The 231,522-nt window shown below is 36.4% G+C and overlaps 12 protein-coding genes and 1 long non-coding RNA gene across 35 annotated transcripts; 5 read left to right on the top strand and 8 right to left on the bottom strand.

Moving 5' to 3' along the window:
• Positions 1-1,129: 1,129 nt before the first annotated feature.
• Positions 1,130-17,685, bottom strand: LOC139961611 (uncharacterized). The gene is made up of 11 exons (XM_071960930.1): positions 17,536-17,685; positions 12,349-12,604; positions 11,074-11,240; positions 9,939-10,074; positions 8,448-8,632; positions 7,691-7,824; positions 6,928-7,047; positions 5,565-5,634; positions 3,899-4,024; positions 2,803-3,198; positions 1,130-2,044 (listed from the first exon to the last, which is right to left on the bottom strand). The coding sequence occupies exons 2-11, from the start codon at positions 12,575-12,577 to the stop codon at positions 1,955-1,957; spliced, it is 1,653 nt and encodes a 550-aa protein (XP_071817031.1). The 5' UTR covers positions 12,578-12,604; positions 17,536-17,685; the 3' UTR covers positions 1,130-1,954.
• Positions 17,686-18,581: 896 nt separating this feature from the next.
• Positions 18,582-41,032, bottom strand: LOC139961131 (heparan sulfate glucosamine 3-O-sulfotransferase 1-like). 5 transcript variants are annotated; one of them, XM_071960043.1, is made up of 2 exons: positions 41,016-41,032; positions 18,582-21,360 (listed from the first exon to the last, which is right to left on the bottom strand). In XM_071960043.1, the coding sequence occupies exon 2, from the start codon at positions 21,284-21,286 to the stop codon at positions 20,084-20,086; it is 1,203 nt and encodes a 400-aa protein (XP_071816144.1). In that variant the 5' UTR covers positions 21,287-21,360; positions 41,016-41,032; the 3' UTR covers positions 18,582-20,083. The 5 variants fall into 5 exon arrangements, with proteins under 5 accessions (XP_071816144.1, XP_071816143.1, XP_071816141.1 ...); XM_071960042.1 differs by lacking the exon at positions 41,016-41,032 and adding an exon at positions 33,959-34,093; XM_071960040.1 differs by lacking the exon at positions 41,016-41,032 and adding an exon at positions 33,637-34,052.
• Positions 34,276-39,990, top strand: LOC139961135 (uncharacterized). The gene is made up of 3 exons (XM_071960052.1): positions 34,276-34,675; positions 35,641-35,717; positions 36,182-39,990. The coding sequence occupies exons 1-3, from the start codon at positions 34,638-34,640 to the stop codon at positions 37,036-37,038; spliced, it is 972 nt and encodes a 323-aa protein (XP_071816153.1). The 5' UTR covers positions 34,276-34,637; the 3' UTR covers positions 37,039-39,990.
• LOC139961132 (uncharacterized) lies at positions 40,525-49,322 on the top strand. 6 transcript variants are annotated; one of them, XM_071960048.1, is made up of 3 exons: positions 40,525-40,858; positions 41,031-41,139; positions 41,615-43,530. In XM_071960048.1, exons 2-3 carry the CDS (start codon positions 41,070-41,072, stop codon positions 42,511-42,513), a joined length of 969 nt encoding a protein of 322 aa, XP_071816149.1. In that variant the 5' UTR covers positions 40,525-40,858; positions 41,031-41,069; the 3' UTR covers positions 42,514-43,530. The 6 variants fall into 6 exon arrangements, with proteins under 6 accessions (XP_071816149.1, XP_071816146.1, XP_071816150.1 ...); XM_071960045.1 differs by having other exon boundaries at positions 40,526-40,858; positions 41,063-41,139; XM_071960049.1 differs by having other exon boundaries at positions 40,538-40,858; positions 41,618-43,530.
• A 146-nt stretch (positions 49,323-49,468) lies between these two features.
• Positions 49,469-64,952, bottom strand: LOC139961134 (mesoderm-specific transcript homolog protein-like). 2 transcript variants are annotated; one of them, XM_071960051.1, is made up of 12 exons: positions 64,837-64,952; positions 61,231-61,398; positions 60,146-60,225; positions 58,916-58,993; positions 58,140-58,270; positions 56,870-56,925; positions 55,853-55,893; positions 54,497-54,564; positions 53,651-53,752; positions 51,598-51,674; positions 51,178-51,241; positions 49,469-50,628 (listed from the first exon to the last, which is right to left on the bottom strand). In XM_071960051.1, the coding sequence occupies exons 2-12, from the start codon at positions 61,382-61,384 to the stop codon at positions 50,502-50,504; spliced, it is 978 nt and encodes a 325-aa protein (XP_071816152.1). In that variant the 5' UTR covers positions 61,385-61,398; positions 64,837-64,952; the 3' UTR covers positions 49,469-50,501. The 2 variants fall into 2 exon arrangements, with proteins under 2 accessions (XP_071816152.1, XP_071816151.1); XM_071960050.1 differs by lacking the exon at positions 64,837-64,952 and adding an exon at positions 62,550-62,721.
• On the top strand, positions 64,130-126,540 carry LOC139961128 (uncharacterized). 4 transcript variants are annotated; one of them, XM_071960034.1, is made up of 10 exons: positions 64,130-64,287; positions 73,643-73,698; positions 80,557-80,713; positions 103,387-103,548; positions 116,070-116,142; positions 119,951-120,346; positions 121,145-121,320; positions 122,648-122,854; positions 124,043-124,391; positions 125,126-126,540. In XM_071960034.1, the coding sequence occupies exons 3-10, from the start codon at positions 80,669-80,671 to the stop codon at positions 125,338-125,340; spliced, it is 1,623 nt and encodes a 540-aa protein (XP_071816135.1). In that variant the 5' UTR covers positions 64,130-64,287; positions 73,643-73,698; positions 80,557-80,668; the 3' UTR covers positions 125,341-126,540. The 4 variants fall into 4 exon arrangements, with proteins under 4 accessions (XP_071816135.1, XP_071816136.1, XP_071816138.1 ...); XM_071960035.1 differs by having other exon boundaries at positions 73,643-73,751; XM_071960037.1 differs by lacking the exons at positions 64,130-64,287; positions 73,643-73,698; positions 80,557-80,713 and adding exons at positions 81,069-81,875; positions 113,238-113,293.
• On the bottom strand, positions 74,503-78,323 carry LOC139961127 (uncharacterized). The gene has a single exon (XM_071960033.1). The coding sequence runs from the start codon at positions 78,304-78,306 to the stop codon at positions 74,752-74,754; it is 3,555 nt and encodes a 1,184-aa protein (XP_071816134.1). The 5' UTR covers positions 78,307-78,323; the 3' UTR covers positions 74,503-74,751.
• Positions 103,555-117,598, bottom strand: LOC139961136 (uncharacterized). Its single transcript, XR_011790727.1, has 3 exons — positions 117,442-117,598; positions 115,967-116,081; positions 103,555-104,315 (listed from the first exon to the last, which is right to left on the bottom strand). It is a non-coding gene; the product is annotated as an uncharacterized lncRNA (long non-coding RNA).
• Positions 126,541-129,943: 3,403 nt separating the features above from the next.
• On the bottom strand, positions 129,944-140,246 carry LOC139961237 (ADP-ribosylation factor 4-like). The gene is made up of 6 exons (XM_071960311.1): positions 140,007-140,246; positions 138,409-138,489; positions 137,235-137,344; positions 135,301-135,372; positions 133,091-133,219; positions 129,944-131,790 (listed from the first exon to the last, which is right to left on the bottom strand). Exons 1-6 carry the CDS (start codon positions 140,071-140,073, stop codon positions 131,701-131,703), a joined length of 549 nt encoding a protein of 182 aa, XP_071816412.1. The 5' UTR covers positions 140,074-140,246; the 3' UTR covers positions 129,944-131,700.
• Positions 140,247-147,729: 7,483 nt separating this feature from the next.
• On the top strand, positions 147,730-161,115 carry LOC139961612 (transmembrane protein 43-like). Of its 3 annotated transcripts, XM_071960932.1 has the most exons (11): positions 147,730-148,101; positions 148,592-148,610; positions 150,464-150,640; positions 151,422-151,556; positions 151,929-152,067; positions 153,225-153,294; positions 154,154-154,343; positions 156,452-156,529; positions 158,064-158,162; positions 158,710-158,827; positions 159,326-161,115. In XM_071960932.1, exons 2-11 carry the CDS (start codon positions 148,596-148,598, stop codon positions 159,541-159,543), a joined length of 1,239 nt encoding a protein of 412 aa, XP_071817033.1. In that variant the 5' UTR covers positions 147,730-148,101; positions 148,592-148,595; the 3' UTR covers positions 159,544-161,115. The 3 variants fall into 3 exon arrangements, with proteins under 3 accessions (XP_071817033.1, XP_071817034.1, XP_071817035.1); XM_071960933.1 differs by lacking the exons at positions 147,730-148,101; positions 148,592-148,610 and adding an exon at positions 149,598-149,743; XM_071960934.1 differs by lacking the exons at positions 147,730-148,101; positions 148,592-148,610 and adding an exon at positions 149,621-149,692.
• Positions 161,116-163,059: 1,944 nt separating this feature from the next.
• LOC139962026 (uncharacterized) lies at positions 163,060-168,222 on the bottom strand. The gene is made up of 4 exons (XM_071961851.1): positions 168,020-168,222; positions 165,211-165,650; positions 164,192-164,381; positions 163,060-163,469 (listed from the first exon to the last, which is right to left on the bottom strand). Exons 2-4 carry the CDS (start codon positions 165,585-165,587, stop codon positions 163,359-163,361), a joined length of 678 nt encoding a protein of 225 aa, XP_071817952.1. The 5' UTR covers positions 165,588-165,650; positions 168,020-168,222; the 3' UTR covers positions 163,060-163,358.
• A 1,944-nt stretch (positions 168,223-170,166) lies between these two features.
• LOC139962019 (succinate-semialdehyde dehydrogenase, mitochondrial-like) lies at positions 170,167-197,187 on the top strand. Of its 8 annotated transcripts, none has more exons than XM_071961829.1 (10): positions 170,167-170,312; positions 172,751-173,009; positions 173,487-173,570; positions 174,290-174,460; positions 175,226-175,342; positions 177,809-177,952; positions 179,021-179,164; positions 183,610-183,765; positions 184,598-184,767; positions 192,384-197,187. In XM_071961829.1, exons 2-10 carry the CDS (start codon positions 172,794-172,796, stop codon positions 192,646-192,648), a joined length of 1,467 nt encoding a protein of 488 aa, XP_071817930.1. In that variant the 5' UTR covers positions 170,167-170,312; positions 172,751-172,793; the 3' UTR covers positions 192,649-197,187. The 8 variants fall into 8 exon arrangements, with proteins under 8 accessions (XP_071817930.1, XP_071817934.1, XP_071817931.1 ...); XM_071961833.1 differs by having other exon boundaries at positions 170,179-170,312; positions 172,754-173,009; XM_071961830.1 differs by having other exon boundaries at positions 170,220-170,356.
• A 6,608-nt stretch (positions 197,188-203,795) lies between these two features.
• Positions 203,796-229,306, bottom strand: LOC139962024 (uncharacterized). Its single transcript, XM_071961847.1, has 9 exons — positions 228,083-229,306; positions 215,681-215,755; positions 215,258-215,326; positions 214,662-214,724; positions 213,838-213,918; positions 211,700-211,783; positions 211,102-211,143; positions 206,134-206,309; positions 203,796-204,114 (listed from the first exon to the last, which is right to left on the bottom strand). Exons 1-8 carry the CDS (start codon positions 228,248-228,250, stop codon positions 206,166-206,168), a joined length of 726 nt encoding a protein of 241 aa, XP_071817948.1. The 5' UTR covers positions 228,251-229,306; the 3' UTR covers positions 203,796-204,114; positions 206,134-206,165.
• Between the last annotated feature and the right edge of the window lie 2,216 nt (positions 229,307-231,522).

Below are 231,522 nucleotides of genomic sequence, written 5' to 3'. Positions count from 1 at the left end.
AATTGGAAGTTTTTATTCCATTATCTCTCATATTCAGAAAGTTTTCAAGTTTTTACATTATATTTCTTTAAATTTTGCAATATACAAAAAGATGACAAAGAATATATGACATTAGGGAATGGCAAACGAGGATATACAAATATCTTGTTTATATTCAGTATTGTATTGTTTATAATTAGTTCTGTGAAATAAACTTTACAGTCCAGCCACTAATATGTTGTTTTACAAGTCATCAATACTTCTCTCCAATTTATAAACAGGTAAGAACTATGTCATAGAAAGTTGACATGTAACCTGCATGCACTCACAATGTTAATTTCAAGTTCAAATGATCTGTTGGTTTCAATAAATTATAGTATTACCAGGAAAGCTTATCCCTTATCCCACATTAAAACAAAAATGAATACCAAAATATCGAAACGAAACAGAAAATAACATCATCATGACAAGTAGAGACATAATGACTTGAGTTGCATTTCTACAGTAACTGACGTACAAATGTTCATTCTTATGATGAATGTTTCAATTTCATCACCTTTATCAAAATTGAAGAATTCTAAGGCAGTTTCAGATCAACTTGACTCCTCCTGATTAATGCTCTTACTATGCTACGGAATATACATCTTTTCATAAAGTATAATACATCATTGAACCAACAAAACAGAGTAAAACAAACATTTTAAACCTGTTATCATCACAAAAATCAAAGGAAAGAACCTTCTCTATCAACAAAGTTAAAGAAATACTCCAAAAGAGAAATGAAGTTTTCTAATATAGCACTTTTTCTTTTTTCACTGAGTTTATTTTATTACTCTACTTTACTTCTATATATATATATATATATATATATATATATATATATATATATATATATATATATATATATATATATATAAATATATATATATATATATATATATATATATATATATATATATATAAATATATATATATATACATGTGTATATATATATATATATATATACATGTGTATATATATATATATATATATATATAATATATATACTTCTATATATATATATATATATATATATATATATATATACATACATGTATAAATATATATATATATATAAATATATATATATATATATATATACATACATATATATTTCATAACATTTTTATTAACAAACTTTTGGACCAAAGATCAATACAGATACTATAGTGACAATTTTGAAATTCTCTTTTCCCAATTCACAAGTGATGATGAGATCATGTTTTGGTTGATGTGTCCATACCCATTCTCTGGAACATTGACTTTGAGAAAAAGGTCAACAAAAATGCTATATAGAATGTCAATGACAGGATGAAGCCAATAGTGAATTAATCTCCAATTAATCAAAGAAAAAAGTAAAACATTTTCTCACTTTCTCTACCAGTTTCTTCATATGACTGTTGTATATATCAATCTATAGGTAGAACAAGAACTTTACACAAAGTTAAAGTTGCCTGCTATTTCGTAATACACAAACAACTTGTCTGTATCTTCAAAGTATTTGCACAGTTGGTTAAGACCTTTCAACTTTGTTCACATCTTGAGTCTCGAGAGTCAATTGGGTGATCAATGTATCACTGATGACCTTTTGATCTCAGATCATGTTAACATCGCTATCCGATTCAAAACAAAAGATTAATAGATTGGGGATAATCGGATGAGTAATCCTGGTGAGTTCATCATGGCAGCAAGCAGGAGATTACTTCATGTCACCCTTTGTAGTATTAGTCAACAACCAATCATTGTTCAGGTCTCACATCGTACGCAGTAAACCTCTAGCCTAACCACCGATCGTTGCACAGTTTGCAGAGCACATGCAGTACACCCTTAGGCCTACTGGTCTTGTGAATGATAGCAAGATGACCTTCCAAGGTTGCATTCTACTCCAGTTATGACAAAAACAAGTTCTGTAAGGCAGCGTAGCATCTAGCCTGATCAGTTGTCAAAATGAGAATTACAATGAATGCGTAAAGATTCTGCTTCCCAAAAGAATTCAGAACACATGGGGCATTGGTGCGTCTGTTGCTGTGGACAAACAAATTGCAAAAAGAATTAGTGCAATCAATGAGTAGGCTCGTACCATCATACCCAACACCCCACCCCCCCCCCCCTTCTGGATCTCTATCCTGCTACCAAATGAACAGAATGAACAAAATGGTGAATGACTCATTAACAATGAGAATTGTACCACTAACATCACAACACTGCATTAGAAATAGACTATAGTAAATTGGGAATTTATTCCAGAGATACAGAGAAATGTTTCTTTCACAAGGTTTGCAAAAGTTTACAATCCCATGCTAATGATAACAGTGTTGTCCATTCCTGAGAGACCAGCACTTAATTGAGATGTTCTGGACTAAAAATCAGGGATGTAGGGTGGACAATATGACACCAGCTCAGGTCCACTTTTGAGAGACCAGCACTTAATTGAGATGTCCTGGACTGTAAATCAGGGATGTAGGGCGGACACTATGACACAGTGTCAGGTCCACTTTTGAGAGACCAGCACTTAATTGAGATGTCCTGGACTGTAAATCAGGGATGTAGGGCGGACACTATGACACAGTGTCAGGTCCACTTCTGAGAGACCAGCAATTAATTTCCTTGACTATTAATCAGGGATGTATCTCAGACTCAAGACTACTTTCTGACAGGCCAGAATATATTGGCCTCTGACTCCATCATATCCACTACCCCCCCAACCCCATATCTTCCCCTATCCTCACCCCCACCCCCCATCCCATTTGTCTCTCTCATATCAAAAAGCTGCAGAAACCTACCTGGCTTTCTTCTGTATTCATAGGTTGCACTTGTCCCCTACTGTATGATCCCATGCTGGGATGTTCACCACCACGATAGTTGTAAGTCTGCCCTCCTCCTCCTCCTCCTACTCCTCCTAATCCTCCTCCTCCTCCTCCCAATCCTCCTCCTCCTCCATAGAGTCCCGTTCCATGATGATATGGACTCGTGGGTGAGACAGGCGAGGTTGTGTTGGGGTTGCTGTACTGACTGCTCAACCGCTGCATCTGGGCCTCAGTATATTTTTGGACCATATTTTTAAGTTCATCATTTTCCTTCCTTAGATTTTCCAGTTTGAGTCCTTTCTCCTGGGACTCCTGGTGTATTTGCTCTCTCGCTATTCTCTCGTTGCCAAAATCGTGCTGATATTGATTGAGCTGAAAGCAGAAGAGGAAATTTTTTTTATAAAAAGACAAATAAATCAAGAGGGGGAAAAAATTAACATTCTGACCTTTCATTACATAAATTTCAGCAATATGACCAACTTTTCTTTGATATCTTTGACATTTCTGTTTGATATTAACTTTTTTGCAAGAACTACATTTTCATGGTAGAACTGGTTGCCATGCAAAGCTCACCATGTGAACTAAACCACGGAGTACAAAAACTAACTTGGGGACAACACCAAATTGATATCCGATCTTCAGCATTATTTGTGACTTTATAGTTATTCCATGGGTCCCTAACAGTTACCTATGCAGTATTATTTGTGACTTCAAAATTATTACATGGGTCCCTAACAGCTACCTATGCAGTATTATTTGTGACTTTATAATTATTCTATGGGTACCTGCATTGCAAATAATTAACTATTCCCCAAATTATAACCTGTATCAAAAACCTGTATAAACCTGTATTAAGTGGGACCCAAACTGTAACACAGACCCCTACTAATTTCATGTGCCCTTAATTATTACCTGTGCCCTAACTATTTAACCTACCATGACCCTACTTCCATTTTTATCAGTGGCCCTGATTCTTGCTTACAACCCCAATAACGACTGGACCCACAAAGCTTTAATGTACCTGTGCTCTTAATAACTCAATTACACCTGGAACCCCAAAGCTTTACTGTACCTGTGCCCTTAATAACTGTATGGAGTCTTCTGCTGCTTTTAACTTATTGTTTCTGATGTCTAACGATTCTTCCATGGAGACGATTCTGGCTGTCAAACTGTCCTGTTCACGACGACTGTCCACACTCTATGTAGATGAAACACAAAGGACATATCAACATGGTGGGAATGCCAGAACACTTCTATGTGTGTATAGATGTTATCATGTAGGATACTTAGTATTACAAGGTTCAACATGTTTATGTAGATGAAACACAAAGGACATATTAACATGGTCGGAAGGCCAGAGTACTTCTATGTGTGTATAGAAGTGTTGGATACTTAGTATGATAAGGTTCAATGTGTCTATGTAGATGGAACACAAGGAAGGACATATCAACATGGTGGGAATGCCAGAACCCTTCAATGTGTGTATAGATGTTATCATGTAGGATACTTTAATACTATGATAAGGTTCAATGTGTCTATGTAGATGAAACACAAAGGACATATCAACATGGTCGGAATGCCAGAGTACTTCTATGTGTGTATAGAAGTGTTGGATACTTAGTATGATAAAGTTCAATATGTCTATGTAGATGAAACACAAAGGACATATCAACATGGTGGGAATGCCAGAACACTTCTATGTGTCTATAGATGTTATCTTGTAGGATACTTAGTATTACAAGGTTCAACGTGTGTTAGAAGGAATACACAACCTTGCAATATAAGTGTCTGTGCAATGTGGGTCTTATTGTGTATTCCACACAGAAGTAACCTTGACTCGCACTACATCTATCAGCTATTGTTATGCAAATTTGTAACTTCCAAAAGGGAGCATAAATATTGTGCTTGGAACAAGTAAAATTACAGCCGGGCAAACTGTAACCCTTATGCAAATTTCCTGAGGTCTGTCAGAAGCTTTGCAAAGCCTGTTAACGTGGCCATATAACAACTGAACACATGAAGTATGTATTCCTTCAAGATTAACAAAAAGATAGTTCACCAACAGAGATTTACAACTCACAATTTAGAACTTTCTGATCTGTATATTTCAATACAAATATATTATAATATGGCTATTTTTGTCACAGCAGTAGGTACATCCTCGAGTGTTACTGCATTTGAATAAACTACAAAGTTTCACTGTGCCATCGCACCCCTCCCCAACCCCACCCCAACCCCCCTTCCTGCCCCCATCCCTGTAAATGGATGAATGTAAAATAATGCATATCAAAAAGAAAAGCTGCAGCAACTTGCATAAACCCCCTGAAGCAAGGCTGCATCAATATCAAACCATAGATATTGTCGCTGCAGACCAGCAGCGCCTATTGTGTAAAACTGAAGCAAAACAGATTGTGTCCTATGCAGCAAGGCTGCAGTAGGCTGCAGCCCCCTCAGCACCATCGTTTTGACACTGTACCTACAACAAGTGCTGCCGGTATATTTCGTAGCAATGTTTCAACACTGCTGTTCACAGGCAGAAAGGGAAGACAAATGCAGCATTTTCTGGGAATGGAAAAACCATTCTAAGAGACTGACTTCGGTCGGCTTGCGGCTTTGATAAGCCAACGAGGCTTCTCCACGAGTTCTTGCTTGCAGGAGGATCTAAAATAAATACATACATACATTATAATACTGCAGGGTTCCTGTACAACCCCAGTTAGTGTATCCCTAGTCCTCACCTGTTTGTTAGCAAGTCGGAGGGCTTCTTGTACTCGACTATTCTTGCTTTCCAAATCTTCCTTTTCCTGTCTGAAATATAAAGCACATGAAAAAGAACTTGTAATTTTTTTGGGTCAATTTATAAGATCTTCTCGTAGGCATCTGATCTTCTTGGAGGATTATAAAAGGCCAGTCCAGAGGAATATTGACCACTGACGAAAGCGGGATGTATTCTAAGCATCCTGGTGAAATTTGCACAGTTTGGACGATAAGGGAAGCAACAAGTATGATGTCACAGCCGCACACTGACAGGAAAATTGCTTCGTTTTACTCTATTTTATGACTTTTATTTATGACTCTATTATTTTGATCTTGGATTGGATAAGGTTTTCAAATTCCCCAAAGGGGATATGAAGTTAGCAGTATAGAAATGATGGTAGTGTTTTCATACTGAAAACCATGGCAAACTTTAAAGTAGAAAATTTGTAATTAAATTTGGCAGAAGAGCAGAAAAGAAATGTAAATTTTGATAGGGTGCTTCTGTGAAAATCACACCTGTTTGCTTCAAGTCTCACATCTGGTACAAAACCATGACTACTTGTTGTTGTTATCTCATATATGGTACATAAGAATTTCAACAGGCTGCTTTAAAATAAGTTCCTCTTTCGTCTGTCAAATGAAATTGGTTCCTCTCGACTATCCCTACCTTTCACTTTAAAGGTGATGCCTTCTTGAGTTGCTAGAAAAAGCTTACAAAAGCACTTCATCAACATGTACTAGAACTACGAATGAAACTGGGGGGAATGGGGTGAGGGAAGGGAGAGGAAGGGGTGGTTCTGTTTTTTTTTCTGTTTTTTTGGTTCTCTTTTGTAAATTGAAAAGTTCTGTATTTTTTCAGGGAGTGTAACTACTCGACAATCACCTATAGGGTGTTTTAGTACGCTTCCTTTCACAAGTTTTGTTTCTTATCTCCTTCTATGTCATATGTCATACTTATGTTGTGATAGAACAAATATAAATATATGAAACATTAAATCCCTTCCAATAAACATTGGAGCATAGACTCCAAACAAAGTGTAGATAAATATTTTAAACCTGAATATTTTCCTTTATCTGGTGTAAATTCAACATGAGAAGGATCAAAGGTTTTTACTTAAAATGCATTTACCAGACTTTCTCAATCAACGCGTTCTTTGATGATAAGCTGCTAGAAAATATGGCAGTGTAGTTCACTCCATCTACAGTAAGAACCACATGCTCAATTTATCAATGAATTAGAAAAGAAGACAAAAATGACATCATCGGTCAAGAGAGAAGACAAAATAAACCGAGACACAAATGCAAGCAGAAAATGTGGTATTACTACGAAAATAATGTACTCACCTTTCGGCTGCTAACGTTTGGTTGACTTGTCTAAATTGCTGTTTCATCTGCTCATTGTACACATCTCTCTTCTTTAGTTCTTCTTCGTACATGGCTAACTTGCTATGGTACGCAGAATTCCTGTCGTAATCAAGAATTTAAAGATCGGTTATTGCACGACAATTTAGCCTTACATTTGTTTTCCTACATTTGCTTTGTGTCACAAAATGCCAGCTTGACAGCTCAATGAACAAACTCTGGAGTGAAATCTTGTCTTACTTCCTTCTTGATTCATCTTCATCGCGTAGAACGACAAAGCCTCTATTCACCTTTTCCACCCTCTCCTCACATACACCTTTCTCCCTCTATCCCTCTCCATCCAACCCCTTCCCCTACAACTACTCTCTTCTATGCCTCCCCCATCAAAACCCTTCCCCAACACCTTCTCCCTCTATCCCTCACCCATCCAACTCCCAACTTTTCCCCTACACCTGCTCCCCTCTATTCCTCCCCCATCAACCCCTACCCCTACACCTTCTCCCCTCTATCCCTCCCCCATCCAACTCCAACACCTTCCCCTAAATTGTCTCCCCTATCCCTCCCCCTTCCAACCCCTTCCCCTACATCTTCCCATCTATCCCTCCCCCATCCAACCCCCACCTATTCCCCTACACCTTCTCCCCTCTATGCCTCCCTCATCAAACCTCTTCCCCTACACCTTCTCCCCTCTATCCCTGACCCATTCGACCCCCACCCATTCCCCCATAGCCAAAAAAAAACTTACACTTCATCAAACTGTAGGTTTGCATCATGGAGTTCCTGCACTTTTCTACCGTGGAGAACCAAGTTCCGCTTACACTCTGCGAGTTCTGTGATCAGCGAGTCGACCTGTTTTTTGTATCCATTCAATTCCTTTCCCTGCAAGAGAAAAGTTACAAGAAAGAAAAAAAAAAAAAATTGGTCATATAAACACTTTGGAGAATATTTTAGCTAAAATTACACAACAAATTCTCATAGCCTTGTTTGTACAGTCTGCTGCCTAGGTTTTGAATCCAAAGTGAAGGCCTTTTACTTCACATTGGCATTTTAGCATATTAGGAATGGCAGCAATGGGCACATCTAAAATGATGTAAAATAAAAATGCTTCTTGAGATATCATGTTTACAAGCTGGCCATCACAAACTCATGCACACGCGCACACGCGCACACGCACGCACACGCAGGCACGCCATTATGAATGCAAAGGTTACGATTATCATCGAGACCAAAACATGTCAGGAAACATGCCCTGATGTTGAAGAACTTTCAAATACTGAAATTTGAGGTGCAGAATGCACAGAGGATCCACCTTGGTGTGACACCTCATACAATGTCACATGATCCACTAACTCTACCTACCTCCCACCCCTCACTGTTTGTAAAGTAGATTAACAGAGCTAACGATACTGCCCCTCATACTGGAGAATCAACGGGAGCTATTTTATCTGGAATAATTTTAATCTGCAAACTGCAAAAAGTCAGATAAAAGAAGAAAGGTTCACCAGTGATGTTCGAAGATCTTGGATCTCTTTCTTTTTCTCATCTTTCATCTTCGAAATTTCGTTCGTAGCCGTGGTCAGCTTGGCTTCCAACGTCTCTTTGGTGGCTTTCGTCTTCTGTAGTTCGCCAGTAACTTCGGCCGTCTTTTCTTGTTCGGCATTGAGTTGAGATTTTAGTTTTCTGTAGTCTACGAAAAACAAAAGGTAATAATAATAGGCAGCAGTTCCAAAACTTAAAGGCATTGAAGACTCGCCCCAAACCGCGTGCTGCCCTCCGAAAAAAGTTAACTTTCCGTTGCTTGCAAGTGAAGTTTTCATCTTGTCGCTACAAAATACAGACAACTGGTAATGAAATGTGATACCTTGTTTATCTTTTTATCTGGACCTGAGATCAGGGAGTTCCATAACAACTCCCTGCTGAGATGTCCATTGCTGCTATGTAAACTGTGCTGTGGGTATTGACCGTAAGCTGCATGTATTGACTGTACACTAGTGTCTAATTACCGACGGTAGCAAGCTGCGTGTGTATTTCTGGGATCCATGGCGGTGTCAAACACTTCTGTTACATCTCGTTCAAAACTAGATCAGATTTATACCGCCATCAGACGTTTCTTTGTTCGCGAGTCTTCACTCCCTTTAAACATCCTTCAAAAATTTTATACAGTTATCTTGTAAGGAGTTAAAAATTCTATAATTTGCTCTAAAAATGTAGGAAATATAGGCAAATGAAAAATGAAGTACTATTGACAAATATGGAGGGGAAAATATTGCAAGAGACCACAAAATTCAGACAAATGACATAGTTATGCACTTTTCTAATTCTTGGGAAATGTTCCCATCGAGAATAACCCTTTGCACTTCTCCACTAGGTACAAAATGCGTTGTATCAAACATACACTAGCTTTAAGTTAGCTTTGGAATGTGGCAATATTTTTGGAAAGAAATAATTCATCACAGTATTATGCAATTCACAGACACTGGACTAAAAATGGAACCACATTCTTTCGATGACCATCATCTCCACAGTGTAGTCAATACTTTAATCACCTTTTTCCTTAAATTGTATGTCTCAACTTTGATCAGACGAAACAAAAACGATTAAAAAGCCAGTTTGCGTTTCAATAACCAGAGAGCCAGTTGGCTTTGTGATTCCTTGCCATACAGCTTGCTCAAACTTCAAAATACTGTAACTATCTGACTAACGTAGAGCAAAGTGAGTTAATTTTGTCTAAGAATTCAGTGAGAACCAGCAAAGATTTGTAGAAATCCCTTGTGGGCATCAACCATGTCACTCAACTTGTATAATAATCCTGAGTTGGTTTTAAAATGTTGATCAAGAGCTGAATACAGTCAATTACAGATGGTTACAGTTGGTTGATCGGTTGACCTATTTCTCCTGGCAGCCTTCAATTATTACACAAATTTTTGGGTGAAATATGGCTAATTAGCCTGTTTAAAAATAGCTTTCCGATTGATCCTTGCCTGCAAACTTACCTGCAGTTGAATGTTCTTTCTGTTGAGATTCTGTCTCCACATTTATCGTTATCCAGCTTTGCAGTGAATTCCCTCCCTCCTCTTCTTTCAAATGTTCACCATTCTTTTCTGTAGTTTTGCCCTGCTTCAAATTATTCTGTTCCATTAAAGATAAATAATAAGTTGTTACATACAAATGGACATGTTTAACAAAGATTTAAAATCAGTTTAAGTACAGATCAGAGAGCACTGAGGTTTGAAAATGGAGCAACTTGCCCCAAATCTGTTTTAAAAATTACAGGACTAAATTATCACATTTTTTTGTATCACATCCTTGACTTAAAAGTATACCTTTATGAAATTTAACATTTTGGTGTTACACATACACGAAGGCAAGTTTTATGTGGTAAGATAGGATATACTGTTGAGGGTACACTGTGTACAAATGTCCCCGGTCATCTCAACTTCACCAAATGAAAATATCATAACAAGGAGGGGTTACTCCATTGGGAATGGGGTACTTCTTCTATGCTCAAAGATATGTAATCATCTTATTCTTCAAGGAACTGCTATGTTGTGTAAATTAAAGTAGCAAATAAGTCTTTATGGAGCCTGGTGGTCTAATGGAAATGCGATCAAAGCATTGCAGGATTACGTTTTTCCTCCGGCTAGGCACTTTATCTTCCCCCTGCACGTGTATAATACATGGGGACCTATGAGGTAACTTGCTGGGCTGCACCCTATTGGAAGTCCCCCAAGGGACATGTAGACACGGCGCACTCAAGTGCCCCGGTAGCAACTGTTTGTATTTTGCACAAGTGGGTGTGAACTGTTACCAATGACCAGGGGTTGACTGTTGCAAAGTCATATGAGATGGGCTATCCTTAATACAAGCCTGTAAACTCTCGTAACCCAAACTGCAATGAGCTGTCCTGCTATAGTTCTAAACTTCATATGTGGGACATATATCTCAATACAGCACACAGACACATTGAAACGGTGTTACTGCATGTAATATTTTGGTTGGGAAACATAACATGTCACATCTGCAGATCTAACCAGAGAACAGACAAAATGTCACATCTGCGTATCTAACCAGAGCGCAGCAGACAGAGAGAGACGAAAAGGAAAACAATATAGCAAAACAATCCCTTACTATTTCATCCTTTAACGTTTTGTTCTCTTCTCGAAGGGCTTTGAACTTCTGGGCCGTCTCCTGATATTTCTTCTTCAAGGTTTCATCGTATAGACGATAGTTCTCACTGATCTGTTCCAAGTTCTTTGATTTGTGTTGTATTGTCATGTTTTGATTACTCAATTGATCTTAATACAAAAAAAAGAAAAAAGAAATATAGAATGGAATCAAAATTTCAAAACTTCAACCCATCACCACTTTACCTATGTATGATAACATGAAAACCCTGTAAGTGTTTTTTTTTTTCCTTCAGGAATTGGTTAAATGAGTCTTTATGATCACTCCAACATCTGCACTTTTGTGTCTTAATTTTATGGTAGATTTGGAAGAACTCATACATCTACTCAACTTCCATGATGGCCAAAGCTGTCAGACAAAGTTGTGCTCCACTTGTAGTCAGTTGCTGGAGAAATTCTTTCAAGGTATAATGGTGACATTGAACGATGTTTCAATCTACTTCTTCACAGTGTATAGTCACTTTAAGTAAAGCTACTACTCACATAACTTAATGAATCAAAACATAGATTAGTTAATTAATTAGAGTCTTAAATACAGCTTGCTCAATTAAAAATTGTTTCTTCAAACAATTTGTTAGTTTCTAAAGGATAGCTGGCCAACATTCTGGAAATAAATTCTTGTAAGCTATAAACTATTGGAAAAGCCAGTAGAATTCCAAGGGGAAAAGATTTGCGCTGAAGTGTTAGAGCAAATAATCCCACCACCCTCCCACTCTCCTGATCCCTCTGCTTGCTGAATGGAGTCTCCCTAAGAGGATCTTACAATGGCTCCTAATCCTGGTGATTTTTTATGTTTCCAGGATACATCATTTATCTCCTTTAAAGAAGATAACACCAACTAACGACATGTCTAATTAAACCAAATGGTCTCACCAGCATTTTACAACCATTCACAATACAGACAAGAGCTAGCAAGCGAATGTTGACGACACAAGCATGATCGATATATACAACACTGAGATGTCAATATTCATGTTGTTACAAGTGGGATTATGGGAAATGGACAGAACCACCAATGTTTTTATCCTAGCTAATAATTTGGAGTTAACATATACATTCGCATTTACAAACTTAGAGAGGATGAACTTTCATCATACTAAACTGTAGTGAAAACTACTAACACACTGTTAAACTTGTGTAGCAGTTTGCCAAATTTTGAGTAGTACTTTGAAATACAATACAACAGATAAAACGTTTCACCCTTTCTCCGAATTCTTACTTCTCAGATCATTATTCTCCTTCCTGTATGTCTGGATGACTGTCATCAATTGGTCCAACTGGCCGACCAGGGGTCCCTGGAAGGGTACAGAGGAGGGGGTAGAGCTCAATAGACCTCCATCTACTTCTAGTTCAGAGGAAGCATCCTCTGTTTCCACAAACCCCTCTGATTCAACGACATCAGACGATGGTGCATCTTCAGTCTCAACGCTTTGTACTTCTGATGCCATATTCGCAAACAGTCAAATAAAATCAATCTATCAAATAAATAAGGTAAATTTTAGTCCTGAAGGAATTTCATTCCCAATCTGCTGATTGCAATTATATGAAATAGGTTTTCCAACTTTAAAAAACAACTAACTAGAAATTTTTTTCAGATTACTTAGAGTTTTTCAGTTACAGAAATATCCTTTAAAACTCTTTTTGTCCGTGGTTTAACCTAATGGGCTAACATTATGCGCATGCTAGTTTGTGAATGTGTGTCTGGATGTGTGTGTGTATATGCTAGTGCGTGTGGCGTGTGTGTGTGTGCTAATACACTAGCACATGATCACTAGTATTCACTACAGTATATAACAGAACACGAATAAAATGTACCAAATATACTTTGACATCTGTTAAGTATACAGTTAGTAGTTTCGAGGTTTACAGAGTTTATATCTTGGAAAATAATGAAACATATTTTTCTTAATTTCTCAAGAAATGGGTACTTTTGTGAGGTTTTTTCCGAAAAACAATGTTTCTGTGCCCATACATGTAATAGTCTGACAGCTTAAAATATCAACAGGTTTTGATGTAGAAAAACTTCTGACACTTCCCAAACATGGTGGCACATGGAACAAATGTGACTTGCTCCATAGATGAAGATGTTTCGTCTAGAGCCCACTAGTCATCGTTTGTCTTTGCACATATGCTAGATTCATACTTCTTGATATGTTAATTACTCTTCATTATTGATCAAAGTTCTTGCCATTCACTGGAATTTAATTTTTCATGCAAACTGAATAACGTACTGATGACTAAATAATAAGAAATTAAAGGTGTATTTACTCCTATTGCTACACCTGTTATGTGATACCAGTAATAGCATAAACAGCCCAGGCTTTAGCCTACCCATTACGTTTGTCAAACACATACTTTCATAGTCATGTATCGTTCTCTTTTCTCAATTCATCTTGAGGTCTGCTGGTAGTCCCAGTCCCAGTGTTTCCTCTAAGAAATTTCCCACTGAGTCAAAATGACTAATATCTGAATATTTGACCCACCCCGTCCTGGGGGAGGGGTCTAAGGGGAGGGGTAAAATTCCAGGAAAATTATGTTATTGAACCAAAATAATATCGGTCAATGTCTTTGTGACTTTCCAGGATGTTATACTTTGCTGACAGTATTAGTACCAGGGGCGTAGCCAGGATTCTTCAAAGTTGTAGGCACGACTATCTGAGCGGAGCGCCACCATCGGTTGGCGCAGAGTGTACAAGAAAATTTTTGGTTTTACAAACCCCCCCTGATGGCCGGAAATGGCCCTTCCCGAGTGTTCACTTTGGTTCCCTGGCCTCTTGGTAACTTGAGACACATCATTCAATATCACTTTAAACCAAACACACAAACGAGTTACAAAAGTACTTAATTCAATACTACATAATATATTTAAAATGAGCAAGGTACATGTACAGAGTAAGCCAGTAACAACAGGCAACAAAGTGCTGCAGCTCTATAAAGTCTGTTAGTCAACGATAAGCTTATTTGATTGTGGAATGTTTCTCAACTGAAATATTATCTGCATAAACGGGTTCTTAACTACATTAACTAGTTAAAAAACTGACAAGATCAGATCCTAGCCTTTTTCGGCAGGTAGTGTGTTGATTAAAACGGCACGCGATAGAAATGACAGCCTAGATGACAGAAGAATAGGTCACCAAATTTAGCAATATTCTTGCTACGTTCATTTCAATAGTTTTTCCTGTCTAGACTCTAAAACTCGTCCAGCAAGCCTATGGATTTGAGTTATGGGTGTTTTTAAAAAAAAAAAAAAACTTGGCCAAAAAAATGTAGGCCCGGGCCTACAGTGCTACATACTGGCTACGCCCCTGTGTACTAAACATTGGCCAATCCAATGTCTGATTTTTTTAAATTGAGGCATGGAACCCTGAGCTTTATTTAAACGATGATTGCTAAATAATAATAAATTGTACTAATAAATTTACAATTGTAATTGTCAAGTAGGCCTATACATTTAAGAAATTGCGTCAAATTTTGACTTAGCAACCATCATTTTTTTAGCATAAATAATAGAGTATAAACCCTCCTTAACAGCATCATTTGAACCTCAAATTAGCCAACATTTCTTTTCATTGGGGCAAGCAGCGAATATTTGCATGCCATGGAAAGAATGAATCATCACTTAATATTCAATTTATTGATGTTAAACACAAAAAAATGCATATTTCTCAGAAAATGTTGGGTGACAAAAGCCTTTCTAAGTGCCGCCATTTTACATGTAGGCATCACCAGGATTCAAAAAAAAAATCAAAAGGGGAGGTCGACACCCCTCCCCTTATACCCCTTTCTCAAGAGTTGGGAGCTATGGGATCAAGTAAGCACATTTACCCCCCTCTAGTTAGCTGCGATCGTATAGCAAATTCATTGAAAGTTTAATTGCCAAAATTTTGATCGTTTAGCAAATAATGTCAATCCACCGAATATATGACGAAAAAACCAAGAACCCATCAACTGAAATAGAAAACACAGGTTTACTTCTACTGAAGGTGCCCTTTCTTTTAATCATGTTTTTTTCGTGTGTGGATAAAATCAACCACCACCAAATACGAAACTATTATACCGCTGAAAAGTAAAAGAAGTTAAAACCTTCAAGCCATCGCCACAGCAACGGTGTATGTAAAATACAACATTCCCTCTCTAAGACAAAGCACATACCTTCTAAACAACTGCCGATTTCCAGCAATTTTTTTTTTTTTGCAAACCGATGGTTAGGCTACATTTCCCATTGACTTGGTGTGGTTGTTCTAAGGCTAACATGTGGTCGAAGGTTGCAGTATTTCATGGATATTTTAGTTCTAGCTAACTGCGTCACAATTTCAGCGAATAAAGAGATGTTTAGGCTAGATTTTCCCGTTGACTACGCGTGGTGTTTGGCTAACTTGGGCCAAGTTGGGCGCAACGATAGCAGCAAGGAAAGTATACTTAAACAAATCTACGCAAAGTATTGTTATTATTTTTTTTGGCAACCGAGGCTACATTTCTCATTGACTTAGTGTGGTTGTTAGGCTAACATGTTGTCAAAAGATTGCAGTTTTTCTTGGATATTTTTTTTTTTATTTGCGACACAACTTGAGCGAATAAACATATGGCTAGGTTAGAGTTCCATGTTGACTTAGTTTGAAGTTAGGCTACTAGTGGTCGGAGATTTTTGGGGATTTGAGGTTATTGTCGCTGGTAGGCCTACTGAAATTGCTTAGTGGAGGCCTGAATTTGCCACGAAAAGTTCCCAGTGATTCTGCGCGACCCTCCCGCACTGCTTCAAATTTGATCAAATGTGATGCGGGAAGTTGTGAGAACTGTTTGTGCGATTCGCGCTTCTACTGCAAACCCTAGCTAAAGACAAAGCATGTCACAATTAAATTTACACAGACACCTAATATTACGAGGGCGATTTACTAATATTTCTTTTTCGCACACGCATTTGTGCTTTCGGAGGTTTTTTTTAGCACTTGCTAGGACAAATTGCCTGTCGCCCCCGCTTATTTCTGACCCTGTTGCAATGTAATGTAGGCTATACAGATATTATATTTTCTACTGGGAGTTGTATTGCGAACCAACGTAGTGTAGGCAATGCATCAGTACACATGCACGTTACGTTTTATGATTTAGCTTTACAACAATCAAGCTAAATCTACGTGACTGTATAGAAAAACAGCACTACGGTAAATTTAACGATCGCTAATTTAACATTTCTGACGATAAATTGGAAACAATTTACAGTAGAACTTCTTCACTTCAAGTTGATGTTCTGGGGGCCAACTAAAAAGAATGACAGGGAATGACGGAATGACAATTGACTTTGTACAGGGTTAGAGTAAATATCATTCGCGAATGACAGCAAATGACAACGAAGGACAGTGGTGAGTCGAGATAGAATGATTAACAGAGTGAAGTAAATGCGGTTATTGGTTTTCTGCGCAAAAATGATTTGAGGAAAATCACATGTTACGTGGTTGCAGGGTTTTGGTGTAAGTTACGGATAGAAACCACAGGGAAAGTTTCTGTGTGAGAATGCGCTTGAGAGCTGTGTCTTTGACATTTACCTCTGTAGATTTATATAGAAAGATAACGGAAGCCGTTTCAAGATTATAGTATTGTTAGTTTCTAACAATTAATATCGGATAAAAAGACTTTAAATTTACTTTTTAAATCAGACTTACAATTTCACTTACTATAAGGTGTGTTTGTATCTTGTCCGTACTTAACTAGATCTGTAAGCCACGTACTTCGTGTCCACTCGGTTTGCATGGCTTTAATATACCCACGAAGTCTGAACTGTGATATCCGGTTGAGGCAAATATCTGTGCTGTCATTACTGTCATTCGTTTTAGTCATCGCAATTTTTTAGTGTGTACAACATATTGTCATTCGTTATGTGTAACGCAATTGTCATTCGTTTTAGTAACACCCAAGTTCTGAACACCATGCCTTTTGAAACGATTTTTTTTTCTATTCACACTGTATAAAATTCAGGAGAAAATGAAACCCTCTTTTTTTTTCTCTCTCTCTGAACGCCAGTGCGTCAAATCGGCAAGCCATTGCGTCAAAATCGCGTCATAGCAGCGTAGTGGAAACACTGCCCAGTCCCAAGGTTTACTCGCTTTAGCCTAACTCTAAGCTGTGCTACACACGAAGTGAGTAAGAAATACCCTCCTTGTGACCTTCAGGTTCCTAATTCCTATACTTGGTAGCCCTGGCCTATGTTATATTTATCATATAGCCTAGGCCTGATTAGGTTTAGTATTAAGGCGTACCATACTAGTACTACTACTAGCCTATGCTACTTAGTCGACTATACAGCCTACAATAGGCGATTTCCTATAGGAACAGTAAGCAGATCGCGAGTTAAAATGGTGTACTCGTCTCACAAGAAAAGTAGAATTCGAGAGGTTAGTTTTCTCTTGCTTACTTGTAGTTATAGATCCTATGGTGATTGTATGGTCTGCGAGCAACTATAAAACTGGTGATGATGATCACAATAGTGGGAATACTACCCGAGTTGCGCAATACACGGGAATTCCCCGATGAAGGCCAAGACTTGCTAAAAGTCGGTTGTTATTATATTACAATTCTGTACAGTTCTCTTCCTCACCTCAAATTTACCTCAGATTCGCGGTAAACTATGGCTTTCACAAGTAAGCCTCCCTCATTATTCATCAACATGTCCAACAACAACTAGAATAATATAACTACTTTTCGTTCTGCAAAATAAAATCACAAGCGTGGAAGCCTAAATCCTAATGACGAAATTATACCAATACTACTCTCTGTATGTAACGTTACAACCCGAAATCGATATTTAATTCAGATGTGTGAAACATGTATAACATCACAAATTGTTGCGTAAGGTACCTTTAATCTAGTCCTGTAAACCGACTACGTTTATTTACGGTGTGGCAGTGATATCGCGCGTACTGACCTGATATCAAACTATATATGCCGGTGTCGATAAGATTAAGAGAATATCGAAATATCGACTTCCTTACAGAAGCTCTCTTATGTTATTGTATATATACAATAACATAACATAACATATATCCAACATCCGTGAGTGGAGCACCGTACTTAGGTAGCTATTAAAAGTGCGATTCTGCAGTGGACACGGACCAAAGGTCCCCCAGCGGGCCGGCTTTCTCTCGAGTCTCGGCCCATTCCTGACAAATATATGGCCGATTCAAGGGATCACGTATATGTTTAGGTAAAGTTGAAGGTTTACAGTCTTGTTTGAGGCCAAGGCCCGCTCACACGACTTTAAACTTTATGTAGTGTCAGTATGACGCCTGATCCAAACAGGCGAGGATCCAACGGGTGTGGGGATGTACCCCTAATCCTTGAACCCCTCCCTCAGCCCCGTAGAAATGCAGTTATTAGTGCAGCCATGCGTGTAGACCTAATAATAGACCAAATAGCTTCAAATATGCCACAGAATGCACCACTTCATATGCCAATTAAAAACAAGTTGTGGAGGAGGACCCCAAAACCCCATCCCGTCGGAATCGGTTTAAAAAATCCCGGGGTCACACCCCGTCATTATTAAAATTCTGAAATCCGCCCCCACCAAAATATATATTTTTTTAATGGAGGTGGAGTGGGGGATGGGTTGGGAATTATGGTTATTTTTTTCATAGACAAATATGGCCGAAAATTGAATTTCAGTAAAACAGATATTTTATTTACAAAAGGAACTCAAAAGGGTGCACACTCATATTAACACTTTGAAAAAATTAAAGCAATGAAAAACGGCCCGGTAACAAACAACATTGTTTTTCAACTTCCATGAAACGATGAAATTAAGCTAACAGTTTACTCCAGCCATTTCAGTTAAATATATGTTCCTGCGCGACACTTTCAAATGAGTCACTGGAGACGTTGATATCAGGAGGGGGGGGGGGGGTGGGTTAAAGGGGAAGGGCAAGAGCGTAGCCAGGCTTTCATCTTAGGGGGCGGACTCAATTTATAGACCTGTCTACGAGAACGCGTTGCGTGAGGTCCAGGGGCCCGACACAGGGCCCATGGTGGGATCCAAGGGCGAAGCCGTTGGAAGCTAGACGATATGGTGTGCTTTGGGGGCTTTATAGTTTTCAATTTTTATCCAATCGGCCATGTAAAATTATATTTTATTAAATCTTCAAAATACTGGCTATGACTAGCCTGATATTGATTCGTTGGGTAGAAATTATTCATGGATGTATAATAACTGATCACTCAGAAATAAGAAGCTAATTCTAAGGTGGCCTATAGTCAAATCCGTTTCACTGTGGCAGTAGACAGTATAATACAAAACAAACATACATACGGTGGTGTCACGATGTGATAGTATACCAGTGTGAATTAATTGTAGTTTACTGCACCCTATACAGCAGAGTTGCCAATTATTTCTATAACACAACAAGTCAAATTTAGAGAATGTACCGGCCAAATCGATTGAAAAAAGGCCAACAACGTTTTTGTTCGATTTCTGCCTCTATACATATATAGGTAGCCTACAATTTAATGCCGGTTTGCATTTCTTTTCGATGGGGTGACTCTATTTACGCTACCGGCGTGGATAACTTATCAAAAGCGTGGAGACAAAAATCTTAGATATACCGCTATGCCTATGAAATATATTTTTAGTCATAAATGGGAATGAGATCTTCCAATTTCCACACTTCTGAAACTTTGTGTGAGATCTCTCAACGTTTTTCTCCAAATTCTTCCGCTCATGGTCCCCCTTGTTTCTCCCTCTTTTCTCTCATTTGCGTGGGGGTGGGCTGGGGCGACCGCCCCCATATAGCCCTCTTGCTACGCGCTTGGGAAGGGGAAGTAATTTCACGTGCCAGGGAACTTCTTCCAGCACACTTTCGACTAGGCCATCGCGATTATTCCAACCAGGGCCACAGCCTTCCACATTCCTCGCCAAAAAAATAAAACCGCAAACAAGAAAATAATTTGTCGGGCCTTTTCACACATGTGGGTTAACTCAAAATCCACTCAAATTCATCTGTAGACAAATGGTAACTCTCCATTAATTTCCGGTTTTGTGGTCTATAGAAATCATAAAGTTTTTTCAAGACTTCACCAGAGACCGTGGGATGCTTTCGGCCTTTGTACTTCTTATTCATGCAGGTAATATCAGAGCGTGATGGTACGTTTGCACAATAGAATCCTCTTTCTTCATTATAAAGAAAATGGTCATCTCTGTAAAAAGGTTTTAAGCCAAGAAAACGTTCAGTTTCTTTAAGATATATCAAAGGAGATGTTGAAAACTTATTACCGTTTAAAATAAGAATGTTTTGCCTCGGAATGGCGGCGTTGAAGAATGAAAGATATTTCGCATAAAGACCTTTCTGAATAAGTGAAAGAGAAGAGTTAATTGTGCCATTAGGAAGTAGAACTGTGTCTTCAAATGTTGATTTCATAACGTCACCTTGAAATAAATGTAGTTTCTTCTCGTCTGAGATATTTTGTCCAGTGTCGTACATATGAGTGTAGTCAGATAGCGCCCTCTCTACTGGGTTACGCAGAATAACGAGGATTTTGGGTTCCTCCGCTAAATAAGGGAACAATCTAAAAAGCGAAATTCTATTCAGCCAATAATACCCTGGATAATTAGCTATTACCACTTGATATGGCGTAGCGTATGGCATGCTGAGTATGTAACTATGAATTTTATCTGCCATTTCGGAACTGTTGGTAAGGGGAATAGGGGCGTAGTTCGCCAGCGCAATTTGAGAGTGTAAATCGAGGTACTTAGCCAATGTAGTAGTCCCGGACTTTTTGACACCAATCAGGAAAACGGAAGGCAACCTTCGCTCACATCTGGACGAATAAAAATATTTTAATGGTGCTAACTTTCGATTTCTTGCCTCGGTTGTTTCGTTCAGAAACACGTAGCACCCCTTTAAAGAAATCGGACCATCGTATGAGCGGGATATCACGTGATCCCTTTGTGCCTCCAAGAGCAACGATAAGTTGAATTTTCGCGTTTCATAATTCTTCCGTTGGTCTTCTGGTAATGTCGCTAAATCATTATTATTTTTATCGTTATTGTTGTCGTTGATTTTGTTCTTGTTATTAGGACTATTATCTTTGTATGTTTCCACTAGTGACAAGTAAATAACGATAAATGAAATTCCAAGAACTACTAGACTAACTGTCTTTTTGCTAACGTGTTTCATTGTGTTACCGTCTTGTTGAGACACAGTTAAAACGCTACTCCGTCAGAGTATAGGATTAACAGACAGTCCTGCATCTGAAATACAGATAAAATACATCCATTCATATACATATATCGCACATGTAACCATGCAAAGTGATGAAATGCTACAACAACACTATAGCACATATATATATTTATCAATGTGTGTATATATATATATATATATATATTTATATATATATATATATATATATATATATATATATATATATATACATTTATATACATATACATATTTATATATTATACATTTATATACATATACATATTTATATATATATATATATATATATATATTTATATATATATATATATATATATATATACATATGTATGCACAAAATGGAGAGTTCTTCTCACTTCCAGGTAAACTTTACATCAGTATTTGAGAAATCAAAATTGAGACAAAAGCCCTTGACCAGCATGACAATTGAAGTTTCAATTGAGGATTTAACTTTCTATCATATTTGGAAGTCACTCCTTTCTCCCTCCCCCGCCCCATTTGTTGTCCCTTCAGTTTTCGAAACTTTACTCGGCCAGTTACTGCATGCAGTCAGTCTCAACAAAATTTTCTATGTGACCCTTTGTGTACAATTGGCTACTGCATCTGAGTCTAAGGGAAATGACACAATCATGCAACTTACCAAGAACCCGACATAGACACATAAGAGAATAGGAGCTGTCTTACCTGGCATGCCGAAGGAATCTCTTAGATATTGAAATAAATGAATAGTATTACTAAATGCTTCCGATATTGTTAATGTTTTTTACTTACAAAACGGTTCATGTACGGTTTTCGATTTCGCAGTGCTAAAAAATATTACTGATTGGATATTCTCCAGTGTATACTGCAATTCAATTCGTCGTCGCCACTTCCCCTGTAGTATTACAGTTTAGTATATAGTTACAACCAACTATTGCACAAACAGATGGGTAGCTAGCTATGCTAGGCTAATAGAGGACGGGCAGATCGAATACAATAGAGCTCTCTACATTCGGAGAGTAAAGTAAACAAGAAAGCGATGCAAGTACACAAAGAGTAAGTAAAAGTAAACAAAGTAAACAGAGAGAGATTAAACAATGCATATGAGGAGACGAAGTTGAATTGAGATGTCCTGAAAGACGATCATACTATCTTTGACGTTGCTATGGAAACCTACAAATCTTTCCTCATTATATATGATTCAGACTAGACTGGCCACACGGGCATTTGGGCAATGCCCGGTGGGCCGGTGGCCCGATTGGCCGGTGGGCTGGGGAGCCTGGTAAAACTGACAGCCCATTTTCACAGTAGTTACTAGAATACAGACGGGCTTTGTAGAAATATATTTTTAATTGTGGGAATCAGTCATGTAAAGACTGTCCTCGATATCTGCTGCTACAAGGTGCTCCTCAAGTTGAACCTTTTCACCGATGCTTACAAGAGCATTGGGCTTGCCTATACAAGCTACTGCTAACGCTACCTGTGTCACAAGTGGCATGTGAACGTTCTTTCTCTGCCTTGAAGAGAATCAACAACCGTTTGAGAATTCAATGACACAAGAACATCTTGAGGCGTTCATGTTGATGTCTGTGGGGGAGAAAAAGGATCTTCGCCAAACTTGATGGTGTGGCTGCCAGAAGCAGCGAACTGGGTAGGCTCCTACTCTCGTAGACATGACATACATATATAATGTTTTAGTGGATTTTATTTAGGTTTTTGTTTTAATTTTTCCAAGCATGTTGTCACAAAATGCTTGAAAAACTAATTAAAATCCAGTCTAAAACAAATATTTTTGTCTATTTTTGTTTACGTTTTTAACTTTCCTCAGTTTAATCAAGTGTTGCTTCTGGAAAATAGTTTTGGGTCTTTTTTAAAGGATTATTTTAACCTATAAAATTGAGAAATGTAGCATCATTTTGCATCTAGGCATTCCTTAACTTCAAAAAAATCTCAATGGGGAGTGGGAGCCCCTCCCCCAGGACGGCGATCACTAGTCAGTAACATATCAATGAATAATTGGCCGGTCGAGGTTGAAAATGCCCCGGGCCGGTTTTAAGACCCAGTCCTCCCCTGATTCAGATGATGGCGGGCGTCAAGAACTGCAGACATCTGACGACCATGGTAATACGATATATACTTTTGAGTAGATGATGGAAGCAGAGAACCACCCGTATGTGTATTAATACCGATGTTGGTTAATATTGAAACAACTTATAAAACAACCAGGGTTTCCTATACTAGTTACTCTGATTCTGTCGAATGTCTGCTGTGAATTGCAAGTGTTTTACAATAAAGCTTTGGTATACGTTTAGGGCATCCCTCCTCGCTAAGTTGTTTAGGGCATCCCTCCTCGCTAAGTTATATCTGGCTTCTTTCCCGATGCAACTGTTCTCAACACTGCAACATGCAGGGAGCCATAATTGAGAAGGAGGCATTCTCGTAGCCTCGGGTGGGCGTAAGTTAGTGCAGTAAAACAGACGCTGAAAGGCCTGCACCAGCCTAGATTACAGGCCAATTATCTTAAAGAGGCCATGACACGAAAAATCCAACTCATCGAGAGTAACTTCCTCTGAATCTATGAGAAAATCCATGTTCAAAACTATCCTCAACACCTTGAAAACCTCAAGGACTAATTAGTAATTAACGTTTTAATATTCGCATCCGAAAATAGATATCTGAGAATGCGATTTCACGACAAGACAATGATGACGTCATGTTAGGAACACACGTGCAAAGCTCAGGCATGTATCGGATGCGCGGCGATCATACCGTTCCATATACAGTACACGCACATTTACACTGAGAGAACAACCACTGTATTACGCTATATCGTTAGAAATTTCAAGTTTGTTTTACAACTGTTGTAAACTATCCGAGAGAAATGCCGGTCCGTTGTGTTGTTGGGGCTGCATAAATATCATTTCCCATGCAATTAGCCTTCATCCATGGCTGAAGGACGAAAAAAACACGGAGATTATGACCAAGTTAGTGCACAACACCAGCGCCGATTTCACTGGGCCTAGCCAGTATGCAGCTCCGAATGAAGCGAACACTTCACGGAAGCATACTACGATCCCTCCTTTTTGTTATGAAATAAAACAAATGGACTTTAACGGTTGGACATAAAAGAGTCATTCTTCTGTCAAGTAATCCACAAAAAAACTACTCTGAAGACCAGATCGGGGAACAGGAAACCTCCAATGGGGCAAGTGGCGATCCTTAGGAGGTAGCGCGCCGAGCACTAGTAGTACTATAGTATTAGCGTTACTACACTGAAGTCGCAATAGACGAAGAGATTTTACTGTATCATCTAAATTAACACCCCCGTCATTGCTCTATTGCAGGGGCGGATCCAGGGGGGCCCGGGGGGCCCGGGCCCCCCTTTTTGAAAATCCTGATTTTTTTTTTTTTTTTTTTTTTTTTTTTTACCGCGTTCGAGGGAAAGTGCCCCATGCGTGATCAGTGGCGTAGCTACGGGGGGCCTGAAATTGCAGACATGAGATCCATATTTTCAGGCTAGGTACATGCTGCTTAGAATACTCGGGAAGTGCCGTTTCCGGCCATCTGGGGGGTTTGTAAAGCCAAAAATTTTCTTGTACGCTCCGCGCCAACCGATGATGGCGCTCCGCTTAGATAGTCTTACGTTCAGGCGCGGCTGGACCAGTCAGACCCCCCCCTGTCACAAATCCTGCATCCGCCCCTGATATGTCATTGAATATTCCACAAAACAACTTTTTATGTCCACGAAACTGTCGAAACATGATTTTCACTACTGGTAGAGATATAATATATTGGGAATTCTGAATTTCCTGCAAACATGAGGCTGTGCCTGTTCAATACTCACTACTGTATCGCCTTAAAATGATGAGTGGAAATAGTTTCTCCAGGACCGTATCGTATCGTGGGTATCGAGTGCGTCTGATATAGGAACGTACGTAGTACGTACGTCTATGATGATATGCACTGTACTGTACTGATAAAAACATAGGTGAATTTCACTCCATGGGAATGATCACTGAGCACATTCCGGTATAAGAGTGAATTTCCACTCCATCGGAGTAAATCTTAACTCCTAATAGAGTTATATTCACTCATATTAGGAGTGAGTGTTGGATCTGCCATCGTTGTATTGAAAGTGCGGTGATTTTAATGGCTTTAGAAGCGACATAAGAGACAACATTTCTACGAGGGAATGGTGTAACGAACTCGTGTGTATTTACAACGTTAATAAGCATGACAAAAACACGTGACTTGGGAGCACACAACTAACACCCCCACTTGCTCTCATAATAATAAACATCTTGTATGAAAATTACTTTAAAGCAATATGCATATTGTAACTTCTTGTGTTCAGAGTGTTCAAATGTTAAATACATCAGTTACCAAACAGGAATCGCTTGAACTTGTTGATCTTTGATTTTGTTGCTGGTTTTGTAAAAATATCTGCAACCATATCCTCTGTTGGGCAATATGTAATGTTAACCTTACCCTCATTGACCATTGTACGAATAAAATGGTACTTGACATCAATGTGTTTTGATCTTTGTCGGTGAACAGGATCTTTACTCAATGAAATAGCACCCTGGTTATCTTCAAAAATATTAGTACAGTGATAAATTTTCTTGTCCATACCATTCAACAACTGAGTTAAGTACAAACTTTCTTGTGTTGTAGCTGCCAATGCCATGTATTCAGCCTCACAAGTGGATAATGCAACTGTTGGTTGCTTCTTAGATTTCCATGAAACGAGTGGACCATCCCCGGTCAAACTAAAACAATAACCAGTTGTACTTCTTCTGTCCTCCACTGAAGATGCCCAATCTGAATCACTGTAAGCAAGTAACCTTAAGGGTTGACTTGATTTCTTGAAGCATAATTTGTGATCAATTGTACCTTTTAGATACCTAAGAACATGTTTGGCAGTATTCATGTTCTCTGCTTTAGGTTCTGACAAATGCTGTGACAATCTACTTACCACCCAACTTAGGTCTGGTCTAGTGCATGTCATGGCATAAATCAAACTTCCAACTATTTCACGGTAATTCTTTGGATCAACAGCTTCGCTACTGTTATATTCCAATTTCTGTTCACATGGAGTGGATCTGGGCTAACAGTTTACCATTCCAAATCTTTCTAGCATTTTGCTGATATATTTGTCCTGGCTCATCTTGATTTCTCCCTCTTTTTGCTCAAAATGGATTCCAAGAAAATATGATATCTTACCCAAATCTTTCATTCTAAATTTCTTCTGCATAACTTCCTTGAACTGATTTAGCAAGTGTGTGTCACTAGCTGCCATAATCAGATCATCAACCCAAATAATGACTATGATCATGTCATTTTTAATCTGCTTCTTGTAGACACAATGATCTGATGAATTTTGAACAAAATCATTTTCAACAAGGTACTCATGTAATACTTTATTCCAATTTCTACCTGACTGTTTCAACCCATAGAGTGATTTCTTTAACTTATAAACCAACTTTTCTCCTGTGTCTGATAAAACTTCAAAGCCTTCTGGTTGCTCTAAATAGATTTCTTCAGCAATAGGAGCATGCAGGTAAGCAGTTTTGACATCCATCTGATGAACAATCAGATCATTTTGCACTACCAGTTGCATTAAAATCCTAATTGATGTGATATTAGCTGTCGGGGCAAATGTTTCTTTGTAATCTATCCCCTTCACTTGATTGTAACCCTTGGCGACATATCTTGCCTTAAATCTCCTTGTACCTTCAAAATCCTCTTTAATTGCATACACCCATTTTCCCCCTACTGGATGTTTACCTTCAGGTAAAGTTGTTATCTCAAATGTATCATTCTCCCTTAATGAATTTAGCTCTTCTTCCATGGCATTTTTCCATGTGGATATATAAGGTGAATTTACTGCTTCCTTGTACGTTTGGGGAATTCCACATACTTTATAACAGTAATCAATACCAGTCATAATAGAATCTCCATCTTCAACATGTGATACATACTCATCTAAGTATTTGGGAGATTTTCTCTCCCTCTTGGGGTAGTAACGTCCTTGACTTACATCACCCTTAATTCTTTCACTGTGGTTTTCCTCTGAACCACTTTCCTTTAAACTTTCTCTTGTTATTTCTCTTTGAGACACATTTGTCTTACTTCCATTATTGTTTTCAGGAACATGAACATCACCACTAGACTCCCCACATGTGTATTGTTGAGGAAACAACTCAACTTCATCATCCAATACATCAGTTTGGGTTTGTTTCTTAATACCTCTTTTCTTACAGAACTTGACCAGCCTGTTTTTAGACACCTTTCCACTGTTTGCATGATACACTAGGTATGCAGGACTATTCTTGTCATACCCAACAAAAATTCCTTTCTCACACCTAGAATCTAGTTTCTTTGGGTCGTGCTTATACGCATAACACTCTGATCCAAATATCCCCATTTTGGATAGATCAGGTTGGTTCCCTGTTAACATGTGATAAGGGGTTTGCTTAATGCGGTTGTTGAAACATCTGTTTCTATTATGGGCAGCTGTTTGGACTGCGTATGTCCACAAGAACTTGGGCAAACCCTTGTCTATCAATAGACACCTCCCCATTTCAAAAAGAGTTCTCCACTGCCTTTCAGCGGTACCATTTTGGTGGGGAGAGTACGGTGAAGAGGTTTCATGCCTTATGCCCATTTTCCTTAGTACTGACTCAAAAGCATTTCCTGTGAATTCTGAACCATTGTCAGACCTGATACACTTTACTTTGCCATAAGGTGCACAATCTGCCAAAAACTTTTCCAATACTAATGCAGTGTCACCCTTGTTTCTAATGAAATAAACAAATATGGCTCCTGAATAATCATCGGTGAATGTTGCTGCATATTTGAACCCATCCTTAGCTACAGGGTTAATAGGTCCTGCTAGGTCTGTGTGAACCAACTCTAGGGGTGTGGTGGCCTTAGCATCTAGTTTTCTACTCCTACTGTTTACAAATTTTCCTTGAGTGCATGTGTCACAATCAAATGTTGACTTATCAACTTCACCTTTAATTTTCATACCTTTGACTACATCTTGTAATTTAAGAATATCTTCAAAATTACAGTGTCCTAAAATTTCATGCCATGTATGAACATCATATACAGCGTTAACTCTGTCACCTACTATTTCTTCGTCCACAACGTTCAGGTAGTACAATCTTCCTTGTTCTTTAATGTTGAACGTAGTACCATCTTTGTGGGTAAGTATGTTGCATCCTTGCTTGAAGGTCACTGTGGCTCCATTGTTGGTGGCAGCTTTAACAGAAAACATGTCCTGTGGGTAGGAAGGGATATACAGTGCCGCTTCCAGCATAGATTCTACATTCTTGCCTTCTGTACTTAGCAAGGTAACTTGGGCGTTTCCACGTTTTAGCGCTACATTATTTTCTCTTGTCCCATCAGCTAGCTCCATGTAGTGGTTTTCTGGATGGAAAGTATTGTCAAAAGAAACAAATTTTGATAGATCTGTGATTATATGTGATGTAGCTCCACAATCTACCATTAAGGTTCCTGGCTCTCCTCTTTGACGTATGTTGCTTGTATTGTTGCCAGCCTTGAATGAGAATGTGTGATCTTCTTCTCTAGTTTCGGTCTGTTCCGCTGTTTGCTTTGCCTTGTCCTTGCGGTTATGTCTTCTGCAAGTTTCATCACTGTGTGTGGAACTGTTATGGTAATTACACCATCTTGGCAATTTGGTTTGAGACTTGTTACTTGTCTGAAGCTTATACGGGCACAATCTAGCAATATGTCCCTCATTTCCACACTGATAACATGTAAGTCTCCCTTTAATTCTTCTACTTCCAGTGGGTACTGTACCTGTACTTCCTGCCTTCATGACGTTGTCAGATTTGTCATGCGACTCGACTCGGAATTTCTCAGTCTCCTCAAAACTTCTCAATTTGCTTTTGAATTTGGTAAAAGTAATCTCATCGTTGCTCTGTGTGATGTGAATAGCAAAGGGTTTGAAAGAGTCTGGCAATCCTTTTAAAATCATTGCTATCAATAACCCATCACTTAGGGTCTCTTTTGCATTACGTAGGGCTGTGATGGCTTTTTCTGCCCTAATTATGTAATCAGTAATGCTCTCGTTTGGTCCTTTCTTGAGAGATGTTAGCTCAGTATACAGCGTAATGATACGGGGCTTTCCCTGGTTCGAGTAATGTTCTCTCAGTATCTTTAGGGCTTTCCTTCCATCATCGGCAGCATCTCTCATTACCAACGACAGGCTTTTATCATCTAAAAACTGTATCAGTTCAGCATAGCATTCTTCGTTCTTACCTACGACATCATTAACGTTAGGCTGTCCACTGCCAGCCTCACCTTCGGGCGGTACGTCTAGACCTAGTATGGTATCTTTCAGTTTCATCATACGTAGATGTCCGAGAAATTTCGTTTCCCACAATTCGTATTCATTTTCGTCCCCGTTGAAGCAAAGTCTCTGCCATCGACTTCCTGGATCACGCCTGGGCCCATAACCTGTTGGATCTGCCATCGTTGTATTGAAAGTGCGGTGATTTTAATGGCTTTAGAAGCGACATAAGAGACAACATTTCTACGAGGGAATGGTGTAACGAACTCGTGTGTATTTACAACGTTAATAAGCATGACAAAAACACGTGACTTGGGAGCACACAACTAACAGTGAGGGTTAACTCCAATAGAGTTAAATTTTACTCTTAATTTGAAGTGCGCCGAGTGATCACTCCAATGGAATGAAATCCACTCATTTGTTTTTAGACTGTTGCTAGATATATGAAGAAGAAATTTACATACCAATACATGTTATCGGTCATCGATTGGCACAAAAAGCCAGATTCTGATGACAGCTGCCTCAAGAAACCCAATATATGGCCTAATACGCACCGAGCCATCAATGTGGACTATTACCGAAACATCGATGCGTGTTAGTCTTCCACCCCCTTCCTCTAATGCTATTTAAGTCCACATGTGGGCATATCCTGCAAATCTACCGGTAGCCCACAGGGGTTTGAGTTGGGAGAAAGGCCTTGACAGCTTGAAATGACAAATGATGCCAACTTCCCTCAAGTTAAAAGTCTGGCTGAGTTGGCAAGGCCAGTCAGCATGAAAGAGAAAAAACTTTTTTTGCATTTCTGTCACCAAAGTTGCACATCTTTTTGGTTGCTATTTTGCCTCACAGGTGCCATCTTCTGCGATCTGGGGGGTGCTGAAATCTCAAATTTTCTTTGTACGCTCCGCGCCAACCAAGGTGGCGCTCCGCTTAGATAGTAAACTCCGCCCCCCCCCCACAAGAAAGCCCCCCATGGCCCCCCCACTCAAAAAATCCTACCTACGCCACTGTGCGTGTAATTTTTTGTAAATAAATTTGCAAAAAGAGTACACCATCATTCTGATGAAGTGAAGGTGAGAGGGGCACTCTGACTGCATCAATAGTCTCCATCTGGAAGGGGGCATCCAAGATGAAATGGCCTGGAGTAGCCTGGTAAAAAGTAGTTTGCATCACCACCTACTCCCCAAAGACGTAAATCCCAGCTCATTGCTCGAAATTGCAAATATATGCCCGGCAAACAATGAATACATGATTTATTGGAAATAAATTTTACTCCAAACTTTCACGAAAAGTAGCACCAGATTGCACTGAGGACCTCCATATTTTGTGAAATTTTCCCAAAGGGAGGGGGGCACCCACTCCCCTTAGACCCCTCCCCCAGGACGACGATTAGGCATTTCCCATCTGGGCCCCCCCCCCTTCGGCGAAATCCTGGATCCGCCACTGTATTGTATACTAATAAGCTATGAGGTTAGCTTCAGAAGCGATGGGTTACATCTTCTTGTGAACAAATCTCAGTGCCCCAATTTATTTCTGGAATATGCTGGATCAGTTAATTATAGCAATAATTTCTTATTCCTATTCCAGGAAAACCATTTATTATGTTGTGGAGGGAGTGGGGGTAATGGGGATGGGTCAAAATAGGTAGGTAAAAAGATTTTATTCCAAAGGTTGTTTAATTAAATCTCAAAGCGATTTATTTTAAAGTCACAGAGCCAAAAATTCACACAACATAGTTCAAGTGTTAAATCATTGAACAAAATTTATTCAATATCAGTTCTAGACAGTCATTCTGGACAATCTGAACTAACATTAACAACAATCATTGTATTATATGACATAAAAGTAAAACTGTACTTTCCATAAACATTATCATTCTTAAATTACACTAATGTAATTTGTGACATCAAAGGAGGTTAAAAGAAAACAACTTACATGAATTTTTTTGCTTTAAGCCTACAAAGCAGTTGCATGTCCATCGCTATCAATCGTTGTTGTGACAAATTAATTAGAATAATCCAGAAGCAAATACAATACAGGGTTATTTAAACCAAGAAACACTGCACGACGCAACTCACATGCAAAAATGTTACCCACACACGACGACACGTACAACACTGATGGGCAATGTGAAACACAGCATCACACGCATTAAAACAATCGAAGACCATTAACAGGGTGTACTGCTGAGTTTTTGAAGAAAGACTACAAAACAAACCAACTGCTGCTGAAGAAACAGTCTAAACATTCAAGAGTTCTGCTGCCTCCATTGGTCTTTATTATGACTTTTCTGTCAAATATCATTGGTGATATGGATATTTTGGCTTCCAGATTAAAGGTACGAATCAAACAAGGTAAATGCCCCTAAAAAGGTCAATGCCCGTTCCCTTATGCACATATTATATGACATCACGGTCACGCCAATACTTGTGTCCAAATGCTTCAAAACATGCCTTTTCTTTTATTGTTGATGTTGGGTCTGGAAAATAACCTTTTCATCCTGAATTAAAAGTCTTGAATTTCAATATATCAACACTGAGGGAACCCTGACGGATTGATAATCCAACACAATCGTAGTTTAGAAAGGCTTCCTATACAATGAGTTTTCTCCTGGCAACTTGAATCCAGTGTAATGACCATTGGCTGGAAAATCACTTCTGATCCTTTGGACTGCACATGATGGTAGCACAACCCTGACGTGTCTTGCTAGGAACCCCAAGTATCATTGAACCAGTTGACCGTAGGCTATGTATCTGTACTGCCTGGGAAAAAATTTATGAAAGTTCAAAATGTATTAATGTTGGCCATGATGTCCACAATAACAAGCAGGCACACAATGTACAGTTATGGTTACATTTGTTGTGATTTTACACCTTCCATGTATCATGAAACATTCTTTTGTTTCAGAAAATTGATTTGCAAAACTCCAGGCCAAAGTACTAGCCAAGTAATAATGAGTATGAAATAACACATATGCATGTACCTAGCATGGCTGCATAATGCAACTTACATCCCCGAGCCAAACTTTCAGTATGCAACCAACCCTACTAGTACTACACACTATACATATGGGTTGTAAGTTACCGTAACACAATGCACAATACGGTTTAGGGTGTTCCGCGAATTCCAACAACACATGCACAAAATGGACTGGATTTTGTTTTTAAATGCTTCGTTAATAAATTCGGTACTAATTTAGAATCCGTACCATCCGATATCCGACAGTATTCACGTATTCACCGACTGTTATTCTATTGAACCAAGCCGGTGCGAGCACACACGTTCAGCCGGATTATACAGTTGTTCTTCGGTCGATTCGAAGTCAGCTTGCACATTCATATGGTACGGATTCTAAAGTCAGGCCATAAATTCTTACCACGTTGTATGTTCCTTGCAATGGTTTCGAACGGATTTCTTCTTCGATATGTTGTGGAGCTTCAATTTCGGCTCGTTTAACAGGCTCGAACTGATACGGTTCTAACACCTCCGCTCCACCCTCAGCGTTCGGTTCAATATTGGAATGATCATCGCCTTCACTCTCTGCTTCGAATATGAGAAAGGGCACTCTAATTATAGCCCAATTTCACTGCCTAGTGAAGAACCATTATCACTTTGAACTTCGGTTGCCGCATTTGGCTCTGGATCCGCCATTCCACAGGAAATTTTGATTTGATATCGCACTTGTGATCGGTGTTTTGTTTAGTAACTACTAGTGGTATGTGTACTTGTCTACTGTGTACGTGAATGGAACCGTAGCAGCGACAACAAATATGTGTTCAAAACGTGACGTCACATGACGTCATGCGAATCGGAAAATTTTCGAGTAAACAAAGTTTCAAACGCCGAAAAGGGTAAATTCATTCTCAATTTTCGACTTGAAAAATCAAGTTTTAAACTGGCAGATTGGTTGATACATGTTTTAGAGAACATTCTTTGATGGATCCCAAAAATATAGGACTTTGAAATTTTCGTGTCATGGCCACTTTAAACTGGAATAGTATAGTACCTAGGAATTACTTAAAGGGTGTGAAGACTGGCGCAAAGAGAAACGTCTCATGCCGGTAATCTGACCTGGGTTTCGAATGAGGAGTAACAGAAGTGTTAGACACCACCATCGATCCCAGAAAACAGCTTGCTACCGTCGGTAATTAGACACTAGTGAACAGTCAGTACAAACAGATGCAGTCAATACTGACAGCACAGTGTACAAACGATACAGCGATGGATATCTCAGGTCCAGCTAAAGATAACAAGGTATCACGTTTCATTACTGTCTGCATTTTGTAGCGACAAGAGAAAAATTTCACTTGCAAGCAACGGAAAGTTACCTTTAATAGATGGCGGCACGCTGTTTGGGGTGAGTCTGTAATGCCTTGAACAGACTTGTACAAAACAATTATATCGTTCTACTACATACGTTGGCTATTACCGTAACTCCGAGCGAGACAAAAGAGCGATTATTTGCAGTGAACAATGTCGTCCACGGTCAGCAGACACACACAATAGCGTAGTACTCTGGCTTATCTAAACAAGTCAACCAGTCAGACGGTTCTGGTCAATCCGAGCATGACGGTGTTTAGTCAGCCAGCTCTTCTCACGTTGTTCTGGAATGCAAAGCATGATGAGATAGAATATACTATTGACTCTACATGATCTACAGTCTCAGTGTGTAGTAGGAAGTTAACGGTTAATCGATACACACCGTTCAGTCGCAGATATCTGTGTTAAACGCGCATTATTCCTACAACAGAATTCGTATTTGCTTATAACGCCCAGGCGACTTTGACATTGAACTGATTAATTATTCCTTTAATCGTGTTAACTTCTGTGACGGAGAAGAAGCAATTCACATTTCAAGTTTGAAAAAGTGTGAATCGAGTTCGTGTATCAGGTTCACTGACCACGGTCAGTGATCAGGTTGTGCAGATTAGCAGCGTAATAGCTATAAAACAGATATTTTAAAACGTCCTTTTGCCTTGCAACGATATTTGTGAAGCTTCACTTACCATGGATAGAAGTGGAATTGTAGGAAATATTAATAACAGGCAAGATATAATTTAAACGTTATTCTTATAAAACTTTAATTAACAGTAAAGGTAAGTACATCGTTATAATACATATTAGGAAAAGGCACCCAGGATTGAACCTAGGCACGAAAAACCAAACGACTGATCCGCTTAATAATACCATCTGCGTATAGTACACTTACTCTGATATTTTAATAATCTTTGAGAGTATAGGCCTATCCATGATATAACGACTCTTCTGTTTCCTATAGAAGTGTGTATGAAATCTTACAAAGTTAAATTCAGAAAAGAGCGAGAATTTCATGTTGCTTATATCATGATAGGCCTAGTTATGAGCGGCAGCTGCTTTATGCCCATGGATTAGCGTGAGCTTTATATATACACGTTTGTCAAATGTTCTATATAGGGACTCAAAATAAGTCACAAAAGTCGGATCATGTCCCATTCATCGCCGGTTGTTTCATTTTGGACTATACCATTCGACAAAAGGTTGTTCGAATTTAACAATGGTGAAATGTCGGCATAACATAAATAATGTTCTCAAGATATTTTGAAAACGACAACACAACGATTGCTTTAGATTGCACAAATAACACCCCTACTTGATAGTGGAATATTCCAACCGGCGACGAATGGGACATGGTCCCTGTTGGCTATAGTCAAGAAACACATTGGTGCATAATAAGTCGACTCGACCTTACAAGAAATTAAGTTAATCATTACCACGTAACGTAATGTTAAGTACGTCAATATACTTACAACATTTGTAGCAATTACGGTACCTTAGTGATGTGCATTGCAATAACCCCTCACACATCCCCCTCCCCACAGTAAAACATCACCCCTCCCCAGATAAAAAAAAAACCCGTCTGGACAACCATTGATACTGATCAAGATGAAGGAGATTCCATTCTATACGATGTTGTGAAATCGAAGTGATAATTTTTACATATTTGTTATTATTTATTGTCCTCCATTCACAGGACGGTCACCTTCACGTGTTTCCTTATCATATGTTTAGAATTGCTGGTCATCTTGTTTATGTGGTCCCCGCCAGCAGGTAAGACGTCATTTTAAGGGAGGGTGAGGGGAATCGTGTAGTAGAAGGATCTCTTTATATGTAACAACCCCCCCCCCCGGGGGCCCGCCCCCAACACCATACGTATAGAAAGCTAAACATTGATGGATTACGCAAAGACCTCCATCCACCTATACAGCTCACCCATGCCTCCTCATTGGTGCCGCCGTTATCTCTCACCACAATAAAGCCGAACCCATTTAGTTTTACAGTACACATCGTATGCATATATATCAGTCATATGGAACCCCATCATTATATTTATTACTTTATCATCTTCGATTGCTTCACTTTTATCCGGTTCATATATAGAACGACCTGAAATAGCCATTTTGTCACCAACTTGCAGAAAGTTTTCCAGATCCCTCGTGTCTTTTTAAATATTTCTTTAATTTTCATTCTCTCTCTTTCTCTCCACCCCCACCCCCACCCACTCTCTCTTTCAGCATGGTTACTTGTTCCTAATCAACAAGAATCAAGTGCAACATCCACGTTGAAGACGACTCTAGAGGGAGACAATCAAACTTTCCCAACAGTCAAAGATATGTTAGAGCACCTACATGACTCTCCGCTTATGGTCACCTGTGTTAATTATGGATTTGTCGAACTACTCTACAACTTACTCTTCAGCATTCAACGTCTTAAAATACAACCAAACATTCTCGTTATCTGCGAGGACAAAATGTCCTTCATCGAACTCTCAAAAGGACGTCAGAATTTAAACTTGGAATTCAAAATAGCTTTAACTTTTTTGGAGGAATCAACAACGAAATCAACCAGATACACATCCGACTCATACATTCAGCTGGTCCAAAAACGGGTTTATTATATTGAATTATTATTACGCCATAATATTGATGTTTTATATATTGATTCCGATATTGTCTTATTGGAAGATCCTTTCAAATTCATGAACGGAAAAGAAGACTTATTTATTCAAAGTGAAACTCCAAGAAAATCCGTCGTTTGTACTGGGTTTTTCTATATCAAAGCCAATAACCGGACATGCCGACTAATTTCAGCTTGGAGAAGAGCTCTACCACGAGATAAAAGGGGGAATCAAAGGGTTTTTAATGAAGTTCTTAACAGATTCAAACGTCAAATAAAAGTCAACATTCTTCCAACAGATAGGTTCTTTAGTGGAAAGATATTTGCAGCATCTAATGAGCCATGGTCCAAAAGATCTCCAAAACCAGTAGAAATTCATGCTAATTTTATGACTGGTTCTGTAAAGAAAACCCAAACTATGAAAAACCTTGGTTTATGGTTTATTCCACCTTCAAATAACTCTAATATATTATAGAAGGTATGCAAACCCAGCCATCATGTTTGAAATTATAATGAGTTGGAAAACCCAAAAAGAAGTGAAAACAATACTTCCAGCCTCCACCGCGGGATTCGAATCCGGCTTCGAGTCCGGGCTTCCCGCTTTTCACGAACACCCTAACCAAGTATAGGCCATGGATGATGCTTGTATGTCCAGTGTTCGAAACCAGTTAAAATGAATATATATATATATATATATTTTTCAATTATATATATATATATATATATATATATATATATATATATATTTCAATATATATTTGGACTTAGAAAATATAGATATATGTCGTCGTCAATGCAAATGGTATGAAAATTACAAAATGTAATACAATTATATATGACGCTAGATGAGTGTTTTCTTACCGTTCACATTCAATTACAAAATTTTAAGTTTTGAGAGAATGTCTATGACGATTAAAATGTTCGGAAACGGGGAATCCTGCAAACTTATAACGAAAAGGTGTTTTTTGTGTGTGTGATTATAAACCGGGAAGGTTGACCGAGAGCTTGTTTCACATACCTCATCTCCCTCCTTTCAAAGAACACAATAGAATATGTAAATGACATTACTAGAATCACAATTAATTTCGGACGACAAATGGTGCATTCTGAGGCATATCTATAGAATATAAAGTGAGGTCTACATATAAGTAGCTCGAAATGCAAGGTTGTGGTAATCAATAATTAGAAACTAAATGTGTCCACTGGACTGATTCATGAGGGGCCTGGGCCATTATGGGAGGACCAGAGGTGAATGAAGGATTTTATAAATGAAGGGATTCTCCCCTGGGGTCACTGAAGCCGACCCCCATTCAGGGGCTTCAGTGGGTGTCCTCTTCCAGATACAAAGAGTCAAACATATGCTAAATATCACTGATTGGAATATGTTTAAAGAATGTTCCAACGGACTAAATGAGTATATGGAGGTGGTATCATGCTATATTAATTTTACTAGCAACTTCTGCGTTCCAAAAAAAAGAAACACCATAAGTGCAGATGATGAGGCGACTTCCAGCAGATGACGTCATAAAACAGTTACAAAAAGAAAAGAAACAAGCAATAGACGCAGGTGACAGAACTAAGCGAAACACACTTCAAAGGGATATCAACAAATTAGTCCATACCAACAGAAACAAAGGTTTCGGAGCCCTTGGTACAATACCCTTTGGGAACTATTGAGAACAATACGCAATCCAGAAAAAAAACGAACAATATTATAGATGAAGAATTAGGAAATAAATTAAGTGAACATTTTGGACGATTCAATATTGCTGCTATATTAGATAAAGAATTAAGTTTGCCAAATAGTAACTAGGAAGTGTATATAATTGAACAAAGCAATGTTGAGAAAGTCTTTAGAGGTGTCAAGAAAGGCATTGCACGTGGGTCTGGTTATTTACCATGGTGGATTTTTAAGTTTTATAGCAATGAATTATCATCTACTTTTACATCAATTTTTAATGAATGTCTATCTAAATCTACAATACCATGTCATTGGAAAAACGCATTAACTTCCCCTATTCCGAAGAGACATAATCCGATATCAGAGATTGATTATAAACCAATCGACTTGGCCAGAATAAGCTTCAATAGCATGCAAAAACTAATTGCACCCTTTATAACACGATCCATCGAAGGTGATAAGTGCCAATTTGCCTATAGGAAAGGTTTTTCTTGTACAGATGCTATACATATTTTGCTACATAACGTGGTTCCTGGGTTAAATTTAAATGATACAGATATAGTAAAGGTCTTAACTCTAGATTTCACAAGTGCTTTTAACACCGTTCTCCCAAATCACGTAATACATGACCTTTGTAAGTTCACTAACGAGCAATGGTTGATACACCGGATACATGATGTCATATAAGGTTGGTCAAGGCAAATTAAGTTAGCCAATGGATTATCTGAACCATCAGATATTAATGTTGGCGTTCCATAAGGAGGCCCTTTATCTGTACTCTTATTTACTATATATATACAGACGAAATACGTTCTAGCTCAAAATGTAATGTTATTGAATATGCAGACGATACTGCTATTTCATGTAATATAACAAAACATACACATATGAGTGACCAATTCAATGATCAAAAATTTGTTTCAAGCACAGTTGAACTATGTGATAGAAAAAAAAAATTGTTACTAAATTCGAGAAAAAAAAAGCAATAGAAATCATATTTGCTAATATCAATATAAAGAATGAAGGTCTCCTTACATCAAAGATGACACAAATTGTAATTCATGAAACAGAAGAAGAGCGCACATCCCAAACTGTATATCTAGGACTTTGCATAGATGATAAATTAAAAAATTTTATATCATATTTCCAGAATTTTAAAGAGAGTATATTTTATTGTCTCAACTTTAATTTATATTTCTCCGTATTTTGATAGAGAGGTTTAAGGGATAATGTTTTACTGCCAGTATATTGCCACATCTTGTTTACGCTGTTCCTGCTTGGTATCACTTCTTACTGGCCAAATTAGACATGCAAAGAATTATAACCTTTTTATAATATTGTACCAAAATCTTTAAACTTGATAATGAAACTTTGATAGCGAAGGTAAATAATACTGCCAAAAATTATTTTATAAGACAAAGTACGAATATTTATAAAAATGAAAATCATCCACTACACAATGAATTGACATCTCTATTGAAAACGACTAACTGTAATATAAGAAACAAGTACAAAAGTTCATTTGCATACCAAGCTGCTATATATATTCAAAATGGCAAAGTTAAACCTTTATTTTAATTTTAATATTCAGTAAATGTGTTTAAATATTTAATTTCCTATACTAATATTCATATTTTAATTTTAAGTTTAAATGAACTTTTTACTAATTCATCTTCAATTTTCGTAATGTACTTTTTGAATTTTTGATGTCCTTTTTATAAATATTTATATTTATAATGTAAATAAATAAACTGAAACTGAAAAGTACATTCTGAGTCATATTGAGTCTATATATTAGGTCAGTATACAAGTAGCCCTAAACGCAAGGTCCTGTTAAAAAAGTATTTCATGTGAAGGATGACCAAAAAGTGTGGGGAGGGGAAACGTACTCCCGTAGTAGTGGAATAAATCTTCCCCTTGCACATATCCCCTCTCTCCCCGACTGACATGGGAAGTGGTGGCCATAACTTCCCTCCCCTCCCTCCCCTTCCTCCCTCTTTTGGAATCGTCACTTTTAGCAGGGAACACGTATACCAACAAGCAACATGGGCACATTTTATTTCATTTTTTACAAAAGACAATTGCAAAGAACCTGTATACAGGAATGGAAGTACGTACATGTGCAAAACCTAGGTCCGTGAATGACCAACATGTGAGTTTTGTAGTGATGGCAGCCTCTACCTGCTGTAAACTTATATTGATACATTGTCATAGAGACCCATTAGTTTGGCGAAGTAAGTCAAAGCGCAATACAAGTGCAAATGACACTGTGCTTACATTTGGACATTCCGAGGGCGCGTTTACGTGAAATAAGCTAAACAATTCTTTTTGACAGTTTCAGTTAGTTGCTCACACACTGTAACGCAAATAATAGACACGTATGAATGCAAAATTATCAGTGTCACAATCATTTAGGTACGTACACACGTACGTGTTACATGTAAATACAATGAGTATATCCTTGTATAGGCTCACACGTTGAGTCTGTATACCAAAGTAAGTCGTTTGTACCGTGTAAAACTTCTATGTCTCAGCAGGCAGTTGTTCCATAACAACTCCCTGGTCTCAGGCACGTATTCAGGATGCGTATCAGCGACATTAATAACGGAAAAAGGTGAGCCTTTTCTAGTTGACTTCCATATTAAAAAATAAATTGATAAAACAATACCTTACTCTACATATCTTACCATGCCTTACGTTAAAGTAATAGCGGGATAAACACGATTAAGATAGTAATGGTGATAAATGGATTTATGTATTTATATATTTACTTTCTTCATGTATAGAGTATTTAATCCCGTTGACGCTTATCTTATAGGACGATTATGAAGGCGTTGTTTCTAACTGTGTCCATGGAATTGTTTCTATTCTTCTTTCCGTGGTCATTCTCGAGAGGTGAGAGTTCTCAAATATCAAAACTGTTCTGAAGATGCTACTTTTCGGTTGTTGTTGTTGTTCACATATTTTGATCTTTTGTCATGTATCCCTTTATAATAAATAATTCGTTAAAGCTTTTAAAACTCGCAATATCTAACAACGTAAATATATCTTTTTATTTTATATCTTCATTGTTGTTATTATCAAACCGCTCCAAGTTGTCTTTTTCAAAATATGCTATGGAAGTCTTAGTCATGTCTTAGTCTAAGCTTTCATTAATCTATGTTTCTGTTTTCTGCTATCTATAGCAGAATATAAATGATGATTGAATGATTGCATATCTTGCTGCTTCAAATTATTTCTTCATTATGACATACTTTTAATGTGAACTCAGTCCAATCCATATATATAATTTCATCAATACTAGTCCACCCGCCCCCTACCGCCCTCTCTCTCTCTCTCTCACACACTCTCTTTTCCATATTTTGCTTAGCAGATATTATCCACACATCTTTGCAATTGAAACCACCATTGGTGACCGTTATACCATTACAACGGGACAGGCCTTCAATCGTCCAAAGACTTAAAACAAACTCGACAGTTGCACCTGTAAAAACAGAGGACAACACTTCCTATCCGACATTGACTGATATTTTACCCGACCTGCAGCGGTTATCTCCCGTAATAGCCACCAGTGTTAACTATGGATTTCTCGACATGCTCTATAACTTTCTTGTCAGTATCCAACGTATAAATATGCAAGCAAATATTCTCGTTATCTGCGAGGACAAAATGTCCTTTAATGAACTCTCAAAAGGCAATCAGAATGTAACTTTGGAATATAAAACCGTTTTAACTCATTTAGAAGTATCGATATCGGATTCTACTGACTTTGGGAGTGAATCTTATGTTCAACTCGTCCAGAAGAGGGTGTATTATATTGAACTTCTACTACGTCACAATATTGACGTTTTATTTACAGATAATGATATTGTTTTATTGGAAGATCCTTTCAAATTCATGAAGGGAAAAGGAGATTTATTTATTCAGAGCGAAAATCAAAAACATACTGTACTTTGCGCTGGATTTGTTTTTATGAGAGCAAACAACAGGACGTGTCAATTAACTTCTGCCTGGCGGAAAGCTTTGTATAGAGACCGCAAAGGAAATCAACGTATTTTTAATAAAATTCTTCTGGACTTTCGCGATATAATCCAAGTTAATATACTGCCAACGGACCGATTCTTAAGTGGCTTGTTATTTCGCAGATTAAAGTTACCTTGGGACAAGTTAGACCCTAAACCTGTATATATTCACGCGAATTTCCTCGTTGGTCACGACAATAAGACGGCACTTTTGAAAAAGCATGGCTTGTGGTTTCTTCCTTCTTAGTCGATATTATCGAAGGAGGTTCGAGGAGGACTGAAGGCATTCCTTTAACAACAACAAAAACAGAAGGAATAAAACTCATAATCTCGCTCACAAAGGAGTTTCATTTTCAAGATGAATTTGTAGATATTTCTGTGAGAAGACAATGTCTAATCTACCTATTTTATATTTGACATTTTATTCTATTTATTGGATAACGAATCACACATCTACTGCAGCCATTAACTTGGTGCAGCTGCTGTTATCCTGCCTCAGCTATGGAAACCTCCAAGTTGGGTTAATGATCAGTATTTTTTAGATCAGTTGTTCCAACATCTTTTCGACGTCCTCGTTTGTCTAATCACGATTTTTTGGGAGACAAGTTCTGCTCCCTTCGGACGGTATATTATACAATCTACATTATTCACGTATGATATAAATAGTGTTAGGTTTACACCTTCATCTCTTTGCTTTTCTTTGGTATGTTTGTTTCTTTGTTTGTATGATCCTTCTTGTTTTTTTTTTGCGCTCCTGTAAATATGCTCCATCATTGAACTTTTCTGGTGACGGATTTTATTTTTGAAAATGGTTACTCAAGATTCGAGAAAAATAAAGCTTATGGTGTATGGATTGAGACTGTATCTCTTGGAATTATTGACGTTATTATTAAATTAAAATCAAATAACCTCACAAAGCACAAAGTAATGTTATATCGATCGCCTGCTCCCGATTGGATCTACAAAGAAAGATGTAAATCTTAAGAACTTGAATTAATCAAAACACAAAAACTACAGGAAATGGGCATACGGTTTCCTATTATCAATTCGGTCTGTGTTAGATTCACATGAACCGTTAACAGTCACACACATATCCAACATTGATGTATAAACAATAAATTATTTTAACAAGTTTACCATGTTCTTAGATCTAATACTGAAAAAGTTAATGTGTTGCCAAAAATTTATTAGGGCGGAGATGGGGGAGGGGCAGAGGGGTGGGGTTTGTGGAAAGTGGTTGACAAAAACTTTCATTGTACAGCAATATGAACAATAAAAAATGGGTTTTTCAGGTCAACTTTTCTAATAGCCTTTCCACTTCTTTGCCTTCACCCTGCACCCCCCCCCCCGGACAACACACACCACCCTGTCACCATGGAAGTACATACAATGTTTAATAATTAGTCCCTTACACACGATCATAGAATTTCTTTTGCTTCATTATTTCACTCAATTGTCAACCAAGCCAAAATTAGAAACATAAAGAAAGTCAACAGGACATGTACATATCATAATATATATGTCACAGTTAGATTTGAAATACTCTCTTACTTTATTAAGAATTGCTATAAATATTGCAAAATGAAGATGAATTACAGCTTATAGAATAATATATACTGAGTATAAACATGAGCATAAATGTTACCTATGATTTAAATCCAATTACAGATCAATGTGATAACGGAAGAAAGGCTTATTTCTAAAAATTGAAAGTTCTTCATAAATGATCCCCTGGATGGTTCCGGAACACTTCCAGTTCACAATCAATAGTAAACTCTAAAATTCAATATGTCTTTTCTTCTCAATTGTTTATCAAACCACTCTTCCAGGCGAGGGACACCCATAGGCACAGATCCAGGTGGTGTTAACTTTTCTAATAGCCTTACCACTTCTTTGCTCTCATCCTGCACCATGTGGCGTAGCCAGGATTTCTTCAGTGGGGGGCGCTGGGGGGGGGCTTGACCATTTCCTGCATGGGAGGGCGTCTTTTTACTATCGAAGCGGAGCGCCACCATGAGTTGGCGCGCAGCGTAGCGAAATTTTTAGCTAAAAAGGCCTCCTAGATCGTCGGAAATGACACTTCCCAAGCCTTGCAAGCAGGGCGATTTGAAACGTCGGGGGGGGGGGGGGGGGACGTAATCGATTCGAGTATTCCGGCCGCAAGTACTATCTAAGCGGAGCGCCACCATCGGTTGGCGCGCAGCAAATTTCAGATTTCAATACCTGCCAGATCGCTGGAGATGGCACTTGCCAGGCTGGATAGCAGCCATCTAGTTACGTGGTTTCGGGAGAAAATTACAAATTCGTCACTCAGGAAATCTGCAATAAAGTTTATGCGGCCTTAATTTTTTGGTGGATTATTTCTGTTATTAGTGATTCCAATTGACATCAACATTAGAACCCAGTGCAAGTTGACAAATGATGCGATGAACTGCATGGAAGACCCCAGCCCCATTTTGCCCTATGTTTCAGGATAGAATACCCCTCATTTGTTCAAACCCATGGCAATTAACAATCTGTGAATACATTTACTTCGAAATGGGCACATTATATTGCACCAAGTCAGTCAAGGAATGACCCCAGGGCCTCAGATATAGGCCTATAGGAACGATGCCCCAAAATGTCCCGGACATACTATAGGCGAAGGAAGCTATCCGCCGCGACTGCATGTGAGTTTCTCGACTTGCCGTCCTGGGAGTCATACCACAAATTTGTGAGTTTGACACCGGCATTGATAATTTTTCGACAAATCTGCAAATTGTGCGTAGAAAATAAGGAAAAATTGACTGGGCTTTCAGCCAAGTAACATACTGAATGACCAAACTATATGTCAAACTGACATGATCAAAGATTGCGTCTGAAACTTTATTAGGGTGATAGACTGATTCTCAGCGATAGTATTGTCTCCTTTCTTGAAAATTTGTTTTTTTTAGCGGTTTTAAGAGCATCAGGGTACGTCCCAGAAGTGAAAACCCGGCCTATGCGCTATGTCACGTCCGGTTTTTCAGCAACTATAGCCTACTGCCGGTCCGCGGTCGTTCGTGAGTGGTCATCATGGAGATTCGAAACCATTCAGACCAATGATATATTTTTCGCACATGTATTTTTTTCGACACCCAAAATCCCAGTGGGGGGCGACTGGAGGGCGACGAGCTTTCATGAGGGGGCTGTCGCCCCCACACCCCCCTTGGCTACGCCACTATCCTGCACCCCCACCCCCCAGTTGGTGTAAAGCCCCTTTTCAACCACACCACACAAAAAGATTCAAGAGTATTTATGAGCACAATGTTGCATTTATACCTTATAACAGACCTAATTTATAGTCTAAATATGCCTCTGAGTGCCCCATTTGAGGTCTTTATTCCACTCAGTTTAGGCTTTTGCCATCGATCAATGTAAGTCTTGTTTTGGTGACGTATTTCGTCTCACTCTTGAGATCAATCATAAGAGATTTAAGAATAGCTCATGCAGACCAACTGAAAATAAAAGAGTAACAATTTCTTTTTGCAATATTTTGAAGAGGGGGATGATGTAGAGATCATATTCTAGTTCTCTCTAGTTTCCACCATTCAACCCTTTCACATGTGTTGCATACCAGTACATTCCTGTCATAGTAATTAATAAGTGATATTTACAGTACTAATTACCTGTAGAAACATATCTTGCAAATATTTTCTAGTATAGTGTCATTGTTACTTACCTGTAGGTAAATACCTAACAGTCCTGTATAAATGCTTTAGGTATTGTTTTCTTTATAGTTGTTTCTAGGGTGGACCTTCCTGCATTTAAAGGACTCCTTATGTTTTGATTGGTAACTGTTTTGTATTATCATTTTGATTGGTTGAACCCTGATGACCAGCCAGGTCAGACTGGTCATCAGGTTCTTGTAAATAGTGTTATAGAAAATAAAGCAGAGATGCACAGAACCCCAGAGTGTGCAGGTGTCTTTTTTTATTCTTTGAGTTTTCCCACTCGGTCTCTACAATGGCGTAGTCGGCAGGAAGTAAGTCAAAGGGAAATACAAGTGCAAAAGACACTGTGCTTACATTAGGTCATTCCGAGGGGGCGTTAATGTAAAATAAGCAAAACAATTCTTATTGGCAGTTCCTTAGTTGCTCACACACTGTAAAACAAATAATAAACACGTATGAATGCAAACTTATCAAAGTGTGAAGATCATTTAGGAACCTGTTAGACTTAAAGACAACAATTATATCCTTGTATAGTCTCACTTTCGTTGCGTCTGTATACCAAAGTAAGTCGTTTGTACCGTGTAAAACTTCCTGGTCTCAGGCACGTATTCAGGATGCGTATCAGCAACATTAAAAACGGAAAAGGGTAAGACTGTTCAAATTGACTTCCATATTAACAAATGATTAAACAATACCTTACTCTACATATCTTACCATGCCTTACGTTTCAAGTAATATCGGGATTAATACCATTAATGTACCAATGGTGATAAATGGATTTATGTATTTATATATTTACTTTCTTCATGTATAGAGTATTTAATCCCGTTTACACTTATCTTATAGGACGATTATGAAGGCGTTGTTTCTAACTGTGTCCATGGAATTGTCTTTATTATTCTTTCCGTGGTCATTCTCAAGAGGTGAGAGTTCTCAAATATCAAAACTGTTCTGAAGATGCTACTTTTCGGTTGTTGTTGTTGTTCACATATTTTGATCTTTTGTCATGTATCCCTTTATAATAATCAATTCGTTAAAGCTTTTCAAACTCGCAAAAGGCTATCTAACAACGTAAATATATCTTATTATTTTACATCTGTATTATTGTTATGATCAAACCGCTCCAAGTTTTCTTTTTCAAAATATGCTATGGAAGTCTTAGTCATGTCTTAGTCTTAGCTATCATTAATCTATGTTTCTGTTTTCTGCTATCTATGGCAGAATATAAATGATGATTGAATGATTGCATATCTTGCTGCTTCAAATTATTTCTTCATTATGACATACTTTTAATGTGAACTCAGTCCAACTCCATGTATATATTTTCATCAATAGTAGTCCACCACCCCACCCACCCCCCCCCACCGGCCTTTCTTTCTCTCTCACTCTCTTTTCCATATTTTGCTTAGCAGATATTATCCACACATCTCAGTTGCAATTGAAACCACCATTGGTGACCCTTATACCATTACAACGGGACAGGCCTTCAATCGTCCAAAGACTTAAAACAAACTCGACAGTTGCACCTGTAAAAACTGAGGACAACACTTCCTATCCAACATTGACAGATATTTTACCCGACCTGCAGCGGACATCTCCCGTAATAACCACATGTGTTAACTATGGATTTCTCAACATGCTCTATAACTTTCTTGTCAGCATCCAACGTATAAATATGCAAGCAAATATTCTCGTTATCTGCGAGGACAAAATGTCCTTTAATGAACTCTCAAAAGGCAATCAGAATATAACTTTGGAATATAAAATCGTTTTAACTCATTTAGAAGTATCGATATCGGATTCTACTGACTTTGGGAGTGAATCTTATGTTCAACTCGTCCAGAAGAGGGTGTATTATATTGAACTTCTATTACGTCACAATATTGACGTTTTATATACTGATAATGACATTGTTTTATTGGAAGATCCTTTCAAATTCATGAACGGAAAAGGAGATTTATTTATTCAGAGCGAAAATCCAGAACATACTAAACTTTGCACTGGATTTTTCTATATGAGAGCAAACAACAGGACGTGTCAATTAACTTCTGCCTGGCGGAAAGCTTTGTATAGAGACCGCAGAGGAAATCAACGTATTTTTAATAAAATTCTTCTGGACTTTCGCGATATAATCCAAGTTAATATACTGCCAACAGACCGATTCTTAAGTGGAATGTTGCTTCGCAGATTAAAGTTACCTTGGGACAATTTAGACCCTAAACCTGTATGTATTCACGCGAATAACCTCGTTGGTCACGACAATAAGACGGCACTTTTGAAAAAGCATGGCTTGTGGTTTCTTCCTTCTTAGTCGACAATATCGAAGGAGGTTCGAGGAGGACTGAAGACATTCCTTTAACAACAACAAAATAAAACTCATAATCTCGCTCACAAAGGAGTTTCAATTTCAAGATGAATTTGTAGTTATTTCTGTGAGAAGACTATGTCGTTTGGTAGAACTAATCTACCTAATTTATATTTGACATTTTATTGGATAACGAATCACACATCAACTGCAGCCATTAACTTGGTGCAGCTGTTGTTATCCTGCCTCAGCTATGGAAACCTCCAAGTTGGGTTAATTATCAGTATTTTATAGATCAGTTGTTCCAACGCCTTGTAAACGTCCTCGTTTGCCTAATCACGATTTTTTTTTTTGAGACAAGTTCTGTTCCCTTCGGACGGTATATTATACAGTCTACATTATTCACGTATGATATAAATAGTGTTAGGTTTACACCAGGGTTGTCCAACCTTTTGCAGAGGAGGGCCACATGGAATTATTATGATGAAGGAGGGGGCCGCATGAACCCTACGCTCGATTTTCGATTTTTTTTTGCCCGAAGCCCAAGGCAACAAAATGTGAGCACTGCATGCGCGCGGAGCTCACTGATTTATTATCCTTCCTGATAAAGCAGATGAATAAAGTCCAGCCGCCCCCCCCCCCCCACTCCGCTGAGAGAGTGTCACACAAACTGACCTGTATGCAGTTTTTTGGACCCAGACGGTTCGAATGATTGATTATATAGCTTCAAATTGTTATCAATAAATCTGCTCACTAAAATTTCGCACCGTAGAGCATCTCTTGCGGGCCGGACGCAACCCTGCGGCGGGCCGGACTGTGGCCCGCGGGCCGTAGGTTGGACAACCCTGGTTTACACCTTCATCTCTTTGCTTTTCTCTGGTATGTATGTTTCTTTGTTTGTATGATCCTTCTTGTTTTTTTTGCGCTCCTGTAAATATGCTCCATCATTGAACTTTTCTGGTGACGGATTTTAGTTTTGAAAATGGTTGCTCAAGATTCGAGAAAAATAAAGCTAATGATGTATGGTTTGAGAGTGTTTCTCCTGGAATTATTGACGTTATTATTAAATTAAAATCAAATAACCTCACAAAGCACAAAGTTACGTTATATCAATCGCCTGCTCCCGATTGGATCTATATACAGAGAAAGACGTAAATCTTAAGAACTTGAATTAATCAAAACACAAAAACTACAAGAAAAGGGCATACGTTTCCTATTATCAATTCGGTCTGTGTTAGATTCACATGAACTGTTAACAGTCACACACATATCCAACATTGATGTATAAACAATAAATTATTTTAACAAGTTTACCATGTTCTTAGATCTAATACTGAAAAAGTTAATGTGTTGCCAAAAATTTATTAGGGCGGAGATGGGGGAGGGGCAGAGGGGGTGGGTTTGTGGAAAGTGGTTGACAAAACTTTCATTGTACAGCAATGAACAATAAAAAGTGGGTTTTTCAGGTAAACTTTTCTAATAGCCTTTCCACTTCTTTGCCCTCACCCTGCACCCCCCCCCCCCCGACAACACACACCACCCTGTCACCATGGAAGTACATACAATGTTTAATAATTAGTCCCTTACACACGATCATAGAATTTCTTTTGCTTCATTATTTCACTCAATTTTCAACCAAGCCAAAATTAGAAACATAAAGAAAGTCAACAGGACATGTACATATCATAATATATATGTCACAGTTAGATTTGAAATACTCTATTACTTTATTAAGAATTGCTATAAATATTGCAAAATGAAGATGAATTACAGCTTATAGAATAATATATACTGAGTATAAACATGAGCTTAATGTTACCTATGATTTAAATCCAATTACAGATCAATGTGATAACGGAAGAAAGGCTTATTTCTAAAAAATGAAAGTTCTTCCTAAACGATACCCTGAATGGTTTCGGAACACTTCCAGTTCACAATCAATAGTAAACTCTAAAATTCAATATGTCTTTACTTCTCAATTGTTTATCAAACCACTCTTCCAGGCGAGGGACACCCATAGGTGGTGTACCCCCTCCCCATTCTTGGTTGGTTCGTAACTTTGGCAACTATTCTAAGTGCATTGATATCATTGCTTTCATAAAGCAATATCAAAAAATATTTTTAAAAAAACACCTAAATTATATTTAATAGTACTGTCTCGATTCAAAATCGGATCGAACCAAATCCCCCTTCTTACAAACCATTTTATGGTCCAAACATTCTCTATTTTTACTACTGTTATTTATTCTTAAGAGAATCTAAGAAATTAAAATACGCCCCGACGACGGCTTGTGGGTCTTCTAGATGAAGATAGTGGCCGACGTTTGAGCTAAGTTCGGTCACGCCCGAGTTCTTCACTAGTTCTCTGTGGAAGAAAACGATGATAATCGGTTTTGACAAAAAGAACTGGACCAACTTTATCCAAGTCATTTAGACGGAAGGAAAACCGGTAAAATCCTTAGAAATTAACAGTTATAAAACTTGGTGTTGGAAAGTAGATTACATTAGTACTGTCAGACTTCATGTTATGTTTTAAACCCCAAGCGGTAACATAAAGTCAAACTAGTTAACAAGCTGAATATTTAATAATGATTCGATCTACGGCATTATTAGGACCGATACGACAGTGGTCTCCGCAGAAACACTAAAGATCGCCATTTGTACATCAGAGGGAGACGAACTGGAACTTTCCAGATGCCTACATTATTATGTTAACTAGGTGTATCATGGACTATTAAACATGGCATGCAAGGGCCTTTCTGTTACCTTTAGTAGTAAAACTTCACTAGTATACATCTTTGATCTTCACTAAAGTTTTCTACTGGGGAAGGAGGTGCCAGAAGATAGAGAGGGATGGTGGGGGAGAATATCATCCCAAAGCAGTTTACTACACAGAACCAGAGCTCTTACTTACTTATACTTCACAAGGAATGTGGCTGCAGGATTCACTGGATCAGAGGGACCGAACACCAGATGTACTAAAAAAAAAACAGGAAAATGTGTGAAATTACTGTTATTTTAATGAGAAGTGTAAGTGTCTGTGTGTGTGTTTGCTTGTTGGCGTGTCTGTATGTATGTACTGAATGCATATTCATACTCAACCACACTACCAGGGTCTATCTACAACCCATACTCGCTATATGTGTTCATTTATTGCAGCCGGCTACTGATTGCAAGCTTTATCATACATATTCATAATTTAAAGTTAGGAATGTTATTCATAATACATTTACATATTGGCAGCAAAATACAATTTACACATTTCCACAACGTGTCAGAATTTTACTATAAATTATCAGTTTAATAGTTTAATATATGATACTTTTGTACTTACAGGGTAATTTTGTGTTGTAAAGGGCAGGCACCCATCGTTGACGGTTCGCAAACCTCTGTGGGAGGTATTGTATAATTCTGTGGGGGCAATAAAAAAACAAATATAAACTATAACATATCTTTTGTTATGGAATAATAATTAATCAATAAAGAATAACAATGTATTCATGAAACAAGTCATTCAGAAAGATAAGAAACACCTGAAGATTAAAACTATGTAACCTTTTCATTTTCTCTGTCACCACGACAAGTAAATACACCCCTTGGAAACCAGTGGGGCGGAACAGGATTGAATCTTGCAGGAACAAACCTCGGGTGGCATAGGGATTTGTGGACATTGAGTCATTTGTGGACAATGAGTACTTAACCTTTTTCATTTTCTCTGTCACCACCACAAGGAAATACACACCTTGGAAACCAGTGGGGCGGAACAAGATTGAATCTTGCGGGAACACACCTCCGGGGGCATAGGGATTTGGGGACATTGGTCTTAGAGGAAAAAGAAAACTCACACGTACGTGACAAATAATACTCCCAAATTTTTTGTAATAAACAAACACTTGTGGTTTACCCCCAAAAAAAAAAAAAGGATCCAGAAAGCCAGTGGGCTTATTGTGATTCCTTGCCAATTGAGATTATAATCCCAAGCTTTCATCATTGTTGATGAAATTGATCAGCATGGTTCTCTCACTGACTGTGGACCTACCTACTAAATATGTTAACTTACCATGTTTACAAGCTATTTTAGCAAAAATCAACTCAAGCCCTGCCCCCAATAAATGTGCATAATATCACATTGAACATACATTATCATGTACCCGCTATCTACCAACACCTTCACACAAAGGTATGATTCAATTCTGAAAATGTTTACATTTGACCCTGTGACCTCATTAATATTTTTGAGATGAGCACCAAAATCAATGGGGCTTTTCTACTCACTATGGCGCATCTATGTACCAAGTATGACTTCAATCCAACTTGCCATTGTTGAATTATCGTGTTTAAGAGCCAAGAGGCGTCACATACACACACACACACATAAATGCAATCACAATTGCATCTATGAGCCTTCGGGCAAGGAATCAAAAACAAACAAGAAAGGGCCACTTTCTCAAAAGAGAGGTATCCATTCTCGGGTTCAATAGTCCTGGTGAGAACTAGATGGTATTTGTGCCTCCTCTAAGCTGGAACATGATCAGCAATCTTCCACTTCAATGGTGGACTTACCCATGCTGTACCAGGTTACCATCATTGTACATCCATGGTAGACTTACCAATGCTGTACCAGGTTACCATCATTGTACTTCCATGGTAGACTTACCCATGCTGTGCCAGGTTTAATACCATCATTGTACTTCAATGGTAGACTTACCCATGCTGTACCAGGTTACCATCATTGTACTTCCATGGTAGACTTACCAATGCTGTACCAGGTTACCATCATTGTACTTCCATGGTAGACTTACCCATGCTGTACCAGGTTCAATACCATCATTGTACTTCCATGGTAGACTTACCCATACAGTACCAGGTTTAATACCATCATTGTACTTCCATGGTAGACTAACCCATGCTGTGCCAGGTTACCATCATTGTACTTCCATGGTAGACTAACCCATGCTGTACCAGGTTACCATCATTGTACTTCCATGGTAGACTTACCCATGCTGTACCAGGTTTAATACCATCATTGTACTTCCATGGTAGACTTTTCTATTCTGTACCAGGTTTAATACCATCATGGTAGACTTACCCATGCTGTACCAGGTGTAATACCATCATTGTACTTCCATGGTAGATTTACCCATGCTGTACCAGGTTACCATCATTGTACTTCCATGGTAGATTTACCCATGCTGTACCAGGTTACCATCATTGTACTTCCATGATAGATTTACCCATGCTGTACCAGGTGTAATACCATCATTGTACTTCCATGGTAGACTTACCCACGCTGTACCAGGTGTAATACCATCATTGTACTTCCATGGTAGATTTACCCATGCTGTACCAGGTTTAATATCATCATTGTACTACCATGGTAAACTCACCCATGCTGCACCAGGTTACCATCATTGTACCTCAGTAGTGCCCAGTAGTCTTCAAACTCCTCTGCGGATGGCTGTGTTTGAGGCCCAAATGTTTCTCCAAGTCTGCATAAAGTAAAATTTTACAATTAAATTGAAGAGAAAAAGGCCGAATGCAAATTTCTGTTAAGTTAAAGCCAAAAGGTTGTTGCCTTTCAGATTTTTAGAAATATAGAGTACCTATAGAGTACTATAGGGGACTAACAAAAATAAATAGTGTATAGTGCAAATCATGTGACCTGCCTGAGTAGTAATGCCCAGTTTGAACTGGACACTATCAGCCAAGAACAACAAACACAAATTGCTAGTAACCTTGGTAGAGGATAAAAGAACATTCTGGGATGTTCACTCAAATTTTCACTGAGAAATGACACACACAACCACTTTTTTTTAAATAAATTAAAAATTTATCAGACACTAAATGTTTTAATACAATTATTGTTCTTGCATAATATGGCAGGGTCCCATTTTTGTGCAATTCCTCCAATAATGTCTGTATCACTCTACAATGTTTCATCCAAGCGACAATACCAAGGTATAAGAACGAATGAAACTACACATGGAGGTAATACAAAAAAACCAAACAACCAGAAAGGAATTCTCTCATAAGAAATTTGAACCCTTTTTATGATTTTTATTTCCTTCTAAAAAGAGCTTGCAGTTGTTAAGAGGTTATAAAAATGGGACTAACACAACTGTACCACCTTTCAAACTTTACATCAAATTTCTTTCTTCTAACATTGAGTAAACATCAAACCCATCCAATGTGTAAACCAAAATCCTCTTCCATAGCAACATCTGGAAACTTACCCTTTACTGAAAGAGATCTTTCCCATGAGTCTCATAGCAACCAGAGCCAAATAAGGATTGAGAAGAATCTAAAAAAATAGTAGAAAGAAATATATAAACGTTTAAGAGGCCAGAAGTCTCCATCGTGACAGGATCTTTCTTCAATATGTAAGTGAAATGGTATTACAGACTAAGAACACATTGACAAGATACAGTAGAAAGAATTACATTCAAATATGTAATACCAGGGATGTGCCCACGCTGGGCGGCCCCGCCAAGCACTAAAAATTACCGCCCAGCACTGTCTTAACAATCGTGAATCCCACCCAGCACTATTTTCATCTAAATTCCTGATATTCCTAACAATATATTCAACATAAATTGGGCCTAGCCTATGCCAAAGTCATACAGACTAATAATGCATCAATTACGCATGCAAGAAACATTACTTACGGTCCCTTCTAAAATCTCTTTGAAAACAAACTAATAACTTTTACCAGGTACGTAATATATTTCATTAAAAAAATTTAAAAATGTACATTGTTAGCAAAACTAGTACTTGTGTATGTGCTTCAAAAGCTACACAAGTGCCAGCATTTGGCATCTGAGCACCTTCAAAAGTAAAAAAAAATTCTCCCCCTAAGACCCCTCCCCCAGGACGGCGATCAGTATACCCGAAACTCAGGATATTCTGGGCACATCCCTGTAATACTAAATGTCAGTAATGTAGACAGAAACCTCTCAGTTTCTTTCTGATTGATATTAACTATGTCTTGGGTATTATTTATGTTACTCGTTAATGGCAATTCATATGACGTTAAGCAAAAGATGTCTTCTACAAACTTTTGAACCAAGGACCTAGACGAGACACAGATCTCAATAGATATTACATACAGGATACTTCATAGTGTCATAAATACTTCCAAATTGTCCTATCTGTTTTCTCTATGACTACTTCTGTCAAGAATATGATCTGTGAGAGCCTGTAGTCTACCCCTCCCCTACCCATGCCCCTCCCCCACCCCCTTACCATAACAGATGGGAACCTATTAACTGAGCTATAAGAAAGAAGACAAACAGAGAAAAGATTGATTGACACTAAATCATGCTTGAGGTACTTAAAGTAGCTTCCTTTCTTTACAAGCTCTTTGCACTTAGAAAATACATCTTAGATCATTCCACTTAAAATAAGGCCTTAGGTATTTAATAGAAAAGAGAGGGGGAAGAGGGGGGGGGGGGGGTAGCTAAGCAGGATGTTTGTAGACTAGGTGCATATTCCATACAACGGTCATACAAAGACCATACACCCCCATGTTCCAAGTCCCCCCCCTCCCCCTTCTACTGATGGCAAGCAAGCTAAAATACTTAAATACTTACCTTCTGGCCCCATCTTTTATCGATGGTTTCTGGTAGAATCCCTACAAATGAAAATCAAAGATTTAGACAGAATTGTATGCAAACATTTTATATTGATTCCAAATAGGAATATATTAGGTCTTGACGGAAACCAGTTATTCTGTGTAACACTAATAATCCATACAGGATCAATTATAAAGTTGAAATCAAATAATGAGCACAAATTTAATTACTTTCTTAGTTCATTTTAGAGTGTATTTTTTGCTCTCCCCAGTTTGGAAGCATGAGGAAAACAGTAGGCTGAAACATAAACCTTTCATATGGAAGCCCAGAGGCAGCTCAGAGTGAAAACCTCGTAGTTGTTGGACATTTCTCTTCAAATAACACTAGCTCTATCAACTAAACAAAAGCACAGGACCATGAATGATCATCAAACATTCCTGAATTTGTAAAGAGGGAAGGATTTTTTTTTTAAATAGTGTTTACCTCCAAATTTACAAGTCCTGGGCTGTACCGACTGCAATTTGGCCATATAGCACTTCGTCAATGGCAATCCTCATGAAGCCATTTCTTTGTTAAATAATTTTCTTTGCTCATTTATCAAAATGTTGACCATTTCCCAGGTCAGTTTTTCTGCTTTTGACTTAGTTGTATACAAACATATTTTTTTTGTGTCATATAGTAAAAAAAGAAACTTTATAGCCAGACACAAGCTTACTGAATTTTATCGACCATTGGAATGACGGAATTATATCGACCATTGCAATGACACGAACGTTATTTGGTTTTTTTCTTTGGTTGAAATTATTAGGAGTTAATACTTTTCAAATTGATTGCCTCAATCGATCCTTCTTCTAGTTAGGAACAGAATTCTTAGGAGTGTCCAAGTAGTATTGTAGACTGCTTTGATATTATCAACTAGTATCACATTGACTTCTATGGTCCAGAGATACACTTCCTTACTATCCAGATCAGGAAGAGCCCCTCCCCCCTCCCCCCCCCCTCTTACATTCCGATCTACGGCATGGAGTGACTCACCTCCGTTCATCAGACATACACTGTGAATGTCAAACTTTGCCTTTCCTTCGTTGTACCTATAAGGAGAAATGAGAAACGGGTCGAGAAAGGAATTGTTACGATTATTGCCGACTTTCTCGTCTTGAAGATAGAATGGACAGAGACAAATTAAAATTCAAACTTGAAAAGGAGACAAAACTGAATTTGTAATATTTTAGACTTGGAAAATTCGATAATATGTAAGACAAGCATGAAGCAATATCAAGGAACCTCTTGTAAACTTGATGCTTTTGTACTAAATAATAGATCATATTCAACACGATCAGAAACCTGTAATTTAACATTGCCGTGCACCTCGCAATTAATTCTGATTGTGGATCCAAATAGCATAAAACCCAGTGTTGTAGTCAAATAGTGTTGTAGTCAAATTAGTGTTGTAGTCAAATTGTAGTCAAATTGTAGTCAAGTTAGCCAAGTGCCGAGTAATTTCGAGCATTTGAGCATCCGACTACCAAGTAGCAAAGTAGTAGCACTGCTCTATAGGATACAAGTTCCAGTGTCTGAGTACAAACTTATACAATCCGAGTACTGAGAAGAACTATTTATTTATCAAAGTACCTTTTGAGTACTAAATCTATTAAATATACATGTATTATTACTTTGCATTGCTGCTCCCTAATCATTTCCATGTCAACAAACTATGTAACAGTTGAATGTGATGACATTATTTGGATCTAGTCATTGTTTGCCAACTTCAGAATGCCTCAATATTCACAGAAATTATCTGATATTGAAATAACAAGGCCGCAGTTGCAAAGCAAGTTCCTGATGTGTACACCATAGTAATACTGTAAGCATGCTACCTGTTGATTCGTTAGTAAATTGAGCAATGTCAGTCGTAAATTCTGTATCTCTCTACATTATATACATCCGTGGTAATACATTAGCCTACATGTATGATACTACTGTGATGGAGATGTATGTGTATAGCACTATAAAGTAACACAATGAAATGCCAAAGTCATAAAAAAAATTATGCTGCTTTCTCTTTTTTACATAACTAGTTTTACAAGTAAGTACTTGTAACGTACTCGTCCTGACCCGCTACCGAGTACTTTACATCGAGTACAAGTAAGAGTACTGAATGACGAGTCAGAGTACTTTAGCATCCGAGTACCAAGTACTTACAAGAGAGTACTCGAGTACTCTTAGAGCACTACAACACTGGCAAAATCTTTAAGCTATCAACAAAATGGTGGCTGTGACACAATTTTTTAAGGGTTGTACACACCTTGCAATGAGCTCCTGTCCGACGGTGTCTCCCATGTCATGGCCCAAAATATGAACGGCATTTACCCCCAGTTTCTCAAGCAAGGCCTCTACCATGTCGGCTTGGTCCACAATGGAGTAGTCGTATTGTACCTAAAACCAGAATGGATACATAGCACGTCTTTACACATCCACCACAGGACCTGTTTCAGGTTATTAAAATTACATGACACATAGCTAGGAGTGGGTGGGGGGGCGGGGAATGGGAGGGGGAGGGGTATGGCATCTTCTAATTTAAGCATAAGATAATTTAAAAACATAAGATAACTCATTGAATGTATTCTGTCTAATGCATCCATTTGTGGGTGAGGCATAAACTGAAATGAGAGTCTAACTGATGGATTTGGAAATGGAGGAACAGCTTCTGTATGAACTTTTATCCTCTTGGCACCCTTAAGACATATTTGGTGCACTTGACACTTATAACTCAATGCATTTATCAATCTTTATATGATTGTCTTGATTTTTCCTGGTGTATTTTGTCCCCTCTCTTCCTCAGCCACCTTTTCATTATAAATCCCTCCCAACCCCTGCAAACCCCCCCCCCCCAACACTTCCCTTCCTCCTGGGCACAGAATTAAAGTTCATGCTTTAGGGTAGAGTTTGATTTAAGAAAGAAAAAAAAACCTAGACAGCACTATTATTAATAATTTATTCGTAAAATTCAAATAGCAGCAACGATTTAAGATAAACCATTGAAATCTATTACATAAAGAAAGAAGTAATGATGTTACTCACAGGTTTATCGCTCAATCCATAACCGAGGAAATCAGCTGCAATAACTCTGCCAAATCTCTCTGTCAAGCTATCCCAAACCTAAGGTATTAAAAATGTTTAATGGTAATTCAATAATTACAGGTCTTCATTTAATTTAATGTATTTAATGATAAACTAAATGTCTCGTTGCAGTGTATACTGTTTAAGTTAAATAAGTTATCAAGTGATAAATCACGCCAACTATACCATTTAATCAGAGTCCACTCCCACATGTGTATAGCGCCCCCACACTCCACACTTATATGGCGCCTCCATAATTACACACTTGTATAGCGCCCCCAAATTCCACACTTGAATAGCGCCCCCACATTTCCACACTTGTAAAGCGCCCCCACACTCCACACTTGAATAGCGCCCTCACAATTCCACACTTGTCTAGCGCCATCTTTCCTTCATAGTCTTCCAGCATCTTACTCATACCTGTGTGAATCTAGTTCTTCTCTCAAAACTTTGTCAACACCAGTAGTTTACTTGTAAATTCTGAAGATAATTTATCTTGCAGGTTTTACAAGAACAACTTAATCTCCTGTAAGAGCAGGCAAGACAAACTACCACCGTGGCAAACGTGATCAAAATGGACAACAACGAAAAACGCAAAGGTGTTTTGAGAAAAGAAAAACAATTGTCGACTTCAAAACATTTAGATGACAATTTTCATCTGCCTGAGAAGCATAATAAAAACATTGCCTTCATTTTGCCATTTTTTGTTTGTTTTGTTTCTTTTTTCTTGTGTGAAATAATTCAAGTTTAATCTTGTATTTGTCTACATGTATATGTCATGAGAAATAAAAATATGAAAAGAACTTTTTCAATTAAAGATAATTTTGCCACCTCCCTTCCATAGCTAATTCTTATTTCTAGCTAAAAACCCTGCGACGAAATGATCATTGGCTAGATTCAGATGGCTAAATGGTGTGACATATTCATCACATGGAAGGTTTACCCTAACATCGTTTGATAATTATTTCAAACAATAATATCATTTTCAGAGGTTACCATCGTGTGTTCAATTGTAAACCCTAACAGGTTAGACTCACCCAACAAAACTGCAAAGGCCATAGTATGTTTGTTAACAAATGTAATTTTCTGGCTGAATTACTGTAAGTGTCACATGAAATGTTTTGTACCTCAACAAAGCCTACTATTCTTCAAAATAAGAGAATCCCATATTAACAGGTTATGTACCCTGACCTTGTGAAAGTCATAAGAGCATGTCGGGTAGCCGTGAAAGATAAGTAAAACATCAGTTGATGGTCCGGCACCTTGATCATCTGAAAAGAAAAGAAAATCTTGCAGAGATTAATTTAAATATCAAAAGCTACATCTTGCATTTTATAAAATCGAAGAGTTATGATCCCAAACAAGCTTTACTTTTAGAAATGAAATCCTTATGATTCAACAAGCCAGTAAGTAAAGACAAAAGTTAGGGTGGTACACATTTATCAGACTGGCTGCTTAAAATCCCTATTATGCATTTGGTTAGCAATTTTACCAAACTAACTCAAAAGATGTTCACAATTGTTCAAACTAATTAAGAACTCTTCACAGCCCTCCTTGTTTTTTTGTTTTTTTTTAAATTAATGAGAGGGTAATTAATAACTTTGATAATTGAATTCTCAAAATTTTATTGTCCAGACAATTTGTCACGCTAGTTTCAACTACATCTAATCAGCAGACATTATGTCCTTTTAAATCATTGCTTGCCATGGAAAGTTGCATAATCAACATAATTAAGATTACGACATTGATTTTAGAATTAAACAACATCATGGTGAACTTTTTATAAAAATCTGCACAAAAGGTTTTTGTAAAGAAGAAAATAAATGCATTGTCTCTAGGTACATATTTTCAAAAGAGCAGTAAAGCTGTCTTTTCGTTTTCACTTCCATATATCAAGAAGCTCCTTCTTGATTCCATCGCTTTGCTCTGTTATAAGAAAGCCGGTGCTAGTGCTCTAGGGTATACTTTCTGTCTATGTGCATCCTTGGTGATACAAAATTATGACTTAAATTATGACTTAAAGTTATGGCTACAAAGTCAAGTCAATTACTCAAATTTAGTCAAAATTAGAAACCAGAATTAAACCCTCTGTTATTTTGGTTTGTTCCATGAATTAAGAAATAAATTCAGGAGTCACGTGAGATTTTTCTGAATTGTGTAACTTGATCATAAAATTAATACATCTATACACATGTAGCTCAGTTTGGAAACATGAAATGGCATATGAATATGCAGCAGTGACAGTGTACAGTTTGCAAATGAAGCAAAATACTAACCATGATAGAAGATGTTGTAGCCATTAAAGGTGAAATAACTTCCACTTTCTTTCCACTTTTGAACTCTTGGGGAAAAGTCTGGGGGTGGATACATGATATAAATAGCTAGGGCAACAGCTAAAATTGCCAAAGTTGTGGAAGCAGATGGTCCCATGGTGACTTGGTTTACTGCAATGAGAAGATAAGAATATTTGCTTCAGTGGGTAAATAATACTAAAAAGAAAAGAACAAATAGAATAAGTTACAATGAATGTGAACTGATACAGTACTAACATTACACTTACAATATGCTAAAATGCTATTTCTTATAAACAAAGCTTCAACTAACAACCCAGTATGGCATGTACTAAAGGGGGTGTGGGGAGTTGGGGGTCAGCCAACACCTTTGATTGTCAATCATGGGATATCTTGCATTTAGCCAGGGAAGGAATAAATCTCATTAATGAATGTATGCCTCCTCCCCTTTTATTCAACCATATTTATTGGCAAAACCTCGCAGTTAGGACTACTTACCTTATTTATAGTCTACATAGGCCATATCGTCAGAATGCTTCATTTGATTCTAAATATTTGTTAACAGAGTGATGTGAGCTTTTTCTGTTTTTCTGACTTGATCAGAAATTAATACATGCACATGTATCTCAGTTTGAAACAGGAAATGGCAACGTTGTACAGTTTGCAAATGAAGCAATACTAACGACAATAAAAAAATTAGCCACCTGACCTTTTAAACTTAAACCTGCATGTCATATATATGAAAATGAAGGCCCTTTCCTTAGCATAATTTGGGCCCTTGAATATGGGATTTGACCTGATTTGGAGGCCTGCTGTCAGTTTCTTTTATTGCTTGCAGGTCTCCATGGGTAAATAGGGGGGGGGGGGGGGAGGAGGGGTGTCATATGAAATTTCGTATAGCCTATAAATGTTAGGGGAAAGGAAAGTTGTCACCACCCACACAGGTTTCAATTAGGCTCCTACTAGGCCTAGGTCCTACCCCTAGGCTAGATTATATTTCTCGAAAACCATATGCATTCCAAGTGAATAGGCCTATATGTTTGCCGTACATAGACAAATTAACGAAATGGCTTGTGTGCAAAGTCAACATAGAAATTATACTTCTTCATTTACTATGGGATTTGAGCCCAAGTAAGCAAGCTGTAAATTAGACCATTCTCAGCTACTGTAGTGTAGACCTAGACCCTAGGCATATTTTTTATGCTAAGTTGGTGTACTATTACTACAGTATAGCCTATTACTACTAGTTAGCCCAGATGACCAACTGTGTGGTGCATGATAATAATATGTTCCTTGAAATTTACCTTAGCAAGCTGTGGACTTATATGATGCAATTAATGCTTTATTTTCGACCGGACTGTAGCTGGCAGGCAGATCGTTGGAAATCAAACCTCAGGTAATTTACAAAATTGCAGGCTTCGCACTTGTAAATCGGACGTAGCTCAGCTGATCAGTGAGTCGAAGTTAATTATTGATTCCGGTCATAGATTTACATCACGATACAAATACCAAGGGTGCACAGCTCTAGAGAACCAACAGATAGAAAACTGAAGTTTGAAGTGAACATCCTCCATGCCGCAACCAAGGTGAATAAGAGCTTGGGGGTCGGTATTTTTTGTCTATGACTAACTTTTACCGAAGTTAAACTAAAATAGTCAATAATTCCCAGTCCATGCCCCATACCATTGTGTATTGCAGTGCGGATATTCCTATCCAATATTTTTACACATTGGGATAGGCCAGACAAAATAATTGTGTAAGCTTCTTGCATGTACCGCAAAATGGGATATTCTCATAGTACTGATCTGACGAACACTAACAAAGTGTGTTGTAAGATGACTTGGTGAAACGAAGTTTGATAAAAGTTTGGTTTTGATTTTAGAAATAAAATCACGCCATCATATATATAAAATTTCAACTTACAGGATAATTCCTTGAAATTTATTAGAAACAGAAAATATTGTATCAGGGACTCGGTTTAACACATGTTACAAAGTGTTGCACATTACAAATATTTCATGCTAAACTCTCTGGCCAAGTTGACTTGAAATCGTGGATCTTATGTATGCCCATAGACACCGGTAAATAGTGACAAGTCATTGGGGTGGTTGGAGAGGCAGCTGCCACTTGATGTGGACGAATGCATGCGCCATTTCTATGATTCTTTCTAAGTGTGGACAATCTTAGTCAAATTAAGAATGCATAAACTCTCTATTAAGGAGCGTGAGTGGTCGGCAGAGGGGGCTTCATTTTCAAAGGAAATCAAAGAATGACATCGAAAGCCCTTCAAGTATATACTGCTCTGTGCGTCTAGCTTAGAATGAGAACAGAACTGTATATTTCTAAATATACGGTTCTGATTGAAAACAGCGCCTCTAAATATATGGCTCTGATTGAAAAACAGTCACAGCGCCCTCTCTTTCTGTACAATATTACAGTTATATCCATACCCATACCATACCCAAGTTCAGTACCCAGCGTTGGTTACATTTTGATCTTAGTTTTCTTTGTTTAACAAACGGAATTTTATAATGCCAACAACGTTATCATTGCATTTACTTGCTCTTTCAGATGGTAGTTTATGAAACTTCAGACCACCCCAGTAGGCCTACAGACACCCATGCACCCTATTTAGGCCACTGATGGAAGGACAACGAGAGAAAGAAACATAATTATAACGTACATATTCTGAAGGCTTTCCAACTCCGTTACTCTATGAACAGACACAAAAACGTGCAAGGATAAGCATAAACAGTGGGTCAGGCTTTTTATGTATATCTCTGTTACACTTTTTCACCTAATTTTCCTCGAGTCTTGCACCTGTTTGCATCTCATCTCCTAAGCTGATGATGATCTTGTCGTCAAAATCGTTGATTTTGTTACCATAGTTACGCACCGCACAATGCATATGGTACGGTAGCAGACGTCAAGCAAACTTGGCGCTAGCGATCTGTGCACTGGCTAGCTTCGTGACAAACTACGATGCATTTTCAAACGCTTTTCAAAACCGAAAAAGACGAATCATAGTTGAGGTACCAACAGGTAATATGCTGTTGTTGGCTGTTTGAAAATGAATTAAGCTGCATCATATTGTATTGAGCCCAGCAGTAATCAAAATGTGTGTCTCTCTAGGCTAGGCCTAGGCTAGGTGTTATTGTTACACTGTGTAGATATTTATACTTTGCCTAACTAGTGTTAGGCATACAACTTACAAGATGATATAGGCTAGTTCCATACAGAAATGTAGACTGCAAGTAGTACAATATTCATAATCAAATGCGACCGATAGATTTTAACCTTGCCATCAGTAGGCTAGGCCTGAAGGATAATTTATTTTCTGAAATGAGCTTTTGACAGTATATTTTGTGCAGAAGTAACTTTAGTGTTACAACTGTTATCCAAATTTGACAAATTAGGGCCAAGCCTGATGATATATAAAAAGGCCTGTGTTCTTCAGGACTAAGTAACTCTAACAACGAATCCATTACTGATATTAGCATGAAAAATTTTCTTTGACATTTCTGGTCTAAGTATTGTCTGACAGTCAACTGTCAAAATAGTTACTTAATTATCTAGAAGTTGGGATTTTACCTTTAATTTATGAAAAAGAACATGCCGAGGTATGCATAATTTAGCAGCAGCTGGAGGCCTATCCAACACAGTTGTGTGTTAGCCTACTTTTATCAGCGGCCTGAAATTGTAGACCTGGAAATGGTTCTCCCTGTGAAAAAAAGCAAAGAAACGACAACACCTACTGTAACTATAGGCCAAGGCTAGGCAACATCTTACAGAATTTGTATACATATAATACATTTTTTGGGGGGGGGGGGTGGTGTGGGACTGGGGATTAGTCATCAAAGTCTGAATTTAAATTGTAATACATCAAGTTTATTACACTGTAGAAGTAGCCTCTTGGTTTAAATGTGACAGTAAACATGTTCTGATGTGTTTTAGGCTTATGGTCATTAATTAGCAGCTCTTAATATGCTTCCATCTTACAATTGGACTTTTAGGAATGAAGGGACTTCATCTGGCTTAACTGCAATACAGCAGATGAAAATCCTGTTTCTTAGCTCAAAAACTAAACCACAGCAGATATATACCTGATACCACTTACACTCAGCACTTTTGATGAAATCAATTCAGTCTTGATTTGTTTTGAATAAGGAACTTGTATCGTTTTGCTCATGATGCGGACACACTGACTGCACCCTGCACCTTCAACTTTACCTTGACCCATATTATTATTAGGCTGTACTGTATGTCTTTTACAGTATGCCTTTCTTTCCTGTAAAACAGTACCGACAAGCATCCTAAATCTATTGTATTCTGTGCCTCTATCGTTGAAAGAAACAAGGATTTCACCATATGAAACAGACTGAGCGGTCAGTCAGACTCCCTGTCTTAAAGTACGAATACATATATTTTTCACTTTTTCTAGCAAGAATGACTTAATTGCAATCAAAGAAATGTTTTCTTGGTAGCTTCAAGCGGAACATTTTCTGTATCTACTTTTTATCAGTTCAAAGTTGTCTTTCTTGATTGAAATAATTATCTGTAAGTCAGGCCTAAGAGTTGTTTCAAAGCCATACCACAAAAAAAATTGACTGTCTTCAAATTTAAAAAGGTTAACCAATGAGACATCATTAATTTATATTTGAAAGTATACAAAGTTATATAGTAATAAGTCAAATTAAATTAAATGGCTATGCTATGGTGTAAACAGTGGGACAAAATTTGGTTTGGAGTAAGTTTTCAGCCATCCCTCCAATTCAAAAGGTGAATATTTATGCAGAAAAGTATTTCATCACAATAAATCACTGTAATGTCTTCACTGTAATGGTTTTACTGCAAGATACATAATTTAGGCCATAGAGGTAAACATCATTTTTATGTGCATATAATTGAATGTTATATAAGTACCTAAACATAGTGAAAGCAGATAAAACATTGCCACTTGAGTGATTAAATTTATCTTCTATTCTGGCCAGTTGTACTTAAATTCCACAAGAGCGCCTGTTGATAAGGCTAAGATGTTTGTTTATATCCAGCAGTGACCCCAACACAGGTATAAGAGTTTTTGCTGAAGTTTGAGCAATGTTCAGTGACCTTGTAGGGAGTGCCACCTGCAGCGGTAACATGCCTCTATGAAAATCATTACTCTTACAATTATTGGGAACCGTGCCCCTCCCCCCCCACCCCAGCCCCCCAAAGAGCATATTAAACCAAAAACTACACAAAATTGTTCAGTTTTGCTATCGTATATGAAGTAACAGATACTATAATTGTTCAAATTAATGAGATCTCCTTTAAAATGTGAATTTTCCATAAAATGTTCAAATTTACAATGAAAACAAAGTATAATGTGATAAAGACATGGCTGAAAATTCTTCTCATGCAGAAAAACTGACTGCTAAGTGTAGATGTCATTGTCCTTCTCTTGCATCAATTGTTTAGATAAATTCTCTGTCATACACATTAATAATCGTTCACTAATTATGGAGATGTGGCAAAGGGCAGTCTGCACAGAGTTCAATCACACTAGATTTAATTATTTATCTGAAGTTTAAAACAAAAACTTTTTGCTCGTAATTTATGACACAGATATTTAAAACTCTGTTATTGTTAGAATTTATCTCACATTTCATAGTGTTAGTACCTGTAAATATTATCAACCTTATTAAATAGCAGAAATTTTCAAGTTGTATGTGTGTGCATGTTCTTGTGTGACATGTCTACATGTACAGTGTGTAAATATGGAATATATGGATTATGAAATACATGTTGTAGTTTTAACTCTATAGTCTAAACATTTCTTTGGGTTGGTATTTTCCACAAAGCAACAGCCTATATTTTTTGTTGAGCCGAGGCCTATGGCTGGAATATTTCAGCTGATAGTGTCACAGAGGTCACAGAAATCCATTCCTAAGCTAAAAACTGACTTTGCTTAAAATTACTGCTTACAATGTCCGTTATAGTTATAATTTTCTTTTCATATTCTTTTTTTTTTTAAATCAAATCAAATTCATTTTTGAATTTTCTGTTTTCAATTTTATTCAGTAGAATAAAGTAAAATGGTTTTCCATTGTTTGGAGCATATTTGGCAATTACTATTAGAGAACTAGTTTTCTTACCTACAAGTCCTTTATACCATTAGGAAATGCATGATGGGTAAAAATATACTCCACAATCTATCAGCTTTGAATTACCATTAATATCATGTCAGCTCCACATAGTTACCTTGAATACACAATACTGTGCATGGTTTAATGCAGGATTTTAATTTTAAAACTGCAATACTCATCGTACAGTATGTAGGTGTTTCACACTGATATTATTTAAGTTTCCTGGGATGCAGCTGTTTGCTGTGAGATAACAGAAAAATGACCCCATAATCTAATTGGCTGTGAAATGGACCATAAAAGTTGCCAATTGCTGGTGTCTTTATAATCAAATGAGAGAAGTGTCAAATTTTCACATGCCCTGGATGGCACGGTGGTAACGCACAGGTTCAAAGCAATTTGTACAGTATATATCTTGGGCCTCATGTAGCCAGAAAATTTGATTCAGTAAAGTTTAAAAGGGATAATTTCTCAAAAAATTGAAAAACCGGATGATTTTGAGATGAAACTTCCATGGATAGCAGTTGATTCAATTGGCTGTCATATTATATATTTCTTTTCTTGCATGAAATGGAACCCCTATCATAATGTGTGTTTACAGTAGTTACATAAGATTTGAGTGTGGTTTGGTTTAAATAGTGGATTTTGCCTAAACTGAGGCAGAATTGAGACACAATGTCCTAAATGTTAAATGCCAAGTATTTTGATAAGCAAGCAGAACCTGTGTTATTGAAGCAAAGCTATAGTATAGGATTCGTCTATTTACCCTTTGTACACATGTCCTGTGTACATATTGTTACAGTACTGCACCAATGTCTTCTTTATACATGATGGTTTCTACTTATCACAGTTTGGTAAGATGCACTCATGTCTTTTAGATTTTGCATGGTTTTGCCAATTTTTGAAATATTGCAGGTTTTCATCCTTGTCCTTGAAGGGTTTTCACCCATGGATGTCCTTTAAGAATCAGATTTCTCATGGTCTGGTGGTCTCACTCCTGTCCATTTAGATATTGAAGGGTTCCACCCATGTCCGTTAAGATGTTGTAAGGTTTCACATATATCCATTATGACATTGATAGGTCTCACCCATGTCCATATTAAAGACAGTGACTGATCGGATATATTCAATGGAAGTGATAGTTTTAATAATTTTATCATTTGAGGCAGTTTTTCTGAATGGCCTTTAACCTCTGACCCTTTGGCTTATATTTGTGTTGGGTGTTGAATTCAACACTTGTGGGGACACAACAACACATACCCAGGTATACTACTCACAAGTCTGGACTAGCCCAATGAGCTTACATTGTATGAGCGTTTCAGCCATTTTTGTCATTTGTGCATGTGTGTAAATGGACAAAATGTCAAATGGATTTTGGACCATTGACCATATCATACCTAGGCATACCCAGGCATTCAAGTTTAAACTGTGTTAGCCTTTAACATACACATTCACATGACACGCTTTACTTTTAGCCCCCCCCCCCTCTATCCCAGAAGTGGTAAAAAATCCACTCCTTCTTGTTATTATGGTCACCCATTGAAATCTCCCACCTCTGGCTAATGCACCCTACCCCACAATATTTCAGTTCTGTGGTGATCGAGTGTGGCAATTACGAACCAGTTTGTGCACAGATGTTAATAACTATGTTATCCCCATGCAGTGCAGTTAGTTTTGTACCACAAGTTTATAAAATTAAAATTTTGAAATATTCATTCGTCATTGGGTATTGATCGCACCTCTGGGAACCTGTCCACCTGTGGTATCCGTTATAATTTTTTTTTCATTAAAAATTTTAAAAAAAAATGATCAGAAAAATTCATTGGCAAACGTTGATAGCGCCCTCTACTACACATGCGTCGTGAAAATAATGCATTTGCATGGTTGCCAGTGGAAGCTTTTTTCCTTTATGGTGTTTACCAAGTAGGCGTGGTAGCTACCTAGTTTTTACTTCAATGGGTTTACTAGTTTGTTGAAAGATTTTGCAGTTAAAAGAAAATAGGCCAACAATTGTGTATAGCACAATAGTGTATAGGATCCCTCAAATTTATTGGTCAATTATAAAGTTTGTAAAGAAAGTTGGTGTAATTGAAGTATGTCAAATGCTACAGGTTATTAGAATAGAAAGCACACTTATGGGGCAAATTTGCAAATCAAGAATCGTTAAGGTTTGGTAGGTATTAAGGGTTTAATTTGTATACAGATATACAAGATAGGTTAGGCTCCTTTAGCCTTTGTGTATTTAACAGCTTTATCTATTTATCTTTAAATGAACTGGAATAGATTTGTAATATATTGGAAGAAGAAGGTAAAACTAATATTTAAAAAAAGAAATTCTCTCTCACAAATGAGGTGGTGGTATGGTTTGTTGTGATAAAGAGGGCAGTAAATTTGAATGGGATCCGAATGGCTATGTGCTAAACTTCTAAAAACATGTTACTGTGCAGGACAAAATTTGAAAGACTCTTTTTCATTTCTGGTTGTCCCTGGGACAACCAGATCTTACACGCTGGTTGTCCAAACAGCAAACTTGGGTGTCCGAAAAAATGTAGCAAAATAACAAAGAATGACCAAAATGTACACTGGAAGAGAGATGTGTAGATTCTGTGAATAGAACAACAGCTTTGTGCCTGTAAAACTCTCCTTCATAGGGATCATAGGTCTACTACTTATTTTGTTTTATGTTAGTACCTCTAAAATGATGGAGGGTGATGAAATAAATTTCCAGAATTTTAAATATTGACTGGTCACTTTAAACAGTGGCACCTTTTTCTGTTCTTTACAGTAAAGACTAGAAAGAGTCAAAATAGATGCTAGCAATTAATTATAATCAGGCAGTTTTTTTTTTAAGGCGCTTAAGTGACCATAAATGTGGGAGAAACCCGCAAGGGCTTGTGGATTACAACTTCTCTTCGGGTGCTTCTAAATTCAACATTTTAACTCAAGAGTGGAATCTTTTCAATTTAGAAAGTCATTTGAGATGGAGAAAACCATAGTTAATTTTGGTAATATTGCACTCTATAACTGCACAATTTCATTTTTAACATGATGGAAGTAAAAATTATTTCAAATCTATGTTCAAGTCTGTATTACAAAACAATTTGAGATATGCTATTGCAAAACCACTACTTTGGGTCAATCTGAGGTCACCCTTCACGGTATAAAGAAATTAATATCGAACCCTATTATATAATATTGTATGCATATATAGCTTCATGATATACCTTCGTTTTGGTTCCTTCAGGCTTGCTAATAGACCTACCAATGAGTTCTAAGTTCAAATCTAATTACATGCAAGTACAGCAAACAGTTAAAACACATTAGTAAGGCACACACAGTTGATTAATTAATGTATATTTATAATCAAAGCTCTGTGTATAAAGGACAGTACCCAGAGGTATGAGACTATTGGTTGGTATATTTAGTTTAGAATTGTTTATAACTCTTTTTCTTTCGTTTGGAGATTTTCCAAATAATTTGGCTATTGAATCTCTAGTTCTTTCCATTCACTATATTTTATATTAGTGTTTATACACTACAGTATAAATACTTCAGCTGGTTGGTTGCATAATGTGAGCAATTTTTACTTGATACTCTCCAAAATTTACACAAAATCTACCGAAACATTTATACTTGCAAAAAGATTTCAGTGAATTCAAAATGAAACATCATTTTAGAGTTTACACCAAGTGAAATCTTAGTTGTTTTCACATAGGAAAATAAAAATTAAATCACATTTTTTATAACATATGAATGTTTTCTTAATCACTTGAACTATTGATGAAAACTGTATTTTGTTGGATTGAGTATTGAGTTGAGCATCAAAATATCTGCTAAATAAAAGTAGAAACAATTAAAATCTATTAGTTCAAATTTTACGCTCAATTTGTTAATTACAGAGCAAAGGATATTGTGTTGCAAAATTTTGTCTGTTTCAAATTTGAATTTGGACAAAGCTCATTTTATTGACATGAAAAATGTCCCGTCTATTTTCCTTCTAAATGTCAAATGCTGCATGTTTTGCAGACTACTACCATGTCGACTCGTTTGCCAGTGAACTATCAGGAATTTGTTTTGTGATAACACAATCAGTTCAATTACCCTTCTATCAGTGTTTGTCTTATCTCTTGATTGCTAATCAAAGCTTTGAAAATAAATCAAGTAGCTGGTAAGATCAAGTTTGAATTACTGTCCAAAGGTTGGATCCCTGTCGATTCTAGTTCTTTTATTTGACCTATTCGGTATGGCAGTCAACCCCCTAAATTTTGTTTGAATAAGCAGTGAGTATTTTTTTCGACTGATAGTGCTCACGGGTGCATGTCATTCATTCCATGCAATGTCAAGCCGAGGGGAAAGATCGCTGTTTTTCATTTCGTGTAACAAGTCACATTTTAAGGAGCTTTTGGAACACAGCTTATTGTAGCTTGATAAACATATTCTCACTTTAGTGACTACAGAATTTGTGGCTTTCCGAGATGGTTTTGCAAACTTTGAATACGAAGTGGCGAGACTTGTATGCTACTGGCAGTGTACTACAGGATATATATATATATATATATATATATATATATATATGTATATATATATATATATACATATATATGACTATTTGGTCAAGATTTTGGCATCAAGAGTGGCATGGGTGACATATGTCTATTCTCATTGGTGATATTTCAGTCATGGAATGCGAACAGGTAATAAATTTGGAATATTCTGTACTGTAGTCAATTAATTATTATTAGTAGTATTTTTTTTTTTATTGTTGGTAGGAAGCTATCAGTCTACACAGCTGATTAACCAGAAGCTGATATAAGGCAGTGCCCATACTGGATGACTGTGACAGTCTGGCTGACATTATCAAACTATTAAGTTAAATATAACCCCATATTTGATGTAAAATAAAGCATTCAATATAACAAAATATTACATTCATCAACAACAAAACATATAATTAAAAAAACAAGGAGAAGGAGGAAAAAATGGCTGAATTACAGTTTCAAGGTTAAATGCTACAATTTTAACTTTCAGAAAATTTGTGCGCTATGCAATGATGAATCGTAATAAATATTCTTAGCATGCATTGTGTCATTTTGTACGGCATATGCCACCTTTGACCCCAAATTTCAAATCAATATGTGCCTACCTTTCTCTTCCACCTTAATTCAACATTGGAAAGTCTATAGGCTAGAAGATGCAATAGTTGAAGGAGAGTTGAGTCAGGTCTAATATTTTAAGAAGTTTCGGCTGTAAGTTTCTTTCCTCTCAATTTTTCTGAAAGATCAAATAAATTGTGCATTGAAGAGAAAGAAAAAACAAGAAATAAACAACAGGTGTATGTTGAAGCTGTTCATAGTTAGTGTTGTGCCTGTATACATATGCTTAAACCTCATACGGTTTATTCAATATTTACTACATCTTTTTTAAGATGTTTCTCATCCCATCCACGAACCTAAAGATTGAAAACACACCCTCAAACAAAACACAGCAAACCCAAAGAATGTTTAGGTCGTTGCATAGTTATAGAGTTAGAAGTGAACACTCTGATACAACTCATTTGATATAAATCTAGTTATGCATGCAGTCTACTTTTCTTTAAACTGCCAGGAAGCTGTGCAATTCTTTTCCTATGGAGCTTCAAAGCATCAGTAGTCTTGAAATCTTTATAAAACTGGACATACTGATTGCTGACAAGTCTGAGTATTTTATACATGTCCTATGAGCCAAATTTAGTGTCTTGCTTGTTTTAGGATTTCTGGTTTTTGGCTGTTTTCTCTTTATTTAATGTTTTGTATGTACAGCGACCGCATTGTAAATAAGTCTGCTGGACAGACCTTTTCTGTGTTATCTCTACACCATGTGTCTTGTTCTTGTCTAATTGTATGTTGGTGTGAAATAAATTAAATCAAGTCAAAATAAAAAATATCAAAGAGAAATGATTTCCCTAGAAATTTTACCTATCAAGTAATTCTCTTTATTTAGTAATTCTTGATATTCTTTTTCTCTTAATCATTTTCGTTTTCTTTCTTCATATTTTAATATTGCTCTAACAGAAATTATGTCAATGTACATCCTCGCAATAAATTACGAAAAAAATATATAGAGAAAAAAAAGAACAGCGAAAAGAACAATACAGCAAAAATAATATTTGTGACATCTCGATAGTCGATAATGTAGTAAAATATTCCGGTTCGGGTTGTTGAATTCCTTCCAATTTTGTTTCTTCCCCTTTTCTACTATCATTAATTATCATCAATTGCTTTTTCTCTCATTTCTAGACCAGAGTACAGAGCAATTCCACCAGTTGCCCCACAAGTCTTGGAACAATATTGATGTAAGTATCGAGGTAGCACAACATCCTTAACCTGCCGCCCAATATACCTCTTGGTATGATATTATTTTCACTTTTAATTTATTACTAAGTTGTCGTCATTTTGGACTTTACATCAATAACTTTTTTATTCACCTTATTCATATTTTGGATGGATGCATAATTTGACAGTTTCAGGAACTTTCCCTTGTATCTACTTCCTCTCTCTCTCTCTCTCTCTCTTTGCTTTTAGCATTTGTTGAATACTTTTCCTTCTTCTATCAAGGAACCCTTTTCATGTGCAATAATAACCCAAAGTAATAAACAAATATTGATCCATATTGAGTCACTTTTCAAACGATTATTATGAAAAGAATATGGTATCCTGTTTGGAACTAACTAATAAAAAGAAGAAGAAGATGAAAAACTAAGGCAAAAATTAGACAAGAAACCACTACACCAAAAAATTTTCCTTTCGTCCAAAAAATAAGAAGAGGGAAAAAAAATTTCATCAATTTTTTTTTTTATCTGTTTATTTCTATACTTGCTTCAGAGTAGAACATCCAGGTCTGGTTGAAAATCAATAGACAAGTGAATCGAAAAACAGTCCTCTATTGTTTCCCCATTTTTTTTGTAGTCCTTTCATCTTCACGGAAGACGAGAATGCTAACAATAGGACGCTCGAACCTGATTGGTCACACATGTCGGCCTTTTGTGTGGAAAAAAAATCAATATTTTACATCAATAAAAGTTTTTCCCAGCATAAGGGATGACTTTCCCTGGATATGGAGACTATGATATATACTGTAGTGTGCAGATTTTCAATATTATTATTATTATTATTACACGAGATTTATATAGCGCCTTATTCAATTAAAAAATTGCTCTAAAGCGCTTTACAGCAAAAGATAAAAAAATCGTTAAAAGTACAAAAAGTTAAAAAGGATGTAAAAGTTAAGATTGTATAGAAAAATAGAAATATTAAAACATAAATAGAAAAATAAATAGAAAAATTATGACTAAAATACAATAAAAACACCTAAATTAAGTATGTACAGCAAGTATAAAATAAGTACATTAATCTGTGTTGGCAGCTCTGAAAAACAGTGTTTTAAGTAATTTCTTGAACTGCGTTAAGTCTATATTAATATTGCATATGTCCTGGGGTAAGTTATTCCATAATGTGGCAGCAGTATAATCAAAACGTTTAAATTCATATGTTGATGATCGGGTAGAAGGCACACTAAGTAAATTTTTATTCATTGAGCGTAAGGATCTAGGCGGAATATATGGTATGGTCTCATTGGTGATGTAACTAGGGGTCAAGTGATTAAGAGCCTTAAAGGTAAGTAAAAGAATCTTAAATTTTGATCTAAAACGTACAGGTAACCAATGTAGTTCATACAGTACAGGAGATATATGGTTGCGACGAGGAGTTCTAGATATAAGGCGAGCTGCACAATTTTGTGTGCGTTGTAGGCGGTTTGTTAGAGACTGTGAAATACCAAAAAGTAAAGAATTGCAATAATCGAGGCGAGAGGTAACGAGGGATTGCACCAGTATTTTACATGCATCAGTTGTAATGAAATCTCTTATTCTACCTATATTACGAATATGGAAATAGCAAGACTTGATAATATGATTAACTTGGGTCTCCATGGTAAGATGAGAGTCAAAGTAAACTCCTAAATTCTTAACAATAGATGCAGGATAAATGGTATTGGTCCCAACTGTAATGTGCGGAGTTACATCATCTTTCAATTGGGTTTTAGGTGAAAAAATAATAAGTTCCGTTTTAACATCATTTAACATAAGTTTGTTTCTCCTCAACCACATCCCAACATTGTTTACACATTCCTGCAACTTTTCTTGTATTTCTGTCCATGTCATTTTGGGATCGAACTGTAAGTAGAGTTGCGTATCATCGGCGTAGCAGTGGTAGTTGACTTGGTGACGCTTTATGATTTCACACAGTGGTTTGGTGAACATACAATAAATGATGGGGCCAAGTACTGAGCCTTGTGGGACGCCAGTGCTAAGTTGTACAGCTGTCGACGAAGTCTGGCCAATTTTGACCCATTGCTTTCTTCCTGTCATATAAGATTTAAACCAGCTTAATGCATTTAGTGTAACCCCAAAAGTTTTTTCCAGACGTTGAAACAAAATTTGGTGGTCGATGACATCGAAAGCAGCGGACAAGTCAAGTAAGATAAGAGCCACATTAAACTTCGAATCAAGTGAAACTGCTATGTCGTTGTGCACCTTCAAAAGAGCGGACTCCGTTGAGTGGTGTTGCCTGTAGGCAGACTGATAGGTATCGTGCAGTGCATTTACAGCTAGGTGGTGACTTAATCTGTTTGCAACTACTCTTTCAACTAGTTTCGACACAAATGGTAATTGCGAAACAGGTCGGTAATTTAAAAGAGAGTCTTTGTTCAGTCCAGTTTTTTTCAGGAGTGGAGTTACACACGACTGTTTGAATGATGGCGGAACAAGAGACTCGGCTAGGGATTTATTAACAATGGCTGTAATAATTGGGAGCAAAACATCAACACACCTCTTCAATATCCATGTTGGCAAAGGATCCATTGAACACGATTTATTTGGTACACGAAGAATTAATTCCCGTATCTCAGTCTCATTGGTGGGTTCAAATTGTGAAAGGCATTCTCCATTAAAGGTAACATCGGCTTCCATTATGTCCGTCCAACTGACGTTATTATCGAAACGTTGGTGAATGGAAGCAACTTTATCTATGAAAAAGTCATTGAATTGATTTGCGAGATTCTCGGCCGAGGTGTGATCGGGCAAGGTTAAGCTACTATTTTCTCCCATAATGTGGCGAGTCAATTGAAAGAGTTGCTTCATGTCGTTACCACATTCAGTAATCTTAGTTGAGTAATAGTTTTGTTTTTCTTTGACAAGTAATTTATTTACATCGCGGCACGATTGTTTGTAAATCAGAAAATGAACAGTAAGTTTTGATTTTCTCCAGACTCTTTCAGCTTTACGGCGCTTATGTTTCGCATCTCTCAATCTATCAGAATACCAAGGTGCATTAGGACGCAATGTGATATACTTCGTGATTATTGGTGCATGAATATCCATTAGGCGTGTCAACTGGCTATTGTAAATGTCAACCAAATCACATAATGAACGATTCGTAACCATTAGCTCGGCATTATTCCTTATGTCATCCACTAAGTCTGAAATTTGTATAGAGCGATACCTTCGGTACGTTATACATTTCCGTGGATGCTTTGGTTTACACATATCAAGGTTGAAACGCACAGCATAGTGGTCGCAGGTTAAGTTTCCATTGGCATCACCAAGATTAGGATCGGTGATTATCGGAGATCCAGAAAGAAAACCACTCGATGCGGACTCGTTGGTTATAACAGTGTCTAGTGTGTGGCCCGCACGTTGGGTGGGTCCAGTAACGTTTTGCACAAAACTGTAAGCATCAAGCAAATTGCAGAACCGCTTGGTACTAAGATCATTTTCTTTATCGAGATGAAAATTAACATCGCCAACAATAACAACCTTATCAATGGACGAGGCAAGACTCTCCAAAAATTGCGACCATTCATCAAAAAATACTGTATTTTTGAGTCCGTTTTTGGTAGAGGGTGGGGGTCTGTAAACGACGCACATAATAAATTGAGAATTCTTGTTACTGACCCTGCAGTTCATATGTTCAAAATGAGTGAAACCGCTATTTCGATTTGAGCTTATCACTTCCACAGTTAAACAGGAATTGTATAGAATGCCAACACCTCCACCAGGCCTGTTAGCTTGACGAGGTATATGCTTAAAATCATAACCATTAGGAACAAGATTGCGTAATGTATGGTTGTCTGTTGGTTCCCTTAGCCATGTCTCAGTAATTGCAAGGACATCAATTTTCTCTGAGGAAACATAATCGGCAACTGACACAGCTTTGTTTTTAACTGATCGAACATTAATCAAACAAACAGATAATGGTTGAGGACCAGGGCCCTTAGATTCATCTTTGCAATTGATTACAACAAGATTAATGCTAGTTTCAGTTTTACTAGTTTGTGTGTGGCGATAAAATCTCGGACGTATCAAAGTTTGAATGAAACGGTCATCATTATCATTGATTTTGTAAGGAGCGCTTTGTAAGAAAGAAAGATCAACAAGATTGGTAAAATCCACTCCCCTCGACACAATCATGTTACTAACAGTTTTCTGTTGACAAGATCTAACATTGACCAAAGAATGAATAGGTCTTTTAAACCTGCAACCAGCTTTTGTTCCTCTCCTTGTTCGTTGCCTCCTTAAACGATAGGTATCAACAAAAGGTCTTTTACATGGCTGAGTAGTCACAGATTCCTTTACCAGGTACCTTAAAGAACGGAGAACGCTACTAGAGTATGCAATGCGAAAAGCCATGGAAGTAAAGTGCATAGGCAGAATTGCAATGATCCTTTGGAAGGCAATAGAAATATTCAAGATTATTCCAAAATCCAGCCACAACTTGCCAAAATTGAATAATCCAATAAACTCCAGGATGGTTATGCGAACAAGTATGAAAGTACATAACACAGAAAATGCTAACTTAGTAGATAAAATACGAAACTTTACGAGTAAGATGTGTAGAGCTGCCATCAAATAGCGCTGCGTACACAATATGTTCTTCTACGTGGAGCAAAAAAAAAAAAAAAATGGCAGACCTCTTCTTCTTCATTGGAAATATACGGGTGCAAGGGGAAAAAAAGAAAAAAGTATTAAATAAATAAATTAAATTAAACTAGGTGAAAATGAAATGTTTAAGAATAACACCTTAAATTAGGTCAGAATAATAGACAAAATTAATCCAGTTGGATTATAATTGTAAAGCAGAAGGATCTCAGCTTCATTTATCTTCATATAAACATTGTATAAAATTTAAGGTAAAACTATTGGTGGTTCAAGAAATTTGTTCCCGCAGGTTAAAATCAATTTGCAAGTGGAATATAGTGACGTAGGAGCAAGTGACATGCACCTAGTAGGAACTCTTCCTCACATTTATCAGTTGAAAATGATATTACTTTGTTATTAAATGGTTATGAATATGGTGACTTTTATAAGTGCTGAGACGGACCTGGACTCCTTAACTGATGGTAGTCATGATGGCCCTCGAATATTTGCAGTCTAAAATTAGCTTGCGGAAAATGTCCTGTTGTCCAAAATATTTTGGCGACCCTCAAAAGGGGGGCAACCCCCACTTTGAATAATGTTTGGTAAAACTTGCCTAATTTCCTAAACACATAGCTTTTTGCTGACATGCCATAAAGACAAAGACATAGGTTCTGATGACATGTTGGAAACACATAGGTTACTTTGTTATATGATACAAATTGCTAGCATTAAAGGGAGATATCCAAACTCTACTTCACGGATATATAATGTTAACTTGCCTTTCATTATCATTCTTGTATATGAAAAGTCCTGTGAGAAATTAGGTTACAGATAGAAATTGTCTCAATTTACTAGTTTGATGTTTTGGTTCACAACTAATTTGTTCTACTAAATTATATAATTCTGTTGATGAAACAGAATTACAAACACCCACACACACACACATGAAGAAACCAGAACGACTTACTGCATATACATACACAGTATGCTTTCTGTAATTTTCCTTTTTTCTCCTTTTTTTGTTATTATAAGAAAATGCAAAGTAATACCCCAAAGCCCCTGTCATACTGTATCAAATATTCAACGAAATGACAGACAAATATGGCTAGTGAAATATGTGGAAGGGCAAAGTGAGGGAAAATGAAGGAAAATATTTTTGGGGGACAACCAATGTATATTGCTCCCTGTAATTGTGTGACATTTTAAGACGCCCTTGACGAACTGTGTGCGCATTTGTCAGCACAATTATGTGGATTGAGCATGCAGTAAAAGGTTTGGCCGAATATTTGCTTTTAAAGGGGATTTTTTTCTTTCTTTCTTTCATGACTCTCAAAGACTTCCCACACAGCATGCTTCTAGGACTCTCTGTCAATGATGTTACACACTTTGGGTTTTATTGTATACTGTGTGTACATTGTAACCGTAGGTCAATATTGCCACATGGCCGAGTCCAAATTTAGAGGTTTTACTTCCCCTTATAAAACTATTGTCATATTAGCTTTTCCTTCTTCGAGTTATCGTTTGACTGTGCTATTCATTTTAAATTATTTCATATTGGAGCATCTTTTAATAGTGACACAGTGCACCAACAGTAATTATTCCAAGGTAAGCATGTGATTTTCAAAATATCGTATAGTGATGGATCATATTATAATATATATATATATATATATATAAATATATATATATATTATAATATATATATATATTATAATATATATATTATAATATATATATTATAATAATAATAATAACTGTTTTTTTGTATAGCGCAGGTATCCAGAGCACAAGGCAATGTTCAAATGCGCTCCCATAAAAAGGGTCTAACTGTGATATTTCTCAAAAAGGATAGTTTTTAACTGTTTTCTGAGATCCGGCTTACTGGATGGAGAATCTCAAAAAGTCCTTGTTCGTATATATATATATATAAATATATATATATATATATATAATTGAAAAAGTAATGAGTTGTAAAATCCAGAACAGTGAAAAAACTTTTAGCCTTCACCGAGATTCGAACCCGGGCCTCCCGCTTTATATGCGGACACCCTAACCACTAGGCTATGGATGCTGATTGTATGTCCAGAGGCTCGAAACCGGTAAGGAAGGTGGTAATTCCACTGTAGGCGATATATATATATCTCAAAAAGTCCTTGTTCATAGTTTAATTCATCCTTCTGTCAGTTTATTTTTAATATTATTTTACCCTTTGGTTTAATATTCTCTCATTTTATTCAGATCCAGATTTCAGCCACCAGCTAACAATTAATTGTTTCCTGCTAACAACTAATTGTTTCCAAGGAATGGTCACCTGTGAAAACTTTTCAAGCAAACTGGCTAGACTCCAAGGATGTCAAGAGCAGGTTTGACTTCCCCAAGAAGAAAAAGTTCTCAAGTATGCACCATTCCATCATCTTTCTTCTTCTGTTGAGAATTTTCAGTATGCTCCACACTCTCCTCCAGACCGCCCTCTCTCTCCCTGCCCTCTCTCCCTGCCCTCTCCCTCTCCCCATTTCCCTCTTCCCCTTCCAACACATACATTGTCGCTCAAAAGAGAGAAGTATAAATTAAGGCAGAGAGCAACAACCTCTTAGTGCACAGAAAGTTAATTGTAACCGGCATTTTACAAGTGAAACTGAAAATCGATTGACAAGAGGGGTGAAGGAGAAGGGGAAGGGGAGGGGAGTAAGGGGTAGGTAAAGGAATAGGATATTGGTTGGTTGAACTACACTCCCTTCCCTTTTCTATCCCCTGCCCCTCTCTCGCCATTGGCATTAGTTATTATGCTGCTTAGTGTCGTTTGGTACTAGTTATGACTGACACTTACTAACACTTGATTGAACACAGGTTATCTGTGTACAGTTAAATGCAAAATCATATGAAGACTATACTGCTACCCCTATAAAGTTTTTGAAAGGAGCCATTTATCACCTTGAATGAACACTCTTTTAAGGAAGTTATTGATCCCTATTCAGAGTCAACAAACCAGGGGTTTTTGAGTGGCACAAGATAGAAACAGATAGAGAGGGTGGTAGTAGACTGTTAACCGTAGTGTAGTAGGTGCACTGGACGTGTGTAATTGCCTTGTTGCTATAAACCAATAGGCTTTGTACATTAGTTGCTCAAGACATCAAACAACTATAAGTATTGAGTGGAAAGAGAATACTATAATCTCAAATGCAACCATTGGCATGTATTGTCCAGGATGATGGAACATTATTGACCAAGAGGTACTTTGGTTGAATCCGGTCACAAGTGGGACCTTTTCAGGAGGTCTGTGCTAGTAGTAGTAGTAATAGTAGTAGGGTGTTAGTAATTCCATTCATGGTTAACTACTTCAATGGGATACGTTGTGGTAGTAATGTTGTTGTGTGGGAACGGTGCAACAACAACAAAAAATAGAGAGGAGAGCTGAACAAACGTGATTATTGTGCCGTTGCCTGGAGAACGAATCTCCGACTGGCGAGATGAATAATGCATTGATCCAGGAGGAGGTAGAACCTACATGTGTGGATGCAGTTAAGTGACGAGATGCAAGGAATAAAGGACTATGATTGGTATGACTTTTGTATCTTACACCTTCAGCTTTTACAAAGGGGCAGTTAATATCAGAGAGTTGTCTCTATTTGTGTGGTTGCCATGGTAACATGTGTCAACATTGAAAGTGATAGTATCAAATATGAAGGGCTAAATTTATTCCGGGCTGCCATGCTTTATTTGGACTAGATTTTAAAATTTCAACCCGAATTATATATATATTTTTTTTAAATGTCTCTTATATTTATCAGTTGGTTTACTGTAGAAGAAGGACTTAATTATCAGTGTGGAAGTTCAACACAGTCTGTCTCAGAGATTTCACTATAAAGAAATTTCTTCTCTTTATATTTGACTTTATTATCCAACTCACTCAGACAATTTCAAATCTCTTGTAGATGCATCATAAAAGTTGATTCCTATCAATTTCCACTACTACAGAATTGTATTGACTTTAATAATAAATTTATGAATATTAATGAAAATTTTGTAAAGTTACTCATCATCTCTTTGTAAACTTTCCAGCTTTTTTCTAAGATAAACAATTCCTTGCAGGTAAAATTATAATAGAGGGTCTGTTATTTTGTTCCTTGTAATAATTCCAAGCTCAAACTTATATAATTTGCAGAAGACACATGGTATCATAATAGACTGATGCACTGGTTAATAGCCTATGAAATCACAGTAGTGCACTTACATTGTATCTGTCCATAGATCTATGCATTAAAACTGAATATTTGTCTTCCAAAAAACATTCCTGCAGGACCCTAAAACGCCTTTTTCTCCCCAAAATATCGTCAAGATAGTCAATGATTGTAAGTAAATCTAACCGACTAAGTTTGAGAATATGAAAAGAGTTCTGTCATTGCTGGTATGGGATTATGTATCGTCAGTTTTACATACATGATACATACATGGTTGTACATGGTTGTACATACATGGTGGTACATACATGATAAAATGATGAGTACTCTGTCTTCAGAACGATTCTCCAACACAAAGACAAAACTCTTAATCATCAAAGGCAGACCTGGTAAACCAAACTGGCTTAAACTCATTAACAGTCCATTACACTATACAAACCCATGTTGCTGTCTTGCATTGCTGTTACGGTTTTCTGGTTACTGGGTGTTCTTCCAACCAATAAAGAAGGCCACTACAGAATCCATTAGAAACTTTTCTCAAGCATAAAACTATTAAATTTTTTAGTGAGTTTGTTCCTTGTAATACAAACAGACACTGTGTGCTTGAATGAATTATGCTGGTACAGATTTACACAGTCACTTACCAAAGCAAGCAAGGATTTTTTGGGGTATTAAAAATTATTTTGCTTGAAACCAAAAATGATTATTTTATTTCTTGGACTTGTCACCACAAAAAGAAAAAAGGCAGGTATTGTGTTTCTTTCGTTATATTATTTACCCATTTTAAACTACAGTGTTAAAGGATGCATTCAGATTTCAAGGAGAATCATACTAAGGGCAAATAAAATAGTGAACATATCAGAATAAATGAAAATATTATCCACATAATATTCTCCACTGATAGATGAAAACAATAAAAAAAAAATGAGGAAATTACAAAAATTACAATTACAAAAATTACTTCAAATTATTTGGATTTGTATTGGTTTGGCTTTGAAATTTAGGACAGTGAGCTTGTTCTCAATTTTTCTAACAAACTAAACCCTTGAGATGAAAATGAAAAACACATGTGTTTAATGTTTAGTTATGCTAGATCATTACATCAGAAGAAAAAAAGGGGGGAAAATGGTTCATACCAGTTAAAATTGAGGAACAGCAAAAAGGGTGTGACTTTAAAATGATTAACTCAAACATGGTGTTTCTGGTTTTTTGTAAATGGATAATACCAGATATGAACTTGAAATAAAGTCTAGTGACTGCTGTATCATTACCAATGTATCACCAAATGAGCTCAGCGTGTTATTTGAATAATATTGCCTTTATGAATCATTTTTTGAAACGCTAACTTGTTCTCACCAAGGAAGGTTAAAGTGCTGAAAGTAAGGCAATGATATGGAACCCTAATCTGCTGGTAGCATCAATGCATGTACATATTATATTTATGCGGTACATTTTGCCGAGGGAATTTGACCCCACCCCCCACCCCCTAAATGCAAAAAGAGAGATAGAAGAGTAGGAAGGCACTGAGTGACTCTTAAATCTGCAATGTGCCTCGTACCTGCTAACTAAACCATATCATAGTTATATAACATAATATCAAAATGATATTGATCTAATTCATGGTGTTTTGCTCAAAGTTTTGGGGTAATTTAAATTCCATTTGAAACGATTAAAGTGGTATCAATTTTCATGATAATGATGAATATTGCATCCACCATCTGTTGCCAAAGTCAAGAAGAGAGAAAGATGAAAAAATTTAAAAATCTATAATGCATGTCATTTCAAAATTTCTTTTGAAGAAAGCAATAATAATATGGACGGTACCAAACTATGGATGGGGTGTTTCTGGTGTTGAATGAAAAACATAGGTAGCAATCTTCTAAACTATATTTGACTACTTCAAACTGGTATTGATTTCCACCACGATATGTCAGTAACTACCATGGATAGCTTTTAAGGACATATAAGAACGGAGAAATTCAGTCAAGTCTTGATGAAGTCAGAATGGCCAAAAAGAAGAATAAAAAAATTGATTGAGATGTCATGAGAAAATCAATATTTCAAAATTGGCATAAATATTGAAATGGCTTCTGGTTGACTGGAAATATACTATATAGCTACATTTTCATCTTTTAGAGTATTTTTTTTTCAGATCCTTACATGCTGATATATGTGTGCTTTATTTATTACTTTTTTTGCCTTAAATTTTCAGTTGTAACATTTTTCTTGAGACCTGTACAATCCCATATGTATGTGTGTGTGTGTGTGTGTACACTGTTCACACAGTTTTTTCCCTTTCAGATCCACCCTTGCCCTTATCTGAACCTTATCTTATATTTTCATTAATTTTCATTTTAATTAGATATATCTTACATTGTTAGATTACAGAGATACGAATGTTTATTAATATTCCCTTTTGACAGAAACCAAAATGTAACTTGAAAAAGAAGAAAAATTAATACAAAACCCATAATCTTTAAGGTTTTTACCAGTTTAATGACTAGACTAAATTAAAAATTAAACAAGATATTTTCTTCATAATTTTATTTGATAAATTTGTTACAACCTAACACGAAGGATGTATCCACAGTAATTTATGGAAGTAATATGTGAATTTGTCATTTCGTGCTGAAGTGTAACAAAATTCCAGCTTGAAACAATTATTGAATTGTCATTTAACTGGTTTTGTCATTAATAGTAATGTACTTCTCAGGTACATTTACACACTATCACCACACAGGTTATAGTAAACCTACTTGTGTTCATTACAAATTGATCATATGTAAGTCCGTGGTATATAATGTGTGACATATAAATGACACAATTAACAGCTCTGCATTGGTTAATCTTCTAAACAGCTCATTAAGCAATACATGCAGTAACGCTTCAGTGGCTTAATTGTACTCAATAATTGTACTCGGTATTTCTTTGCACAATTAGAAGTAGTAGTTTGTAGTTTGTAAAACAAGATTTATTACTTACTTTTGTGATATCTCATACGTTGGGCTTTTGCATAACCTCTTAAAATGACCTAATGATGGCATCAGCTTCAGTGTCAACTCTGTTTAACATTTGATAATAATCAGCAATTACTTCTTCTTTTTTTTTACGACCCTTAAGCGACCACAAATGTGGGAGAAACCTGCAAGGGCTTATGGATTGCAACTAACACTTCAGGTGGCTTCCAATTTAACATTTTAACAATAATTTGGATTCAGTTCAACTTAGAAAGTCATTTCAGATGGGAAAACCGTAGATTGCTCTTGGATGAAAAACCCACCTTACCATGACCCGGCCGTGTATCGAACCCGGAAGCTACCGATTGCTAAGCCTCATTGCTTCAGATGCCAACGCCTTTATCCACTCGGTCACAGCACCGGTTTTAAACCTTAAAAACTAACTAAAGAAACTGTCAAACTGTTTCAGATCCTTGTAGGACTATAACAATTCACAGATTAACAGAATGACAGCTCCCAAGCTATCATAACAAAACTAGAATATCTCCCAAACTAGGCAATGTTTTTTTTCTTTCTTTTTCTGGTAAATTACATGCACCATGATTTACTACCTGATCACATTGATGTTTGTGGAAGCTTCAAGAATATCGCTGGATCAACAGAGCTAGGTGCCATAATAGTGTCAACTTTTCATTAAGTAACAGCAGAAGAATGTATCAAAACATATTTAGTTTATTAAAGTAGAGACTTACTACAAAGCTACCTTCCATAAAAGATGAAAATAATAACAGATAAAATAAATACGAATAAAGCAATCTGAAATATTGACTGATGGGAGCTGACCTCTCTTTCACTTCTGTAAATGCTTTTCTGTAGTTCTTGCTATAAATTTCTTCCTACTTTTGATCCAAACATTTTTCATTCCAGTTTGCCTCTGTTTTTCCTTCAAATAGTCATTCTATGTGAGGTAAATTTTTTCACTATGAAGCCCAGTATATACTTTTACTGTACCCAAAAAAAAAAAGTAATAATGAAATGGGTGTGGCATGTTGTAAGAATAATTTATTCTATAAAACTGAAAAGACTGCATGAAGTTATGACCAATTGTATGATATTGATTTATTAATGATGACAATTGCTTGAAAGCTCACTCATAATGAGTTTTTCCCGGCGACGTTTCTAATCGTGAAACAGACTCCTGCTTGAAGGCTAGGCTACCTTCGATTTGATAGGATGCAACTTTTCAACATTGTTTATCTTACTGGCCAAATGTGTAACAAAGTGAAATGTCGCATGTGTGATAAATGAATACGCTGCAACAGTTTCTACCTGTAGTTTAGGTGTATAAAGTAGCACATCTGTATGAACCTTTTGGTCTTGATTGTTTGAAGATGGTTACAAATATTGATTACAAACTTATAACTTATAATTTACAAGGTTATATGTATATATATGTATATAAGTAGGTTCATGATATGTTAGGTTCATGATTCGTTTAATGTCATTTTAGCTTTGTAGGAATATGTTCTGTAGTTGAACATACTAATTACTAGTACAGTAAAATGGGAACTGCCCTGGGGAAGGGAGAGGGGGGTTTCGGTTACAAATGTGCAAAAAAAATGAATTTTTATATTTTTATTCTTATTGGCTACCATGTCATGTTAAGTTTCAAGTTCATTCACAGAAAGACATCAGTAGAAGCCAAGGGTTGGGGTGTAAGGAGAAGTGGGTGGGGACAGGGGTAGGGGTAGGTCTCATACCGATGTCTTTTAATGACGGTTGTAAATATGCCATCTATTTAAAACTTGTAGACTTTATCACCATACAAATTATACTTAATTAAGTAATTCTTAATTACCAAACCTGAACCACAGTGGGGAAAAAAAACAGTATGAAATTATCACGATCATTGGAAAAACTGCAGCCTGCTGATTATCATTATTTCCTACCTCTCTTCAATCATCATTTATTGTTTTTGGAAGCAGTGTTTAAACAGATTATTTGTCTAGTCAATCTTTCAAATGATTTTTTCAGTCATATGTATGACATCACATACAATCTGATACAAAAGGCACATACAGAACAACTCAAGACTTCAGTGTGTGACAAACATATTGACTATATACATTCCAAGCAATTCTCTATTTGGTTTGTTTTAATTTTAATTAAACTATATCACTTCTTCTGGTATAATATACCGAGTCTGTGGTCTATATACCACCATATAATACTACTATGAATGCAATATTTATTAGGATGTATTATAGTACAGTAATTACTATTACACTGATATTAACTGGCTAGGAGAGTGAGTGGAACAACTGCCCAACAAGGAGAGAAGGGATTCCTGCCTGAATTTAATAAAACTAAATAACCGACACGATAAAGATAAATACAATTTAATTTAAGTGTTAGTATTTTAGGACACTGCTGGTGTTATGTATATAACAATTCAGTCGCGTTATGTTGTAAGAATCTAGTGCACAGCAAGGCTCCATGTAATTTATGGCAATGGTCCACAATATATGGGGTGCCATCCCGACAGTGGGTGGCAACAAATGGCAATGGTCCACAATATATGGGGTGCCATTCAGACAGTGGGTTGCAACAAATTTTCTGTAGGACATGATATCTTTCCAGATGTCAGAAAAGTTTTCTAGAGTTTCGGGGGTTGTTGAGGGCGATCAGAGTGATTTTTGTAACATGAGTCGATTGTTTAAGATGTCATTCTTAGTGCCAAATATGAGGAGGGAGGAAGTGTAGGGTGGATCATGTCTCAGTTCTTCTGGAAGATCCTGGTATGAGGGCATAAAGGTTCCTGGTCAGCTGATCTATAGCTCTGTGGACTGTACGTCTTAAATATGGTATTTCATGTGGTTCATTGTAAACATGTTTTGTCTATGCCAATGAGAACCACTGACTGTACCTAAGTAAACTTGGAAACATTGGCAACCATTACAGTGCAGTATGGAATAATTGCAAATAAATAGCAGCACTTGCAACTTTACAGTGCAGTATGGAAAAATTGCACATAGTAAATAGCAGCACTGGCAACTTTACAGTGCAGTATGGAATAATTGCACATAGTAAATAGCAACACTGGCAACTTTACAGTGCAGTATGGAATAATTGCACATAGTAAATAGCAGCACTGGCAACTTTACAGTGCAGTATGGAATAATTGCACAGTAAATAGCAACACTGGCAACTTTACAGTGCAGTATGGAATAATTGCACATAGTAAATAGCAACACTGGCAACTTTACAGTGCAGTATGGAATAATTGCACATAGTAAATAGCAGCACTGGCAACTTTACAGTGCAGTATGGAATACATGCAAATAGTAAATATCAGGGCATCAATTCCTATAAGGGTAGGTACTGTGATAAAGGCTATATTAAAGGTCACTTGACCTCTTAACCAAATTAACTCAGGGTATCAATTGCTGCAAGGGTATAGGATTAAATAAAGCGTACTGCTTTAACGTGTAAGTGAGATCAGGTCATGTGACCTCAAGGCTTTATCACCCCCTCCCCCACCCCCTACAGGTATCTGTTATGCTATAAGATTGATGCTTTGTAGTAAATGAGGCTATATCTAGCTTCATGTAAGGATTTGATGAATCTGTATAAAAACCCATTTAGGTTTAATATTCTCCTTCATAATCTTATGGAATTTATTGAAGAAGTGCCAGAAACTATATAATAGCTTCAGTTACAGTACAAAATGATGAGTTAAGAAAAAACAGGAGAAAGCAAGATAATTTAATAACTTAATAATTCATCATTTTATCAATATATATATTTTATGATTAATAAACAGTTCAACACCTGATGGCATCAGTTCTTCAAAAAGTGAAAAAATAGAAGCCAAAAGACACAGATAGATCATTCAAGGGAGACATTTTAAATGTAATTTTAGCAGTTTTAAGAAAAACAAGAACACATTCGTTTATTAAATTTGTATGGTTCTTTTCAATAAATTTAAATGGCCAACAGATGAATGCCCAACCATAATAAAAGGGTTATTTAGAGCTATTTTATTTTAATGTATAAAGTACAACTAAGTATGACTCCTTACGATTGGTTAGGATTTATTTTTTTTTCCCCTTTTAATATGACCTTTTTTTAAATTACAAATTGTGGGAATATGCACAGTTGTGTTATTTCTTTCCTCTTGCTAGATCTACACATGCTCCATTTTGGAGGTGTTGATTGCTCCACCACTGTAGTCAATATAACAATAATCAATGTTCCATACGCTCCCTAAACGATTCTTTCTTTCTCTAGCCTAACACCAGTCGTACCCAGTCCAATTTGTGAATTGTATCACCTCTGTAATGAAACTTAACTGTTTTTTTTTTTCTATTCCTTTTTTTTTTTAGGTTTTTTTCTTTTATAGTTTTTTTTTTTCTTTTTTTTTAATATTTTTATATTACTAGCAAAATTTCACAGTTATCTATTCTTCTGCCAGTTCAATATTCATGAATCAGGTCACAAGCATTTTTTCCCTCCTCCCTCTTCTACTATACAATGCCTCGTTTTATTTTTTTTATTCTCTGTCTATTGAAGAGAGATTCGCCAACGACACACGCAACAGGCTCCGTTTTGCCATTCATTTACTTATTTTCTGCATGGTTGAGCACTATTGTATAGCTTTCTGAATATATCACAAATGAACATGTGGACCAGTTATTAAAAAACATCAACGTGTAGCTGTAGAGAGAGAGAGGGGCTGGTTGTTGAAAATCCAGGTTTTTTGATATGAAACAAATTTTGGCGATAAATTTATAAGCCGTTCGTAGCACAGCGAGAAGGGACAGTTGCAATAGCGGACTTGGCCAGGACAGACGACAAGAGATCAGTCCTTTCTGTGTGTATATCCGAGTGCAACTTAACCGATCCGGCAGTTTGTGTTTGTACAGAGAGTGACGAGTTCTGTATTGGTGGGTGATATTTCAACGGCAATAAAGACTCTGTGGATGGAGTGGTGTTTGATGACATGTCTGTCAAGGGATTTGGAGTAACAAACTACTGCAATGATGGGGTATTGCGGTGTATTCGGCAGAGAGTATCGTCAAGGTGAGAGCCACTCAGCCCTAACTTAACATTATTTCAATGTGCTTGTAGTACACGTCCTCTCCACAGGCCATACTATATATATATATATATATATATATATATATATGCTCTGGCCCATTAACATTTTAGATCTCCAAATGCACATTTTATCATGAATGTCAAAGAGATCGTGTAACATCGTAAAGGAGAAATACTAAATGTGCCATACTTGAACTTTATACACTCGGTTTATATAGCAAGACATTGTGATTAAAAACTTGAGGGGATTCAGGATTTTTTTTTTTTTTTAAATTATGTACAAATAGTACATAGCTCAAAATAGCAATATTATTATTGATTTAAACACAAAATTTTGAAAGTCTACAATTTTTTAAGCAAAAGTGGTGGCAATTAACAATGTACTTCTGAACATGTAAGAAAATTGTTAAGTGTTTTATAAATGCTTCTCTTTTTGCAAACTTAGATAGGCAAAGCCAAGTTTTGTAATAATTACAAACCTTAAGGACACATTGTAAATCCCATTCACTTGATATCTGTACAGATTTCTTCGTTGCCAGTGCTGCTGTAGGAGTTGTTTCCAAGATCTAGAATTTATTCCCTAAATTTGAAGTAGTTCAATTTTTGGTCATTTTCAGTAAACTTTAGTGTTTATGAAAGGTTTTGAAATTTTTGTTTTTATTAATGTGCATGTCACTTTGTAGAGCCATATATCAGCAAGGGGAACTTTAAAAACTCAGTGTTAATTTGATACCTAACACAACATAATCTTATGCTAATTGTTGTGAATTTGTACCTGTGAGATGTTACTCACATCTCTGTCATGTCATACCCACAGTAACTCTTTCATACACGTCAAAAGTTGAAAACTGTTTCGTTGTGGTTGTTATTGTTTTGGTGTTTAAAGCAGACTTCATCGAGGTATATATATTTGTGTCCCACGTACACATTTAGACCATATCTGTGTATAATCTGTTAATTGGAGCATCTAGGTACTTCACATCTCATGCATGATTTATTCAACTACAGCAAAGGTATAATTCCTTGTTCAGTTTTCTTTTGGAAGAATAATCTAACAAGGCGAACCATTGGAATAGCTTTTCAGTGCATACGATCTAAATTAGTTTATTTAGGAATATGGTCTAGTGAGACATTCTTTGTCCTCGATATCCATAGCAACAATCCTGCTACAAATTGAAATCCACATGTCGCCAGCAATTTGCTCAACTGAAAGCTTCAAACCTTAAAAACATCTTAATTTGGCCAACTGGATGGGTATGTAACTCCATGTTAGACAGTTCTGTCTTGGGTTGAAAGTTGTAGAATGGAAACTTTTTACGTGCAAGAAACAGAGAGATTAACCTCAATCCACACTGCTCGATTTAACATGATTATCAGTTTTTTCTGGCATCTCATCAAAGCTCAACTCAATATGAATTAAAAGTATGACATTGTTTCAGGTGTGTCTCACCTAACTACTGTACATGTATTCTCAAATAATGCAAAAAAAACCTACCAAACTAGTCATGTGTCTGAGTTTACTATTTGTTGCATTTGCACATATAAGCAATACGATAATATTGACTCTGTTCCTCGATTTAAGACTATACCTATATAATAGGTTTGTTTCATTCTGTCCATATATCATTTTTGTAATATCTAGATTGGAATTACAATGTAAATTCTTGTATGGACTTGTTCCAACCAGCAACATTTGGATATATATCACAAATTATTACATTTTTGTCAATAACACTTAAATTCTTCATACATCATATATATATCACTACTGACTATTACTCTCAGAATGATCTGGGTATTATATGCAGTGGAATAGTATTATTGAATTGTCCTGGAGTTCAATTTTGAGTCAAACTATTTGCAAGTGGACATCTAGTTTAATTATTCCAGTTAGTTTCACCATGGAGTTCACGAAACTGGTCTTCTCTCTGGGTGGCACTGGATGAGGGCTGGGAGAGAATTGGTATTTGAATATCATGTTTTATCCGCTTTGCTTCCTTTTTTTGCATCAATTTTAAATGACCCCAGAATAACTCAATGTTCCTTATTCATTTGTGCAAAATTTTAGCAAATAAACTTGGTTCCTGACATTCCTGGACGAAAAGTAAAGCAATCTGTGCCAGGAGATAAAACTCCCCCTCATCTTGAATATTAGTATTGCTTTATAATACATAATTTTTCAAATTGCTTTAATATTTAAATATAAAATTTATCGTAAATGTATGCTAATAATTTTTTTTCAATGTAAACTAGAATCAGTAACCACTAATTAGCAATTTAATATTGAATAATTATGCGTAGATTTCATATACTGTAGTTTCACATTTTATTGTGTAATTATTAATAGTAACTAGTATTAATATATCTGTGATAGTCGTCCCTCGTTGAATAAATGATTGAGTTACGATGTATGAAATAGTTGCCTTCTACGAGGGAGGGACCCGTACGTACTGAATATTACTACCATATCACAGTTATAAGGATGGGCCTACTTTACCACGTATGTTAATGCTGTTCACATTTCACACACTGAGTTCAACATCGCTGATGAATCACAAAACAATGCAGCTACGTACAGGCCTAGCCAAACTTGCAATGATCAGTGAAAGGTGCATGTTACGACCCCAAGCTGAGCTAGATTATGTCTATATGGGCTTGCTGTATCATGCGTCCTATCGGAACGCAGTGTCACTGCGTTAAGGAATAAGTCATTTCTCGTTTGGAAGCAATTAAGAGAAAAACCGTGAAATATTTTATAGCTTTCACATCATCTGTTGTTAAGTATGTATAATTCATGATTATAAGCTTTGCATACAAATTATGACTATTAGATCAAACAATTGTTTCGGTAAGGTTGTTAATTTTCATACTGTTTTTATACTGATTGAAGGTAATGTGCAAGCCTGCAGAGATGTACAGATGTTTGTCATTTAATACATACTGTGATTCATACATCGATCTGGTACAGTGTACACTATGTGCACTCCATGCTAGAAAGTTTAGAGTGTGGAGAAAAATAGAAAACACACTAATTATCGTAATTTAACACACACATGTGTGCAAGCACCAACACACACACACACAAAACTATAAACTCAGAGAGCAGAATTCGGCAATTACAATTAACTAGCAGCAAACGGAGGGAAACATACATTTTATGAACAGTGCAATAAAATCTCCGTTTTCATGTCTTCCATTTCTCTCACGTCAAATCTTTCCCTCAGTTTAACGTTACTAATTAAAAATTGCCCCCTTTAATACTTCTAATTAAACATTTCACTGCAAACAATGTCTACATCCCAGTGCCCTGACATCAATAATGAATTTATCACATGTGGGTGATCCAATGTCTTTTAAATATCACCCCAATAACAGTGATATTCTGCAAAAATTTGTCATCCCTTTCTTTATTGACAAATTGTCCCTCTCCATTATACGTAACTGGGAAACATGTAGAGGGTTTGTCATTTCTGCAATACACCGTAATGAAATTTATCCTACATAGCAATTTAGATCGTACAGTCAGATTGGTACACTGAGCTAGCAAACCAAATGGAAGAAGAAAAAAAACCACTCGCTTTGGTTTACGAACCATTCCTGAAGGGCAAACAGAAATTATGTTACTGTTTGTATTTGTGAAGGAAGATTAAGCAAGTGCTCTATCCTTGTATGTACATATAGTACCGAGTGTCATCCTCTTACAAACTCTCACGCACACACACGTAGTCAGTTTCTATGATATGTGTTTATCCATGCGTGCGGACCTCTCAATCTTTGCTGACAAAAAAAAAATGCAAAATATACAGGATGGCAGGGCAAGTTTGTAGGTGAGTCAGTTTACTTACTGTACAATATTACTGTAATCCTTTCCATGCACTTGTAAAACTATCTCTTGGTAAACTAACTTGCAGTGTTTCATTTTATTGTTTAAGTCTGTCTGAATCTTATTCTTAATCTTGCCTCATCTCATTAATGTTATTATTTTTGTGTTAATTTTAGTTTGATAGTCAATGTGTTTCGTGCGGAAACATGTGTAAAACTTTCCAATATCATTACGAAAAAGGAATTGGAACAAATTTGTTCGACAAAGTTTATCAATCAATTAATGAATTGCTTGACGTTTGAAAGAACTACATGAAATTTTATTTTTTATATTTTATTTGATATTTTCTTATTTATCGTATGTTTCGTTTTGTACCGTTCACTCACCATATTCATTGTTTAACATCGAAACCATTCGTCAACGTTCACTTTTCATAGTAAGACATGTAATTCTCCAAATGTAAATTTATAAGTAGTCAAATCTGCACTTGTGATGTCATTTTTCTTTTCAACAAAAGTAGTTGAAAAAGATGCTTATCAAATATTAATGGGAATGGTTAATCATTTAGTAGTGTTATTGCGCGAGACTTATGAAGCAATTAGACACCGAAGATTAAAAACCCTGAACATGCAACCTTGACTTTGTTGTACGCAATCATAGCTGAGCATCTTACCGCTTACGAGAAAATTTGAAGAGAAGAAATGACAACTTTATCATATCATTTTGAGAATCATATTCTTCCTAAAATTGATTTGTGAACAATAAAACAATCACTGACTAATATACAGTATGTCAGCAATCAGCATTGGTAACTTGAATGTGTAATGGAGTAAGGGATTTATTAGGTAATATTTTATGCTATGAAATTAGACATTGTTAGATAATACGCATAGAACCAGTATTCTTGACTAATATTTGATCATGGATACATTATGCAAGTAATTACTATGTGGGTGTAGTTTTCTTTACAAAATAAATATTATTTACATTAAAAATTAGTACTTTTAGTGAGATTATGCTATGGAATCAGTAATTTTTAAATATGAATATTATTCATATTAATGTAAAATTAGTTTTTTATCACTAATTTGTATAGCTGTTCTAACTGATCAAATCGCATATTTATTGTCAACAGGACTGAATAAATATTGCTCCCCATTCCCACCCCCAAAACAAATATCAACATCCAAAAAAACATGTAACAACAACAGTAACTAAGTAACAACAGTAACAGTAACGAAAGGATACCTTTAATTACAAATTTGATAGCAGACTATTTGAATTCGTATTGCATACAACTGTCATTAAGCTATTGCACAGACGTATATCACATCTTTCGTTACTTTGAGATGCTCCAAAGGTTTTTTACAAGCACAGCGTAGTTATCATATATTCCTTGTGGTATTTATTGCATGAATAATGCACCTTGCGTAGTTAAGTGAGCCTGCACTGCTAAAGAAATCCCTACTGATGGGTAGTTTCTATACTGCCTTACTGTGAGGTCAACCATGCAACATACCTAATGCACATTATACTACTGTAGGTATATTGTTATTATAGATAGCGACCCATGGAGTTATATCTTATATGGCCTTGATCATACATGTATGGGTGGCATATATGTATGTATATACACATATATATATATTCTTTAGTCCTTGGAAGATGAACTTAATTGCATAAAAATAGAAACTGAAATTAATTATAACTACAGTTATTAATCTCTACAGGTTACATGTATTCAAACTTTCTTAATGGGGATTAAACTGGAGCAAAATAAGGCTCATTGCTGTGTGGTACCAAAACGTGAGTGAAAGTCTATATGTTACTATATGGCAACATTGTCTATGCAAAGACTCTTATAAGGATATAATGAACAACATGCAAAGAAATACTCAAAACCTCTCAGTATATCAGCCCTCAGCTATAAGGTGTTAAATCATTGATAATACCCACGTAATACAATATTTGCTCAGTTTTAATCTTCACCTATTATGTAGCCATGATCTATATTATATACAGTTTCCAATTGACTTGACTAATTCATCCTGTTTCTCTTTTTGCCTTTATTTAAATCCCATATATATCTATCTGTCTCACCAACCCCCGCTGTATGCCAGAGATGAAATTATTTGTCAGGTTTATAGAGAGAGAGAGGAAGGTTGCAAAACGTTCATCAAAGGATGAGAAAATGTTTGTCTTTGTATTAAAAGGGTACCGAAGCAAATATTGACTGTAAAATTGGCTTAGTAATTCATTTCGGAAGATATCTAGTGTCGCTTACACGTGGCTTGAAATTTATCTCATCAGAGCAGCCTGGAAAAGGAAGGTTAAATGTTCGTAAAAGATGGAGGGAACTTGGCAAACAGATTCATTTCGTTGGGGAGCTTGCATCAGAGTTAAGAACATTAATCAGGAGATTATGCATATATAGAGTTGGCTTTAGCTTACATGTGGGAACAAAGATGCAAATTTAAGAAAATGTTTAGTTGCCTATATTGTTATACCAAGCAGCTAATTAATACCAAGCACACAACTGGTAGTACATTAGAATTTCTATTGTATCTATGTTAAGAGCACTTGCAATTTGCAAAGCTATTCTCTCTCTCCCCCCGCCCTTTTCTATTCCCTCCCCCCCTTCAACCCTGATCTCCCTTTTGTTCCTCTTCCTGAGAGATGTTTCTATCCTTATGTCTATCCCAACCACCCTCTTGCCCCTCCCCTCTATCTCCCTTCCTCCCCCCCCCAACCTCCCACAGTTATCATTTATTCTAAGCTACTTATAGCTGCCATCTCTATGAAGCATCTTACTAGTTAATAATAGATTTAAGCTATGTCAGTTGATACAATTTCTTTTCACTGTTCATTCAAATTTATATGACTTTGGTTACATTATAATCTAAATTAACAATTCGCTGCCATCTTGCTCTAAGACCATGCACACAAGTTGTAATATGTGTACTGTATAGTGTATGATCATACATTACATGCTTTCAACACCATATACTATTTAAACTCTGCATACTGCAAATATATAAAATTTATTGCACTTTTATTCCACACATTTTGTAACCCCTACTGATTGCGAAGATTACAAACAGAAAAAGATTCCTTGGTTCATGCCTGTTTTTTGTGCATGTTTTGGTCACCCTTTACTGTGACACGAATATACTGAGGCAGAAAATTTGGGTCACAAATTAAGTTGTGAAGGCAGGAGCACTCATTTATGCCGTCAACTGAAATGCGAAGAATTAGTTTGGCAAAAATGTGGCTGAACTTAATTTCTCTTAAAACGGTAAAATGTTCACCGCTCGGGGCTATATCCAGGGAAAACGTGACGGTGGAGGGGATTGTGGTAATTTTCTACGGATATATTTGTGTAGTACCGAGTGGTAAGTGTTGTCGTATACAGTGCTACATAAACGTTTCTCTGTCCTGTAACATACAGCAGTGCACTATAGGAATTAAAGGCTAGATAAATACCTCCATAATTTTATGGAGGTTGGCAAATGCACGTGGAAATTTGATGTATGCTATGGTTTGGGCTAGATGTTATTAATTTCATTGTTCAGTCAAAATGGAAAGAAACTTTATGATACAGGTTTTTTTCTCTCTCATAAAAAGCATCAGAATTTTCAGTCTCCTTAGAAATCAGATCTTGGTAAGATCTTGAAACCCATGAGATTCTTAAATCAGTACACTGTACCATTTCACTAGTTGCACATATACATGTCCTGAATAACATGGTACTCAGTGACAGAACCATACGTCATTCTGAGATGCCATTACATATCTAGGTAATTCCTTATGAAACAAAGCTACCAGTTAGTTATTAACATATAATTCTTAAAAAGCAGTAAAGTGTTAATTATATGACATTAACTGTTAACCTTTGACCATGCAACGAACAACACACTATTAAAAAACCTCTCCAAATTTGTTAGGTATATCAGCTAAAAGACAGTCACTCCACTCACCGGTAAAACTCTCAACGGTATCAGCTGTTGTGAATCATATAGTGAATTACCGTGATCATTTCTCTATAGTCCCTTTCTGCCTAATGGTGTATACGTCATTACAAAAATTTGTCGCACTCATGATTTTGCAAGACATAGATCATCCTCTTAACAGGTTTTTTACGATTGACTGTTCAGATCAGGATATCCCATTTCATCCCTTAGTAGTAATACAAAAGTCATCAAATTTTGAATGTTTCACATCACCTCCTATCCTTTTATCCTCCTTTTATTTCCCATTACCCCTGACAATTCCCCTCCCCCCCCCCCCACCAACTTGATATATTTACCATAATTGTATTAAATATATAATACGTACCTGCATTCCACCATTTATAAAACGGATATCTGAATTGATTGGAGCACAACTTAATTTTGTAGCCATCAGAAGATTTGATATTTGCAGTAAACTGAATCGTTGCAACTTTTCATAATTACTGAAGCTCTCTTTGACATATATATGCACATTCTGTTCTCCTTAACAAGATAAGAACCTGATTATTTGCCACTCTCGTTTGTTCATCCCTTTTTTTCCTGTTTCTGTTTCTTTTTCATTTTTTCTTCTTTGCCGACTTCCTTTCCCTGCTTGGAGTTCATTCACTTTTCAGTGTAATTTTTACTGTCAGTTTGGTTTCTTCATGTGCCAATCTCATTACCAGGCTTGACATTCATGTGGAAAACTGATATGTTCCTAGGAACTATAAAGAGGAATTTAAAATGCCAAAGGCTTAGCTATGTACATATATTGAGTATATAAATAGGAAATATACTTGCAGTTTGAAATTGTGAGTTGTGGAAGAAAAAATATCTCCTAATGATTAGGTTTTTTTGTTTTTTTGTTTTTTGTATACACTATAATTCTGTCCTTAGATATGCCTCATTTATAGGTGCTTGTATATTTTGTGGTTATCAATGTCGATCAAATTGTTGCACCTGAAGAGTAAATGGAGGACTGGTTTCATAAAGGAACAAAGAAGGTACTTAGGACTATGAGGACTAATTCAATAGTGGCTTCATTAAGAGTGCCAACCCCCAATCTTCTCCCACCCCCACCTCTCTCTCTCTCCCGCGCCAACAACTACAAAACGTTAAACTTGGTACCCTTTACAGCAGTCACATGACTTAATTTAATGGTTTTATTTTCATTCTGGTAGGTTTGTATTGTCAGAAAGTTTAGTCTGTGCTCATCTACCCCCCCCCTCCCCCTCCCCCTTGATCTAAAATGATACTCTCTTGCTGAACGATCCACCAAGTGGCATTTACATGACCTCTGACATGTTACTGGCACTCCTTTTTTGAAGAGCAGAAATGTATTGAATAATATGGTAAATAAGTATTTCAGAGAGTCCTCTATGCATTGTACATATCTGTCATGTTGAAATATCCTATCACAATAGTCCTAATGGTCCACAGAAACTTAGGCTTTTGTAGTTTCCTTTTCGGTCATACATTTGAAATTCATTGTTTGAGATGGTTGTTGTTTTTTTACAATCATCAAGCAGATATTAAGTTTTATTGACTGCATTTAACAGGGTTTTGAAAACCTTGTAAGGGTGTAGAAAATTTGCATAAAGACACCTACCATGGCATAACCATTCCAACTCACAAATTGGTTCAATTTCAAAACCTTGTAAATGTACATTGAAACTACCAGTAATTTGCCCTCGAAGTTGTAAAAAAAAGAAAATCACGAAACCACAAATATGCAACTTTGCATTATAATGTTAAAATGAGGTTTATATTTTACGTTCATAACCATTTAGTTTCCAAGATATTTGAATTCTATTTTTGCCCTTTTTTTCATTTATTGTCTGATTGTTCATAAACTATATGCCTCAATTTATTAACAAAGGATCTCAAATCTATAGTATGTTTACTCAAATCAAATTTTTTGGTAAAGACAGGTGCAGTCAAGCTTGTTAGTTTTAGGTTTTCACATTCTGCACCTTGTCGAATACAGAGTCCTACAAGCATTAACCATCCATTTTGACATTAAAGCACACAGCACTCATGCTGTTTTCACATGCTGTGAGAGTGGTAGTCACTCACTAGTTTGTATGCATAATTGTTAACGATTGCACACTGCTGTATATATATATATATATAGGGATACACACACATGTACTGTACATACAGACTACTTAACTATCGTTGTAGTAATGCAAACACACCACAAATAGCAGTATATATGCTTTAGGATCATCAACCATCATTTACACAGGGTCTCTCTATAATATTCTATACAGTTTACTCTCAATTCATTCGGTGATATGTTCATATATAAAATCGAAATACAGATATTCAATGCAGACCCATATGTATGCATTATTCTCCTAAGTAACAAATTTTGTAGATGCTAGAAAAGTCACATAATGATTTATCATTTATGACGGATGTCAACTTTGTCAAGTTTAAAATTTCATTGTAAATGTCTAATTCTTTATTCATGTATATATGTATATGTTTGATTCTGTTTGAGTATCTTTCAATTTTTAATACATTCAGGTACATAGTAAAGCACACATGTATTAATTTATTTTACATGCATTCCATTCTTAGCATCCTTGTACAAGAAAGTGCTTTTTTTTTTCTTCTTTTTTTTTAGCAATTTGAGATATGTTTGTTACAATATTATAGGAATATTGCATAGTATCGGCATGCCGTTTTTCAAATAGCAGAGAATATTAAAAATTGAATTGCAGTTTCCAATTAAGAGTCATCAGTAATTGTCCACAAATGATTAATTATTTGGGGACAATTACTGATGACTCTTAATTGCAAACTGCAACTTAATTTTTATAATTAATTTTAGCATGCTAATTAGCATGCTAAAATTAATTGTTATAAGTTTTGAAAAGTCAATTTCCTGGTGGGTTCTGCTTTTTCTAATTACTTGCAGACATTTATTAGGAGGTTTAATTAATAGACAATTGAATGTTATCAGTGAGGAAAAAATAACTGGTAGGTACAGTAATTGGTATCATAATTGTTCCTGTCGCAGTTTGAACAAGAGTGACCAGTATTTGAATATCTAGCATATTTGTGGAAAATACTGATGATCTCAAGGAATGATTTACAATATTATGACAGTCTGTTATAAATGGATAAATCTAAACATGCAGATCTCTTCCACTTAATATCATAGATTTGGAAAAGTGACGATTTACCCAGATCTCTGTCACATTTAGATACCACAATGTGACTATGTGACAGTTATATAAGTACTGAACTAACTAAACAAGTTAACAGGACCAATGGAAAGAGGTGTTTCCTGTACTAACCTCTACCCACATGAGAGAAATACAAGCAACTTTAACTTCAACAAATGCGTTAGAGCAGCTCAGCTTAACAATCTGAATTGATAATTATGCAGTAAAAGTATCAATTTTGCTGTTTCAGTGGCCATCTTGTTTTTATTTTTTATTTTTTTACTGTGTCTTTTCTCATAACCAGTATTCGAATTGTAATCAGAACGATTAAAGTTAAAGCTACCACACCTACGATAGCCATTCTATTAAGTAATTTGGTATAAATTTGTAACAGTTGAAATCATTTATGCTATCTTTTCTGATACTCGTCAAATTTCGACTGTGTTGCATCTTCAATTGGATCCTTGACACTAGGCGTTCATTAAACACCCTTCTTAAAGGCAATTACCTTTTCCTTTGCCTCTCTGAGTTTTTCTTTCAATTCTGTGAATTTCTCCCATAGATACATATGTATAGCCATCATTAACATGCACACACGCGAGGTTGTTTCAAGGCGTTTGTAATGTATTGGGGACCACATGTCCTTACATTTAGGTGCATACGTTTAAATACTTGTAATTATCATACAATTATCATGTACATATTTACATGCAGTTCAACATTGTAGATGGCTACCTGCATTGAGGCTAAAGATCCTCTTGAATTTAGTGGTTATACAGTTTGTCCAATGACTGTTGGCCGTCTAGGGCGATCGATGAGGATTTCATCTATATATTACACTTAAGTATATATAAGTACTGGAGAATCCACACCTGTGAAGCGGGTTACAGAGACGACCCATGGATACGTGTGGTAACACAGTGCTGTAGTCTGCCTCCTATCAAACAACTCTACTGTGTAAATAGAACAAGTAAATGGTACTCCCAGATTGAATTGATGTGGAACTTGCTATTGATTTCCAATGATGCGATGTGTTAGGGCCAATTTGACTATCACTTTACTGCTTGCTTTCTTCGGTACGCAAACTGTCACTTGTTTCTTGTAAGCTGTCTTCTAGCCTCTAGTCAAGATTTAGATGTTCTACCAATTCACTCTCTCTCACTGTCTCTTTCTCACGTTTTGGAATCAATTTACACAAAAATCTCAAGTAGAAGATGAAGGATGAGGAGATGGAGCTATTTTCTCGTTTGACAATTTATCAAATTTATTGCGTACTAGCTTACCTTTTTTTGGATAGCTGGGCCATCTCTTAAAGCAACAGTGTGTGTATAAGCTCTGTATAAAGCTATTATAACCTTTCTTTTTCTTTACAATGCTAGCTGGGATTATGCTTCATCGCATAAAATTAATCATCATTTCTTGATCACATCGCACATAATATATATGTTTTTGCAATTCTTAAGAGAGTTACTTACCTCATAACTTCGACATCATTTAGGTCTAGCGATAAAATATCTTTTGTTTGAGATATAGATGTAAGTCGGTGAAAAATGTCCACATTCCTGAGAAAAGTTGTAATGCATTGCTTGGACTAGCGTACATGCAAGCAGAATTTTAATTCACCCGCTAAATTATCATTAGCTCTTTATCGGGGTAACAGTTTTAAACAGTTGAATACAAAATTTTGTTCAATTCATCGATACCAGATTTGAAATATTAATTATTTCAAAAATCTATCCAGTAGTCAGTTACACACATTGATGCTTTTTTGTCTTTGTTTGTTTGTTTGTTTCTTCCTCTTTAATTGTTTTTTAACAATCTTCTGATATTCCTGATATTTTACAGGTCAAAGGTCATTACCAGAAGTGGGAAGAGGTGAAAAGTCGCCAAAGAGAAGAAGAACACAAAATCGTTCAGCAGAAGCTCATCCTGCAGCATAAACTGGTCGCAGCCGTTGATGCTCGCAGCCTCAGACGACATCAGGAATCGGTCAAAAGACAAGCAAAAGTTAGTACCAATTTATGCCTCATTCCAGGAGTCGCGAAATGTTCCCTTTCTGAGCTAGTCGCATTTTCATTTCTTTAATTTTCATTTTTTTTTTTTTTAAACTTTATTGCAATAAAAAGGTGTAAGTAGACATAAATTAGTCCAAACAGCTGAACTGCAATAAAAATTCTGACACAATTCTCATGAGCAGGCTAATAGTCTAAGCCTTGAGCACTGAAGATTGAACAATTTCTGCTGTACCTTCCTCAAGCTTTAAACTTTGTATTGAACAAAGTAACAGTACATGTTTTTTTCTAATGGAATACAGTGCTAATGGGTTACTAAATCATACTAGACAAGAGTGTTTAAGTTTTGAAAAGATAGGTAAGCTCATCACTTGTAACTATCCAATCCATGTACTGGGTTAAGGTCTACAGTCACTGGCTTTGCCACTGGGGGTCAAAAAGTCACTAAAACAAAATTCCAGGTAGCCTATTGTAAGAATGGCATATTCTAAATTCTGTGTATACACCACTGACTGAGAGGAGTAGCTTTACTCTCTACGATATATGTTTCTGAACATGGTATCCCCGCTTCAGTTGTTTTTCTTGTTGTTGTCATATTTGACATGCAAGTAACATTTGCCAATGTCCGTCAGGGAGTTGTTAGTACTAACAGAGCGAAGCATGTGGTCTTCTCGCAATTCATCTATGACATTCTCAGTCCTGAATCCACATCAGATTGTTACAGTGTAATTCAACACTACTACTCTGTGTTACTCTACGGTTCTAAACAGAAAGATTAAAGAGCAAAGCACTTTTTGGCACACAGTATATGAATTCTGTCACCAAAATAGCAAGAAAAGAAGGGAGGGGGGGGGGGGGGGAGATCTTTAGGGAAAACAAATTGTGGCAAAGTTGCAACAGTTATTAGAGAGAACATCTTGAGGACAAAATGTAAACTTTTAATGCATGCAGAAACCGAACACAACTTATTTTTAGAATGATTTCGGCAAGACATATTAGTGAGAACCAGACTAAAGAATTATGTGACTTGCACCCTCCCAATCCCCCCTCCTATCTTTGTTCGCCCTCCCACTTGTTCATGCAGTTGCTCCTTTTTCCTGAATATTGGCGAGCAGCTGTTCTTGGTTTGGGGGTCACTGCCGATGTGGTTTTATATTAAATAATATTCAATGCAGTTTGAAGGTTCGTTATTAGCTCTAGATTGTAGGCTTCCCATTTCATCCTCTCCTGTGACAGACATGGAATTGGAGAATCAAGTAAAGATTTAATTTATCCAAACTCATCACCACTGTCCCTAAAGGGTCAGTCAGTAATTAAAGGGAAGGACGAAGGGTTTTTAACAAAATATGGTTGTTCTCGTATTTTAATAATTTTGAGGATGTAAATGCAAAATTATCAAAAAAGAGTCATGGTCTTGAAGATAATACTAACATACTTTATGAATCAAGTTAAGGTAATAAATGCTGGTTTCAGGAGAAAACAGTTTTTTTTTTTTTCTGACAAAATTTCGAAAGGGTGACAAGTACATTGCAAATTAGAGCAATATCTGCTGAGAAAAAGAAAAAAAGTCAAAAGTTCATTTTGATCACGTGGCAATATTTCCTCAGTATATTTGCAATCACTTGAGTACAGAAGGGAAGAAGCTTTGCTATTAATATAGCATGATATAATGTCATTTCATTCGTTCGTTGGGGTCTCCATGATTGCTCTATGGACTTTTACTTTAGAAGCAGACAGTACTTGTTGACAGGAGAACTTTTAGAGAATATATCAATTTCCCATCATCTGTCAGCTATGTTTTGAGTGGGAGAGTGTTCCTTAGGTTAGCATGAGCAGTCACTTGTCTTCATATTTGTATGTCCATAATCCTACGACGACGGCGAGAAACATTACAGATCATCTCGTCGGGGAAATTAAGTTTCCACGAAAATAATACGTCGATTCCAAGGCCAGGCAGCCGATTATGTTGCCTATGTGTACTTCTTCTTCTTCACTTTTGTAGATGTGAGCCTGCATGGAATCCGGCAATCTTGTCTAAAACATACATAATTGGGAACATGCACAATACAGTAGTTGTATATTATTGGTGTTTAGAATGTGCTACAATGTCTATTGGACAAGTACATCAGCTATGACATGGCCTTAAATACACAATTTATGAAATTTAAATTATAATAAGGATGTATAGTCAGAGGGCCTCGTGGAAGATTAGCTATTGCTAAACGAGCTACCCTCTTAAAATAAAGTTGAAATAAAAAAAAATAAAAAATAGTGTGATAAAGGATATTGCTTGGGGGAGTAGTATAAATCAACCCCTTCATAATCATTTGTATATTTTTTTGAAATATTTGGGATAAAATGGATTCAGATAGAATAAATTAAATGCTCAATTTTTCAAATATTAATCTAAGACTATAGCTGTGGTTCAACCTACTATATCATTGCATTGTCATATTTGATTGTACTTGTGGAAGATATATAAATGTTCTACATATGTTCATGGTGACAAAGTCTCACCCATTCATCCAATGTATATATATGATATTCACAAATAATTTTTATTGACATTTCGGAGCATATGTGCATGTGATCTTTGTGCAAATTTGAAGGAGCCAGCTATTATTCCATTGAGGGATGTTTGAGAATATTGATCTGTGCTTTTTCAGGGTCAAATTTCACAAAAAACTTGAGGAGACCTTGAAGAGACCTTGTACCTAAATATTACAGTATATTAATGTTAAAATATAGATGGCTAATGATATGATTAGGATTTCTCCTTTGAATTTACACTATGTGTACAGTATATATGCATATCATTGTTATATTGATGTATTTAACAAGATTTGGCAGAACTAGCTGATCTTTAGAAGTAAACAGGAAGCCATTGGGTGGGGAAAGGGAGGGGGAAGGGGGGAGGTGGAAATATACTTGGGATAATGTTATCATGCTGGAAATTTCCTCAAATTATTACTAGAATTTTTACAATTCATTTCATTTTAAGTCCAAGTCAACCATTTTTTTCCTGGTCATGTGACTGGTACCACTTTACACCCACTCTAAAGAGCTAAATATTTCTGAAAGAATTTGGTCTTTATAAATTCTGAATCATGGATGACTTTAAGTGCCATATTATATACACTTGAGGGAGATTCTAGACAGGTCCTTTTAAGCAACCAATTGAAATTTAGTTAATTATTTTGTAAAATTTCATTGACTTTGCAATATAAAATCCTGACACACTTCCAAGTCGGGATATGGGATTGGTGGACAAGCATAGGTGCATTTGGGGGGGGGGGGGGGGAGGGAAGGGAGGTGGTGAAAGGTTTATTGTTAACTAGTTTGAGAGGAATACAACAAGGCAAGAGTGAAGTGACCTGAAAGGACAATAAGTTCTTTTCCTAGCTGATCATAATTATTAAACTTTGTTACAAGTTGCTTGTAGTATCTAGCGCCCTCTCGCCATAGTGTTCTCCTTTGAGATTCTTTACAGATATTCCTTCAGTCATCTTCTGTCACAATTAAACATACATCAGGGACATTTATACAAAAAAATTGAGAAGTTACAAGTTAGCTAGAAATCCAATAATACTGAACATTTCTTCTAAGACACATTATCAGACTCATTAAGTTTATGTTAGACATGAAATAGCTAAAGGCAGAATTGCTATCAATTGGCAACAGTGACCCTTGTTCCAATTGTTAGCTGGTATTTGCTGTCAACATTGGAATTATCTGCATGGCGTTTCATCCGGTACCTAATATATGTGTGTGTTTTGAAAATCTCTTTACCCCTTTCACAATACACACCCCTCTGAAAATTATTTTATAAAAGGATTCTTAGAAATTAAGTTGATGTCAAAACCAGCCATTTTTTTTTTACCCAACTAGTATGCATTTGATCTATTTTCCAGATTTCATGCCTCAAGTCTTTCAGCAGGTGCAATGATATTTACTTAAGTTGCACTGTTAATTTTCAGTTTACCTTCTTTTTTTGGAGGAGGGGGATCGAAATTGCTGACACTTTTTTGTGTTACTATACTGGACTGTTAAAGGAGACATTAGGCACCTGCTGCTACTGCAGTCATCCAAATCATGAGATAAATGTTGACAAAATGGTTTGCAATTAATTGCAACAGACATTACCTTAATTGTGTGGGACACACAATATATACGCAGCATGTTTATTGACTCTAACCAAGATCAGGACAGGTTAATGGTCATCAGTGTTCTATCCCAGAGGCTACATAGAATTATTACAGTTAAGATTTAGGCAGTCATCAATTTGACTTCCTTTTTCTTTCTGTTTTTCACATGAAAGTTTATTCTTTATTTGGTGATTCTTTTGATCGATATATTTCTCAAACTTGGGTAATTTAATAGAGATATTTGGTTACAGTATTAACTGTTAACATATATCCTAGATGTAAGTGCAAATTTGTTCCAATTCATTCTGGTGGAATTTAACATAGAGCAAGGTATCACACGAAATGTTTCGATATCCACAAGATGGAAGCTCGGAGAGAGTCAAGTGGAAAATGTGAGAGACGTCCCTCCTAACAGAATGTGGGAGACGTCCTCCTAACAGGTGAAGTGGCAGATACACCAAGAGGCGACGAGAGAGAGAGAGAGATTTGATGAGAAACAAGATGTTTTTGTTGATTGCCCTGGGCCTGGTTTTATCTGGTGCATAGTGTTGTTAGTACTGAAATCTAAGCACCAGTTAAAATCAGAGCCAATGGCATGAAAGTTCATCACCATGGAAACCAAAGGGACTACATTATGATTTGCCACTGATGGAAAACCAATATATACATGATTATAGCTTTAATTTGAAATCAAAATTGTAATGCATAAATTTTTTTTTCTTTTTTCTTTCTGAAAGTGAAGCCTTTCTATACCCAGGGGAACCTGCATGCCCTTTTACAAATCCCTGGAGATCCCACGAAGCTAAGAGTCAGTAAATGCACACGCATGAACTGGTCAAAACCATTCAGGTTGCACCCTATCCCCTCACAAAATGTCTGGCTCTTAACTTGCATTTTATAAGTCTTTTAGCAAATGCGTGATGAATGTGAGGTTAAACTTGGAAGGAAATCATTAAGATTGTAATACGAGCTGCCAAGATGGTGATTGTGCATTATTATTGTAAATGTAGTGTTAGTGGTCAAAGCAAGTGGGTAGACTTGGAGCAAGTCCAAAATGGCATGAAAGAATGCATTTGCTGAATTTCAGTGGCCAGTGGGTATGTTGGACATCTTTTCTTGGATTTATATTTCTCTGAGAATTACTACAAAATAAATATTTCTGCTTTATTTGTCGAAATTATTTATCAAATTATTTATCAAAAAAGACCCTCTTAATTTTAATTAGTTCCATAACTTGACCCAATTGAGTATTTGTTTGAAATATGTCAATTCTTAACAGGTGGTATAGCCATGGAAAACTTACAAACCACACAAAAATTGACTATATTACTACCATTGTACTAATATCACATCTCTTTTGTAAATGAAAATGAAAAACAATAAGAAATAAAAATCCAGATATATATCGATATTTGCCAGGAAGTAGATAAATGAACAAAGATTTATATCAGTTTTATAGGCTGTGTTGCAACAGATTGCAGTTGCACCACACCTAAAAGTATCACCTATCCTAAAGTACCACAAAAAAAAATTAATATTAATAATAATAAAAATTAATTATTAAAAGAGAGAAAACGGTTTTCAATATCTCCAACACCGATATCAATTTTACCACTTGTAAATTTTAATGGAATTATAATAGCCAAAAAAAAATACACCTTGGGTGTTGCTTTTAACACTAGTATGATAAAGAACTTTATCAACAGATGCTGTTGGTACAAGTAAAATTTGTGGTAAAAATGCCAGATGACAAATTAAGCAAAAGAAAGCTTTTAGAATTCATTAATTGTACCTTTTATTGATTATCTTTACAAGTAAATTAACAACCTTGAACTACATAAACTAATTTATGAAATGGGGTTAAATATTCAAGTATAGTTGTATGCATATGTAACTAGGTCAATGTCCTTGATTAATTAATAAGTTGTTTGTGTTTGCTTGTTTTGGTTTATATTCTCTGTTTTTGTTCTCCCATTAATAGACAAACAAGAATTAGATGCAAGAAAAAATTTTTTTTTTTAAAAGAATCTCCAAGTTCCATGTTTGGCTTCAAAAAATTTAGGTCACTCCAAAATTTAAAAAAATTGAATTAACTTGTAAAGAGAACTTTAGGAAAAAACAAAGAAAGGGGGAAAATACATTTAGACTTTCATGGACATCAAACACTTAAGGTTTACAACTTAACATTTATTGCAATATTATATTAAACTACACACTGTTATGCTGCCCCACCAAAAGAAGAAGAATAACAAACCAATTAAACATTAAATTAAAGACTTCACACTTTCTTCAATATTTGTAATTCCTTTCTAAATAAGGTAAACAGTCATTTTAGGACCCATTTTATATATTAAATTTATATCCACAAATTAAAAAAACAAACTTAATAGCTGCAGTTTAACATTCTTTTTTTGAAATCCAAGTTTACAATTCTAAGTGCTTAAAAAATAATGAATTCAAACCAACCCCAGGTGCAGACATATATGTTTTTCATAGAAAGTATTACTGAATTTTAGAAAAGGTCAAAACTAACATTAAAAATGAGCAGATTTATAACATTAGTATGTGTACATTGTATCACTATATAAGAGGTTGTGATCATTTCAAATGTATGTACTTTATTCATATGTCATGCAATTGTGTGTACATGTATAAGAGCAGGTATACAAAACGATATTAGGTTTTTTGCTCAAATTTGAAAATGGAAAAATTGTTGTTAACGATGACTCCAATGATGTCTTTCCTATATATCACTGAACGAGACAGACACTACCAAAAAAAAATATTGTCTATTTCCATGTAATATTGATGAACATGGGGTAAACATTCAAAGACTGTTCAAACAATACAAGAGGTATTGTTTGCTGACATTGTAGGATTCCATTTTCCATTCTTTTTTTTCTTTCCTTTTTTTTTGCAGGATTTTTATATCTTTGTTCTCTTGTCTCCTGTTTTGTCATGGTGGATAGAGTCCTCTAAATATATCTTCTAGCACCATGAGAAAGCAGTATACAAGGGAACAGCTATCGTAGACGAAGTTATATAAAAAAAATATAAAAAAGTACAAAGGGTAAACATATATGTACAAAAGTACAGGCTGTCGTATTCAAAGAAGTAGCTCATAAAAGCCTGAGCAATATTTAATGTTAAGGGACACACTCTAATATGACGTGTCATAAAGTCATAGATGTATTAATAGTATTTAAAAAGCAATTGATGGAAAGATAGAATATGGGATATATTTGTATAGTCCACATATTCTGTCTATGCAGCGATGACATAACATACCCAAGTGTACATACATGGTGAGAAACAGACTATTCAAATGTGATCCAGAAAAGTAACCTTAATATTACAATTTATATTATAGTTTAGTCATATATACCTTATTGTATATAATGATAGTATATATTATGACTTTATTGTATATAGTGTATACCATAGACTATATATATTAGTAATATATATATATAATGTATTATGTATTTAACCTTATTATAACCTTATTATGTATCATAACCTTACGTATATTATACTATACATATTCATAATATATATATGTATAGTGACATCAATGTATGAACGTAATATTTGATAAAATCAAACACGTGTAATAAGCTGTTTCTTTACGTGGGCTGAAGTGAGGCGTGTTTATGTCATTTTGATTGGTATGTACTGCATCATCACCATGGGCAACGTACACTGTGGTATTGTGTAATATCATTAGACACATGTCATATACATTATGCGGTATCTTGGTTACTATGTAAACACCGTAGTAGAATGTCAATTCTTGAGGCAGCAACCGTTAAGTTTATAATCAGAAATCAAAGTTTGACTCAGTTTATACAAGAATTATGAAGCTTAGCTTGCATACAAGAAACAATGCACTATAGTATCTGCCATTTAATAACGTACTCTGTATTCCATTGACAGACATGTTTTAAAATTAATTGAAAAATTTAACAACATTCAGGCTATAGACACTACAGTACTATAATATCATTTTAATTTCGTATTCCAAATTTTGTCTCTCACAAAAGATGAGGTCAGTAATTGAACAACACCTTTGTATCAGAACTAACAAATACTGCAGAAAAAAAATTGCGAAAAACGATCAATTTAAATTGTGAATTTTGTTCTTTTACTAAAAGTAGATTTCAGGGCTTTTAGTATAACCTTGATCAGTCACTAAGTGTATCAAATAGGAATAAAATTTATCATAATCACCATATTTTGGAATTTGAGATACAAATCTAAAACAAAAAAGTCAGGAAATATCATAACAAAGTTGTACAATATAGTATATTGCATATTTCTCTTTTGCTTTTGCAAAGAAGACGACACTGGGAATGAAATGAAAGATAATAAATCACATTGTTTTACATAAGATCTTATAAGCAATACACTGGACTGCTTATGTTGTCAGGAATTGGTATAAATCAAGCCATTAAGTATATTTGCAGGTCTATATTTTTGCCAAGTCATTCAGCCACTGAGGTGATTGAAGTAAGTCCAATCTTTGCAGCTAAGGTTACAGGTCCTTTTATAGTATATATTTTCAATGTGTCAATGAGGTGGAAAAATCTAGAACAGTGAAAATACAAAGAATTATTGATTAAGTTACCAGTTCTGTCTTACCCTACATTACTGTGTGTTCATTTATGTATATTATTTGTTTTCTAGTCAAGCATAGGTATCCATTTAGCTGTGACATCATATTGCTGATGGGTTGCTGATTTTGGTGCTAATTTAAAAGCCAAACATTGACAAAATTTTGGCATTTTTCACATTTCCTTAATCAAAGTAAAGTAAAGGGTCTGGGCCTACAACATTTGGCCTTTGTCTTGTTTGGGTGGTTTTTGTTGGTGTGTTCTAACAGCCCACCTATTTATAAGAAAGAAGCTGAAATTTCTACCTTTTTTGTAAAGGGCACCGTAATAAAACGTGTATGGTTTAATATGCTCCACCAATTACATTAATAGTGTATTGCAGCAGTAACAGTATCCTTTATTGATGTGCTTATTTTTTCAGTTGTTAAAAAAATGTTAAACTTTCCCAGAAAAACATTGTCTTCAACCATTCATGTTGTTCAGCCCGACACAAGGTGGCACATATATTCCTGCGTCTGAATCGGTAAAGACATTGGCAAATTTTTACCATGTTTCATTCCCTATTATGTTCAGGTTAGCGACTTCCCACCCCATTTGGCAACAAATTGCAAACCCAAGACCCAATTCCTACCCATATACATGGTCAAATTGTCATAAAGTAACGAACAGCGAGATTTGTATTTTGTGCGTTTTTTGCACCGGATTGGGCCACCACTTTGGCCGGTTTACATCACAGAAAATAACTGGCAACCCTGGTTGCTATGTTTTGCAGTTTTGAACATTATTTTCTTGTCATTTCATATCCACAGCAGATATCTCAAGTAATCTATTAAGTATGATCGGTCATCAGCTTTTATGTAAATCAATACTTTTCAACTGGTTTTAAAACAAAGCTTGAATTTATTTTATTCTCTCTCTTTGAAAAGTTCCTTTCAAGCTGAACATGAGATAAAGATACAACAAGATGACTGGAAAAAGTAAAGTAAGAACACAAAGTGACTCTTTTTGCTTAATCTCAACATTTCTTGCACAATTAACTGACTCACCTCATTACACTACACTCTTTTTTTAATTAGACAACTTTCTAACTATTAAATCTCTTACCTTGCACATCACCATACTGTTGTACTACACACACTAACAGCTGCTGTCAGATTGAAGATAGATGGAAGAAAAACTGGGTGCCTTTTTTTTCCTTGAGGGAGGGGGGTGGGGGAAGTGTGGAGGGCAAAAGGGAAGGGATTGGGAGGTGTCATTTCTTGTAGCCTTGTGTCTCATCCTGATCGAGAATCAAGTGCTAATTAAAGGCATTGAAGACTCGCCCCAAACTACGCGCGGCCATCTGAAAAAGGTAACTTTCTATTGCTTGCAAGTGACGTTTTGTTCGTGTTGCTACAAAATGCAGACAGTAATGAAACGTGATACCTTGTTATCTTTAGCTGGACCTGAGATTTCCATCGCTGTATCGTTTGTATACTGTGCTGTGGGTATTGACCGCAGCTGTATGTACTGACTGTCTAATTGCCAACGGTAGCAAGCTGTGTGTGTATTTTCTGGGATCGATGGTGGTGTTTAACACTGCTGTTACACGTCATTCGAAACTAGGTCAAATTACCGGCATTAGACGTTTCTTTTTGCGCGAGTTTTCACACCCTTTAAGTTGCAGTTTTTAACCAGGGTTGGAAGAGCTGTACGCCAGATCATTTTAACATTTTATAGCATATATTATATGTATAACTTGTAATGGTCATAGTATGATAGTAAACTGCTGTAAGTAGCTGAGAGTAAAGTCAACGTTAACCTTCTATCCTACCACACAAAGTCAATATGAAGCTGGACCGTCTTGGAAGTGTTTGTATGATTATAGGCTTGATTAGCAATTGGATTATCACAGAACTGTGAAGAGGTCAATTGTTAAGATGATATCTTTGCTATTACTTTGCACTTTATTCGAAGAGATTCCGACCTGATTTTTTATCCCACATGTCCTTATCAAATGCACCACATGCAATCAGGCATAGATATTGCCTTTTACTAAACTGAATCAAGCACCTGTCAGCACTTAAAATGTGAAGCACATCTGTTGAGCAGCACACTACTAGAGTTAAGGATTTTAATTAGATCCGTGGAATGTGATGACACTGCTCACTGTAAGGTAATTATTCCTTACATACTACTACAGGTACTACACACAGCTGACACAAGCAACACAGCACCTCACATCAGCTCGCAAATGTATGTTTAAATCAGGGGGCTTACAGCTTGGAAATTTCATTAAGAAAAATTGTAGAGTGGTACCTACAGGAGGAGTGAGAAAACTACTGGCATCTAATCTAATGGCCTTAAGACACTCAAAAGATAACAAAACTCCGAAATAGTCAAATTTTATTTCTCCCCAGCCATGAAGGGTTTCTTTTCATAGCTTCATGCACTCAATTGAAGCAATTCAGTGCAACTTGATTAATTATGTGCATGAATATACAATTACACTAATTTATTCATACTCGTACCTCAACATATCCACTCCATGATTTTCAAGAGAATATTTTTGTCATTTTCACTACAATTTGATGGCCTCTGCTGCTGTTGGTGGCAGGTAAACAGAACTCTCCCTGAGTATGGCAAACAGCTAAATATGAGACCAAACAATTTCCATACAGATATGGGAAATATTGGATAAAATGCTTCATATATGCGTACACTTCACAGGACAAAAATATGAGATTCTGAGCCGTGGTTTCTTTGCCCTTTGGCAAAATGAGTTCTGTCATGTATGAATTCAAATGCATATCTTCACAGTATATAGCTTATAGCTTGTTTCAATGTTATGGACAAAAATATTCAACTTCAACCATTTAAAAGGAGCTATCTGTATATATATATATATATATATATATATATATATATATATATATGTATATATATATATATATATATGTATATATCTATATATATATATATATATATATATATGTATATATATATGTATATTTATATATATATATATGTATATATCTATATATATATATATATATATATATGTATATATATATATATATATATATATGCAAAGCTGACTGTATGCGAAAATGTTACAAACCTATACATATGCCGACCACTTTCGGCTGTAACTATTCCTTGGCACCTCCTAATTCAATTGCGAGATTAATTGGTGGAGTTTTTCAAGACTTAAAGCTAATTTGGCCGTTCGCTTGTCACTGCGGTATCAAATATGCATACATCAAATGTTCTTTCATACTCGGTGGTTGTGTGCGTTGATATTGGAGGAAGCACTGTGTTAGGCTCAGGGACATGTTCGTATTAGTTTCACAGTGGTATACTGCATACATTTTCCTAAGTAGTCCTGCTCTGCTTTCATGACATCATGAATATTCATGACTATGATATGGCAATATGATGTACATCAAGGAATAAGATTTTCTGATGATGACGTCGACTGGATCATCGAAAAATTCCTTCTTTATTTAAAATCATTGAGGAATGGATATTGAGGTAAATGCCCAGATTCAGAAAGGGAAAAGATTGTAAAAGCTAAAAGTGTACTTTTTTTTTAAAAGAACTTTCAGAAAAATATATTTTTGACAGCTTTACTGGCAATTTGTTGTTTTTCTGATCTAGCTTATATACTACTGACCTTTATAGAGTTATCCATGTGTAGGAAGGAGGCTCTGATCCTGCTATTAAATGTTCATACTGGTAATATTTCTTTGCTTCTCTTTTTGCTGTTTTTCTTCTAGGAAAGAGAAGCCCTGAGGCAGGAGAAGAAACAGAGGGATGAAGAGCTGGTTAAGAAAGGGAAAGAGTCCATAGGTATGTTAAATCAATGTTAGCCATCAATCTAAATCAATGTAAATCAATAATGGGAGGAAAGTGTAGATTGCAAGGTTACGCTACATTGATATGAGGATGGTTGGATGGTTTGAACCACTCATACAACTAGACTTTGGGTGTGTCTTATTTATTTGACATGTGATATGAGTTTGTTGTATTGAGCAATAATTGAAACGAACCCACAAGACAAATACATACCATGTTAGATGTTTGCTATGATGTTGGAACTGATGACTGGGGACTGGAGTTGTACAGAAAAACCTTACAGTAATTCTTTGCTTTGTGGAATAATATGTTCTAAAATGTTGTGGCTAGTCTATAAATATAGGGAGAGTAAAAAGTGACTACTTCTCCCATTGCTAACCTTCCCAATCTCCCACTAGACTTATTTGTGGTTCACGGATACCTCGATATAGAAATACATTAAATAATTAATGCACAGATTTATGTGTTGAACAGTATTAGTTTGTCAGGAACATGACATGAAAAAAGAAACAATGTCACAGAGAATGGTTTTTTTCTGGTACATACTCTTTTCAGCCAGTATCTCTAAAAATGACTGGAAAGTTACCGGGTGTGGGTAAAAATACCCAAACCAAAATTAATAGCTACTCTGAAAGTCACAAGAGACAAGTCCCTACACCCTTGCGAGACCTCGCATCCAGAATAAATCAATAAATATGGAAGAAGAGATGTTCCATTATTTTGTCCTTTTTTTTTTCACTTTTTTTTTTTCTACCAGAGCAAAGGCATTATTGGCAAGAATGTCATTCAATGCATTGAGCAATGGATAGATTCATCATACATTGTCAACTGCATCTCTGAGCAATGAGAACCTACAAATTTGAATATTGCCCCTCCCCCTTCCCCCACCCCCAGCTTCCCCACGACTCTTTGCTGTACACTGACAACCTCTAAGAATTTTACTCTGGCCTGCCTTAGATCAGATTTACTGTTAAAGTTTGACATTCCTTACTCTTGACTTTCTTTTGGATAATATAACCAACAAGAACATAAGAATTAATTCCATCCTACTAGTAGATGACCTACCTGTACTAATCCAGTATAACATGTCATGTTATGTAATTATGCAAAATTATGGCTTCATGCACCCATAAACACAACATATAATGAAAAACTATGCCTCTGGTGAATTCACTAAAAAATAGTTATATTCAGGTAACAAAAAAGAATAAAAATTGTATTAAGTGCTTTTTAAAAACAAGTCCTCCTCAAAGCTAGATAAATATATAAAGTAAGAATTGCATACTAACTTACAGGTAACTGGACATCACACATAACAAGAAGATACACATCCTCATATATTTACTGTATATACTTATACAGTAGGCAGATTACAGCTGACTGTAAGACACACTACTTGAATTAAAGATATACTGAAATAACTAACCTATACAATCACACATGTTGATGAATGTGTAAATGGCATGAATGCAATGAATGTAAGGCCTAACTGCTCAGGTGAAATAAAACAATAACAATTACACACACAATGGCTGCAGGCACACATCAATAGATTCATGAATGGTAGAGTGTAATTGTGATGTCAGGTTGATGAAAGGGTAATGCTCCTTCTCCCACCCCCCCCCCACCACTCCCCTATACAATGGGATACAGTGAGTTAGTGGAATACAAAGTGTGAAGATGAGTAGATTCTGCATTTACTTACTGACAAGCCCCGCCCCCTACAATCTCTGTCCCTCCTTTCCTCTCTATTCTACATCCTCCCCTCCCCTTACCCCCTCCTTCTTTCCCATCATTACTGTCCTCCTCTCCATCTCCATTTCCTCTGTCCTTCTCCTCTCCACACTTTCCCTGTAATCCAATTGACCACTCCCACCCCCCCCCCCATCATCCTACCAACCCAAGATAGCATTTGTTTACTGTGTTGTGATCACCAATAAGCTTAGCCCAATACTGATAATAAAGTAATGTTTCGATACTGTGGTCAGCTTTCTACTTCTGCCTGACCACAGGGGACTTTGATGTACCCTTCTTTAGTAGCCAAACCTTGCAGTTGGTTAAATACATTTAATTGCAATGTCTGCCCTTTTACCTCTTACAACCAACAGATAATAGCTTGTTGCATGTAGGGACCATCTTGAACCCCCCCCCCCACTGCCCCACTCCCAACCTCATGAAAATTTCTGTACTGTGACTATTTGTTTGACATACCTTTCATTTTTCTTTATGTTTTTGAGAATTATGACATAGAATGGCCTGAATTCACAATAGATAATTGATCAAAGATACAGGTTTTAGTCTCTGAAAATAAGCATAAATTTAACCAATTAGTTCCCTCCTTCCTCTCTCACTGAAATTTGATAGAATTTATTGCCAACTAAACAGTTTTCTCCGTCATTTGCCTCTCTACATTTTTACAACATTACCAAGTTGAACCCTGACGAATATTCAGTGACTGATAAATAGCCCTTTATGTGCTGCCATTGATGGCATTCACCCCTGTCCTACCTGACCATAAATGTCGAGTGAATGAATACTGTCGAAATTAAACATGAGTTCTAAACACCCCGAAATCAAGCAAGCCTTAGAACAAACTACCCCGAGAGTCCTTTAAAGCATTAAATATTGATTTTCATGAGAAGGAAAGGAAATACCTACAAATAACGTTCATGATATAAGAAAATCCCCAATAAAACCTGTACGTGTTATCAATGATATTTCTGGTACCTGCAAATCTACCCCGAGCCCTCCATTCTTTATCTCAGAGCAACTCAGTCGTATACAATTTGGAATAAAATTTTGAAACAAAATATGTTCATGTGGTATGGATGTGGTGACATTTTCACACCGTGACGGTCCATGCTGTTGGAAATTTGAAGATGGCTATATTTGATATCTCTCTTACATTTATCCATCTCATCCTGAAGCCTAAGTAAGAGATTGTTAAAATCGGTTCACAGGTTTTACAAATTCTTTCCTGAAGGCTCCTCCTCTCCAAATGTTCCACTTTGGAAAATGTCAACTGGATGATAAGTTATCTTAGTGAGGCAAAAATATATATGCTGGCTGGCAGTAAAAAGACTTGTTGAGGTTTCAACATCACTGTCCATTTTTTGTCTATTACTAGCATAGTTTTTGGTTAAACAGTTTATGATCTTTACGCCACCAGCCATGTTTAGGGTTTGCTGTAAAACGTTAAATAAGACCATGTGGAATTTAAGCTCACTATGAACAATAATTTATAATTTAACAAATATTTATTTCAGAGAATGGAAAATATGGAACATCATGATCCAATTTATACAGCTGTTTAGTTTGATCAATTGCCGAGATAGAACATACCAACCAAAATTCATATCTTTTTAGTAGAAAATCAAACAACCTCCATGGTTAATATGTAATGTAAAGTGATGTCCTATAAGTGATAACTCTATTACAGCTGTGTATATTTCATTTTTAAATCTGGACCGGGTTAAGTTAATCAAGAACAATGTTATAACAAAGTACTATCATTGTCACTAATAAATCAAAACCAAACATATTTCAATTATTCACAAATTGTACATGCAATAAGAAACATTGAATATAGAATACCAAAGACAGTTTTAAAATTTCAAATTTTTAGCAGTCTTCATAAACAGTTTCATTGATTTCCATCTAACGGTATTTGGCACAGCCAAAGCAAAATATAGGAAAGAAGTATTTTCCATTTTTTTTTAAATGTATCAATGTATCTAACTTCCCTTTCGCAAAGTTTTACCTTCATAGTCGACGTTCTACGTTCATAATTTTCTATCGACAGCGAAAGGATTAAAGTCTCAGGCCGAGTCAGAGAAGAAGAAGACCTCCAGTTTAAAGTCCACAGACGACGCTTTAGGCAACGATGGGATAAATAAAAGAGTATTGATGGCAGAGAGAGGCAGGCGGCTGAGTGCTATACCCAGCAGGGAGGATGGGGAAGAGTCGTCCCTCTCTGAATCTGTGATGTCAGCAGGGGGAGACGCAAAGTATTCAAACGGCAGTCAAGAGGAGAGACCCATTGAGGAGAGAATCCAGGGATGGGAGCAGTTACCTCCCCACAAGCAGGAACTTTACAGATTGTTTGGGCCGGAAGAAGCAGAGTGCATTCTACATCCAAAGATTATGCCGGAGAAGAAGAGAGTAATCCAGGTACCGACTGCCCTTAGAAACCAAGGAGGTAAGTTATTGATAATATTTGTACTCATGTAGCTTGCAGAAGATGGTTGTCAAACCTGGAATGCTGAAGCGTCCATAGCCACATTCATTTATGCATTGAACAGCACCTTCTGTGTGGGTATTTATTATGAATATTGCTTTAATAGTCAAGCATCCATATGCAAGCAGATATGGTCCAAGCACAATGTAATATGTCAGATCCAAGCTGTTGATAGCTATTGATAAGCTAAAAGTTATCCCCGACTGAATTATAAAACATTAACTTTACATGAAATCTAAAGTCTTTAATATTAGTCCCAACGGAAATCTAAAATTTCAAAATATTGAGGTAAATTAGATGACGAAGTATCTCAATTATATATATTTTAACGAGAGGAGCTGAACAAATGCGGTGACTTTGATGATATGTGACCATTTCTGTGTCTTTCTGGATTATTTAGGAACGATTTATTTTTATTTTTTATTTTAAGCTTGATCAAGTTTAAATTATTTTGTAAGCTTGTAAATGGAAGAATCCATTAATCCCTGCTAAACAAGCATTACTAGAAATTATCTAATATCATATAACAAAAGTAACATGCATAGAACCTTAGAATTACATTGTTAGTATTTTGTGATAATTAAAACATTGCCTTGCAAAATGTAACCACTTAATCATTTCCCATAGTATACCAAAGCATATTCCAAGCATTCCATTTTGTATATGATTATGAAACTTCAAATTCAATTAAAATGACATTTCTTGGTTTGTTTAGCTGTAACTCCTTTGTTTTTGTTCTTTTGTTATATTTGTCCTCAGGTCGAGCTGGAGCCGACCCCCTGTGGCACCTTCTGAGGAGTAAGACCCACCTCAAGTTAGAGCAAGCCGACTCACAGATTCCTGCAGAACTCAAGCAAGCTTACAGCGCTTACATCAGAGAATATCTCACACATACCAAGCCAGCCTCCAGGAGGCAGTTCTATACAGAACGAGATGTAAGTTATGGCCTTGGAAATTATTAATAAGTAGAGTAATGGATATTATAAGTCACGTGTTAAGAAGTCAATTGTGTCGGTGTCGGTACCAACGCTGTTTTGGCTGCGTGTTGAAAATAATAAAATTAAATCAAAACTATATATAATAAAAACTTGGTAATATTTCCAAAAATATGAGACAGTGGTAACCAAGCTAGGAAATTCAGGGCGACATTCCTTTCCTACTCCACTGAAGTTGGAAAATTAGCTTTCTGAATATAATCTTAATTCAGTACTCAGTAGTTAATATATGGCATAATGCATACACCCACCATTCCATAGAAGGGTGGGGGTGTTTAAATTGACTTTCCACCAAACAAAGGGTTGGATCCAGGATTTGGAAAAGGAGGGGTGTGGCCCTGGGGTTATTGAGAGCTACTCTCATGTAACAGGTTCCTCGCCAAGAAAATATAAAATATTAGATGTAACATGGTGCTTCAGAAGAATTGGCAATTACTATTATGAGGATTATTCTATGTTTAAGGGGATTGTAATTCATACAACTTTTAGTGTAGATGTCACAGCAGGTATGTTCACAAAGACATAGCAAAAACTAAAACACACACAGCTGGCCAAAGTAATCACTAAATTCTGCTATTACTACACACTGATCATAATTTGATAGATTGAACAGCCCAACCATAAATACTTTCTTTAATTTTTCCATATAAAATCACTTCAAATCATTATCATTTTACATTATAATTTTAACATCTTTGGTTACAGTTTGAGGATTTTTTTTTTTTTTTCGGTTACGAGAACGAGAAAAGAATGCATTCATTGCCAACAAATTTAGCTCCCCTTTTTGCTTTATTTTCGTACTTTTTTCTTGACATTTTGATTTCATAGTTTTTAATTCGGTTAGTGTCCTAAGTGATGTCATCAACATTTCCTAAGGGTTAATGTTGTGAGCAAACCACATTTCAGTGAGTAAATGTTTCACGTGGTGGAATATGGACACCTCACCAAACATACGACTAACACAAATGTTGACTTTTTGTTTCTCTCTCTAATTCTCAGGATAAGGAAAACATTTATTTGAAGCAATTTTTTCTCTTTAATTTAGTCCTATATATCAATAAATACATACAACCCACGCTTCCTTTCACCTTCAATCAATATTGTCCTTTTGCTCAATATTCACAATTTGTCCTTTATGTCCTACCTCCCATCAAAAGGATAATTTTCAACTACAGAACTCGTTTAACATTTTTCATGTATTTTCTCCATGCAAATATCAAATAAATGATGTTTACATTTGAGTCATTTATTTACTTTTTTCTTTCAGCTCCCTCCCAGTGAACGTATGGAAGACAGTCGTTACCACGAGCACATCCGCGAGATTCGTCATCGAATGGAGCTCATGTATCGTTCGTCGCTAGCCAATGAGGATAAGACAAGCGTCCTCCTACACAACAACCCCATGCCGGACTTTAACGATTTGAACGGATCTGACGGCATAGAGAGATACCACCCCTCGTGGGTGGATGGTGAGGTGTGTATGTATAGACGGTTATATTTAAATATCACACATCATTCACATCATATGTTTTCAGAAAGAAAAGCAAAAAAAAAAAACCCACTTGATCAGAATTACAATCGATATTCTTGTGAAGACAAGCAAATGTGGACTTTGAACAACACTCGTTAAATTTTATACAAATACATGAAGAGGAGAAAATGTTGACATGTTTTCCTATTATCGTACAAATGTAAGTTTAATGTGTGTTTGAGTATGAGGTTCGTTTTACTTCTTAAGGGGGGGGGGGGGGGGGTGAAGGGGGCAGCAGCCCCCCCTTGAGCATATATTTTTTTATTTTTTTTTATGTTTTTATGATATCGCTAGTAATTTCAAAAGAGAAAATGCTAATATGCAACTTACAAGGCCTGGGAAGTGCCATTTCCAGTGATCTGGGAGGCATTTTGAGCAAAAATTGTCTTGTACACTTCGCGCCAACCATGGTGGCGCTACGCTTAGATCATTTTAAAAGCTGTTTCTACGGCTCTGATAGTTTGCCTACATTTTCGCCCCTCCCTTGGCAAATTCCTGGCTACGCGCCTGCAGGCCTGACAAGGCCAGGGGGGTTCAGGAGGGCTGGCGACTTCCCAGGCCTGGGGTCAATTAGGGGGATTGGGAAATATGTTGAAAAATGTTTTTCTTATTTTTAAACTATACTTATTAAAAATGGAAAATTTCAAAAGGGTGCCCTGCGACAGGCATGTCCCTAGGGTTTCCATTTGGCTCTTCCCTCCATTGCCAGCAGCTTTTGTTTCTGCTCTCAACATTTATAAGTTGGTAGAGTCCAGGAGGAAGCCTCACTAGTCTGAATCCTGTCCTGGACAATAACTTCTTGGCTCTTTCTAAATTTTTATGAATTTTCCATAGTTAGATCTTGTTGATGGCAATACAACAATAGAAATAACACATGCTATAGAAAAGTATCAAGTAAACCTCAAGAAATAGAAAATTATACAGCCATTATATGCTGGTTTTATCATTTATTTGAAATTGTTGGAAACAGAAGATCTAACCTATTTGGATTTGTTTTAGTCGAAGTAACTAACTGTGAAAAGAAAAAAGTTACAAAATTACAAATTTAATTATTAAATTATTATTTAATTATTAAATTACATTTAATGAGCACCTCAGTTATAAGCTTTATTCTTGTTCTTAAAATATTAGGTCGAGGATTCTAGATCAGAGGATGAACAAGTTTACAGAAAATGGCTCCCACCTTTGGAAACTTCCAAAAGTCCGGAAGAACCAGAGCCCCAACCACGATCCAAGTCATCCAATGAATTGCAACGAATGGACCCGCAGAAGAAAGGAAACAGAGGTCATAGGTCATATAGAGGGCAGAAGTTGAGTTTCTTGACGGAAGAGAAAGCTACGAGCGAAGGTCAGTTTTGGCGGAATCGTAGAAATCCCGAGATTCCAGAACCATCAGTCCCAGGATATATGATCATGACAGAGGCCTTAGATGACAACGTAGACTACCATGTCCCTGAGATGAGTCAAGATGAAGGACAGGGTAAGAGAAACATGCCTAGAGTAAATAGATATCACTCCTAATGTTATATTGAGATGGACAAAATAGACAACATAAAAGCATGGTTCTAGCATCTTTTCTGGCATGGAAGTTCAAAATACTAGAAATGTGTTCAATGATAAGTATTGGTTGAACAGTTCTTCTCTGAGGTTCTTAAGGAATGATACAGACATTTTGAACTCTTCTGTTCATTTTTTGGTATCTTAGCTGGAAGCTAAACCATACAAGCAGATATATTCCCTTTAACCCCTCCCCGACTATTTCCAAAAAAAAACCTGTTTCATTTTGCAAAAGCATAACAATGGAACGTTTTGTTACTCCTCAAATTTGAATCATGAAATGTAAATTAATATACTTGTATACTTGAATATGGTTACTTATAAAACATGATATTAAAAAAACAAGGAACTTTTGGTATAGATAGGATATATTCACATGTTTACGCAAAATCATTCTTTAGCAGAAGACAGTTTCTTTTGTATAATAATGGTTCTGTGGCTTATCATAATCATCATTGTGAATTTGTCAACAAAAGGAAGGCAAATTTAAATTTAATTTACTGTTTTCTTTTTATTTTTAAAAGAAAAGAAGTTGCATACATAAGTTACTCATGTCTGTTCTACACTCTCTGCTCTATAACAATCCAATATACAATTCATTGTTGGCTACACATCAGTACAATTTATACGTCTCCTTTTGATCTCTTTCTTCGATAGAAAATGTTTTGCGTCTTCGTCAATCGAGATCTCAGAATTCAACGATGAGAGAATCAAAGTCATCTGCATCTTATAGAAAATGGCAACCACTTACCCTGTCAGCCCTCAGAGACCATAGACCCACGGTGGACCTCCCGGGTACCACTGACTTCAGATTTGGCCAGCCGATGACATGGAAGCCTATCGTGGCCAACAATTCATCCTCCACGACTTAAAACTACTCCGTCCATGCTCTGTTGTTACTCTGATGTAAACACCCTTTCAGTTTGTCCTTCCAACATTTTTTTCTTTTCATTGTTTTCACAATCACCATATTATGAGTGTGGGTAGATAGTACGTAGGGCTCAGCAACGTTTGAGTTAATGTGTGTAGTTTATAGGTAAGTATAAAGTATAATTCTGCATATATGTTAGAGAGTCAAGGAATGGTCAGGTGATTTTAAACTTAATGACCAATTGTTGTGTATGTATATGTTCAATGAAGGTGGTCCAGACGAGCATTTTCATAACTAGGTTGCTATGAAATTAAAAGAGATGAATTTTAGAGTTTATTACTCTGTAATAGAGACAGGTCAAGACTTACAAGTGCAGAAAATACAAGATGGCCTCTTTTCATAACAAATTGTCTCTTTTAAGATACTTGAAATTTTTCTTCCAAAATCATTGCAATTTTTCCGTTGCTCATATTTATCATTGACTTATTAAAATTTGATACTGCAATTTGAAGTTTTTCAACATCCTAGATTAATCATGCAGATTTTACAATTAGTATTGACCCCAACAACCCCTCCCCTCCCTCAGCCCATCATGCTAGATAGGGCAGTAGTAACCGCTACCATTGTTTAATTGTGTACTACCACCCTCAGCCAGTTTTCTGACTTAGATATATTAAGTGCCTAAAGTCAGCCTTTAGGAAACTTCAGAATGAGAAATTTGGATGGTAAGACCCCGAGGGTAATAAAATACATTTGGTAACGTATAGTTTAGCAGGATAAAAATGGAGGGGCGGTGGGGGGGGTGGGGGAGGGCATGCAGACCGACAGCCTTCCTTATAGATGGTATGAAAGTATCTCAAACTAACAGAAAAGTCAGTATAAGGATGTACAGAAATGTAATCTGCGACACCAATGGTTAAATATGAACTTCAAAATATGAAATAATATGCAGATGGAAAATCATGTTCATTCAGTATCCAACAGTTTCAATGTTGCAACCGTTAAATTTGGAGGTTGAGGTTAATAATGGAAGTTTTTTATATTCGATCCTTATAAACTGCAAAAACTTCTGTTTGTTAACCGGTGTAATAGGGACACAATTCATTGGCTATAAAAAGGTGGATATTTTTTTTTTTGAAAATCGTACAACTTTGTAAATAATCCGACCGCATTTTAAGTTTGCAATGCTTTTTTTTTCTTTGCTTTTCAATCTTTGCTATTTTGATATTTTCTACCTTTAAACTATAATAAACACTTTAGAAATATATATTTTAAAACGAGAATATTCATGTAGTTTTTGTATTCTTTTCTTTTCTACATGTTCCGATTGTTCAGTCATCAACAAACAGATTTAAGTTTTATATGTTTCCACTTACCTCTCTCACTTGTTAGCCTTACATCAGTTAAGCTTTGTCTCTTCTGAGAGGGAAGGGGGAGGCAGGGGATATAGGGGTTGGAGGCAGGAGATGGAGGGGGAAGGGAAGATTATACCATATCCTTTTTTGGGGGGGAAGGGGATTACTTATTTGTTTGAACAAGTTGTAACATTTCATCTGAAAACACTACAAAGATTTGGCTTCTTCTATTATCTGACATGGAACATACACACCTAGACAAGCAAATGAATTTCACCATGATGATGGGATTCTGGTACCAACGTACCAAAATCCAAGGTTTATCATGACCAACTAGTAACTTTAAGCAGCTTCAAAACACTTCAAACTTTTTCAACGTTTTTTAACCATTTTTATTCCACAGGCACTAAAAGCCTCAAAAAGTGTACATACAATTTACATCTTTTCTTGTCTTTTCTTATTATATTCTCGCAAAAAAAAAATTGGAAAAAAAAAGGAGATAAATTCCAAGTGTCTGATGGTATCACGTGGTATCATGGTGTAAAATAGACAACATAATCAGTAAATGATGAACAAAAGATGTAAGTGTAACATTTTGAAAATATGGGCAACAGAAACAAAAATGTAAGGCCAAAAAAAAAAAATCTGAATAATCAATTATTTTGTTCCCCATGGTGCTAAATAGAAGCCTGGTTAATATAATGTTAAATCAAAAAATACTTAAGTCAATGGCTTTCAGTGTTTCTATTGAAGCATACTAATATTTCAAAAATTTTTAAATTTAGTTCATATCCTTCACCAATACATCTTTCATCTCTACATGGCAATAACTATATCTTTTACATGCTCTTTAACAAGGAAAGATCACAAAAGCTCTCCGATAAATTGGAAAGACGTTTCTTGATTAAATCGTCAGAATTTGCACCAAAAACTTTAAAGGTGGCATAAAAACTGTATATCTTAGGACTATTAATTTCACCAATAACATAAACAGATGAGAATTGCTTGCATTCCTGACCAGATTTAATCCTATAAGTGTTTTGTACTGGGTGGTCATTTTAAAACTTTCTGACCAAAGCTGGGTATTATTAACATAATTTTGAATAACTGATCTTAATTCAACTTGTGGAGATCAATGTGGTTTTAACCAATGGAAAGCTCTCCAGCATTTCAACAGAGAGTGCTGTCTTATGAGGCCTAGACTGTGCGTGATCTGTACTCTTTATATATTCAGTGTTTACAGATCCCTGGATCAAAGCACCACAATCGCATGAAACCGCTCCCATTCATGCAAACACTCTGGGTGAACTTAGACACAGCTGCTGCGCTGGGTAATAAGCTAGTTCAAGGTTCCACATATTCTGCTCAGCTGAACAAAACTAAACTATAGAAAAACACAAAGTGCCTAAAGCCTAGGTTAAGTTCAAACTTTTAATAAAAATGTTGCAACTGGTCAATAATTACAAACAAAATTGTCCACTATACACTAGTAGTGAGTCAACCCATGTAACCGTTATCACCTGCGACTTGTCAAGTTTCGCAGAGCTAGATAGGACCGATATGTTCATTTTTTGGGTGTGGCTGGAGACCGGGATTGCCTGTTTCTCTAACTCCAGGGTAATTAAACAATTATTGATAAAATACAGACAGTTTGTGACCTACAAATGTAATGAGAAAATTTGATTTTTCATTACTTTCCCTGTAAAGTTTGTGCTTCCTTCCATTGTTCATGGTGCAATTTCCATTGACTAACCTAATGTATGGTTTCAGGTACATTATCCTTACTTTACTGGTGAAAAAATGTTACCAACAATATTGAATGGAATTCACCACAAAATACAGCAATGAATTGGTTTCCTTCTCTGCAAAATGAAGCTTATATTCTGTACCCTCTACCAAAGGCTGAAAGTCTGGGGTGGGAATGTACCAAGGCATGTGAAAGGGAGTTAATATTACAATGGGAGGCAAGAACCTAACATCTTTTTTTTTTTGTTATTCCCTTCCTTTTTGTTCTGATGGATCGAAGTTCTGCACAAATTACACCAAAATATAAATGCAATATAGTAACTTATAATATCAATAATATCATTTCCCACAACATTAAAAAATGAAAGTTGTGTTTAATTTATGTACATAGATATGAGCGAGTGCTACAACCGTGCATGTTTAAACGAAAGTTAAACCTATTTCTTGTTAGTGTTGTGTCCAGCCTTTGCGCTGCATGTGAATAACACAATGATCTTTAGTAGCAATATTAGCATCAGAGATTATTTATAAATGTCCACATGACAAAGAGACGAAACCAAAAAGAAAAGAAATTACATTTAGATGACATCCATAGAACAATACTTCACATCAAGGCACAAAAAGACAACACATTACATAAAGAACAATGCTTTAGGTTAAAACAAGAAGCCTTGAGCCAGAACAATGCCAGAAACAGGATACTATATTTTCCATGTCAGGTAGTGGCAATCACCAGTCTTTCACTGTTACTCTCGAATCCCCCAATCTTGCAAAACATGGTTCTCCATGTAGAGTGTTTTGAATAGTTCCTCAGAATTACATACCAGTGCTTATCTCTATGAACACTCCTCCCCCCCCCCCTCACCCCCAACCAAAACATGAGGAGGGGAAGGGGATATGCACACAAATAGAACTATAGCTGCATTTCTACTTCAAATTCTAATCAGCAGTGATTAATACTTTATATTTTTGTGCAATATAATTACTTTCATAAAGGTTGAAACAGAGCATTGTCAACAGATGTGGATTACATAAGATTGGTATAGTTCCATTTTGCCTGTAAGATGTTCCTTCTCGAAACTTCTCTCATTCCTCCCACCCATTCCCCGCCCACCCCAGCCAAACCTTGATGGTAACCACACCCATTCCCCACCCACCCCAAACAAACCATGTTGGTAAGCATCAATTCATAAGCAAACCTACTTTCAAAGTGTAAGTAAACTACACCAATGAAAACTGTGTGAACATATACAGCATACAAATGTCATCATGTTTACCTGCTGGTAGGCTAATGTGATATTATATCAGGGGACCTCTCCAAGACAAAACCAGACCCAAGTAACAACGAAACAGTCTTTAAATAGGACTGCATTACATGCTTGAATGGTAACCCTGTACTTTTCATTATTAATGAAAGAAGAACAACCACATTGATATACCACCTATGCTTACAAAGTCATGTAAGCCACCTCCATTTGGAATAGACTTTAGGAAAAATTAGGAAATATCTCCTTGTGATCACTTATTTATGTTTAGTGACAGTTCTCTACAATAAACTCTACTTTAACAAAAATTTATGTGGCAGTACTAACCAGCGGTGTGTTACATCCATTTTCTCTATTTGCATGACGACCAACTCATTTAACCATCTCCTGAGCAATCAAAAACTGAAAGAGCACCCTCTAATAAGAGATGGCAAATAGTCCAGATGAGATCTTGCTCAGAAGTGAGCATCAAATGTTACCCATGAATTTGGCTTCTAAGCTGATAGATTGCTGAGTCATGTTCAATATGCAAGCAAACAAATACTTCAGAAAACTTCTCAGTTTTAAGCCAAATTTCTCATTTCATAATTTATTAGCTGACCATTAAAACATGTGGAAATTCCAACTGAAATATATTTCAACAAAACAAGCTGTCGTACATCATTAAAAAACTTTCTGTCAACATCTCAAGGCCTTAAACTGAACCAGATTTCTTTAAATTATTTAAGATATTAAATCTCATTTATTTATAGAAGTTATCATGAAGTATATTCTTATTTATTGTCCAGGTTATCAACTGATGAATATTATGAACAAGAAAGGACTTTGAGAATAGGAGTCGTAAGTTAATTTAAAGCAGGTTTTGTGTGGCCTGCTATGTTGAGCAATTCTGCTTCTTAGCAACCTATGTTTGTCAATGCATTATAAAGCTATTATGATTATGCCTGAATTCAAGAGAACCACAATGTGAAGCACTAGAACATACAGAGTCTTACAGGGATGAGCCTGGGTTAATAAAGAAATCACTTTGCAAAAATTGCGGTATAGGCTCCAGTCTACGTATGCTACAGTGTGTTAGGATAATAGTGTTTGTCCCCAAGGTAGAAAAGAAATCACGGATATTCCGCGAATTCGCGGAAAAAGCTCATGCATGGTCTTAGATACGACAGAACTAGCATACATTAGATGCAGCAGGTGAAACCTATCCAAGACTTAATGCAGAATAAGAGGACAGAGTATCAACAGGAACATCACAGTAAAAAAAAAGAAAAACAAAAAATTACAAACCAATTCTGTAGGAAACACATATGAATCTTGTTCCCAAAACCCATTCTTTTAAATACTTCTTTTAACTACTACCCCGGCACAGAAAACACAATGAAGTTTATTTGATCACTCCACAAGCCCAGGATATTACTGGAAATGAGTTGATCTTGAAGTGAAGAAATAAATCAACACAAGAGTTTCCGAGTTGTTCCACGTTTCCACATGTTTTGAGACATACAGATATGGAACAAAGTTACCAGCGTCGAATATAAATGAAACCATTCCACCTCCCTTGCTGTTCCAAACTTGGAAAATATTCTTCCAAATATTGAGACCAATATGTAAAATAAACCAAAAGGAATATGTAGCCATGACAACCAAGCCAGGTCATATCTATAAGGCAGCTCGCTACTTTCAATACGGATGAGTGTCGATCACAGGCTGTGTCTCATTTCTCAAAGATGATGATGAGGATGACGAACTAAGCATCATCACATCGTGGCCTGGACTCCTACGCTATGTATAAACACAGTCTAAAAGGTTGTGAATGGGAATATCGGAAAGTTTTCTTGTTATAAATTATCAGTTCTTCATGAACCAAATAGAAGCAGGTTCGTTTAGTGACAGAGAAGTTTACGAGAATCGCTCTGTGGTCTAGAAACAACCAAAGATACTTTTTCTCCTTACAATGTAAACTGTTGGTTTTTTTGTCAAGAGGTGTGATGTGTCCTAAGGAATCTTGGCAATTTCATTTGATAACCAGTCCAGGCCTTCATAGAGTCCCTTACCCTCTGTTGCAATAGCAGTTTGGACAAACCACTGTAAAAACAAATGAGAAAAGAATGTAACGTTAAATATACCACTTAACATGTAAAGCAGCTGACTAATTTTCATCGATAGTCTGAGCGTTTGTACACCAGTTAATATCTGTTGCCCCGTTATCACACACACGATTATCACACACGATTATCACTCAAGTGATAATCGTACTGAATATGTGCCCCATGTTTGTTGTGTGTGATAATCACACACGATTATCACACACAACAAACATACTGAATATGGGGCACATAGGCTAGGTGAAGTAGTACTTTAAGATCCACCTCCCTCATTGGTGACTAAATTTGAAACACCAGCTTCTAGTCCATGACATATCACAATGATAAAATGGCTTTAACGCACACACACACACAGGTAATATAAGAAAAACCTCATTCAGAGCTTTGTTCAAGAAACAAACTGCCATTGTTCATATTGATATGACCCGTCAGTGAATTGTTCAACCTAAGCCCACGAATTGGTGACTTACCAATTCAATTTGATAGCAAAATGTTGCTTTTTACTCTTGTTTATTAACAAGCATACTAGAGCCCTTAACAAACAGAGACAAAATACTCAGATTGTTAACAACTTTCTTTGGACTTCTTCATAAACATTGTCAGACATTATAACCAAACAAATATTTGAAATTAAACAAAACAATTCTGTAATGAAGAAACTGCTTGCCATGGCCATTGTCAGAATTGGCAGCTAAAATAAATGAAATCTTGCAAACATGAGCAGTCAGCCTAAATGAACAATAGCATGGCAGAGTCAATACGATCTAACCTACTTCGCATAACAAAAGCTTAGTACATGAGATATCTCACATCAATTTATACAGATCTTGCAAAGCAGAAGTGACATCATAACGGTAAATGAATTTGACACATTTATTTGCTACCACCATAACTGCCAACACCATCATCACAACCACTGTCATCAATATCATCACCACCACTATCACCACTAAAAGCATTATCACTATCATTAACACCATCATGACCATCATCACTATCATCACTACCACAAAAATCAGTACTTGCAAAAGATGATCACCATCACTAACACCACCATCATCACTCCCATTACCACCACCATCACTGCAACTGCCACAAAATTCATTATCACCAACAGCATTATCACTAAAAGCATAAACACTATCAGTATCACAACCACCAACAACACCATCATCAACACCATTATCACTACCATCAGCATCACCACCAACACCCTCACCATCAGAGCTACCAACACCACCAAACCTACACCATCTTCAACATTCTGCTACTTTACGTACCGGTTTATTTTTGCTTATTCTTGTCAACCCTAGCTTTTCGGTTATTTCAGATGCAGACATGGCGTTGGGTAAATCTTGTTTATTGGCAAACACCAAGATAATGGAGTCCTTTAGTTCATCTTCCTGCATCTGTAAATGACAAAGAGGATAAGATATGAGGGCTCATGGCAGAGAGAGGAGAGGCTATTAAAAATAGTAGCAATATTCACATCAATGACACAATTACACAAGACCCACTCACAGGGACATTCCCACAGCGATATCCTGTTGGTGCGAGGTACCAAACAAACTGCCTATTTCAAGGCAAACTTTGTCATGTGGAGAGTTTCACTCAGATAATTGACAGAGCAGAAAACATCCAGAATGAAACCTAGGAACCTCAGGAACTTAATAGATTTAATGCTCTTTAGAAGACCTAATGCTACTGCAGAATCATCCCCGACCCTCTGATGCAACCTGTTCAAGGTGCACAGCCACCGCTATCCAGTTTGCTAAAAGAACTCTCAGAGCTCTGACTTTGCTAGTTACCCAACGGACTTCATGTAGGCCTCCAAAGGCCCTGACCGCTGAGCGAATTATTGCTGATGTATGATGTGTATGATGTGTGTATTGATGTGTCCTCTTTGGGCTCTGATTATCAAAACTAAACAGCCTCTTCACAATGCCATCAAACTGTTCACTGTAAACCACTGGTTTCAAACTATCTCCTACACATGAACTTTAATCTATGTGCAGTGCAATGTACATCGATCAGGGGACTCATTCCATCATCTGAACCCAAATTCCTTCTTAACAGTCCAACCAGGCCTCCTTGCTCTCCTCTCATCACATTGGCACCATCAGTGCCAACTCCAACACATCGATCCAAAATTATTGAAGAGTCAAAAGTTCGATGAAGTGCTTCTATGTAACCCTTTAGCATTTGTAGATTTCAATCTTTCAACACTCCATAACAAAGTTTTGGAAAGGTTGTCGTTTTCCCTAAACCGAACATAAATTTTACACTAGTTGTCCAAAACGGCTCTATCGGTAGAAGAATCACGTATGATAGAACAATATGTAGATGTGTTCACAGATGCATGAATTTCCTCTTTGATAGTTGTAGCAATAAAACCAGCAAACTCCTTACATCTCTTATCGTTCAATAGATACTTTGAAAGTGAACCCCCAACTTGTGATTTAATTCAATAAGAGGGCCAAATTCTGTAAAGGATATCTCTCTTTTTGCTATGTAATAAGCAACATTAAAAATACTCTGCATGTGACATTTATGTTTCATCTTGGTGGCTGCTTTGGCCAAGGGAGGTTACGTTAGGTTGTTTCTAGCCTTTGCAGCAGTCATCTGCTGTGAGTGGGCCTTCCATTTGTTATGAAGTGTCAGCGTTTCCCGTTTAAAAGATGTGGTTCCCTGTGCAATCCTTCCAGCTTGAAAATTTCCCCCCTGAGGCTTCAGAAGCGTCTTTACAGGCGTGGCAAAACATTATGTTGGCTTTATCATCATATTTCAGCCAACTAAACTCTTTAAGCCATTTAACATTAAATTTTCTCTCGGTCTTTGGGTCTGCCTCTTCATTTACATCTCTCTTCTTATTCGTAGAAGCCGGAGGGCCTGACTGTGAAGGCCCTGGCAAACTTTCTTCTTTGTCCTTTTCCTCTATGTTAACGCTTTTGCCTTCTTGCTAGATTTGCTAAAGAAAGCAAGCTATCCTTGTCTTGAGGACATTATTAACAAATCACTATAGACGATTCAAAATTAACAAACACTTTTTCCCAACACAAAACCTTTCCAAAAGGATACAAAAATACTTGAAGAAAACACTTTGATGAGAGTTGAGACACCACGCAACAATTACTTATTTGTATGAGTATTCTTACGCACTGTATATTATATATGTTAACATGTAAGCATGATCTATACTAAAACAATTGATTCATTCATTGCGCTGCGCAATTTATTGCCATAACAATTTGGTAACAGAACTGAAAGTTTGTGGACAAATGCCGAAGCTATGCCTCATATTACTGAGTTGTGAATTGGGATACAATGTTTTACTTATTGTCAGTCAGACCTTATCACGATTGCGGTTAACCTACTGACAAGTTTTCATTTGTAACGGCCGTACACACAAGCTACCCCTGAAAAAAAGGATTTTGCATTATTAGTTCAAAGATGAGGCTGAAAGAAGATGGGATCAATTTTAAACCTTTACCATTTTTTCAAGTTCCTCTGTGGCTTCACCGATTCTCTCTCTGTCGTTGCTATCTACAACAAAAATCAGCGCCTGTCAAGAAAAACAGAGTAAATCAAGCATTAATGCTTCACACTGACTGTCAATGTCACATTGTAAACTGACTGTCTCTTGAGATGGAATAAATGAAGCATTAATGCTTCACGTTGACTGTCAATATTATCACATTTAAAACTGACTGTCTGTTGACAGTGCTTCCCACTTACCCAAACCTTTTAATGTCAGTCACCATCCAGGAAAACAAAATGACATATCTAACATTTATTAAGCAAACTGCGAGGGTAGTTCAATGATCATTGATAGGCCATGGGTGGCTTGGATTTAAAAGGTAGTTAACATTCTTTTGAGTGAGCACATTGATGAGAACATTGTATTATTGTACATTGGCATCACCACATACTTACAAGGAGTCCTACATCATATTGTTGTCTTGTCCTTTAATTAGTTCAAACAATGAAACATGCAAATCAGCATGACCATTTCATGAGGGTAAGGGGACCATAACTCCAGGGTTACAACTGTTCTCACAACCTTTGATGTGAATTCAAACTGTTCAAGCTTTAGCAAACTCAGTCATAATCTACCAAATCAAACTGCCCTGACACTACACAATATCAATGTGTCAATACACTGACAATACACATTATCAATGCATGATGAATATAATCATCATTAATAATACACTGTAAGTCCTTTATGGGTCCCTTCCTTAACCAGTTTATGAAGTTACCTAGAAGGAACCTAGTCAACCTTATAAACATAGTTTCTTATTAGCTTCAATCAAGTGTTTTGTTTTTACACATTCTTACTTAACTTCCATGAAACTGGTTTCTACTACCCAGCAAACCCTACCTGTCTTATCGAACAAAGTAATTCACGGGTGTTGCACTGCCCGAGCCAAAAATAGGGACCAAGTTTTCATTAATCAAATTGCTAGTACTTTTACAGAAGAATTGCACAACAATTTGTACAATCTCCTTGTAATGTGGAGTGTCTGGAAATTATCAGCATTACACTGCTTTATTTGTTTTATTCTTTCACGTAGGAAAATTCTCTATGATTACTCAGCTGCTTTGATGGGCAGTTGTTTATTGAAGCCCTGCTGAACAAATTTGTAGTCTATTGAATGAGAACCTAAGTAATCCAAAGAACAGCATCGTTGTCCTGTAGAAGTATATTAAAAATCTACTGAAACAATAAATTCATCCAAATTTAAGCCACTCTCTGTTTAACAATGAAGAGAGAGCACAGGAATTAAATTTATCAGAATTAATGATTACATCATAATCAAAGTCAACACAAAGTCATAACCTTCAGAGAACAAAAGAAAATGCTGAAAATATTGTGAAAGTTCTTCTTTCTGTGGCAGTGAAGTGCTCATTGACTTTTTGCATGAGGACTCTCTATTAATTGACTTTCAAGTGACTGCATGGTGATATCTGTGACCTCTAACCCAATGTTCACACTCAAACAAGAGCAATTAAGATGTGTCGTTCTCTTAGTTATTGCAAATAATGGTAAAATAAATTAAACAACTAACCATTTCTTTTGATTAAGCTATGAATCAAGCACTCCAGTGCTATTAATAATATCACACACTGATAAATAAGAAATTGTGGTGTTGCACAGATTATCGACAAGCATTTATCGCAGATTCCGGTGATGACATTCTGATAATATGTGGCTACTGGCTACACTTTCTTTTGTTATTACTATTGTTTATATTATGATAGCTATCGGCCAATATTTGGATTTGAAATATTGGAACTGGATGGTAAAACAAACTCAGTGTAATACTTATATAAATACAGATATAGAAACAGTTTTGTTTTGTTACATTCCAGCAAATGATGGATGTTTACTCAATAATCTATTAGCTTCCCTCTCATACTTACTTGTGTGTTCTGGAAGTAATGCCTCCATAGTGGCCTGATCTTATCTTGACCGCCAACATCCCATACTGTGAAAGATATATTCTCGTATTCTACTGTTTCAACATTAAAACCTGCAAATTAAGAGACAAACAGTGGCAAGGATTAGATTAATGTAGCAGCAAATGTAAAACCTGTGATAGAAGTACTGATTCATGTCAACTTTATCTACAAAGACTCTCTACCGTTACTGTACATATTCCATGTTAACAGATATTCAGCAAGGGAGAAGGGGTGGTGGGGAGGGGTGAAGAGGTAGTGAAGGGGTGGGGGAGGGGTGAAGGGATAGTGAAGGGGGTGGGGAAGGGTAGGATCAGGGTGAACAAGAAACATTACTATGAAGGTTAGGTGAGATATTCTACCCTCTGGCTATTTTCACCCCGTTAAGATTTATCTAATCTTTCTTCTCCTCTTTCCCAATCCAACAGACATACTCACACATGTACCAGACAATCTATATGACTTTATTTAATTCTATAAAGGGACATTAAGAATGAATACAATGAGGAAATTCCAACCAATAACCTACCAATAGCTATTTCACATTACAAAGTAAATTCACTGATTATGTATATTAACCCATACATGATACAAGATCTGTGTCAAATATGAGGTGCCTCTTGAAATGGGTGGAGCTATAATTAATGTTTCCAAACTGACTTATAGGAATGCACATTAATTAAAACACTTGAAACTATGAACAAGCAATCATATTTTTGCTCAACCATTGTACACTGTCTGCTAGAACCTATTTACCCCCCCCCCCATCCCTCCCCCTCCCTCTGATGATTCTCTTCTCACTCTGTTCCAGAATGTATAATATTAATACCATTGATATTTCAATGGCAGATATAATCTGGAAATACAATACATGATTATGATAAAAGAAAATGTTTATTTTGCTGCAAGTATTTTATTTCTACAAGCATTTCTTTAGGGCAAATATACATAACATTTCTTTACCTGCTAAACAACAGTTTACCAAATTATACATAATCACACAACTACTGAGATTGATATTATAACTGAAAGATAAAATATCTCATCCAGAACACATACAAGATATTTAAGCCTGAAGATAATGTTATGCATAAAATAGTAACTTGTTTATCAGACACAACTTTTGACAGATACCTACCTATTGTTGGAATGGTAGTCACCACATCCCCTAATTTGAGTTTGTACAAAATTGTCGTTTTTCCAGCTGCATCAAGACCAACTGTAAGGAATTAAAACAGAATTACATATAAGTAGAAGTGAAGAGTCATTGTGATGAAATGGCAATATAACTGTGTCAAATTCAACGCTGCAAAAAAACTTTACAATTAGTGCATCTGATTGCTTACTACAAAGCCTAAGGTTGATCAGTGCAATGATAGAATTTCTTCCATGTTGGGGAAGTTCTAATGATATATAATCACCATTGAAAAAGAGCTCCATTGAGTGAAATTATATAGTCTCATCATCCCTTTATTTCGTGACTGAAATGCCACAAGGCATCATTGCTGATGTAGCATAAAGCTTTTTTGTGATGCTATATGTACAATTACTTCACAATGCTTAGAGAACGACTACTATTTTAAAGGATTAATAAAAGAGCTTCTTTAGTTTGCTTTGAGGTTTACTTTTATCTCTTAACTGCAGGATTCTGCTGCAGTTTTGATTGGCTTACTCAGATAGGAGAGTAGCTTATATCTGTGGAAGATGTTACATCAAACCCTACCAAGCAAACAGAAGCTTTCTCAACAGACTTGTACAGGCATTGAGAATGTGAATGAAATTATGAAAATGCAACAACACCCTAGAACTTTCAGCCATTTTTAATGAAGGCTGTGAAGGCAAAAAAACACTGAAATTGAAACACAACATCAACCGTTTTTATCAGTCACCTACCCAGCTAGGTATGTATAGGCTAACACAGTACACATACTTAAATGGTTAAATCATAGTACTGGTGTACACTTGATTTAATAAACAATATAGAGAAGCTGTTAGTGTTCAGTCATCTTAATGACAGGTTTTGAAAAATGTCAGCTCGACCTACTATAGCCTGTCACCGCTAGTTTCCGCCTCAGTTAGTTTTCCGCTATTGGAAAACAGTAGCTTCCACCATAGAAAAAAACAGAGTTTACACCAAGGAGGAAAGCATATTATCTACGGCGGTAACTGTTTGTTTTTGGAACAAACACATAAATTGAAGACGAATATGAAAGATCTATACCCTTTTTTTGAGTACTACTTAGTAGTTATGGAACTGCTGTTCCTCCTTATTGATGCTGCTGGTATAACTATAGCAAGGATATGCCTTCTTTAGTTTGTTTTAATTATAACTGAGTATGTTATCGCAATGTGGGCCTAGGCCTTTTATACTCTCAATGTGTATCATAGGCTATATGTGTATCACTACCGACTATTAATAGGGCCTAGGCTAGTAGTAGATGTAGGAACTTAGGCCTCATTAGTTTTACTAGGCCTAGGAATCTAGGAATGTTTAACTTAGACCTAGGCCTAGGTTCCATTCACAATAAACGATCTCATCGTCTATCTACAATACAGCATGTTGTTTGTACCAGTATGACTTCCACTGTATTACTTGTCAGTGAGACAAATTGCATAAGTTTGCGTAGGCTATAGGTCTACTCATAATTCGGAGGAGGCCTAACCCTAGCCTAACTAAGTTATTACTATTTCGTACACTGTACACAAGTATGAATACAGCGTAGAGTTAGGCTTTACCCATTAGGATCCTGACTGATTTCTTCCCGAAGAGTTTGTGGAAGACCGATGAAAAGTATAAACCCATCGCAGATTTTTTTTTACAAATTCCACCTTAATGTCTCTTGTTAATAAAACACTTCGCTATAACAACAGAATGTAGTGAATTGTTTTATCTTCCACCCAAAACAGGGATTTTAATTGTATTTGCCACGTCAGTCTCGTGGTGGAGCTATAGTATAGTGTAAGGTCCTTGTTTCACGTAGAACTATTATCTGATGACGTCATCCCTTCCAACAACAGCAATTTTATATGAAGAGGGCGTAGAAAGTCAAAGGAACTCTAATAGTTATTAGAGTTCCTTTATAAAAGAACTCTAATAATTATGAGAAGTATACGCGAACGACAGTCTTGTCAATTAAAATTCCACAACAAAATATAATTTGTTTGCTGGACATATTACTATAGCTATTCCGGTTGTCAAGATATCTATGTTCAAAATATGTTTAATAAATGTTAACTTGATGATGACGTTGGCACCTCAGGGCAAGCCTGAACAGTATGCTGTATTAGCTCCAAATATGCTAGATATTCAAATATGGCCACCTTTGATCAAAATTCTTAAACTGTTTTTATTACAACCTTCAAGGAAATTTTCATCACTGGGAAATTTAGTCATCTTATGACTTATGTGTTCCTCAAAAATATCTGAGAATGATTGGGAGAGGCAAGACCTCCAGGAAAGTACTTTTTGAAAATTTCTAGCATGCCTAAACGGGGCCTAAACGGACTACCTTTAAAGAGGACAGAACACAACCATCAATTTCAGCTTATGTTGTTGAGATCTTTGTGATGAATAACTTCCCCAAACAGCTAAGAATATCATGCTGCGTTTGAAAGATGTCATAGTTTATCTGTCCTGTCTGGGAGCAATCATATTTTAAAATCTGTGATATCGTACGTAGTGCCACCAGGTTCTCAAAAGTTTTCCCTTTCTTTTTTCATTTCTTCTCACAATTCCAAGACAAAACGTCCATGAAGGTGTGGGGGGGGGGGGGTGCAAAGCCATTTTTTAAAACTTAATTTTGATTAAAGTGTAAGTAACTCAGATATTGTATTGATGACGCTCATGACACCATGATATTGTGTACAGTACCACCCTGTTACGCTGCATGTATATCGAAAGGAAGTGTACTACCACGAATATCCTACACTCCTGAAATCCTTCGAGATATGTCTGAAAACGTTTAAAGTACGTAACAATATAGTGAGTAACTCACCAGTCTTTCTATAATTCGTCAAGAATAAATATTGTTTTATTCTGCAAACAATGTAAATGAACGACAATGATCATGTTGATATATCACATACATTACAATCACGCCCGTATATCGTGAGTTCGATTTGCTTTCGGAGGGGGGAGATGGGAGGGGACGAACAAATTTGGTTGAAGTTGGCGGTTATTGGAACAGACTCACATGCCGATAGGAAAATCATTATCGAAAATGATATCTATGTCTGTTTGTTGTTTTGCCCCTAAAAATTTCTGTGGAGGCGGGCACCTAATAACAGTTATATACCCTTCACTTCACACACCTTTGTTTTCTAGAGTTATATGTAACTTAGCGTTGTCATTTAGCAGAGCCGATGACATTTATCAGAGCCGTATATAGAGATACACGGCTCTGACATTTATTAATACCTAACGCCCTCTTTTAAATTTAACCACCATATTTAAATCGACGGCGTGTGTTTATTTTCACAACGCTTCTGGCATTGAACAAAGCAGCAAGTACTCTAACCCTACTGCGACTTTCTTCATAATATGAGTGCGTTTTTTAAGTTTGTTTGCTGGTTTTCATCCTTTTTATAGCACTCATAGCTTTTTCTTGATAAAACCAGTGGGCTGTTTTGTGTTGTATAGTTGAATTTGCCGAAAATTCTCATACTTTGTAAGTTGCGCTGTGCAGAGTGTAGCTCCATACGGGTGGTATTCTTAGTCAACGATAGGACTTCAGCCTAGCCTCGGTTAGGCTGAGATCTACCCAAGTCGCCAGTTTTCCTAAGCATAATGCTTGGGATAAGAAGTCAACCTTGGCTGTCTGGCATGCTTGGTGGACTGAAAATACTTCTACCTCAATCGTAAATGTGTTGCTTTTTCAGCATGTTTACATGTTGGGTAAAAGTTTAGAGCACACGATGATGCATAGTTTGAACCTTACATACAGTGTGGTTGTTATGTGTAAATATCACAAAGTAAACTGACACCAGGCTGTATCCTCAGCTAGAAATGCATAAGGTTTGAGGATTAGCTATGTCAAACATTTCATAAATCTTCGTTCATCATCTGGATCTTACTTGTATGGAAGTTATATACAGTTTGGAACATGTTTTCCATTTATTATAATTATAGCATGGTGGGCTCATAATTGACGCACTTAAGGATTTGATCAACGATGTCTATCAAGGAAAAAACCAAATCACTCAACTGTATGTGTTTTTCATATGTGTAGTTCCTCAGAAATGTTATGATCTCAAAATATTTAAGGTTCTGTGCTTATGCACCGTACAATTGAGCAGAATTTGACCACAAAATGTCTGCCGTGTCAAGTTCTTTCATACCCCTAAATTGACACATCCTTCGATAAGCTAACTGTACTGTAGGCCTTAGTATGTATCCATTGACTTTAGATGCTGATTGTTATGCTCTGAGTCTCTACGCTCAGACAGGTAAGGTCCCAGAGAGAGGTTTTATCATACTGAGGTATTGTTGGTTACTTTTAAGGTGTAAGATTTCCAAATGTAAAAAAAAATGGGCAAAACTAGGGGGAAGGTGTTAAAAGCTTAAAAAATACCACAATTTGGTCAGCAAATAGCTGAAATGGATTCAAACTCATGAAATATGTAATTCTACTTGACTGCAAAAAGTTTAGGTGGCCTGCTGTATCGTTGCTAGTAATAATTGAAGATGCGTCAATTACGGGGGTGCGTCAATTATGAAGCTTTTACTATACTAGAATTAACATAGGCCTAATTGTAGAACCATTACTTGTGTTTATACTGTGCTTTCAAGTGGTAGGTCGAACATGCAATCCTTTACAGACTATGCACTACAATAACAAGTTAATGAAAACCCAAGATGTAAGTTGGGCCAAGATGATATGGTATCTCGTAAGTAGCAGTTATGTGGCTTTCCAATAACACTATGTATGCTTACAACATGAAAGCCCTGTATCATTCTGCTCTTATCATAACAATGAATTGTGTGTGGGGGGTTGGGGTAGAGGGAGGGGTTCACAAAAGTATTGTAGCTACATGACCTCTCAAACTTAAGAAATATTCTGATCTGACAACTTATAATATTTGTCAGCTTATTGTTTAAAAAACAAACAATTTCATTGTTCATGGTCTAATTAGTTCATAATTTTGCAAGTAATGAAATGGAACCTATTGCCTTACTTTATGCAGGATTTTACTTACTGAGATGGTTACCCCACATAAATTTCCATGAAAGGACTTTAACAAAGAATTCAAATTCCCACATCTCACAACAATGATCCTAAGCCACCCCCCCCCCCCCCCATCCACAAATAAAATTTGCCATGTCCAAAAAATACTGAATATAATTTATGGATACGTCTACCAAAATTATTCTGATTTGAAACTGATATAAGTTCTGGGAACGGTGAAAACCACAAATCTTCAAGTTGTTTGTGCCCCTTGACACCCACCAGGAGTCCAATGGTGAAACCCAGACCCCAAGTTGACATGGCATTTTGTGATGGTATCAACTTCCATTTGTTCCCCCTACCCAAATGTGGCCCTCCTGTTGTTTCCAAGTGTCTGGTGATGCCACTGTTGACCTTTAACCCTGCGCACATTATTACTTAAATTATCACCTGAATAATCAATTAACATACTGACAATTTGAAATTGTTATGTAAATTACTTTGAAAAGGGAGTAACTTGGTAATGTGGGTAGCCAAAGAAGTATAAGTTTTCAGGCTATTGAAGTTGACAGCTTTAACAAATCGCTCTAAATTTTTAGAACTGAATTTGGAGATGAGAAACACATCCTGATGGCATGTTTAATCACAATAATATGATATTTTCAAGTTTGGTGAGGTTTTATGAATATACTGTAGCTGGAATTGTCGGTTGAGCAACAGTCTTCACAAATGAGTTGAAATTGGCTTTGTGTTTATTAATATTATATTGTACGCACTATTTATCCACTGAAGCAAATTACATGCTAGAGAAAAAGAAAAGTGACATTTTTGTAAAGGCTTTAAAGGGTGACTAGAGGCACAAAATGTAGACCAATGCTAGCTTACTACTTACAGTCCAGATTAAATTTCTATTCCACATATATCTTTTGAGAAATAAACATCTGAGGCTCATCAATAAAAGTAGCTGTACTACATAGTCTAACTCACACACCATAAGTGTTAGTTCCTCTGGTACCACACAAGATTCAATGGGAAAACAGAAATTTATGGCCTCAAATATCATGTTTTCAGCGCATTAAAACAATGTCTCGGACAAATTGTGTTGAATGTCATCGAAAGGTACTCTGTTGTTCAGATAAAGTTAAAAGAAGATTTTTTGGATGAGTTATTAGAATTTACGAACAATTGATTAACAATTGATTTTTTAGATGAATGCTTTATCTTACAAGAACAAGTAAACAATTGGGCCGGGCCGGGTACATAGAGAATAGTATAAGCTTATTGTCTAGAGTGGGTTTTCTATTTCATTTCATTTATTTTTCCATTTTCTCACAATGTTTATATAATAATAGGACTGTGAAGACGATACCATGCAAAGAAAATAATAAGTAGTAATTCAAATAAAAGAAAAATAATGGAAATAACGGAGAGAAAATGGTGGAAGGGCTTGGAAGCCGTAGCAAGTACAAGAAGCCCACCAAGAATAAAGGTAACAAGTATAAAGTATATGGGCATGATAATAAAGCCCCTTACAAAGAAGACCTATACCCCACCCCCACCCCTAAAATAAACAAAAAAAGGCATTTTGATAATGTGGAAAATACTTAAAGTCAGAGACAAATGTAGATCTAAAGATGTTGATACTTGGATAAAAGATGATTTTTCAACTTGAATGCAAATGAATTAAGGTACTTAATATTTCTTAATGTAGGACTTAGGCTATTCCAGAAATGAACACCATAACAGACGATGGAACGTTTAAAGACATCGGTATTTATGGGCAATGAAAATAAATTTCCAGAGGATCTGGTGTGGTAGTTATGTATATTATAATTGAAATTAAAGTAATTATTAAAGTTGACTGGTAATTTATTATTAATAGACTTAAAAATAAAAACTGCACAGTGGTATCTATGTAAATCAAAAATATCTAGTAAGTTCAGTGAGCTGAATAGTGGTGGGGTATGTGCTAAGAAATCAGACTGTGTAATAACACGGACAGCCTTCTTTTGTAATAAAAGCAATTGCTTTAGGTAGGTAGAATATGCATTACCCCAAACAATATTACAATAATTAAGATGAGGTAGTATGAGAGTATTATACAAGTTCTTGAGAATATACATTGGAACAAAGTCTTTGATTTTATAAAGGACTCCAACAGTTTTTGAGATGGTAGTTTTAATCTTGGAGATGTGGGAAGACCACTTTAGAGCAGGATCAATAAATAAACCTAGGAATTTTATAACCTCAACACGCTTTAACTGTGAGTTGCCAATACATATATCTATGTTCTTGATTTTTTTGTGGTTTGGGTGAAAAAAAAATATTGGCTGATGTTGATTAATTTATCAGTCAAATTGTTGAAATATTATCTACCTATTGTGGCGAAAGCTACATACTACCATTTGCATTGCAAATACTGTATTTTTTTATTTCATTTTTTTATTTGGTAATATTTTGAAAATGTATCTGGCAACAGACGACTGAATGTCATTAGGGCACATCAGGTGATAATGTATCTGTTTTTTCTTTATATAATTTAAATGATCCACAAAGGAATAGAATATTTCTACAAGAGGGGTGCATTTTGATTTAATTCTAAATACAGGAAACATTGACAATTAAACTAACTTTCCAAATGTACCAGGTTTGAAAGATAACTGGGCTTACTGGAGTTTTAAAGAAGCATTTAGACAGATGATAACACAGTCCACCCACAGTAATCCATTATAAACCACTCAAATAAGCAACATTCAATCAACCATATAATTTTATATAAGTGTTTTACTAGTAATTTTGCAAATAATATGGAAATTTGGAGAAACTTTTCAGATAAAACAGTGGACAGTTCGAAATTATATGTCCAAATTTCGACTTGCTCCTGCTAATTCGACTTAATTTGAGATAAGTATTTGAAATTTCCATAGAGTGCCAATTCACTTTCCAAAAAGGAAGGCGAACTTGTGAGAAAAGTTAGAGACTCGGACTATAATATAGTCGAAAGTTGGGGGTAGAAGTTTGAAATGTTAACAGTCCGAGTCGGGTAACAATAGCACTGCAAGACTGAAATTCGTCATCGGAACAACCACCATAATCCCACCGGTGTTCGACACCCCCCCCCCTCCCCGAGGGGGCCCTCACTTTTTGATAGCTTCGCTAATGTTCTCGCGGTTTTTTTACCTTATTGGACAAAGGGAGTGGAAGAAAAAACAGTATATGTAAATGTGGAGAATTAGTTTGGCTTTTCTTCTATCGATGGTGATTTATTTGGCAGAGCACATGCAGTGGACGTGGACAGGAATGCAGCCCGGACGGAGGCGGAATTATGGAAGGGCCAAAGTTGGGTCCCCGGCCGAAATAAATTTAAGGTGTAGACGTCAAATGAAGCATTCTGAGGCGTATTTATAGACCTTAGGTCGATTTTTATATGATGTTAAAAAGGAGGAAGTACGGTGCAATCATAGTGGTCGCACTCGTCCCTTACTTAATGTAAAAAAATACCCCCCCCCCCCCCACTAACGCGTGTGGAGCGTGGTTCTATTTTGCTATCAACAGATAGATAATTTGGGAGCGATATGATGATGTGTTTGTTGGGGTGTACATGGTAAGATTTTCCGCAAACAGCAAAAATTGGGGGGAAATATTACATGAGAAATTTTGACCTAGTTTGCTAATACAATTATTCATTATCGTGAAAAGACGCAACGGGTGGTGACAACTGTGGACGGAGGGGGAGACACAGTGAGTCCTGGGGACCAAGCATCCCCACGCCGATATTGAGGAATTTATTTGTTGAACCTGATGTAACTCCGTTTCATGCTGCTGGGGTGACTCGAATCGGGGACCTTATGATTGGAAGGCACCGACGTTAACCACTGAGCTAACACTCCACTATTGTGTACTGAATAACCAGTGGCAGCCGCTGCGCAAGTTGCAATTATATATTTAAGATATAAAGTGATTCAGAATGAATATTCCTAATTATTTTGACATTTATTTGGACTGTTTCTACTTTCGCTCTTTCTTTCATTTTGCAAGTTAAATACTCCCCACGTACGTGACACCCAAAAGTAGTACCAGGTCAATCGACACCACGAACAGTGACATAAGTTTTCCGCTTGACTGTTGCTTTATGAGGAATAGACGTCATAAGTAGTCTATTTGCCATACTAGAAGACTTAGTCCAGCCACTTTCTTAATGAACAACCTTGAACTTGAAGGGAAAACAAAGAAAGCTTTTGGTGTGTGTAATGTCCTTATATTAGCTCTGTTTAAAATTTAAAGTCAATAACGCAGAAACAGAAGCAGAAACACACGTGGAACAAGCGCATTCATTCCTACGGTGTGCCAAGTTTATTATGACTGACAGGGTGTGTGGTGGCGGTACGTTGCTAATGTATATAGACTAGTTTGAACAGAACCTACTGTACAGTACGAAAGCAAGTGTATATCCGGTATCCAGCTGTAATCTGTTCGAAGAATTTAGCACAACCCAGTACTGGCGTGAGCAAAGTCGTGAAATTAAGCAGACTTCCCGATAAAGTAACAAGAATTCAAGATACTGGACCTCGAAGTTATACGACGGGCATAAACCTACGTGTAAATTGAAGAAAGAACGTTAATTGTGCAATTTGAACAAGTAGATTACATCCATATTTCCAGCAGTAGGATGGTGACTTCGAAGTTCGCCCACTTAAGACTTAAAACACCCCAAAACTAAATCTTCTGGTATAAATCACCAGAAAATATACTTCATATGGTGGGAGAATTGTGTTTTAGTACGATACACGGCCAAACTTTCTTTCCTGCAAACTGTTTTCACGTTGTTTTCCAAGAAAATTCTTCGTGATTGTGGAACTGGTATTTCTTGCTAGAGTATTGCGAATTTCGGCCACGCAACCTACAGTGTGGCGCTGGTAAAAATTGGTGGCGCTGTTGCTTTTTCAGTAATTATAACAGACTTCATAGATCTTTCGTCATTTTATTGACAAATATGTAAGTAATTTCTTGCACACGGGTCATTTTGGAGAGAAAATAACTGTAGCTTCGTAATTTTTCGTGAAATTGGCTGTTGCTATAGGTTGTCATGGTGGAATCGTGTGTTTCTTAAGGGTGGCCGATTTTCGCAGTATGGCGAACTTCGCAATACTGACTATACAGTATGCAAAGAACCAACGTAAGTTTCACTATGAGTTATGACTTGAGCATAGCCAAGGACTACAGTAGGCTAGGATTACAGTTCTGGTAGGTAACAGCTTACAGACCTATCTCAGTATATACTAAATTAGCCTAGTCCTAGATTGAGTGTTCAAAGGCCTGCTCCTGCAGTGTTAACTTAAGAAAGGAATCCTAACTAACCCTATCTGCAAGTGGCATGAATTTCATTTAACAAGAGAGCCTAATACCAAAAATATCTAGTTAGCATCTATAGATTAATGGCTTTAAAACCACACATTCTAAGTGTTCCTAGTGGATAGCATGTATGCACATTCGGAGTAATTATAGAATACAGGGCCACTCGATGATACTATCTGAACATCCGGATGCGCGGATGCTCAGTCTCACCCCAGTACGTATGTGAGTAAAAAATGTCAAAGTCCCAGTTCTTTCTTTTTGAGTGGATGCGGAGTCAAAAATTTCCTAAGTCCTTTTAAGAACGACACACTATTGATGTGGAATATCTTCGTACATACGGGACTTTCAGTATTGGAAATACGTGATGGTATATGTCGAAACTTTTCAGAAATTATTTAAGTCCAGTCCTAGTACTCCAGGGGTGGATGCGCGGATGCCCGGATGCGGAGTCAAAATGAAATACGTGATGGTATATGGGGAAACTTCGAAAATTATTTAAGTCCATTATGGGGAAACCTTCGAAAATTATCTAAGTCCTTTCCTTGTACTCCCGGGGTGGATGCGCGGATGCGGAGTCAAAATAAAATACGTAATGGAATTTTAGAGGGCGCCATACGTGTACGGACATGTACAGACACACTGCGCATCCGCGCATCCGGATGCTGGGAAGAGTTAATGAATGGCCCTGTATTCTATAATTGTACTGCACATTCCACCTAACTTCTGCTTAACCTACTCACTACTGCATGTAATGTAATGCACGTTATCACTACACTAATATTAGCAACTTCCATTTCATTCACAGCGATATCCTCTCTAACCTCAGAATTATTTAACACTGGTCATTCACTGTGACTGTGCCATACCTTGAGAACATTGTCGGAGTGAACAACAGAAAGACCTGTAAACATATTGACTATCAACTTCATTTCATTCATCGACATTTATCTGCATGTATGCAATCGGAACTGAAGCTTTTCCTGCACTCCATACAAACTTCAGTATTCTTTGTAATTCTTTAAGTATATATAAGATTAAGTTCTACTTTTAGTAATGTTAAAATGAAAGCACCAGGTTGTTTTAGGTGCATACAGTAGAAACTTCATTTATTCAGTGAGTGCAAGAAATGACATTTTTCAGTTATAATTATATCATTCTCTCTTTTGATCATGTGTATTTTGAAAGAATTTATTCCAGCTATTTTGGCAAAATGTATCTTTTAATAAGTTTGATGAATGATTAATCATGATTAGGTTCCTTGGCCTTTCAAAGTCTACAGTTAACAGGGAGTTGGAAAGGAATAATAGATGTATGAATATGTATGAGGATAAGAGATATCTGAGTTTGGTGATGGGACTAGCTTATTTATAAATTCAACTGCAAATGGCAGTCTCGTACATTGGCTAGCTTCTAAAGGTCTTAAGAAAGACTTCACGGTGGCTTATGGAGTGTGTTTGTATACAATTTCAGTTCATACGGGGGTAGAAGAGAGAACTCTGAAGGCAGAAACAAAGCAATTGAAAACAATTAAAAGTAGATGACCAGTAAACTGGTATGTCTCGACCAAATGTGAGACAAAGGGCATGTGAAGTGAAAATTCTATAAGTGTTACCTCAGCATAAACTCTGTGAAATTTAAATTCACATCTGTAACTCTTCAAATTTTTCTTCATAGTGGAAGAGGGACATGGACATGGCAGGAGATGGACAGAGGAGGGACACCCAGGCAGACAACAGCAGTGTCTCTATCAAAAACATCAAATTCCTTCACAACCTCAGTAACACTTTTGCCGGAGCCATGACAGGGCTCGGCTTGGTTTTCGTCGCAATCTTTGTGCTGTTCCTTAATGAGGTAGGTTTGCTTGTGAGGTTGATAGGTAAATGCTGAAGTACGGTATCAATAAAAGCAGGTTTGTTGGACTGGGGTCTCCAGGGCCCTTGATGGCATGACTGTACCTGCCAGAGTTTTTGTCAGGCTGTTAAATCCTGACAAAATAAAATCTTTAAAAGGTGAACATTTTCCCTGTCAACAATTTTATACCCATGACAAGGCTTAAGATGGTTTTACATTGGTTATATATTTTACTATTACGACCGGGGTTGGGTTGGCCTTTCTGTTTACTAGCCCTAATTCAGTGTTCCGCTGAATCAGAGGCTCCCAACGAACCACCAGGTTGAGGTGCCAGTAAGTCCTGATTTCCTCTCATTGGTGAAAGGTAACAGTTTCCCTTGAGTCATCAAATACAGCACTTTGTTTCAAGGAACCCAGTGCCACAGTTGAATCCCTCAGCCAGTAGCACTTTATTACCCAGTATGCCTACCATGATGACTCTGACAGAAATGTAGACCTGTTTCAATAAATTGTTATAAAGATACTTTTTAAATTACATTCTTTTCCACCCTTCATTTGTACCATGACAATGAATTTCAATATCGTCACAAGTAAGAGATTTTTAGTTGTAGTAACAAAAAAGTTTTTTACTTGGATGTAAACCATCATTCTACATTAATTACTGTGTGATCGATAAGTTAGTTACAGATGAAGGAGGAAGATACAACTTGCGTTATCCATCATACTGCCCACGATTTACACTAACCTCAAGTTATTTCCTCATTTGCTTTCTCCCTTCTAGACTTCCATAGTTGTTTCTTCACAGAGGATAAATGACAAGTTAAAAACTGTAGCAGGCCTTGAATCGATACACAGAGTCCTTCAAGAAAATAACAACAAACTTGTTTATATTACCGGACAATTAAGGACAAATCAGGTATTGTATTTTAAATATATATTATATATAATATTTTATAGTTTGCAACAGGCATATTCCAGAAAAGATTTACTCCTGAAAGGGTCTTCAAAGTAAAAGAAAAGAAGTACACTGTAAACAGAAAAACACACTTGCTCACATTTGGCTTGAGTTTCTATGACACCATTATGATGGGTGTTCATGACTGTTTAAGAAAAAAAAATTCAAAAGAATGTCTTTGATATTCCATGTTCTGGCATTCTGTGTTTCCAATGAATTCAGATGTTCAGGGAATGACTTGACTTTGTATAGTGAACTATTCAGTTAAATATTCAAAAGCAACACAAAATGCAAAGATGCATAGCAGTTTTTTTGTGACTCTTTTTATTGCAGCCTTTAACGGATGGTCAGTTTGGAATCGAAGCGCACGTGCTGAAGTTACGGAGGGAAGTACAGATGTTTCAATGGATAGAACACACAAGGTCCTCATCAGAGAGTGGCAGTAACCCTAGTGAAATTAACACTGTTTACAGTAAGTAGCCCGAGCCAACTCGGGTTTTGATATAGATCTAATAGGCTGTGGCCTTGGCTTTCAACATGTGTGCTTTTGTAATGCATTGTCTCTCCAAAATATTGCCCAAAAAAATTAATATTTAGAGAAATATGCATCAATGAGGTAGGATACGCCTATTAAAAGCCTCGTTGACTTACACACTAAATCACAAATGTAATGTGGTCTAAGTCTAGACAGAAGTTCTCACTAGTTAAATGCTACCCATCACTGGATAGCTGACAAATTTGCCATTCATGGTACCATCAATTTTCCGTACCATGCCTGTGAAGATGTTTTGCTATGAGAGCCTGAAGTTTTCATCACCTGTAACAAACCTCTTCTGTCAGTAGTAAACAATTTTCGTAGACTGCTCCTGGGAGGCCTAAAGGGGTCTAAAATCGCCTCAATTGACCCAAGTTTTGCACCACATGTACTTCCAACATGCAAGCCACAAAAAAATAGATCCTGATTGATAATTTATCAAATAGTTGTTCTCCTATTGCTTTTTGGCACTCTCCCTGAAGGAGAACATTTGGGTTGATTGATACAGACTCTAATGGGAGTATGCCACCATGTACGACTCACCTTGTGAAGTTAGCACTGTTTGACAGTGTTTTTCTCAGTCTGGGGTTTCTAGTCGTCCAGTTTGGACGTGAGAACATGTCACATGTCCTGAATGCCAAAAGGAATACTATCAGTTGTGTCACTGCAAGTTAATGAAGTTAAATTAAGGGCTGTTGCAGCACAATTTGAACTTCCTGTGGACTAGAAACTATGGCAACTGTACCTGATGAATGACATATGACATAATTAGAGTATACAAATAGTAATATTGTTTATCTGTTACACAGTGTAACTATTTCATCTATATACCTAGGCTGTCAAAACTTTCTGTCTTTTATCCAAACTGCAATCAGTCTATGTTTCAATACTGGAATGTCATTTGCTTTGACTGTTGTTTATTCCACATTTTTAAAGAAATTTGACCCTAAAACTTGCATTAAAATTGAACTATGCATGCTGTGTGAGCTGACATGATTCAGTACGCTCTCTAGGAAGGAAAGAGATTTGATTTCTTCCTTTTCTGTTTGCTACAAAACACTAATTTAATCTCAATATTTTTTTTTCTTTTTTAGCCAAAGAATGGAGGTCAGAAGCGGTTGCAAGTGAATCGTTCTTGAAACCTGACAGACACCAGAATAAAAAGTAAGTACAGAACTACCTAAAAACCACTGCAATAAAAGGATGGAAAATATATGTCCAAATGTAGCTAGTATTTAAAGCAGCCTTCTGATTGTATTTTGATAACAAATTTTGATGCTGTTTTATACTAGAATCTCGTATTTAGTATACAGAGCTCTTTAGCTTGACTAGTCAAGTTTCATCTGAAAAAATAAGTGAAAGAAGGAGTGTCTTTACTGTGTTTTCCATGCTAGTATGAGAAGTGTGTGTGTGTGCAAATGTGCACTTGTTTTGTATTCTGACTGAGGACTTGAACAAAAGAATTCCAGGTCCTCGGATGTGATTTCTAAAGAATCACCACGTCCTCGGAAGAATTCTATTGTATGGGGTATTGTTAAGGTTGGGGTCCGTGGATTTGAACAATGGAAAATACAATGGGGTCCTCGGTCTGAATGTAATACAAACATGCGTGTGTGTGTGTGTGTGTGTGTGTATGTTACACTTTGGATTGTAGACACTATATGAGTGATGATAGAACTTCATACTTTATTAATGGATTCATGTTAATAGTTACAAGAGAACCCGGTTGTTTTTCGGAGGTGGAAGGTCATTTGAAGTGTACAGAGATCAAAGTCTGGAAACGTAGGAATAACTGCAAGTAAAGCTGTGTGGAATTTCATACTTGATATGATAAAATAAAACCATGAGTGAATGTGATATGCAAGTGTACATTAGTGTAAGCACCTTGCTGATCACTTGAAGTCAACACTGATAAAAAATATTGTTTTTTTGCAAATGTTACTATTGAATGTGCTCATAAAATGTGGTCAGGAATCACTAAATCTGTTGGCTTTCTATTTTTTCTTTCTTCTTACTTCCCCAGAGAATTTCCAGTTAAAAGCACCACATTTGTAGCCACTCATGCCTATGTCGGTAGTTACTATATAAAAGAAAACCTTAAAGAGAAAATGGAAGAGTTTCACCCTCTACCTACACTTCAGCCCAACGATGAATATAACATAGAGTTTCATAATGGCTGGTATTACCAGAAAGGTGTTGCGACCCATCCTGACGTGAGTATTCTATAAACAACATTCATAGAGATGCTTTTGAACTGTTTTGCTTTCTTTCTTAATACTTCAAAATAAAATGAAACTGTTAGCAAACTGCTTATCCACTAAAGAGCCTGTGTAATAGAATGTGTAAAAGTAAGTTGGCCTGACGTTTCGATCCTAGCAGGATCTTCTTTAGAGGCTAAATGACAAAGAGAGGATTAAAGGAACAGGGTAGGGAATAAACTGGAGAACCTCTCTTTGTCCCTCCACTGTTTATCTCCTACCTCTCCTCTTCCCCTGTTGCTTTCTTCTCTCCATCCCTTGTCTACTAATCCCCTTACATGTATCTCTTTGTGTTCACCGTGCTCATTACCCTGCCTGTATTCTGTGCGTGTTTTTGTCCCTGCTGTTACTGTTACTTGTCATTCAGCCTCTGAAGAAGATCCTGCTAGGATCGAAACATCAGGCCAACTTACTTTTACACTTTCTTAATACTAAGTATGTAGATCCAGCTTGGTGGGTTCAAGAACCCTATTGAAATTGGTAGAGGTCAACAGGTGTCAAAGTCTGAAAACGTTTTAATCTCCAAAATTCAAGCTACAATTAACCTGTGAATTCTCCAATGCTATGAGTTTCTTTTGGATAACAGTTTATTCAAGTTCAGTCTAGTTTTGTGAATGGGCTCTGTAAGTCTTCAACAGAACATACAGTCATCCAGGAAATAAAATCTGCCTCAATCAGTTGGTAACCTTTGACACACTCACTATAACACTCAGAAAGCCCTTATCACCCTCTGAACATCAAGGGCTCAAAGGGTTACCTCAATTGGTGGAAAAATTGGCTCAAATGGTCTCAAGATTTGCCATTTTCTCTGTGATATATATACTAGATAGTTTGGCACTAAGATGTGAATATTTCACAGTGTATAAACAATGTCATGTAGAGCTCTCATTCATTAATAACAATTATTAAAGCGATGGTTGCACAGTGTAAAGCGGATTTACATTTTCTCTGTGATATATACTAGATAGTTTGGCACTAAGATGTGAATATTTCACAGTGTATAAACAATGTCATGTAGAGCTCTCATTCATTAATAACAATTATTAAAGCGATGGTTGCACAGTGTAAAGCGGATTTACTAGCTCATCATTTGGATAAGAAAAAATGTCCTTTTATTCATACATCTATGTTACTATATTCCACATAGGAAGACTGTTCTTTCTGGATATTGAAACATTTTGGAATAATAAATTCTATACTGTAAATACTTTTTACTTTTTACTGAGTACTGTATACTCATCAAACTCACATAAAACCCTTGATGTAGCTCTGGGAGTTCATTCCTCAATCAATATTGCTAAAGTTTAGAATTGGTGCAAATGAAATGTTTTCACTAGCGTTGAACCAAAACAAAACATATCCCTGAAGAATAAAATTTATTACTGAATAACTCAAGAATTCATTCCATGTTTGGATGTTTCGTCACCTGGACATTTTGTTATGTTAATAACACACCAAAAGAGAAATGGATCCTTTTTAAAATTTTGGACAATTCCATCTTTGTTGAAATTAAAGTAAACTTGATAAAAGAGACATAGTAAATTTAGCTTGGATGATGATGCTCTCTGCCCACCCACCTCCCAATCTACTGCCCCACCCCCATCAAGATGGTAATTCTTTATAGGGGAACTAGTTTGTCAAGATGCAATTGTGATGTTATATGTCATCATATTCATGGTAATGTTGGGGGTTTTTTTTGGGGGGGGTGGCATGTGACTTGGTAGCAGAAAGTCTGGTCGATTTTTCAAGTCCTGGCTAACTGATATTTCATGAGTTATCATACATTAGATTTAATAGTGCATGCTTCTGATGTTTAATACAGGTTGGGATATTAGTGATATGGGATATGAGTCTGGTCAAACATTTCAAGTCCTGGTTTACTGATATTTCATTAGAACACATTAGATTTAATAGTGAATGCTTCTGTTGGTTAATACAGGTTGGGATATTAGTGGTATGGGATATGATTCTGGTCAACCACTTCAAGCCCCGTTTTACTGATATTTCATTAGTTTTCATACACATTAGTTATCACAGTGGATGTTTCTGCCTTTGTAATACAGGTTGGGGATGTTAGAGCACGCTTCCTTTACTGTGGAGTCAGTGGACAAGACGATAATCCCCTGGGGCCTGCACAAGATGTAAGTACTTCATTAAATATTAATCTCTATATTACTGTAGTTGTACAGTTTCATAAAAATTTGTGTCCATACATTTGAATGAAAGTACCATAATTTATTTTTAAGGAATGAAGCATTGCATAAAATAAGAAGGTGATATGTTGAACTGTTTAGGAAAAACAAGACATTTAGTTTTTCCTGAAATTGGTCTTTGGTTTGAATTATAGTGTATTCTGCGTTAAGATAAGATAAGATCAACTTTATTGCATCCGATAGGGAAATTACATGCTTGCAGATAAAACAGTAAGATATAAAAACGATACTATACAACAATAAGAGAACAAACAGTAGGACAATAAAAGCATAAGAAATGCTAATAATAAGGAACGGGAACAGATGCGCCAAAGCTCACAGAATGGCAAGGAATAAAAAGTATAAACAAATCACAAATGGTAAATATGATAAGAACCCAATGAAAGAAGGAAAGACAAAGGCAAGAGATTAACGATTAAAAGATGCATTAAAAATTCTAACAGCTTGTCCCATGAAAGATGAGGGGTAACGATTAGTATGAGCCTTTGGAGGTCTCATCCTCCCACTACGAGGGATAATACAATTATTTAATGGAGCGTGGAGAGGGTGATCGATATCCTTGAGAACTGAATGAAGCTTATCATCAACCCGACTATCAAAGACCTCGTCAACCATTGGCAAGCGTTTCCCAACAGCCCTACCTGCCTGTGTAACAGTATCATCTAACACTTTCTCGGATGTCTTATTTATGTTACCAACCCATGAAGTTATGCAGTATGACCAAACACTACTAATAATAGAGTTGTAAAAAATGGATAAAATGTTCTGGTTCACGTCGAAAGAGACTAATTTCCTCAAGCAATACATTCTTGGTTTCAAACGTTTGGCAACATACTCAACATGTGCATCCCACTTTAGCTGATCAGCCATAACTACACCCAAATATTTACTCAGTTATGTACTCAGTTACCCTATCCACTGTCTTACTGTCAATGACCACAGGTTCGGGCACTATCTTGTTCGCTCTCCGGAAGTCTATAATGAGCTCCTTCGTCTTGCTGACGTTAAGATGGAGATAATTCCTGTCGCATTCAGCAACAAAATTGGCAATTTGTTCACGGTAGATCCGGTCATCGTCATTTTTAATCTGGCCAACGAGAAGACTCCAAAGATACTGTAGTTACAAAGTAGAGAAGTCAAACAGTTTGCTCAACAATAGCTTATTGTGAGGACCGAGGTTCTCCTTGTTCCCCTGCAACCATATCTCGTCTAGATCCTCCAAAAAGTGCTAAATAATGACGCTAACACAGTTGACCTACTAGTCTCATTCCAAGAAGTGTTAGCCTTCTATTGTTCCCTACAGGAATAGTTGTTCCTCCCCTTACCCTTCCTTCTTTCTGTTCTTTATGGTTAAAAGGTTTGGCAAAGTTCTTAAGATGATTAAATGGTTAATTTTGCTGAGTTGTATATATAAAGTGCACAAGAGATTTTATGTGTTCTGTGTTCGTCCTTCTCTTTACAGGTTAGCATTTTGGCGAAGCAGATAAATGGTCAGTTGACTCGATACAGAAAAGGAAACGAAAGATTAGACGTTGTACACTTTGGCAAAAAGACAGCCAAGGTAATCATCATTTTGGTTTTCTCAAGTGGAGGACATCCAAATTTTAATTTCTTTTCATGAATATTAAAATCATTGGAAATTAATAGCAATTTTTTTTCTTCAAGTAAGGGTAATTTTAAATAAACACTTTGTAAACAAAATTCAGCTATGCTGAGCGGTAGTAGTTTGAAGTGTGAAGGACAAATTACTTATGCATTTTCCTGTGCCATCTGCGCTCAACTCACACAAAAAAACTACCACCAACTATACCGTAGCCTGCCAAGGGCAGCCGGTCTAGCCAGCTCTATCTGGCCAGATCCGGTGCCTTGGCCTGGTCATTCTTTCCCTGTGACCCGATGGTGCGGGAAAATGAATAAGTAATTTGTCCAGAAGGTAAGGAGTTCCCGATGTAAGTTAGTTCTTGCTTATTTACAGTCTTACCATTTTTAGATGGTGCTAAATGTGATAATACTTGTTGCTTATTAACAGTCTTACAATTTTGAGATGGTGCTAAATGTGACATTAGTTCTTGATATTTTGATTTTCTGTGTTTTCTGTTTCCCAACAGGAATTGATTGTGGAAGACATGAACATTAGCACAGGTCGTGGTTGGACGCTGAGACTGGGTGGATTCATCCTGTTGGTCATAGGATTTAGTCTGGCTAATAACATCATTTATCAATTAGGTAAGTCGAAAACATATGATGACAGTAAATGTTCATTTAGTCCTGACATGATTTCCATACTGTATACCGAGAAGTGTAGGAGAAATATGAGCTGGGGCTTCTTCCAATAATGTGATTCAAAGTGTTGCAACTCTTTCTCTCACCACTATCATTGTGTCTTTGTCCACTCTGCTCCCCCTCCCCACCCTTGCTCTTACTTACCCCTACTTACCCTTACCTTACTTACCCTTACCTTACTTACCCTTACTTACTTACCCTTACTTACCCTTACTCTTACTTTTTAATTCACAACACAGCACATATATCATAGCAACCCCCCAGTTTAGAAGTCCTCTATATGTAACTAGAACACGCATAGAAACACTACACATTGTATAAATACACTTGGACATTACTCCAACAGAGATAACTGCATAACTGTCGAGTGATCTAGCTGGCTTTGTTCCGTCCTCTTGTTTACAGTGTAACTCACAACAGCCTCTCTTGTTTCACACACAGCTTCGTTTGTTCCTGAAGTCCAAGACTTTTTCCTGGTCAATCCATTGAGGTTTCATCTGTTAGCATCTCTCTGCCTCCTCTTACTTATCACTATCCTCTGTTGGATCAGCCTCAAGCTGGTCATCCTCCTAGTCATGTCGCTTTTTGTCTTCATCCCGTTTGTAATCCTTGTGAAGTTTGGCAGCGTCGGACAGAAGAAGGCAAGCTCAAAGGTCTGAGGGGTCGTACACTTGATCTGGAAGTTACAAGAATACTCAAGTAGCTTCTTTTATTCTTCCTGCCATCGGGCGTGATGTATCCACCAGTGACACGCACCAAAGCCAAGAAATTATCCTTAATTTATATATGGAAATATGGAAATGAAAATTAGGTCAGTGTAAAGTACATGTTACAAATTTACAAAATTACAAATTTGGATGCAAAGCTTGCATGTACAACATATTTCTTGCGGTTTTTAAACTGGAGATAAAACTAAAAAGTATCCCGGAGTGGTTCATGGCTAATTTGGATATACAAATAGTAGTTTAATTTACTAATGTACAATATAACAGACATTACATGCTGCTGTCTTTTTGATATGAGGCAATGCATGGACATGAAACGGGAGAATTGTTTTTAAAGATGAAATGTTATTTCTGTAATGTTATCTATAATGCATTGAAGTATTACTTTTGCTATCATATATCAGGGTTCATGTTTCCTGCAAACATTTAAAACTTTTTACATTTTGCATGAAGGTAGGATTTTGCTAAATTCAATATTTATATAAATAATAATGGTGCAAACACGATTTTTAAGCTACCAGCATATAATATTTAGAGATGAAAAATATTTTTGTACTCTTTTTAACCCATTAGTGTATTCCTTGTTTTATTGTGGCTGGAGGGGTCTTATAGGTTTTAAATAATGATTTTAGTGACTGGTAATATTAACTTTTCAACTTTTTAATATTTTTGGATGAAATTATTGGGTTCCATTCCTGAAATAGTTGGCAATATCCCTTCATAATCTCTCATAGTCTTTTTAAAGGTGGGTTTCTACCCACCCTTGGGGTAACACCTGTATGTAACCAAAACTGCATGCTTACATACATGATACATGCTTACATACATATATCATTCAGAAGTATGTCAGAAATTTTAATCCAACCAAGAAGAACTTTGTTTACCTACATTTTAAAGTTTATTTTCAACTTAAATACAAAATGAAACAATTCAATTTGAATAAGAACATTTTGTAGGGATTTATGCATTTACCATGTGTCTTTCAGTTGTTTGTGCATTTCTTATTTCATATTATGATGCTTTATATTGTTTGTTTTACTATACATACAAGTTTTCCAACCTTTCAACGAATGCTATGATCCCATGTATTTACATGATTTGGGTAGGTGAGGGGAGGGGAAGGGGAGTAGATAGAGAGACTGGTGTTTCCTATGGACCAGTCTTTGAGCAAAGTTATGTGCAACTGATTGGATCCAAGAACAATATTCATCTCTGTACTATGTATGTCTGCATGCAGCTATACAGCACCTGTAATGCTGATACTTTGAATGGTATGAACTGTGGCTTGAACCTGTGTTTCTTTCAGTGTAGGATTCTGAAAATTCCACTAATTTATAATATCCCTCCCCCTTCTCCCTCCCCCCACCCCCCAAGTTCTAGTTGCACTCTCAAATTGCTGGTTTCTTATCATACTTGCCATGCTTCCAACATTTTTTGTATTCAGCTTCTTTGCTTGATCATCTCACATGAAATAACTGTTTTTCTACTGATTGGGATTTTTATAAACTTAAATGCTAGATTTTATAGATATTGTCTGTATTTTAACTTGAATTTTAGTGTTTTACAGTGACATGCTGATTTGTCTAATACAATTTACAAATATATTGAATTGTTTTGTTTTATTTTATGTTTTTAGTTTTAATCTTGGAAGTTGTTCTTTCCTGTTCACTAAAGGTATATGCTAGCAAGGACTTCAAATAATTATTAACGAAACTTCATACCATAGCCAGGTCAAATTCACCTCGCTAATTTGAAGATGATATACCCCATAGGCTTTGTAGATCCATATGAAAAGTGTATTGCACCGTACATGTTATGTGCAGTTTACATAACAATATGTACATGATTCATAGCTATTCATATCTCAGCATCGATTAAATTGTACCAAGGTCAAACAACAGACATGTAGCCTTTTAACAGGTGGCAGCCTTATATGAAATATGGGATCGATCAGAGATTAACTTTTTGAGATAAACCTTAACAATGTTTGCATTTATACCTCTGGTGACCTTTGACCATCACAAAGAGCAACAGGCTCCATCTACATCATGTGGGATTTCCACATAGGAATTATGATATCCATCTCACTTTTCCTTTGTGACAAGTTGTTTTCACATTGGGATAAGAAACGTTCAGATTTGCCTTCTCTTGGGGTCATATTTACACATAATCATCACACCAACCTTGTGATTGCATTGGTTAGGGTTTCCTTAAATTATAAAAGGTTAACTAAAAGGCTTTATGTTATCTATTACAAAACAGTTGGAGGGTGTAAATGTGCTAAAGCTCTGCCAAGTAAATCCAACTTGCTGATTTGTACAATAAAACTGATTGATTTTTTGGCCTTATATGTAATCAACCCCCAAAGTGCAAATTATTCTCCTGGTATCTCTCTTTTTTTTCAACCTTCACAAACTGTTTCATGACAAAAATAGTTTTCTCTCACTGTACTCTGTTTAACAGAGGGACTGACTCAGAAACGAAAAGCCTTCTGGTTTGTTCGCAAAAAAATAAATTGCAAAATTGGACACAGATGTATTATACTTCAAAGACAAAAGGAAACCAAAAACATAAGTTGTAGTTTTATCTTTTATTACTTTCTTTGTTTTCTTAAGACTGATTATTTCTTTACTTTCAGCATTGATATCTTTACACAAGTCGATAGCAATTTACAGAGCTAAGTTACACAAGAACTAATTTATACGTAAAAGGAATTCAAGCTGTGTCAATTTACTGGAAACTATATTGCAAAATCAACTTACACAAGAAGACATACTTTCACTTCATTATTTACCTCCTATGTCAAAAAAAAAAAAAAATTAATGGAATAATTCATAATGGAAGCCAATATCTTGCATCTAAAATAATTTTGTAGAATCAATGTTTAAATGATATATCAATCGATTCCACCTAAGAAGGTTATGTATTAAGGTTATCAAACATGATTTTCTTTTGTGCATCTCACAGCAGCACAAACCATGCCACACCTAATAGTTAATACTGAAGTTTCACAATTGAGAAGTGATATCAATTGAATTATACATGTGTTAGGTTTGAAAATATATGCAGGTGCATATTGGAACCACTGTCACACATTTACAACTTAGTTACTAACTTTTAAATGACTTTACAAAATGGTGGTACAAACAAGTTTTCAGAAGTGTTTTTTCTTAGAATACCAATATTTATAGAACATACCTCTATACCTTGCAGTCAGTAATTCCACAAATATTCATGTGACTAATGTTGACACTTATCCTATCATGACTGAAGATTTAAAACTAGAAAATTCCTTGATTTTTAAGGTTACTCATTCCTGGTTTTTTATGTCACTCTGGGGGTAAACAATAGTTAGGGAATGAATTGATTATAGACTTAAGCTAAACATCTAACCAACTTTCAATTTCATGATTTATTCTCCTCCCTAAGCAACCCCTCCCCTGCCCCACCATCCCCCCTTCCCCCTCCTCTCTCAACAGCAGTTCTTAGATATTCTAATCTACCAGAATAGTACTACATGGATACAATATGATGCTGCAAATTTTTCACAATATATTTTGTTAATACAATACATAAATTCACACAAGCATTATTGCTTTGTTACAAAATGAAAAAAAAAAACAAACATTTGTGTAACATGGACATGAACAAATATAATGACAAATTAGGGTCGATATTTTCTTTGCCCCGACAGTTCTTCAAAGTGAGTCCTTCGGCTTCTACAACCATTGATAACAATCTTCTCATCATCACCTCAATGTTTGGCTCCAGTTAACAGGATTATATCGCAGCAGCTCTTGTTCAAATACCGCAGTGTTGATTCTCTTTGCTCTTTTCAAGTTCTCCCTTTCTTCAATGGCCTGAAGAAAATTAACATTTAGCGATCCCAATCAGATTTGAAATGTAAAACCTCATGAATTATTACAATTTTGATACATAAATAATGAATCCTTCCATGATGTTTATGCAATATAAATGTGAAAGCCAAAAGTTATCTGCACTATATCCCTACTGGCAGAGAATAACTTAAGTGTTTTTATTTCACAGCATGCAGTTTCAAGTCATACATGTTTACAAATATTTATAAATAGAGCTTTACACCTGCTGTATGTGCTTGTGAATCTGGCATGTCATTTCTACAATTAGCTTCTATAAACCTTCCTTCCAGAAATTATATTTTAGCATGAACAGTTTTAGATATAGTAGTCAAAACAGAACATATCTGAGTTGAATTTGAAGATATTTATCTGTACCATCATCTCAATAAAGTATACTCCTTCTGCTTAAACCTAGTTGTTTCTACATTTCAAGTAACAAAGAACATTGTTTCCTTTGAAATTGAAATTTTCTGGGGATTTCCCTTTCTATAAAACTTCGCAACAAATTCCTCAAAATCTAATGCCAATTTAGTCACTTGTTAGTTAAATATCTTCTTGTGAAACTAACAAGAAAGCAAAAAGATGGTTTAGTTTGATTCATTGAAAAATTATATTTGCATCAAAATTTTATCAATTTTGGCAAAATTGTCTCGAAAAAGCTTCAAACCTTAATATCTTCAGATTGAAATATAAAAGAAGCTTACCTTCTTATTTTCATCTCTGAATTTTCGAAGATAAATTGCTTTCTCCTTTCTGTCCGTCCTGTCTTTATTGATGCATTCCTGATCATAGCTATAGGCCTGTACGGTCTCTTGGACTTTATCTTTTTGAAAGGTTTTCCAGTTATTTTGCTTCTCAGACATTTGATTCTTGAGTTCTGATCTGATACCCTTCCTGAAAAATGTATACAAGGAATATATCAGATAAAATTGTGAATTTTGTAAATGGTGGGGGAGAGGGGAGGGGAGGGGTCATAACTCCACATTTAAGCACAAGAGAACACAACCAACCAAGGGGGAGATCTTTGGTCTGTCCTCTGTAACATTCCTTATTTCTCTGCAGCTAAAACCATTCTTAATTGCAATCCAAATGTAGAACCTTGATACCATCTACTCAAATGCAGCTTGTAGTCTGTCAGTATGCACAATTCAAATGAACCAGCCAAATATGAATGATAAAAAACTTCACCATAATGCATTAATATCTGCCATTCATCAGTTTAGAATTACCTGCAATGGCATTTATGTCCTTCTACATTAAACTTTAAAGGCATTCATGAAGACTCGCCCCAAACCGTGTGCCGCGCTCTGAAAAAAGTTAACTTTCCGTTGCTTGCAAGTGACGTTTTCTGCTTGTCGCTACAAAATGCAGACAGTTATGAAACGTGATACCTTGTTGTTATCTTTAGCTGGACCTGAGATGTCCATCGCTGTATCGTTTGTTCACTGTGCTGTGGATATTGACCGCAGCTGTATGTACTGACTGTACACTAGGGTCTAATTACCGAAGGTAGCAAGCTGTGTGAGTATTTTCTGGAATCGTTGGTGGTGTCTGACACTTCTGTTACACCTCATTCAAAACTAGGTCAAAGTACCGGCATTAGACGTTTCTTTTTGCGCGAGTCTTCACACGTTTTAAAACTATGAGAGAGCACATACAGGAATTCCCTTAATATTACCTATTTACCTTAGTTACAACAAAGACATAACATACTATACAGTACCTATATTCTTCTTGATCCACTTTTGATCCATAAAATGGCCTCATCCAATTTCGATGGAATTGATGATATTGCTCTCGTTTCTTTCTAAGCATGTTGATTTCATTTTCAAACTCTACATCAGTCGAGGATAGCGTGAATGATTTTTCTCTGGTCGGTCGTAGAGGGTCAAACCTTGGGGTCGGTTTTGAGTCTGGTAAATCAGGCTGTAACCATGGGAATAGGGCAGCAGATCTTGAATTTCCATCCAAAGAATGCGATGATTTTTTAAGTCCAATGACAGTTTTTGATCTCCTGGGCGGTGAGCAATCTTGTGGCAAAATAGGAATTGCTGATATGCCTGTTTCTTGGGGAACTTTGAGTTTTGGTAGTGATGTCATCTTTCAGACCCTTTTTATGTCGATGGAGTTATTAATGCTTGGTGGGCCCCTCATTAGCAATGGCTGGAGATAAAAACGACATATTTTTAGATCAAATAATATATATATTCTCATGAGCAATGGTGGCCCCTCATGAGCAATGGCGGGGGGAAAAAACGACATATTTTTAGATCATATAATATATATATCTCTCATGATTGTTACTGTGTACACATGCACAAGACATGTTACTGTTTATCGATACAGACATGATTAAGAAGTGAATGAACAATAAGATGATCAGTGGAACAGTGTCTACTTCTACAAGACTTTATGCATTTTTAAACTTTTTTTAAAATTTTTTTTACAGTAGTCGAGGTGTAGTATTCCTTTTTGTAAGTTAACATTAATGAGTGTTTGGCTTAATTATTTAAAATTACAATATAATGCTGTGATGGTAATTGGGAAAGATCTATGGTATTTGTATGCCTACCAAAAGTTAATTATGTTTGAAAGTCAGTTTACAATCTTGGAAAGTGTCACAGGAGATCTGGTTCTATTCCTCCAACACCCTTGCTCCGGAAGAGAAACAGCAGCCTAGGGAATGTACACTCTATGTGTTAAATAGCAAGGATTAGTACATGTATGTAAATCATGAACACATTTTTATGGAAACCTGACAATACCAACATATGAATGGTGTTTGATTGTGATGTTGTATGGTTGACAGTAGGGAGACGGGTATAGTTAGACTGAAGCAGACATTGCTAATAAAAATGCTTGGGATTCAATCCAAAACAGATATAATTACTGTGGAATTTCCATATATTTTCTGATGTTCATCATTAAGTTTCATTTTTGCCATAAATAAATCATTTTAAAAATATATATATATGTATACATATATATACATATATATATATATATATATAATAAAATTCTGATAGTTGGGAATATAACATAATGTTGTGACTGATACAGGACATCGAGCATCAAATTGATTGCGATGTGTAACCAAAAATGTTGTCAAGTTATAAAGTGTGATTTTATGCTTCAATGTTTTGATCAGATTCTGCCAGAATGAGATGTATTCATACTTATAGAAGTCTTAATATCCACTATGCAAGGAGAAAAACTTCAAAACTCATACAAGCATTATACAAGTTTATAGTAGGCATATAGCCTAAACCTGATAAATGGTTGATATAATTCATGAACAGGCTTCAAACTAGACACTAAATTTTCCTATATCTCACTGTTGCAGAGCTGCTTTTTCAAATGAACAATGCATACAAAAATGTGGCTGCAACTTAACATGGCAACTAGGCCTACAGTGTCTGTTTGTATGTTTTAATTTACAATACTGTGAAGCGTAAACTAGTTTGTGTTAACATATTGCTTACTTGTTGTTATTATGACGTCACACATGGCTCGCGTTTTGGTGGTTTGCTCAGCCTGTACAGATGTTTTGTTTTGGCAGATTCTGTTTGTGGGGCTGGAAGACAGCCAAACTGGTTCAAATTGGTTGAGTGCTCATTTGCATGTGGTCATCTGCATATTGGGTTGGCACTCAACCAATCAAGAGTTAGGTGAGGGGTTAGCTATAATTTGTTATTTTAGAATCGGGTGTTTAAGTGTCTTCTTAAGATGTATCAGGGAGTTGAAGTTTATCTCCCAAAGCCTACAGACATATAACAGAGAGCTCCGTAATTTATATTTATAATCAGCATTTACGCCTGTGTATTTTAATCATTCCAAATTATAGTTATATTCAGAGTTAATAAAAAGGAACTTATTATCAAATATCTGCCTTTAAAGATTATTTAGGAAGACTTTCCTGTTTACGCTCGGTATGACGTTACTAGTGTAAGGCCCGGCTTACATTACCTGGAACTATCAAAATAAGCCTTACAATACTTTAAGTAAGGTAGTCTGAGAAGTTGCATGTATAGCCTAGGCCAACTACCACACTATTAAAAATTAGTTTCATAGCCAAAAAGTATTTCATTCCCAAGAACTTAAACTTTTTTAGAGAGGGGGGGGGGGGGGGGGATTGTTTGAAAACCTCAACTGAATCATGGCCTAAAAAAACACATACTGTATCCTATTCCTAACATAAGGCTAGGCTGTGTAACTGTTACTAGGCCTAGTTAATTACTTTAGTAGTTATTGCCTAGTTGTCATCTTTTCTTCAGTGTTAAGGATATGTATTTTATATTATATTTATGATATCCCGACAAAGAATTTGATGCGTTACTAGGTGATCCAACTGGCACTAAATCAATCCTTTGCGTTAGCTCTCAAACATATGTAGATTAACTACTGTATGAAGGCTAGTCTAGGCCGTGAGTTAGGCGTTAAATTTCATTACAATGCCAACGGGACGTCCCGCGACACAGTGATGGAAATTCCTAACTTTCATTTCAAAGTTTAGCCCTAAAACTTAGACCTACCTCATTAACGCGACCGTCGAACTTATCCGAAATTTCAGTCCTCAGTTATTTTCATTTCTAGATCTACAAATGGAACAGACATCGGTGAGTATCGTCAAGTCTTTACTTCTGTAATCGCAACAACTTGCAAACATCAAACATTAAACATATAACAATGTGCAGTTGGTATCGGGAGCAGATGAGAGGGTAGTGTTGTTTACATTACCAAGATTGTGTTTGCAGGTGCGTGCACATGCTTGTTGCCATAGTGATAGAAAGTGGTTCCAGTCGTTTGTGCAAATGGACGGTCTTCGTGGCCATTCTTTGTTTCGCATTTGTTTACTGCAAACAGGCCTGTCCAACATCGCAACTATCAGTGTTTGTAGACTTCGAAGGGGAATTTGGTTCCTTCGAAAGGTTTGTTCATATTCCCCGCCAGATGTATTCAAAATTGAAACATGCTAAACTTCATTTCCTAAATAATATTATCGGCCTACTTAAAAATTTGTCTGCCTGAAGTCAAGGAAAGGACTGAAGGCTTTCCGTTATGATTAAACCTGGGCATATCTTTCCAAAGTTAGCATTTCTATTTGCTGTTGTAAAAGCTGGAATGAAAAAGTTTTACTTCACCAGTTTTACTGTTTCTACAGTTTGATTTATACAATCAAACAAAACTTTATATATGCAGTAAGTTAGTAATCACTTAAAATATTAATGACGCACTATATAACTTGCTACGTTTTAAGTTGAACTCAGATAGGCCTAATATAAAGTCAAAATTTGTTTTTATTAATGTGGGTTTGGGGTGGGTGTTCGAAATTTTCCCGACACTCTTTTTATTGACCTGTCAAAGGCGAATCAAGGATTTCACGACGGAGAGGGTGGCCCTGGGTGGTTGAAGAGACTTTTATGAAGGTGTTGGGCCGTGATCGTCCTTTCCCAGAAAACCAAAGTTTCGACGTCATACTGATGGATTTTGGGCCATATTGAGACCAGGGAGTTCCATAACAACTCCCCGTTGAGACTAGTCAACAATCAAACTCCAAACGAAAGATTGTGCTAAAACCATACAAATTGCTTTCATACGGTTGTACCGAATCGGTTACTGAAACAACATTTTAGCAGCATTGAGACTTTGTCGTTTATTTTAGTGCGCGTCTGTATCATAATTGATACCGGCCGTTTGGGTTCACTTGATGTCTCCTATATATATTAGAAGACGAAAGATTATGCTGCCCCACGCCGACGGGCCTATTGCATTCTTTCCTAGCACGGTTCATGTATGTCAGTAATGTCACCCATACGAGGGCCCTTCCCAATTTACGGCAAGACATGACAATGTTGTTTGCGTATAGAATCTACTTATGCCAATGCATTTTTTTTTAATCCATCGTCTCAATTGGAGCATGCCTTTTTTTCGTAACTTTCAGCCGTTTCGATCCTTCACATGTTCGCAAGGTGAACCACATACCCAGGTTTGAAAAGAAAAACGAGGTGTAAACCTACTGCGGTTTTTAGCACACAATCTCAACAATTTGAAACTTTTTGTCAAAATATTCTGATATATGGTGAGACTTTAGAAAGTTACGGTAGCTTAAAGTGCCATCAAGATAGGAATATCTTTACCTTAATAAGTTGACATTTTCATGTAAATATTCAGTTAACAAGACAATATCGTGTAAAAATAAGAAAATTATGAATTGTTTATTTGTAGTATCTCGGCGATTAAACAATTTTCTGACAAATGTTGAAACGACAACTTCATCTTTACATTTCAAAAATGTTCTGTAAAATGTTGACATCTTTAAATCCAAGTGTTTAATTTGATACTTTCCTGAAACATGTTGATATTTAGAATTGACCATATTAAGCATTTCAACAATTTTATGCAAACATTTTGAAAATGTCGACTTTTTATCAAGTGTACAATTTAATGAAAAATGTTGAAATGACAACAATAACGGTACATATTTTTGACGTTTTGTCAAGATGGTAGAAAGTGTGGTAAACGGTAATTTCCGGAATTTTACCGTTTCGTACAATAAGCTCATCTCATCAAACTGGTAATGTTTTGATTTCTACAATTTCATGAGAAATATTAAGCGTGCAAAACGGGTAGTATTTTCATAATGTTATAGTTTCGCAATGTGTGTCAATGTAATGTCTTTCCTACGCTTCCGTATATCCGTTTGATGGGAACCGCAGAAATTTACAGTGCTGTCTGCTGTGGCACAAAAATTTAAACCTGTATGCTAGCTGTGGTGATCTGAACCTACGATAGAAGTCAATCACGTAAAGTCTCGAAGTGACGACGGTAAAATTATGAAACTAGGTGGAAACGTGCATTCAAAACATAAGGTTTGAACTGCGTACCCGAACAAATGACGTTGTTTCGTATTTGCAAATCCTAACTTTAGTACCTGCATAATAAACTTGAATAATCGGCCAAACTACAATACACCTAGTTAACGTTAGGGTAGGCCTAACATAAACCTAAATCTGCAGTAGCTCAGCCTAATTACTTACTTCAGACCTACGTTTCATGTAATGTAGTGTTTGCAACAACATAAATGTAAATAATAATGTTGGTAAGTTTACTAGGCATAGCTGCACAAGTATGCATTCTTCCCTACCAAGTACCAGGACCACCTGTAACAGTCTCAAGTACACCCCAATGGAGGTGTAGTATTTATCATAAGGGGTCAGGAGGTTAAATCTATCATTGTGTAGCCTGTTTATGTAGATTCCTTTGTATTGTTAATCCTCAGGGTTGTGTATGTAGATGCCTGTGCATTCAAGGGTAGTGCTGTATGTTTGTTATAATTATGCAACCTAGCCCAATGTGGGTAAAGACAGCTAAGAAGCACACTTAAGTAGAGCTATTGTGTAGTTCTGGTTTCAGCCTAATACTCTCATTCTGTACATAGCATTTGCCTACAGTTGAAATACTGATAGAAAGGACTGTTTAATGCAACCATATAGCACATGGTTCACACTAGAACATTGTGCACAACTAACTGCCATAGTTTTAAACTTGAATTTGGCATGAATTGACCAAATATTAAGTAAGGCATTGTGTAGTGTGCTGCATATATACAGGCCTCCTCCTGGTTGCATTAACAGAAGAGCTACAAAGATCTCCTTTGCTTGATATTGTGTTGCTATGGAGGGTTTCTTATGGTTTTAGGGCCAGCAGTCTGTGCTTATCCTGTGAAACAGACAATGGATGTTTACAACTGAATGTTTGCATCCACAATTCTTGCCAAAAGGTAATAGCAGGAATGTTCTACGACTAATGTTCTATGACTAATCATAGGCGATGGTAAGTTTTAACACTAGTGAGAATATTCATACTGTGAGCAATTATTCCAGAACAGATGTTGCTGCCATGTTCTCAGAAGCCATATGTACAACTGACGATTTAGATACATAGTGTGCTGTCGAAATTGGATCTGGAGAACTATGGTTGCAGTCTCAATCAATAATGTTTCTGTTAAAAATAAAATATGTGCAGCCTTGATCTGTGAAAATATTTTGGGGGTCTATGAGGGCAAGGTGTCCACAGAGTGTTCCCCCAAAAAAGGGGTTCTGTAATTGCCAGTGGGGTCCACTAAATTTTATGTGACTTGCATAAGCTGGTGGAATAAAGTGCCAATCATGATCCCAGCCCAAACCATGGTAGGGCCAAGGTCATTGGAGATGCTAAACATCTAAAGGGGTTTGATAAACATTTCCTCGTTTATATGGATTTAAGAAAGTATGGGGTACATGACATACTTAACTATATGACATTGTTAACTATTACTGATGACTTGACCTTTGGAGTGGTAAATGGATACCACAGTTACAGGAGGCCTGGTTCACACATCTTTGAATTATGTTGTTTGCAAAGTAATGAGTGACATTTACCAAATGGAAGACTTCCCAAAGGCTGTCTTAGCGAGAGGGAAGCAATGGAAAAGAGTTTGACTGTAGTCTTCAGATTGTTTTGGGTAATATTGGTTTAATATGCAACCAGAAGTGAAAAATGAGGGAAGTTTATGTACCAGCTTCTGAAAAGTAAGTTATGTCTTTAGTGGAAATTTCTGTTTATGGTTCAATTTATGGCAATTGTTGTAGTCATGTTCCTGGCTTCAGCATACTTTCATCATGAATATTAAAAAGAGTGTTTAGCTTTCAGTGGCAAAATCAGGAATACAGTGTCATGAATGGGATGGCTGATAGCATATAAAAGTAAACATTTGCCGTCAAGTTCAAACAAAAGTTAATATTTGCCACTTCGTAGTAGCTGCTTTAGTTATTTCAATGTCACAGGAATATTACGCTGAGAAATTTAATTCATTTGTACATTTGTCCAGCTACATCCTTAAATATTATTTTTCATCCAGGGTTTCTTAATTAAACATTATTAAGACCACTTGGTTAACAATTAACATTGTGTGCCCATGGCAATCATCAGTGATAACGGAAAGCATTTGTTTACTTAATGCAGGCAGCAAATGCTGTAAACATGTAAGTTAATCTTGATGTTTCACTTGCTTGTATAACTTTAGTACAGGGTAAAGGTTGTTGATAGGTAGGCTATAGGTACAGTAGCTGTTGAGGTTTTAGGTGACAATTGCATTAACCCACATGTTGGATTTATATATGCTTAGTGTCAAAGTGTGCACATGTACTGCAAGTATACATATCTTGTCTTTACCATCCTTCACACAATATCTGATCTAGTTCTCAATCTTTTTATGTTCTCAGCAGTCCCATTTTGGTTTTATTAGTCAAGTAAATTTTCGTCAAAATGGAGAAGTATGGTATTCCACAGTCGTTGCTGCCAGGCAAAGCATACATCAATGGGACCTGGGTCTCAGAGAAGACTGGTAAGACTTTCAAAGTATTGAACCCTGCTACCGGAGAATTGTTGGGAGAAGTACCTGACCTGGGAGCTGCCGAGACGGAAGAAGCCATTGGAGTTGCTTACAAGACATTCCAAACTTGGAAGGAAACCACAGCCAAAGTAGGAGTTCACAATGGTTGTATAATACACACAGCTTTAAGTAATTCTAAATGGAAAATTCCAAAATTATTTTATTAAACAATGTAGTGTGATTGACAATTCTATTAATGTTTTTTTCAATATCCTCCTTTTTTCATTTGTAATCATGTTGGTCACTATCTGAGATTAACAGCTTTGCTGTTTTTCTAGAGTCCTTAATATGTTAACCTTCTTACTGTTATGTTATTTTTGTATTAATCTTGTACTAAACATATTATAAATAAATTTGAACTTGAAATTGGGAACAAGAAGGTTGGGTCATGTTGTGAGTTTAATACTATGTGTGCTTACAATGGTAAAGATGGATGAACACAAGTAGGGAACTAACCTGAAAATGTAGAACATTTCTCATTCAAGCTATCAACCATTAAGTGAGTTTTGATATGAAAGGAAAAAAGTAACCTGCTTTCATTGTTTTTTTGTTATTGTTGTTTACAGGAGAGAGCAAAGATTTTACGGAAATGGTCAGAATTGCTGATGGCTAACCAGGAACACCTTGCCAAGATACTAACGCTTGAAAATGTAAGTCGTTCAGGGCATTCAGAAACATACCAAGACAAAGTGATAGAGAGCTCAGACTGGGTGGGAAGAGGGATGTCTTTTTAAGTTTCTGCCGTGAATCTCATACCTCATTATGTGATATAAAGTAATATGATAAACTATGCATTGTGTAGCTTTAATACTTAGCACACAATGTCACATTAGTTTAGTGTTTAGCTGACAAAAGTCCTGGATTATGTTTCTGTGTGAAGTTGTAGTGAACTGCAGTATCTTTTAGGTGGACTGAATCTGTTGGCCTCTTCTTAACATTCCATACTCAGCTTTTATGAATACACCCTCAAGATTCTTCTACCTGTAGGGCAGCATCTCCAATCTTGTGACCCAATCATGTGACTGCATCAGATGCTTAATACGTATGTAATCTGTTGTAAGTTTCCACAGAGGTACTAAGAAAAGAGAGAGGATTAAGTTTTTCGTTCCCAACTGCCAATTGTCCTTTTGATGAATGAAAGAAGTACGAATATCTGTATTTTAACTGATTCCTTCTGTTAAACTTGCTATGGGAAATCATTAGAATTGAATGAGAAAACTGTATATCACGATTCTCAATTCAAGTTACTGGTTTTAGTTCAATGGTCACTATTTGGATGCTTGGGAGGGGGGGGGGGGAGGGGTTTCAAATTTCATTATTCATGGAGGTAAGTTTTTCAATAAACTGAAAGTTGTTTTATTTGTTATAGGGCAAACCTTTGACAGAAGGCAAAGGAGAGATTGGGTTTTCAGCCTCGTTCTTTGACTGGTACGCAGAGGAAGCGAGAAGGACCTACGGCGATGTCGTTCCTACTCCTGCCCAGAACAAACGATTGGTGGTCATCCGTCAGCCGGTCGGCGTAGCGGGCCTCATCACACCTGTGAGTAGCGAACCTAATAGCGACATTCATCAGGCAATAGATATAATGCGAAGACAAAGTGAAATTAGGAATCAAATTGTTTTAGTGTATTTCTCTGAGTCTCTGAGGTCAGTAGAGGTCAAAATCTGTAAACCTTAAGAACCTTATGTATTGTAAGAAGGAAAATGTTGGCAGATGTCATAGTTAGCATGTACACAAGGTCCCTATTATTGGTCAAGGGGGTCAACAGTTAGCCGAGGTCAAAATGTGAGACATTAATATTTCAAGAATATCACATTTGGATTTGCATATAGAATCGGTTTGATGATGTACAACAAGTTGACAGTTAGCTCATGAAGATGATGAACTGTGTTGTTATGGAGCTGTAATTAATACTGTCTCCTGTTAAAAGTTGCCAAGATCCGGTAGTAATGCTGTATAAAGAAATTCAGCTCTTTGGATGTGGCAATTTAACACAGTCACACAGTTAATTAATCTAGCCTTAAGTATATTTCTTACTCTATAAGGGAGGGGAGAGGCGGGGGGGGTTGTGTAGTGATCAAAAGGGTCAAATTTTTATTTAAAATTTACTTTCACAGCACAATGTCTTAACATGTTTTCTTTTTAAATGTATTTGCCTTTTAATAGTATTGCATTTGGTATCCAACCCTCAGTAAAGACCTTTTACAAACAAGCATTTTAAGTGACATCACAGGATAATGCATAAAGTGTGCTGTATATTGTCTTTGAACTTTAACCTGTTCCTCACCTTTGTTCACCTGACAGTGGAACTTTCCAGCTGGTATGATTGCCCGAAAAGTCGCCGCTGCGTTGGCTGCAGGCTGTACCACAGTATTAAAGCCTGCAGAGGACACACCACTTTCGGCCCTGGCCATGGCTCAGGTAGGGTTGCATAGGGGTACCACTATCACTGACCGTCAAAGGAGAACTTTTGATATGTGACAGACATATCATTAGTGTTAGTGCGGGTTACAATTCAAAACCACTTTAATTATTCAAGAAGTCCCCCTGTCAACATCTATTGGGTAACTCTCAATGTGGGTGGTCTACAAAGAATATTATCAGCTTTTGGCAACACCAGTTTGCGGTGTGGAAGGAAACCTAGTTTGGTGGTGGAGTTCATGTGTGGTTCCTTATAGTTAATTGTGGGTTGAGTTGATATTTCGCTGTATATGTTACCTACCCATATGTTTATGCAGTATGTTTTAATTACTAATTTATAATTCAAGATGAACTGTTTCAATATAATATTTATTTCTGATTTATTGGATTGTTAGTGTAAAATAAATGTGAGGTGAGTGTCAGTCAGTATTGTTACTAGCATTTTAGACCTTACCATCCTGGGCATGCAATATCTCCAGAAATTACTGTTATGAATTCAAATTTTACCTAGCAACTCTCAATGTGGAGAGAATGAGCATATTGTGAGATTAAAAACCATTTTCGGTATGACAAATGTTAGCTGCCCATTAAAATTCATACGTTGTCTGAACACATTACATTTGGAATCGAAACATTAGTTCAATTATTACGTGCTTATTTCAGAAACAATACAATGGTGGCTTTGTACCATGAACGCTTCTTGGTGAAACTTGTGACAACAAGGCCTAATGTTATGATATTTGTGTGCACAAATGTTATAGCCTATAGCACAGACATCGCTATCTTAATACACAGGGAAAAGTTATATTACAAGCAATTGCAGTTGAACAACTTACTTTTTGTTCATTGAGCAATGAAGATGCAAGAATGTTTGCAGACAATGAGTAAAGGGACTTTTAACCAATCAAAATTACAGGAAATTTGGAAAAGCCCTACTGACTATTTTAGCATGAAAAGTCTCCTTAATAGAAATGTTATTAGAGCTAGCTCTGGACCAAAGCATGGCAACTAACAGTTGATTATAAGATGATTCTATTTTTTCTTCAATATTCATCTGAAGGACTTGAATAAACTGGTTTTTTTAGAAGAAGTTGTGGTTATTTCCAAAAGAAAGAATTAGGCCTATGTGTGTTCATTCCGTAATTTTGTTATAGGCCTAGTTGTGAGTGTGCACTAGGGTGTTTCCCAAAACTGTTGTGTCTGTCGGATGCAAGCAGTTTGAAGATTTTGCCTCCCTGGCTAAAATCTTGCATCCGTGAAGCAGCAATCCTTCTTTCATAATAATGCTGTTACTCTGTCTACATTCCATTGATATCCAAGTAAGTAGTAACTACTATGTTGCATTCATCTTGAATGGAACAGACCCCTCCTTCTCCTTTCCCCTGCCTCATCCTTAGGCCAGAAATAGAATTGCTGAGGAGAGATTTCAGCTCTCTTCAATGCCTGGTGGTCAGCATGAGGTCAAGGGTCATGTCCCAGAAATCTTTGTCTATGTCTTTGACTATTTGTCAATCTAAAATTTGAAAAATCTAAAAAATCTAAAAAAGTGAAAAATTAAAATACATAATCATTTCAAAGATAATTGAAAGTGGTAGTAATCATTTTTTTTCCTCGTAATTTACCCAAGTCAATTATTCAACAGTTCAATCCAATGCTTTGAACTTTATCTTCTTCTGAAGTTTGTAAGTCATAAATTTTATTATTCCTGGTGCAATTTTAGTGCACTAAATTATTAGTTGTATGTTTTTATCAGGGAACGTTTTTCCCAGTTTACTATCAAGTGTGTGTACTATATTCAACACTAGATAAAACCTTACAAAGAATATGAGCTACCTTGAAGCACTTTCTTTTCATTTTCTTTTGGCCATTTCTGGCACTGTTTATAAAATGATGGAGATTTTTGCACGTATTGCAAACAGCCCAACTACCACAGCTAATTTCCTAGATTACTTTTACTTTATAATGACAAAATGAATAGTAATTAATACTTTCTCCTGTTAAGCAAATAATGTTGCTTAAACACTTCTCCATATATGAATAATAATCACATAAAACAATTAGATATATATAAGTTTCAATATTTTTTACTCATTTTAAATCATACTTGAAATAGTCAAGTTTAATGAAGTCCATTTTGATATTATTTGGTATCTAATATGAAATAATAATTATTTATCAAGATCAAAGGAGAGCAAAACAATCTTTTAATATAAAGAAGCTCTTATAATGGAAACAATCAGCTTCATGTATAAAATTGAGTGGCTCTGACATTTGGATGCTTATATTAAACATCTTCTTCAGAAGCAAACCAAAAGTTAGATTGCCTTTGAAGAAGATCCAGCTAGGATCTTTAAGTACACAGTGCTAAGTTCACAGTGTTAAGTTCACTAACTCTTTCTAAATCTACCATATCCATCCCCAAACCGCTGTTTTTAAGTATGTTCTTCTTTCTTCTGTCTTCTGTAGCTGGCAGAAGTGGCTGGTGTTCCTGCTGGTGTCTTTAATGTCATACCTTGCTCCAGGCCCAATGCTGCTAGTGTTGGCAAAACCCTCTGCGAGAGCCCTCTGGTGGCCAAAATCTCATTCACAGGATCATCAGCTACTGGCAAGGTATTTTGATGGTTTGAACAAAATTTTCGTTATTTCTCCTGCAACTTGTTGAAATGTAATTGCCATTGGCATATGTATATGATATTATTATTGTTTTGTAATTGGTTCCTTTGGTGATACTTGAAACCAGTGGTGCAATCATATTTTGCGTTGTTATTTGGGCTGAGATGTTAAGTTGTCAAATGGATGGGTCTAAGGTAAGGAGCGTCCACTACCCTTTTGAAAATGTTTGGGTAATATGGAGGGTGCTTAGACCAAAGTGCAACTTTGGAACAATGTAGAAGAATCTTCGACTATTTTGGTAGTAAGGCACATATGTGTTAAATATTTATGTACTGTACACTAGGATGTTTTGTAATATTATGTCTGCCAGTTGGGGAGGGGCTGGGCCCACTGGTTTTATTCTTAAGAGGGGGGAGAGCCCCTAGGAGTAAATGTGGTTGTATCCCTGGCTTGCAAACCCTTGAGTCTCTTTCAAGCCCACAGTAAACGATTGAAGCATGTCTATTCTCGGTCACAAATGTTTAAGCTTGAAAGGTTCAAAATAACTTTTCTTTGCTGGTTGTGTGCCTTTCAGATGATATCCCAACATCAAGAACCTGTGAGAAATGAGACGATTAATTGCTTTGATCAGATAAACACTCCCTGGATAGTGGCAGTTTCTTTAAGTGTTCACAATTTTAAAATAAGTGACCAATTCTGTTCTTCAGGCATGTTTGGGAGGAATGCTGCTTCATTTTATGTAGTTAATTAAACAGAACTGGCAATTCTTAACTTCAAATAAGCTGAGACTTAATCTGTGTTTGGAACATTTGATTTGAAAATGATCAAATCTGAAAGACTTCTGAGAAATTCCTGGACCAGTGCAGAAATTCAGTGTAATATTTATGGCATTGTGTGCATATCCATGCAGTGTGATTCTGGAAATATATTTTGAAATATGCCATTCTAAATAATCAGTGTACCCTTTGTTTGTTTGAACATTTTGAGAACATGAAATTATGTGGGGTTTGTTGACAAATCTTGAAATTTAAAATCCATAAAATTGTTAAACTTTCTTATCTGTAGCTGATACTTAAACAAGCAGCTTCTACAGTGAAGAAAGTCTCCATGGAGCTGGGAGGCAACGCTCCGTTTATCGTCTTCAATTCAGCAAACGTGGACGCTGCAGTGAAAGGTGCCATACTGTGCAAGTACAGAGGCTCGGGTCAGGTAAGATCAGTACAGAGAGCAGACAGGGGGGGGGGGGGGGTGAAGGGAATGTAGGGGAAGCATTTAAACACCAACTGTGCCCTTATGCACGGGGTGGGTGGCCCCTTAAGTTTTGGCCCTTGTCTTGGCCCCCTCAGGTTGGCCCCTTAAGTCTAGCAAATCAACATCAATGATATATCACAAGTAAAACTTCACCAATTCTCAATGAGTTTTCCTCTTAAATTCAACTGAAGTATGATGTTTTGCAATCACGAGCTTGTTGCAATTGTAGCAAAGGCTTAAAAAATTCCAAAATAAGATTTCACTTGATAGGACTACCATATATTACTACAACCTTCGTTATTAAAAAATAACTGGTATGCCAGTAAGTAAGAAAACCATTAGAAAGGTTGTTATTTTAAATATGATTTGAATAATAAAACATATTAAATGGCAAAAATAGCAATTTCTGTGAAATCCATGTTAACAAGCACTCTATCATAAACTTGTTGCAATTTGGTCTTTGTCGACCTCCCGTGATAATAATCACAAAAAATAGCTAAAAGTATTGCATAAGTAAGAATTTCTTTTACTTTCTATTATTCCATTCAGTTTTGTGAATTACAATATTTCTCGCTTATGTTGGATGAAACAGTTTAAACTGATGACTTAAGGCACAAAATTATGTTGGAGACCATTGAAAACACACTCCTGTCATTCCAGCTTGGATTTCTATAACACTTTTAATTTTTGAGTGATGACCCTTCAAACAAGTGAGGTTTATCACTTAAAGCGACTGGACTACTTAGTCTAATACACAGACCATCCGGTCAGCAACACAAAAACTCAGTGCAGGAAAACATAGGACTTTTATGGTCTCGAACGACTTATTTGCAAACATTAAAAATTTGTGCAAATGATATTGAATGTCATCCAAAGGTGTTCTCTTCTTCATATCAAGTTTATAAATTTATGGGTTGAGTTATTAGAATTAATAAAACATTGGATTAACATTAACATTTAGGACTGCACTGAGGAGCCAACATCATCATCATCTCTGAAGCCTTAAAGGAGCGCTCCAGAGTTTTAACGTATTGTCAAAGGTGAATATTTTAAACAATACCAGCACTTTTTAACTATATAGCATATCATTGATTAAAATGTTGCCTAGAGTCACCCTTTAAAGTAATGAGTGTCAGTATAATGATAATATGGCAACTAACTAAATCTTCATTTTCAAGGCACTTTGTTGTCTGTTAGTCAACCACTGCTCTAGCTGTTTATATCTAACAGGAGTGAGCAATTTAGCTATTATGATAAATACCATTTTGCTGCATCTTGGTGGTTTTGCATTTTGCTGCATTGCTGGTCTTTCAGACCAGCATAAAGACCTTCAGGTTTTGGATTTGACTAACAATAAAGTAAGGTCATTGACATTGATATTAATTTTATGATTTGTAGTTATAATTTAGAGATGGAAAGTTGCTGTTTCAAATTTATATATTTCTAGTATTAAAACATAAACAAAGAACTGAGAGAGACACTTAAAATGACAAAATCAAAATTGCAAATAAATTATTGGATTTAAAAGTAAGGAAGATCCCACAACATGTATTAAAAACAAGTAATAATAAAGGTACTACAACTTCATAATGATTAAAACCTAGTTTTCCAACCTGTAGACAAATTAATTCTTTGGGGTGTAATTCTAAATTTTTGGTGTAATAACTCTCTCTCTCTCTGGTTGTAGTTTCCCAAATCCTTGAAATTTTTAAGTGGATATCCTTGCTGTTTTTTGAATTTTAGTTGCAAACCTTATAAAGCCAATTTTATATTTTGAAACGCCATTGACTTGGCATAAAAAACTATCCTGAAGAGAAATTATTGCACCTTATTTTCAAGGAGTCTGAAACATTTTTAATCTAAATAATGTTCCAGCTAGGAACAGCATTCTAAATTTTGAAAATGTTAGTGCCAAAAACTTCCATTTCTAACTTGTAGTTTAAAATATGTCACAATTTAAAAGAGGATTCAATAAAAAAAAACTGTTCTTAAAATTCTTGCTGTATGACTGTTGGAATTAACTTTAATAATCAATACAGACTCCCTGTTATGTATGCAATATGTGACATCAGGTCCTTGAATATTTTTTGAATATGACTGTTGGAATTGACTTTGTTATCAATACAGAACTGTACACACCTATTACTTGCTTTAAGTATGGTCATTAGGTCTCTGAATATTTACGAATATGACTGTTGGAACTTGGAATTAACTTTATTATCAATACAGAACCCTGTTAAGTATGTTATGTGTATGGTCATTCAAAGAGTGCACCATTTGACCCACACCGGCCCCCTACATAGGAATCAGCCACACACCCTCGCCCCTGCATAGATCAGTTGAGCGCAGTTTTAGATTGGATCGAAGTCTCTGGTTGCCTTTGATGCAAATGATTTGCATTTCAGATCTGCCAGATAGGATTCTTCAGGTGTTGCTGAACCACAATAGAGCAAAAGTGGAAATGCTAAATAAACCTTATTTGATGTGAATATATGATAGATAATATAATATCTATAATTTATGTAAGATATAAAATACCAATATAAATACAGGAGATCTTATTAAAGAGTTGGATCATCTTTTCATTCTGGGATATTTGATGCGAACCTTATTTGATGTGAACCTTATTAAAATTTAAGTTTCTAGGCTGGTGGTTGACCTCAGGCCCAGAATTCACAATTTCGTCACTCACTAAAAAATGCCAGTACATTAAAACAATCTACTGGTTAAATTCAGATTCCCACTTGAGTTAATACAAGAGCAATGTTAATATTGCACTAGCAGAAAAATGCAAGTGCCGTCTTTTTCCTTCTGACAAACTTCAAATCTACTGGCAAGTAGCTAGTAAGTAACATTAATCTCTGGGCCTGGACCTGTTGTTCAATTTATTATGCTGCCTAGCCTGTTGATGACTCCAGGGTAAGAGAGTAGAAGGCCTCCTTTCTCCAGATGGTTGTATGTTTTTAATGAATTCAAAGGCCTGCTGTCATTCCTTGACAGTCTCCTTTTCTGGGTGTCAGCGACCATGAGCCTTGCTGACATTGCTTCTCGCAATATTGGTCCCATATTAGCAAGAAGCCTATGTCCGTGTACTAAATCTCAAACAGCTTGCAGACTGGAAAGTCGCTCCTTGTTGGACCTTAATTGTCATTATTAAAGAAGGTTGGCATATGTTTGATTCACATTCCCGTAGGTTCGATGTATCTGGAGAGTTATTCTCGAAGTTAACCTTCGGCCCCTGATGCCAAGCGTCTTGGTAGAATCTTCATGACTCATGGAGATTTTTGAGGAAATAACAGATTATATATAGGCGCATAGCCAAGGGGGGGGGGCGAAGGGGGCGACCGCCCCCCTTGAGCATATTTTTTGTGTACGTTTATATGATATGGCTAGTAATTTCAAATAGAAAATGCTTAGATGCAACTTGCAAGGCCTGGGAAGTGCCATTTCCAGCGATCTGGGAGGCATTATCGGCCAAAAGTTTCTTGTGCGCTTCGCACCAACCATGGTGGCGCTACGCTTAGAAAGTTTCCAATGCCGAATCTATGGCTCTGATAATTTGCCTACAGGTTTGCCCCTCCCTTGGCAAATTCCTCGCTACGCGCCTGGTTAGTATGGATGTGAAAGAAAATACCCAAGGATGCCTGCTATGATTGCATAGTACAATTGCATAGTACAATGATTGCATTGTACAATTTAAGTCATGTATGGTAAAGTTCTGATTTCAAAAAAGATGATATAAAGAGTGCAGAACGAGGATGAATGTTGTCAAAAATGACTAACAAATTTTAGGTAGTGTATGATATATGAAAAGTCAGAGTTATCCAAATTGATAAAAACAAACATGGAGAAGGGATGGTAAGCATTGGGCAGGGGTGCAACCAAGCATCATCAGCTGGGGTTGGGGGTGGCTCAGCTCCCCTCCCCCTTCACTGACAGACCGCATCTTACAAAACTTCCTAGTTTTCAGTACATAAATATAGAACATTTTACAACCAAAACGGTGAAAAATTTCTTCAACGTTGTTTCAAAAGTTGCAAGATATAACACCAGTTTGCTTTACGGCAGCCTCCATTTTACCGTTTCTCAAAGGGGACGACTCCCCCCCCCCCTCCCCCTTCCCTCAGTTCAAACAGCTCGGTTGCACTCCTGGCTTGGGGATGTTATAACACTCTTCAAAAGCTAAGGATATGATGTTGTCAGATACTTTGATTCAAAATTGTATGTGAAAGTATGCCATATTCTTTCTGTAGAGCCAAATTGGGAGACACCAGTGATTCATTCTAGGGTGGGGAAGAGATAGTCGGGGGAGGGAAGTTGGTTGTTATAGGTTGCAAAGATAACCATAAAAATGTTAATTTGCCTTACAAATAAATAAGTTACTGTCCCATGTTTATCCACAGACCTGTGTTTCAGCAAACAGGATGCTGATCCAAGAAGGAGTCTATGATGAATTTTGCAGCAAGTTTGCAGCAGAAGTAAAGAAGTTTGTCGTCGGAGATGGAATGCAAGAGGGAGTAACGCAGGGACCTCTCATCAATGAAAGAGGGCTGGAAAAGGTAAGTATGCTATTACCTTCCTTTGATTGTTTAACCTGGAAGGTAAGAAAAATATCACCTGATCATCAGAATGGTTTGATGAATGGATGGTTGGCTGGCTTGCTGGACAAACTTGCTGGACAAAAAAGGACAGATCATCCACAAAACTCATCTGTAAAATATTTACTCCTTTAAATGTTATGGTAAAATATACTCACAGCCTGACTTTCCATTAAAGTAGATAAATTTGTATCCAACAACTGTTGTCAGACCAAAAACCAAAGGCAAAATTGAGTTGCCACAGCTATGGCTAACTCTGTAAAATTTCCAAGTAGGAAGCCTTTATTAATCATTAGTTTGTGGGGATGTCAGATGCAATGTGTGATTTCAATGTTTTTCTTTGTCCCTCGTATATGAACATTGGTAGAAGAAAGAAAAAGTATTAATTTAAAATATTAACAACTGGATAATAAAGGCCCAACATTTTTCAATTAATTGGTATCCAATTTGGTGATCATTTGCTACTTGAATTTTGTTTGGGGTTGCTATGCTTGTAATTGGAGATAAAGTCTTGGTAATATTTCATTGTCCTGATAGTGTCATTGGTAGTTATCTGTGTGGTCATTGCTTCAAATCTTATACTAGCCAATGATTTGTTTGTATATTCAATTTAGCTTATCTTTGTTATGATGTTGTCATGGAAACTAAATGTGAGGGGATATTTATTGTGTATAGGTAGAAACAAAATCAACAGTATGCTTACCTCTACTGTTTGATAGTTTGATATGAGAAATAAACAAATCGTTTTGAAATCACTTATTAAAGCTTTTCAACTTTTGAAATTCTTTGGCAGGTCAAACGCCATGTTGAGGATGCGCTTCAGAATGGAGGTAAGGTCCTATGTGGTGGAAAACCACATTCCCTGGGAAGGACATTCTTCGAACCGACCGTCATCTCAGAAGTGTCCAACAAAGCCGTGGTCTTGCAAGAAGAGACTTTCGGACCACTCGCTGCCTTAGTAAAGTATGAAACCATCGGTTTGAATATTTTATGTCATTACAATCATGCTGGGTGAACCACTGGATGAGATAGGGACCGGGGCCTTTGGCTCTCACTCTAGGGACCCCAAAATTAGAAGACAAAAAAGGGACGCACTGGATAATAGGAGGAAATGTCCCTGTTGGAAATATTTTACTGAATGTATTGCAGGTTTCACTAGTGAAGGTATCCGCAATGCACTCCTCTGCACATCAACTATATATGCTCACACACATTTCTATCACACTTGGATTATAATGTTAAACACAATGCGTGCCTTGGTTGCCACATGTCTGGTCCAGGGAGCTCAGAAAAGGCAATTCTAGCCATGGCTAAAATAATTTAGTTGTTTGGGTAAAAAGTTACACTTTACACTTAAAAGAATAGTCCAGAGGTTTATTTCATATTAATATAGATAACTATGAAAATACAAAACAACACTTGACCAAAGCAAATACATATCTGATTAACAGGTTGAGAGAAAATGACATTGGAAACTTACCAAAGGTTTTAACAGTACAAACATGGTTGTGACTTCAAAGATAAGTTTTATTTCTAAGACCTCTATTGCTTGGTCCTGCTTAAAAAAGAATCATTCTAGCCGTTATAGTATAACCATATATCAGAACATTTACCTACATAAATGTATTGACACTGAATATGTAGTAATTGTACTAACAACGGAGTGTTAGAGAAGTCAAGCAAAGTATAATTAACTAAAATGAAGGAATCTGTACAAATAGCCTGGATTAAAGTAATCAATACATTCTGACAAGAAAGTCCCTTCCTTGTCTGCTAATTTGTGAATAAGTCAACTTTGGGCATAATGAGCCCGTGTTGGCAACTTGAGTCATTGTGTGACTTGAGGCTTGACTAGGGCTTGACCCAATTGACTTAACATATGACTCCGGACTTGACCTCAAGGACTTGATGGCAATGAAAGTAAATATTGGTTGTTAAAAATCAAACAGCTCAGTGTTATATGCAAGAGCTACAAGATCTTTGTAAATTCATGTTTAAGCATATGAAATTATGCAAGTGGCCAGATTTCTCCTCCTCCTCCCCCCCCCCCCCCCAAGATCCAATCAAAAAATTTAAGAAAATCACCAACTGTTTTCTATGTTTGTAGATTTTGATAGATCAAATCACCTTAAATTAATTTTCATTTAAGCTCTTGAGATTAATAATATTCTGGGAGTACAATACATATCCTATTTAGGCTGTTAACTTGGAGGTGCTTTATCAGGTTAATTCTGCTGAGCACTGTTTACATTGAAGCTTAAAACTTTGCAATATAAATTTGGAAAATACTGCCATTGTTGTTCCAATTAAAAAGTAAATTTGAAATATGAGAATGCATCAGTAAGTTACTGGAAATGTTACAGACCAAACGCAGGCATCTTACATGACAAACATATATCTTAATAAAAACGTCAGCACGTTTAGAATTAAAAGGTCAGCTTCAAAACACACAAAAGTTAAACCTATCTAATTTAGGAATTTATGAGCAATGTACTTATACCTTCTGCCTTAACATATGTACCCTTAAATTACCCTGTAAGTACCACATACCATGATTTTTTACCCTCCTCACCCCCTTAACCTAATACACACACAGCATATTTTAATAAGTTTGTTGTGTAAAGATATAGATGTGTAAAATTTATCTCTAAAAGCATGATCACTTTCAACTAATGGAGAAAGTGTATTTTGTGGGTCCTTGGAAATATTGACATTTCTTTAAAATGAATGTACTTTCTAATTAATGGAATGGAGTTACTTTGATTAGGAAAATGTTTTCTGAATATGCAAAAAAAATAAACGTAAAAAACATCTCAACCATTTTCAGCTCCAAAATAATTTTGAGTCATCAAACGTTCAATGCTACACTGTATTGAGGCTTGACTTGAAACTTACCCTTAATGATTTGACTAGAGACTTGACTTGAAACTTATCCTTAAAGATGTGACTTGAGATTTGACTTGAAACTTTTCCTTAATGATTTGACTTGAAACTGCCCTTCAGGATTTGACTAGCGACTAGACTCGAAACTTGCCCTTAAAGATTTGATGTGAAACTTGCCCATGAGGCTTGACCTGAAACCTGCCCTTAAAAATTTGACTTGAAACTTCCCTTGAGATTTGACTTGAGACTAGACTAGAAACTTGTCCTTAAATATTTCATTTGCAACTTGCCCTTAAGGATTTGACTAGAGACTTAATTTAAAACTTGCCCTTAAGGATTTGACTTGAGACTTGACTTGACTTGACTTGACTTAAGGATTTGATTTGAGACTTGACTTGAAACTTGCCCTTAAGGATTTGACTTGAGACTAGACTTGAAACTTGCCCTTAAGGATTTGACTTGAGACTAGACTTGAAACTTGCCCTTAAGGATTTGACTTGAGACTAGACTTGAAACTTGCCCTTAAGGATTTGACTTGAGACTAGACTTGAAACTTGCCCTTAAGGATTTGACTTGAGACTAGACTTGAAACTTGCCCTTAAGGATTTGACTTGAGACTAGACTTGAAACTTGCCCTTAAGGATTTGACTTGAGACTAGACTTGAAACTTGCCCTTAAGGATTTGACTTGAGACTAGACTTGAAACTTGCCCTTAAGGATTTGACTTGAGACTAGACTTGAAACTTGCCCTTAAGGATTTGACTTGAGACTAGACTTGAAACTTGCCCTTAAGGATTTGACTTGAGACTAGACTTGAAACTTGCCCTTAAAGATGTGACTAGAGACTTGCTCAGAGACCTGACACTTGCCTGTCAAGACTTAAGAATTACCTTGACACTTGACCCAAGGGACCTAATGACAACACTGCATAGAGTAGATCAAAATAATACAAGCTTAAGCAATTTGGAATCTAAAATCCTTTTTGGTGATTGGAAGTGTTATTTCAACACCTATATGTTTGACAAAGAGGCATATGTACAGTGTTTCTATAGGGTCTGTGGTCCATCTAGATTGGATATAAGGACGCAGCAATGAATCTGCGAAGTCACAACCATGTTCATACTGTTTACAATTTTTTAAGCTTATGTTAAGTTTCCAATGTCATTTTCTGCCAACCTGTAAATACGATATGTATATGATTTGGTGAAATCTTGTTTTGTAATTTTCCAGTTATTTATACTATGAACAACCTCTGGACAATTCTTTTAAGGGATGACCGTAGATACCAACTCAGTATTACAAGGACTTGTTGTAAACCACTTCAAACAACTGCTACCTGTGCAGATTCTGTTTAGAACAACTTTTTGTAGTGAAATTTACCCATAAAGCATTGGTCACTCACACTCTTAGTGGTTTGACTTCCTAGATAACACACAGCCTAAATTCAGCTCCCACAGAAAAACACAAAGCAAAATAATAAGGGGTTAATCAACAGTCTAGCGTGCGTTACTCACAGGATTAATGCACGATCGGGGGATAATGCAAGCGATGCACGAGGGCGGAGCCCGAGTGCATCCAGCGATAGCATTAACACCTGGAGTGCATTAATCATGTGAGTAACGCACGCTAGACCGTTGATTAACCCCGTTCATTCATACACTACCATTTGTGTGGGGGAAAAATCATAAAACAAAACATTTTTGGTTACATATAACCAAAGACTTATTAAAGTGATGCCCCGTAATTTTACCATGCGTTACTCACAGGATTAACCACAGTCAGCTGACCTGAATGGACCAATAGGATTTAGGAATCTTTACTAAGTATGAATGAACATAAAATAACATGATAGGTTGGAGAGTGGTTTCCTTTTCTGGAGAGAAAGCAGTTTGTTACATCCTAATTTTGTGTCTTTTCTGAGGCTATTTCAGATACTTTCATGTAGTTGGAGAAGTTGCATTACTGGATACTGTAAATTAGAAATGGTACTGATGAAGTAATGACAACAGAACAGGATTTAAAGGTCTAGTGAAAAACAGTTGTAGGACAAGGTTGAAGCAGGCTGCATAACTTCTACAATACCCGTAAGATTTGATTAGTTTGGCTCGCATATATTGTGATCAGAATGTACTATGAAATTTACAGATAAAACAAAGAAATGTTGCCCCCTTTAATCAAAATAATAAACTTCTTAATGGAAACGTGGCAAAAACTGTAAGCTGTTAAAGGGTTACTGCACAAAAATGAGTAGCTTTCCAGCTAAAAAAATGTGGAAAAAAGGAAACATGTATAGGATAGATTCACTACTGCTGTGTATATGTGAGTGTAATCAAAGATTGTAGTATGTATCAGGTGACTTCACAAAGGGTGAGGGAAGAGGCAGGGGTTTCAACATGACATGCACAAAACTGTTTTCCAAGAGTAGTATATATCAGGTCACTAAACAAAGGGTGGGGGAAGGGGAACAATTCAACATGTTAACACGACATGCACAAAATCAATTCCAAAACAGTGCACTTTAATGTTTGGGCGTTGCAAAATTCATGTGTAGAATTTGGATAATAATGCAATACAGTTGTATGGGGGAGGTGAGGAATCATTAGAAGTAACCCGGTCAGGGGCAATGAGGGGTAGGGTTGGGTCAACTCTCCCTCAAGATAAAGAAGTTAGATCAAATTATAAAGTGGCTCTTCATGTAAGTGGTTATGAGAAACTGATTTTCCGGGTATCCTGTGATCTATGAAGTAACAAAGCTGTCTTCCTATGAGTATAAGTATCTGACTTAAATTTAGGTAGTCAATGATCTGTTTTATTTCTGAGCTCTTGTAGTCTTGAATTTCTTTCTTATGTGATCTAAACAAATCTCGGTTTGCAATTTTCCTGCCTTTCAAGAAAGGCAAACTTCTCTTTTGATGTTGTTTGGGATTGTAATTAGGAGAGTAAAAAGTTGCTCTTTAGATAGGAAAAGAGTGGTTGAAATTAATCTTCTTTAAACTTTGGCTGGCTTTTTGTAGTTACTGTTTTTTAGAAGCAGCAGTTTTGGCTGAAATAATGAAAATAATAATGAAAATAATGGCAGTTATATCCAACATTTTAGTTCTCATAATGAAAACCTTTCCTCTGTATCAGAATGAAACAACTTCTTCTGTGTTAGTGGTTTACTGTAGGTGTATTCAGCAACCAACTTAATAGTCATGTCCAAATGAGAGAGAATTGACATTAACTCTTAATGTCATAAGCGACTGTTAATTGTATTCTTTAGTTCCATTACATGCATCCAGTGGTGTGCACAGGATTTCAAGGGTAGGGGAGGTCAAATTAACCCCCCCCCCTCCCACCCGGACTGATTAAAGTATGGCCCTGAAGAGGAGAAGTATAAAGGAGGTGATGCTGCCCTGGGATTATTGAGGCTAACTGATGGTCCCCATCCCCTCCCCCACCTACACCTCCACAAATAAAATTAACAATGTGAAAGATGTCAAATTGTGCATTCTGAGGTATATTTAGACTATAAATTAGATCAATAGGTTGTGCGATGACATACTTTATATGAGGTTGAAATGAGGGGTGGGGGGGGGGTGAGAATGCAAACCAATACTTGAAAACATTACTCCCTGAATCTGACCACAATCACAAATTGCATGCTTATAAGTAATCTAAGTCTAACCATATAATCGGGGCATTCCATATTTGACTTAGATGTAGTTTATGTTCCGACAATGTATATGTAATAAATATATGTATGTATATTGTATATAAAAAAACAAGTTAAAAAAAATAAATATTAAATATAGTTTATTTTGAGACAGGAGTGTAGATTTCCTGGCATTAGGTTATTGTATGTTAGTATGTGCCACTTCAGTTTAAGCCCTTGAGAATCTCAAATTCAATTGCTAAAGTGCTCACCTTCTGTCCTTAATCCTCTTCTCAGATTTTGTAAGCTGATTGGTGAAAATCTTTGGTGCATCCTGGAGTTGGTTGCAGAAGGCTGCTGAACAAAAGTGCTGGAGATTTTCCATATTTTGGACTTAAGGTCATCCTCATAGCATTTTGTATGTTGAAGAAAGGAATTTTTCAATACTTTGTGTTTGGCAACGACAGAGTGTACAGCACAGTAGCACACTATAACTACAACATATCATCTTGAAATGTCTGAATGCATTCGACCAGTAAACTGTATCTGGCTCACAATTACAACACAGACAACTCCAAGTTCTGACAAACAATTTCACACTTTTCTAAAATCTTTCCATGCAATTTGCTGATCAAGAGTGCAATCTTATGACTTATATCATTTCACTCCATACATTGTAGTGTAAGATCTGTTTGTAGGCTCAAGAAAATTACACAACTTAGTATCAGATGACATCAAATGGTAAATATGATAGTGGATCATTGGCTCGTTTTGTAATAATTGTTACTCACTGCAGCTAGTACCAAACAACGTTTTCTTTGAACGAGACCAAAAAATTAACGCTGAAATTCATGTTTACTCGAAGAGTATGATGTCTTGCACATAAACAGGAGAGGAGCTCATCAGAATATGAGCCCAAACCTTGGTAACTAGATGGGTCATTGGATGGTAACTAGATGGGTCATTGGATGGTAACTAGATGGGTCATTGGATGGTAACTAGAGGGGTCATTGGATGGTAACTAGATGGGTCATTGGATGCTAACTAGATGGGTCATTGGATGGTAACTAGATGGGTCAGTGGATGGTAACTAGATGGGTCATTGGATGGTAACTAGATGGGTCATTGGATGGTAACTAGATGGGTCATTGGATGGTAACTAGATGGGTCATTGGATGGTAACTAGATGGGTCATTGGATGGTAACTAGATGGGTCATTGGATGCTAACTAGATGGGTCAGTGGATGGTAACTAGATGGGTCAGTGGATGGTAACTAGATGGGTCATTGGATGGTAACTAGATGGGTCAGTGGATGGTAACTAGATGGGTCATTGGATGGTAACTAGATGGGTCATTGGATGCTAACTAGATGGGTCATTGAATGGTAACTAGATGGGTCATTGGATGCTAACTAGATGGGTCATTGGATTGTAACTAGATGGGTCATTGGATGGTAACTAGATGGGTATTATTATAAAAGAAAAATATTACATAGAAAAACAAAAGCATTTGCAGTTCAATTTCCATGATGACATCATTCACTCTATCGTTGCTCAGATACACTTACAGAGTATTACCAAATCAGATACACTTACAAAGTATGATCAAATTTGAGAAATTCCTATCTTTTTCATACAAAATACTTAGAGGATGTCCTTTTGACCTAGAGATGCATTTTTTCAGCATTTTTTTTTAGCAGCCAAGTTCAACCATTGGAATATTCATATAGTGTATTTAACCAATTAGAAATTTATAAATCCACCCTCTCCCTAGCCTTGCCTCCCTTGTTCTCCTCCCCTGTAGCTTAACAAACATCGTTAAAGTTTTTAGAAATCTATAAAATCATCCTGATGGATATGTTTTATCTTAAATTACATCTGGTTTGATTGCGGTCCCTTTTGCCAAATTTTGCTCTTTTTTTGCAATGTTTTTGATTATATATATACCAGATGTCCAGACCATGATTTAGTTTCATGTATAATACTTTACATGAATATATCAAGTGAGATAAAAAAAAAAACATGATTGTTTGAAATCTGTGTTTGTGTGTTTACATTCCAGATTCAATACGGAAGCAGAAGCGATAGCCATCGCAAATAATTGCCGGCATGGCCTGGCGGGATATTTCTACTCTCAGGATATCTCGCAGGCCTGGCGAGTGGCCGAGCAGATGGAGGTCGGAATGGTCGGTATCAATGAGGGCCTCATATCCATGGATGTCATTCCCTTTGGAGGGGTCAAGGAGTCCGGATTAGGGCGAGAGGGGTCCAAGTACGGACTGGACGATTACATGGAGATGAAATATATCTGTTTTGGAGGAATTTGAGAGAAATTTGGGGCAAATTATGCTATCTAATTGGCAAGTAAATTAAATGCCATTTAAACCCTTACACGTAGCTGCATTGAATATCCCGCCCCTTGGCTATTAATTATGAAAGGCTTTTCACTATTTTATGATATGGTCCATAATTATCATTGGAATTTGTTTATAAAATGAACATATTAATGATTTAGACAGTGGGCCATGACTAATTGGTCAAACTGTCAGTTTTGTTTTCATGAATGTGACATTCTAAAGAGAACATTGTTATTATATATTATATAATCAATCTTGATCCTTAGCTGCCTTTTGTGTTATAAACAAAAAGTCAAACAAAATGATGGGAAAAAGGAGGGTAACATTTAGGGCAGAGGGGGGGGGGATGTGGTTTGGGTTGTGGACTACTCCATCTGATATCATGTGTTTTTGCCACACTAACATTCCATACAAAATGTCTTCAGTTAAACAGTGCAGTCAACTGTTGGTGTTGTTCAAAAGGTAGCTATCTTCTTTTTGGAAAAAGAAAATGATGACAATAACATAAATAGATATATATTTATTAAGAGAGTAATAATTTTGTGTGCATGTTTTATCTTGCCTTATCACAACAAAAAAAATGATTTTGTTGCTGCAATAATTTAATTCAATCTTTCATTAAGTCATTATTAATAATCTTCTTGTTTTGGGAGGACATTCCTGGAATGGAGTTACGGATAGGTTTTGTTGATAGTAGTCATTTGTAAAGCCTGTTGTTAGGCATGAGGTCCAATCATGGTTTAAATTATGGTGGTGGTTGGAGGGGGGGGGGGTAGATTGGTATTAGGTATTCCTTGACCAGCCAAACTTTGATTATTCATTCCACTGTAAAACACAAAATTATAAAATAAAACTATTTGCCAAACTTATTTCAGATGCTTCCATCCACCGCACTGCCTTGTCTATCATTAGTTTCTGTTTTGATATTATCCAACAACTTATGCCATCAATTCTCAACGCATCATATCTAAAGTGATTAAGCAAATATGTAAATCATTTGATATATTTGTTATGTATTTCAGTTATATAATCTGCTTAAAATTCTGAATTAAGCCAAAATCTTACCCCTCCCACGAAAAACAAAATCTAGAATTGAGCCTTCTATATTTTCTTGGGATTACTTAACAGAAATTAATGGTTGCATTTCCCTATTAATTGTAATCAAAATGTTGTCAAAAGTTTGATTACAATTTCCAACAATGGTGATATGGGTAGTCTAAACACTCAACATGTATTCCCATACATGGGAAAGTGTGAAAAGTGACCTTAAACAACTCTCTTAAACAGCAGCTCTGAACTTCTTTAAATCCCATTTTGCTCTTCCTGGCATATTTAGGATCAAACTGTATTTCTTACATTTCAGGGGAATATTTTCAAGGAGATAGAACTGAAAACATTCCCGTTTTTTTTTTATTTGAAGAAGTTTGATTCAAAAGTGAAAATAAAATTAATATGCAATTCCTTCTCCACTTTTTGTGTGGCAAAAAGATTTTCTTTATTTTTTTATGGTTGTTTCGTTTTCCATTGTTATATTCCGAGTACACCGTACAAAATGAATAAACCCATCGTTACCTAATTCCTTTATTTCAATATAGATTAGTTTGCCAGAATCTTAATTACTTCATCGAAAATGAGGTATAGGATTAATACTTTTGAGATCAATGTGTAATTTAGGATCAAGTTGTAAAAATAGCCATTGGTCTGCACTTCATTCAGGGAAGGTTTATTTCCAGACATTTAGTGTTGATATTGTCCAACAAACGCCAATTACTTTAATGTTGTGTACTGTATGAAAAATCACGGTTTGTGTAGGCTAAATTTATTCATTAAACAACACATTTGTGTTCAAGAATGTTGACAGGTATAATTAAAAACCGATACCTTATTGTCTTCCCTAATGTTGATTACAACACCTTCCTAATCAGCAAACCTTTCCAAATCATTCAAATTTCAGTTTCGTTTTCCTGAGATATTCCAACATAATAGTACTCTGGTTGCAACTCAACTTGTATAATCGTAATCAGTAGTTATTAGGTTGTTATCTGCTTATGATAACCCTTTTGATCCATTTTGACTAATTTTGGTTGGAAACATTGATTTATGATAATTTTGACTAAAATTCATGTGAAATTGGATTAAATCCTTTCTTGTCTGCTGTTATTTCCATAGCAACGGCTAATGCAAAACATACATGTTTGGAGAACTTTGCATGACCCTTAGCAATAACAACCACATGTGTAATTTCATTCATAAACAACATTATAATCACCCTTAGATTGGAATTGCATGTGTGAGATTATTAACTTGCAATGACCTTATACAACCTTCACTGGTTGGTTTTCCAAACCAATATTGTATAAACCGTGTCGGTTCCTTATCACCTTTTTATTTTTTCCCAGAGATAAAGAAAACATTCCTTACTTCCTGAATTTCCTAATTAATCTTTTGCTGGTGACAAGATAGAAACATTTTAAAGTCAATGATATAGTAGTGTGCGATGCAAAATCTGTTAGTATGGTGTATGTTGCAATATGAGTGGTGGGAATTATGAAAATGTGTGTAAAAGGGTTAAAGCAAAGTAAACCACGATAATACCACAAACGGGCGCAACCACCTTTTATGTATTGGGTAGGCAGGGCAGGGGCGGGTGAGAAATTTAGGTAAAACTGAGGTTGCTTCGATACAAAATGAGGCAATATTTTGCATATTTCTGAGGACTTTTTTGAAAAATTGCGACTTTAGTTTGTACCACATATACATGTTATATATTTACGTACTGTACACAAGGGAATTTCTTTGAATATTCTGTCTGCCATTGGGTGCTTGGGTTCCCCTGATTATAGTCTGGGTGGAAGCTTATACCCAACCAAAAGTATACATAGTTGCAACCCCTGACCACCAAGGTGGTTCTTTATCCAAAATATGCTTTTCAAGTGACAATAAAATACTACAAGACACCAGCTTGAAATTCCTTCTTCTTTTTTCTCTTTTTATTTAATTAAATGACTCGATTAAAAAATCATCACATCACCACACATCATTCCAGGGTTGATAATGAAGTAGAATTGTGTAATAATGAAAACTTGTTGTTACTGTCTTAGCAATAGTAGGCTAAGGACTAGATAGATTATTTAAACGAAACAAACGTCCTACAGGGTGGTATACTGTTGCATGTATTGATAGGATTCAAAATAAACACAAACTGTTAAGAGGAACAGCCATTGCCAAAAATCAATTAAAGCCATAGATAGACTAGTGGTGCATGATGGGATGAGGAGGGCTTGTAAGCCCCCATATTGCAAATGAACACAACTTATCAAAAGAATCCCTAGCACAGATGTTTCCTGTTGCTGAAATATAAACCTGCATGGTGCAACACTAGTCTATTTTCCCTAAACATCTTAAGGAGTCCAGTTTAAGACATGTACAAACTTTCTCAAAGTTTACATATTGTAACACAGTGATAAGTTAGTGCTCTGACACTGAACACCAAAAACTCTGATGTTTCAAAGATTTTCTGTTTCTATTTTATACTTGTCTACTTCCATTCTGAGGTTCAAATATTAGAAACGAGCAATATTTCTCAACAGTTACAGTGGCGCAGTTGGTAGTGCTCTGAAATGCAATGAGTCAGATAAATGTCAAATCTGGAGTTCAATTCCAGGTTTGGGGCAGCTTTTACTTTTCTGATCTTTTCATCATTGCATGTCATTCCATTCTGAGGTTCAAATATTAGAAACGAGCAATAATTCTCAACAGTTACAGTGGCGCAGTTGGTAGTGCTCTGAAATGCAATGAGTCAGATAAATGCCAGATCTGGAGTTCAATTCCAGGTTGGGGCTTTTACTTTTCTGACGTTTGAAAAAGCTGGAAGTATAAATATAAGAAACGAAGTTTATCCATTGGGAACCGAAATGGTCTGAATGGTAGCTCTGCTACCTTTCAATTATTGTTCATCCTGCCAGTGTGGGTTCAAGTCCCAGGTGAGCAATCGCTGCAAAAGGACTTCGCTGGATAGGTTGGTCTGGTACCCCAAAACCCCCCTTCCCCTCCTCCGCGGAACAAGGCGAGTTGCGTGGATTCCCTCCCCCCTGACAAGGTTCGGGCGGGGAACAAGGTGAGTTGCGCTGACTCTCCCCCCTGACAAGGTTCACGCGCGGACTAGGTGAGCCGCGCGGACCCCCTCCCCCCTGACAAGGTTCGGGCGCGGAGTAGGTGAGCCGCGCGGACCCCCTCCCCCCCTGACAAGGTTCGGCGCGGAGCAGGTGAGCTGCGCGGAACCCCTCCCCCCCTGACAAGGTTCCTGCGCGGATCCCCCGGATAGAGAAAATCTTTTAATGAAAAAAGTACTAAGTCCCAACAGTTGGATCTTTAAATATTTCTTATTCAAACAAATTCAGTAGTCCACCAGTGGTGTAGTGGTAAAAAAAAAAAATTTTGGAACACAAGGTCCCAGGTTCAATCCCTACTTCTGCTTTGCTTTTGCAGCCTAAAAAAACAAAAATAAAATGGGGGGAAAAAATCCCCCAATGATTATTCACAAATTAGCAGCTTTACAGATAAAACATCAACACATGCATAAAATTACATCCACTTAGAATCATAAAAAAAAAAAAATATCAATTCATTGGCAGGACAGTTTTCCACCCCAGCTAACACCCCTTCACGTATCTCTCCCCAGTTGTCCTAGTCGAGTCACATTACCAAGGATATTTTTTACTGTCCATTTACTGTTCAACAAATTTGCGTCTTCATCATGATGGTTGTTAATGTTACGTCAAAGTAGACATTTTGCCCTAAAAATCGTTTCCACGTATGATCCTAAACATGCCTGTTGCTAATCAAAGTTTTAAGGGCATAAAATTAAATTTCTACAGTAAAACTAGCAATAGAATTGTCATGAACCACAGATCAGGCAAAGGCCTAAGTTGTTTCTTCATATCTAGCAACTCCCTGACAAGGACATTAACAAAACAGGGCAACTACAGGAACCAGGCTATCTTAAACTAAAACTATCTAAAAATTGTGTACAGGATACTGAGAAACTGCATCTCTTCATACATGAAACAAATGAGGATAATACATTTTAAAAGAATAACAGGTCTGAAAATTAAAATACGATAAAAGCTTCATACATTTTTTTTTTTTTTTAATTACATGGGATACTTCAGCGTATGCTATGTTATATCATACATGCAGCATTTTTTTTTATTATTTTATGATTTTATTGATTGATTGATTTTATTGATTGAGTTATTGCAAAATGATGTCCAGCTATATTGTGATGGTTTTACACACTGAACTTCTCTGTATCGAACTAATAATAATATTTGCTTTTTATACAGCGCTTTATACCAGCTATAGGTCTCAAAGCTCTTTACAGACGTTATATTGCCCTTGGTCAATGATAACCCTGTCTCAGAGACAATCCCTCCAGTTGGCAGCAGTTATATACTGCGCCCAATGACAAGTTACCTCACAAGTACCCATTTAACCTCTGGATGGAGAGGGGGAAGTGAGATATATCATCTTGCCCAAGGACACAACGTAATGAACTAGGCAGGAGTCGAACCAGCAATCCTTGGATCACGAATCCGACGCCTTAGCCAATTGGCCACCACGCTCTCAATGACAACTTCTTCTACTTAAGCAATGGAATGAGCTATGGAAGAGGGGGGTATAACATTTTATTTCCACTGAATTGCGTACTTTCTAAGCCTCAGATTTCCGCATTCCTTTAAAACCAGCAATTTCCTTTCCGATTTCGTCAATTTTCGATGCTATTTGATTTGACTTTCTCATGAACATAAGTCTTATTTTCAAGTAAGCATGCAGTTGGCAAAAAGTCACAACAGGATTTTGGGAATTTTAGAATTATGAAAGATTGTTTTAGGTGACAAACTTTGGACAACTGAATGTTGTATTTCATGGGTAAAAAGCTCGCTAAAACTGGACGAAAAACCTGGGAGACCATCTAAATTTTGACCAATTGCAATTTTATCAATTTTCTGGAAACTGCAGACCAAATTCAAGTAGGTGGTTAAAAGGAAATATTTCTTTTACTAATTTTTTTTTATGTGAAATGGAGGGGTACTACATGAAGAATGTATATATCATGTACATAACTTACCTCTGCCCTTGCATGTAATTTTGGGGAAGTGAAAGCTATACCCTCAATCAAACTCGAGAACCAATTCATCCGCCCAGTTTACACTTTACAAATTTTCCAAATGCATAATCTGAATGATCGTAAAAAACATTTACAAGCGATATTCCAGTAAGACCATATGTTTGCCAGACATTCATACAAAAATAAAAAAATCTTAGAAAAATGCTTTCTTTCATTTTGTTGCTTAAAAAAACAAATCAGAGAAATGATGAACCGACCTTGGAATGTTTGTAGTGCACGAGTCAAAAATGCATTTAAAATATCGAAAAAAAGTCAAGCAAATTTAAGTTTTTTCTTCTATTAACACATGCATTTGTAAACAATGCCAATCTGAATCAATTTGAAAAATATAACAAAAAATGAAGTGTAAAATTTCTAACTTTTTTCTAATCGTATTAAATTCAACCGACCCATTGTTCAGTAATTAAAGATCAGGTGCCCTTACAAAGAGACAATTTTGTTGACGATTATTTCAGTCTTATTATTCCATCTGGCATCTTTTTGAGCTGATTTTGACTTAGTTTTGACACTATTTGATCACAAAAAATTTGATAAATGACAATGCCAGTTAATTAGCATGACTGTACAATGATTGAGTTATTGTTGAAAAATTTGCATTTTGCTTTTAATATTGCATATGATTAGTACTAATATGAAAAGGTGTTTGAGTGACACAATTTTGAAGGGCCAAATTAAAATCAGTCATTATTTGGTAATTTTGATGATAAAATGCGATAAAAGGTGATTGCAATCAAATAATACACAGTTGGCATGGTAACATCATAAAGTGACCACCAAACTAAGCTGCTATACAGTTAAAACTTTGATTTGCCATTACTAATTGCTATTGTTTCTGAAGTTTGACACTAATTAATATTATGTTTGGTATAGGTTTTATCATTTAAGCTAACAACCAAACAGAAACAAAATTACTTCACAGTTTATTGCTATGGCATCTAATACTAAGTTATTATGTTATGAATGTATGTTATAATGTAATACTATGTTACTGTCATCAATGGGTCTCTAATATTTAATGTTTCTCCTTAGCTCTCAACTTGATGGGTTAAACTTGTTAAGAAGGACTTTTCATATAGTTATTTAGGGAACAAAATTATATTACTGCAAGTTGCATTTTTTTGTCCACAAATTTAAAACTTGCCCAAACTGATTTTGAAAGCTGTCTTTGATGGATTCAATGGATTAATTGAACAAATATTTTACCAGAAATTGAGGATGGTGAAGCCAAAAGAAGGCTAACTTATTTCAGACATGACAAACATTATTGAGGGCAGCAGTAACAGAGGTGTAATAATTTGACCATCGGTGACCATTTTCTTCTGTCAAGGATATTTTTAGAAGCAATGCTGATGCATTTTTTGGAATTTGACTTTATCTAAATATATATTTTCAAATTGCTTATGGATTCACAAAACTATATAGAGTTTTGCAAATGCTGTAATTTCTGAGTAATTGATATTGATGTCAGAACGTACCTACCTATGCAAACTATGCGAGCTATCTAATACCGATGTTTAAATGTAAATCAGTCGTCCTAAGCATGCAAATAAGATATTCATAAAATCATGATTATGATAACAAACGTTTTCAAAACAAGCAAACTATGAAATAATAGAGCTGAACAAAAGACTTCAAGAAAATTGCAAACTGCAATGTAGTACACATCATCAAACAAGAATGACAAAAAAATATATATATGACTATATCAGAAAATGACAATAAAACAAATGAAAACGTGAATAAAAGATGATGATACAGGTGAGATTCAGACCAAACATTTCCATTAATTCCAGGGGGAGGGAAAGTAGGGAGTGATTGGGGGGGGGGCCAACATTGACTACACTTTTTTTGATAATTCATACATCAAATTTTAAAACTTTTTTACAGCACCAAATATATTGTAAGGAGTTGTAGAAAAAATGAAAATCCTGTTAACCACTTTTTTAATAGATTTTGTTCAATGAATTTGTGTCACATGACAAGTTAGATACTTTTTTATTTTATTTAAAATGTTTACACCAGAGCCTAGAACTGCATTCTACATACTGGACCGAGACCAAATGAGTGAAAAGGATTCACGGAAGTTTATAAGTTGAAGGTTAACTGAGAGATAATAAAACCCAGGAATACATTTAAACTCCTGGGTGTTTAGGCAATGGCTAGTTAATCATAATCAATTGATCACAATCCCTATGACTGGAAACTGACTTTTCAGAACACTACTTCATTTTTTACTGCATTATTAAGAGTTAAATTTGAGTAAAGAAACTGTTAAGACAGATAACTCCGCTCTCTTTAAAAGCAAAAGTGAGGTACAACGTCTACAGTCCTTCCCCAATTAAGTTTAAAATTTGATATGATTTTGCTGTTGAGTGGGACTTGATTATATTTAGATGTTTATGTTAGAACTTACAGTATTTTGACCAAGTGCAACTTGTGTTGAAATAATAACTTTAATTTCGAGTTCAGAACATCCACCTTCTCTCCTTGTTTACCTATTTTCCCTTCTTTTTTTGGAAAGTAGAGCTCTTTTTTCTGGCCCTTTTTGAGATACTAGGGTATGCTACAGGGGCTTCTAAGTTGACCCGCATATGATAACCCGGAATGTTGGTAAAATATTTCATACTGCTATGTATTTCTGGATTAGAAGTCCATCCGATAACAACATACTTATCAAAACAAAAACAACAACAAAAATGGGAGGATTTTACAACTATTTTGTCTACAATGACAGCTACCACAAATGCACCCCCAAAGAGCCATGCTGTGTCAGCTTAATGAATATTCATACCATAAGCATTGACAAATCTTAACCATCATAAATAGTCATATCACCTTCATAAATATTCATGACTGTTTAAAACACATGCGGCATAAACATTATCAATTACTCCCTCTTCATTTGAACACAACAAAATGTTTGAAAAGGCCTGGAAGTTAACTTTGGCCAAACTCAATGACTTAATGAACAGCTAAAAATTTATCTTAAATTTACTTTATTTTTCTTAATAACAAGTTGACCAAATGACCATTTTTAAAAATCCCAAAGGCAAGCAAACGGTCACTACTCAGCGTTTAGTAAAAGGCACCATTTTCACAGTTTTGTTTTTAATTTTTCTATTTGAGAATCCCTCTGTGCATTAAAATTTATACAAAGACCTCCATGCAAACTTGGACTGTAAAATACAGGTCAAATCAGGTATAATCTATATCTAATAGAGTGATATTTTCTCCTGAAACCAGATGCACGACTAATCTTTTAATATTAAACTGAAAACAACTTAGTCACAAGTTAGCTCCGATTGCCATCTTGTTTTCATAATTGTTCGATAAAGGAACTGACATAATTGAAAAATTTCCCATCGTACAGTTCAGTTTATTTTGCAACGATTATGTTAATACGTCAAACTGGTTAGAGAGGTTGAAATCCTGATGTACCAAACAATAACCTGCCCTTAATCTGACCTATGAATTAACTGACTTTCAGTTTTAGAACAGAATGCGGACATACCTCTACAAGTGGCAAGTTTCAATGAGGTGTAAAATTTTGAAACTATGGTAATGAACTGATTCAGAAAGTACGTTGCTAAGGAAATGACAAACGCGTAAATGTCCGAGTCAAATTGATACTGACGCAACCCTCGATGTAAAGCTGCGATGATTTGTACATGTAAGTCAGGGCACCGAGACCTAAAATAATAAATTTCGCAAGACGAATGACACACCAAAACACCCTGTAGAGAGGTTATGTACCAGTTTCATTATAAATGAGGTATAACTTTAAGTCTGTATTGGTGGTATTTCACAACCAAAAATTAATCTGCTTCAAAACCCGTTATATTAGTTATCATGAGTCAATTGTGCAATATTCTATTCCCAATCTATGGACGTTAATTTTCTCCTTGACTTAATGGATGTCCCCCTAGCTGGTAATTAGCATTCATCGTTCAGCCCTAATTCTTAATATGCAAAGTAGGGCTTGGATGGTTTGTGCATGAGGATCTGGTAGGTCTATATGAAGGCCGGATAATTTAGAATACCTGAACAGCATGAATAATTTTTAGCAATGTTTTGAAAGATTTCTCAACGTGAAACTGTTCAAACTCTAAGATTATTTTCTCAGGTTCTAATATCCTAATGCTGTGCAAGACTATTGTACTATAAGGCTTAGCTTGTCTATTTGAGGCATTCACACAATTATTTTCCAGGGTGGAGGTCGGGGGGGGCAGACAACATTCTACCCCCTCACAAACAAAGTTTTCCTCCAATTCTGCCATCCCACCCGCCCAAGAACACTACCTAGGGTAACGTTTAAAATTCTACTTTGTATGAGAAATAACAACTACACACCAACAGAAGTCAATGCTTTTATGACATTACATTTTATAAAAACTGTACATACTAAAGATAGCATATGCTAAGAGGTGGGGGGGAGAAAAAGCAATAAATATGTTACATGCATAGAAATGGTTTTGTTCAATGTTGGTATTACAAAAAGACAGAAAATGACAGACATCCATAAAAATTTGATGCTATCTAGATCGGCTTAAAAGTTTTAAGGGGTTTCCCACATAAGAAAAAAAAAAAAAAAAACCTGTCATGCTATCAAAATTACTTAAGATATTAATTTGTGCCTATTGTATTCATGATTCCATCACTTATACCGATCACTATTTAAATGTGGTAATAAATTAAGCAAAGATTTTTTTTTCATTTTCACTACACATCTTTTGGATATTTTTCCCCCTAAGAAGAGATACAAAAAAGAGAAAAAAAAAAAGAGGTTTTAAAAAATGGTATAACAAGAAGCTGCTGAACCAGAGGTATTTTTCGTTTCAAGATTCCTCTTTTTCTTCCGATGAAACTTTAAATACATACTTTACAATTATACTTACAAGTTTTTGATTCTTGGCCGAAAATATTAAAAAAAAAAAGGAAAAAACACAAGACAACGAAGATTGGTTTTAATAGGTTAAAACACTTGAAAGTGACCTGAGGAAGTGTTTGATTAGATTACAGAGGGTGGTGGTGGCGGTCAACATCAATTCCACCGGAAGTTTGAAGTATTTCGATTTCTTTTTTCTCTCCGTTTCGAAGATCCTTTTTGACAGTCGCCGTTGCGAACGAAGATGTGTAGGAGAGAAGAGAAAATGACCGGGTTTTTCTTCCCTCCAGAGATGGCGGGTCACGGTTATCACTTGTTCTTTGGAAACGACTGAAGACGGGAAAAAGGCCATTTCTGGCCACTGTTAGAAAATGAGAAGAAAAATATTGACATTTTTATTAAATGTAAACTTCCTTGTGAAACTAAATTACTCCTGTAAAATTAATAGAAAAAATTATTCGTCCCACACACAAAAAAAGAAGAAGAAAAACAAAGGAAATGCGTAAACAGAAGCAAAATAGTTTGCCAAGTATTAAGAGATGTTATCATACTTCATCTCAACTCTATGTTGACAAGATTTGACGTCAAAATAGAAATAAAAACTAAATTTACCTTTTGCACACTTGGTTGGAATAGAATTTTAATTTTGAAGGAAATTTTCGACTAGAATGGAAATACGAATTACAAGTGCTCTGATGCACATGGGAATGAATGATCCTACCAGGGAGGGGGAGGGGTAAGTTGAGTGGAGGGTGAAGGGGATGGGGGAGGGAGAGGGACAAGTTATAAAATGCCTTGGATTTTCATCAAAATGAGCAAATTCTAAAGGGATAGACAATGTGACGGGACAACAGGAACACATCACATTTTTCATCCAAACTTTTGAATGAACTTGTTCTCAAACAGACAGACAGACTGACAGACAGATAGATAGATATCACCACACTGGATCTTAGGAGGTTACGTGGTGACTTGATCAGGTTTTCAAGAATGTGTATGTTTTTGACAATTTATCCTTCACTGACTTTTTCATGTTTGCTAATAGTAGTTATACCAGAGGTCACTGTCTTAAACTCCAAAAAAGTCACAAAGTAGGATTAATATTCGGCATAACTTTTTTTCTAGTAGGGTTGTGAACGGTTTGCCTGAGAAAGTTGTACTTGCAAGTATTGTGAATGGGTTTAAGAATGCTTTGGACAAGTACTTTAAGCATTGTAATCAGGTCTGAGTGTTTGTGTCTTCAGTTTGTTTTTCTCTCTCTATAGGGACCTTGATGGGGACTTGAGTGTCCCTTCTGATCCTTCTTTTCTACTAAACTAAACAAAACTAAACTAAACAATGAATGCAGAGAAAAACCACTACTTATTTAAAGCAAAGAGGAAGGTTTTGAGATGAGACTTGAAAGTTATAAAATTATCAAGTGCACAAAGAGACTGTGGTAAGGTATTCCACAAACATGGCGCCCAAACATAAAACGCCCTAATGCCCGGGAATTTCCAATAGGTTGGTGGAGACTTTATGCAGTTGAGTGAAGGGTGCGCCCACTACTGCGTATGGTCAGTAATTCTGCCAGATAAGCTGGTGTCATGTCAGATTTGCATGTAAGACTTATAATGTTATATTCAATCCGCTGCAGAATTGGAAGCCAGTGTAATTCTTGCCAAGACAGGGGTAATGTGATCACTTTCTTTGGTTTTAGTTACAAGGCGAGCAGCCCACCTTTTTTGTTCTGCTTGAGTAAAAACCATAATAATGATAATCAGCAGTTATTTTTACGACACTTAAGCGACCACAAATGTGGGAGAAACCCCCAATGGCTTATGGATTACAACTTACACGTCGGGTGGCTTCCAATTCAAAAGTTGAACTCAAATTTTGAATCTTTTCAATTTTGAAAGTCATTTCAGATGGTAAAAACCGTAGATGGCTCTTGGATAAAAAACCCAGCTTACTATGACCAGACCGGATATCAAACCCGGGACCTCCCAATTGCTAAGCCCCATTGCTCCGAATGCCACCGCCTTTTATCCACTCGACCACAGCACCCGGTAGCATCATACATGTCTCCTTTGTTTTGTTTCTTTTGGCAGGAAGCAGCATACACAAACAGATTGACAGACAAGAACACAGACAGACAGACAGATAGAAAAGGACACTTTCAGTACAATATTGCAAAAAGAAACAGTTCTAATAGTTTTAGTCATAACCATACTCGGGGTTGGGGAAGTCAGTTTAGAAGTAGTGTCACAACAACGACAGACAGACAGACAGACAGACATACAGACCGACAGACAGACCGACAGACAGAAAGAGACAATGTTAGTATACACAATTGAAGCTATTTTGATCAAACTTATTAAGGTGACCAAGTTTCAGTTACCTTGAAAACTACATTGAAGAATTCCTTCCTGTTTATTGAGAATCTTCCTCTTCCTCTTCTTCTTCCTCCTCTTCCTCCTCCAACTCCTCCTCCTCCACCTCTGAGTCTTGGTCCTCTGGAGGATCCTCCTCCTCCTCTTCCTCCTCTTCCTTTTCTTCTTCTACTTGTTTTACAGGCTGAAATAGAATATGCAGATTGACTAATTGTTTATCCTCTACTAAAATGAACAATCATCAAAAAAATTATCAACTTTTTAGAGCACAAAGTAAATATTTTTCCCCAACAAGTTTTGGACTGAGGACATGCAACCCCCAATCTCCTTGGTGACCGAGTCTGGTCATTTCTAAGGGAAGGGAGTGTTGCCTACAGACATTCCAAGGAACTTGGAAGCTTTAAAGGAGTGGACAGGGTTGATTAGGGGGTAATATTGGGGAAAAGTTTTATATTTATGACCCTTTCTTGTCATACAACCAAAACTGAAAAAGACACAACCTGTACAAACTTTGGTTTCCAAGAAATGAATCAATATATATATTTTTTTGCATAGGACAGCCCAAATATTCAAGTTGGGTAGAAACACCTTTGCACTAAATTTTTGTACACAGCTCCTTTCAAACTCTACTTTGTTTTAAGTTATAATTCTGCATCATTCTGGTTAACAAGCGTTGCCAGATTTAGACCTCTGGGGGGCCCGGGTCACTTCAGGTTCCGTGGGCCCCTCATACACAGAAATTGAAATACACGGCAAATGACCAAATTTAGAAAAGTCATACATACATAGAAAGGTCAAATGAGTTACATATCTGAAGTAAATACATGAAAATACATGCTGGCAAAAGCAGATATTTAGGTAAGACAAATTACAAATTGATAAAGCAAACTAAGTTTTAGTTATGATATTTTGTATAGAGCAGGCCCCTCTGACAGATATGAGGGGTCATATGCAAATGCCCCTTTTCCCCCTGCTATAAATCCAGCATTGGTCACCCCGATATAGCTACTAACCATACACATATATACTCTGACACAGACAGGATTGTGTCCCACATATTCCTGTAACATTTCATTTGGCTTCGTTTGCGGCATTCAAAAGAATGACGTTAGGCACAAAATTAATTTTGATATGTCAGGGACCGTTCAAAAAGACAGCACTATGAAGTCCTAGTTGTTTGTCTAGTCCAATTTTAATATTTGAGAAAGGACCTGTTAAACATCTGAGACTCATTAATTAAAGTGACTGAACTACTTAGTCTAACACACTAACCTTAAGGTCACTTCCTCAGATGCAATGCATAACCAATAGTGAATACAAGACCTCTATGTGTCTAAACTAACAAGTTTTAAAATATGAGTTTGTCAATGATTAAATGGTGTTGACTGTCACCCAAAGGGGTTGCTCTGATGTTGCTCTGACATCAAAAAGAACATGTTTTGTTTAAATTGTTATAATTTATAAAACAATGGCATCATTACATTAACATTTAGGACAACCCTGAGGGTACTGATGTCTCACAAATTTAGCCTTAAAAGGAGTTTTCCATAAATTGAGCATATTCTTTAGGTGGATATCTGTGCAAATGGAAATAACTATAGAAACAATATTGGCACTCAAATTTTTTTTGTTTTTTTCTGGACTAATGACGTAACATGGATCACACTCTGCCTTTAGTCATCATTCAAAGATAACTTGGGTGGAGTGAGGTTAACCGGATATATCTCCAAGTAACGTATGGATAGGATAGTGATCTATTCAACTAATGCAAACAACATGTTTAACTAACAAACAGTTTCACAAGAATCACCGGTTACAAACTTTGATAGATCTAATAATAATTCCAGGGAATTGTTCACTACTTGTGTATTCTCAACATAATACACGTCCATCACATATCAAACAGTATATCTATTGGCACGTTGCATATTTCCCTATTGTAAACAGAAACAAAAGGGTAAACAAACGAAAGAAGCGTATTTTGACTTTGAACTGGAGTCGAGTAGCATTTCCGTTCATCTGTTGAGCCACGAGACCCGAACTGATCGCAATCAGATAAATTATGACCAGAGGTATTGTTAGACAGGAGGGGTGGCTCTGTCAGTAAGTGTTTTATTTATAGCAGGACCTACAATCATTGGTGTAAGTATGACTAAATATAGGACTAAATACAGGACTCAATATGGGACTAAACAAAAGACTGCAGGATAAAAGTACTACAAGTAGGAAACATTTTAGGTATGAATGTGAAGGGTTGATTAAGAAGTTAAAGAAACTCAGCGATGAAGTTTCCATTAGCACCCCCCCCCCCCTCTGTTCACCAACATTCTACGAGTCCTCCTCACCATACCTTACCCTCTCCAGCCCTTGAAAGCCACAATGTATATGCTTTATTTTGTAATAAAAAAAACGAATTATGAAGATATTTCCACCCCCCTCCCATGCTCCCCCACCTTAATCTTTCTGGGCAAATTTGGAACCAAAGAAGTTTACACCCATGATGGAATGACAACCAATATATAACATTTATAGTATATAGTGTAGATGGATAGATAGTATAGTATATACCATATATAATATTTTATACCAATATATAATCCTGTTTGTACTTAGACATGTATTTTGAAGCACTCTAAATTAGTTCAATGCAAACAACGATTTAAGTGGGCGTATGACTGAATAGCATGCACCTTTAATAATACAAAGTGCAAACACCAACAGTGCAGAATGCAGGAGGCGCGTATCAAGTGATTGCCCATGTCAACGTGTAAATGGAGCATGTAATTATGTCGTTATCAATGCACCCCTCCGGCCATTGTGATCATGGAACACATGGCTGGAAGAAATGTTTCAGTTGAGTGGCAAACATTTTGTAGCTTGGTCTGTGAGTGACTGAAATATTGACACAGCAAACTAGGCTACTGTAGATCAGCAAATTCATTTGTCAATTTTACGACCGATTTCCCTCGGCACACAAAGTACTTCACTTCTGGAAGGATTCGAATAAAGGTTATATGTCATACATAGTTCACACTTGAGTTTCAACCTGATATGTTAAAGCCAAAGGGAAATTCCAGCAGGTGCAAACCCTAAAACTAAGTGCTACAAATATTGAGGATGTTCAACTGACCCTAACGTTGCAGTGAGGCCCAGTGTATCAAGAACAGCAATAAAAGTAGTGTTACAATTTGACCCATGTGAACATTTTTTATTTCCAATCTTTCTAGCATATTCAATGCTAAATGTTCTTAATATCAGTGCAGTTCCCTGATTGTATCTTAGAACAATGACTAAGGCTAATCTCACTGAATGAAGGTGAAAGCATTGCAGGAGAGGCTGAGATATTTCTCAGAGTATAAATCACGTTGCAAAGAATGGCCCAGATCGGCTGAGGGGAATGGACTTGGGTGAGGTGTTACCAGATTGGTTGCTTTTATAATAGCTTTCAGGGGGTACACATGGGTACAGGCTAGAGTACAGTGGGACATAACTTGGATATAAAAGCAGCACAGGGTTCAAGGAGGTACGAAACAGTTATGGGCATGGGTAAATAAGCGGGCAATTTTCTCCCAGATGGTAACAAGTTTTGATGTCATTTGGAAGATAAAACGAAAGATAAAAGGCTCATCATCTTGGCAAATTTTGGTCGAGCGAGAGGTACCTTTTTCCAATAGAAAATCTGAAACATTTACCCAAAGCAAGCAAAGGCAGTGATTACTGGGGGGACAACGTCAAGATTGTAATCCACCACATAATGGATTTATCAGTTGACCTGTCTCCGATTAAATATTTTGACCTTCTTTTGTAAAAGATGACAATTTTGACGCCCTCCTACTTTCATGCACGGATCCCTCTACAACACAGAAACTTCCTTTTTCCAGGTAAAAGATGTTAAAAAAGACCGAGAGCTGATGCTCGTGGTCAATCCAGCAGCTGTTCCCTCAGTGTCTGGAAGTGGCTAAGGGAAGTCTAAGCAGCTATAGGCTTCCTCTAACTTCCAGAAATCAACCAATTCAATTTCCCTAGATTAGTCTGTACAAGATGTTACTCGTGACAGAACACGGTAGCACATGACTTTTATATGCCCCCCGTTCAAGTCGATATTAAATGATACCTCTGAACCTGTGATACTCAAAAGAATGAATTCCATTTTGGTCTCAAAGAGTGGCAATATTTAGAGGGTAGGATTATGGGAAAAATCCCAGGAAGAACACAATGTTTGATGAACCCCTTCATGAGGGCCTATATTATGAACAGGAACTGATGTGACAGAACTTCAGCTGTGTGACCACGCATTAGAGATTGGAGGATAGGAGCAGAAGGGGAGAGGATATCAATTTTAGTTTATGACAGGAATTTAAAGTTTACAGACAATAGTGCAACTGGTTCAAGTTCAAACAAAAGGGAATGCCTGGCCCACCCCGACCTCTTGCTTAGGCCATTGTTTGGAAACACTTGAAGAATCTGCCTTGCAAACAAAATCCAAAAGCAAACTAGAACCTACTGATCAACACCCCTCCCCACCCCGCCCCCACCCATTCACCCCTGACATAACCATTGAAGGATTGCAAGTTATGTACCAATCACCTACAGAGCAACCATACAGTGATTTCTTCTGACTTTGACAAATCCTAATAAAGAACTTACATTGCGAGGACAAAAATGTTGAAGCAGCTGAGGAATTGGTAAAATGAAATCACTCAAATAAGGTCTGGATTTCTCCAGGACATGAACTGGAGGTTCTCTTTGTACTGTGCAATGCTAATATCAGACCAGGAGGGGGTGTGTGATGAACTAACTACCGCAGTGCAACATGAGTCGAAGGAGGGATGGATTTATGTTTTATTTTTGAAACCGATTTAAATCCATGCACTGTTGAGCATGCATGTAATGATTTTGTGAAAGGAGGTCAATGGCTTTTCCAAAACACAGTTGAACCTTTTTGACCCCAAAAAAAGAGGTGTGTTTTTACTCACAACTTTTCTAGGTCTTCCACGAGGCCTCCCTGGTCTTCTCCTCTGTAAATTAGACATGATTTCAATCAAATGGTTTCATTCAGTTCTTTCCTTTCCTGTTATCTTATTTAGACTTTGTCTGATAACACTGAGTAACAACACACATCATTTCAATAATGTGTTCCTTTCTTGGAAAAATGCTACTTTTGTCAATATTTTGTAAGCTATCCACTACTTTCAGTGTGCACAGACTACTTTCCCTTTCGCTTCCAGCCTTTTTCGGTGATGGCGAAAGTTGACCTCAAATAACTTCCCCTACAGACCACAGGCACGGTCAATGACCAACGCGATGTCAAGGACAAGCCTTACCTTGCAACTAGTCATTTTTCTTATCAATTACATGGTTGTTCCCTTCCTTTCCCTAAACAAAACATTAACACCTAAAGGAATGGTTCACAAGTGCTGTGCTTCCAAACAACACAACCTCAGTCTCCCAGTTTTCCTAATCTACAAGGACTATTGAGGGCACTAACTGTAATGAGGATCAATCCATTAGCCCAGCACCTCTACCAATGCTTTTTGCTTGTTGGGGTGATTCTATTGGTTGGTTTACACTTACTGGTATCATAGTCATTTTCTTCTTGTTGGGACTTCCCTTTGGCCTACCTCGCCCTCTCTTTGCTGGGCTCCCATCTCCGCTGTCCTTGAAAAGAAAAAGTAGAATACATATGATAAAGCAAAATATCTACACGGTTCTATATATAAGTACAAAGAATGGAGTTACTTTCTACAAAAGGTGTCACAACAACTGAATTGTTGAAATGTACCAAAACTGAGACTCGCTAAGAACTGGGCAGAGAATGTTGTTATTTCTTTGGTGGGAAATCACTTGCTCAACAAGTACATATCAATAAACCCAGCCACGTGAGAACGAGTCCGGAAACGATTCCTGGCCACTGTTTATGTGAGAACATCGTAATTGAAACTGCACACACAGGACGTTGCCCTCTGGTAACCTCAAATGACCTTTGAACTCTATGAGAAAGCACAAAATTGTTTACCCACCAAGCTGGATCTACTAAGCGTTACTTAGGGTAGTCATTGTGTTATTTTCTTTCAGATTTTGACTTCTAGTGACCTCTGAATCCACAAACCATGTATGCAATCAACCAGTTGTGTACTTTTTGAGTTATCACACATCGCCATCACCGTGGCATAGATTCATATGGCCATCAGAAAGGAATTAGAAATGAAAACAGTGGTGGTGTTCAATTTTGTGGATATCGTCTTTAATTCATCTGGATTGAGATTCTGTTCACGTATCAGAACCTGCTAGAGTCATGTTTAGTTGTATGTGAATCTGAGAGGTAGCATGGTGGGTTTGATCACAAATTTCACTCTTTATTTAGGTTTGCAATGAGTTGATAACATTGTTGTATAATAACACATTACACTGATGCACATGTTAAAGATAAAGTGATAATATGCAAATTGTATGCATAAAAGTTGATCGATTTCCTAAAAAAGATGCGAGTGTCTTATATGATTTGGTTGTGGTACTGAATGATGTGTAAGTTAAGTATGAAGCATCTCTGATTGGTGGAAGAATATCATGTGCTAGCAAAGTGTGCAAACTTGTGTTCACCATAACAGATCAGTCAAGATCCACACCTGAATCACACTGAATAAACCATCATTAAAACCAACTATTTGCTTGTGTGACCTTTAACCCTTTCATCTTGTCATCCTATTTGTCCCTTGCCACGCCACGCCACCAAACAATGAAAATTAAATTCAAGGAGTTGAGGCGACATAACAAACATGCACATCTATGTTTTGATAAGTAATTCAAATTCCAGGCAATTTACATAAAGAATGATTGTTAATTTTCGCACTATTTTGATATGTAGTTTGGTGCAGTTTACTTAAAACAGCTGCACTAAAGGTCACATTGGACAACCACAAATGAGTACCATCTTTTGTGTTAATGTAAATATATCAAGTACAATAAGAAAGGTTTGGAGAGAAAGAATTTGGGATTCTTTTAATATTCCTTATACTGGCTGATATATACATATAATGCTAAGAAAGGAGAAGTTATATACTTGATATTGATGATTTGGACATGTAAGCTTTACAAATGTACAACATGGTTTGACATTTTATGTGAAAAACACATAGATTTGGACATGTAAGCTTTACAAATGTACAACATGGTTTGACAGTTCATGAATAAAACACATAGATTTAGACATATAGGCTTTACATCATGGTTGGACTCATGGTTTAACAGTTTATGTGAAAAACACATCATAGGAAAACTGGCTACCACGGTTTCACGTTGGGCTTACTTTTTCCACTGCCACAGTGAAATCATGAAATTTATCAAAGTGTATCATGATTGGCTATCTGCTATATATAATAGATATCTAGTACAGTTTATAACACGATCCATATCAAGGTCAAACAGTTCAATGACTTGTTACTCTGCTTTGATTCTTGAAAATTCAAGCCATTTGTTTGTTTACTTTGGCAGTCAGGTTTTTATCATTGTTACTGTGGTTTGATTCTTGAAAATTGTTGTTTTTTTTTGTGTTTAATTTCTCTGGCAGTTAGTATTATAACAATGTTCTTCAATGTAGGTAACACATTTCAATTTTTGTATGATCATCGGCATGTATGAGCTCAGGTTACCAGTTGTTTTTGTTTTCACTTCGCATCGTTATCTGATGTGTACTTCTAGTGTATATTACTCACCAGCGTTGCAACAGATTTACTCTTGTTTGGGCTTCCCTTTGGTCGGCCTCTGCCACGTTTGCTTGGACTACCATCGCTGCTCTGAAAAATTTAAGAATTTTTGTTTTTCAATTAATTTATTTGAAACAACACGTTGATGAATCAAGTTTACAGAATCAAGCTATGTTGTTAATAGATTTCAGTCCAACATGGCGCTGAAAAAATATTGCAAAATATAGCTTATTCAAATGAAAAGGATGACTTGTAAGAATACTGGGTTATTCTGTAATGATCATTGCATTACTGCCTGTATGTCACTTCAAATATGATATTATTAATCATGTCAGCAATACCAGATATTAATCAAGCCATAACTTTGGGACTTTTGCTTTTTATTGATAGTAATGTACATACGAATACTGATATCCAGTTTTCATGATGGGATATTCTTGAAATTAAGATTGGGAACATTCAGAAACATACACTGGAGGAAAAAACAAGCAAAAACTGTCCATATGAGACTGGAAACTTTTAACATACTGAAAATAGGAATTTTGGAACAGAAACAGCTACTTTATTGTAGTTTACACCGTACAGCTTGCCCAAAAATTTGGTCAAAAAAGGTTGCCTTTGACCACAAATAACTCTTCCACTTTTCATGCAGCAGATACAAAGTCTTCTTGAGATATTAAAAAAAAATGACAACTTGTGTTAATTCTGAAAAGACAAACAACTGAACTATAAATCTGAACTCAACTTGAACTTGAACTGAACTAACCCTAACTTGAACTGAAGAAGAAAAAACTCATCAAATACTTTAAAAACGAAAGGAAGTTTGTTCTTACTGATGACTTCTTTGTTTTGCTTCCCTTTGGACGACCTCTGCCTCTTGGCATTCCCAGAATTTTCTGAAACAAAAAAGGAAAAATGAAAATTTAGGAAACTTGTGCATCCTTTTCAAGCTTCTATCACGATGACAAAGGTAGAGTTTGAAGAAGGTAGTGTTAGAGTCACTCCCCAACCAAGACTGCCACCAAACGGTCCCAAGGATCCTTCTTTCATTTCATACAACTTGAAAATCTGTTCTGTGTCTTTCTTAAAGATGTCCTCCTATTAAGCAATTTTGACAACAATACAGTAGGCGAGTTGCACTTGCAGTTAACACTAGGTGAGCACTACATAACACATTTAATGTGGTAGGCTACGTATCACATCTCATACAGAGTTCATAGAATCTGTTAATGGAGTAGCAGTTCACCATGTTCAACTTCAATGCATTTCTATAAATGGTAAATTGCTAAGAGCTCCTCTGCATTTTGTAAAAACAGCATCAGTAACTTGCAAAAACTCTCAGACGTGTAGTTTTCTTCACAATTTTCATTCAATCATGGGTCTGTGAATTTCAGATGAAGATCTCAACAAATAGTTTGGTGGAACTTACCATTTGTCTTTCTCTGCTGATACTACCTTTTGGCCTTCCTCTTGGTTTCTTCTCTGTCGGCTCTGGAGGCTGTAGGGTGATTAGGAAAATAAGTATGATTATAAACAAAACTCTTTTAGTGGAATGCCTGGGAAATGGAATGAAGTCTTCAATCAAATACTGTTTTTCATAAATTGTGTCCATTATGTAATAAAGCTGCATAAATTAATATTTTGTAAAAAGAGTATGGACAATATACTGTATGTACAGTATTTAAATTGTGCTCATAAAATGGAACCAACTGCTTTTAAAGAGTATGTAATGTATCAAAGCCATGACACCCTAAAAGCAGATGATTGGTCAGGATACTCGCAAGACAAGGAGATGGCAAGGTTGACTTCATAAACATTTTCAAACTGCTTCTAATAGTACAGTTTTACTTACTGGTTTTCTGTTTTTGTTGAGACTGCCTTTCGGCCTACCTCTGGGCCTCTTTATTTTTGGCTCACCAGTGTCCTCCTGAAATAGAAAGAAGATATTTAGCTTAGAAAATATAAAATTAAAGGCTTCAGTTTCCACTTTTTCAAATAGATTTTGAACTCCTGTTATTCTGGTCCACAAAAAGCCGAGCTGATGACTCAACAATCAGGCATTAAATGTAAATTTATACACAACCTTCTTGATATTAAGCAAAGGCCTAAAAAAGTATAATATGTCATCCCAGCATTTTGTTTTTTCTTCATTTTTTTAAATATAATTTCCAGCAAGGTCAATAGTGTCTGCAATAAAGACAATGGGAAGGATAATGTCTTCTCTACAAGCCCCCAATAAAGGCAAGAGAACATTGCTTAATACAGAGAAATTTCATTCAAAGTCAAGTACATCTGTACGAATATTTTATGTGCAATTGTGATGATGAGTTCAAACTGAGACATTTAGGGGGAAAGGTCGTTATACCTATAAAGTGCATTTTACTCGAGAATGAAAATATCCTGGCTGCTATGGAGACCATTCATGAATACAACAATTTACAACAACAACAAAAAACTGAATGTGGTATAAGAGCATTGCTAAATCTATAATACTTTTATGAAAATATATAATTGGTGAGTCATTGTTTATAATATCTTTTCCTAAATGTCATTATTATTTTTTTCTAGCTTTCAGTATATAAGGCAACACACAGTTAATCTTTTCCCATGTTCTGGTAGCAAACACACACAAAAAAAATCACATTCCACATGTAGGCTTAATGTACAAGTCATAAATGAAAGCTGGTGGATTGGAAAGATCATGGTACCAATAATATTTTGTGATATTTCGTTTTGGTAAAGCAGTGCATTTCTGTTGGCTAATGCCACACTTTTACACAACTTATGTAAGTTATGCCAATTTCCGTCATATAAAATATTGTTTGTCTACATTTCCTGCCAAAAATTTTCCACTTGGCAAAGCATTTAAACAATGAACAATACATCTATTCTATGAAGAAGAAGAAGAAGAAGAAGAAAGACAAAAACAGACATCATGGTGATCATATTTCAACCGCTATAATCTTGATATTTTTTTCTCACTTCAAGAAAGAACAAAATGTACACTGCAGAAAATACAAAATTGTGCAGTACTAATTTCATAACTTTGTCAACAAGCCTGAGATACTGTAGCTAATTATAATAATACATGCATGAATGCAGATTGTCACATCCATGGGGTTTTTATAATGATTTTAATACAGGCTAGGGATGTTAGAAGAGCTGTAGATCCCCAGTAAATTTCAGACAAGCCTCATTTAGCTCAATTACAAGAGTGCTAAATGGTTCATGGCAGTTGGGTGTACTGACAACTGTATAGTGTTGTTTCCACCGACGGCCTGACAAGTTTATCAATGAACAATGAAATGCAAAAGGATATTTACATCATACCCAAACATTTAATTTTCCTGACTGGGATCATAAAATAACATAAAAAATCAATTCTTTCTTGTTGATCAATATTGTTTATTTGTTCATATTTTTTCTTCAAGGTTAGAGATGACAGAAAAAGACTATATCTAAACTCCTAATTTGAAAATGCAATGTGACACACATTTTATCTTAAAATTTAATGATCTCTTCAACCGCTATAAAAGCATCCGTTTGAAAGTGATTAAGATGTTAATTATCATAAATGTTGCATACATTTGCTTGCGACATAAGAAATCAGAATTTCCTCTCAAAATTGCCAATGCTACGAGAAAAGGTTGCATTTTCACCAGATCTAGAAGTTTGACTACATCAGAGAGTTGTTTTTAAACTGGAGGACACATGTCTTACTGCTTGATTGGCTCTTGATGTACGTACAGTACATGACATACAGTAATATAATCAACTAAGTACTGTAATGTCCGACTTCCAATTTGTATAATTTCTGTTCTTAGAGAAGAGAGTATTTTCTTGATTAATACTGCAGCTATAAATACTGGCAAAGTACACTAGCCTACCACCAAATAGCACAACTGATGTTTAACGTTTGTCCAGACTTCTGAAACATCTAAATTTCTTCTGATATAAAACCAAAATCATGGCTGACATTTCCAAGCAGACGACCAGTTTAAAATGATGCGGCTAATTAGAGCAGTCGATCTCGTATGTTATGTGGCATAACTGTTCTTGTGCAAGTAGAACGACTATCTTAGCTTAACCGTTTTAATTAGCAACAGGAAACTCTAGTTTGTGCAAAGGTCTACCAGCAAACGTTGTGATTAGAAATCAATCCACAGTTGTACTGTATGGACTCTAGAAGCTGCATTGAATATCCTGCACGCTGGTCTACAGATTACTGTCCTAGATTAAAAGGATTAGAAGGATTAGAAATATAGACACTCAGAAGCACTAATTAATGGAAAAGTTTGCTGTTGATCATCAAACAGAGCATCCTTTACTCGGGGAAAGAACTAAAACTAAATAAATGACTCCAAACCCTGACCAGTTACTCCAATGACTTTCAGAGACGCTCAGGGTATTAAATACAAAAATTAATGAGAAGATGAGCTTTTACTGCATACTGTACTGTATATATGGTGTAACAATAAATGCATCCTGAGGTCTCATAGATGTTTTTTAGTTCTACATGAAAAAATTATCATCAGCACACTGCAGTCAGAATCCTCCAAAATGACTGGTTTGGGTGATCTTGAATGAACTACGATACAATTGCGTACTGTATATCCATTCTATACACACAAATCTACAGTGTCTTGCCTACCAGAATTGGTAACATTATAGCACTCCCCCCCCCTACTCCAGGGTCAACGTCCGCTTTCTCTCCCATTCAAATCTCTACCGTCCTAAACTGCAGTCAAATATGATTCATTTCTATAAGCAATTATTCTTTTGTTTCTAGTGATGTACAACATCAGAAAAACAATGAAAAACAACAAAGTCTTGCGTTCAAAATGACGGGATCCTCTAGAAACTTGATGTACACCTTCCTTAATATAAGGCTTCCATTTATCGAATAAAGGATGCTGATTTTGAAAAAGTGTCGGCTTTTGAAGAAATTCCAACTTGGACCAGTTGCATAATGATGGTGGTAGGCTGTGGCTACAGTACATGAAACCAACTACAAAGTCTGAACGAGAAAACACCAAAAGTTTAAATCCTCCCATGGTTTGGAGATTAGGAAGAAACTTTATGTTTTTTATTGTATTTTCAATTAATAAAATAATTAAATATATATATAAATTATTAAATGATATATATACAGTATAAGTTAATTAAGTACTAATCAATTAATTAATCTTTATAATAAAGAACAACTTGGCCATACAAGTCAAGAGATTCTGTGCGTTTCGAAATGGGTAATACATAAAACTGTACATTTTCAAAACAAATGGAACAGCGTTTAAGAGCTCTGCTTATATGAAGAGCCGTGAAAAAAAAGTTTCACCAAGCTAATTGTGACCAAAAAACGTTTTATTAATTCAGAAATTAATGCTCGAAAGTATTAAAAAAAAGATATCCCCTGAAGACAGATTTCATTTATGCATTCTGTTACGCCATGCCTCTTGATTTATACAAGCCAATGAGAGAATGCACTGTTATGCATATTCAGTGCCAACGAAGTTCTCCTTGCTCGAAGAACAGGTGATCGGCGATGCACCTATAGCAGACCCATTGACAACAGTTATAAGTGTGCAAAACCTAGCCTATGGTAACACATAATACTACACTTGGTATCACAGGCATCAAATTCAATCATCAAATACATACAGGCCATGAGGCCGTTATTTTAATGACGCTTATAGTGACCAAAAATGTGGGAGAAGCCTGCAAGGGCTTATATGGATTACAACTTCAACATTTTAACTCAAATTTGGAATCTACAACTAAAACTTCAGTATTGATGCATGTGTAACACCGGTGTTTACTGTTGCATATTCTTTACTAAACTCACATCTAGGTGTGGTCTAGCTCTTATAATGAGAGCCCTTTTTATCAAAACTGCTTTCAAAATTGTTACGGTCTTTACGCCGTTTCCGTTCGTTTTCACAACTATCACTGTCATTTGCAGTCATTAAATCACATATTTCATCCATGAACAACACACCGGTGGTACATTGAAATATATAAAGAAAACAAACCATCAAACATTATCTTATGTGTTTCCTTTTTCGAAACGCACATAAAAATCACTTTAAGAAAATTTTTAATCCATCTCGGAGGTTTGATGTTACTGTCCATGAATGAAGACTTCAGCATGTCTAAACATGACATCACAAATCAACCATGACGTACAGCAATGCTTGAAGTTTTTCTTTTAAAAGTTTTTCTTATAGTTATTCATTTATTTCCATTGAAGATGTTAAATTTGCCAACTTCTGGTGGCTCAAAATATTGAAGCTATTTTAACATCCATATCATGCTGGCATTATATTACGTACACAGTTACAACAAAACTTTACATTTTTTTACCTTGACAATATGAAGTCATACAAAACCATTTGCAAGGGGAAATAACAAACTTTCTTGCCTTTTCAGCACAATAATGATCTAATTACTCACTGGACAATGGGACTGATGCTTGATGCTTGACAGAGCATTTGTAACCATGCCAACAAGACATGTTGTTCCTTATTTTTGTTGTTATTTTTCTTTTTTCTCTTATTTCAATGAGTAAACCTCTGTCTAATATTAGCACAGACTGCATATAGAAATATCCAACTTTATTTCACCTTTCTACAAAGCTTCATGACAAATTGAATACAAACAGAAAATTACATACACATGTTTTTAAGTACAGTATACTTAGCAACTCTTGTTTTTATGAACTAAAAGTTGCAGGTACACTACACGTTGGTAAAGCTCCCAAATAGATTCACTTTTAAGAGTACCTTTCTTTGACTGACCCTGTTCAGTATGCACATGTACAGAAGAAGCCTGCAACTCCAAATGCATAGTAGAGAATAAGCACATGTAGTACTATGAATGTAGGGTCACACTATGAAGTCAACTGCTATATAGAACTGTCCACAAACAGAGCCTATTATGCACTGTACAGTGTGCAGAGTGAGGAAGCCATTTTGCAGGACTAAGTAAAAGATGACATCCACATAGTGATACTGATATACTAGCTGAATGACAACGTTGGGCTTTATAAGTTTATGTAACGGGCAGCTTTGCTGTAATTGACAAGCACAGAATTAAAATGCCACAGGCACTTGAAGTGTAGTATAGGATAGGCTTAGATATACTTGCATTATATAGTGTAACCCATGTAAAACCTTGTATTAAGAAAACATAAACACATCAGCTTGACATCATCTATGATATGAGTGAAAAACTTTTTCTTCTTCAAGAAGTAAATTATGGATGAGGACTGATTTACCAGGACTGAATGAGCTGATATATGGTTCGAAGCAAGTGAAGAAATTGGATCTCAAAGTAAGGTAACCAGACGTCCCCGATTTTCGGGGACAGTCCCCGATTACAGTGTGCTGTCCCCGATGAACAAGTGTCCCCGAAAAATGTTCCCGATTCGTCAAAATGTTCAGGAATTTCGAAAATATCCCACATTATTTGTAAAAACAAAATTTAGTCAAGTGTGCAGTCGTAGAACGGAACTAACCAGTATTTCAGGTGGCCAGTGTAAAGTGGAAACACTGTTCAAATATATTTCAGATCGATCTAGCCTAGCACTCTTTCGTAAAGTAAGTAAATTTCATCTACTGTAGGAAAAAGATACATTTTTGTAGGTAAAATTGATTTAAAAAGTGCTTCTAAGTATCACCATTTTACATCTAAGCACCTTAGGCACTTGAAAATTTTCAACTTTCAAAACACCCCCTCCCCTTAGACCCCTTCCCCATATCAGTCATGCAATAAATGTCCCTGATTCCAGTCAGGAAAATATGGTCACCTTATCTTAAAGAGAGCCACAATCTACAGAGCTCTGTAACGACATTGTGCAATTTTCTGCTAAATTTCCCCTCCCTGGGTCTACTGTAGGTTTTAACCTATATATTGTCCAAACTAAATGCTTTTTAAATGGATTAATGAAAGGTGCAAAGTTGACTGTCCAAATATGTACCATTACGGAAGTTAAGCACTAACGAATAAGTATAGTAGCACGCAACATAGCTGAACTATACCTGGCATTGATCTTAAGGATTTTTTCTGGTTTGTGCCCAGGTTGGACTAACAAGTGTTGTTTGGGATTTTCCAAACAGCAGATTTGGTTGTCCAAAAAAGGTAGAACGTGGCCAAAATTGCAAAGAACAAACAATATTTAGTACACTGTAGGATAGATGTGTAGGTTTGGTGAATAGCACAACAGCCTGCTTTGGGCCAGTAAAACACAAGACCATTTGGGTTGATCATGGGCCAAAACGATACAACTATTTTTTGTTTTCATTTCAGTATCTCGAAAGTGTTGGGAGAATGACATTTACATTTTTACCTATTATATATACCTCAAAGACATTACCACTCTTTGCACCCTGCTGTAAGTAGGTTGGAGAGCATCTATAGTGTAAATCTATGTTGAGTACAAATTTTGTATTGAGAGGAGTGATTGGTTTTATGGATTAATACGACTGACAGTAATCAGTATCAAAGTTCTGCCAAGCTTGAAAATAAACGAGCTGGAAACAAAATTAGACGAGAAAAAATGCAAAAAACCAGAACTGAGCAAACTACTGAAACAAGTCTACTGCGTATATGATATAGAATCCCCATGCATAGATCGTACAGTGTGGAGGTCGCACATGTTAATAAAAAGGATTTTGATCAAAAAAATGAAGGGTTTTTTAATTTAAGGATAGTGTCTACTGTTGGTTGGTTGGTGACAGCATGCTGTAAAATCAGCTGTACACTGTAAAACTGCAGTTAGTACACCTTACAGTGTTATAAAGAAAACTGCATGTCACGTTTTACTCAAATTTACAGGTCCGGTTTAATTAAATAAACAATGGTCTAACTTGCAAATACTGTATGCCTAGGCCTACAATAAAAGTAACTTGTTGTAACTTAATCTAGCCACTTTATTCGTTTGTTGAAATTCTTGGACAAGATGCAAACCTTAAGTTGTAGTGATGCAGCAAGGAAAAATGCCCTCAAACAGCTCAGAAATATCTTGCACTCCATTTTGAAAAATTGTAAGTTGGATTTAAGAGCCATTTAAGAGCCATTCCAGTCGTCTGTTCTCTTTATTTCATACTTGCATTGATGATGAACAGAGAAAATCATTTTAAACTTATGCAAAATTGGTTGAAATATATATATATCTCGTCTTGGACTTGCTAAAGTCTCCAGTCCCCGATATAACACATATTTGAATGAGAACAATATTTCACTCAGCTTTTGACAGTATGGCTGGATGTGTTCCTCCATCACATATTTAAGTATCACTGAACATACCTGAAGAAAACTGGAGGTCCCAAGGTTTGACTACAGACACAAGATACACTGTAATTTCACAGCACATGTTCAAAAGTTTACATTGAAGTCATAAATAATACAGAACTGACCTAATGCACATGCCAAGTCTGGAAAGAAAAAGTCTCTTTATAAGATAAGCGAGATAACTTTCACTTTTGGTAAGATAAGGTCCACAAAGTACCAACCTTTGAAAAAGAATTTCAGAGATTCTGACAAAAGGATATAAAGTCTTCCAATAGGAAGTTATTCCACAAAAATGAAAGTATATTTCTTAATTTAAGAGGACAAGGAACAGAGAAAAGAAAGACACCAACATTTCAGGATGATGTTCTCATAAAAGCAAGCAGTGTCTGGACATTCATGCCTTGTACTCAACAAAGTCAAAGACTTTAGAAAGCGAAACTATAAGTTAACTCATTTGTTATCTCATTGGACTGAAGAAACAGGTCGGAGATGTTTTGCTCATTTCTTGAAAGCTTCAAAAAACCTTGGGTAACAAATGAATTTGATCCGAGAAGTGAATCATGATTGAGGTCCTTGTTTTACCTCTGTGATTAAATATTTTCAAACAAAGCAAGCATGAAATGATATGAGGAACAATATTATCCTCTTCATGCTAAACAGGTCACAGGACAACCTGTCAACTGTTCCAAGAAAAACATGTCTCCACAGCTCTTGCTTGAATAAAAGTTACAAAAGTACATCAGTGGAAAAAAAAAAAAAGGGTACTTCAGTATCAACCAACATCTTCAAACAAATAATATTTAGGGATTTGGGTTGTGGAAACATCTTAAAGGATCCTCTAGGGGGAACTTTAGTCTTGAAAGAAAAACATTTAAAAACAAAGCATCCTGGTGCAATATGGATAACCATCCAGGCATTTCGAGTTTTCAGGATACTGGAACAATCATTGACATTGTCACAGCTTTGTACCTTAAGTGAACTTGAAGCAAACAGGTGTGATGTCATAATTGCACACTGACTGCGAAATATGTTGCTTTTTTCCCCTTTGTCTTTTCACTTCTTTGTTTTGACCTTGGATTCGATAGGGTTTCAGGCTTTCAGCATTGGCATTAATAGCTGATGTGAGTTATCAATAACCCAATGAATGAGGTGTAAATTTCATACTATTTCATACTGAAAATGCTTTCCGATTTGAAGAAAATTCGATGAAGACATTACAGTGCAAAACATAAAAGAAATTTGTTAAGGTAACAATCTATGGCATGATATCAGACCTTTTGATTCAAGCTCAGGTTTGGTACTTGAAAGTTACAACACATGTCAACTTCAAATGCAACTTCAATTATATAGGCAACATACATAAAAAAGAATTAAAGAAAAGATAATATTGTATAAGAATTGAATGGAACTTGAACCAGGATGTACTGTAGATAGATTCTTCCCATTCCATCCAAAACCATTCTTCCTCTTCTATTCTTTTCGAAACTATTCTTTTAGAAACTTGCTTCATACACATTGTATTTAAAAACTCACCTCTTAAGATTACATACAACATACATCTACTGTCTGTTATTTTTATGGTCCAAATTTCCCTTAGATTTACTGCATCCTCAAAGGCCTTTACCCCTCACCCTCCCCCCACCTCCCTAACACATCCAACATATGTTCTTTCCCTCTTTCTATCGATAAAATACTCATACAGTATATTCTGGAATGAGTTCATTCTTGAACCAATTACATACAGTACATTTAAATGGTGTAATAAATAATATATAAAATAATCATCAAATTATTATTTAACAAAGCAGTCACTCAATGAGCTACAAATTTTTAATTCCATCACCACAATATTTAACCAATTTTCTTTTATGTACAGTATGAACTCAATATAACCTTTTAACGTCCTGAGATGAAAATGAACTCGATTACAAGAACAACTGCACAATTACCGTAATTTTTACAGTATTTTCTGTTTTAGAAATTTCACACTATGGTCGAAAAATAATTTGCATATTTTGCAAGTTACCCACTCTTTCTGCTAATTGAAACAATCCCTGTAGAAATGATTATTCAACCAACAAATAAATCATGCAATCAATTACTATTTCTGATTCACCAGCTTCAAAATTAGGCCACTCTTGGTAATAAAGTTTTACCTCTACTTTATTATTATCATTTCTTTAGAATTTATATATTATGTGTTTGCTTAAATTGGTACTTGCCTATATCAGGCTTATAATAATACTTAAGGATGTTTGAATTTCCTTGATTCCTGGAAATGCATCGTTCAAATCAATTTGAGGATAGGGGGTCTACTGTGATATGCAAAAGTTATAATTTGGCTGTTCATTGAAAGCAATTACATAGATATCTAAATCATATCTCCTTCTGATGACCAAAGCAATTCATTTTAACCCCTTATTCTTTTTTATAATACAAAGAAACTACTGTATACTGTACCTTGTTTGCCTGTACAAGGAAAATAATTCCAAAACATTTCTAAAAACTTCTCCTATTCAGCTTATTGTTTCAAAGAGCAACTTTTCATTTTGCAAAGCAGCTTAAAATTTCTTGAATTCATCTTCCAACAAATCCTCTTGATGTCAACTTCAAGATCATTGCATAGCGACATTTGAATTTTTTATGGAGTTTTTTTGAGGTAATTTGCTGTACTGTATCTTCAACAATCAACAGTACTTAGTAATATATAATAGATATCATAATAAATATCAAATAAAAGGATAGTAATTCAGTTACTAAAAACCATTGACTATCCATTGAGTAACTTTAAGTCCTCAAAGAGAATCTAACCTAAAGTTGTATCTTTGGTACAGAATGAGCAGGATGCCAAACAGTCTCATAAGGATTACTTTAAAACTTATCTGGTGCTACCAACTGCTCTAAATACAGTACCAGGGTTGGTACAGTTTCATGACCTTTCTCAACTTCTCTGCTTGCAAAACTTTTATGGCCATAAAATACAACTTTCCACCTAATTTTATGCAATATGCCCAACATATATATATTTTTCTTGGCAGCACATTGATAAATTAAAGATATATATGCAATATATCTTCAATTTTTATTTTCATGACTACCTAGATGTTTTAGTTAGAGTACTATCCTAAATTTCCCTGAAATCATATTTACATATACAGTTCATTTCTGGTTGTACAATATGCTTGAATGTTGCCAGAAAAGCCTCTGAATCGATACAAATCTACCAACATTGAAGGTATCCTTTAGTTGGTGGTGAATTCTTGGTATGTACTGTCATGACTAACCTTGGGATCATACAGCCCATTATCACTCCTCGCATGTCAAGTTGCAAAAAGTAACTCCTCGAGTGAGCAATGTTACAGAGACAGTGAACTAGAGAGATGGACCCTTACAAGGAGTTGGATAACTTGACAACAAATACTGGACCCTAACGAGGTGTTGGATAAATTAACAACAAATACTGGACCCTACTGAGGTGTTGGATAACTTCACAAAAAATACTAAACCTTAATGAGGTGCTGGATAACTTTACAACAAATATATCCTACTGGACAAATGTATGGTTATTGGATACCTAAGTCGTACAGTACAATATTTAACATGAAAGTAAGCACACAAAACACTGAAATCAAACACATTTTCTAACAATGATTTTCATCCAAAAACAAGCATCACAAAGTTAAGATTTTGCTGTTTAGTATGACCAGGGGCAGACTGGGGCATAAATTGCTACCAGCTCAGAGATTCAGCCTGTAGTGCTGGGGATTTGAAACCATAATTGCATCTGGTACCTAGTTTTGAAAATAACACATGTTGTATCTTCTTTTACCAAAGGGACATCAATAATTTAGGCACCATGGTACCTACACCTGTAAATGAATGAAATTCCACATTTTTTGGCAGACCATTACGAAGCCACTGAGGCCTTTCTGTAGTGTTATATCCAACATATGATTTTAACTAAGGTAAGGCTAAACTAGATAACTTCACTAAACTGCATGAAGCCTAGGACTGCTACAGACAATAATATGCCAAAAATGTTTTTCTATGAGTCCTCTATTTATAATTCCTCCTCTGTTGAGATACAAGGCAGTCTAGAACTCTTGGCCTTTATAATTAACACTTGAGTGGTATGGTGCAATAGGCCTACCAAAAGTACCAGTTCAGTGACAGTACCTTGAGCTGAATCATAATATGATTTGATCACAAAGATGACAATTTCATAAAGTAGTTTTCTATTTACTAACCAAGTATGCTGTTAAAATACATCGATTTGTTTTGATCACTGCACCTTTTCTTCTAACATTGTATGTCAGAAACCTTGCAGAATTTAACTAAGGGCATAGAAATTTAATTTGATGTCCTGAAAGTGACATGACCACTCACTAGCATAAAAATAGTGACAGTGATAACTTCAAGATACTGTACCTCTATTCTGCCAACATTTTGAATTTTGAGAAACAAGTCTAAGGTAACACTTTTATTAGTTTTAAGATGGAAACCAAGTCAAATTTGAGTGTTTGGAACAATATTAGAATACGAGAAAGAAAAAAATCCTTAAACGATTGATTCACTGTACAACAATCAACTACAAGGCCCTTTACGCTACTGCAAGTCAAGGTCAGTCTTCACGTATGAGTGCTTGTCTAAACCAGGGTAGGCCATTCAATTTTGAGGGCCAGTGAAATATGAATACACGATATACGCACTCTCTAACTTAGGCAATAGAAACTTAATCAATGCCACTACCTATTCATTACATATCCTTCGCCACTGGATATCTCTAAGTATCAGTCTAAACTTGCGAACATGTAACCTTGGGCTAGTAATAGTAATACTTCGCCTCTCCCGCGTAAAAAAGCTAGGCCTAGGCTATGCTGACCGAGAATGTTAAGCCTGTTACTACTAACAAGACATTGCGTGTGCTCTTTGTTCCAAGTAGCTCGTGATAACAACAAAGGCCTACCGGTACTTTTGGGTACTTTCGAGGCCTTCCACGGCCTCGCTTCACAGGCGTTTGTTGTGCTTCATCTGGACTGGTCCCTGACGGTTTTGTCTCCCCATCTGCTCCCGAATCTGTACCTTGTTCTTCCGAGGACTCGGGGGACTCGATCAGACCTCCTTTTACGCTCATTTGTAAATTATTTTGGTGGTATTTCGGGATATTAGTTACAAGCCTTACGCTACCAAGAGCTCGCAGTCACACTACAGTGTGTCCGTATTGACATGTGTTGTAGGTCTCGTACGCGACACAGTCAGTCAGCTGTAGTAAATTTCCGAGGTGCTTTAAATTGCTAGATATATGACTCACGCGTTTAATATCCAAATGTGCAATATCACGTTTATCAGCCCTCTAAGAGTGCTGTGTAACGTCCATGGAAATGAAAAAAATAGTGCTGCCTGCAATTTCGACAGTTCAGTAAAAGTGAGTGCGACAGTTACTTAATTATACCATAACCTAATATATTTGCTACTTCAAACTTGTCGCATATGCAAATGTCAGCGGCATCAGAGTAGGACTGAAATGATGTGCAACAGGTCTGTTATGAGCTTTCACAATGCACTGGCTATTGCCTCACTCCGTAATGCAAAACGTGCATAATCACGAGATTGGGTGATTCCGGGATTTCCTTTGTTTCGTAATGTTTCGCATTCATACCAAAAAACAAAATATATGTCATCGATTTTTTATTTTACGTTCTTGTAATATTTCGTACCAGCTTTCCCCTGTTGTATCTGACTGATTCTCGGCCCCAGAAGATGAGCGTGTTAAGAGGAAACGCCATATCATTATTTTTGCACGGGGAAGGAAGGCGGAAGAAGTTGATTTATAATTCAGATCGTTGTCCCTCCCTCTCCCTCACAATCACTGGGTTTTCAAAAGGATTTAGTGAGCAACTTTCTTAAAGGCTATGATTTCTGTTGGTCACGCTTCTTGGGTGGTTGTAGAGGCAATGATCTCCTTGGTAAAGGTAGCCACAGGAGGTTATCACTGAAAGCTACGTATACTCTATCTAGGTTGGTACTCTCCCTCATATACGCCGCACGTACATTGTGTATCGCAACCTACCTACCAACGTATGCAATTCTTGCAGTTTTTACATGCTTCGTTGGGCGAAAAAAGAACCGAAAGCCAGGTTTATTGCAATTATTACGTCAATACCCAGATATTTTAATCATTTACACGTGGGGTGGAAACTACACCCCTGACGAACAGCAAAGCTGCTAAAACGAAACATGTCTTCTATATACATGTGTGTGTCTAACTGTAAGCATGGTTACGGAAGGAATTTCACCAAGTGTGTGTTTGCCTGTAACAAAAGGTTTCTGATAGCTGAGAAGTTTACAGAGCACGTGACCGAGATTACAAAAGAGCACAACGGATGTGTATCTGGTATGGTATGCATGGAATGTGATTGCCTGTGATTGTAACTGTTCTGGCAGCTGACAAACTTTTATTCCATGACCTTTGAAGCAACCTGTTGCGAGTGGGACGAGACAGCTAGTCTTATTGCACAGAAACTAACCGCAGTTAGGTATAGTACATGGCGGATAATACATGGTTTAACCACCATAGAGGTTCATATATGAAAGAATACATGAAGTGCATGATACATAAAACCTTCACACAGGGACTTTACATCACCATATAGAAATACGTGGTCAATTTCTTGATGTACTTATGTGCCTTCCTCCTTGTCACTGATGTGAGACTAAAGGAACGTGGCGGTGTTAATGGTAGCTCCATGTTCATCATACAGCTTCTAAATTATTTTGACTAAATCACCAGTTTTCTTTTAGTGGGGTCGGTTAATTTTGCAGTCTGGAATTGCCTGTAAGGTCGAGTACGTAGCATTTCAAGTTAGGGGTATCAGTGATTCTGGATCATATCTCTTTCCCATGCCCCCCCCCCTCCTTGTGTTCCCCATATCCTTCCATGTATCCCTAGTCCTTCCCTGTGTCCCCATGTCCCCTACCCCAATTCAATAGTATCTACCACAGTCCCCTCAGGCGGAACGTCAAAACCGCACAGTCAATACGAACTACCAATCAGACGCGGTTCTTCTCCAAATCCTGACGTACGGAATCAAAATGATCGCTTTATGGCTATCACCTTTAAGGACATTTCTGAATATTATCCTCACTGTGACATTTCCATGTTAATTTTGACCTTTCTCAAGTCTTCGGACAATTTTTGGAGGGACGGGGACGTGATGACAAAACCCTTCCCCTCCCCTACCGTCTCCTCCCCTACCGTCCCATCTCCTACCGTCCCACCCCTTGCCGTCCCATCACCTACCGTCCTCCCCCCCCCCCCCCCATTTGGTCAACTGTCAAGTCTTCGCCGAGATCACGGAAGACTGGTCGAACACGTCTGGTTTACATCCAGAGGCGCACAAGACTTCCTTGTTTTTGGGGAACAATACTTGAGGTGGGGGTGGGGGAGTCCACGCACATGACTTCCGTGTTTATGGAGAACAATACTTGGCCAGGGTGGGGGTGGGGGTGGGCGAGTCCATACTATCATACATACAAGCTCACATGCATACGACTGTAAACAAATTACAGTTTTGAATGCGAAATTGCTTAAATACAGTTATAGTGACAGACATGAAAAGTAGCTTGGCAGAATTACCTGGTGTGCTTTATTTCAGGGTATACGCAAAAGACTTGAAATCCGGGACGCTGTAACCTAGCTGATTTAGCACGAAGTCCTGGTTGTACTATATACTGAGTGTTGGAATTTATTGGGTAAAACACCCTTATATATGGCCAACAATGCGTGCATCGGACATGATTTTGAACATCCTGAATTTGCCAGAAAATTTCGGTGAAAAGAAAAAGGCGCGCATTGGCATGAGATGGTTAGGCCCAAAAATCTGTGATGTCAGTCTTAGTAAACCGGACAGTCTTACTGAACTGAAATAGCCAATGACCTTATTGGAGCTGATGCTTTTGAGGAGCTCACCTTCAAATGACACAAAAGATAGCTTGGAGAGACTTAAATTGGTTTAGCATATTCTTTTAACTATATGGTAAATGTTAATAGAGTAATGATTCAATGCAGAGAATGTTTATAATCTTTCAACTTTATAACTTGCCATGGAGATAGTTACAAGACAACAACAAAATATATAACAAAATAATAATAATTGAGAATATGTCGCAATCTATGATTGTTAAGACAGAGGATAAGCTGCAAGGAAATGTATTCGTCCCATCTATATGACTTGTCCATTTTGAAAAAAAATTAAAACAACTACAACATGGAAAAATTAAAATCTCCGCAATTTTTCAATGATTATGACTGCTTTATCGATGATTTTTATTTTTATTTTATTAGCAGCTGCAGATATAGACTGGATAAAATTGATTTACCGGTTGGGGCCTGCATTCATACATCAG

Source organism: Apostichopus japonicus, chromosome 20 (assembly GCF_037975245.1).
Source record: "Apostichopus japonicus isolate 1M-3 chromosome 20, ASM3797524v1, whole genome shotgun sequence".
Classification (NCBI taxonomy): domain Eukaryota; kingdom Metazoa; phylum Echinodermata; class Holothuroidea; order Aspidochirotida; family Stichopodidae; genus Apostichopus; species Apostichopus japonicus.
The sequence above is the reverse complement of the archived record's forward strand: the minus strand, read 5'-3'. Positions and strand labels throughout refer to the sequence as shown.

Bases quoted from the DNA above. Each gene is read 5' to 3' on its own strand.
- LOC139962026 (XM_071961851.1), bottom strand. From the start codon at position 165,587: ATGACATCACTACCAAAACTCAAAGTTCCCCAAGAAACAGGCATATCA. The intron at 164,382-165,210 runs GTACTGTATAGT...TACATTTTTCAG, and splicing joins GTGGATCAAGAAGAATATAG to GAAGGGTATCAGATCAGAAC. The intron at 163,470-164,191 runs GTAAGCTTCTTT...AATTTTCTTCAG, and splicing joins TCAGAGATGAAAATAAGAAG to GCCATTGAAGAAAGGGAGAA.
- LOC139961128 (XM_071960034.1), top strand. From the start codon at position 80,669: ATGTCAAGAGCAGGTTTGACTTCCCCAAGAAGAAAAAGTTCTCAA. The intron at 80,714-103,386 runs GTATGCACCATT...GATATTTTACAG, and splicing joins CAAGAAGAAAAAGTTCTCAA to GTCAAAGGTCATTACCAGAA. The intron at 124,392-125,125 runs GTAAGAGAAACA...TTTCTTCGATAG, and splicing joins GAGTCAAGATGAAGGACAGG to AAAATGTTTTGCGTCTTCGT.
- LOC139961132 (XM_071960046.1), top strand. From the start codon at position 40,827: ATGCGTATCAGCGACATTAATAACGGAAAAAG. The intron at 40,859-46,804 runs GTGAGCCTTTTC...CTTATCTTATAG, and splicing joins GACATTAATAACGGAAAAAG to GACGATTATGAAGGCGTTGT. The intron at 46,882-47,370 runs GTGAGAGTTCTC...TTTGCTTAGCAG, and splicing joins TCCGTGGTCATTCTCAAGAG to ATATTATCCACACATCTCAG.
- LOC139961237 (XM_071960311.1), bottom strand. From the start codon at position 140,073: ATGGGTTTATACTTTTCATCGGTCTTCCACAAACTCTTCGGGAAGAAA. The intron at 138,490-140,006 runs GTAAAGCCTAAC...AATTCCTTACAG, and splicing joins ATCAGTCAGGATCCTAATGG to TTGGTCTTGATGCAGCTGGA. The intron at 131,791-133,090 runs GTACGTAAAGTA...TTGTTTTTACAG, and splicing joins GAATAAGCAAAAATAAACCG to TGGTTTGTCCAAACTGCTAT.
- LOC139961127 (XM_071960033.1), bottom strand. From the start codon at position 78,306: ATGGCAGCTCTACACATCTTACTCGTAAAGTTTCGTATTTTATCTACT.
- LOC139961134 (XM_071960051.1), bottom strand. From the start codon at position 61,384: ATGGGACCATCTGCTTCCACAACTTTGGCAATTTTAGCTGTTGCCCTA. The intron at 58,271-58,915 runs GTGAGTAACATC...TTCTGGTTTTAG, and splicing joins ATGGATTGAGCGATAAACCT to GTACAATACGACTACTCCAT. The intron at 50,629-51,177 runs GTAAGTAAGAGC...TTTCTTCCACAG, and splicing joins ACATTCCTTGTGAAGTATAA to AGAACTAGTGAAGAACTCGG.
- LOC139962024 (XM_071961847.1), bottom strand. From the start codon at position 228,250: ATGAGCGTAAAAGGAGGTCTGATCGAGTCCCCCGAGTCCTCGGAAGAA. The intron at 215,327-215,680 runs GTAAGTAAAACT...ATCACCCTACAG, and splicing joins TCAACAAAAACAGAAAACCA to CCTCCAGAGCCGACAGAGAA. The intron at 211,784-213,837 runs GTGAGTAATATA...TTTCTTTTCAAG, and splicing joins GTAAATCTGTTGCAACGCTG to GACAGCGGAGATGGGAGCCC.
- LOC139961612 (XM_071960932.1), top strand. The intron at 154,344-156,451 runs GTGAGTATTCTA...TTTGTAATACAG, and splicing joins GTGTTGCGACCCATCCTGAC to GTTGGGGATGTTAGAGCACG. The intron at 156,530-158,063 runs GTAAGTACTTCA...TTCTCTTTACAG, and splicing joins CCCTGGGGCCTGCACAAGAT to GTTAGCATTTTGGCGAAGCA.
- LOC139961131 (XM_071960043.1), bottom strand. From the start codon at position 21,286: ATGAAACACGTTAGCAAAAAGACAGTTAGTCTAGTAGTTCTTGGAATT.
- LOC139961611 (XM_071960930.1), bottom strand. From the start codon at position 12,577: ATGGCATCAGAAGTACAAAGCGTTGAGACTGAAGATGCACCATCGTCT. The intron at 5,635-6,927 runs GTGAGTACATTA...TTTATATTTCAG, and splicing joins CAAACGTTAGCAGCCGAAAG to ACAGGAAAAGGAAGATTTGG. The intron at 4,025-5,564 runs GTGAGGACTAGG...TCATCTACATAG, and splicing joins TCCGACTTGCTAACAAACAG to AGTGTGGACAGTCGTCGTGA.
- LOC139961135 (XM_071960052.1), top strand. From the start codon at position 34,638: ATGGATAGAAGTGGAATTGTAGGAAATATTAATAACAG. The intron at 34,676-35,640 runs GCAAGATATAAT...CTCCATTCACAG, and splicing joins GTAGGAAATATTAATAACAG to GACGGTCACCTTCACGTGTT. The intron at 35,718-36,181 runs GTAAGACGTCAT...TCTCTCTTTCAG, and splicing joins TATGTGGTCCCCGCCAGCAG to CATGGTTACTTGTTCCTAAT.
- LOC139962019 (XM_071961829.1), top strand. From the start codon at position 172,794: ATGGAGAAGTATGGTATTCCACAGTCGTTGCTGCCAGGCAAAGCATAC. The intron at 173,010-173,486 runs GTAGGAGTTCAC...TGTTGTTTACAG, and splicing joins GGAAGGAAACCACAGCCAAA to GAGAGAGCAAAGATTTTACG. The intron at 179,165-183,609 runs GTAAGATCAGTA...GTTTATCCACAG, and splicing joins AGTACAGAGGCTCGGGTCAG to ACCTGTGTTTCAGCAAACAG.